At 41.5% G+C, this 260,596-nt stretch overlaps 1 protein-coding gene across 2 annotated transcripts; it reads left to right on the top strand.

Moving 5' to 3' along the window:
- Positions 1-65,015: 65,015 nt before the first annotated feature.
- LOC126162449 (serine incorporator 1) lies at positions 65,016-187,491 on the top strand. 2 transcript variants are annotated; one of them, XM_049918965.1, is made up of 10 exons: positions 65,016-65,233; positions 66,320-66,484; positions 79,425-79,597; positions 90,205-90,414; positions 115,489-115,573; positions 120,105-120,288; positions 160,938-161,135; positions 176,292-176,330; positions 181,104-181,257; positions 186,521-187,491. In XM_049918965.1, the coding sequence occupies exons 1-10, from the start codon at positions 65,198-65,200 to the stop codon at positions 186,657-186,659; spliced, it is 1,383 nt and encodes a 460-aa protein (XP_049774922.1). In that variant the 5' UTR covers positions 65,016-65,197; the 3' UTR covers positions 186,660-187,491. The 2 variants fall into 2 exon arrangements, with proteins under 2 accessions (XP_049774922.1, XP_049774923.1); XM_049918966.1 differs by lacking the exon at positions 176,292-176,330.
- The last annotated feature ends 73,105 nt before the right edge of the window (positions 187,492-260,596 follow it).

Here is a 260,596-nt window from a genome sequence, read left to right on the forward strand (position 1 = left end):
CTGAAAATCAACTTTTCTTTCTCATTCATGTCACCATATAAATAAGAAGTGAGATTCAATTCGCTATCTTATATTATCTTCAAAATTACAAATCAGTACAAGATAAATGAGGACAGCTACCAATTCGTATACTGCCTCTCTGTACTACGTACAGTACATAACAAATCTGATATTCAACTTGACAATTAACAATAACAATGCATTTATTATCTTTGACAATTTGCATTCTTAGATTTAACGCAGGTCTTTCTTCGGGACTACCCACTACATGGAACTCCTATCTCCACCTCGGCAGGTAGGGTCGTCTGATTGCTACTCATTTCCATACAGTCACTGAATCGTTAGCTCTGGTATCAACACCTATGATTTAAAACACCTCCCAACAGTGGGGCACTCATCATTTACTGACTACTCTGTCATGAACATCTTTTCTCTGATATACACTCCTGGAAATGGAAAAAAGAACACATTGACACCGGTGTGTCAGACCCACCATACTTGCTCCGGACACTGCGAGAGGGCTGTACAAGCAATGATCACACGCACGGCACAGCGGACACACCAGGAACTGCGGTGTTGGCCGTCGAATGGCGCTAGCTGCGCAGCATTTGTGCACCGCCGCCGTCAGTGTCAGCCAGTTTGCCGTGGCATACGGAGCTCCATCGCAGTCTTTATCACTGGTAGCATGCCGCGACAGCGTGGACGTGAACCGTATGTGCAGTTGACGGACTTTGAGCGAGGGCGTATAGTGGGCATGCGGGAGGCCGGGTGGACGTACCGCCGAATTGCTCAACACGTGGGGCGTGAGGTCTCCACAGTACATTGATGTTGTCGCCAGTGGTCGGCGGAAGGTGCACGTGCCCGTCGACCTGGGACCGGACCGCAGCGACGCACGGATGCACGCCAAGACCGTAGGATCCTACGCAGTGCCGTAGGGGACCGCACCGCCACTTCCCAGCAAATTAGGGACACTGTTGCTCCTGGGGTATCGCCGAGGACCATTCACAACCGTCTCCATGAAGCTGGGCTACGGTCCCGCACACCGTTAGGCCGTCTTCCGCTCACGCCCCAACATCGTGCAGCCCGCCTCCAGTGGTGTCGCGACAGGCGTGAATGGAGGGACGAATGGAGACGTGTCGTCTTCAGCGATGAGAGTCGCTTCTGCCTTGGTGCCAATGATGGTCGTATGCGTGTTTGGCGCCGTGCAGGTGAGCGCCACAATCAGGACTGCATACGACCGAGGCACACAGGGCCAACACCCGGCATCATGGTGTGGGGAGCGATCTCCTACACTGGCCGTACACCACTGGTGATCGTCGAGGGGACACTGAATAGTGCACGGTACATCCAAACCGTCATCGAACCCATCGTTCTACCATTCCTAGACCGGCAAGGGAACTTGCTGTTCCAACAGGACAATGCACGTCCGCATGTATCCCGTGCCACCCAAAGTGCTCTAGAAGGTGTAAGTCAACTACCCTGGCCAGCAAGATCTCCGGATCTGTCCCCCATTGAGCATGTTTGGGACTGGATGAAGCGTCGTCTCACGCGGTCTGCACGTCCAGCACGAACGCTGGTCCAACTGAGGCGCCAGGTGGAAATGGCATGGCAAGCCGTTCCACAGGACTACATCCAGCATCTCTACGATCGTCTCCATGGGAGAATAGCAGCCTGCATTGCTGCGAAAGGTGGATATACACTGTACTAGTGCCGACATTGTGCATTCTCTGTTGCCTGTGTCTATGTGCCTGTGGTTCTGTCAGTGTGATCATGTGATGTATCTGACCCCAGGAATGTGTCAATAAAGTTTCCCCTTCCTGGGACAATGAATTCACGGTGTTCTTATTTCAATTTCCAGGAGTGTATGTATTGAAGGACTTGATATCTCCCATTCAACGTATGGGATGTATCACTACACATCTCTCCACTAAGAGAAAAGATGTCATGCCCACACATTTAACTTTAATTATTATACAACTGTTACATAAATGGACACAATAGCTTCACTGTTGCCTTTAGTTTTTTTTTTTTTTTAGGTTTGGCTTTGTAGTATTGGTGCAAGTGTGTGTGTGTGTGTGTGTGTGTGTGTGTGTGTGTGAGAGAGAGAGAGAGAGACTTTCTCACACCTCCCCTGTAAAATGAACACAAAGCCATTGAAAATACAATCATAAAATATATATATAATATTATTGTAGCAAGTATTACCGTACAATTAGGACAGTTTTCTGTATGTTGCAATTTTTGATAGTAGAGAAATTAAAAGTTGATTGTTTAATTGGTATGGATACATTTAAAATGTACCAAGTACAAATTGATATAGGAAAGGGCCAATGTCATTTCAACTGTAAATAGCCAATAACCAATTATTTGTAATAGGCCTCATCAGGGGAAGTACTGATAGATGAAAAGCTGAAGTTACTCACGATTTTGAGGTTCAATTGGTAAATCCCATAGTTATGTTTGTCAACACATACAACAACGAACAGATAGCAGCAGAAGTAGTAAATGTCAACACAAATATAAGTTAATCAATGTGCTTCTCTCAAGAACAGCGAGTGGAACTTAGGGGACTGATACTTGCTTATATACTTGTATCTGAATCACATTCTTTAATTAACTTTGTTGATATTTCGTCATACCCACTAGATGTTTTTTATTTTAAAGATTTTATGATGGAAATTATTTCTGCTGGGGTAGTGAGGGTCAAATACATATTATGGAAGTTACTTGAAATGTCTGGTCTAAGGTATTCCATAGCAGCATCTACAGAACCTGACAACCCCATCTTTTCAGTAACAATTATGAAATGTTTGTTAAAAAGTTCTGCAACACTATACACATCTGTCACCAATGTATCATTTACTCTTAGTGCTATTTGTCCCTCTTCATGTCTGGTCCTACCAGTCTCCTCCTTCACTATATCCCATATTGTCTTTATTTTGTTATCTGATATGACTATCTTTTCCTTGTAATATATTTGCTTTGATGTCTGTATTACAATCTTTAATATTTTGCAGTATTTCTTGTAATGTGCTATAGCAACAACATCAGAACTGTTTCGGATTGACAGATACAGTTTTCTTTTTGTTTTACAAGATACCCCCATTCCTTGAGTAATCCATGGCTCCTTTGTAGACTTTGCTCTAACCTTGGTTTGTTCTGGGGAAAACAGTGTTTACTTTATTAGCAAAAGTGTTATATTTTTCATTCATGCCATGAGCACTGTAAACATCGTTCCAGTGAATGTCTCTGAGGAATGTCCTAAAATAATCAATTTTTGGCGTATCGATTACCCTCTTGAGCTCAGATTTAACAGCTTTTATATCCTGTTCTGTATTAATATTTAACAGAAGGAACTGCATGTTATGGTCTGAGAGGCCATTGACTATTGGTTTTGTAATATAATTTTGTTCATTTGACTTTTCTATAAAGATGTTATCAATGGCTGTTTGCAGGCAATTGGCTACCCTAGTGACCGCACGACCGCTACGGTCGCAGGTTCGAATCCTGCCTCGGGCATGGATGTGTGTGATGTCCTTAGGTTAGTTAGGTTTAAGTAGTTCTAAGTTCTAGGGGACTTATGACCTCAGCAGTTGAGTCCCATAGTGCTCAGAGCCATTTGAGCTACCCTAGTGGGGAACTTTATAGTGGGAATTAATTTGAATGATAGTGTTACTATCTCAAATAAGTTCTTATTAGGAGAGTCTTCAAGGAAATCTACGTTGAAATCACCAGCAACCACTATTTCTTAGTTTTTGGTTGTTACATAATTACTAAATTCCCCTACCAAGGGGCATACAGATTGGCACACAAGGACACGGGTAAAGACAAGGGGTTTTCACCCACACTAAGACTTGAGAACATTTATATAGTGAAGAAGGACTGTATACCCTCTAACTTGTATATATGTATAATAATATTAGATTAAGGGTGCTGGAAAATCTCGTTCCATAATTTACGTTGTTAGTTGATAAGGAAAATTTTTGTTTGTATTTTTCTTATATTTCAGGTGTGTAAACGATGAGTGGTTGTAACAAGGAAGAATTTTACTTTTATGTGTCTAAAGACGACGATACTCTAAATACAATGCTTCGCCTTGCGCATAGCCCAGTTGTAAACAAATAAAAAAACTTGTGAAACGCACGGTAGCGTGCAATGCTAGAGACAACTGGCCGCGTCGTTAAGTGGTATCAGAGCGACACAGCGCGGAGGATGCTAAGTTCACCGGACTTGGATACGATGTGACGTCATTATGACGTATACACGCTACATCGAAATCGATAGATACCGTATATCGACTTTTGTGAACTTTCGAGAGGTTGTGACTGGGTAGCGCTGTGCTCTGCGCCATTCGTTTAGATGTGTTTTGCGTTCCTTGCGTTTAAATCGTGTATTGTACTGTGTTTGTGTCCTGTGCGTTGTTTTTCGTTTGCTCATCTCTAATTATGTGTTCAGCATTCGAGACACTAATGAGAGAAAAGCTGAAAGAGTTCAGCATCGATGACGATGCGCAATTGCGTGGTTATTGTGGATCTCAAGCAGAAATTGATGTACTTCTGACCCAGCTGAAGTGCGTCGGTTATTCGTACTCGGTGAGAAGACGCACTCAGCAGCCAAAATCTTTAGAGGCGTCAAGACACTAACCTTTGGTTAGGTTAAGAAACCCACTTCCCCTCGTATTTCATCTCCGGTCGACGATTTTTCTTCAACACTGCCTCATATTTTTCTTTTTAACTTCGAAATTCAATCATTCTACACACCAGTCATTACTGGACACTAAGATACCTGTCTCTGCGGTCCGAGTGTAAAATTACTTGGAATTATGGTTGATAAAAGACTATCTTGGTATGGACATATAAATTACTTAGCTAACAAACTTGCACGAGTTCTCTTTCAGCTATATAAATTAAGAAAAGAAAGTCAGCAAGAGTATGTTGCTACAGTCTAATATGTACTGACAAGACCAATTGTATGAAACCATACTAAAATATTGATAATAAATAAATATTATTTTCGGCGTAAGCGTTCAATACAACAATCACACAATCTAATCTGGTCGGGACATAAGAAGACTTCACTTTCTTACGAAACGTGTTGTCCGTGGTATTTTCAAGGCCACGGTTAGGAATATTCTATTAATATCCAGCTCTTTTACTTTTATTTTGGCGAAATACATATACGCTGCAACACTGAGCTGATATCAGAATCGCACGTGTCAAAACAAACCACTAGCTGACGACAGTTTAGAATCTCGAACGTTCGTAAAAGTCGATACGTGTGTTAATCGACTAAAGTGTATATACGTCATAATGACGTCACATCATATCCAGGTTGGGTGAACTTAGCATCCTCCACACAGCGCACGCGCAATGGGGACTATGCAAGTCAACAAAACACAAGCGCATGCGTGTCAGACAGGCACAGCTCGGAGAGTTGGAGCGCCAAACCAAAGAAAACCGATGAGCTACAGCCTGCACTAGCATTTGTAAAGCCTATTGCATAAACATGGACATAAAAAATTGTGGGAGAGTCTATACTACAACTATGACTATCTACACCAGGCTCATCCAAGAATTGCGCCCGGCGGGCGACCGTGTGTCGCAAGTGTCGCCATAGGAGCGAGAGAGAGAGAGAGAGCTGCGGAACGAATGAGATCGCACACCACTGCTCTGCGCTGGACTGTCCCGCAGTCAGATCCAACGCAAACAAATTAACAGAGGAAGTGCACCTCTGTAAAAGAGGCCGATGAGCGGTAAAACAAGCAAACCACTTACCGTTTAGGTAACAACTAGTGTTCGTGTGTCAGAATTACTACGCAAAGCTTTAGACAACAATATCCAAAACAAGAATCGAAGAAGATCTTAGTTGTCTTCCGATCTACAGGTTCATTCTATTAGTACAGCACATGCACACTCGTCATATGTACAATAGGCGTCTTCTGAAAAATATATCAATTTCTTAAATGAACCAGAGTCATAAATATTCTGTTTTAGAAATAACTTTTTGTAAGGGATATAGAGTCTCATTCTTACTGTTAGCAGTTACAAGTAAATTTTTTTGTTGTACTTCGGGCTACATCTCTTTGTATCCCTTTTCAGAGTTTAGAAATCGGATCCTTATTTTGCTGTTTTGTACGTAATAATTTTAATCGACCAAGTTTGAAAACTTATTAAAGAATAGAATTAAGGTTATAAAGCTCTTTAATTCTTACAGTCAACATTGGTAAAGAAGACAATTAACATTTTACACTTTTTTTCTTTTTCGAGGAAACGGTTTTGTCAGTGTTTGGTACAATATTCCCTGAAACTGATAACCTCAAAGAATTAGTCAAATTTTTATCGCCAAGTAATGAACGGTTCTTAGTTTTAGCACGCTTTAAAAGAGAGAAAAAGCGCTCACAGATATACGTGGAACCAAACATTGAGAAAACTTACGCCGCGTGCTTGTGCAAAAGAGGATATTTCTCTCATGGAAGACAGCTGTAAAAGTCATCCAAAGTTTTATACATGAGAAAGCGGTCCTTCAGGCGGATGTGGCACTGCAGGTCAGTCAGCTCTAATTGAAGCACTTGTGAGACGTCTTACGCTGAAGGGAAAACGGGCGAACAAATATATCTAAGGCCGATTGAAGCTCACTTTATCTCCAAAAATCTGTTTTCAAACAGTTCTTGTAATTCGCAAATGATTGCAACATAATCTGAAAAATCCACATCTTCTTTAATGCTGTCTAGTGCAGGAAAGTGTCCACAATTCTTCTCACGCAATTGTTTTTCCCACAAAATAAGTTTTTGTTTTTAAAATGCTTGTATCGTCTGCACTAAATTAACGACATAGTGATTTTCGCGTTGGAGTGAAATATTCAAAGTATTTAAATGACCAGTAAGGTCACTCTAAAAAGCCAAATTCGCCATCCACTTAGGATCACAAAGTAATTCTTCTGGACGTCCTTTCATTTCCAAAAAGGTATTTATTTCGCTCCTCAAGGAGAAACACCGATGAAGCACCTTTCCTCTGCTAAGCCATCTTACTTCGATGTGGTAGGGGATGTCTGGGTACTCCGCTTCGATATCAGCCAGAAATTCTTTAAACTGGCGATGTGCGAGTCCATGCAAGCGAAGATAATTAACCGTTCGAAGAACTGTGTCCATAACATTTTTTATGTTGACAATCTTCGCACAAAGTGCCTCCTGGTGTAACAGACAATGGACTGTCGCGGATAAGGAACGGCCGACTTCAGCCATTTTTGACCTGACGTAACTCAGAAATCTAGATTAGATTAGATTAGATTAAATTAGATTAGATTAATACTAGTTCCATGGATCATGAATACGATATTTCGTAATGATGTGGAACGAGTCAAATTTTCCAATACATGACATAATTAAGTTAATTTAGCAACATACTTAAGTTAATATAACAACTTTTTCATTTTTTGTGTTTTTTTATTTTTATTTTTTTATTTTTTATTAATATTTTTTTGTTTCTTTTTTTTAATTTATATCTAAAAATTCCTCTATGGAGTAGAAGGAGTTGTCATTCAGAAATTCTTTTAATTTCTTCTTAAATACTTGTTGGTTATCTGTCAGACTTTTGATACCATTTGGTAAGTGACCAAAGACTTTAGTGCCAGTATAATTCACCCCTTTCTGTGCCAAAGTTAGATTTAATCTTGAATAGTGAAGATCATCCTTTCTCCTAGTATTGTAGTTATGCACACTGCTATTACTTTTGAATTGGGTTTGGTTATTAATAACAAATTTCATAAGAGAGTATATATACTGAGAAGCTACTGTGAATATCCCTAGATCCTTAAATAAATGTCTGCAGGATGATCTTGGGTGGACTCCAGCTATTATTCTGATTACACGCTTTTGTGCAATAAATACTTTATTCCTCAGTGATGAATTACCCCAAAATATGATGCCATATGAAAGCAACGAGTGAAAATAGGCGTAGTAAGCTAATTTACTAAGACATTTATCACCAAAATTTGCAATGACCCTTATTGCATAAGTAGCTGAACTCAAACGTTTCAGCAGATCGTCAATGTGTTTCTTCCAATTTAATCTCTCATCAATGGATACACCTAAAAATTTGGAATATTCTACCTTAGCTATATGCTTCTGATTAAGGTCTATATTTATTAATGGCGTCATACCATTCACTGTACGGAACTGTATGTACTGTGTCTTATCAAAATTCAGTGAGAGTCCGTTTACAAGGAACCACTTAGTAATTTTCTGAAAGACAGTATTGACAATTTCCTCAGTTAATTCTTGTTTGTCAGGTGTGATTACTATACTTGTATCATCAGCAAAGAGAACTAACTTTGCCTCTTCATGAATATAGAATGGCAAGTCATTAATATATATTAAGAACAACAAAGGACCCAAGACTGACCCTTGTGGAACCCCATTCTTGATAGTTCCCCAGTTTGAGGAATGTGCTGATCTTTGCATATTATGAGAGCTACTTATTTCAACTTTCTGCACTCTTCCAGTTAGGTATGAATTAAACCATTTGTGCACTTTCCCACTCATGCCACAATACTTGAGCTTGTCTAGCAGAATTTCATGATTTACACAAGCAAAAGCCTTTGAGAGATCACAAAAAATCCCAACGGGTGGTGTTCGGTTATTCAGATCATTTAAAATTTGATTGGTGAAAGCATATATGGCATTTTCTGTTGAAAAACCTTTCTGGAAACCAAACTGACATTTTGATAGTACTTCATTGTTACAGATATGTGAAGCTACTCTTGAATACATTACTTTCTCAAAAATTTTGGATAAAGCTGTTAGAAGGGAGATTGGACGGTAATTGTTGACATCAGATCTATCCCCCTTTTTATGCAAAGGTATAACAATAGCATATTTCAGGCTATCAGGAAAAATGCCCTGTTCCAGAGAGCTATTACACAGGTGGCTGAGAATCTTACTTATCTGTTGAGAACAAGCTTTTAGTATTTTGCTGGAAATGCCGTCAGTTCCATGTGAGTTTTTGCTTTTAAGCAAGTTTATTATTTTCCTAATTTCTGAGGGAGAAGTGGGTGAGATTTCAATTGTATCAAATTGCATAGGTATGGCCTCTTCCATTAACAGCCTAGCATCTTCTAATGAACACCTGGATCCTACTATATCCACAATATTTAGAAAATGATTGTTAAAAATATTTTCAACTTCTGACTTTTTGTTCGTAAAGTTTTCATTCAATTTGATGGTAATACTGTCTTCCTGTGCTCTTGGTTGACCTGTTTCTCTTTTAATAATATTCCAAATTGTTTTAATTTTATTATCAGAGTTGCTGATTTCAGACATGATACACATACTTCTGGATTTTTTAATAACTTTTCTTAATATAACACAGTAGTTTTTATAATGTTTGATAGTTTCTGGGTCACTACTCTTTCTTGCTGTCAGATACATTTCCCTTTTCCGGTTACAAGATATTTTTATACCCTTAGTAAGCCATGGTTTGTTACAAGGTTTCTTACGAGTATATTTAACTATTTTCTTGGGGAAGCAGTTTTCAAATGCATTTACAAAAATGTCATGAAATAAATTATATTTTAAATTGGCATCAGGTTCACGGTACACCTCATCCCAGTCTAACTGCTGTAGGCTTTCCCTGAAATTTGCAATTGTTAAATCGTTGACTGAACGTACTACTTTAGAGGACTGTTTAGTATTGCTGAATGGAGCTGTGTCATATATTGTAACTAGCTGTGCACCATGATCAGAAAGACCATTCTCAACAGGCTGAGCATTTATCTGGTTAAACTTATCTTGGTCTATAAAGAAGTTATCTATCAGTGAGCTGCTATCCTTTACCACCCGAGTAGGAAAATCAATAACGGGTGTCAAATTGAAAGAACCGAGTAATACTTCAAGGTCATTTTTCCTATTACCCTCTTTCAGAGAATCTACATTGAAGTCCCCACAAATAATAATTTGCTTCCCCCTGTCTGACAGATAGCACAACAAGGAGTCCAAATTTTTCAGAAATAGATGAAAATTTCCTGCTGGGGACCTATATACTGTTACAATTATAAATGTGCCTTTATTTAATTTAAGCTCACAGGCACATGCTTCTATATGTTTCTCTACACAAAACTTTTTTGTTTCTATACTTTTTGCACAATGATAACTTTTGACATATATGGCAACTCCTCCTTTCTCCATATTTTCTCTCATTACATGTGCAGAGAGCTTATATCCACTTACATTTACCTTATCCATATCAGTAACAATGTGATGCTCAGACAGGCATAGTATATCTATTTCATCCTCAGCTTCTAAACCTTCTAAACAAACCAGAAGCTCATCTATTTTATTCTTTAAACTCCCAATATTTTGATGAAATATACTTACATTATTTTTAATTCTACTTTTATGAGTGCGTATCCCTCGTAGCGCAGGGGCTCCATTCGTTGTTACGCTGGTCAGGCGTTCCCATTTTAAACCCATTGACTCTAACACGATTTCCATGGCTAGAAAAATATCCAAACCTATGGTTGTGTCTTCTAATGGTATAAGATCGATAAATTCTTCGGTGACACGCAGATTGTCGTCGACACCTCGAATGAATATGACGAGCTGAAATATGTCCGCAACATCCGCGGACTCGTCAAGAGCGATAGAAAGTGAAATGAAGTTTGCCGCTCTCTCCATTAACTGCTGCTCCATATCTGAGACCATATCTTCGACTCTGTGAGCAACAGTTGGAGGCGAAAGCGCTATTTTTTCAAATTTTTCCGTGAGGTCTGGTGGACAAATACGAGCCACCGAGTCGACCAGGCAATCCTTGATGAGATTCCCAGTAGCAAAGGGTTTCCCTGCTTTCCCAATTCTCAGCGATCATTTGTAGCTTGCGCGCAAACTTTGCCCACCTGTTTCCTGCTCGTACCACGCCAAAATAGAACATACAATTAATTTTGTACAATCCTGTTTTTAAAACACTTTTATCACTTTAACAATTAATTGTTTCATTCATTGAAACCCAAATAAAAATCTAACAAAAAAGATTGGTTTTAGATGCGTTTTCCCCCAGTTCCGCTAAAAAGGACAGCAATGTGTGGTCGCAAATAAATTTTTATCTATTGCAATATTTGCGTACAGCGCCATGGCGAGGCTCGGCGGGCGGTCTGCACGGCCAGCTAAGCGACGCGGCTCGGCCACTGTGACAGCATACGAATTCGCCCGCGGCGCTGGCCGCGGGCGATCGCGGGCGCTAGCGCACCAGGGGCACAGTTTGGACGAGCGTGATCTACACAAAACACACATTCAAAGATAAGTTAAGGAATTATATACACAGGGAAGGGTCGCTAAACTACGAGATGTCTACTTAAGCTATGTTACTATATACATTATATTTCTATATATGTAGAATATTTACAAATTTAAGTATGGAAAGCGCACACACTAATTCTATTTGATGGACGAGAGTAAAAAGTGGCAAACTGAATAAGAGGCCGCACCACGCCTATTACACACTTTATCTTTCCGATTTATAAGGTAAGCAGAGACGCACACATGACATTAAATAAGTTTCGTGATACGACGACTGCACACTGAAGTGAATGAATACAAGGTTGAATATATGAAAAAGGTATTAGTAGCCATCGAGCGACTGTTCACTTATCTATGAAGATTTAGTTTTAAGTTAGCATTAAGCTTTTTTTTTATTCCAGAAAACGATGAAGAAAGATAAATTCTTGTAGAGTATTAGCTACCATATAAATATAAAGAAAGGACCTCACCGCAAGATAGTTATAAGTTAATGATAGTATGAATGTGATAGTGTGAAAGTATGGTAAGAAGAAAACAGTTGCAATATGTCACATATCACGATTCTGAGCTAAGGTTGAGCACTACCAAATAATCAAGTGGTCAAACCTAACTACTGTGAGCGTCGACTACACATGAAAGCATCAAACACGTTTATATTGAAAATTTTTCATGCACATTTGTTATTTGTAAACACTGTTTTATGCTCATTGTACATAACATGTCTTATTGTTGATACAACTCTTTATTCCTCAGTGTACAAAATGGTTATCCTTTATACAATGAACATAACAAGTAAATATTGAGCTGCACTTTGAAACACTGAATAAGTATTTGATACGATTGGTATCGTCAGAATTGAGTTGTGTTTGTAAACAACAAACTATTTTGCTCAGAGGATCACAGTTAAGTCTATTAACGAGCTGTAACTGAACACATAAATGCTTTTCTGCGAAATTTCAATTCTGTAATTTGTAGATCCTTCCTGAAGAATGCCAGAGGGGTGAGGCCAAGCGTAGTTATCTGAGCAGCATGTAGTATCTATTATAGCGAGTATTGGAATTGATAAACGTGCTACAACAAGAAGTCATTGTAAACTGATAAGAAATGTATTTCAATTTATGGCATAAAGGAAAACAGAATATGTTATTGAATGAATGTTATATGAGGAATGTATAACCAAATGAGAGTAATATATGCACTCAAATAATTGGAATCGAATCAATGGATGTCGGATGTACGGCTGGAGTCCCCACTGAATAAGTGAGAGTGATGAGATGAAATAAATTTTTTGGGCCACTGATATGGAAACCAGTTGACACCGCATCGATGATTCCACAAATGGTCACGCCGCTGAACACGAGCTTCACAAATTTGTCCAGTGAAAGCTACTGTAAACGTACGCCTCGAACACTCGGGCCTTGTACTAAACATGAGCACAAGCTGAGACGATAACAAATGTTGCATTGCGCACACATGCTTCGCAAGGTAAACAATGTACAGATACTGACTGACAACGATGGTATTATGAGGTTCCAGCAAGTACTTTGTTAGGAGAGAAAACTTATGCAAGTATGTATGTGTTAAAAGAAGCTGACATGCCCATATAAATTGATAACCATACAGGATAACTCCGATGGCCGAAAATAAAGGCTATGCCCATACCGTCAGGTTTATCAACCCTCAAAAAGGGAAATAAGCTCAGACCCTGTGCACCTCCGTATGACGTCAGTGCACAGTGGAGGGCAATTATAATGGATGATATTATTTTTTCTTTGTTCGTTTTTTATACATGTAAGCTATATATACACAAAGCCAAAGGTAAATCAATGAGTTGCTCCGTGGGAGCGATAATGTTTTGGTACAAAAAAGAGAAATTGTGAAATCGTAAATTGTCTTGTATTTAAGACACCAAATGTCTTTGGTCGCTTTCTTTGTAGAGTAACAATGTTTTAAATCCAATTCCTGGCTATACAGGCTTGATTGTAAAATAACATGGAAGGGCTGTTTTTGTATTAAAGTTCTTGACAATATTGTGATTTTTCTTATTGACATCTTCTGTCGTGGTTTGTTTAATTTTTTTTTTAGTGTCAGACTTTGGATACAGTGGGCTCTTTCTCTTGATAAATTTTGAAAGTTTTAATTTAAGCTTGATTTTTGTTAGGTAGTGCACTGTGTGTATTTTGGGCCCTTTTCTAGACTGAACAATCATGATTTCCTTGTAACTGGGAAGTGAATGTATGTGATTGTGGATCTCCAGTTCCTCTGCTTTCTAATTTTCTTCTTAAAATAATTTTAAGATTTAAGGTTTCACAAAGTTCTAATAATTTCCTTTTCCAATCTGGTTGATCTGTTTATGTGCAGCGAAATTGCCAGTTGCTTTTTTTGTACTTTCTTTGTTTGCCATTAAGAAACTAGAATTATGTATTAATACGACTTTAAATGTCAAAAATTTTGTGAGAATTGTTGTATTATTACTTTGTCATGAAAAATAAATAAATATTTGATGACAAAACACTGGATATTTTTATATTGTAAATAAAATCATCATTAGAGTGCATACCCCAACTTCTCTCGTAAGTTCTTTTTACAGATTACATATCTGAATATATGTGCACTAGTGAGTGGAAAGAAGGTGTCTGACTCGATACTGCTGTTACAAACCTAAATAGTTGGAACTACTAAGTAAGTGTGGTTGACACTATGCTTGCAGATCAGAGTGCAGTAATCATGGAGTTATGGACAAACTCAGTAAGCACTCAACAAATTCCCAGCTGGAATTCAAATTATGTCTTCAGAAGTAGGGCGTTTATGTAGAAAAATTTAGATGGTTTCAAATCTGCAGTGTCTTCTACAGATTAGCATCAAATATGTGAAGAACTGGCACCAAATTATACATTCAGTTCCATGTTCCAAAGTCTTACAGCCAAATCTGATGAAACATTCCACTTAAACCCAAGAGATACATAACTGCCAAATCAAGATACATGCAGAAAACCATCAAATAAAAAGAGCTTGTACACCTGTAGATAAGCTAAAATAAACTGCATTGTACAACTATTAAATGATAGTCAAAGCCACTGAAAATATTGTATCAAGAACATACTATAATGCAGTTATCTACAGACCAAAAGGATGTACAGAAAGGAAGTAGAGAAAATAAAGCAATGTCAGATTTATTGAGAAAGCTCACAATCCTTAGAAAGCAGCACGGGATCAGATTAATGAGCACAGGTAAAAGCCCAACTCTTGTTCTAATTCTTGCAGTCCAGATGAATTTAATGAATATTTTATCAACATGGTAGAAAGCACAATAGATGAAATGCCTGACTTTGGAACAGATCCTGCAGTTGCTGTGAAATTTGCAAATAAATGCAGCATGTTAGTGTGGAAGAGGGTGTATCCAAAAGACATAATGAAACTAGTAAAAGACTAAAAACGCTGAGGGAGCCCTGATATTTACCACAGGCCCCGTATTAGTCTACAAAATTGCTCAACCACTGTCCCATGCTGGGAATTTCAACAGTTCCTGAAAGTAGCGTGCACAGTACCAGTTTACAAAGGTAATCTATATGAAGTGTTAAGCTACAGGCCTACATTTACGATAACAGTGCTAGCTAAGATGATGGAGTCCACAATGAAAGATCAGCTATTACGTTATTTTAAAGGAAATAGCCTCTTTCGTTATACACAACGCGGCTTTTGGAATGGCATGCCAACTGCAACAGCAGTGCTTGACTTAGTTACGAAAATAAGTCAGGGTTTTGAAGACAAGGAGTCTATAACACTGGTGCTCTGTGACCTTAGTAATGCATTTGATTGTATCCCCCACAAGGCCCCACGCAGAAAACTAAAATCACTGAAATCATGGGGTATTGGGGCAGCTGTAATACAGACTCTTGAATCCTACCTAAATAACAGACAACAGATTGTATCAGTGCACAGAGAGTATAACCAGGTGAAATAAAGTTTAAACGTGGTATGCCATAGGGATCCGTAATAAGGCCCCTGTTGTTCTTAATTTTCGTTAATGACATGTGATAAAATGGGCCCACTTTGTAGTTTGCAGACACAAATCTTTTTTTCTCAGAAGGGGAGAATGTACTTCAAGCTGTTCAGCAAGCAGAAGTCTTATTCAGTGAGGCTTGGTTTACCATGAACAAGATAAAAATTAATGAAGACAAAACACAGAGGATGATACGCAGCCTAAGTGATACTGGAGCACTGGGTGACACAGCAGCATTTAAGCTTCTGGGCTTTTTCATTGCAACCAAGTTAACCTAGCAACAGCACACTAAACATATGTGTTCCAAACTCTCACGAGCTCTATACCACACCAGTACTTACCTATTAACTGTAGACTATGCAATGTTCCACAGTCACATCAGCTATGGGCTGTTTCTGTGAGTCATTCTGCAGGCTGCAAGACTCTGCTTTTCTACATCTACATCTACATCTATACTCCGCGAGCCACCTTACGGTGTGTGGCGGAGGGTACTTATTGTACCACTATCTGATCCCCCCTTCCCTGTTCCATTCACGAATTGTGCGTGGGAAGAACGACTGCTTGTAAGTCTCCGTATTTGCTCTAATTTCTCGGATCTTTTCGTTGTGATCATTACGCGAGATATATGTGGGCGGTAGTAATATGTTGCCCATCTCTTCCCGGAATGTGCTCTCTCGTAATTTCGATAATAAACCTCTCCGTATTGCGTAACGCCTTTCTTGAAGTGTCCGCCACTGGAGCTTGTTCAGCATCTCCGTAACGCTCTCGCGCTGACTAAATGTCCCCATGACGAATCGCGCTGCTTTTCGCTGGATCATGTCTATCTCTTCTATTAATCCAACCTGGTAAGGGTCCCATACTGATGAGCAATACTCAAGAATCGGACGAACAAGCGTTTTGTAAGCTACTTCTTTCGTCGATGAGTCACATTTTCTTAGAATTCTTCCTATGAATCTCAACCTGGCGCCTGCTTTTCCCACTATTTGTTTTATGTGATCATTCCACTTCAGATCGCTCCGGATAGTAACTCCTAAGTATTTTACGGTCGTTACCGCTTCCAATGATTTACCACCTATGGCATAATCGTACTGGAATGGATTTCTGCCCCTATGTATGCGCATTATATTACATTTATCTACGTTTAGGGAAAGCTGCCAGCTGTCGCACCATGCATTAATCCTCTGCAGGTCTTCCTGGAGTACGTACGAGTCTTCTGATGTTGCTACTTTCTTGTAGACAACCGTGTCATCTGCAAATAGCCTCACGGAGCTACCGATGTTGTCAACTAAGTCATTTATGTATATTGTAAACAATAAAGGTCCTATCACGCTTCCTTGCGGTACTCCCGAAATTACCTCTACATCTGCAGATTTTGAACCGTTAAGAATGACATGTTGAGTTCTTTCTTCTAGGAAATCCTGAATCCAATCACAAACCTGGTCCGATATTCCGTAAGCTCGTATTTTTTTCATTAAACGTAAGTGCGGAACCGTATCAAATGCCTTCCTGAAGTCCAGGAATACGGCATCAATCTGCTCGCCAGTGTCTACGGCACTGTGAATTTCTTGGGCAAATAGGGCGAGCTGAGTTTCACATGATCTCTGTTTGCGGAATCCATGTTGGTTATGATGAAGGAGATTTGTATTATCTAAGAACGTCATAATACGAGAACACAAAACATGTTCCATTATTCTACAACAGATTGACGTAAGCGAAATAGGCCTATAATTATTCGCATCTGATTTATGACCCTTCTTGAAAATGGGAACGACCTGCGCTTTCTTCCAGTCGCTAGGTACTTTACGTTCTTCCAGCGATCTACGATAAATTGCTGATAGAAAGGGGGCAAGTTCTTTAGCATAATCACTGTAGAATCTTAAGGGTATCTCGTCTGGTCCGGATGCTTTTCCGCTACTAAGTGATAGCAGTTGTTTTTCAATTCCGATATCGTTTATTTCAATATTTTCCATTTTGGCGTCCGTGCGACGGCTGAAGTCAGGGACCGTGTTACGATTTTCCGCAGTGAAACAGTTTCGGAACACTGAATTCAGTATTTCTGCCTTTCTTCGGTCGTCCTCTGTTTCGGTGCCATCGTGGTCAACGAGTGACTGAATAGGGGATTTAGATCCGCTTACCGATTTTACATATGACCAAAACTTTTTAGGGTTCTTGTTTAGATTGTTTGCCAATGTTTTATGTTCGAATTCGTTGAATGCTTCTCTCATTGCTCTCTTTACGCTCTTTTTCGCTTCGTTCAGCTTTTCCTTATCAGCTATGATTCGACTACTCTTAAACCTATGATGAAGCTTTCTTTGTTTCCGTAGTACCTTTCGTACATGATTGTTATACCACGGTGGATCTTTCCCCTCGCTTTGGACCTTAGTCGGTACGAACTTATCTAAGGCGTACTGGACGATGTTTCTGAATTTTTTCCATTTTTGTTCCACATCCTCTTCCTCAGAAATGAACGTTTGATGGTGGTCACTCAGATATTCTGCGATTTGTGCCCTATCACTCTTGTTAAGCAAATATATTTTCCTTCCTTTCTTGGCATTTCTTATTACACTTGTAGTCATTGATGCAACCACTGACTTATGATCACTGATACCCTCTTCTACATTCACAGAGTCGAAAAGTTCCGGTCTATTTGTTGCTATGAGGTCTAAAACGTTAGCTTCACGAGTTGGTTCTCTAACTATCTGCTCGAAGTAATTCTCGGACAAGGCAGTCAGGGTAATGTCACAAGAGTCTCTGTCCCTGGCTCCAGTTCTGATTGTGTGACTATCCCATTCTATACCTGGTAGATTGAAGTCTCCCCCTATTACAATAGTATGATCACGAAACTTCTTCACGACGTTCTGCAGGTTCTCTCTGAGGCGCTCAACTACTACGGTTGCTGATGCAGGTGGTCTATAGAAGCATCCGACTATCATATCTGACCCACCTTTGATACTTAGCTTAACCCAGATTATTTCACATTCGCATTCGCTAATAACTTCACTGGATATTATAGAATTCTTTACTGCTATAAATACTCCTCCACCATTGGCGTTTATCCTATCCTTGCGGTATATATTCCATTCTGTGTCTAGGATTTCGTTACTGTTCACTTCCGGTTTTAACCAACTTTCCATTCCTAATACTATATGCGCACTATTTCCTTCAATAAGAGATACTAATTCGGGAACCTTGCCCTGGATACTCCTGCAGTTTACCAATATTACGTTAACTTTTCCTGTTTTTGGTCTCTGAGGACGGACGTTCTTTATCAACGATGATAATGTCCTCTCTGGTAAGCCGTCAGGTATTTTATCGTTTCGCCCAAGGGGGGGTCCCTCTAACCTAAAAAACCGCCGTGTGCACGCCACACGTACTCTGCTACCCTAGTAGCTGCTTCCGGTGTGTAGTGCACGCCTGACCTGTCTAGGGGGGCCCTACAGTTCTCCACCCAATAACGGAGGTCGATGAATTTGCAACCATTATAGTCGCAGAGTCGTCTGAGCCTCTGGTTTAGACCCTCCACACGGCTCCAAACCAGAGGACCGCGATCGACTCTGGGCACTATGCTGCAGATATTTAGCTCAGCTTGCACTCCGCGTGCGATGCTGGTTGTCTTCACCAAATCAGCCAGCCGCCGGAAGGAACCAAGGATGGCCTCAGAACCCAAGCGGCAGGCGTCATTCGTTCCGACATGTGCTACTATCTGCAGCCGGTCACACCCAGTGCGTTCAATAGCTGCCGGAAGGGCCTCCTCCACATTACGGACGAGACCCCCCGGCAAGCACACCGAGTGCACACTGGCATTCTTCCTCGACCTACCCGCTATTTTCCTGAGGGGCTCCATAACCCGCCTAACGTTGGAGCTCCCTATAACTAATAGGCCCGCCCTCTGTGACTGTCGGGACCTTGCCGGAGAATCGGCCACTGGCCCAACAGGCGAGGCATCCTGTGGTGGCTCGGAAACGATGTCATCACCACTAGGAAGCTCCCCGTACCTGTTGGAAAGGGGTAAGGCAGCTGCCATGCGGCCAGATCCCACCTTCGCCTTTCGGCCAGGCACGCGAGAGCCCACCACTGTCCGCCATTCACCCTGGAGTGATGGCTGACCGGTAAGATGCTCACTGCCGGAAGACGCAGCGACATCAGGGGTTCCATGTGATTCCAAGGCCACCGAAGTAGGCATAGGTCTCACCACAGTTGCCCCAACGCCACTACGAGCCGACGCCTGCGCCTCGAGCTCGATGAGCCTAACAGACAAAGCCTCCACCTGCCCCCGAAGAGTGGCCAATTCTCCTTGCGTCCGCTCACAACAACCACAGTCCCTACACATGACTATGTTTACCCTACCCTATACGGTGACAAATTCCCAAGATAATCTTCTGATGAGCTACTCTGATAATCAAGAAACACTCACTGAAATACGAGACGCGAAAACTACGCTAGGTTTTCCCAGAAAAACTATTTAAAAGCTAAGCGCAGCAAATAAGTACAAAAACGCTTTATACAAACAGTACTCGCTGCTGCTGGTGCTCTCGCTCTGGCTGTCACAAGACAACTGCTGATTCAAGTGACTAGTGGCTAACGGCCGCGAAACAAACAAAGACGGTTTTAGGGCGCTTTCTGTTCTAAACGATCAAGAAAACACTAAGAAATCTAACACGAAAACTACGTAAAGTTTTATCAAGAACTGTTAGTTACTATGCAGAGCAGATAAACACAAATAGAATCCCTTCCTTAGTGGAAGGTCGTAAACAAAATGCAAAATAAACGCTTTATACAAACAGTACTGTGCTGCTGCTGGTGCTCTCGCTCTCGCTGTCACAAGACAACTGCTGATTCAAGTGACTAGTGGCTAACGGCCGCGAAACAAACAAATGACGGTTTTAGGGCGCTTTCTGTTCTAAACGATCAAGAAAACACTAAGAAATCTAACACGAAAACTACGTAAAGTTTTATCAAGAACTGTTAGTTACTATGCAGAGCAGATAAACACAAATAGAATCCCTTCCTTAGTGGAAGGTCGTAAACAAAATGCAAAATAAACGCTTTATACAAACAGTACTGTGCTGCTGCTGGTGCTCTCGCTCTCGCTGTCACAAGACAGCACTGAACATTATTGTCTAAAGCAAAAAGACCGATTGCAGTGAATGATGGAAAATGAAAACAATTAATCATATCTGCAGTCTTGGTGGTCACAAATGCTTCACAGTTTTCTAAGAATATATGATGATTTTCGATGTTGTAGTAAGGCAGGAACCTAACAGCACTGCTTAAATTATTGTGAGTGAAACGAACAGTAAATGTTTCTTAAGAAAGTGGAATCTCATTTGCTATTTACGTCTTGATCCTAACTGACCTCCTTCATTTCACATAATTCATCATGATGATACCAACATCTATGTGTCTTGTAAAAACTGCCAAAACCTACACGCCACATTTACCAATATATTGGTCAACATTTTTCAAGTTTGTTCTCTTTAATTAGGTGAAATAAAGATTTTACAAAACACTAGAATACTGTTTTTCATAAAGTGGCATTTAGTTAAGTCTCCGCTGAAGGTGTAAAACATGCTATTTTGTTCTTGATAAACGAAAACTCTACAGGGTGGGATGAAATACCCACTAAAGTAATTCAATTTGTCTATAATAAAATTGCACACCCTCTGTCTTTAATAACCAATTAGTCATTCGAGCAAGCCAATTTTCCTGGTGTACTTAAGTATGCAGAGGTTAAACTACTACACGAAAAAGATCAAGGAGGATACAAATAATTATGGTCCTATATCTAAAACAATAAATTATGCATCTCAGTGGGATACAATTTCACAAGGAATTCCTCAAGAGTCAAACTTATGGCCAACCTTATTTCTCCTTTACATAAATGATTTACCTCTCAATACTAGAGCCCAACCAGCTGTGTTTCCAGGTGGTGGATGGTGTAATAAACACACTGAACAACCTAAATACAAGGTTTCAACGAAATGTTCCTCAACTTAATATTTCAAAGACACTGTTTGCTCAATTTAAAACCAAACAATCGAAATCACGGACATCAGTATCACATATAATAATCAAGTTATTAAAGAAGCTCAGCCCATCAAATTTTTTGGACTAAACTTGCATAAAAATCTAAGCTGGCAAGCACATATCGATTATTTAGATACTAAATTAAGCACCCTGCTTTTACAGTGAACATGCTATCTTATAAAACGTACATAAACAGCAGGAAGGTGGTGTACCACAGCTACTCTGAGTTTGTAATTAAGTATGTTTTAATTTTTTGGGAGAATTCAAGTCATGTCACGAATGCTATTACTTCTAAAAAAGAATTGTTACAAAAATGTGTGCAACCCCTCCATGTACATCCTGTCACCCACTCTTCAAGAACCTAAAAATATTACCTATCCCTGTATTCTACACATTTGAGATTATCGCTTTTGTACACACTAATTCTGAGGTAACAGAAGAAAACCATTTCAAGCATATATGTACAACACTAGACACAAAAAATTTCATGCTTCCAACACATTGCCCAAAACTGTACCAATAGAATGAAAGTCCATTATAAAGTCAAGGTTAGAGATGTACTGACCATGGAGATTCACTGAAGTGAAAACTGTATGTTCTCCTGGTTGAAAAATGCTACTATTCAACTGAGGAATTTATGAAAGATGAGATGATCATTTGAACAGTGTGAGTATTTAATATCATAGTGTTGTATATAATAGTATATGTAAAAAAAGGTCTGAAAATTTAGACAGTAAGGACCGTACATCACGAGAAAAACAGTTGAATAATGTGTTCAACATAAACGTGTGCTGGTAAAACTAGCGACAAAAATTATGCAATAGTATATCACAAGCCAAAAATGAACTTGATGTTAGAGTACAATACAAAACAATACAATTCATGTATCGATACTCACAACATGGTGGACTGCCACGCCTCCTGGCTTCAACCCAAGCCTATTGTCAACATTGGGAACGCCATCTCCCCATATTCCAACCTCTTTGATGCAATACTTGTAACACTACTGTCTAACACAAACAGTCGCGACGCTACTGTTCATTTTTGCTTGTCTCTGAACATCTTTTATTTCTGCCCTCCCTCCCCTAAAAAAACTGCTGTTCTGCCACTTGTAACCACTGGGATTTACCACTTGTGATAGCACCCCCCCCCTCCATAAGTTGTTTGCTGTTAGCCAGCCAGATTACCCTTCCCTTTCCTGTTGAGGTGAAGGCCATGCCTAGTATAGTCCCACCTGCTGATAGGGTCAAAAGGAACCACACCAATAAGAGACTCCATACCTGATCCAAGCAGCTGTTCCACCTCTAAATTAACTCTCCTAACAGAACAGTTTAAATGGTCATGGCGTCTCAGAACAGATACAAGCCCAACTCCAGTACATCCCATTGCTGAAACTGTCTTTACCCGGTCACCCTCAATTGAATAATTAGGGTCTCTGTCTATGCTGTTGCCTGCCCCACTCATTATTATCATGTTGTCTTCATTTGTGAAGTCTTTGCAAAGTGAACCTACATCCTCTACCACCTAACCCAGACTTACACGAGGTTTAAAAAAAAAAAAGACTTGTGCTCTGGTAACCCGACCCTAGTTCATCCTGCAACAGTTGGCCAATACTTCTACCATATGAACTACCTAACAACAAAGCTTTCTTCTTCTTCACAACTTTTTCTGACTTCCTACTTTTCAAATACTACTTCTACGTCTAGTTGCGGCTTGTCAGTTTCCAACTGTGACAACAGATCAAACCTGTTTTCCCCATTCACAACAACACTGTCTGAGAAAGCGCTATTCCTATTTCTTCAATAACCTGTTGTCACTTCCCAACTGTCTTTTCCCTTCTCCCCCCCCCCCCCCCTAACCTTTCCAGATCTTGTTTTGCTTTATCTAGTTCCACCTGAAGGGCAGCAATCTTCTCCTCCTGCCTCCTGTTCCACTATCTTCCTATCTCTAAAGCAGATCCTGCACAACCAATGAGCCTTGTTTACTTCCCAGTTCCCACGCCATTACAGTCACCCACATGATAGAAACTGCAGCAACCCTAACGGCACACCCTGTAGCTAACAATCCTATGTCAAGCCATACATTTCTCATTCATGACAAACAAATTTTTGCTTAAGTTAAACAAGAATAACTTCCTAGACTATTCAATTAATATATTAAATTTCTTAGAAATTTTAGGCCTAAAATTCGGATACTAATTCAATGCTTACACGACGAAACAAAAAATAAATGAAGACCTCAACCTGTGCTATATAAACTTTTCACTTATTTGGAAACTTTTTCACTTTGGCTACTTGCTAGAGAATCAAATGGATAGCATTTAAGAATACACTAACAACACAAGCTGTAGATGAATATCTTAGCCCTTTGAGTGCTGCACCTGCGTGTGCGGCTGGCCATGTCAAACCTGCCCTTGGGGCCGCCTAATCTGTGTACCTGCACTGGCAGCCACTTCCGCCGACTATTATGTGTGCTTGGCCTGAGTATTTCTGGTGGTCATGACAGTCTCACAGTTAGTGTGATCGCTGACCTTACACATAAATGCAGGATATCTGGATACGTATCCCATAGCTTTGAATCTGGAGATGAATTGCTCAACAGACCTAATGTACACTGAAACTGCTTACACTGCTAATATGTAACTCATCATCAAAGGCTTTCTTTCATTTGCAATTAGTTCTTGAGAATTGTCATAAGGTCTCAGTATAAATCTGTGTAGTATTTGGCATACTGATACTTAATTGTCAGATTTTTGTACGCAACTTACGATGTAAACGCTGTAGAATCCGTAACGATCAAACATTGACATTCTTCTGTACTAGCGCAATAATTCGCCCGCAAACAACCTTCGAGGGAAGCGTCTGGATGCCGAGACACAGTTCTGAAGCTAATCACTATGTTTTGAGAGCATTAACCTAATAAATTATCCCCAAGGAAACTTCAAAATAAAAAAATTCAACATTTCTGAATTCTTTTTATATAGGTGGTGGTGGTTAGTGTTTAACGTCCCGTCGACAACAAGGTCATTAGAGACGGAGCGCAAGCTCGGGTTAGGGAAGGATTGGGAAGGAAATCGGCCGTGCCCTTTCAAAGGAACCATCCCGGCATTTGCCTGAAACGATTTAGGGAAATCACGGAAAACCTAAATCAGGATGGCTGGAGACGGGATTTAACCGTCGTCCTCCCGAATGCGAGTCCAGTGTTAGCACACTGCGCCACCTCGCTCGATCTTTTTATATAGGACGCAATTGTTATTGTACAGTAGAAATAAACAATGATATATAACTTTTGTTTAAGAATTAGGTAAGGAAATACTCAAGTTTCTACACTACCTAATTAAATGTCACCTTCAATTCCTAATGACCTTTTGTGCCTCAGAAACGAGAGAGTGTGTGCAACGGATCAACGCGTGCTGAGACGCCCTTTCCAAGTGTAGGCCTAGAATTTTTTCTTAAATCCAGTGTCCTGGAAAAATAGGACAGCAATCCGTTACTGAATGTTACTAGAAAATTGTAGCCTTTGTTGCGGTAAAAGATATTTATTTAAGTGGCGACTAGTTTCAGGCGAAGCCCATTTTCAAACAACCATGTCAAAAAGGAATGTGACAAACACGTTATAGCTATTAATAAAACCTTAGGATATCGATCGCTATCCATCTTTTATGGTTTAATTAACAGCTATCATGTGGTTGTCAGAGTCTTTGTTTTATATGGTGTTTGAAAATGGGCTTTGCTCGAAACTAGTCACCGCTTAAATAAATATCTTTTACCGCAACCCAGGCTACAATTTTGTAGTAATAGCCGGCCAGGGTGGTCGAGCGGTTCTAGGCGCTATAGTATGGAACCGCGTGGCCGCTACGGTCGCAGGTTCGAATCCTGCCACGGGCATGGATGTTTGTGATGTCCTTAGGTTGGTTAGGTTTAAGAAGTTCTATGTTCTAGGGAACTGATGACCTCAGCAGTTAAGTCCCATAGTGCTCAGAGCCATTTGAACCATTTTTGTAGTAATAATAATGCTAGAATTTTTTGTTTAATTAATGATATTTGCACTAAGTTTAAGGTTTAACTTCTACCAAGAAGTTGTGGAAGAATCCATAAATTTGTACTAAGATTTTATTTTTGCACCTTCTGTATGAACATGTGAAGGAAGCATCCAGTATGTGTTTGTCAGCACAGACTGATCTTTCACACGTTTGTACATAAGGTGTTTCTCAGCAAAGTAATTCATCTGGACAGGCTCTTCAAACTCAGATAATTCGGTTTTTTTTTTTTTTTTTTTTTTTTTACACCGTTATATTTCCCATCCTTCTTTCTCATCTAGGCTTTGGACTGACAATGGCGAAGTTAAAAATATTTTTTTAATTTTTGTAATTGTTTTTATTTTTTTAATTTTTAAGTAATTTTTTCAGGAGTAAGGGCTTCATTTCATCTTCCAACTGTAGAAACTTGGCTAAAAGTTCTTCTTTGTGTGGTATGTTTCAAAACATGGGTCAACGCATAAAAGTACATTGCATGTTATACGTTCATATTTCGTTTCTCGATGCACATTCTGTTTCGAGCAGACTGCACATCTAAGCCATAGTCTGCGTTTCTTGGACTGGCCACTTGGAATGACATGTGGAAAGTGCCTCCCAGTAAAGCGAAGAGAATTCTCGTCATCAGAGTGTCTTCCTTTCCTATCTCTTCTTTCCACAAGTTCTCATACCAGACATAAATGAAAATCTGCTAATGATATTTTGCTCCCTGTCAGCTGTCTGTGAAGAGTGTGAGCATTCAAAACACAGAGGTCCACAACATGAAAAAAAAAAAACTTTTTGTACCATTTAGCAGATTTACGCACAGATACAGCAGAGCTTAATAGCATATCGGAGTGGTCTACTGCTCCCATATTGGCACTGTAATCAACAACACATTGCGGCTTCATTACTTTTTCGCCAGTCGTCCTGTTTGTCTTTCCCATGTCACGCATTTCTGTAGTGTTGTAGGTAGTCAGCATGAACACTTCTCTCTTGTCGCACCACCTTGCGTCAGTTGACATAAACTCAACTTCTCCTCGTTTCAGTTTTTTTTTTTTTTTTTTTGTAGCTTCGGAAAGTTGTGCCTGTTCCTACGTACAGTACCGCATGCTGCTGTTCTCTGGTTGTGAAGCCAGAGGAACAAGGCTGGACTTGAATACCAATGGTCGACATACAGGGTGTGTCCACGTTTAATGTATGGATTCATTAGTATTGCCACAATATCACCAGATTTCCCCAAATTATGGACTTCAATTTCTGTTGTTGTGCCTGTGTATACTATGAAATCCAAGACATATCCAGTTTTACAGTCGCACAACACGAATGTTTTGATATCAAATCTACTTTGGTTCGAAGGAATATATTGTTTAAAAGATAAGCGACCTTTGAACAATAATAGCATTTCATCGGCACAGAGTTTTCTGTATGGATTAAATGCACTGCGGAACACCACACGAACTGTACCAATTATTTTCCTAATTTTAAACAAACTGTCATCTCCACGATTGTCCGAGTTGTCACTAAAATGCAATATTCTCAAAAGTAACATAAAACGGTCAAGGGACATAACTTCGCCAAAAAGTGGAGTACCCAGAAATACATCTCTGGACCAATATTCCTTTATTCTCAACTTTTTAACACGAGACATGAGAAGCCAAACACCAATGAAGCTACACATTTCCTCAAAAAACCTGTATCTTTTCAGGTGGATAGTCAAGAACGAACTGATTCCGACGTATTTGCCCTGGTGAAAGTAAAAATTGGTTTGTTTCAAGTGCTATAAATTTTAACAAATCTTCTGACAGAAATAGCATGAAAAAGGATAGAACGCTTGAATCAGGCGCTAGTTGGCAATTATGTCCTAAAGATGAGTCATCAAATGCATGAGGTGCTGTACTGAAATCACATTCTTGCCAATCAAATTTCTCATTCACACTATGGCGTGTCCTTTTACTGATCGATTCGTCTTCCCTTTCATAATCTGAAGAACTGTCCTGGCGAGCTCTACTAGGTGAAGTATGTGGAGGTGTATTACTACGAGATTCTTCTGATGAATCTTCATCGTCAGTACATTCATTGAAGATGCCACACTCACCGTCACTGTCACTCCTTGTCAGTATCTCCAGTATATCTTCGTCAGTGCAAAGATGCCGATGTGCCATTGGTCTGTGGAACTCAAAAGTGACAGCACTTTAAATATCTTGATGAAACATCAGATAGCTAAACGACACCACAGAAGCAGAATATCACCAGCTAGAACGAATGTCGAACAGCAACTGCGAAATCCTTAGCAGAGTGTTTCCCAGTTAGCAGGGATAGCGGCACAGAACAATAAATATGGTATATCCATCCCAGGGAGTGCACGGGGCAAAAGAACCTGCGACGGGCTGGGGAGCCCTGAGCGGCTATTGACGTCCGCAGGCCCACAGGCAGTGGAGCCGGCTGCGGTATAAGCCGTCATTAGGACTCAAGTACCGGTCAGGCCGCGCGGCGAGATTTCAGTTTTGACAGCACTTGGGTACAACAATCAAGATTAGGTATTTTGCGTATGATAAAATTTATAAAAAGTGGCATAACGATGCCTCATTCTTATGGCGTATTAATTCCGTAAATGTTAGCAGTTCCAATTTACTGTAAAGTATTCACCTATTTTGACAATCTCCTGGTACACGATCGGGGTAGTAAATATTATATTCAGCTGTTTTATGTTATTTATGTTATACTTTCTGACATGTTCCATACCATGAGAATCATCTCACTTTTGGGTTTATGCAACGAAAACTGAATCTAATCTAATCTAATGCTATGTGACAGCAGCGCTCCAAGTGGTCAGAAAGCTACATTACCGCATACGATATCGGATGAATGCAAACACTATCATTTATATTGATTTGTAACATAGGTTTTACAATAGGGAGCGTATGTAATGCCGTAAAAATCGACAATAGCTATAAAATGACATATTTGTCTTTCTTTAGTTTCCTAAGACCGTGGGAAGTATGAAATGATACAGTCCAGAAAAGTTTATTTACGCTTCTCTTGTAACCCACGGATATTTAATGAATAATCTCATTTCTCTTAAGGACATAAAATGGCTAGTAAACAGTAGAAGACCTGACCTTTTGCAGAAAGACGTATATCTGCTCAACAGCGCGCAGTTTTCTTCACTGGACTTCCAGTCAAATCAGTGAATATGGAGTGTAGAAAACTTGTCCGTAAACTGGGTAATTTTTGACCAATTTTCAGATTCAAATGTGATTATCATGACTATTTTTAACTGATGTGAAGTTTAAGTTTCTCAATTTGGGGGCATGTATGAAAGTATTACGCAGTAATCAGTACAACACATTTCATAAAATACGGAGGTAGTTATGGGAAAAATTGTTGGTGGTCAAAGTTACCACGGGTTCAGGGTTACATTGATCAGTCTCAATCTCCGCCACAACTGTCAACTACAGTTCCATCTGTGGTCAATATTTCAACTTTGACTACACAGAGATAAATACACTGGCCTAAATTTATCTTAAGTGCTTTAGTAAGTTTATAAAAGAGAAAACATAGTGAGGCACATAAATGAAACAGTGTGATCCATCATAAAATTATAAAAATAATTAAAGTTACCAGGATGAAGTACTACACATACAGCCCCAAAATTAGTTCAGCATAATACCCTCAAGTTCATCCAAACCAAACCTAAATCCCCATTTTAGAACATCTGGTGCAGTTAGAATTAGGGCTACCTGTTCTTCATGTATCAAGTCTGTGTTTGGCACTTGCCAAACGAACTTCTTCCCTTGTTTTCGAAGGTATTTGACATTATACGTCACACCTGAACCACTGCTTCTACATCTACATTTACATCTACATACATACTCCGCAATCCATCATACGGTGCGTGGCGGAGGGTACATCGTACCACAACTAGCATCTTGTCTCCCTCTTCCACTCCCAAACAGAACGAGGGACAAATGACTGCCTATATGCCTCTGTACAAGCCCTAATCTCTCTTATCTTATCTTTGTGGTCTTTCCGCGAAATGTAAGTTGGCGGCAGTAAAATTGTACTGCAGTCAGCCTCAAATGCTGGTTCTCTAAATTTCCCCAGAAGCGATTCACGAAAAGAACGCCTCCTTTCCTCTAGAGACTCTCACCCGAGTTCCTGAAGCATTTCCGTAACACTCGCGTGATGATCAAACCTACCAGTAACAAATATAGCAGCTCGCCTCTGAATTACTTCTATGTTGTCCCTCAATCCGACGTGATAGGGATCCCAAGCGCTCGAGCAGTACTCAAGAATAGGTTGTATTAGTGTTTTATAAGTGGTCTCCTTTACAGATGAACCACATCTTCCCAAAATTCTACAATGAAACGAAGACGACTATCCGCCTTCCCCACAACTGCCGTTACATGCTTGTCCCACTTCATATCGCTCTGCAATGTTACGCGCAAATATTTAATCGACGTGACTGTGTTTAGCGCTACATTACTAATGGAGTATTCAAACATTACAGGACTCTTTTTCCTATTCATCTGCATTAATTTACATTTATCTATATTTAGAGTTAGCTGCCATTCCTGTCCAAGTCGTCTTGTATCCTCCTACAGTCACTCAACGACGACACCTTCCCGTACACCACAGCATCATCAGCAAATAGCCGCACATTGCTATCCACCCTATCGAAAAGATCATTTATGTAGATAGAGAACAACAGTGGACCTACAACACTTCCCTGGGGCACTCCAGATGATACCCTCACCTCCGATGAACACTCACCATCGAGGACAACGTACTGGGTTCTATTACTTAAGAAGTCTTCGAGCCACTCACGTACTTGGGAACCAAGCCCACATGCTCATACCTTAGTTAGGAGTCTGCAGTGGGGCACCGAGTCAAACGCTTTCCGGAAGCCAAGGAATATGGCATCCGTCTGACACCCTTCATCCATGGTTCGCAAGATATCATGTGAAAAAAGGGCGAGTTGCGTTTTGCAGGAGCGATGTTTTCTAAAGCCGTTCTGCTGCATGGACAACGAACTTCTCTGTCTCAAGGAAATTCATTATATTCGAACTGAGCATATGTTCAAGAATCCTGCAACAAACCGATGTTAAGGATATTGGTCTGTAATTTTGAGGATCCGTCCTTCTACCCTTCTTATATACAGGCGTCACCTGCGCTTTTATCCAGTCGCTCGGGACTTTACGTTGGGCAAGAGATTCGCGATAAATGCAAGCTAAGTAAGGAGTCAATGCAGTAGAGTACTCTCTGTAAAACCGAATTGGAATCCCATCAGGACCTGGCGATTTATTTATTTTCAACCCATTCAGCTTCTTCACAACCCCAGGGATGTCTATCACTATGTCCTCCATACGGGAATCTGTACGAGACTCAAACGGCGGTATGTTTGTACGATCCTCCTGCGTGAAAGATTTCTCAAATGCTAAATTTAAAATTTCAGCTTTCGTTTTGCTGTCTTCCGTTGCCAGGCCAGACTGATCAGTGAGTGACTGGATGGAAGCCTTCGACCCGTTTACCGATTTTACGTAAGACCAGAATTTCCTTGGGTTTTCAGCAAGATCTTTTGCTAAGGTATGACGGCGGTAGTGGTTGAATGCTTCGCGCATCGCTCTTTTTACAGCAGCACGAATCTCTACTAACTTTTGCCTGTCCTCATTCTCCCCATCTTTCTTGTACTGCGAGTGCAGCTGACTTTGCTTCCTGAGCATTCTCCGAATTGCGCTGTTAAACCACGATGGGTCTTTTCCGTCCGTAACCCACTTTTTCGGCGCATACTTGTCCAATGCGTGATTTACAATGTGTTTAAAATTTGCCCATAATTCTTCCACGTCCATCGTACCGGAAGTAAATGAAGTCGATTCATGTACTAAGTGGGATGCTAACAACTGCTTATCTGCTCTTTCTAGTAAGAATACTCTCCTAGCCTTCTTGACCGACTTTTTAACTTTCGTAACCATAGTCGTAATGACAACATCATGATCACTAATCCCTGTCTCAACACTGACACCGTCGATGAGGTCTGGTCTGTTCGTGGCTACCAGATCTAAAATATTTCCATTACGCGTTGGCTGTCGATTTTGCTGCTCAAGACAGTTTTCGGATAATGTGTTCAAAAGTAATTCACACGACGGCTTGTCTGTACCACCCGTGATAAATCCATAGACGTCTCAGTCTATACTAGGTAGGTTGAAATCGCCTCCGACTAATATAGCATGATCCGGGTACTTCTGTGATACAGAATATAGACTCCCTTTGAATGATTCTGTAACTGTCACGGTGGAACCTGGTGGCCAGTAATAACACCCAACAATTAACTTTATTTCCCCTAGCCCTGTTAAACGTGTCCAGATAACTTCACAATCACTCTCTACTTCGACCTCAGTAGACACAATATTTTTGGCAACTGCAATGAAGACACCACCTCCTTCGGTGTCTAATCTGTCTTTCCAATACATGTTCCAACCCTCACTAAATATTTCAGAACTTCCTGTCTCAGAGTTCAGCCACGTTTCAGTCCCGAGAATACTTTGCGCGCCACACGCTTCCTGGAGGGCAGTAAATTCAGGAACTTTATTCCGAACACTCTGAAAATTTACTGCTAGTGTCTTGATAGCTGAAGTGTCTTTACACTGAGCGCGTCCTGATTTCCCTGCCTTCACGTCGACTGGTGAGTGTTCAGCAGGAGACCTCGCACTACTGTCTAGCCTAAAAACCCCCATGTGCACACCACAAGTACTTTGCTACCCGAGTAGCCGCTTCCTTTGTGTAGTGCACCCCTGACCTATCTAGGGGCGTGCTACAATTCCCCACCCAATAGCGCAAGTCTAGAAATCTACAGCCAAGACCGTCACAGAGTCGACGAAGCCTCTGGTTGAGACCCTCCACTCGGCTCCAAACCAAAGGACCCCTATCCACTCTGGGAACGATGCTGCAAATAGAGAGCTCTGCTTGCACCCCGCGTGCGAGGCCAGCGGTCTTGACCAAATCCGCCAGACGCCTGTACGAACTGAGGATCGCCCCAGAACCCAAGCGACAGGCATCATTGGTGCCGACGTGAGCAACTACTTGCAGACGACTGCACCCCATACGCTCGATAGCCGCAGGCAAGGCCGCCTCCACATCTTGGCAGACAAACCGAGTGCATGTTGGATTTCTTTCCAGCCCTGTACGCTATTTCCCTAAGGGGCTCCATCACCCGCCTAACGTTGGAGCTCCCAATAACCAGCAAGCCTTTGCCCCCTTGTGCCTGCTTGGGCCCTGGTGAAGGAGCGGCCACCTACCCACTGACAGGATGAACGGGCGAGGCCAGCCGGCCAGCCTCCCCATTGGCCCTCCGCCTCGAGCGACGCGAACGCGTTGCAGTCCGCCACTCACCCTGAGGTGAGGGCAGCCCCAACGCGCCGGGTACACTAGAAGGTGCCTTGGCGGCTGAATCAGTGGACCAGAAAGCGACACCTGGGGTGTCTCAAGCGACGCGCCAGACCCTCCGCCGTCGCTGCACCTCGAGGCAGCAGCCTGAAGGCGGCTGACCATGGCCAACAGCACGCTCAGCTGCTTGCGAACCGCGGCCAGTTCCTCCTGCGCCAGCACACAGCACGCACACACCCTATCCATCCTACTGCTAATATCTAACGACTCCACGAATTTATACTCTATGGCTATCAATAAGCAATATTACTCCTCTCAAATACGAGAATACCAAGGATTTTATGTAATTAAATATGCAAGCGTACAAACACTCGGAAAGAAATTAAGAATCAAACTACAAAACAAATATGAAAGCTAAATATGCGACTCGCTACTGCACTGCTGCTGCACTGATACTTCACCAGCGGCTGCTCAAGGCTTAAACCACAAACACTTATAATTTGAGCAATGCATGGCTGACATTTGCTTTTATTTGTTATAGGTACATTAACAATCACAAATGAACCTTCATCTATATTGACAGTTAATGTTTGTGTGTGTGAGTTCTACTCTGTCATCAACTCTGTTTAATAAATTATGTTCAGAAGGGTGCTTATCTCTTGTATCATTGGTCTCTAGTGCTTCCACATCATGCTCATCTATGCTGAGTTCCTCTGCATAGTCACAATCTGAGCTATCCGTATACGAAATATCTGAGCTGTTCACAGATTCAGCATCTGAGGACATGCTGCTTTCTTGTGCACATCTCCTTTTCTGTCCTTTGTTTATTTTCGTCTCAGTCGTTTTGGCATCAGAGCTTGAGGAAGTGTCAATATCCTGTGGTGTTATTCCCTGTCCTGGGGGTACATTTATTTTTCTCTGCCTGTTATTAGCATTACCACAATTGCCCACACCTGTATGTCTCATGTTTTGCAAGAGTTTCACAACACAATTTGAAACAGTAGGAGAAATAGTATCCAAACACAGAGGGATTTTCAGATAAGCGTTCAATCACATTATCCACGTTAAAGGGCACAATCCCACATTTATTGAAGCCCACAATCAAATTTTGGGATACTGATTCATAGTCTCCTTGCTTCGTGTCACAGACTCTCTCAGAAAGAATTTTCAAAAGCTTGGGAAAGCTCTCTTTAGTGATTGCTTGTGACTTCCTCCTTTGCCTTTGTTTCAAATGGTTCAAATGGCTCTGAGCACTATGGGACTTAACCTCTGAGTTCATCAGTCCCCTAGAACTTAGAACTACTTAAACCTAACTAACCTAAGGACATCACACACATCCATGCCCGAGGCAGGATTCAAACCTGTGACTGTAGCGGTCGCGCGGATCCAGACTGAAGCTCCTAGAACCGCTCAGCCACTCTGGCCAACCTTTGTTTCCATGTGTCAATTATCTGCCTCCAATACTTCTTTATAGGATCATAAAATGCTACATCTAGTGGTCGACACAAATGTCTTGCATATAGGGAAGGCATATGAAGACAATGTTGTGATCCTTTGCCAATTGTAACACCTGTGGTGAGAAACGAATGGAAAAATTGTCACCTATAAGAGTAACTTGAGTGTCAAACTTTCTTACGTGTGGGATTAATAAATTTTGAAACCAGTCACAAAATATGTTTGCATCAAACCAGCCGGATCAGTTTCTATTGCATCAAGCAAATTTTGGTCCACCTTCTGTCCACGAATCCCACATGTGTGCAACTTTGTACACCACGTAGGGTGGAAGAATGTGCCCTGATGGCGATCCACAAAAGATAATTGACACACTTGATTTTGTAGAGTCCTTCACACGTTCTGCACACTTAACGCCACGCTTAAAAAGACATTTCTTCACTCCTGGATCGTCGCATACGTTTGTCTCATCATAACTGGAGATTCTACAAGGTGGTATCATATCAGTGGAATTTCTTACTGTTAATGAGACTTTCAGATGATCAGAATACTCCCGACGTGAACTTGCAGTAATTTCTGCATTTTAAGTCTTCAAGTTTTGGCATTTCCGATGGGATAAGAGATCCTTATGACGCTTCATAAAACTGCAGGCCCATTCGACACAAGGTGTATTGGCTGGACCAAATTGAGATACTTTTTTCGTCTTGTATCTAAATATAGCTTTCCCAAATATCGCAAGTCTTGCACATCAAAAGGAAAACTCCATTCACTAACTGTCAGAGCATAATGAACAAATGTTTCTTCGTCTTCATTTGTAAATATACTTGGTCTTCCACATTTATGTTCATGTTTTGAATGCACCTTATTATACAGGGTGCGTCACCTAACGTTACCGCTGGATATACACTCCTGGAAATTGAAATAAGAACACCGTGAATTCATTGTCCCAGGAAGGGGAAACTTTATTGACACATTCCTGGGGTCAGATACATCACATGATCACACTGACAGAACCACAGGCACATAGACACAGGCAACAGAGCATGCACAATGTCGGCACTAGTACAGTGTATATCCACCTTTCGCAGCAATGCAGGCTGCCATTCCCATGGAGACGATCGTAGAGATGCTGGATGTAGTCCTGTGGAACGGCTTGCCATGCCATTTCCACCTGGCGCCTCAGTTGGACCAGCGTTCGTGCTGGACGTGCAGACCGCGTGAGACGACGCTTCATCCAGTCCCAAACATGCTCAATGGGGGACAGATCCGGAGATCTTGCTGGCCAGGGTAGTTGACTTACACCTTCTAGAGCACGTTGGGTGGCACGGGATACATGCGGACGTGCATTGTCCTGTTGGAACAGCAAGTTCCCTTGCCGGTCTAGGAATGGTAGAACGATGGGTTCGATGACGGTTTGGATGTACCGTGCACTATTCAGTGTCCCCTCGACGATCACCAGTGGTGTACGGCCAGTGTAGGAGATCGCTCCCCACACCATGATGCCGGGTGTTGGCCCTGTGTGCCTCGGTCGTATGCAGTCCTGATTGTGGCGCTCACCTGCACGGCGCCAAACACGCATACGACCATCATTGGCACCAAGGCAGAAGCGACTCTCATCGCTGAAGACGACACGTCTCCAATCGTCCCTCCATTCACGCCTGTCGCGACACCACTGGAGGCGGGCTGCACGATGTTGGGGCGTGAGCGGAAGACGGCCTAATGGTGTGCGGGACCGTAGCCCAGCTTCATGGAGACGGTTGCGAATGGTCCTCGCCGATACCCCAGGAGCAACAGTGTCCCTAATTTGCTGGGAAGTGGCGGTGCGGTCCCCTATGGCACTGCGTAGGATCCTACGGTCTTGGCGTGCATCCGTGCGTCGCTGCGGTCCGGTCCCAGGTCGACGGGCACGTGCACCTTCCGCCGACCACTGGCGACAACACCGATGTACTGTGGAGACCTCACGCCCCACGTGTTGAGCAATTCGGCGGTACGTCCACCCGGCCTCCCGCATGCCCACTATACGCCCTCGCTCAAAGTCCGTCAACTGCACATACGGTTCACGTCCACACTGTCGCGGCATGCTACCAGTGTTAAAGACTGCGATGGAGCTCCGTATGCCACAGCAAACTGGCTGACACTGACGGCGGCGGTGCACAAATGCTGTGCAGCTAGCGCCATTCGGCGGCCAACACCGCGGTTCCTGGTGTGTCCGCTGTGCCGTGCGTGTGATCATTGCTTGTACAGCCCTCTCGCAGTGTCCGGAGCAAGTATGGTGGGTCTGACACACCGGTGTCAATGTGTTCTTTTTTCCATTTCCAGGAGTGTATTTCCATCTGTTCTATGTAGTTTTCAGAGAAGACATTTAGTTATGCCACAGAGTATCTAATCATGCCCATCCAAACAAAGCTGTAATTTTCAATATTAATTGTTGGATGATTAAAGTCTCTACTTATGATTACAGTATGATTGGGGAACTTACATGCAAGTGAATAGAGGGTTTTTCTAAATTTTTCGGTTACACCAGGAGATGAGTCGGGTGGGCGATAGAAGGATCCAATTATCATTTTATGCCCACACCTGATACTGAGTCTTTCCGAAACAATCTCACATGCTTCTTCAATTTCTACCTCAGTGGGTTTGAGTTTCTTGTCTATTGCGACAGATACACCATCTCCATTTCCCATTTGACTATCCTCTCGATATACACTTAAATTTTTCCCAAAATTCTCACTGCTATCAATTTCAGGTTTCAACCAGCTTTCTGTACCTAGTGTTATGCGAGCTTCACTGCTTTTCAGGAGTGCTTCAAACACTGCCACTTTACTGCAAATGCTTCGGCAGTTTACCATTAGGATTTGAATACCCCCACTTGTGGGAGGCATTTCTTTCGATCTTACACTGTTACTTCTGGGTTTCCTACAGCTATCGTTATGTATGTTTGATGGAGAGTCGCCTAATCTAAAAAAAAAAAAAAAAAAAAAAAAATTGCATGCATCCCACACACAGTCACCTAACTGAGTAGCAGCCTCTGGTGTGTAGTGCACACCTGGCCTATTTAGGGGAACCCTACAATTCACAAACCTATGGTGCAAGTCCAGAAAGTCGCAGCCTAGCTTGGCACAGGAACCTTCGAAGTCTCTGGTTCAGTCCTTCCACTCGACTCAGAAGCAAAAGGACATGATCAGTCTGGGGATAGTGCTGCAAATGTGAGCTTTGTTGAAACTCCCCACATAAAACTGATCTTTCCACCTTCCTTGCCAGTCACTGGAATGACCCAATAATCACCTCGGAACCCAGATGACAGGCATCATTTGTTCCAACGTGAACCACAAACTGCAGGTGGTTGCATCCTGTTCCCCCAATGGCTACCTGAATAGCCTCTTCAACATGCTGAATGGGGCCCCCAGAGATACACACTGAGTGCACGTGAGTTCCTTTCCTGTCCCTTGCTACCATTTCCCCAAGGGGTACCATCATTCACTGTACGTTTGAACTGCCAACTATTATAGACCCCTACCCTTTTGTCTTTGCCTCCTCTTGACACCGGACAAAACTGGTTTTTTCCAAAACATGTGAAGTGAGTTCCACTGGCTCAGTTTCAGTTTCAGAGAAAGATAGCACCTCAAACTTGTTGATTAGGGGGTTCAGTACAACACCATGAGTCCTCACCAGCCCCGTCCACCCTGTACAGGATGCCCAGTTCTACCACCGACATGCTACTCACAGTCAAGTGGACGGGTAAAGACAGATCCCGTACTTACAGCAGAGAAGACAGGATGCACAGAAGAGAATAGTGCTTGAGATACCTCTGGTATAGGTTTTGCAGGTACATGGCTCTTGGGAGCTCTTCCAACACACTAATTCACACCAGCTGTCAATCATTTCACAGTAGTCAGGGATATTTCCAGCAGCTTATCAGTATCAACCAACTCATCCCCTGTTTGAAAACAGCATTCACAGCAGGGATGCATTTTGACTGGTGCAGTGAATTACGAGGCAATGAACAAATCACTTGAAACTAAACCCACTGATTATCTTTTAATCTGTTGCTAATTGCTTATAAGAACTGAAGCCAATACACGAAAACGAGATTTCTATTACAGGGTGTATACGACCCGGGACAACCGGGAGATCCGGGAAAAACCCGGGAATTTTTTCATACGGGAGAAAACCGGGAAAAACCCGGGAAGTTTTTAGAATTCCGGGAATTTTTCATTGTTTTAGTTTTCAGTTAAATTTTTGTAACTTTGACAGGTAAGAACCAATACTCTAACAAAGAATATTACTGTATCTAGCTACTGCAGAATAATACTGCAGCAATAAAAAACGAACGAGAGAAAAAGAAACGAAAATAAAATTTAAGTTGCCAAGGAAATTTCACCGTACTCAACAACAAAACACAGTGCTCTTACAAGCGTCTTCCAGCAGTAAAATGTGTCAAAGGCTTCAGGAAGACTAAGCAAAGTTTCATAACAACAAATTGCCTTCGATGGGCGTGATGTCACATCTTTACATTAGATTTGTTTGAGCGGTTGCGAGCGAGCTTATGCATGTGTGCAGTTGAGTCTCGTATGAATAGTACCTTCTCCTGCTTCTGGCTACAGAAGTGTGGCAGTTAGCTGTATAAGCAATAGCAGCAAGCAGCCAGATGCTATCCGGAAAAAATTTTACTGGTGCACCTAAGCTGCCAGGTTCACGTATGCGCAACAGGCCGAGAACTAGGGGGCGGGGGCAAACCGGGTTATCTGCCCCGAGCGATAGTTTCAGAGGGGGGGCGCCAAATTCATATTATTGAGGAAAAATACCTTGTTTTACAAAGCCCCTAGCACCCAGCGCACGTTGGTCTATTGATTTCTCATATGATTTTGAACGCATCCCTGTTGGTTTTTGAACATTTTTAAACAAATTCTAAGTCGATTTCTGAAAGAATCGTTAAATTGATTTTTGAATGCGTGCATAGTGTACGTGATGTCTCTGCCAGGGGAATCCCCGTCGCATCTAGAAATAAACTTTCCTGTGGACAAATGGGGACGGGTCTCACGAGCTGAGCGGAATAAAGGCGAACAGATGAATGCCAGTCGCTGTTTATGTGGTTGACTGGGTTTGCAAATGATCAGCGTTGTTATAACTACTAGCGAATTCCATAGATTCAGACTACCAGAGTGGAAAAAAATGACTAACAGGAATAACAGGCAACAAAGATTGCGTATTGTCTCCTCCGTGTGTCCAAGAAAATGAAATTTTGACAGAAAATTTTTGGCCAGACCGTTACACTGCTAAGGGCTAGTTATACAGTCCCCGGCTAGCAGCCGCTAAAGTTCTATTCTGCGAGTAGCGTGGAAAACGCGTTGTACGAACACGTAATAACGCCCAACTGGATAACTAAACCGGTGACGAAATTAACCAGAGAATAAGTTTTGACAGTGGCAGGAATAGTTACAGAATTAGTGATAAGATTGTTTGAAAGAACGAGGAAAGAGAAGAAACGGGAACTCACACAAATTAGGGGAGAATATGACGATTCGAAATTTATTTAAAAATTTAGTACTACTACTTTTTGATCTCATGCTTCAGAAGCTAGAGAGTATGAATGAAATGTGAAAGTATTTCCTAACACAAAACTTTTTGCTTGTAGCAGGCCTAATAGGCATTTGATATTGGTACGTCGTGAATTATATTCCGTCGTGTTTAAAAATGACCATTTGTGCCAAAACAGTCTCGTTTCTTTGGTGTGTGTAACAACTGCTGCAATATTGCGCAGGCCTATTTCATTTTATATAGCTGTAACAAAATACATGTAATCAGATTGAGAAACCACACCAGTCTTGGGTACAATTTGTATTAACAGATTTTCTAGTATTAGACAACGACATTTCGTTTTTTCATGTAGCAAAACGTTGACGAACTTTGATGAGGTAGTAGATTCTTTCCCAGAAAGGAAAGTGCGCCATATAAAGCTGTGGCAAGATTAGAGAGAAAAGAAGCTAGGACTTAACGATTGAAGAAGCGTGTACTGTCTTGCTTGTCTCTTGTCTTTACTCGTTTTATCCTATATTTAATTTTGTGTCACACAAATCAGCAAGTTATTAGCTAATAGGCAGTAAAAACTGTAAATTTTCTGAAGAGTTCTTGGTCTGCCGGTTACAAATAATCCCAACCAGTATTAATTACGAGATTTTTTTAAAGAGGAGCAGGACGTCAATAAAGAGGAGCAAGATGTCAAACCGGCCGACTGGGAGCAGGAGATTCACCACAGGACATTTTAATTTCCACTGGCTTGAATATAGTTTAGTGGCACCCATTCCATTACAAAATATTACATGTCTGAATTCCACAGAGCGAAATACAAGAGACGTGCGATGGAAGAATGCTGTGTGGAGAGGCGTGGCACTGCACTTTGCCACACTTAAGACCAAGTAACATGTCTTACTTTCCCTCGAATATATATGTTTTATGTGATGATGATGTTTGGTTTGTGGGGCGCTCAACTGCGTGGTTATCAGCGCCCGTACAATTTCCCAACCTTTGCTCAGTCCAATTTCGCCACTTTCCTGGATGATGATGAAATGATGAGGACAACACAAACACCCAGTCATCTCGAGGCAGGTGAAAATCCCTGACCCCGCCGGGAATCGAACCCGGGACCCCGTGCTCGGGAAGCGAGAACGCTACCGCGAGACCACGAGCGGCGGACGTATGTTTTATGTATCAGACTCTTCAGAAAGATGTGTGCTACAAAATGAAGATATTTTTGAAAAGTCGATTTTTAAATTTTTGGCGTCCTACCTCAAATGCTCAAGGGAGGGGGGAGCGTCACTGTCTTATATGGCCCCGGTTCGGGAATATCGTAGATCCGGACCTGATTTACAGAGCAGTCTGAGTTGTAGTGGGAGGTGGTAGTCTCCACGTGACCCGTGTTTATGTTAAGTGATTTTGCTGTTTCCGCTTCGTTTAGTGCTCTCACTTCAAATGAAAACAAAACAGATTTCTGTGGCCGGGAGCTATCTAGGGAATCAAAATACATGGCCTTGCAGATTAATGAAGTTATTTTTGTCGGTTTGTTAAAGAAATTTGACTTTTACTAATCTTTTCTGCTAAGGCAGTCAATTTATTTGAAACTAAGTGTTTAATTCCACACTATTGGCTAGTTTCAACTGTTCACTGCATTTCAAGTACGTTTTCATCTTCTAGCACGTATGGCATTATGCCTTAATAAAGAACCAAACATGAGATAATACAGTACAGGTACTCCAAGAAAATTTATATCTGAGTCTGGACATACGAATGTGCACTTTAAGCCGAATGATGCATCTGAGTATAGTTCACAAAATTCCCATGCTCTTGGAATGTCCTCTAATGTCTTGTTTCTTTTATGACATAATGTAGGATTTTTTAATGTTTTACACGTACGAACGTACGGGCTTCCTGCGTCATCGTAGCTGCGCAAGCACTGCGACACCTGTTATATGGCGCGCTCTGGCAACTGCAGAAACGATTCTATTTGTAACAGGCCGTGGAAAAATATTGCGAATGGTTGTTTGGAAAGCGTTACTTTCAAAGTAAATTTCCTTTTACGCTAGATGGACTCTGTGCGCGCGAATGTCCAATGAATTTCTTAAATCACAGAGCATTTGACTCTCATTCAAAAATCAAATCTTTGAGGGCGACCATTTAGAATATTTTCGAGCCCAGAAGATCAGACATTTATGTCGTTGTTAAAAAATTTACTGACACATTTTTGTGATGTATCTTTAAAGTGTAACACACACAAAAATGATCATTACGTGTTAAAGCTTAGCTTCTCTTGCAGCTTATTAATCTTAGTGACCAATATTAAACGTAAAAGCTTTTCTTTTCTTGTAGCAACACTATGTACATATGTATATTGATTTAAACCATTACCTTTTTCTGTTTGTGTGTTCGCGCTACTTTACAGTAATGCCGCTATTGGCTGACTACATCACATGTCCTATGATCAGAATATCCACTGTCATCGGCTGGCGAGATCGCTTGACATGAGCTACAACTGGCTTACAAAAGCGCATCTCAATCTCGATTTCAATCCTTCAGAAAGTAACATGTGGTGTTTGGTGGAATTCGAATTTATACTTTCACAATACGAAAATATGCAGTGTACATGTTGCTGCACATCAGACATCTTTCTAAAACGTGTATTTCCCCTGAGTTTCGTTTTCTAAAGTGCCGGGAAATTCTACACCGATGTATAAAACCACATCCATTTAAAGGATTGAGAAGTTGTACAGTTTCGAGGAAAAGTATACTGTTACTTAACCGGAAAAAAATGTATTTTCATCCGGGAGAAAGTATATTTTTAACCGGGAAATCAGGGAAAAATCCGGGAATTTTTTTTCGTCATCCACGTATACATCTTGTATTAAGACAACAGAAACCTGGGGTGAAAATTATTAGCACGTTTTAGGAAATTCGAGAAAGAGTTAATTCACGTTAAATGCAGATAATAGATAGGGCTATTCCTCTTTAAGATTGGATTGGATTGGGTTGTTTGGAGGAAGAGAACAAACAGCGAGGTCATCGGTCTCATCAGATTAGGGAAGGGCGGGGAAGGAAGTCAGCCATGCCCTTTCAAACGAACAATCCTGGGATTTGCCTGGAGCGATTTAGGGTCATCAGAGAAAACCTAAATCAGGATGGCCAGACGCGGGATTGAACCGTTATCCTCGAGAATGCGAGTCCAGTGTGCTAATAACTATGCCACCTCACTCGGTCCACTTTAAGAGAATACTAGGTGTTATACAATATTTTAGTTAGAAATCTGCTACATAACTAAATCACAAACGCCGATTTGCTACAAATTGCACGTAGATTATGCAAAGGACAATGGTAGCTTCCAAAAATTCTCAAAAATGCTTGTTTATTTGCACTGATTTACAATGACATTCACAGGTGATACATTCTTTGGCTAAATTGTAAACCACAAATTCTGATTTCACAGCAGTGAGTGTCGTGGCTGTTTATGTTAGACTACTGCAAAACTACATTCGATGAGCATGACATCACCCTGTTTAAAATTTCTAAGACTGCATTTACAGTGGCACCAACAATGGTCATTAGATGCTGTTGTTAGATGCCGCCCGGTAACGTTGGCTGACACCTTGGACACAGTGCTTCCGATCTCAGTCATCAGTTTTTGGTGGGTCAAAGGTGTTAAGTCAGGTTATGTTGGAATCTGTTCTATGAATGAAGTAGGTTAGATATTAACCTCCAAGGATGGGCTGGATACCATGATGCCTCTGTGCTTGGAGATGAGTGCTGCAATGTGGTGTTTGCTATTAAGCATATGCCAAATCCATGTAAATGGGCTATATCTGTCTCAAAAAGAAGTTCTGTATACTTTACTTTGTCTTCAGTTATTGAAATTACCAGACAAGTTCTACGAATGCGTGAGATGAAAGGAAAAACGCCATGCCACGAAAGTTTAAAACGCTTTAACTTTGTGGTGACCCCACATTCTTTCTCTCACCACTGATTAGCATCATAAATTGTAGCACATTTGAAACTACCGTAGTTTCAGTGATACACACCGCTAAGGATCTCTCCAAAACATGTTATTCGGAGTATGATTTACAACTTTACAGTTCCAGGAAGTGCAACTTCAGTGCACAGTGCGAAGTTTTTGCCAGTGAGGTTATGAGCTCATAATTGCTAATTCATGGGGTGAAAGTAGATATTTCTGTTATATGATACATACATACAATTTGTGTGGGCGTAAGAAACTATTATTTAACTAGTAAAAGTTACAGTTCTGGTTTCACAACAACTCACCTGATTCTGAAAATGCTGAAAATTAATGTGATACTTGCATTAGGCCAATATTCAGATAATTAGATTCTAGTACCTACAGACAATCTACATCCATACCTATCCCTACAAACCATTGTGACATGCCTGGCAGAGAGCATGTAACATTATGCCACTTATTGGGGTTTCTTGCTGTTCCATTCAAGTATGTAGAGCAGGAAGAATGATTGTTGAATGCCTCTGAGCACGCAGTAATTATTCTAATCTTATCATCACGATCCCTCTGTGTGTGTTACATAATGGGTTTGTAACATACTCCTAGAGTGTTTATCTGCAGACAGTTATTGAAACTTTGTTTACAGACTTTTTTGGATGCATGATTTGTAAGTAATCTCCTTTATAGACTGATAGCACGTCCCCAGTATTCTAGCAATAAAGTGAAGTCTGCCACCTGCTTTAGCCACAACCGCACCTCTTTGATCACTCCGTTTCATATCCTTACAAAGTATTACACCAGGTATTTGTATGAGTTGACCGAGTTCAACAATGACTGATTGATGTTATAGTCACAGGTTACTACGTTTTTCCGTTTTGTGAAGTGCAAAATTTTTCATTTTTGAACATTTCAATCAATAGTCAATCTTTGCACCACTTTAAAATATTATCAATATATCACTGAATATTTATGCAGTTTCTTCCAAATAGTACTTCATTACAGATAACTGCACTGTTTGCAAAAAGCCTGAGGCTACTGCTAACATTGTCTACAAGGTCATTAATATACAACGTGAGCAGCAAGGGTTCCAAGTCACTTCTCCATCTGATGAAGACTCTCCATCCAACGTCACATGCTGTGTTCCACCTACAAAAAATTTCTCAAGCTAGTCACAAATTATAATTACTACCCCATACGATTGTATCTTTGACAAAAAGCGTAGTTGTGGTTCTGAATCAAATGATTTTCGCAAATCAAGAAATACTGCATCTACCTGGTTGCCTTGATCCACTGCTTTCGGTATGTCATATGGGAAAAGTGTGAGCTGGGTTTCATACAGTCGATGTTTCCGAAATATATGCTGGTTGGCATTGAGGAGGTCATTCTGTTCAAGATTTCTTATTATGTTTTGGCTCAGAATATGTTGTAAGATTCTACAACAAATAGATGTAAAGGATACTGGACGGTACTTCTACTGCCCTTCTTGTAAACGGGTGTGATCTAATCTTTTTACCAAGAACTAGGTACAGTTCTTTGTTTGTGCGATCTAAGATAGATTTTAGTTAGAAGAGGGGCTAACTCAGCCACAAATTCAATACAGAATCTGACAGGGATCCCATTTGACCCTAGAGCTTTGTTCAATTTTAACGATTTCAGATACTTCTCAACACCACTGACATTAATATTTATTTCATAGTACTGCAAACATGCCCATGTTGAAAACGTGCCAGTGGATTTGAGAAAGGAAGTAACAAGATTGCTGGTGGCACTATTATTTCAGAGCCGGCCGGAGTGGCCGAGCGGTTCTAGGCGCTACGGTCCGGAACCGCGCGACCGCTATGGTCGCAGGTTCGAATCCCGCCTCGGGCATGGATGTGTGTGATGTCCTTAGGTTAGTTAGGTTTAAGTAGTTCTAAGTTCTAGGGGACTGATGACCTCAGAAGTTAAGTCCCATAGTGCTCAGAGCCATTTGAACCATATTATTTCAGATAGGGTGTAGATTTTAATAAATAAAATCGACTATATTAAAATGTCTTTTAGTGAACTTCCATGAAGCATCGCTCCAAAATTCGGCATAGAATAAAATTAAAATTTCATAGCATTTAGGGCGCGAGAGTGAAGATATCAACTTTTAAATTAGTAACAATTATGTTTGCATGGCCATCCTCCACAGCAAGCATAGAATTGTGCAGAAAGAAAAGGTGGTTTTTATGAATAAAAAATATATAAATTAGTTATTAGGGCGTTGAAATAGCGTCCAACGTATCCCACAAAAACTTTGAAACCGCACATTTCAGAAAGTATGTTGTTGTTGTTGTGGTCTTCTGTCCTGAGACTGGTTTGATGCAGCTCTCCATGCTACTCTGTTCTGTGCAAGTTTCTTCATCTCCCAGTACCTACTGCAACCTACATCCTTCTGAATCTGCTTAGTGTATTCATCTCTTGGTCTCCCTCTACGATTTTTACCCTACACGCTGCCCTCCAATACTAAATTGGTGATCCCTTGATGCCTCAGAACATGTCCTACCAATCGATCCCTTCTTCTAGTCAAGTTATGCCACAAACTCCTCTTGTACCCAATTCTATTCAATACCTGCTCATTAGTTATGTGATCTACCCATCTAATCTTCAGCATTCTTCTATAGCAACAAATTTCGAAAGCTTCTATTCTCTTCTTGTCCAGACTATTTACCGTCCATGTTTCACTTCCATACATGGCTACACTCCATACAAATACTTTCAGACACGACCTCCAGAAACTTAAATCCATACTCTATGTTAACAAATTTCTCTTCTTCAGAAACGCTTTCCTTGCCATTGCCAGTCTACATTTTATATCCTCTCTACTTCGACCATAATCCATTATTTTGCTCCCCAAACAGCAAAATTCCTTTACTACTTTAAGTGTCTCATTTCCTAATCTAATACCCTCCACATCACCTGATTTAATTGGACTACATTCCCTTATCCTCGTTTTGCTTTTGTTGATGTTCATCTTATATCCTCCTTTCAAGACACTGTCGATTCCGTTCAACTGCTCTTGCAAGTTCTTTGCTGTCTCTGACAGAATTACGATGTCATCAGTGAACCTCAAAGTTTTTATTTCTTCTCCATAGATTTTAATACCTCTCCGAATTTTTCTTTTGTTTCCTTTACTGCTTGCTCAATATACAGATTGAATAACGTCGGGGATAGGCTACAATTCTGTCTCACTCCCTTCCCAACCACTGTTTCCCTTTCATCTCCATGAATCCAAACTGTTCTTCCCCGAGATCGGCTTCTACCAGTTTTTCCATTCATCTGTAAAGAATTCAAGTTAGTATTTTGCAGTCATGACATATTAAACTGATAGTTCGGTAATTTTGACATCTGTCAACACCTGCTTCCTTTGGCATTGGAATTATCATATTCTGCTTGAAGTCTGAGGGTATTTCGTCTGTCTCATACATCTTGCTCACCAGATGGTAGAGTTTTGTCAGGACTGGCTCTCCCAAGGCTGTCAGTAGTTCTAATGGAATGTTGTCTACTCCCGAGGCCTTGTTTCCACTCAGGTCTTTCAGTGCTCTGTCAAACTCTTCACGCAGTTATCATGTCACCCATTTCATCTTCATCTACATCCTCTTCCGTTTCCATAATATTGTCCCCAAGTACATCGCCCTTGTATAGATCCTCTATATACTCCTTCCATCTTTCTGCTTTCCCTTCTTTGGTTAGAACTGGGTTTCCATCTGAGCTCTTGATATTCATACAAGTGGTTGTCTTTTCTCCAAAGGTCTCTTTAATTTTCCTGTAGGCAGTATCTATCTTACCCCTAGTGAAATAAGCCTCTACATCCTTACATTTGTCCTCTAGCCATCCCTGCTTAGCAATTTTGCACTCCGTGTTGATCTCATTTTTGATACGTTTGTATTCCTTTTTTGCCTGCTTCATTTACTGCATTTTTATACTTTCTCCTTTCATCAATTAAGTTCAATATTTCTTCTGTTACCCAAGGATTTCTACTAGTCCTCGTCTTTTCACCTACTTGATCCTGTGCTGCCTTCACTACTTCATCCCTCAAACCTACCAATTCTTCCTCTACTCTATTTCTTTCCCCCATTCCTGTCAATTGTTCCCTTATGCTCTCCCTGAAACACTGTACAACCTCTGGTTTGGTCAGTTTATCCAGGTCCCATCTCCTTAAATTCCTACCTTTTTGCAGTTTCTTCAGTTTTAATCTACAGTTCATAATCAATAGATTGTGGTCAGAGTCCACATCTGCCCCTGGAAATGTCTTACAATTTAAAACCTGGTTCCTAAATCTCTGTCTTACCATTACATAATGTATCTGAAACTTGTCAATATCTCCAGGCTTCTTCCATGTATACAATGATTCTTGAACCAAGTGTTAGCTATGATTAAGTTATGCTCTGTGCAAAATTCTACCAGGCGGCTTCCTCTTTCATTTCGTAGTCCCAATCCATATTCACCTACTACGTTTCCTTGTCTCCCTTTTCCTACTATCGATTTCCAGTCACCCATGACCATTAAATTTTCGTCTCTCTTCACTATCTGATTAATTTCTTTTATCTCATCATACATTTCATGAATTTCTTCGTCATCTGCAGAGCTAGTTGGCATATGAACTTGTACTAATGTAGTAGGCTTGGACTTTGTGCCAATCTTGGCCACAATAATGCGTTCACTTGTTGTTTGAGTAACTTACCAGCACTCTTATTTTTTTATTCATTATTAAACCTACTCCTGCATTACCCCTATTTGATTTTGTATTTATGGCCCTGTATTCACCTGACCAAAAGTCTTGTTCCTCCTGCCACCGAACTTCACTAATTCCCACTATATCCAACTTAAACCTATCCTCCTCCCTTTTTAAATTTTATAACCTACCTGCCGATTAAGGGATCTGACATTCCACGCTCCTATCCATAGAAAGCCAGTTTTCTTTCTCCTGATAACGACGTCCTCTTGAGTAATCCGCGCCCGGAGATCCGAACTTGGGAATATTTTACCTCCTGAATATTTTACGCAAGAGGACGCCATCATCATTTAACCATACACAAAGCTGTATGCCCTTTGGAAAAAATTACGGCTGTAGTTTCCCCTAGCTTTCAGCAGTTTGAAGTACCAACACAGCAAGGCCGTTTTGGTTAGTGTTACAAGGCCAGATCAGTCAATCATCCAAATTGTTGCCCCTGTATCTACTGAAAAGGGTGCTGCCCCTCTTCAGGAACCATGCATTTTTCTGGCCTCTCAACAGATACCCCTCCGTTGTGGTTGCACCTACGGTACGGCTATCTGTATCGCTGAGGCACACAAGCCTCCTCACCAACGGCAAGGTCCGTGGTTCATGGTGGTGGGGGTCAGAAAGTATATGCCTAATTATTGGAAAGATGTAATCACCAGATGTCAAATATCAGAGTGCTCATTTTACTAGAGCTAGAACTGCATCTTTAACATGAGTATCACATTTTTTAATAGAGCTCAAATCACACCTCCACATACCAAGGGAGGTGGTGCAGAGGTCATAGCACAGGACTCGCATTTGGGAGGGCGATGATTCAAATCTGTGTCCCGCTATCCTGATTTAGGTTTTCCGTCATTTCCCTAAATTGCTTCAGGGAAAATGCTGGGATGGTTCCTTTGAAAAGGGATGACCAACTTCCTTCCCCATCCTTCCCTAATCTGATGGGACCGATGAGCTGACTGTTTGGTTCCCTCTCCCAAACCAACCAACCAACGAACCAACTCCACAAGGAGACCTAATTGAATTCTGGTTTGCTGAATTTATTTGAACTTGTGCAGAACCACTTCATGCAACAAAGTCACTGGCCTACTCGTATTAAAACGCCAGTAAGCAGTAATACTATTTGTAGAGAGCTAATGTCCACTTACCACAACTCAAAAAGATACACTACAGTAATTTTAGCCATAAGATACGCCATCCTTGTCACTTGAACAAATTATTTTTAGAGGCTATCATCTACATCTAAAGCTTCTGACAAAGATTTTGCCCACTTATAGTTTCTAACAAACCAGCGATTTCAGTCCACAGATTCCGAACGATATCCCGATTTCGAAATTTTTCATCCTCAGGATGTTACGAACATTTGCTTTGACTTAATTTATCGGTTTCTCAGAACTAATGTTTCGTGTCGTGTCGGCCATTATGACCGAAAAGACATACTGATTTGAATTTCAAAGATTGTCACCCGAAATCTGTACGTTCAGGTGATGAGCTACATAGTGTGACCGCTCACTAATGTTGCATTGGTTTGGAAAGATCGACCGTCTTCGGCTGATGTCGGTCGTTGGCGGAATCCACCGATTTCGGTGCCACTGTGACAGCAAACTCAAAGGTCGCGGGAAATATTGTGAATGTTGGTTTGAAAAGCGTTAATTTCAAAGTAAATTTCTTTTTACGCATGATGCATTATGTCACATGTGAAATAAACGGAACGAATTTCTGAAATCACAGAACGTTTGACTCTCACTCAAAACTTAACACTTTGAGGACCAGCTAATTAGAAAAATTTTAGGCCCAGAAGAGCAGATATTTACGTTGTTACTTAAAATTTTAGAGGTACATTTGAGATGGATATTTCTTAAAGGGTAACATACGCAAAAAGACCAATATTATAAGTGAAAGATTAGCTTTTCAAGTATCTATACTATATGTGTATTAATTTAACCATTAACTTTTCCTGTTTCTGTGTTTGTGCTGCTTAACAGTGACGTTGCTACTGGTTGACCACATCATGCATCCTATGCGCTGAATAGCTGCTGTCACTGGCTGGTGAGATCATGTGGCATCAGCTGTGATTGGCTGACAAAAGCTCATTACAATCACAATTTCAAAGCTTCGGAAATTAATGTGCTGCATCTGGTAAAATATGTGTTTGAACTTTCGTAATATGAAAATATGTGTGGTACATGTCACCGTGCACCAAAGATCTTTCCAAATCGCGTTTTTTTTTTTTTTTTTGCTAGATTTCTATTCCTTAATTGCTGAGAAGGTCTACGCCGATACATGAAACCCTTCACCATTCAAAGGATTGATAAGTTTTACAGCACTGTGGGAAAGTTTATTGTCACTTAATACAGAAAAAATGTACTTTCGCCCAACATATATAGCGTATTTTTACAAGGGAGAAAGCGTGTTTTTAAACTGTGAAAAACCGGGAATTTTTTTCTTGTTGTGTATACACCCAGTAATCACAAGATGCTTGTGAGATGCACTCACAGTTGTAAAGGTTATTTCATTGTGGAGTCATAAATAATGGTAATAATTATCAACAAATGCCCACTCATCTTCGTATGTCAAAAATCTCAGTTATCTAAAGAAAAGTGTCAGTAGTTAAAACTTCCTGGCTGAGAGGCCGTGGTCGATCTGTGGAACTACTTCTTCCTGACGTTTCGTTACCACCTACAGACAACATTTCCTGAGGTGAGTCAATGACTGACTGCCAGGCCTTTTTTTCTTTTTTTTCTTGCTTTATTGTATTTCAATTCCGCATTGGGGCGGGCAGGGAGCAGTATATGCACTGCTCTTCAGCCGAAAGGCATAGAACATGCAATAGAAGACATTTAAAAATAAGATAAACGAGAAAATATGGTGTACATAGATATAAAAAAGGGGGAACATTACGGAAGACAATAGAGAAAAGGGGCGACTGTAAAATGGAGATAAAAACCCTAAAAAAGTAGTGCACACAAAAAACCACACACTGGAATAACTAAAAGAACACATGGCGAAGTATGACCGGAGCATAAATGTATCGACAGACAGTGTAGCACCACATAACAATCACTGACATTAACACTATGTACAAGTCCAGCACACAATTCAAATCACACCTCTCGACGCACAGGAGAACAGCACCAAACACAACACTGACATAGCACACTGATGACGAAGAGCAAAATGGAGGATCTGCCGGGCACAAGGAGATGAGGGAGAAGGAAAGAGGGGATGGAGGGGAAGAGGGGGGGAGACAGGTGTGGGGCGCGCCGAAGACGGCCGGGGAGGGAAGGACATGGGAGGGAAAGAGGTGAGAATGGGGTGCAGGGACTCGGAGGGGGGGAAGAGGAAAATCCGCTCTGGGAGAAGGAGGGGAGAGGAAAAGGTGGGCCCTGGGGAGGGGGCAACAAGGCCCGGTTACAGTTGGAGGGAAGGGTATATGTTATGGCAAAGTTCAACATCTGGGAGGGGGAGGTGCTCGAAATTGCCCTGATGAAGGAGATGGAGGGTGTGGAGGTGGAGAGAGGGAGGAAGCGATAGAAGCGCGGCAGTGGGTCAGGGATGGAGAGGAAGGAGGAAACCAGGGGATGGGGGAATCAAGCCTACAGACAGTATAAAGGATGCGGAGATGTTGGAGGAATAGGAAGAGGTGGGGGAAGGGGATGAGGCCATACAGGAGCCATGAGGGGGAAGGAAGGTGGATACGGAAGGCAAGGCGGATCGCATGGCGTTCGAGGATTTGGAGGGCCTTGTAAAAGCGGATGGGTGCGGAGATCCAGTCAATGCTGGCATAACAGAGGATAGGATGGATGAGAGATTTGTAGGTGTGGAGGATGGTGGAAGGATGCAATCCCCATGTCCGGCCAGAGAGGAGTTTTAGGAGACAGAGGCAGGAATGGCCCTTCTGCTGGATGGTCAGGAGGTGAGGGGTCCAGGTGAGGTGATGGTTGAGAGTGAGACAAGGTATTTCAAGGTATTTCAGGGTGCCGGTGAGCTGGATGGGACGACCATAAAGGGTGAGGTAGAAATTATGGAAACGGAAGGAGTGGTTGGTGTGGTCTATGAGTTTGCTTGGGTTTTGGAGGGGTTGAAACGAATGAACCAATGGTTACACCAAGTGGTGAACTGGTCAAGGTGGGTTTGGAGGGTACATTGGGAACCTTGAAGGGTAGGATAGAGAGCCAGAAAGGCGGTGTCATTAGCATATTGGAGAAGGTGGACAGGTGGCGGTGGCTTCGGCGTATCAGCCGTGTACAAGAGATAAAGGAGAGTGGAGAAGACGGAGCTCTGGGGGATGCCAGCAGCGGGATAAAAGAGACGGGAGTTGGTGTTGTGGAGGGTGTCATAGGAAGGATGGTGCGAGAGGAGGGAAGCGACCAGACAGGCAAAATTGATAGGCAGGGCGTAGGTTTGGAGTTTAAAGAGGAGACTGAGATACCATACACACTCATAGGCATTTTGGAGGTCGAGGGAAACAAAACTGGCGGAGCAATGGTAGTTAAGTTGGAGGGAGAACTGCCAGGCCGTGGAGGTCCCATTTATATATAGCTCATAGAGGGCGCCACTATACATCACATGAGGCTGATTATAAATCTGTCTCTGACTAACATCATTATTCTCAATTGAAAGTAACTGACGGTCACATCGTTGGTGCAAAGTTGGCTGCCATACCTTATCTAACTTTAAGCCTTCCTCTTTTTTTATTTAAATTATTGCGGTGCTTCTGAATCTCTATAGCATTTTTTCCTGGGTGAAAATTCACTACATATTCGGTGAAAGTACATTTTTTTCTGTGTTAAGTGACAATACACTTTCCCTTAGAGCTGTAAAGCTTATCAACCCTTTGAGTGGTAAAGGTTTAATGCACTGAAATATAACTTCCCAGACCTTTGGGGAACCAGATCCAGAAAAAAAGGTTATTTTTGGAAAGATCTTTGATATGTGACAACATGTACTCTGCATATTTTCATATTACAAAAGTATAAATACGAATTCCATCAAACACGGCAAGGTAGCTTCCGAAGCAGTGAAATGGAGATTGGGATGCGCTTTTGTCAGCCAATCATAGCTCACATAATGTGATCTCACTAGCCAATGACAGCATATATTCAGAGCATAGGATATGGACGCAGTCAGCCAATAGCATCATCACTGGTAAGGAGAGCGAATGCACACATTGCAAATATTCATGGTTTAAATTAACATACATACAGTATAGCTACAAGAAAAGCTAAGTTTTTGCATATAGTGTTGGTCTTTTTTATCGGGTGGTACCCTCTGAGATATATCAAACATAAATGTGCCAGTAAAATTTTAAAGGGCCTACACATGGACCAAACGAATGAAAGCCAAATTGAATGCATGTTGGGATTGTGACTGACTGACCAATGAACATTCCTTGTCACGATATTGCGCATGTAGGACCACCTGACAGCCGACCTCCACACCACTCCATCCAACAAATTGTACCGTGTATAGCATTGTCGTGCCAAACTCCCAACAAAAGTTCGTCTTTTGTTACTGTGAATGGGATTAAATGCCATTCTTATGTACATAGCAGGGTGCAAGGCAGATGAAACTTTAAAAGGCAGACTCGAGATGCTTCTGGTACACATCATGCAAGGAGTGTAGTAACATAGATGCAAGAAATGAAGCGCTATAATGGTTTCATGTGGCGCTTAGAGAGGAAAAAAGTTCATCGAAATTCTGTATTTCTTGTATTAGGTTTTGTTTCCGATACTTATGAAATTAAAAACAGATATTTCGGTACTCAATTGATGTCACTTCCTAAAATGTTCTTGCTTCATTTTCATAAGTATTAAAAAAGTCCAGCCTACATCCAAGCCCTCTGTGATGAAGAGCTAAGTGTAGGATTTTTTTTTTTTTTTTGCAAGTCTAACAGTTCTGAAGTGCTTCATTTATTATGTATCTGTTGTATTTATTAGATGATGTGCTCCACCGCTAAATGTAGCCTTTCTTGTTCGAATTCTAAATCAGTTTCTTAAACTTACAGGTCACCCTTTATGCTACATGCATACATAAATTAATAATGTTTACATGACTGTCTTTTTCATTTATTTTGCTTTAGCATGATGTATTTCCTCAGTCAAGTATAAATCACATTGCAGGTTTCAGGAATCAATTTAGTTAATAGTTGCTGGGATACAACAGCACTGAATTTGAGGTCCTCTCGACTCTGCTAGTCATTAGAAATCGTAAAGTAGCTAACAACATCTCCTTGCACTTTGCAGCTTCTCTCATGACTGTATTTGTATTCGTTAAAGATGGTTTGATGATGTACAGTAACTCCAAAATGCATGATTCACCCGTTCTTTTTTGATTGCCAAAATCATCAGATCATGGCTGCTTAAGTAACAGAATATGGGTGAATTTCTTTCATTGCATTAGCCAGTTCTTTGCCCACAGCTTATTCTCAGCTTTTTTGCCCTTGTTGCCTCTAAAACATCCAAGGCAAAACCTCGGTTTTGTTTCTGTGTAAAACCAAGCGAAATCTCTTAGAACTTATATACAGTGAACTTTTTCTAAACAACTCACAACACGACGGCGCTGTAGTCGCTCAATGCAGTTTGTGCAGGCGTCTAGGGCTAACAGAAATGGGGACGCTCGACTACCAAACAATCCGATACATATCCTTACGGTCTCTTTGCGAGACTAGGGTGCCCATTTCTGCTATTCAGCTCGGGAAGTCGAAAAGCCAATTCAGAACAAAGGTGTACTGAAGATTTGCCACTAACACGTCACTTTTTTTTACGGGTTGTTATAATTGTCAGTTAATGATATAGCGGTCTTAAAAGGCCTCCAGTTCGTTATTGTATGCCTGTCACTTCGCTTGCTGTAGTGCCTTTGGCCTATAAAATGACGTCGAAGTATGTTTAGTGTGTGACTACGAACGCAATGATCGTTGTAAAGTATGAAAAATACGACGTTTTTAACTACACAAAGCACGCCTATTACAGGAACCACAATAGGCGATTAGAATGTTGCAAAGAAATAGGTGCAGCAGTCAGTTGCGTTTGAAGTGCTGCACATGATGTAAGAAGAAATTAAGTGGACTATGAGTCGTAGACCGTCAAGCGTAGCAAGTAAAGACTAGGTTACATAACTTAAATAAATGTATTTATTTGTGCTCTGAATTACCCAATCCAACTGTCATAAGTTTCCCTTTAAGTGATTTATATTTTGGTTCACATGTTTGTGTAATAGTAGTCAAATGGTACGCTGTAGGATTCAAGTTCTGTACTGCAAGCCAGAATGGCTTTCGTCTGTTGGTAAAAAGCTTAACCTAACCGTGAAAGGATTTAAGCGGAAATGATATTTTACGTCTACATTTACCTCTATACTCTGCAAACCACCTTCAGGTGCATGGCAGAGAGTATGTACCACAGTACTCATCACGAGAGATTCTTTCCATTCCATGCACGTACAGAGTGTGGGAGGAATGATTGTTTGAACGTTTCTGTGTATGCAGTGCTTATTGTGATCTTATTCTCACGACCCCTACGTGAGTGATACATAGGGAGTTGTAGTACATTCCAATGGCCATAATTTAAGTCCATTTCTTGAAACTTTGGTAATAGACTTTCTCAGGATAGCTCAAGAGTCTGCCAGTTCAGTTACTTCAGTATATCTGTAACATTCTCCTATGGATCAAACAGCCTGTGACCATTTTTGCTGCCCTTCTGTGTACATGTTCAATGTCCCCTGTTAGTCCTATGTGGTATGGGTCCCACACATTTGAACAATATTCTAGAACTGATAGCACAAGTGATTTGTAAGCAGTCGCCTTTGTAGACTGCTTGCACTTCTCCAGTATTCTACCAATAAACCAAACTATACCACATGCTTTAACCACAACTGAGCATGTGTGATAATTCCATTTCATATCCCCACAAAGTGTTACACCCAGGCATTTGTATGAGCTGGCCAGTTCCAACAGTGATTCGTTGACTTTACAATAATATGACACTACGTTTTTTCGTTTTGTGATGTTCACAGTTTTACATTTCTGAGCATCTCAAGCTAGTTGTTAATCGTCACACCACTTTTAAACCTTATCAAAATCTTACTGAATGTTTATGCATCTTCTTTCAGACAGTACTTCATTATAAATAACGACATCATTTCCAAAACGCCAGAGGCTACTGCTAACATTGTCTGCAAAGTCATTAATACAGAGGGGCCCAAAGAAATGTATCCACTGTTTAAAAGTCCATATCTTGCAAAATGATTGACGGAGTTGTCTCATTTTTGGTGAAAGAGTAGCTTAAAGTCCAACTTAAAGATATCACTGTAGGTGTTAGGAATGGTCACCATTACCATCCACACACAAACGATGCCGCCGAACTGCAGCACGAACTACTGACTGCAACGTATTCAGTTGGATATTTGCACATGATTGTACGATGGATTCTGGAAGTTCATCCAATGTTCGTGGCTTTTATCGTTAAACGACGTCCTTTAGTGTTCCCCACAGGTAAAAGTCCAGAGGAGTTAGGTCTGGGGAGAGTGGTGGATACTCCACAGCACCTCTACGGCCTATCCATCTTCCAGGCTGATTTTCGTCGAGATACGTCCTAACACGATTTTGGTAGTTGTCTGTGGCACCATCTTGTTGAAAGTAAACTCTTCCGTCTCCATACAAGTCTCGGATGGCTGGTAAAATGGATGTCTGAAGCTTCTGAAGGTACACCTCACCTGTAACTGTGCCATCAAAGAAGAATGGCCCAATCAAGCACCGGTAAGACAACCCACACCACACATTTACTCCTGGAAAATTCATGGCTTTGTCTACATGGACGTTCGGATTTTCGGCGGCCCAGTTGATGGAATTGTGGCGATTTACTGTACCATTGAGTTTGAACTGTGCCTTATCGGACCACATAATCATCTCTGCAAACACTTCATCGTTGCGCACCATGTTAATAAACCACTCGCAGTACTCCATTCTACGATCTGGGTCGTCCTCGTTCATTGCGTGTAGCAATCGTGGGAGTAGCACTTCCACTTTGCTGTTTTCAAAATTCGCTGAACACTTGAGCGACTCACTCCAGTTTCATGGGCACACTGTCTCACAGACTTCTGTGGTGAGCGAGTGATTTGTTTAACATACGACGGGAGTAGGCTGGACTTGTTACTGTTACAGGTCGACCAGATCGTTGTTTGTGTACATCTTTAACATAGCTTTCGGCTTCAAATTTGTCTCGAATGCGACGAATCGTTAATCGTGTCGGTGGCTCTGTTTGATACTCATTTAGCCATTGCCGTTGAACCTCATTAATGTTTTCGTACTTAAAATACTACTTCAAAACTGACTTCTTTTCATAGAATGTAAGCCTTGCGACAGCCATGTTTACTCGAGTAACTAGGTGCAACTAAGAACAAAACACTGACTATATGGCGACTGTCATCTGACAAAACAAAACAACGCAATACAATACTTGTGTGGCGATAGCCGGAACTACAAACTATTACACTACCAACGATGAGACAACTCCATCAATTATTTTGCCAGTTATGGACTTTTAAACAGTGGATACATATTTTTATACCCTCTGTATACAACATGAACAGCAAGGGTTCCAAGCTACTTCTACATCTGGTGATGACTCTCCATCCAACGTACCATGCTGTGTCGTCCCTACCAAAATGTTCTCAAGCTGGTCACAAATTTCGCTTGATACCCCATGTAATCATATTTTTGGCAATAGGTGTATATGTGGTACTGAGTCAAATGATTTTGGGAAATCAATACATACTGCATCTACCTGATTGTCTTCATACAAAACTTTCAGTACATCTTGTGAGAAAAGCAGGAGTTGAATTCCACGTGATCGATGTTTATGGAATCCATGCTCGCTGGCATTGAGGAGGCCATTCTGTTCAATATACCTCATAATGTTTGAGCTCAGAATATGTTCTAAGATTCTACAACAGATCGATGTCAAGAATATTGGGCGGTCATTTTGTGGATCACTTCTACTAACCTTCTTGTAGATGGGTGTGGCCAGTGCTTTTTCATATTCATGGTTTAAAAAGGGAAACATGGGACCAGTTACATATTTTGTCATGCTTAGTGCGACATGTTTCACAGGTACAAATATTTACATAAGTATTTTCTGTGGTGTTACTGATAATCAGAAAAAATAAATCTGTCTGATTGCAGTGTATCACAGTTGGGCGACCAGCAGCCCATGGGCTGGATCCGCCATGCGATTGATTTCAATCCAGCCTGCAGACGATATCCGCCAGAGAGGACAAGGTACTCATACTGTACTCCACCTGGGACGCATTTTAGGGTATTCCTGCCAGTGCTCGGCTAGGCTTAGCACAGGTCTGCAGCTGATGATGCAGACCAGTGAAAGTCCTGCTTAAAGACTTGGCCAGACAGAATGCAGCCTGGTGACACGTCTCAGGTCGTGGCGGATAGCTGGTGTTTACAAGGCAGGGGACGCCACACAGGCAAGAGTTGGCCTCAGCGACTGGATGTTGATGTGTCGGCAGTTGTTGTGGAAGCGGCTGATACCTCATTAGCACCATGCATGTGTAGCGCAGTACAGAGCTACCTCTCACCACTGCTACAGCACAGCAGTCAAATGTGCACATTATTTACAGCCTATGTCTGTGCTACACACTGATAGAGCGCAAACGCTTGTAGTAGGCAACAATGCTACTAAAATTACCGACTGCCCACGAAACATGCCGACTTCAACAATGGCAGCTGGTGCCGCTGAACAAACCAGTTCTCAGTTGTCAGTTTGCACTTGAAGTTCTGAGCTAGCTGTTTCTCAATTTTGTGCAAGTGTCTGTGCATCGAGTTTATTCACAAAAGGTCTGGTGTTAAATAGAGGAAAGTAGGTGCTGAATGTCGTCAATTCCAGAAGAAATGGACTGAGGATTACTTCTTCTCGAAGAGTAACAATAAACCTGTTTGCTAAATTGTGCTGTGAATCATTTCTGTTGTGAAAGAAAATAATATGAAAAGGCACTTTTCTGCGAAACACAATGCTCAACAGCAGCTTACAGGGCAACTGAGGAAAGACAAAATGAAGTTATTAATTTCCAGTTTGGACAAGTAACAGCAAATGCGTGCCAAACCGAGGGCACAGTGTGACGATTAGGTTAAAGTTAGATATAAAGTGAACAGTAACACTACCAAGTCATTAATGCTTCTCCGACATTGCAGGTGTACTATGTCCTCATAAAAAAAGTGTTTTAACAAATAAGTTTGTCGTGACGAAGAGAGGTTTGATTATCTGAGATGATGGCTGGTGACATTAAAAAAAGTATGTGTGACCGTGCTGCCACGTTCGAAGCATTTTCCATTGCTTTGAACGAGAAAACTGGTGTGTCAGACACAGCTCAACTAGCTATTTTTGTTCATGGTGTAGACGTCGACTTCAAAATAACAGAAGAAATATTAGCATTAGAACCATTAAAAGGAACCACTACTGCTGAAATGTTTTCCACGAAGTTGAAAAAATCATCAAAACCTTCAATCTGCAGTGGAGACAACTCAGTGGAGTTTGTTCAGAAGGAGCACCTGCCATGGTTGGTTCATGAAAAGGTTTTATTGGCATATTAAAGGAAAAATCTCCTGAACTAAATATTGACAAAGAGAGTTTAACAATTCCTCAATGCATTATTTAGCAACAAAATTTGTGTGCTAAATTAATTAATATGAAACATGTCATTGACATAGTTACCATGAGCGTCAATTTCATTAAGTCACATGCACTAAATCACCGCCAATTCAAACAGTATTTGGACGATCTGTGCTCCGAACATGAAGATTTAGTTCATCGAACTGAGATGGCCGAGTAAGGGGCCAAATGTTAAAACGTTTTTATGATCTTCCACAAGAAACAGCAGATTTCATAGCTATCAAAGCGAACCCCTTGGCTGAAATGTATGATCCCCAATGGATTTGTGATTTAACATTTCTGGTTAACATCACAGCTCATTTAAATGAGTTAAACTACAAACTCCAGGGCAGTTAATTCACGAATTATACAGTCACCTGGCAGCTCTTCAGACTTTCCTACAGTGTCAGCTCTTGAAAATGTTGATCATGTCACTTATGCTGATGAGCTGAAATCGTTATTAGTGTAATTTACAGCAAAGTTTTCTGATTTCAGGAATGCAGATGGCACGTTTGCTATATTTGTGAACCCAATAACACACAACATGTGATGTAGAAAACTTTCAAATGGGTCTTATTGAACGTCAGAAAGACTTGTCTTTAAAATCTAAATTTGAAGGAGTAGGCCTGGTCGAATTTTATAAAACTTATTTTACCGAAGAGAAATATCCGCAACTGAGATCATTTGCAACAAGGAAAATTTGTCATTTTGGAAGCACATATAAGTGTGAACAACTTTTTCTCTCTTATGGAAACAAGTGCAACACACGTACGAGGTTAACAGACGACAATCTGGAAAATACCTTAAGAATCAGTATTGTTGACGAAATCCAGATGTCAATAATCTTGTGTTGAAAATTCAAACTCAGAGGTCACATTAATGTGCTGTTCAATATTTTTTTAAATCAGTAAACCACTGTAAATACAATCATTAAGTGTAACTTTTCAACCTCCCTGATGGCTGATGGCAAAATCTGTGTGTTCATCGTACTGCGCTGAGACAAAGTCGCCATGTCTCACATGGGTTTCTGTACAACCACATGATCTTGAAAAGTTTTATTTTGGAGTACGATCAAGATGCTGAGACAAAGTATGGCTCGAAAATAGATATAAACATCTGAGGATGTGGTTTCGCGTATTATCACAGTCACGGATGATGAAGTTCTACCTTATGCACTGGGCAAGCTGCTGTCAAGTCAGGTGAATTTCCTTTTGGCTGTATAGTCGAGTTTTTGTGTTTCAGTTTCTATGATAATACTTATGTTCTCTTGAAGAGCTTAGGTGTGATTCCAAATATCTTATTTGGAAGCCTGCATATCACAGATGTCTTGGAACTTATGAATTACAGGCACTGCTATCTCATCACATAATTACTGTCTTATTATTGACTGTATGGTCTGCAAAACCTCTGCTGTCTTTGGTGTGAGCAGTTTCGGCCTTTTCGTGCAGTGTAAACATTATACGATCTGTGTGTACTATTAACAATGATACAAATTTCACACGGAAGTCAGGAGGCCCTGACACATTCAATACTATTATCAGTACGTCAATATAATGACCATCTGAGGGTGAGTGTTATGTTATTGTTAATACTAGAAATATAGAAGAACAGTATTGATGCCATCCAAAATATTTTCAGTATTACCAAAATTTATTGAGCCTGTCAGGACATTTATCATCTGTTTGACAAATCGCCATTCTGTTCACTTGTTTACAGTTCTTTCTCATATAATCTTTAGCAACTAATTCTTGTGTGTGTTTGGAGATATTAGAAAACTGAAGCTGTTGAAATTGTGGGTAATTTATAATGAATTAGCTGCAACCAGTTAGTTTTATAGGAATTTATTTGTACATGATGACATTTCAAGATGACTACCATCTCATCTTCACATAAATTTATTTATTAACATGTCATGAGCATAGTTTCTTTACTAACTGTGTTACAGAATTTTTCACTGGAAGTTTTAAGCCAGCTATTGCAAGAGGTCATAGATAAAGACGAGTAAATGAATAAAAACGTGAAGAGTGGGTGAATATAAACTTACATTCAACAATGCTATTTTCGAGTCATAATTTGTTGGGATGACTTGTAGGGAAAGGGGTGTCATTCATATCGGTCCGTTACCCTGTAAACATTAACGTCGCAGACCCATTAGTTTTGACTTTATGTGTTAGGATCACTGCTGTCACATCGTGTGACAATGCGGCCTGCAAGCTGAAATATGTCTGTGAATCCAGCCTGCGACTCACCAAAGGTTACCTGCCCATGGCTGCAGTAAACCATAAACAGCTGCAGGACACAAGAGGCTGAACAACACACATTTAAATATCACATAAAATGCCTATGTACTGTAAATATTTGCACTTTATAATGAGAATAATTTCTCGAAACGTGTCATGTTGAGCATTATAGCGTTATTTAAATCATGAATGACACATCTGCAGGAGTTTGCATGCCTTCTAAAAACATCGATTATGATGACATGTAATTAGGAAATGACATTTGTTAAATGGGTATCTTGTTTTCGAATTTGGAGGACGACTTTTGAAAGGACAAATTGATGTGTTTAGTCACCCATTCTCAAATGATTTCGTAGTTATTTGTGTCCTCGCACTTTACTCATGCAGCTAATTCCGGTGAACATATTGAGCTTTTCTCGTTATGCACAGGTTCACCCACAATAATTTCCATTTCTGCCTCTCTCTCTCTTTTCTTTTTCAGTAATGAGCTTGCTACCAACATTCAATTAAATGCTGTTGTACAGACTATTAACCGTTCAACAACGGTTCCTGAGCAACTATGATCAAAAATTTTACTATAATGAGTCTCCAGTGAAGTAGGTTAGTAAAGAAATTTAACGAGCATCTTGTATAGTGACGTGTCTGTTTTGAATTATCTTCTCCCGATTTCCCGAGCTAAACAGTGGAAATGAACACCCTGTTTTCGCAAAGGATTACGGTAGCTTGACCATAGAGACATCTATCGTGCTGCTCCACATTTTGTAGCCCTACACTATAATCCATAGTTAATACATATGTTCTATGCCCACTTAGTTCACTCCTGGCCTCGGCTCAGCTACGTGACTGACTAGAGATGTATCTTTAGTCGGACTTGGCTAGGCCAGAAATGACATCATGACTCTCGGCCAATGAGGGACGAGACTTTTCTGTACGTAAACACTTTCCGAATCGCAGCTCACACAGTCTAATATAACAGTCGTGACACTCACTGCTGTAAAAGTTGTTACTGTTTGACAGCTGGAGCAACACTAGTGCCTCAAGTGGCGAGAGAGGAGAACATAAGGTGCATCGTAAGCGTAATGTTTGTTTTGCATACCTTCCGCACGTGATATACAAAATATTCGATTTTTTTTTTTTTTTTTGCCTCCAAGGGTTTGTGTAATATCGGAAGACATAGGTTTTTTTAAAAAAAAAAAAAAAGATTCTAAAATAAGCGCAAGTAGGGGTAAAAATCGTGAATGCAGTGGCACGTTACAACACATTCGGGAAGAAACACTTGTGACGTTGGACAGAAATGCAGCTTACCACGTTGATATCAACGGAATATAAACATATAAATTCACATGTCAGAAGCACAGATATGTACCTTTACGTGCAAAAAGGATCGATGCTTCATTTGCTTTCAGTGGGAGAAATATACTGTGAGAATAAATCCCAAGTCCTCAAAGCCAATAACACTGTCAGAAGTGCTGTCATATGTTAAATTTGCCATTAGAGACTTTTCATCGAATTACATATGCGCTTGCTTATCAGTCTCGGAGAAATGTTGTACTTTCTGCTTTAAAGGGTAGCACATATTGTCACTTATCCCACATTTTATTTTTATGCCTTCCACATACCTCTGTAATGTACACACTATTGGAAAACATAAAACATTCTGACCAAACCTATATGCCTGAGTGCTGTAATATAACAAACTTAGCGCAAACAGCTTATTTTCGTCTTTCCATCTTGCAGATAGCATGCTTATCTAGCATAAGTCAAGGGCATCATCTTTTAAACATCAGGATCCTACAGTCTGCAAATTTTGTTTGTCCTTCTTCACTTGATTCTTCTGATACAGGTTCTGTTGCGTCTGTACTCAAAATGATAGGCGCTTTCCTTGTCCCGTAGTTGTTTTGCATGAAGTCTAGTGATCTGCACATTTTGATACTTCAGGCGCTTTTTCTAGACATGAATAACTTCACTTAATTTTACCACTTCATTGTCAAAACAGGGCTGTGTTGACGATTAAGATGGATCTGGCATGGATATATGGAGAGTTGAATTGGCTAATTCTGTGCCATAGGAGTATTTTACAGCTTTAGACGGATTGTCGAACCTTTGTCGCAGCTTCCTCTCATCGCCAGTTGAGATGGTTTATTCGGAATGTCAAACATTGTAGTTACTGCATTCCATACGAGTTTATTATTTTCTGCATACATGAACTGGTCTTGTTCGACATCTAGTGAACAAAACTTAACATTATTTTAAAGGTAAGCAGGGTCTTTCTTCATAAGATTTTATCATCTGTTATGCACTGCCCATTTTCTACTACTAAAATGAAACATTAATAATCAATACACATGTAGTTTTCAAGTGAATCTTGAGGATATAGTTCAGTAACATGATAGTATATACCTTTCAGCGTCCTTAAGAAACCTAAAAAAAGACATGTAGTATCTTCTCCTTGTTGTTTCTGCAATTTATTACGCCACTCTACGCTCCAGTTTGTAAAAACTATTGTACAAAGCAAAATAAAACTACCATTTGCTTTCGCGATCCCTCTGAGCTCAACAGTTTTACTTACTGGCCGCTTGGCGTACTGCTGGTGCAGTAGGCGACGAAGTGGAGGTGAAGTGTCGCGACTGTGGTAGCTAGTCTCTTCCTATAAGCACGTAATGTCTTTGGAAGGTATTCAATATACTCTTTGACTAAAATGTGTTTGTGGGGTATCTTTTTGACAGTGTAGTGTGTCATAATGTGGGATGCGTAGTGGGGGAAATTTTCTGTCACACTCCTAAGGAAGTGCATGAAAATACCATCAGTGTTGAAACATCTCGTTTCTTTACGTGTACTAGTCTAACTACAAGAAAAAGATAATTACTAAAAATCGTAAGAATTAAAGTCCTTCATCATGGGAGCAGTTTTTGGTCTCCTGTCAGTGGGCCAGGTAATAGCTGTTAATTACATAATGCTTTGTGAAAATAAGTTGTCACGTCTTTGTTATTGATATAAGGTGCAAGAGCCCACATCATTGTTATCAACAAATATTGATGAGATTATTTTGAAAGAAAAATTATGTCCTACTAATTTCATGAAGCTTCAGCGTACACCTATGAGCGCATATGTAGAATATGTTTGTAACTGATTAATGAATCCTTTTCATAGCCCTGTGCATTTGAAAATCGACGACAGGCAAACGAGGTAAATAACATCAGAAATCTCCTGCATCACTTAGTTTATTCTGTATGTTTAAGAAGGGGCTGTTATCACGCCGTGAACATACGCAAATATAACATATTCTATTATTTTTTTAAAAATTACAGAGCGTTGTGAGTTTCTATTTTAAATACCATAGTTTTCTTGACGTGGTTTAGGCGTGTGGTGTAAGCAGTTTTTCTTATGATATTTAATGAAGACGAAATGACATTGTAGGCTATATTGAATCATCAATACAACCAAGACATTTGCCGTCATCAGAATAGCAATTATAAACAAAGTATCGAAATGCATTATTCGCCAATAACCCTCCATATCACGGAATGTACTTAACCTCGTAACAGGTTGTTAGCTGTGCAGACTCACAACCGAACTGTCATTTACCATCCAACCTTGATCTCTTGTTAGTCTGGTTGCTTGGTTGATTTGCGGTAGGGAGGTCATCGGTGCCATAGGAATAGGGAAGGATGAAGAAGGAAGCCAGCCGTCCCCTTTCAAGGGAACCATCCCAGCTTTTGTGTGAAACAATTGAGGGAAATCACGGAAAGCCCAAATCGGGATGGATGGACTCGGGTTTGAACCATCGTCCTCCCGAATGGGAGTCCAATGTGCTAACCACTGTGCCACCCTGCTCAGTTTGTTACTCTGTAAAAATTATATAGGAGCTAGATAGATTTTGCCAGTGTCTCTTTGGGCACTGTTGTCACATGCCACAGAATCATTGTCACAGTTCACAGCCATTATAGTACTGCTGAGTTCAAAACATATTTGTGTTTTCTGAGTGGTCCTAATACCCTAAGTGTGATGTCTGTTACAGTTGGCTTGCTGTTGTACAAGTGCAGCCTGTTCCTTATGCTGTGCAGCTTGTCCCTCATGTCGTAACTCAACATCAACGCGCATCATGTATGCCGTTATGTTGTTGTTGGGTACCATAGCTGCATGCATAACGCTCTCTCCAGGTCTACAGAAAGAACTTGAAAAGGTGAGTAGATCAATACTGAATTGTATGTAACTATTGTCTTTTTTTCCTCTGTGATGTGTTCTGGTCTTATTGGCCTGTAACAGTATAGATTTGACTTTATTCTGGTGTGTAACTGGTTTACTACACTAGTCTCTTTAAATCCAGAAGTCTTGAAAAAAGGCCATGACAGTGGCTTGTGTGCAGTGCTTGTACAGTTTCTAAGTTGTAGTGTCTCCCTAAGGTGGTGTTAAAATGGTTTACACACACAATAAGGCAGGTGGTGGAGTGATGTATACTGGTGTGGGGCAGTGCACCATCTGACATTCCATCCATGTGTAACTGTCTGCTTTGGGGTGCTTGTAGAACATTTAGTGGTGATTTTCAGTTAGTTCAGGTAATTTGAAGCTATTTAGCCACTATACTCTTCACTATAGATGGCATAACACAAACATTACAAGCATTAGCTTGACAAACTGACGGTTGTGTGTCCCCGTAAATTTATGTAGCAACAGTCGGAGGCAGAAGCAGTGACCCAATGTGATGCTTCCTCTGGCACTGCCATTTGCCATTCTAGGCAGTGGCTTTAAAGTTTGATGTGGGACAAAGACAAGAGATTTATTTATTTATTTATTTTAAAGTTCCGTGGATTCTCAGAGTGTGTGGCTGTAGGACGTAGAATATTTCAGATTATTACAGTAATATCATCATTCAGATGGTTACAGCCTAAATCATATGTAATCGGATACATGAAAAGTGAGGTCCTGAGTGATCAGATAATTGTAGTAGTAATAGCCACACAAATTAAAAGGCTTATACTCAAATTTATATGTAAAACATTGTCAATAATCAAGTTACCAGTTGCCAAATGCTTGAAATTAAATACAGTTCACAAAGTGTTGCACATAGGCATAACATTCATGTAAAGAATAGAAAGGGCTGTCCAAAAGATAGTTTCAAGTGTTTTCTGAATTTAGTCAGATCTCCAGTGACCAATTTGATATGAACCTAGTTCATTGTGTACCTTTATGCTTCACCAACATGCTCCTTTCTGTACAAAGCTGTGATTTTTATATGTTTATGAAGATCATGGGTACTTGCTGTACAATAATCATGATATGCACTGTTTATTTTGTAAAGTGTATTGTTCTTGTTCACAAAACATGATGGAAAAATGTACCGACCTGGCATGGTGAGGCTTCTCAGCCGTTCAAGAGCATATTGGGGTGGACTCTAATCATAATTCTGATATGCTCTTCTATGCTGTACAGACTTTATTTGCTTGTGACAGGTTTCCTCTGAATATTATCCAAAATCTATCAAGTGACTAGAAATATCCAGGGTCATGCAGCTTTGTTTGTTTCAAAGTAAAGAACAGGTATGAAATTAAGTGAAAACCAAATGCCACGGAATTTTGCCTTGTACATAAGTTGAGGATATGAACTTGTCAGTTAAGGTTATTATTAATATGTAATCTCTGGAATTTCGAAGACTCAGTTCTCAATATTTCTTTCTCATCACATTTTATTTCAGCATGTTCGTGTGATGTGCTGTGTGAAACTGAGTTTCCTTAGTGTTGTTAACATTCTAGGGCAAACCATTTAAACCAAGTCAGTCTAGAGCTTCATTGAATACAGTAGTCGTAGTTTCTCTAGCGTGCAGTATTGTTCTTTATCAGATGTAATGGATGTGTCATTTGTACTTTTTGGCTCATATGCAGGTTATAGATAAAAATGATGAATAGTAAGGGGCCAAGCACGGAGCCATGCAGTACCTCACATTTCACTGTACTCCAGGCAGAGCAGGCAGGTACCACTGCAAAATTATTGAACACTGCCTTCTGTGTTCTGTCATACAGTCATGTCTTGAAGCACATCCTTACATTACTATTTCAGCTATAGCGTTCAGCTTTCCTTAGTAAAATTTTGTGATCTAGAGAGCTGAATGCTTTACATAGAGCTTGTAAGATTCTGACTGGCGATATTTTATTGTTTGTGAGTTTGAGGGGGTGGTTAACAAGAGATGATTGCCTCTTCAGATGAAATAACCATATAGAATGCAAACTGATACCCTCTGCAGGTCTGGGTTTAGAATAGGCCTGAGGTATTCCTGTCTATCGTAAGAGGTGACTAAAAGAAGTCTCACACGTTTCGGACTTTGTGATGGTCCTCTGTAGGATGTAGGATGTGACATCCATTTTTCAAAATTTTCCCAAAGAGGGTGCCAATTGGGGAAGGGTGCCTTACATGGTGCATAGTGTCAATCATGTGCTGAGACCTCTTGCAGCCTTAGTAAACGTGGATCTGCACTTGCGCTCATTCTCCAGCTGTTGGGTGAGGTCACCCTCCTGGGTGTTTTTTCTTCCATCCTCCATGCAGTATCGCTTTCTGCGATCTCGACGATAATGGACTTCTTGGCTCGTTTGCACCTGATATCCAGCACAGTAGCCAGTCCATTGTGGTGGGGCCACCATGTACCCTGTTGGTTGTAGCCCCCAGGCCACACAGGGGTCGTTCTGCTGATGCCTGCACCTTTAACTCCCAACATCTGCCAAGGAGTAGATGCCTGTCATCCTGGGGCATTGGGCCTCTTGGCAATGCCCATCTTGCCAGGTGGCCTTTTCTGCGGCTGGGTGGCAGCTGTAGGGTGGGGCCCTGATCGGAGTGGGTGGCATCAGGGCGGATGACACACTGTGAAGCGTAGTGTGTCATCTCTTGCTGGTGGTCAAACATCAGCAGTCTCTAAGCGGTCAAGGTCTAACTTCAGTGCTAAGAAATAAAACCCCAAATCATCAACCCCCCCCCTCTGGCCAAACCATGGGAGGAATGCCAGACTAAGGATGGCAGTGAAGTTTACTCACCCCGGTACCTTGTATGTACGACGAGAGTTGATGGGGTACCTTTCTTGTCAATGAAACCTCAGTTTTTTGTCGAGAATTTAGAGGACAAGTGTGGGGAGGTGGAGGGTTTGTCCAAAATGCAGTCAGGGTTGGTCTTGATCAAAACAGCATCCTTTGCCCAGTCACGGGCGCTACTCACCTGTGACAAGCTGGGGGTTGTTTCTGTTTCCATTATGCCCCATAAGAGCTTAAATATGGTCCAGTGTATCATATTTCACAGGGACCTTCTTTTGCAGTCTGACAATGAGCTGTGCACCAATTTAGAGTGGTGAAGTGTCCGTTTCGTCTGGTAAGTCCACTGGGGTTAAAGGGATAATCAGGTTGCCACCGGTGCCTTCATCTTGGCCTTAGAGGGTGACACATTACCCGAGAAGGTCAAGGTGATGGTCTACCGCTGTGACATAGAGCCATATATCCCTCCCCCGATGCGGTGTTTTGAGTGCTGGAAGTTCGGCTATATGTCTTCCCACTGTACTTCCAGTGTCACCTGTTGGGACTGTGAACATCCTTCACATCCCAGTACTCGCTGTGCCGTGCCTCCCATAGGTGTCAACTGCGGAGAGCACCATTTGCTGTGCTCGCCAGACTGCAGGATTCTCCAGAAAGAAAGAAAAATAATGGAATAAAAGACCATGGACTGACTGACCTACACTGAGGCTAATAGAAAGTAGGAGAGGATACATCCTCTGCATATGACACCAACCTACGCTGCCACGAAGACAGTGGTTCTACCATCTTCCATTCCGCCACAAGCAGTTGGCTCTGAGCTGTCATGCTCCACACCTGCCCCCTTGATGGTGGGGGGGTGGGGGTGGGGGGGTGGGCACTTCCCTCCCTGTTGCTCCTGCACAACCTACTTAAGGAGCAACACCCCCCCCCCCCCCCCCACACACACCAATGGGAATGTCAGTCCCCACTTCTCAGTCGAAGAAATGTAAGTCTTCTTCAGCTCCTCTCACTAGGAAGGGACCCATTGAGTCACTCCCTTCCAAGGTTCCTGCCAGTGGCAAAGCTGATACCCACCAGTGGCTGAAGCAACCACAGGTAGCTGGGTGTAGGGCTTCATGGTCCTCCTCAGTCCCTGAGACTGGATCAATGAAGCCCTCCCAGCTGGACAAACCTAAGGAGCAGCGAGAGAAACCTAAAAAAAAGAAAAAGAAAAAAAAAACCAAGAACCAAGGCACTGCAGTGGCATCCACACCACCACGACCACCACCACGACCACCACCACGACCACCACCACGACCACCACCACGACCACCACCACGACCACCACCACGACCACCACCACGACCACCACCACCACCACCACCACCTACAAGCTCTTGTGTCTGAGGATGAGGTGGAGATTCTGGCGTCCGCTGAGGACCTAAATCTCGCTGGGCCCTCAGGCACAAAGGATGTCGATTGCACAGGTACTCAACTGGTGGCAGCAGGTGGCCCTCAGGCATAGACGACCTCATTGAGTGTTTCATGCCTTCCCAGTCTCATGATCATGTAATCCTCCAGTGGAATTGTGGTGGTTTTTCCACCACCTGGCTGAGCTGCGGCAACTGTTAAACTTTACACCAGCTTTCTGCATTTCCTTCCAGGAAACTTGGTTCCCACCAATGCGGACCAGTGCCCTCCGCGGCTATAAGGGGTGCTACAGGAATGGCAGTGACTATAATCAAGTGTTGAGTAGAGTTTGCGTCTGTCCTGAACTCAGTATGTAGTGAACCTGTGCCCCCTCAAACCCCTCTTGAAGCTCTGGCTGTCAGGATAAGGACAATGCAGGAAATAACTGTCTGCAATGTATGTCTTCCTCCAGATGGTGCAGTACTCCTGAATGTATTGGCTGCACTGATTGATCATCTCCTTAAACCTTTCCTACTTTGGGAGATATTAACGCTCATAACCCCTTGTGTGGTGGCGCAATGCTTACCGACTGAGGGTGTGCTCCCTGCCGCCGTTGGATAAGCAGCTGCAGCAGCAAGTCGTATACTCCTAGCTCACTCATTTGTTACATAGTTTAATTCTTAATTTCTTTGCATGTTTTTGGTACTTGCATTGTTTAATTCATAAATTTTGGGCATATTATAGTATTTGAGAGTTGTAGCATCGCATTTTAGTACCTGAATAGTGTAAATTCGCGTAGTCGTCTGTCTTCTGTTTTTGTTTTGAACGGCCAGTGTCGGTTGGTCACAGTCAGTGTGCTCCCTGCCGCCGTTGGATAAGCAGCTGCAGCAGCAAGTCGTATACTCCTAGCTCACTCATTTGTTACATAGTTTAATTCTTAATTTCTTTGCGTGTTTTTGGTACTTGCATTGTTTAAATCATAAATTTTGGGCGTATTATAGTATTTGAGAGTTGTAGCATCGCATTTTAGTACCTCAATAGTGTAAAATCGTGTAGTCTCCTTCCGCCACCGAGCAGTGCGTCAGCAGTGCACAAGTGGCAGCATTACTGCATTTACTAGGCAATCTCGTATTTTAATAACCGTTTAAATTTTGTGTCTATTTGTTTGCGTTCTCTGTAGATTAGTTCAGACGTTCATTGCACAACAGTTTTTAGCATGGATAGGGACTGCAACCGCTGTGTTCGGATGCAGGCTGAGTTGGCATCCCTTCGCTCCCAGCTTCAGGCAGTGTTGGCTTCGGTCACACAGCTTGAGGCTGTTGCCAATGGGCATCACTGTGAGGGTCCGGATGGGGTTTGTCGGGGACGGTCAGCTCGTCCCACGCATCCCCCGATCGGGCTACAACTGTGGTTGCCCAGGATACTGCCCGCATTGAGGCTGATCCCTCACCTGTGGTAGAGTGGGAGGTCGTCTCAAGGTGTGGCAGGGGGTGAAAGACATTCCGGAGGGCTGAACGGAAGGCCTCTCCAGTTTGTCTGACGAACCGGTTTCAGGCTCTGTCTCAGGCTGATACTGATCTTCGGCCTGACATGGCTGCTTGTCCTGTTCCAGAGGTTGCCCCTCAGTCCGCAAGATCCGGGCGGTCGCAGAGGGTGGGCTTACTGGTAGTTGGGAGCTCCAACGTCAGGCGCATAATGGGGCCCCTTAGGGATATGGCAGCAAGGGAGGGGAAGAAGACCAAAGTGCACTCCGTGTGCATACCAGGGGGAGTCATTCCAGATGTGGAAAGGGTCCTTCCAGATGCCATGAAGGGTACAGGGTGCACCCATCTGCAGGTGGTCGCTCATGTCGGCACCAATGATGTGTGTCGCTATGGATCAGAGGAAATCCTCTCTGGCTTCCGGCGGCTATCTGATTTGGTGAAGACTGCCAGTCTCGCTAGCGGGATGAAAGCAGAGCTCACCATCTGCAGCATCGTCGACAGGACTGACTGCGGACCTTTGGTACAGAGCCGAGTGGAGGGTCTGAATCAGAGGCTGAGACGGTTCTGCGACCGTGTGGGCTGCAAATTTCTCGACTTGCGCCATAGGGTGGTGGGGTTTCGGGTTCCGCTGGATAGGTCAGGAGTCCACTACACGCAACAAGCGGCTACACGGGTAGCAGAGGTTGTGTGGCGTGGGCTGGGCGGTTTTTTAGGTTAGATGGCCTCGGGCAAGTCCAGAAAGGGCAACAGCCTCAAAGGGTGCAGGGCAAAGTCAGGACATGCGGGGACCAAGCAGCAGTCGGTATTGTAATTGTAAACTGTCGAAGCTGCGTTGGTAAAGTACCGGAACTTCAAGCGCTGATAGAAAGCACTGAAGCTGAAATCGTTATAGGTACAGAAAGCTGGCTGAAGCCAGAGATAAATTCTGCCGAAATTTTTACAAAGGTACAGACGGTGTTTGGAAAGGATAGATTGCATGCAACCGGTGGTGGAGTGTTCATCGCTGTTAGTAGTAGTTTATCCTGTAGTGAAGTAGAAGTGGATAGTTCCTGTGAATTATTATGGGTGGAGGTTACACTCAACAACCGAGCTAGGTTAATAATTGGCTCCTTTTACCGACCCCCCGACTCAGCAGCATTAGTGGCAGAACAACTGAGAGAAAATTTGGAATACATTTCACATAAATTTTCTCAGCATGTTATAGTCTTAGGTGGGGATTTCAATTTACCAGATATAGACTGGGACATTCAGATGTTTAGGACGGGTGGTAGGGACAGAGCATCGAGTGACATTATGCTGAGTGCACTATCTGAAAATTACCTCGAGCAATTAAACAGAGAACCGACTCGTGGAGATAACATCTTGGACCTACTGATAACAAACAGACCCGAACTTTTCGACTCTGTATGTGCAGAACAGGGAATCAGTGATCATAAGGCCGTTGCAGCATCCCTGAATATGGAAGTTAATAGGAATATAAAAAAAGGGCGGAAGGTTTATCTGTTTAGCAAGAGTAATAGAAGGCAGATTTCAGACTACGTAACAGATCAAAACGAAAATTTCTGTTCTGACACTGACAGTGTTGAGTGTTTATAGGAAAAGTTCAGGGCAATGTAAAATGCATTTTAGACAGGTACCTACTGAGTAAAACTGTGAGGGACGGGAAAAACCCACCATGGTACAACAACAAAGTTAGGAAACTACTGCGAAAGCAAAGAGAGCTCCACTGCAAGTTTAAATGCAGCCAAAACCTCTCAGACAAACAGAAGCTAAACGATGTCAAAGTTAGCCTAAGGAGGGCTATGCATGAAGCGTTCAGTGAATTCGAAAGTAAAATTCTATGTACCGACTTGACAGAAAATCCTAGGAAGTTCTGGTCTTACGTTAAATCAGTAAGTGGATTGAAACAGCATATCCAGACACTCCGGTATGATGATGGCATTGAAACAGAGGATGACAAGCGTAAAGCTGAAATACTAAACACCTTTTTCCAAAGCTGTTTCACAGAGGAAGACCGCACTGCAGTTCCTTCTCTAAATCCTCGCACAAACGAAAAAATGGCTGACATCGAAATAAGTGTCCAAGGAATAGAAAAGCAACTGGAATCACTCAACAGAGGAAAGTCCACTGGACCTGACGGGATACCAATTCGATTCTACACAGAGTACGCGAAAGAACTTGCCCCCCTTCTAACAGCCGTGTACCGTAAGTCTCTAGAGGAACGGAAGGTTCCAAATGATTGGAAAAGAGCACAGGTAGTCCCAGTCTTCAAGAAGGGTCGTCGAGCAGATGCGCAAAACTATAGACCTATATCTCTGACGTCGATCTGTTATAGAATTTTAGAACATGTTTTTTGCTCGAATATCATGTCGGTTTTGGAAACTCAGAATCTGCTATGTAGGAATCAACATGGATTCCGGAAACAGCGATCGTGTGAGACCCAACTCGCTTTATTTGTTCATGAGACCCAGAAAATATTAGATACAGGCTCCCAGGTAGATGCTATTTTTCTTGACTTCCGGAAGGGGTTCGATACAGTTCCGCACTGTCGCCTGATAAACAAAGTAAGAGCCTACGGAATATCAGACCAGCTGTGTGGCTGGATTGAAGAGTTTTTAGCAAACAGAACACAGCATGTTGTTATCAACGGAGAGACGTCTACAGACGTTAAAGTAACCTCTGGTGTGCCACAGGGGAGTGTTATGGGACCATTGCTTTTCACAATATATATAAATGACCTAGTAGATAGTGTCGGAAGTTCCATGCGGCTTTTCGCAGATGATGCTGTAGTATACAGAGAAGTTGCAGCATTAGAAAATTGTAGCAAAATGCAGGAAGATCTGCAGCGGATAGGCACTTGGTGCAGGGAGTGGCAACTGACCCTTAACATAGACAAATGTAATGTATTGCGAATACATAGAAAGAAGGATCCTTTATTGTATGATTATATGATAGCGGAACAAACACTGGTAGCAGTTACTTCTGTAAAATATCTGGGAGTATGCGTGCGGAACGATTTGAAGTGGAATGATCATATAAAATTAATTGTTGGTAAGGCGGGTACCAGGTTGAGATTCATTGGGAGAGTCCTTAGAAAATGTAGTCCATCAACAAAGGAGGTGGCTTACAAAACACTCGTTCGACCTATACTTGAGTATTGCTCATCAGTGTGGGATCCGTACCAGATCAGGTTGACGGAGGAGATAGAGAAGATTCAAAGAAGAGCGGCGCGTTTCGTCACAGGGTTATTTGGTAACCGTGATAGCATTACGGAGATGTTTAACAAACTCAAGTGGCAGACTCTGCAAGAGAGGCGCTCTGCATCGCGGTGTAGCTTGCTCGCCAGGTTTCGAGAGGGTGCGTTTCTGGATGAGGTATCGAATATATTGCTTCCCCCTACTTATACCTCCCGAGGAGATCACGAATGTAAAATTAGAGAGATTAGAGCGCGCACAGAGGCCTTCAGACAGTCGTTCTTCCCGCGAACCATACGCGACTGGAACAGGAAAGGGAGGTAATGACAGTGGCACGTAAAGTGCCCTCCGCCACACACCGTTGGGTGGCTTGCGGAGTATAAATGTAGATGTAGATGTAGATGTAGAGGTCGAAAATTTACTGTCGCAACTCGACCTCTGCCTCTTAAGTACAGGTGCCACCACACATTTCAATGTGGAACATTGCACATATTCAGCCATTGATATCTCGGTTTGCAGTCCTGGCCTTCTCCCATCTATCCACTGGAGAGCACATGACGACCTGTATGGTAGTGATCAGTTCCCCACCTTCCTGTTACTCCCCTGGCATCATGCTCACAGATGCCTACCCAGATGGGCTTTAAGGCAGACTGGGAAGCCTTCATCTATGCTGTCACTGCTGAATCTCCCCCACGTGGTGCCATCAATGTTGTCATTGAGCAGGTCACTACAGTGATCGTTTCTGCAGTGGAAAACACGATCCCTCATTCTTTGTGGTGCCCCCAGTGAAAGACAGTCCCTCGGTGGTCACTGGAAGTCACTGAAGAAATTAGAGCATCAGCGCACTCTACAGCAACATGGCATTAACATCAATGGTGTGTTATCTACCGACGCAATCGTGATTGCCGAGCACTTAGCTGAGCACTATGTGCGGGCCTCTGCATTGGAGAACTACGCCCCCCCACCCCCCCAAATCCTTTTGCTCTCTCAAACGGCGGATGGAAAGGAAATTTCTCTCATTCACTACACACCACAATGAACCCTATAATGTCCCGTTTACAGAGTGGAAGCTCCTCAGCGCATTTGCACGTTTCCCCGACACAGCTCCTGAGCCGGTTCAGATCCACAGTCAGATGATTAAACGTCTCTTGTCTGCCTACAAGTGACATCTTCTTGTAATCTTCAACCGGATCTGGTGTGATGGCGTCTTTCCATCGCAGTGGTGGGAGAGCACCGTCATTCTGGTGCTCAATCACAGTCAAAACCCACTTGATGTGGATAGCTACCAGCCCATCAGCTTCACCAACTTTTATTGTAAGGTGCTGGAATGTATAGTGTGTCGGCAGTTTGGTTGGGTCATGGAGTCACGTGGCCTACTGGCTCCATGTCAGGGCGGCATCTGCCAGGGTCGCTCTACTGCTGATAATCTTGGGTCCATCAAGTCTGCCATCCCAACAGCCTTTTCCAGATGCGAACATCTGGTTGCTGTCTTTTTTCACTTACGTAAAGCATACGACATGACGTGGTGACATCATATCCTTGCCACATTGAATGAGTGGGGTATCCGGGCCTGCTTCCAAATTTTTTTCCAAAACCCCCTGCTGCTCTTTACATTCCATGTCCAAGTCAGTGTCTGACATAGTTCCCCCTGTATTCAGGAGAATGGCATTATGCAGGTCTCCATATTGGGTGTGTCTATTTTTAGTGGCTATTATTGGTCTAGCAGTGGCTGTAGGGCTGACGCTCTCACCTTCTCTGTATGGGATACCTTCTGCATTTCTTACTACTTCATCAGTACTGGTGCTGCTCAGCGGCGCCTACAGGTAGCCATTCACAAGGCGCAGTCATGGGCTGTAACCCAAGGTTTACCAGTTTTCAACCACAGTCGTGTGTCATGCATTTCTGTTGGCGTCACACTGTTCATCCAGAACCAGAATTCACTGTAGTGGAGACATATTGATTCTTAGGACTGGTTTTCGACTTCAGATTGACTTGGCTACCTCACCTTCGTCAGCTTAAGCGGAAGTGCTTGTGGCATCTCAATGCCCTCCGCTGCCTGAGCAACACCAACTGGGGGTGCAGATCGCTCTACGCTGCTGCAGCTCTACAGAGCCATTGTTCAATCCTGCCTTGACTATGAGAGTCTGGTTTACAGTTCGGCGGCGCCCTCAGCATTGCGTTTACACAACCCAGTGCACCACGGCCTTTGCCTATCGATGGGAGCTTTTAGAATGAGTCTGGTGACAGGTGTCCTGGTGGAGGCTGGAGTCACTCCATTAAAGGTTAGGCATACACAACTGCTTGCCACTTAAGTTGCACACATTCGTAGTTCTCCTGCGCATCCGAATTAGCGTCTCCTTTTCCCAACTACGGCGGTTCATCTCCCGCATCGGCGGCCCAGGTCAGGGCTTAAGATTGCGATTCGTGTCTGGTCCCTTCTCTCTGAACTGGAGTCCTTCCACTTATCACCTCTCCTCGAGGTCCATTCACGTACACCTCATGGTGTACACCTAGGCCGCAGATTCTTCTGGACCTTTATCATGGCCCTAAGGACTGCATTAACCCTGCGGCTCTCCGCTATCACTTCCTCTCGATTCTCAACAAGTACCGGAGCCATGAAGTTGTTTACACCGACAGCTCGATGGGTGATGGTCATGTAGGCTTTGCGTATGCTCGTGGAGGGAGCTGGCAGCCGTATCTAGTGCTCATCCCCTGGGGAGTGATGTCTCCTGTGTACTGACTTGAGCAGCCTACAAGCTATTGACAAGTGCTACCCTTGTCATCCTTTGGTAGTCACCATCCAGGAGTCCATCTATACCCTGGCATGGTCCCATCTTTCAGCAATGTTGTGTGGACACCAGGACACGTCGAAATCCCAGGCAACGAACTTGCTGACAGGCTGGCCAAGGCCAAATAGGCTCCGCGGAAACTGCTTCTGGTGATGGGCATCTCTGAAACTTACTTGTATTTTGTCTTACATGGCAGGGTTTTTTGGCTTTGGGAGATGGAATGGCAGGACAGTACACACAACAAACTGTGGTCCTCTCGCAGGGAGTCTGTTGCCCTCTGCCAGCTCCACGTTGGCCATATGTGGCTAACGCATGATTACCTCCCCCGTCGTGACGACCCACCTCGGTGTCGCTGTGGCTTACAAATGGTGGTCGTCCACCTCTTTCTGGACTGCCCACTTTTAGCTGCGCTGCAGCGGACTTTTAACTTCCCCTCCTCCCTACCTTCGGTGTTGGGCGACAATGCCTCAACAGCAGCTTTAGTTTTAAGTTTTATTCATGAGGGTGGGTTCTATCATTTGATTTAAGTTTTACCGCATGTCCTTTGTCCCTCTGTGTCCTCCAACCTAGTGCTTTTAGGGTGGAGGTTTTAATGTGTTGCAGAGTGGCTGGCTTCTCCTTTATATTCTCATGGTCAGCCAGCCATGGTAATCTGCTCTCTTGTATTGATCTCTTCATGTTTCTTGTGTCTCTGTGATTTTCTTGTCAGAGTTTGTCCATTTTAGTGTTTGTTGCCGTTCTGTCATTCTTGTGGTTTTCTACTTTCTCCAGCTGGGTTTTGTATGTCTCGATTATTTTACTCCCACCATTGTGGAATTATTTTAATTGGGATGAGGGACCAATGACCTAGCAGTTTGGTCTCTTCCTCCCCCCCTCCCACCCCACCCTCTTTTAAACCAACTGACCAACCCCCTGTCCCCCATGTAAGATTGGGCGAGATTCAGCTTGACACCCCACCCGATCCCCACCACCTTCCCCCCCCCCCCTCCCTCCTCCCAAGCACCTCACATAATTAATGGGTGGACTCCCCTCCCAACTTGTTCCTGCTGAGAAACACTTAAATTGAAAATACAATCTAATTTTATGGTGCTGCTCATGATGTAGCCAGAAAGTGCATTTATTCAGATTTGCGGGTTTAAACATTGATTTGCCTGTAGCGGAAATGAGTGATAGTGTGTCACACATGAATTTGTATTGCATTAAATTCTATTTATTACATTTAAGGCATCTGTTGCAAATCTGAAATTTTTCTGTTCTCAGGTTCCATTCTGTGGGAATAGTGGGATAATGCCTGATGTAAATTGTCAAAATGCAGTAGGTTATTTGGCTGTCTACAGGATATGTTTTGCACTTACATGCTTCTTTGCACTCATGGCTCTTATTATGATTGGTGTTAAGACGTCTAAAGATCCTCGTTCAGGAATTCAGAATGGGTGAGTCACATTGCAGTAAAAGATTTCTGTGAATGTAAATGGAAAACTGTAAACATCTGAGGATAGAGAGAGCTCACTTGTAAAATACTAGCCTGTAAGATTATTTTTTAGACACCTGACCTGTTTGTTTTTGTAGCTTTTAATCTGTCTTTCTTATGTATGAAGTAATAAATGCTGTATGGTATAAAACCAGTTCATACTCAAACATGCCCCAACTTAGCTTTTTGTGTGAACAGGTATTGTAATACATTTGACAGTATTCTGAGTTACTGTCATTAATGAAATCCATCCAGTGGCTCCACAAACTAGTATCTAAGCATTATCCATTCTACCTAACTTCAGTGATCTTTTGTGCCTGGTTATGGGTTAGACTATTGAACAACTAATTTCTCTCTGTGAACAATATAATCCTGCTATGTTCTCCAAGGCTTTCAGTCTGGAAGCTTCAAGAGAATCGGATTGGTCATCCTCACCTGAGCAAAACTGCTTGTGAGTTGAAAATACAAAGATCAAATTTCCTTGTTTGAGCCTTCCTCAGAATACATTTTGCAAACTCAACCATATCATTTGTTGGTACAGTAAGAACTAGTTACTGTCCACATGCAAAAATGGAATGACTCACAAATCTGTGGCACAAATGGTGCTAAGTATCATAATGGACTGTCCTTTGTGTTCTCGCTTCCTGTGCACGGGTTCCCGGGTTTGATTCCCGGCGGGATCAGGGATTTTCTCTGTCTCGTGATGGCTGGGTGTTGTGTGATGTCCTTAGGTTAGTTAGGTTTAAGTAGGGGACTGATGACCATAGATGTTAAGTCCCATAGTGCTCAGAGCCATTTGAACCATATGACGGTCCTTTGTGCACTACTAATGGATTGCTGGAAGATTTATATCAAACTTGCACCAAATCAATTGTTTGGTTGGAAAAACTGAATATTGAAATTTAATTTTTCCTTTTGTTTGCTCTGTAAATGGTTACTGTTTCTTATCATTGCTGTACCAGAGCTGTATACTTACAAGTAATTGTCCAATAGTATAAAATAATAATAATAATAATAATAATAATAATAATAATAATACACAACAAAATAAATGAAAATACAACTATGGAAGAGTTACAACTACTGGTTTATGTAGGAGCACTCACTACACTAAATATACACACTAGGCAGAGATCAGAACCAACCAACACACAGAAGAAACCCACAAAACCAGCATGGCAACACAGGCTACAGATCAGAATAGAAAAACTGAAAAAAGACATCGGACAGCTAACACAATTTATAAGAAATATCAGACAAAAAATGAAAAAGGTTAGGTAAAATCTCACAACAAGAAGCGATAGAGCAATTAGATGAAAAGAAGCAGAAATCACAAGCATTGGCCAAACAACTTAGAAAATACAAAAAAAGTGAAAATAGAAGGAAGCAAAACCAAACATTCAACACAAACCAAAAGAAATTTTACCAGACAATAGATAACACACACATTAAAATAGACAATCCACCAAACATAACAGACATGGAACACCTGTGGAGCAACATGTGGTCAAACCCGATACAACATAAGACACGCACGGTGGATACAAGCAGAAACAGACTCATACAAGATGATACCACAAGTGCCTGAAGTGATAATTTTGCAACGTGAAGTCACCTGAGCAATTAATTCTACACACAATTGGAAAGCCCCTGGAAATGATAAAATAGCAAATTTCTGGCTAAAGAAGTTCACCTCAACACATTCCCATCTAACTAAATTATTTAACAGTTATATTGCAGACCCATACACATTCCCTGATACACTTACACATGGAATAACCTATCTGAAACCTAAAGATCAAGCAGACACAGCAAACCCAGCAAAATATCGCCCCGTAACATGCCTACCAACAATATAAAAAATATTAACTTCAGTCATTACACAGAAATTAATGACACATACAACACAGAACAAAATTATAAATGAAGAACAAAAAGGCTGCTGCAAAGGAGCACGAGGATGTAAAGAGCAACTGATAATAGATACAGAGGTGACATATCAAGCTAACACTAAACAAAGGTCACTGCACTATGCATACATTGATTACCAAAAAGCTTTTGATAGTGTACCCCACTCATGGTTACTACAGATATTGGAAATATACAAAGTAGATCCTAAATTAATACAGTTCCTAAACATAGTAATGAAAAATTGGAAAACCACACTTAATATCCAAACAAATCCAAATAATATCACATCACAGCCAAAACAGATTAAGCGTGGAATATACCAAGGAGACTCATTAAGTCCTTTCTGGTTCTGCCTTGCTCTGAACCCTCTATCCAACATGCTAAATAACTAAATAATACAAATTATGGATACATCTAAAATGATGAGACTTACCAAACAAAAGTGCTGGCAGGTCTATAGACACACAAACACAAACATACACACAAAATTCTAGCTTTCGCAACCAACGGTTGCCTCGTCATGAAAGAGGGAAGGAGAGGGAAAGACAAAAGGATTGGATCTTTGTTTTTAGATATATTTTTCCTACGTGGAATGTTTCCCTCTATTATATTCATTAAATTATGGATACAATATTACTGGAACATACCAACACAAAATCACACATTTGCTATACATGGATGATCTAAAACTACTGGCAGCAACAAATCAACAACTCAACCAATTACTAAAGATAACAGAAGTATTCAGCAATGATATAAATATGGCTTTTGGAACAGACAAATGTAAGAAAAATAGTATAGTCAAGGGAAAATACACTAAACAAGAAGATTACATATTGGATAACCACAGCGACTGCATAGAAGTGATGGAAAAAACAGATGCCTATAAATATCTAGGATCCAGACAAAAAATAGGAATAGATAATACACATATTAAAGAAGAACTAAAAGAAAAATATAGACAGTGACTAACAAAATACTGAAAACAGAATTGACAGCAAGAAACAAGACAAAAGCTATAAATACTTATGCTATACCAATATTGACCTACTCATTTGGAGTGGTGAAATGGAGTAACACAGACCTAGAAGCACTCAATACACTTACACGATCACAATACCACAAATATAGAATACATCACATACATTCAGCAACAGAAAGAGTCACATAAGCAGAAAGGAAGGAGGAAGGGGATTTATCGACATAAAAAACCTACATTATGGACAGGTAGACAATTTAAGAAAATTCTTTCTAGAACGAGCAGAAACTAGCAAAATACACAAAGCAATCACTCATATAAATACATCAGCTACACCATTGCAATTTCATAACCACTTCTACAACCCTTTAGATCACATAACATCAACAGATACGAAGAAAGTAAATTGGAAAAAGAAAACACTACATGGCAAGCACCCTTATCATCTAACACAGCCACACATCGATCAAGACGCATCCAACACATGGCTAAGAAAAGGTAATATATACAGTGAGACGGAAGGATTCATGATTGTAATACAGGATCAAACAATAAACACCAGATATTACAGCAAGCATATTATTAAAGACCCCAATACCACAACAGATAAATGCCGACTTTGCAAACAACAAAGAGAAACAGTAGATCACATCACAAGCGGATGTACAATACTAGCAAATACAGAATACCCCAGAAGACATGACAATGTAGCAAAAATAATACATCAACAACTTGCCATACAACATAAACTAATTAAACAACACGTTCCCACATACAAGTATGCACCACAAAATGTACTGGAGAATGATGAATACAAATTATACTGGAACAGAACCATCATAACAGATAAAACAACACCACATAACAAACCTGACGTCATACTCACCAATAAAAAGAAGAAATTAACACAACTAATCGAAATATCCATACCCAATACAACAAATATATAGAAGAAAACAGGAGAAAAAGTTGAAAAATACATCCAACTGGCTGAGGAAGTCAAGGACATGTGGCATCAACTACAGAAATCTGTAATTATTGATACATGTTCAATTACCCGAAAGTTCCTAAATGCAACGTAACATATACCGTACAGTTAAAAGGAAGTCACGCTTGATCAAGGTCCGCGTCACTTTCTATTTTTGACCAGACATAACGTCTGAGAAAAGAAACAATAATAATAATAATAATAATAGTAGTAGTAGTAGTAGTAGTAGTAGAAAGAGTTTATCACTGTGGACTGAAAGGCTAAAATTTCAACAATGGTGGTGCACTGGCATATGGAATTATATGGGTGTTGTTTGAAAACACAGGTACACTGCTTTGGTATTTATGGGCAGTGTATTCACACAGTGTGTATAATATTGATTATGCCAGATAATATTCACAATAAGTCTTGGAATACATACACAATGACCATTGTTCACTGCTATATTATATACACATACAGTGCTGATGGTTGAGCAGTTAATTGCTCACCTGCTATTGTCTTCATAAACATGGTCCTCAATAACTTTTATAGTACCCATGAATGATATACTCTACAGGCTGTGCTTTCACAAATACACTGCCCGATTACCTTGCCTGTCCTCAATCCCAGCTATTCATAGCCTCACTCCTTGGCAGCAACTTCTGTATTGTCTCTTAGCTCCCATGCAGACTGTAGAATGTCTGCCTGAATTGTCTGCAGTCCTTTTCATAAAAATTGTCATTTTTTGACTTATCCTCATTCACATGAAATCAGAGCTCAAAATCTACTGGGTAGAAGAAACTTAAAGAAGCATGTAAAATGGAGCTGAATTTTGTTCTCTCGGGAGCTAGAGTTAAACATTAAGCCTAATATCTTCTGTGTTCATGTATGAAGAGGCAGTTGACTGGGAGAGGGAGATAGAACAGAGAAAGAGGGAGTACAGAGAGGAAGGTTTGAGTGAAGTGTGGAGAGGGAAGGGTATGTGGACATGGGTGCAGGATGGGGACACCCGAAGATTGAGGACAGGAGGATCATGGGATTAAAGGATTGTATTTCAGGGGAGGTGGTGGAGGTGTTGTGGGGGGAGGGGGCAGTGGGCAGTGAATTACAGGTGGCACAGGTCTTGAATCAGTCACTGAAGTCAAGCATGCAGCAATATGTTCTGTCATTGGGTTGTGATCATAGCTCTTGGCCTCAGTTTGGTGATGGCATTCATTTGGATAACCCCAGGAGAGCTTGAAGCCAAGAAGAGTGTGCCAAGAACGAACAGTGGCCACTGCTGGCTCCCACCTCTGCTTGACCAACACCCTTCAGCAGCAGCAAAATGTGATAACATTCTTGGTGTTAACACCATGGGGCCAGCCTCAGATACGCTGTTCTGGCATGATCGAATTCTGCGTCTTCGATGCGCATTGCCAGTTAAAACAGCCACCGTGGGCATTCTGTGCTCCAGATTGTTCAGTGTGACATACAAACACAGCTGTAACTGCGAAGTCTGCAGGGAGTAGCAGCATTTAAATCCAACCATGCTAGCTCATCTTGTCAAACAGCTGGGGCAATTACGTGATGCCCAGTCTGATGGTAAGTATTGTTACAATGAGGGGGGGGCCTTCATTCCCTCCACATCACATGAGCATGTGTATGCTCAAGCAACTCAGCCCTTTGCAACTGTCTAAGGTGTATTATGAGGGACCCAGTCATCCTCACCCTTAGTGAGGTGTCCTGCAACATTGGATGTGGTATAGTCAGATTTGTTCAGTTGGAGCAGCCGATATTAGGCCGGCACAACAAGTGCCAGGAAACATCAGCCTTCACTTCCGCAACACCCACGATAGTATTGTATGCTCAGCTCTATTTCCTTCGCACTGTGGTCGTCACACTGGGTGGTGCCAAATACGCATCCATCTTCAGCAGAGGACTGCCGCCCGTACCTTGCCATATGTGCTTAACATTGTAGGTAGACAGCTGGTTGGTGGTGTTAACTACTCTATCGCAAGTACCCACCTCTGTTATGCTGTGGCTCCCAAATGACAATCGTCCACCTCTTGCTGGACTGCTCACTTTTGGCACCTCTTTGGCAGACTTTTAACTTTCCCAGCTCCCTACCTTCGGTGTTGGGTAGCGGTGCCTCAGCAGCAGCTTTAGTTTTACGTTTTATCTGAGAGAGTGGGTTTTATACTTGTATGTAGGTTTTAACGCATGTCCTTTGTCCCTCTGTCTCTGACACCCTAGTGCTTTTAGGGTTGAGGTTGTAATGTGTTGCTGAGTGGCTGGCTTTTCCTTTTTGTTCTTGTGGTCAGCCAGCCACTGTTATCTGCTTTCTTGTTCAACCCTGCTGTTTCTAGTGTCTCTCTGTTGTTTTCTTGTCCTCTTTTGTTCCTTTCAGTGTTTGTTGCCTTTCCTTCATTCTTGTGGGTTTTCCTTTCTTTCTGTTCAGTGTTATATGTCGTGTTTGTTTTATTCTCACACTTGTGGCATTGTTTCATTAGGAACAATGGACTGATGACCTTGTAGTTTGGTCCCTTCACCCCCCTCCCTCCCGTATTTTAAACGAACCAACCAACCAACCTGGTTGGTTGTTGTGCCCACATAAAATGCTGTATAGACATTACAGCAGAACTAATAAATCATATGGCTGCTTTCATAGATTCCGTTTCGTATAGGAGGTGGGACAGGGGACCCTTTACAGCTGGTTCATAGGATTGATCAGAGTATTAATCTACTTGCAGGCAAGGTTTGGTTATAATGCCAGACTGCGAATCCCTCAATAAGATGTATCAGCACACCAGACAAGGAATTGCTTCTCATTTCAGATTCACTGTCCACAGGGGGGCCAGAGTATATGATAGAAACTTCGTGTGGAATGGATGACGGCTATAAAAATATAGGTGCTGCTGATTATTAGTGGGTTAGATGTGAAGTCTGGCATTTTGATTGCTGCCATCAGTTTCATAGTGAAGTGTGTCTGATATAATAAAGCCAGGAGTGGACAGTGGAACATCTGCAGTGACGGGCAGTCTCCTACTCAGTATTCTGAAGGTCTCACTAAAGCCCTTACAGGCAGGCATTATCTCCAGACCTAGTGTGAAGACAGTTTTGTGTGTCATATCAACTTGTGCCCCTCTCCCCCCTATGAACCATGGACCTTGCCATTGGTGGGTAGGCTTGCGTGCCTCAGCGATACAGATAGTTGTACTGTAGGTGTAACCACAACAGAGGGGTATCTGTTGAGACGCCAGACAAACGTGTGGTTCCTGACGAGGGCAGCGGCCTTTACAGTACTTGCAGTCTGGATGATTGGCTGATCTTTCCTCGTAACATTAACCAAAATGGCCTTGCTGTGCCGGTACTGCGAATGGCTGTAAGCAAGGGGAAACCTTTCCCAAGGACATGTAGCTATACTTATTGTTAAACGATGATGGTGTTCTCTTGGGTAAAATATTCCGGAGGTAAAATAGTCACCCATTCGGATCTCCAAGCAGGGACTACTCAGGACAATGTCATTATCAGGAGAAACAAAACTGGCGTTCTACGGATCGGGATGTGGAATGTCAGATCCCTTAATTGGACAGGCAGGTTAGAAAATTTAGAAAGGGAAATGGATAGGTTAAAGTTATAGTGGGAATTAGTGAAGTTCAGTGGCAGCAGGAACAAGACTTCTGGTCAGGTGAATACAGGGTTATAAATACAAAATTAAATAGGGGTAATGCAGGAGTCGGTTTAATAATGAATAAAAACAGGGGTGCAGGTAAGCTACTACCAACAGTGTAGTGAACGCATAGTTATCTCAACAGATAATGAACAGAATGAAGAAATGTGTGATGAGATAAAAGAAAGTATTCAGATAGTGAAGGGAGACAAAAATTTAAGTCATGGGGGGGGGGGGGGGGGGGCTGTAATTCGATAGTAGAAAAAGGAAGAGAAGGAAAAGTAGTAGGTGAATATGGAATGGGTGGGGGTAAGGAATGAAAGAGGAAGCCGCCTGGTAGAATTTTGCACAGAGCATAACTTAATCATAGCTAACACTTGGTTTAAGAATAATGAAAGGAGGTTGTATACGTGGAAGAGGCCTGGAGACACTGGTAAGACAGAGATTTAGGAAACAGGTTTTAAATTTTAAGACATTTCCAGGGGCAAACGTGGATTCTGACCATATTCTATTGGTTATGAACTGTAGATTAAAACTGAAGAAACTGCAAAAAGGCAGGAACTTAAGGAGATGGGACCTGGATAAACTAAACGAACCAGAGGTTGTAGAGTGTTCCAGGGAGAGCATAAGGGAACGATTGACAGGAATGGGGGAAAGAAATGCAGTAGAAGAAGAATGGATAGCTTTGAGAGATGAAGTAGTGAAGGCAGCAGAGGATCAAATAGGTAAAAAGGCGAGGGCTAGTAGAAATCCTTGGGTAACAGAAGAAATATTGAATTTAATTGAAGAAAGGAGAAAATATAAAAATGCAGTAAATGAAGCAGGCAAGAAGAAATAAAAATGTCTCAAAAATGAGATCGACAGGAAGTGCAAAATGGCTAAGCTGGGATGGCTAGAGGACAAATGTAAGTATGTAGAGGCTTATCTCACTAGGAGTAAAGTAGATACTGTCTACAGGAAAATTAGAGACCTTTGGAGAAAAGAGAACCACTTCTATGAATGTCAAGAGCTCAGATGGAAACCCAGTGCTAAGCAAAGAAGGGAAAGCAGAAAGGTGGAAGGAGTATATAGAGGGTCTATACAAGGGTGATGTACTTGAGGTCAATATTATGGAAATGGAAGAGGATGTAGGTGAAGATGAAATAGGAGATATGGTACTGCGTGAAGAATTTGACAGAGTACTGAAAGACCTAAGTCGAAGCACGGCCCCGGGAGTAGATGACATTCCATTAGAACTACTGATAGGCTTGGGAGAGCCAGCTCTGACAAAACTCTACCATCTGGTGAGCAAGATGTATGACAGGCGAAATCCCTCAGAATTCAAGAAGAATATAATAACTCCAATCCCAAAGAAAGCAAATGTTGACAGATGTGAAAATTGCCGAAATGAGTTTAATAAGCCACGGCTGCAAAATACTAACACAAATTCTTTATTGACAAGTGGAAAAACTGGTAGAAGCCGACCTCGGGGAAGATCAGTTGGGATTCTGTGGAAATGTTGGAACATGTGAGGCGATACAGACCCTACGACTTATCTTAAGAAAATAGATTAAGGAAAGGCAAACCTACATTTCTAGCATTTATAGACTTAGAGAAAGCTTTTGACAATGTTTACTGGAATACTCTCTTTCAAATTCTCCAAGGTGACGGGGGTCAAATACAGGGAGTGAAAGGCTATTTACAATTTGTACAGAAACCAGATGGCAGTTATAAGGGTGGAGGGGCATGAAAGGGGAGCAGTGGTTGAGAAGGGAGTGAGACAGGATTTTAGGCTATCCCTGATGTTATTCAATCTATATATTGAGCAAGCAGTAAAGGAAACAAAGGAAAAATTCGGAGTAGGTATTAAAAGAAGAAATAAAAACTTTTAGGTTCGCCGATGACATTGTAATTCTGTCAGAGACAGCAAAGGACTTGGAAGAGCAGTTGAACAGAATGGATGGTGTCTTGAAAGGAGGATATAAGATGAACATCAACACAAGCAAAACGAGGATAATGGAATGTAGGTGAATTAAATCAATGATGAAGAGGGAACTAGATTAGGAAATGACACAATTAAAGTAGTAGATGATTTTTGCTATTTGGGGAGCAAAATAACTGATGATGATCGAATTAAGGAGGATATAAAATTTAGATTGGAAATGGCAAGGAAAGCAAGTAGTTACTTGGAAATGAAGAAGCTTGCACAGGATAGAGTAGCGTGGAGAGCTGCCTCAAACCAGTCTACAGACTGAAGACGACAACAGCAACAACATCAGCATGTGCTATTCCTTCAGACTATCCTTTGAAGCAGATGCAATGGAGTGTGCCGTCATCTGACCTCCCACCTGCCCCTTCCTGCCCCACTACCCCTCCCTCCACTTTTCCCCACAAAAAATCACCAAATAATACTATGGACTATAACAATTAACAATATACTTCACCTGTCTGGAAATGAGGAACATGCTTTTCAAACTCAAGACATTGATAAATATCTCAATAGTTCTGCAAATAGTTTGAATAACTTGTCAGGCCATTTTTTTTATGAAATTCAGTTTATACGGTTTGTTTTGTTGCTTGTGAGGGAGTCCGTCTGTATCATGGCTTACTAGAAGATGTTTTCGTAGTACCAAGTCTCTTTTTTGGATATGTGTGGAAACAGATGTACTGTCTTCCTTTGATACTTGTCACATTAGCATTACTAGTGACCTGCATAACACTTTCGTAACAAGTTCACTTTCTGCTAGGCAGAGATGGGGCTTGATGTCATTATAGCTGTTGTTAGTATCTTCTTCAATCGTATGCTTCTGAAGTTTGCTTGCACAGTGGATCTTCTGTGAGCATACTGTCCATATTCCTTAGTGTACACCACCATTGTTTGTCATACACTCACATGGATGCTTGATGGTTTAGTTATAAAACTCTGTAATCCGTAGTGTAAGTTAAATAGTAAATATCATAAATACAGCAGAGTTGAATATTCCAGCACATAATACACCATTGGTCATTATGATGTGATGTTAAATTTAATTGTAATCCAATTTCCAAAGTAAAATTGTAATATACTGTCTATTATTTCAGGTTTTGGGGCATAAAATATCTTTTGGTTATAGCTGGCATTGTGGGAGCTTTTTTCATACCAGAAGGCTCATTTGGAAAAACATGGATGTATTTTGGGATGATTGGAGGATTTTTGTTCATCATTATACAGCTTATTTTGATTGTGGATTTTGCCCACTCATGGGCTGAGAATTGGGTTGGAAAATATGAAGAGTCTGAATCCAAGAAGTGGTAAGTGTAATATGAACAATTTACTGTTATTGCTTTTAGATGACTTTTGAGGAAATTCAAAATGGCTGATGCTTGGTGTCTTCAGTTATTGTATGTAGCTGTTACTGCATCTGTGAGAATATTTACTATGAAACAGGAAGCTAGTCTGAACTGAAGTAGTGAGTACTGCCTGAGATGCTCAGATATATGCACCCTGTTCTGAGAAATGATCATTTATTCATCAGTCTTTCTACAGAACATAGTAAGTGAATGTGTGTATTGAAGAGTGATAACTTAGGAATGTTAAGAGTTAAACAAGTAGACAAGAGCTGCTCTATTTATTCTGTTTTGTGGCAAGACTGGATTATCTTTGCAAATTTTTAAAAAGACAGTGAAGAATTGAGATGTCTTTGTTCTCTTAAAAAGTTCAGTTTTTGCTGCTTTAATGGTGTACCCAAGTTTTTTCAGTTAGTATTAATGTGTGAGATACAGCCATTTTATTCCACTTCAACATTGGTTTTGGGCCCTGGAGTGCTAATAAAAAATAGATATAACTGCATTAATGCCTGTTAGCCACTCTAAAACTAATATGTATGGCATTTGATGCTGACTATTGCTGTGCAACATGTTTGGAAAACATTGACACCGATCTTTGTTCGCAAATTTCACATTAAAGAAATGCATCTGATGAAGGTGTACCAGTTCCTGATAAAAAAGAAGATATATCTCTTCAAATTAAGGCACTAGCAAAAGTCGTTCTTTACATATGTGACAAACTGCAAATGCATACACAAAATTAGTATGGGGAGAGCTTCAGAAACTGTATGCCTCAAAGTATAGCAAATTTCGCAGGGTGCAACTGAAATGTGAAATAATATTCACTAAAAATGAAGAATTGTAAATCTGTGGAAAATTTTCTAGTACTGACAAACAAAGCTGTAGCAGATCTAGTGACCATTGGTGATGAAATTAAAGATGGAGGCCTGGAAATGACTATTGTACGTGGACATTTATATGAATAGGATACAGCTTTGTGCAGTTTGTATGATAATGATTTTAAATGTGCTGCAGATTAAAGGTGTCTGCTTGCTCAGTATGCTAGACATTATGAATATAATGAAGATAAGCATTCTGCTGTGTACTTGAAAGCTAATACTGTTAATCAAGGATATCAAAAAATGCCACTTATAGAATCATGTGGCAAAGGACACGAACAACGAAAAATAACACAAAAAAGTAGGCATATTTGTTACATCTGTCAGTCACACACATCCACAACTTGCCCTAAAAATGGGAAATTTAAATAAAAGAGCAAAAGAAATGAGGTGCTATTAGTAAGAGTGCTTTGTGTTTCACAGTTACGTTGAATAGTGGTAACTGGATGGTTTATTTAGGGGCAACTCATCAGAGTTCCAGATGAACATTTTTTTCAGCCATTGACAAAAATACTGTAGTTGAAATCAACTTTAGTTTATGACAAAAACAGAAAGCCACTCAGAAACGATAATTAACAACTCTGGAAGACTACTCGTGAAACTCAACAGAAAGGTTGTTTACATTACAAAATACAGTGGCTTGTGCACACGACCAGTTGATGTATTGGGAAATGATGAATTAACTCAAAATCACTAGACTGGTGGCATCATCAAATGACTTATGTTAGTAAAAGTACAATCAACAATATGATAAAAAAGGAAGCAGTCCTCAGATTAGACTGTGAAGAAGGTGAAATAAATATGTGTGATGTCTGTCTGGCAGGTAAATCAACATAGACCATATACGAAAACTATGTTGCAAAATTCAAAGGAATGAACAACCACTTTATAAGTTATTCATAATGATATTGTAGGTCCTAAATGATGCTCAAAGTTTGGGAGTGTGGATTATGCAGTCACAAATATTTATTTGTGCATTTCTTATAAAATAAGGATGAAGTGGTTGAAGAATTCAAGAAATGGAAGAATCAAACAGAAAAACAAACTGGAAAATACTTGGAGAATCTTCACTGACAATGGGCCAGAATTCTGTTCTCACAAATGGTTACAGTTCAGTGAATATGAAGATATTTGCCATGGAAAAACCATGATATATATACCGCAACAAAACACGCCGATAAATTGTTGAAATGGTAAAGCCACGGTTCCTAGGAAGCGATTTAGCAAAGAGTTTGTGTGCTGAACTGACGTACAACATAAGAGATCATATTATAAGTACCTCCAAAAAAAGCCTTATGAATTAAGGACAGGTAGAAAGCCTAGTGTATGACATTTACATGTGATAGGATGTGAAATTTATGTTCATGTACCCAAACAGAGGTCATTCTAAATTAAAAAAAAAAAGCATTCTTATATGATTTTATCTGTTGGCATGGATATGGGATCCGAATGCCAGAAACAAAATAGGTTGTGTAGTGTAGACTGTTTATCCAAACAATTTTTGGATAGCAAATGCTCAACTTAAAATACACATAAAGGATTTATTGAACTATACAATGAAAGAGCATTACCATTTCCAAGTATTGAAGATGGAATACATCATAGCAGAGGAGATTCAAACACTAAAGGGAAATTTGACAATTTCTCGTATTAGGAGGAAAATTTGTCTGAAATGTATTCATTAAATTAAGGTAATCAGGAATTGTGGAACATGGTGAAACTTCATGAAATCGACGCAAGACAAGAAAGGGTAAAACAAAAGAAAAAATCGCTTTAAGCAAATGTTGTTGGATGGTATTTCATTCTATTAGGAAGTCTTATACTGAAGAAGCACAAATAATGAGGAAGGAAGAATGATAATAACCCTATTGTGAAATAGTTATTTCTGATCTATCGGAGTGAATAGTTCCGTTGAATGAAAAGATAAACTCCCTGAAGAGTCGTGATGTTTGTAAATTTGTCGAGCTAGTCTGGTGTCATTATAGTGGTGAACGGGGGAAAGGGGGGGGGGTATTAAAAAACGCCACAATTGGTGAGAAGCAAATTTTTGAAGGTTGTTTAGTTGTAAAGGGCTTTAGTCAAGTTGAAGACATACACAATAAAGATATTTATGCTCCTGTTTCAAATTTTAAAACAGTTTATCTTTTGGTAGCAGCCAGTGTTGAGAAAAAGTGGCATGAAACTTCCTGGCAGATTAAAACTGTGTGGCAGACCGAGACTCGAACTCGGGACCTTTGCCTTTTGTGGGCAAGTGCTCTACCAACTGAGCTACCCAAGCACGACTCATGCCCTGTCATCACAGCTTTACTTCTACCAGTACCTCGTCTCCTGCCTTCCAAACTTTACAGAAGCTCTCCTGCGTACCTTGCAGAACTAGCACTCCTGAAAGAAAGGATATTGCGGAGACATGGCTTAGCCACAGCCTGGGGGATGTTTCTAGAAAAAGTGGCATATTCATTAGTACTATATGCTGACTGTCCGCATAGGATATTAAAGGAATATATATATATATATATATATATATATATATATATATATATAATAGAGGGAAACATTCCACGTGGGAAAAATATATTTAAAAAGAAAGATGATGAGACTTACCAAACAAAAGCGCTGGCAGGTCGATAGACACACAAACAAACACAAACATACACACAAAATCTAGCTTTCGCAACCAACGGTTGCCTCGTCAGGAAAGAGGGGAGGAGAAGGAAAGACAAAAGGATATGGGTTTTAGGGGAGAGGGTAAGGAGTCATTCCAATCCCGGGAGCGGAAAGACTTACCTTAGGGGGAAAAAAGGACAGGTATACACTCGCACACACACACATATCAATCCATACATACAAGACACAAGCAGACATATATATATATGCTCTAGCCAGGTTTCTTCAGGAAGGTACAAGAAAGTTTGGTTTGCAAGTTAAACAAGTCAATATATGGGCTGAAACAAAGTGGCAGATGCTGGAATGGTCAGTTAAATAACTCACTAAGAAAGCAGGGATTTGTTCAGAATGGTAAGGACAAATAAGGTGCAAAGGAAGAGGAAAGCTATTCTGTCAGTGTATGTGGATGACATGGTTGTGTTAGCACAGAGTGAAGAAATGAGGCAAAAAGTGGAAGCTCTTGTAGAAAAGTGCTTAGACATAAGCACATGGGAGTAGTGTCACACCATAGGTGTGAAGTTTGAAAGCAGAGATTACTTAACGATTAATCTTTCTCAGAGGGAGTAAATTAATCAACTACTTGACAGATTCAGATGTAAAAATGCCGAGAGCACCAAGACCATGATGGAAATGAAACCAAATTTCCTTGAGCTGCTCATAGAGGACTCTAGTAGACACAGGTCACTCGGTGGCAAAGTTATCACAGTAGTCATCAAAATTTAAAGTGAATTTCTTGGAATGCAGAAAAGAGTACAGAGATATTTGAAAGAAATATTACAAGCTCACAGATTATCACATTGGTCAAATACTTAAATTATTTGGTGATTCAGATTGGGCTTCTTGTATAGATGCTCACAAACCTATTAGTGGATAACTGATATTACTGGGCAGGATCTGGTGCACTGGAAGAAAGTAAAAAATCGCAATTGCATTGAGACCAATAGAAGCAGAATGTGTCAATGGCACACTGCTTAAGAGAGGTGGTATGGATGGAGAATTATTGAAGAGTTTTACCTGAAAGAACTGCTTGGAGAGTCAACAAATGTCTGATATGATAAATGTTGAGATTTAAATTTTACTGCCATGCATCTGTTCGGTATCTATAGATGTTGCTTTGCACGTTTTCATGTCAGTTCTTGGCAGTTCTGTGTTATTCTTTGTGAAGTGAGTTATGAGTAAAGTTGTTTTGTAATGATGTTGTCATGCCAGTATTGTCAAACCACATCCCAACAGGTTGTGGGCCCAGGTTACACGATCTGGAAAAGAAACATTTTTCGATTAAATGAAAATTTAAATTCATAAGCTTAAAATTGCAATAATTAATGAGGTTGTTGATAGAATGAAAGTGACTTAGATGACTGCTGCACTTGAAGTTAGACTGGGAATGCTGTCACACGACAATTGTGACACATGGAGAATAAAAGTCCAAACACTACTCATCACAAATGACATATGGGGATTTGTAACTGGAGAGATACTACTACTTGCCATGACTGGTGAAGATCAGATGTTCGCTGCTGAAGAAGCTGCATACAATGTGCGGCTAGTGGTAGACAGGAAAGCAAAAGCAGACTTGATTTTTATCCGTCAATCTTACCAAGCTAACGCAAGTAGAGAACTACACTAAATCATGTCAAGTATGGCTTAGCCTCAAATCAGTCTGTATTAAAAGGACCTGCTCACAAAGCAACTTTGCTCAAATGCGTCACATTTCACAAATGGTTCAAATGGCTCTGAGCACTATGGGACTTAACATCTATGGTCATCAGTCCCCTAGAACTTAAAACTACTTAAACCTAACTAACATAAGGACAGCACACAACACCCAGTCATCACGAGGCAGAGAAAATCCCTGACCCCGCCGGGAATCGAACCCGGAAACCCGGGCGTGGGAAGCAAGAACGCTACCGCACGACCACGAGCTGCGGACTCACATTTCACAAAATTCAGGCTAATGGTAAGGTGAAACATCATATTACTGAATTCTTAGACACTGTGAACAAGTCAAAAGCAATGGATGTCTACATAAATGGTGATTTTACTGTCAGTTATGCTGCCTAACAGTCTTCCAGATAGCTACTGCAATTTTAAGTGTGCTATTAAATCCCTTGACAGTCTGCGAGATGTTGAGACTCTGATCGTAAAAATCACATAACATCACAAAGGACTCAGAAAGACAGTGAAAGTATGAGTGCATGATGTTTGTTAAATCAGGTAAAAATTTTGAGAAAAATATAAAAAGGTCTATGAGTGACAGTGACAAATTGGAACAAAAATCAAAACAGAAACAAAAAGGGAAAATCCACATACAAATGCAGCTTTTGTAACCAAAAATGACACCCGGAAGATAAGTGCTTTTTCAAGAAGAAACTAAGTACACAATGTGCAAACAGTGTCAACAAAGCTCATTGCTGTTTCTCCATGAATGAGCCTACTTCAAGGTTTTGTGATTCCAACATTTTTGGCACATAGGCAGTAGTTGCACAACATGCATGTCCAATGATCCAAACATGTTCACACATACAGAAATGCAGGAAAATTCAGTGCTTAGAGGCAGTTGAGCTCTGCAAGTAACAGCTAAAGGTGGCATTTGTATTGCAGCTGCAGTTACTGACTCCAACTCCATAATGCCAAAAAAACTTCATTCATGTTGTACCAAAACTCAGAGCCAACCTCATTTCAGTGGCAAATGTTATTGACAACACAATCACCACATGCTGTTGTACAAGATACTAATGGTAAAATCGAAGTGATTGCAAACAGAGTTGGTAATTTGTTTTATTTAAGAAAATGGTCCAAGGGCTTCCATTATTGCCAAGTCACAAGTTACAAAAGTGATATGCAAATCTGGCATACTTGATTAGCCCATCTGAACTTACAAGATATCATCAAAATGCTTAAAAATGAATATGTGGCAGGTCTGAAATTCAGTGATGTCCATCTGACCAGATGCCCCACATGCCTTGAAGAAAAAAAAAATCACAGCCTCTCCCTTCACTAAACAAAAAGGGAACTCATTAACTTCTGGAGTTAATCCACTCTGATTTCTGTGGGTCAATGAGGGAAGCATCTCAAGGTAGTGCGAAATGTTTTGTGACCTTTGTAGACAACTACAGCAGGTGGAGCCAAATCTATTACTATTGACATAAAGGAGAAATTGTTGACAGATTTATTGAATTTGAAAACCTAGTGAAAATCAGACTAGTCATAAAATTAAATACTTTTCAGACAATGTTAGCGAGTACTGCATTTGAAGAATGGACTCCAGCCTCAAAAGGGCAGGAATACAGTGACGTCTTAACAGAGTCATACGTACCATAGGAGAGATGCCAAACGAAAGAACTGTTTCTTGGTTGAAGTGGCTTGCTACATGGTGCTAGAATCAGGACTACTGCATTGTTTTGGGTTAAAACCGTCAACATAGCTAACTATATCCAAAATTATTGCTTAACTGATGCCCTGTGTAATGTAACTCCATATGAGGAGTGACAGAAGAAATCATGACCTATCTCACCTTTGCACATTTGATAAAAAGTTCTCATATTGGATGAATCGCCAAAGGAAATTTTGACCCTAACGGCAAAGAAGGGGTTTCTATAGGCTATTCAGAATGTTCGAAAGCCTACCATGTTTGGGTACCAAGAGTGCACAAGAATCACATCCAACAGATGTGAAGTTCGTTAACCATTACAGTTTTGAGCCAAAACTATCGTATCTGGACTTCTATGAAGATGAACCAAATCATCCCCAAACAGGAGGCATCAACAGGAATTTTGTTGGTGGAGATTTCAGTGGTGGTAGAAACATGGAACTAGTGCCATTGTCAGACAATGAACCATTCTACAGCTTTGAAGACGATGGACTTCCAATCATTAAAGGGCAAGAATTCAATTCCTATGATGATTGCTTACATGATGAAAAAATAATTCTTAAAATGTCACACTTTCTCAATAGTCTGCACCAGATGTAGATTCATCAGATGTTTCAATTTATAATGCTAACTTCATTTCAGATGTAATAGAGGTCAGTGTCAGCGAAGCACTATGTGGTCCAGTTCAGGGGTTTGAAGCTATGTATGATGAAATCAGGCCATTGGCCAAAAACAGTGCCTAGGACATTGTAGAGAGCTAATAAGTGAAAGGGTATTGACTAAAGGATTGCTTTGAGGAAAAAATACACAAATGATTCCTCATTGCTGAGGAGAAAAACAAGAACAGTTGTTTGAGGATTCAACCAAAGGGACTTTGTGGAAAAATTCTCTCCAGTTGCAAGAATTGAATCATTCTAACTACCCATGGCTTTGTTAGTCAAATTTGACTTGGGTGTATTGCTGTTGTATATCTCCATGCGTTTCTCAGTCATGAAATTGGCATAGAAATAATTCATCGAACAGCTGGACTCGGTTGTCAAATTCTTACAAAAGGTGAAAGTTTGAAGAAAGATAACCATAGTCAATTTTTTTTTTATGAGGGCAGGGCTCTAAACATTGAAATCCAGTAATAAAATTTGTAAACTTGGCAATCAAACAATGGAAACACCAAGTTAGAATAAAGCAATACTAGGAAAATGACAGATTGCTCCTCACCATAAAGATGACATGTTGAGTTGCAACAGTAAAGATGACCCTTTGAGTTGCAGACAGGCACAATGAAAAGACTGTTCCACAGTAAGGTTTTGGCATTTTGTTGCACCTATTTGCAATGCAATGGGTCATCTTTACTGTCAGTAGCAAATCATTTTCATAATTTTGTGAAACTTGAACAAGTCATTTATGGGCTGCACGAAGCTGGTTGAGAGCAGTATTCAGTTGAATGAAACCTCAAAATCAATTGGATTGCAACCCACAAATTGAGAGCCATGCACTTTCGTAGACAGTGTAGGGAAAGTAAGGTCTTCCTACACTTTTATGGTGATGACATTATCATCATTTCAGCTGACTCAGACATGACAAAACAAATTGAGGATGAGCTATCGGCCAGATTTGATATAAAGGATCTTGGTGCCATAAGGTACTATCTGGATATCAAAGTCAGTCTCTTGACAAAATTACATTATGTCAAGTGATAACATCAGAGAAACTCTACACCAATTCAGAATGGATGACTGCAAGCCAGTAAGGACTCCTCTGCCAACTGCAAGTAGCAAGTTATAAGCAGCAGCTATGAGCACAGAAGCTTGTGCTCATTATGCATTCAGAGAACTGGTTGGGGCATTGGTGTGCATCGCTTTCAGTGCTAGACTGTGATGTATGCTGTGAAGCTAATAAGCTAAGGCAGTGCAGTAACAGCTATACTTTCATTCACTAGCAAGTAATTAAGGGAACCCTTAGAGAGCTCTGATCTACACAAGCTATAAAATGATGTAACCACTATTTAAATAACTCTTCTGAAGTTTGTTCGTTGTATATAACAATTACAATACTGTGTGAACAGATCTCTTATTAATTCATAAATAAGAACATCTCCGAATAGGATCTTATGTCTCTTCAACTGTTTATTGGGCATTGATGCTATTGCCTTCCCCTCTGTTCCTTGATTTCCTAGACACTGTCAAGCTGTGATGCTAAAGCATCAGTGATCCCTTCACAGCAGGTGGAGATGCTCAGTTGCCACCACACCATGTGGTGTTCTGTGCTCACGCTTTTTTTTTTTCCTAATCTGCACTTACATCAGTCCAGCATGCACACAGTGGGAAATTCTGTGCATACTAACTACCCAAATAACATTTTTACATTAAATCTTTCATTAGCTTGTGAGGAAGAAGTGAAACATTATTCTGGGTGAATGTTATTTTCCACCACAGTATGCAACTGTTATGTTGTAGATATTGCTATGCATACGTTTGTTTGTTGTCCTCTCTATCAGATGACCCTGACAATGGGATCCACGCCTGAATAGCAGTTTAGCTACTAAATATTTTAAATTCAGTTCATGGTTTTCATAAAAGTCCCTTCAACAAATATTGACAAGTTGTGGAGCTCCAAGCAGTCAAAATTTGTACAATTTGAATGAATTACACAAATGTGTTCCCATTTACCATGCCACAAAAGGTGCCCATATTTTCCAACTACAATCTGAGTTAAAAAACTTGGAGATACTCTCTATCCACTGACATGTCTATTTTCTGTATCTCGTGCAGTTTTCATGCAGCCATCATCTGAACTCTGGAGGTACTTGGGAATAATCCTGTGTTACATCAAATTACACAATAGCACTTACTTGGATATTGCTAAAATTGTTCAGATTTTACAGGCTGGTATACATGATAGGCTTTGTACTGAGTGTGCTAAAGTACACTTCATTAACTTTACCACTATACTTATAAGATTGTATTCATTTCTATTCATATTTACACTTTAATAGGTATGTAATTTCCCTATATGTCCGGTCTCTTGTGTCCCATCTTCTTAAAATAACTGTAAGTTGGAGGAGACTTCTCTTCTCCAGAGAGTACATTCCTCGTTTTGGTAGTTTAGTTTCCTTCTTCCTTAGTTGCTTTCAATAAAGTTCTATCTACACCATATGTTGTTGTTGGTTGGGTTATGTCATGAAATAGATCAAACTGCATTGTATAGTTCTATTTGCATCTGATATTTGGTCAAAATGTTTAAATATTAGCTCATATGTAGATATACAAATGGTTTTTCCCCTCAAATGTATTATTTTTCAGTCTCTGTAGATCCTGTAGGATTACTATATCCAGGCATTTCTCTAAAGTAGTGTACACAGGTTAGCATGGGCAGATTTTCTTTTCTTTTTTGGTGTTTACTTTACCAGACTCACTGAAGAGTCTATGTTGAGAAACGAATAGCATGCCCGCACTTGCATGGGTAGTTGTGTGTGTTAATGTGACAGCTTCAGGTACAGGGAGGTATGCTGGTCCCTGACCGAATGCACCCAGTGGATGGATAACGAGGGGTCGGTGTGCTAACCAACCTGGATGTATTCTTAGGCACGTCCCCACATCCCACTGGGTGTATACTGACGTGTTCATATGTTCCATCACAGTTAAAGGCTGTATGAACATTTAGAATGCTTTCTCTCACTTGCAGACAGCATTTAATCTATACACACACACACACACACACACACACACACACACACACACACACACACACACACACACACACACTCTGCTGTCCTGGGGAGAATAGGAGGATGACGACCCTACCTCTTGGTCTCCATAAACAATTACTCAGCATTGGTAATGTGCCAACGAGTGTTCTTTATTCTACACATTTATATTCACGAGACACAGCTTACACATAGTTGTATGCAGGTAAATCTCGTCATACACAATAGTTATAGACCACAGAATCACTGCATGTGCCAAATTTGTATGCATTGAGTCATTTTGTATGTAAAATGTGGGGTTAGGTTCTCATTTACTCATATATTAAGTTTAAGGTAGCAGAGTCTCTTAGTACTTTCACCAAAAATAACCATTATCTTCTTTCTGAAATACATTTTAACACAAAATTAATACACACAAATATTTAATGCTGAAACACACAGTAATACACTCAAATCATTTTCATTAATTCCATGTACAACCTTAATACGGGTTTTCAATCACAAATGTAAAGTGGGTGGCTGGGAACGTCGTCAAGTAGGAGAATTTTGAGAGGGATGTTTTGTCTTTCACAGAAACAGTCTGAATGATTCTGAGATGTGAAAATGTATGTATAGCCAAAGCCCCTCAAACAAACAAAAACTAAATGAAGCCAAAATTAGTGTGAGGAGAGCCTTGTGTGAAGCATTCAACAAATTCAAAAGTAAAATTCTATCCACCAACTTGACAGAAAATCTTGAAATGGTTTGGTCTTTGAGTAAATCAGTAAACATGTCGAAACCACCTACCCAGACACTCTGTGATCATAAAGGCACTGAAACAGAGGACGACACAGAAAAGACAAAAACACTAAATGTCTTTTTCCAAAACTGTTTTGCCGAGGAAGAGTGCCTCCTTCAAATTGTTGCATGAACTGCAGAATGGCTGATAGCAAAATAAGTGACCATGGGTTAGAAAAACTGAAATTGCTCAATAGAGCCCCGGAAGGCCACTGGACCTGATGAGATACCAGTATGATTCTACATACAGTAAGCAAAAGAACTTGTCCTCCCCCTAGGAGCAGTTGGAAAAAAGTGCAGATAATTAATATTGCCAGGAAGGGTTGTTGAATGGATATGCAAAACTATAAGCCTATTAACATTGGTCAGTTGTAGAATTTTGGAACATGTTTTATGGTCATGTATTATGGCATTTCTGTAGGCCAAAAATCTCCTTTGTAGGCACCTACATGGGTTCCAAAAACAATGATCATGTGAAACCCAGCTCACTCTGTCCATCCACAAGACTCAGAATCTAAGTAGGTGATACAGATCACCAGGTGGAAGCCGGAAATTACCTAGTAGGTAACATCGGAAATTTGATGAGGATTTTCATGGATGATGCTGTTGTACTCAGAAGCTGCTGTGTTGGAAAATTGTAGTCAAATGCAGGAAGACCTACTGAGGATCGACAATTGGTGCAGGGGTGCCAAATGACCCTCAACATAAACAAACATAACATATTGCAGTGACAGAAAGACCGTAAAGACCCTTTACTGTATGATTATCTGACTCAAGACGGTCACTGGAAGCAGTTACTTCCATAAAATATCCAGGCAAATGCATATGGAGTGATTTTAAGTGGAATGCTAACAAAATGAATCACAGGTAAGGCATGTGCCAGACAGATTCGTTGAAAGAATCCTCAGGAAATGTATAGGGGGAGGGGAGTGGGGGACGGAATAACATTGCATTGGGCATAACTTGTGTAGTGTGCATTTCTGCCATTAGGCATGTATAGTGCAACTTATTTCCAGTTCAATGCTGCCTTTGTTGTCAACCTGGCTTGTTCTGTTTATTTACAGTGATTTTTTTTACTGGCACTGTTTTTTAGTTGGTTTTTTGTGATAAGTGTAAGTGAACAACATAGGGCTGTGAAATTTTGTTTTCTACTTCGTAAAAATGCTGCTGAAACTGTTTTAATGTTGAAAACAGCTTACCAAGATGATGATATGGGAAAAACTCAAGAGTGTGAGTTTCTTGCTCAACTTAAAAATGGCGACATGTCGATTGATGACAACCTCGTTCTAGCTGTCCATCAATTGACCGAATATACATAAATTTTGAAAAATTCATGAGGCTATGCTCACAAATCATCGGCAGACAATTGATCAGCTGTCGGAGATTAGTGGGTTATCTTGGAGCTTGGTTCAGCAAATTGTAACGGAAGATTTGGAAATCAAACAGATTGCTGCCATGTTTGTTCCTTGCGTTCTGACTCACAATTAAAATGAACGTTGAGTTGAAAAATGTCATGCTTTGAAACAACAGCTTGAAACTGATCCAGATTTTCTGTCAAAGATCATTACTGGTGATGAGTCATGGTGCTGTGGCTGTGACCCAGAAACAAAGGAGCAGTCAAGCCAATGGAAGACATCAATCACCTCATTCAAAACAATACTGATTTACATTTTAGATGCCAAGAGCATAGACTGTCAATCAAACTTTTTATTTATAAGTTTTAAGACAATTGCGCAACAGTGTTCATCATAAAAGACCCAATTTGTGGCAGGCAGGAGACTTGTTCTTCCACCACAAACACCACACCTGCATGCACAGTCATCTCTGTTAGACAGTTTTTGGCTAAAAGTGGCATGGTTCCTGTGCTCCGTGCACCTTACTCATTGTACCTGGCTCAGTGTGAATTTTCTTATTTCCACACATGAAAAAGGGCATGAAAGGACATTGATTTGACAATATTGAAGAAAAGGAAAAAATGAGTGATGAGCTGTCAGCCATTTATAAAGATAACTACAAAAAATGCTTTGAACAGTGGAAGCACTGTTGGGACAAATATATTAGTTATAACAGAGAGTATTTTGAATGGGATAAGGTTGTTCTGTAAACAATTTGAAATTATATAGATTTTAAAAAATAGTTCCATTTTTAAATTTTTTTTGCCCCTTCATAGTCCAACAAAACGAAATAGCTTACAAAACACTCGTTGAACCAGTGCTTGAATATTGCTGATCAGTTAGGATCCATACCAGTTAGGACTGATAAAGGAAATAGGGAAGATCCAAAGAAGAGCAATACATTTTGTTTCAGGTTCATTTAGTAAGCATGAAAGCATCACAGAGATGACCAACAAACTCCAGCAGCAGATGCAGAAGAGAGGTGTTCTGCATCACAATGATTATTGTTAAAGTTCCAAGAGTGTGTGTTTCTAGAACAGCCCAGCCAACAAATATGAGTTCCTCCTTTGTATATCTCAAGAGAAGACCATGAAGATAAAATTGGAAAGATCTGAGAAGTCGACTCGGAGACTTACCGGCAATTCTTTCTATAACTATTCGTGCCTGGAACAGGAAAGTGAGGAAGTAGCAGTGGTATACAAAGTACTCTCCACCATGCATAGTGTGGTGACTTGTGGATGGCAGATGTAGATGGTAGACATAGATCTAGCCATGTAACATTTGCCAACATGACCTTGCTATCTTGGTGCTAAATCACAGCTTGAAAGCAAGGAAAATCTGCAGCCATTATTTGTTCCAAGGACATTGTGCATGGCTTAATAACATCCTCCTCCATCTGGACTCCTGCACAGGGACTACTTGGGTTGCTGTAAAAGTTAGAGCATGAAATCTTACATCCCTTAATTGGGTTGTTGGTTAAAGAACTTGAAAAGAAAAATGGAAAGTCTGAAGTTGCAGTGGGAATTAGTGAATTGAGGGGCAGGAAGAACGGCTTTTTGGTCAGGTGAGTACAGATTTATCAACAAAAAAAAATCAAATAGGGGCAGTGAAGGAGTAGATCTAATAATAACTAAGAAAACAGAATGTGTGTGACTATATGAGTAGCATAGTGAAAACATTGTTATAGCAAAGGTAGGCACAAATCCAAGACCCACCACAGTTGTAAAAGTATGTATGCCAGTTAGCCCCACAGATATTCAAAGGGTTGAGAGAAATATGTAGTTTGCCAAGATAAAATATCCTCAGTTGTAAATAATGTAATTGACAGATTAGAAGTTAATATAAGGAAAAGAAAGAGAAGAAAAATAGAAAATTCACTGAAATCATTGTTGTCTTACTTTTTTTCTTTATGTGATATAAGGCCAGGTTCCCCACCATGAACCATGGACCTTGCCGTTGGTGGGGAGGCTTGTGTGCCTCAGCGATACAGATAGCCATACTGTAGGTGCAATCACAATGGAGAGGTATCTGTTGAGAGGTCAGACAAACATGTGGTTCCTGAAGAGGGGCAGCAGCCTTTTCAGTAGTTGCAGGGGAAATGGTCTGGATGATTGACTGATCTGGCCTTGTTACACTAACCAAAACGGACTTGCTGTGCTGGTACTGTGAACGGCTGAAAGCAAGGGGAAACTACAGCCGTAGTTTTTCCTGAGGGCATGCAGCTTTACTGTATGGTTAAATGATGATGGCATCCTCTTGGGAAAATATTCCGGAGGTAAAATAGTCCCCCATTCGAATCTCTGGGCGGGGACTACTCAAGAGGACGTCGTTATCAGGAGAAAGTTCTATGGATCGGAGCGTGGAATGTCAGATCCCTTAATCAGGCAGCTGGGTTAGAAAATTTAAAAAGTTAAATGGATAGGTTAAAGTTAGGTATAGTGTGAATTAGTGAAGTTTGGTGGCAGGAGGAACAAGACTTTTAGTCAGGTGAATACAGGGTTATAAATACAAAATAAAATAGGGGTAATGCAGGAGTAGGCTTAATAATAAATAAAAGCCCATGCCTACTACATTAGTACAAGTTTATATGCCTACTAGCTCTGCAGATGATGAAGAAATTGAAGAAATGTATGATGAAATAAAAGATATTATTCAGATAGTGAAGGGAGACGAAAATTTAATAGTCATGGGTGACTGGAATTCGAGTGTAGGAAAAGGGAGAGAAGGAAACGTAGTAGGTGAATATGGATTGGGGCTAAGAAATGAAAGAGGAAGCCGCCTGGTAGAATTTTGCACAGAGCACAACTTAATCATAGCTAACACTTGGTTTAAGAATCATGATAGAAGGTTGTATAGATGGAAGAACCCTGGAGATACTAAAAGGTATCAGATAGATTATATAATGGTAAGACAGAGATTTAGGAACCAGGTTTTAAATTGTAAGACATTTCCAGGGGCAGATGTGGACTCTGACCACAATCTATTGGTTATGACCTGTAGATTAAAACTGAAGAAACTGCAAAAAGGTGGGAATTTAAGGAGATGGGACCTGGATAAACTGAAAGAACCAGAGGTCGTACAGAGTTTCAGGGAGAGCATAAGGGGACAATTGACAGGAATGGGGGAAAGAAATACAGTAGAAGAAGAATGGGTAGCTTTGAGGGATGAAGTAGTGAAGGCAGCAGAGGATCAAGTAGGTAAAAAGACGAGGGCTAGTAGAAATCCTTGGGTAACAGAAGAAACATTGAATTTAATTGATGAAAGGAGAAAATATAAAAATGCAGTAAATGAAGCAGGCAAAAAGGAATACAAACATCTCAAAAATGAGATTGACAGGATGTGCAGAATGGCTAAGCAGGGTTGGCTAGAGGACAAATGTAGGGATGTAGAGGCTTATCTCACTAGGGGTAAGATAGATACTGCCTACAGGAAAATTAAATAGACCTTTGGAGAAAAGAGAACCACTTGTATGAATATCAAGAGCTCAGATGGAAACCCAGTTCTAAACAAAGAAGGGAAAGCAGAAAGGTGGAACTAGTATGTAGAGGGTTTATACAAGGGTGATGTACTTCAGGACAATATTATGGAAATGGAAGAGAATGTAGATGAAGATAAAATAGGAGATATGACACTGCGTGAAGAGTTTGACAGTGCATTGAAAGACCTAAGTCGAAACAAGGCCCCGGGAGTAGACAACATTCCCTTAGAACTACTGGATGCCTTGGGAGAGCCAGGCCTAAGAAAACTCTACCATCTGGTGAGCAAGATGTATGAAACAGGCGAAATACCTTCAGACTTCAAGACGAATATAATAATTCCAATTCTAAAGAAAGCAGGTGTTCACAGATGTGAAAATTGCTGAACTATCAATTTAATAAGCCACGGCTGCAAAATACTAACACGAATTCTTTACAGACAAATGGAAAAACTGGTAGAAGCTGACCTCGGAGAAAATCAGTTTGGATTCCGTAGAAATATTGGAACACGTGAGCCAATACTGACCCTACGACTTACCTTAAGAAAATAGATTAAGGAAAGGCAAACCTACGTTTCTAGCATTTGTAGACTTAGAGGAAGCTTTTGACAATGTTGACTGGAATACTCTCTCAAATTCTGAAGGTGACAGGGGTCAAATACAGGGAGAGAAAGGCTATTTACAGTTTGTAAAGAAACCAGATGGCAGTTATTATGGTGGAGGGCCATGAAAGGGGAGCAGTGGTTGAGAAGGGAGTGAGACAGGGTTGTAGCCTCTCCCCGATGGTATTCCATCTGTACATTGAGCAAGCAGTAAAGGAAACAAAAGAAAAATTTGGAGTAGGTATTAAAATCCATGGAGAAGAAATAAAAACTTTGAGGTTCGCCGATGACATTGTAATTCTGTCAGAGACAGCAAAGGACTTGGAAAAGCAGTTGAACTGAATGGACAGTGTCTTGAAAGTAAGATATAATATGAACTTCAACAAAAGCAAAATGAGGATAATGGAAAGTAGGTGAATTAAATCAGGTGATGAAGAGGGAACTAGATTTGGAAATGACACTTAAAGTAGTAGATGAGTTTTGCTATGTGGGGAGCAAAATAACTGATGATGGTTGTAGTAGGGAGGATATGAAACGTAGACTGGCAATGGCAAGGAAAGCATTTCTGAAGAAGAGAAATTTGTTAAGATAGAGTATAGATTTAAGCATCAGGATGTCGTCTCTGAAAGTATTTGTATGGAGTGTAGCCATGTATGGAAGTGAAACATGGATAAATAGTTTGGACAAGAAGAGAACAGAAGCTTTCAAAATGTGGTACTACAGAAGAATGCTGAAGATTAGATGGGTAGATCACATAACTAATGAGGAGGTATTGAATAGGATTGGGGAGAAGAGGTGTCTGTGGCACAACTTGACTAGAAGAAGGGATCGGTTGGTAGGACATGATCCGAGGCATCAAGGGATCACCAATTTAGTATTGGAGGGCAGTGTGGAGGGTAAAAATCGTAGAGGAATGAATGCACTAAGCAGATTCAGAAGGATGTAGGTTGCAGTAGGTTCTGGGAGATGAAGCAGCTTGCACAGGATAGAGTAGCGTGGAGAACTGCATCAAACCAGTCTCAGGACTGAAGTCCACAACAACAACAAGAACAACAAGGCAAGGTTCAGACGTTTATTCCACTTCTCCACTTTTCTCGTCTTTCCACCATTCTTCTTCTTGAACTGTTTTGTTGCAGTCCAAATTTCTTCTTCTTAAATTGACTGATTAGTTCACCTTGCTGTAGGTGGCCCACTTGCTCCCAAACTAGACCTCCATCATTCATTTTGATGTTCTTCCACACTCTGCACATGTCTGAACCATTTAACCTGTTCTTCTCAAGTCTCTCATTCAGGTTTTCTACTCCAATTTCGTTCATAGCATGTTCATTTCTGACTTAGTCTCTCCTCGTTTCCCTTTGCATACTTCTTGGGAATTCCATTGATCTGACTTGAATTCTAGTCTCCTCTCTTATTATCATTGTCCAGGTCTCCAAAGCATATTTCAATGTGGGTGTAAAGAAGCCCATTGCAGACTCTTACATTTCCCCACACTACGTGCCTCACACACTGCTAAAATGCATTGTTCCATTGTACCCTTTTGATAACTTCTCCCCCCATTCTTGCATTCTCCACTATTACACTTCCTATATGTTTTAAGTTATCCACAATTTCAATATGCTGTCCTTTAATATAGACAGCTGGTAGCATTTTGCACAGTGCATAATTGAAACATTGTGGACCCTTGTTGATTTCTGAATCATGAAATAAGGTTGTGTACGAGGCAATGAGGAAGAGATGAAGAGACATTGTAAAGTCTTGTATTGTATAATATTAGGACATAGATTTCAAAACCAGATTTTAAACTACACAACATTTTCAGCAACTGTTGTTGACTCTGACCATAATTTATTGGTTATAAACAGCAGAGTAAAACTAAAGAAATTTTAGAAAAATGGAAAATCAAGGTATGGGCCCTGGATAAGATACAGAACGAAAAGTTATTGAGAGTTTCAAAGGCAACATCAGGTAACTATTGACTGAAGGCTGGGAAAAGAATAAAATAGAAGACATTTTATTTAGCATATGGCTAATACAGACATCATGAAATTAAATTACATATACATATGTACATATTGACACACGAGAAACTTAAGTTTATCTTCACAACTGAATATCCAGTCCTTCAATCCAGCGCACTGCATCTGGAGTTGCTAGCAGGAAGTCATCTTTGGCAGCATGATAGGCTTGAATCCTGCATTCACTGACAATGTGATGAACAGTCTGGTATGGAGCCCCGCAGTCTCAGGCTGGATCAGGCATCTTCTTCCACTTAAAGAGAGCATCCCTGCATCGGCCATGTCCAATACGGATTCTGTTGAGAGTAGTCCAGGTCTTGTGTGGTATGTCGAATCCACTTGGAAGTCTAGCACCCGAGATGATGTTATGCTGGTGTACATCTTTCACTGTTTCCAACCAACCTTTCCATTCTTCATTCTTCAAGAGGTTTGAAATCCTTAGCAACCATGTCAGCAGCGTCGCACAGAGGTGGATGGTGTGATTTCAGTCTCTTAAGATTTAAAAGTGGCAGGCCGCTATGCACGGGTAGGTTAGAATTCCTGGAGATCTTATGGAAGGGCAGTAAATCTGCGTCGATCAGGAGGCATTATACTGGTTAACAGTGGAAGCCAATAAACTGGAGTAGACCTGATTGTGCCTGATATTATGCGCACTGTCGTATTCAGCTGGGTATCAACAATCCTTGTATGATGACTGTTCGTCCAAACAGATGCACAAAGCTGAGTACCGGGCGTGAGTCGTGCTTCGGTAGCTCAGATGGTAGAGCACTTGCCCGCGAAAGGCAAAGGTCCCGAGTTCGAGTCTCGGTCGGGCACACAGTTTTAATCTGCCAGGAAGTTTCAGATGCACAATACTCAGCACTTGAGTACACCAAGCCCAAAGCTGAAGAACACAGGGTAGTTGCTAAAGATCCCCAGGTAGTTCCGCATAGCTTATGGAGGATGTTGTTTCGAGTCCTCAACTTTTGAGCTAAGTTAAGAAGGTGTTGTTTGAAGCATAGTGTACGATCCAGGATGACACCAAGATATTTTGGGTTCCAATTATGACGAAGAATTCTGCCTCTGAAACTTACTTCCAGTTTTACGTTCGCCAACTGGTTATTTAGATGGAAGCAACACACTTCTGTTTTACTCACACTGGGTTGGAGTCTCCAGATTTTGAAGTAATTATCTAATGCAGACAGGTCATTGGCTAGAATCTCTTCTGTTGTCTTCATTTCCTGGTGTTTTACGGCTAGAGCCAGGTCATCGGAATAGCAGTATTTTCTGGACGAAGTGTCAGGTAGATCAGATAGATACAGGTTGAACAGTAAGGGTGAGAGAACTGATCCTTGAGGCAATCCGTTGTTCAGCTTCCTCTCCTTACTTATGTTGCTTCCAGTGATTACCCGGAACTTCCGATCACTTAGCATGCTGTTAATCAGTCAAGCCATTGTTCTGCAGGGTATGATGCAGATAAATTCGTAGATAAGGCCTTCCCTCCACATAGTGTCGAAGGCGGCAGTTAGATCAACAAGTGCCACAGAGGTTTCCTGCTTCATTTGGTATCCTGACTCTATGAAGGATGTGAGAGACAATACTTGGTCGCAGCAGCTATGCCCTGGTCTGAAGCCTGCCTGATCAACTGGAACGTTCTCTAGGATAGTGCTACTTATTCTGTTATTAGCCTTTCAAAAAGCTTGTAGCAGAAGCTAAGGAGGGCAATGGGGCGATAGCTTTCTACCTTGTTGCTGGGTTTGCCAGGTTTCGGAACAGATGTTATCTTTGCCTTTTTAAACTCCAATGGAAGTTGACCAGTCAACAGGATGTCGGTGACAAATGGGTAGCTGTGAAGTATTACAGAAACAATTAGGCAAAAAGACAAGTTGCAAAAGAAATCCTAAACATGATGGATATTGAATTTAATTGATGAAAGGAGGAAAATACAAAAAGGTGAAAGAGACTGGTGGGAAGTACTTAATAGCAAGGCAGGAATGATTATTAGGAGAATTTCAAAGCTGTTGAAGTATACAAGACTATAGGAAAAGCAATCATGACTATAGGAAAATTAAAGAGCCCTTGGGAGAAAAGAGAAGCAGCTGTATAAATATCAAGACCTTAGATGGCAAGCCAGTATAAAGCAGAGAAAGCTGAAATGTGAAAAACTTATAGAAGTGCTATATAAATAAAAGGAACATGAAAACAGTGTTATGGGAAGGGTGGAGAAAGTAAATGAAGATGATGTGGGGAATGCGATACTGAGAGAATAATTTGACAAAGCATTGAGAGAACTAAATCAAAACAAGGCAGCTGGAGTAAACAAAACTCTCTCAGAATAATTAAAATTTTTGTGAGGATTGACCAAAACAAAACTACTCTACATTGTGTGCAACATATGAGGCAGTGAAATATACCCTCAGATTTCAAAAAGAATGTGATACTCCAAATACCAAAGAAAGCAGATGTTGCCAGGTGTGAATATTACTGAACCATCAGTTATGGTTTCAGAATACAAACAGAAATTATTTACAGAAGAATGAAAAGACTGGTTGCAGCCAGCCTTGGCGAAGAGCATTTTGGGCCCTGGGGAAATGTAGGAACACATGAGGAATATGCGCTCTATGACTTCCTTTAGGAGCTAAAGGAAGCTGAAACTTTGTCTATATCATTTAGAAATTTAGATAAGTCTTTTAATATTGTTCACTGACTTACATTGTTTGAAATTGTGAAAGTCGCAGGAATGAAATACAGGGAACGAAAATTAATGTACAGCTTTTACAGAAAACACACTGTAGTTATGGGAGTCAAAGGACTTAAAGGGAAGCAGTTGCTGAGAAAGGAGTAAGATGGATAACAATCCTATCTTCTATATTTTTCAGTCTGTACATAGAGTGAGCAGTAAATGCAACTAAGGGGAAATTTGGAATGAGAATTTAAGTTCAGAAGGAGAAAATAAAAACTGGGAGGTTTACCACTGATATTGTCTTCTGTCAGAAACAGCAAAGGACTTGAAAGAACAGTTGAATGGAATGAATAGTCTTGAAGAGAGGTTATAAGATGAACATCAATAAAAGTAAAACAAGAGTAATGGAATGCAGTAGAATTAAATTACGCAGTGCTGAATCAATTAAATTAGGAAGAGAGATACTAATAGTACTAGGCAAGTTTTACTATTTGGTCAGCAAAGTAACTAACAATGCCTGAAGTAAATAGGGTGTATTATGTAGGGTGGCAAAATAAAGAAAAAAATCCCTGAGAAAGAGAAACATGTTAGTGTTGAATATAAATTTGTGTGAGGAAGTCTGTCTGGAGTGCAGCATTATACAGAAATGAGATGTGGATGATAGAGTTAAAGTTCAGGTAAAAAAAGAGTAAAAGTTTTGGGAATGTCACAGTATAGAAGGATGCTGAAATCAGGTGGATAGAACGAATAGCTAATGAAGAGTACTGAATCGAATCATGGAGGAAAGAAATTTGCAACACAACTTCATTTAAAGAAAGGATCTGTGAAAATGACACATTCTGTAGCATCTTCGAATATTTTAGTACCAAAAGGAAGTGTGTGTGTGTGTGTGTGTGTGTGTGTGTGTGTGTGTGTGTGTGTGTGTGTGTGTGTTGGGGGGGGGGGTGGATTGTAGAGGAAGACAGTGGTTTAACTACAGTAAGCAGGTTAAAGTGGCTATTGATTACAATTGTTAAACAGAGATGAAGAGTCTTGCACAGGAAAGACTAATGTAGAAAAAGTGTATCAAACCAGTCTTCCAACCAAGACCACAGTATAAGCAATATAATTCTGAAGATCCATATTTGGAATAGCTGATTGAATTTGAGTGTGCAACAGCATTGTAAAAATCACTTTGTATTTCAGCATTAGAAATGATTCAGTTGTCAAAAGTTTGCTGGTTACCTTTTTTCAGAGTACACTTGTCATGCACATTAGTTTTGGCAGTATTTGATGAGGGGAGAATTAATTTATAATCATAATGTGTTGGACTCTCTCTAGTCAACCCAAGGCCCACAATAAAGCAAAGCACAAAGTTTTCCTGTATTATAACTCCAGATATCACCAAAATGCAAAGTCTGCATTCCAGAATAATACTTGAAAGTTATGGTTCATTTGTCTTTCATACCACATATGGTGTTACTTTTATTCACAGTTTGCTGTGAAAGACACCTTTTTTATTTTTTTGTTCTGTCAGCATATCTGCCTCTTGCCATTTTGTTGCTTTCACCTGAGAATGTCATCAGCTGATATTGGATTTCACATCTTGTTAAATATAGCTGTCTTTCCTTATTCCATTTTTGCTCAGCTAGCTGTTGGAACTCTTATTTGTGAAATGTCAGTGTTTGACATGGGCTTAATACACCACCGAGATTTGGTGCTCTTCCAGTGATCCTCTCATCTTTCCCTCGTCGTTTACTTTTTATCCATCCTGTACATTCCATTTTTTGGTGTTCCATTGATCACAAGACTGGTCCCTTCCATGCTACTCTGCCTTAGGCAGTCTTGATGCTTTCTGTGGGCTTCAGCCATTGTGTGGAATTTTAAAAGCTTTCTGCTGCTCCATCCCCTCCCTCTCCCCTTAGTTTGATAGTATTCCTATAGAACTGCCCTTTCCATTCACCATAAGTTGTCCATTTCTAACATCTACTGCAATTTCAGTGTTCTGTCAATCTTTTGTATATGAAACAAAATATGCTGTTTCACTGATATTTCCATCAACTAGACAGATTAAAAAACATTTACATTTGTCATCCCAACTCATTTCCTGCATAAAGTTCTTTATTAAGGAGTCTCGTCTTTATTTTATCAGCGTGTCACAACTAATAGGTTAGTAGTGTTTATTACTGACTGCTAATCATAAGTCACTCCCACAGTGCTGTACTCAGTTTTGATAAAACTGATATAAAACATTAATTTTATGTAGTGTGAGAGTGAAAGAATTTGCAGTAACAATTTGTTTTAAGGTTATAGTCTGCTGTGCTCTGTAGGTTTCCCACCACTTTAAGTGGAGACAGCAAATCAGATAATGCCTGATTTAAAAATATCTAAATCATGCTATTTTAGGGGGTAAAATGTTGTGGTTTCTCACTGCACAAATTATTATTTAAAAACAGCATTTAAAATATTCATTTCCACAAATGAATTCCATCCTTCATTCATCTTATCAAAAACACTTTACAGCTTTTTCAGTAATGTAATGTCAACGTTCTCCAAGTCATTTTGGGGATAAAACATTGATAGAATTTGGCAGACCCTAAGGAGGACAATTGTTTCTAATTCTTTATTTCAGTGCATTTCATTATTGTTTCCATTTTTGCAGGATTTTGCCTGATACTTGCACAGTAATTAATATGGTCCAGGAATTTAGTCATTACAACTTTCCTGATTTAATTGTAATGTTGTGCTCATCCAGGTGTCATAACACCTCTATTCTCTCTGTATTCATTCTACTGTTAAAGTACATTAAAACCATTACTATTTTGAAAGAATTCATGCCTTTATCCTTCATACACTGTACTAACTACGTGCTCTACTAAAAGCAGATTGGCTTTGTTTTCATTAAGTAAGTCTACATTGAAAGGAGGCAACACACACGATTTCTGTTCTGAATCCCATATTCATAAGATGATAGGTGTTTCGCTCACAAGTATCTCCCATCAGCTGTTGGAGGTACATTCTAACATATGTCCATAGATGGGCATGGCGTTTCCTGTCTTCTTACTAATATATCTTCCCATAACTGTATATTGATGACTAACATGGCATTCAGTGTTTATTTTGACAAGTCCTATGATTAATTTCATTAACACTAACTGACAAGAAGTTGTTACCATACTACTTAGTTCAGTTTGGAATCTTGTATGATGAATGTTGCAGTTGCATAAATGCCTGTGGGAATCATAGTTTAGTGAAGTAGAATAAGAATTTCTGGAAACCTCATTGATTTTTATTTCAATATTTAAGTTCGAAATTTCCATTGCTATTGACGGATTCCGTCAATTGTTGCTATGAAGTAGATTTCAGTTGTTGAAGTTTTGATAACTGATGCTTTATGTTTATCAAAATGAAGATTGTTTTGCACTTCCTACTTAGATTGTGCAATTAGATAGAATATTCCAGAGTTAATTACTACTGTTTGTAATAGCGGTGTTTAAGATAATTTTCTACTTGTTGCAGGTATTGTGCCTTACTTACGGTAACCTTTCTAAACTATGCCCTGGCTATTACTGGATTCACTTTGCTGTTTGTGTATTACACCAAGGTCAGTTTATGTTAATGTTATCTGTTGAAAGTTGATCTGTTTTTCATGTTTTGTGTGTGTGTTTTTTTATGTTTTTATTTATGCTGCTATTAACTTTTTTGTTTCTTTAGGGCATTTAGTTGTGTAATGTGTCTGTGTTTCAAATTATTTACATGTTCCCTCTGAAAGACTAGAATCTACAAAAGGAAAGAAAGGAGTGGTATCTTAAAGGGGTTCATGACAATCCTGTACTTGGGAGATGATTGTTGGGAGCAGTCTGATATTGATAATCTCAAACACCTCTACCTGTCAGACAAGTACCTGGGGGGTAACATGGACTTGGAGAGTAACAGCACCCAAACATGGAGTATGTAACAGTTGAAACAAGTGATGAACTATTCTTCAAGCATTATGTAAAATCGCTGAGGAAGTGCACCATGGAACTTATTAGTGAGAGAATCACCAAGGGGAAAGGGACATTCAAAGTGTGCCATGCAGCATTGCCCCTCATTTGATTGTGTGTTACAAAAGACAGTCTGTATCTGAATGTTCAAGGTGTAATGTGTAGCTAATGGCCACCAGGATCCAGTTTGGCCAAAATGTTCTGCTGGCTTCCAGATTTGTATGTCTTCTTCAACAACATAGGGTTTATTGAACAGCAATTAAGTACAAATTAAATCACAGAAAATAGTAGGTCCTGACTCTTCTTGAACCAAACAGAAACATAGACTTCTAGAAATGGATGCCTCTTGACTGTTAAAATACTCTAGAAATTTAGTGAATAACTCAAAACATTGTTAGGGGACTTTCTCAGATTGGCTAACACTCTAATATGGACCACTCTTTGAGTGCATGCACACACAGTCGGTGCACTTATGGTAGGTACAACACGCAGTTGAGGAAAATAAACATGTCCGTTTTTCAGCCAAATGTTGATGGACGGAAATGAATGTCCAAATCAGTGTTGAGAATATAGACAAATATCACAAGGTTTTCATAAATAAGTCCACTGGAGAGCTTTTAGTACACATCTGGAGCTGAGACATGAGACCACGACAGTCTGCAGAAGTCCCTGAATCTGACGTCGTTTATCCATGTGACCTGGTGCCAGTAGATGTCACACCTTGCCATCTCTGCCACCATAGCCAGACGTTTGTGTAATTATATTGATTGGTCCATCAATATATCCAGTTGGATTACAGGATCTGAAACTTTGTTAGTGTTTTTAGAGTAAATTATCCAGGTAGATATAGCTGCAGAGTAAATATTTTTACAGTTGAAAGGATGACTAGCAAAGCAAAACATTAAAATATGGACCAGTCTCCAGATCTGAATGGACACTCATTCCTTCATTTGTCAAAAGATGAGTGGTCATGTAGATAGGGCGGATAACACCAATATAGGAAAATGAACAAGTTGAATATCACTGGATGGTTATGCTTATCAGAACATTATTAGGAAATCACTGTAACCAAACCGATATGTTTAGATAAATATTAGCTGATATTATACTATTGTACAATCAGAAAAAAGGAGCTACTGTAAACAAAAATCAATATGAAGTCCCAGGTTGTGTCAGTTAGCATTCAGAAGTTTTTATATGCTGTCATGACAGTGAATCTGAAGATACACAAACTGGTAGTTTACTCAGTTTTTAAGATGCATCGAAAAAATTTCCACGTTTTTAATTATTTTTCACTTATTTTAATCTTGATAATAAAACATTCTAACCTGTTAAATCAAAGCACTGCCGAAAGCACTTCAAGATTACCCTGACCATTACCAATACATGTATTACACACAAGACACTTCAAGAATAAATTTAAAATAACAAAAGAGATGGGCAAGAAAAAACTAAAAACATAGAGGAGAATGAAAATGAGTTCACAAATAACAACAAAAAATTCTTTGCATGCCACCAATAGACGTTAGTTAGAGAAATGAAGTGCATAAGGAGATAGCATAATTGGTTTGGCTGTCAGAAGTGGTGATTTTGTTAGCTGTGGTGGGAGTTATACAAAAGTGGTTAAACCTTGAACTGACTAATAGGACCACTGTAGTAAAAGTGTCACAATCAATGACTCAAGGGCTAGTTACCAACAAACTTAAATTTGTTTCAGTGGCAGCCACCTATAAAAATGTAGTTACCAATGTCCTGAAATCACAGGTTCATTTCATTTTGTTCAGTCTTTTCAAAAATTTTATTTGAAAAGTGGCTTACAGTAATCATTCTACACAGCATTATTTGCTAAATGACTCAGTTTGACATTTGTAATGGGTTCTGTATGTAGAAGATAACGATCCTACCTTTTCTCCCCATCTACATTGCTTTGAGCCAGTAGAAATCTGAAGCAATATCGTCAAATTCATATCATTAGAGTGATCTTTAACTACTGCTCTCAGTAATGTAAAATATTTTGAGTATGTGGTAAAAATTACACTTCTGATTGCATTTGAAGTTAGCTTATCAACAGTATCAGGAAAAGGATACCAGTACATAGCTACTCACTGTAAAGATGCAAGTTATGCTCTGTGCAAAATTCTACTAGGCGGCTTCCTCTTTCATTTCTTACCTCCAGTCCATATTTACCTACTAAATTTCCTTCTCTTCCTTTTCCTCCTATCGAATTCCAGTCACCCATGACTATTAAATCTTCATCTCCCTTCACTACCTGAATAATTTCTTTGATCTCATCATACATTTCTTCAATTTCTTCATCTGCAGAACTAGTTGGCTTATAAACTTGTACTACTGTAGTAGATGTGGGCTTCGTGTCTATCTTGGTCACGATAAGGCGTTCACTATACTGTTTGTAGTAGCTTACCTGCACTCCTATTTTTTTATTCATTAAAAACTTACTCCTGCATTACCCCTATCTGATTTTGTATTTGTAACCCTGTATTCACCTGACCAGAAGTCTTGTTCCTCCTGCCACTGAACTTCACTAATTCCCACTATATCTAACTTTAACCTATCTATTTCACTTTTTAAATTTTCTAACCAACCTGCCCGATTAAGGAATCTGACATTCCATGCTCCGATCCGTAGAACGCAGTTTTCTTTCTCCTGATAACGACGTCCTCTTGAGTAGACCCCGCCTGGAGATCTGAATGGGGGACTATTTTACCTCTGGAATATCTTTCTCAAGAGGATGCCATCATTATTTAACCATACAGTAAAGCTTTCAATATATGTAGGAATTTCTACTAACTTTTGCCTGTTGAAATTTCTGTGACCAGTTTTTTAACTGGGAGTGCAACAATTTCTGCCTCATCATCATTTCCTGAATTTTGTAATTAAACCACAATGGGTCTTTCCAATCCTTAATACACTTAGTCAGCACATACTTCTCTTGAGTGTGATTTACAACTAGTTTAAACTTTATTTGAATATGATGGACACAGGGGTTATGAGCAAAGTGATGGCCATTCATTGTCTAAGTAGGCTGCTGAACTGCTTACCTGCTCTTTCCAGCATAAAAACCCATTGCTGTGATATGGTCACTATTCCATGTCTCTCTCTACTGACACTGACAGTAAGGTAATGCCTTTTTGTAGCTACGAAGTTTAAAAGATTTCTGTTGTGTGTGGGTTGTCAAACTGGCTGCTTAAGATAGTTTTGAGAAAACATGTTCAGACCTGCTTCACAAGAATGTCTGACCATACTAGCTACAGGCAATCTGCAATCTCTACTGAGTTTAGATTTTCTTTGAATGATTCTACAACTGTCACAGTAGAGTTGGGTTGCTGGTAAAAACATCTGTTGGTTCAGTTGAGTTCTAGACAGGTTACTTGTCTCGATAACTTCAGTCAGACTCCATTTCAACCTTGATAAACACAAGAGTTTTTTTCAGTTGCTATGAACTCTCCCCCTCTTATTGCAACTAACCTGTCTGTGTGATATACATTCCATGCCTGATAAATATTGCAGAGCTTTCTACACATTGGGTTTCACCCAACTGTTGGTTCTGAGTATAATTTGAGCATGACAGCTGTAGAGCCATTAGGTAGAGAGTGAAATCAGGTTGCATTTAAACTAAATTAAAGACTCTTTGACTGTCAAAATTTTAACAGTAATTTGTCAAAGCATTCATAACAAAGATCATGAATGCCACCATCCTTTAGTGTTAAAATGGTAAGATCTTTACTTTTTGCTGTTTCCCATCTCCCCCTCCACTTCCCCCTCTCCTTTCCAAGACATTACTAAGAAGGTATGAATGCATTTCATCTAACATACTTGATATTTATGCAACATAAGGGAGAGGGAACTCTCACCTAGAGCAGATCAACGCATGAAGCACAGAAACATATCACAGAAAAGAGCCTCCACATTAGCTTTTGAGTGATGACTCTTTTTTTTCTAGCACAAGTGTAATTTCAGTGCTGGCATCATGTTCTTTCAATGGGAAACTTGTATTGAGTAGAATCTTGAAAACACACTCTCATATTCTGTAACTGCTCCTTATTTTTCGATTTTCAGTTTGTCGTTATTAACTAATAAAAAATTTTACCATCAATGATATTGTAAACGTGATTGTGCTTTTCATTTCAGCCTGATGAATGTGCCTTGAACAAGTTCTTCTTATCATTCAACTTGATACTGTGCCTCATTGTGAGTGTGGTATCAATTCTGGGCCCCGTTCAAGATGCGCAACCGAGGTCTGGCCTTCTGCAGTCTTCTGTAGTAACACTGTATGTTGTTTACCTCACATGGTCATCCCTTTCCAATCAGCCAGGTAATTTTATTAACTTATTTACAATTATATTTAAAATTTTGAATAATCTTGATGGGTTAATTTTTCTGTCTCAAGGAAATTGTTATACAGTTGAAGTTAGAATTTAGCTTAAAGCTTTTATGTACAATGTATGTTAGCAGCAGGGTGATTTCATCTTAAATCATACAGGTCATGTCAACTTGTAGTTATGAATTTCTGTGAAGAAATATATATTAGACCTATATATCATAAGTGCTAAGAAATAAAGTATTTTCATTTTTTGTGTGTGGCACGACTCTTCTAAAAATTTATATTTTGTAAATAACTCTTAAAGCAGTAGAGAACAAAAAATATAATAAACGAAAACTACTAGAGACCTGGCAGTTGTTTTGCGTTAACACTTCTCCTTAATGTGTTGAAATTTAGTTGGCATCCCTACACTTATGGGCTTCCTTTAACTTACAAATTTGACAAAAATACGAAATTTAAGTTAATTTTTGCTCTTAAAAAAATTATTTTTGTCTGATCTGGAGAGTCACAGAATGCTATCTTATCATATTACCAGATACTACTGATGTAATTATAAACAGTATCTTCTCTGCTCCATCTAACTGTATTATGTAAATATTTATTATTAAAAATGTAAACAATAGTATTTTTACTAGTTTTTATGAATTATTTGCGTGAAAACCATCTGAAAACTTTTCAAAATTTGCACAAAGTATTGTTTGGTTAGTATGTTACTAGTCAGTGCAGTCACAGTGGGCAATATTTTTGTCTAAAGTGTTAAAAATTTTTTCAACATTCTGCATATTTCGCATCACTGAATTTCTAGTGTAAAATGTGTGTTAGAAACACTGTTTCCAGTGCTCTTCTGTTTATCACAGATGTGTGAGAACTTGCACATTAACCATTCTGTATTGAGTTTTGTGTTTGGTTTGAATTTTTTTTAGATACAATATCAGTGAGGAAACACAGTAGTGAAAGAGTGAGGTGTGTGGGCTATCAAAAAGACACAAGAAATGGTATTTAGGGAAAGTGGAAAACACATTCACAATTGTTGGAAAACTGTCAGAGGTGCTCAAAAATCGTATTAGCATCATGTCCATTGTGCAGGAATTGCTACACTCACTAAAAGAAATTTAGTGACAACCCACCTGAACAATCACCATCACCCGAATGTGAAACTGAAGAAGACAGTGCAGATATTTATATTCCTGGGTGTGGAGTTGCTGATATGTTGAATGTTAGCATTTCTGCTCTATCCCCTACTACATCCCTCCAGAAATGTCCAGGAAAAGTAAGAAGCACAAGAAGGAAACAGTATGTGAAAAGAACAGTGGAAGAAATCGAAACAAGTTTTACATAAGCAACATCTTCAAAACCTTGTGAAGTGTATAATACAGATGCACTTGATGCAGGACCTGACGATAATGATATTTGCATGAAACGCGATGCATGATTTCGAAACATAAATACTGCTATCTCAACAGCCACCTATACTGAGAAAGTGCAGTCACTGACACAGATACCAGGTAACAATTCTAAGCAACAGACACAGGAATACATACTTTCTTCCTCACACTATTTGATTTCAAAAGCTCATAAAATAAAGAATGACAAGAAGATTTGGGCATGTCCAGATTCTTACTGTGGGCATCCATTGCAAGATGATACTTACTCTGGAATATTACTTAAGTGATGACAAAAATTGCAGCAGCCAAAGTCCCAATCAGGCTGATGTAGTTAGTAAAAATGGTGAAAAAGGTAAGATATCTCACAAGGTTGATAGTAGAAGTATATCTCCTATTGAGAAAGGATAATCTGAATTTAAAAACTGGTCTCACAAAATTCTATTCATTAGACCAAAATGGGTAAAATGGCAGCTAGTGAAGGAAGTATGCACATGTATTTACTGCACTAATTTGAAATTTGTTTGTTTTGCCATAAGTAGTGCCAGAGGAAAGAAGTAAACAGAGTTGGACCTGATGCTGTTGTGTATATATCAAGAGCTGCAAGATAAATGTTGGTTGCAGAATGGCATAGTGTCCTGATACTGAAGTGATGACTGTTGAAGCATTTGACAGGCCATAGCAGAAGTAAAATCAGCCACATCCCAGAATACTGACACATTAGTTCTTCATTTCGTCTTTCCTGAGAACTAGTTTGTTGCTTTGCAGAATGAAATTCAAAGTTTCCACTGGCACACATCACAGGTAGCAATATTCACATTTGTTGCTCACTTCCTTACTGTCTTGCTACTGTCAGTGATAATCTCATTCACGACAGTGCACATGCATGCCGCACTGTCAGCATGATAATTGATGACAGCATCTAGAGGCTATGCATTTCCTAAACATATGTATGTGACTGATGTGCAGTATCTCATTTTAAAAACCACTTTCAGCTTTGTGAGTTTGGTCAACACTGTAGTACAGGAATTGAGAAAAAAAAAAAAAATTTCAGCAACAGGTCATGGGAAAAGTGCATGTGATGGGGTAGGAGGTATCTGTAAAAATGTTGCAACAACATTTAATCTCCTGCATGAAGATGTTGATGCTATGAGAGCAGCATCCTGGAGTAGCACATACATTGCAAGAACAGTTCTCCACGAAATGCAGCCTGTTACTGTGTTTGAAATGCAGACACCACAGTAGATGTCAGAAGACTTTGTAGTGAGGCACTTCATTTCTTGTGTGTATGACAATCAGTAGGTGGGTCAGGTAATAATTGTCTCAGTCTCCTTAATGACACCTCGTGGTCTTGCTAATGCGTTCAAATGGCCATCACCAAAAGATCAGTGTGCAGTTCCCATTTTCCAAGTACTGCTCTTGTTGGGTAATCCTTGTCCATGTGCAAATTCAGCTCGGCTATACAAGTTCAGTGAGAAGCAGATGACGAAAAAAAAATGAACTCTTTTCAACAGTGCAGTGTTGATTATTACATTTTAGGCAATTTTAATTCATGGAAAGTCATGACAAAATACGCTAATAATTTGTGAATAATGTCATAAAAAGAAAAATGGGTATAAATTTCTGTATCTCATTTTTGTTATAAAATGCTTTCGAAGAAAGTTATGAATTGTTTTCCGACTCGCGTACAATATTGTAAAGTAATTACTTTGATTCAGACATACATTTTGCATGACATTTACTAAAAATCAGCAATCAATTTAAATAATTAAGCGTCCGTGATTTTCTGACTTTGAGAGAGAACTATTCAACAAAACATCGATGTGAGCCTTGAGAGCCAAAGGCCCACTCTTGTACCCTTGATTACTGCATGACACATAACTTTACGCCTCGCCTGGGCCTGTTAACACCTCCATTGGACTGTTGATAACTGGAAACATGACCGAGCGAGGTGGCGCAGTGGTTAGACACAGGACTCGCATTCGGGAGGACGACGGTTCAATCCCGCGTCCGGCCATCCTGATTTGGGTTTTCCGTGATTTCCCTAAATCGCTCCAGGCAAACGCCGGGATGGTTCCTAACAAAGGGCACGGCCGACTTCCTTCCCCGACCTTCCCTAATCCGATGAGACCGATGACCTTGCTGTCTGGTCTCCTTCCCCAAAACAACCAACCAACCAACTGGAAACATGTTTCTTGATCAGACGAGTCTTGTTTCAAATTGTATTGAGCGGATTGGCATGTATGGGTATGGAGACAACCTCATGAATCTGTGGACCCTACATGTCATCAGGGAACTGTTCAAACTGGTGGAGTCTCTGTAAAGGTATGAGATGTATGCAGTTAGTGATATGGGACCCCTGATAGGTATAGGTACGACTGACAGGTGACACATATGTAAGTGTCCTGTCTGATCACCTAAATCCCAACAGACCCGGGCAATTAGAGGAGAATAGTGTGACACCCCCACACGTCCAGAATTGCTAGAGTGGCTCCAGGAACACTCTTCTGAGTTCAAACACTTCTGCTGGCCACCAAACTCCTCAGACATGAACATTATGGAGCGTATCTGAGATGCCTTGTGTCGTGCTATTCAGAAGAGGTCTCCACCCCTCATAACTCTTAATTTATGAGCAGCCCGACAGGTTTCATGGTGTCAATTCCCTCCAGCACTACTTCAGACATTAGTTGAGTCTATGCCACATCATGTTGGGCACTTATGCATGCTTGCAGGGACCCTACGCGATATTAGGCAGGTGTACCAGTTTTTTTGGCTCTTTAATGTATGTAGATAAGTGGCCCCATCACACTTTACTGGAGCACTCCTGATGATGCCCTGGCCTGATGAACACTTGCTGTTGAGGACAGCATACTGGGTTCTATTATTTAAGAAGTCTTAGAGCCATTCACATATGTCCTTTTCATAAATGTTGTGGAACCTGGTGTGTTGTCGTTTTCTGATGTTCGTTGTAAGCAAAAATAGAGCACCTTCTGGCCAGCAACTTGAATGGGAAACAGATTTATCTGAGTAAAGCTGTTTAAAATGAAAACACTTAATAAACTGAACAATATTTTTGTTCCATTATTGAGAAACCTACTTCAGTCCTAAAGGCTTTTCATAATTCACAGATTGAGGTTGAATTATCATTGATGAAACCTTCAGGCTGTTCCATGAAAACCACTTCTTGCAAATCATTCCAGCCAAAGCTAAAAGAGTAAAAATTGATTCATACCTAACAAGAACTTGAGGACAATATTATGGAAATGGAAGAGGATGTAGATGAAGATGAAATGGGTGATACGATACTGCGTGAAGAGTTTGACAGAGCACTGAAAGACCTGAGTCGAAACAAGGCCCCCGGAGTAGACAACATTCATTAGAACTACTGACGGCCTTGGGAGAGCCAGTCCTGACAAAACTCTACCATCTGGTGAGCAAGATGTATGAAACAGGCGAAATACCCTCAGACTTCAAGAATAATATAATAATTCCAATCCCAAAGAAAGCAGGTGTCGACAAATGTGAAAATTACCGAACAATCAGTTTAATAAGCCACAGCTGCAAAATACTAACACGAATTCTTTACAGACGAATGGAAAAACTGGTAGAAGCCGACCTCGGGGAAGATCAGTTTGGATTCCGTAGAAATACTGGAACACGTGAGGCAATACTGACCTTACGACTTATCTTATAAGAAAGATTAAGGAAAGGCAAACCTACATTTCTAGCATTTGTAGACTTAGAGAAAGCTTTTGACAATGTTAACTGGAATACTCTCTTTCAAATTCTGAAGGTGGCAGGGGTAAAATACAGGGAGCGAAAGGATATATACAATTTGTACAGAAACCAGATGGCAGTTGTAAGAGTCGAGGGACATGAAAGGGAAGCGGTGGTTAAGAAGGGAGTAAGACAGGGTTGTAGCCTCTCCCCGATGTTATTCAATCTGTATATTGAGCAAGCAGTAAAGGAAACAAAAGAAAAATTCGGAGTAGGTATTAAAATCCATGGAGAAGAAATAAAAACGTTGAGGTTCGCCGATGACATTGTAATTCTGTCAGAGACAGCAAAGGACTTGGAAGAGCAGTTCAACGGAATGGATGGTGTCTTGAAGGGAGGATATAAGATGAACATCAACAAAAGCAAAACGAGGATAATGGAATGTAGTCGAATTAAGTCGGGTGATGCTGAGGGAATTAGATTAGGAAATGAGACACTTAAAGTAGTAAAGGAGTTTTGCTATTTAGGGAGTAAAATAACCGATGATGGTCGAAGTAGAGAGGATATAAAATGTAGACTGGCAATGGCAAGGAAAGCGTTTCTCAAGAAGAGGAATTTGTTAACATCGGGTATAGATTTAAGTGTCAGGAAGTCGTTTCTGAAAGTATTTGTATGGAGTGTAGCCATGTATGGAAGTGAAACATGGACGATAACTAGTTTGGACAAGAAGAGAATAGAAGCTTTCGAAATGTGGTGCTACAGAAGAATGCTGAAGATAAGGTGGGTAGATCACGTAACTAATGAGGAGGTATTGAATAGGATTGGGGAGAAGAGAAGTTTGTGGCACAACTTGACTAGAAGGAGGGATCGGTTGGTAGGACATGTTTTGAGGCATCAAGGGATCACAAATTTAGCATTGGAGGGCAGTGTGGAGGGTAAAAATCGTAGAGGGAGACCAAGAGATGAATACACTAAGCAGATTCAGAAGGATGTAGGTTGCAGTAGATACTGGGAGATGAAGAAGCTTGCACAGGATAGAGTAGCATGGAGAGCTGCATCAAACCAGTCTCAGGACTGAAGACCACAACAACAACAACAACAACAACATTTCATTTTGTAAACCTATTTAAAACCAATAGCCTGATGATCTGGAGACAGATTCACTAAGTCCCAAGAATTATTTATTGCCAACCAGTCTCTCTTGAAGGCCATTTCCACCTTGGAAATTTGCTTCATCAGTGACTGCCGTGTAAGACACATAATTTTGGAAATGAACAAGAAGACAAAGTTTGTCAGTGTTTCTAAGATTCATTCCAAGTTGAGCAACTTTCTCAGTAGCCCAGGGTCTTTGTTCTTGCATGACTACATCTCCATTTTCCTGAAGCTGTTGAATTTCACATTCTTGTGCTTCTTTTGGGAAGCTATATATGTATTTAATGTTGTTGTTCCTCAGTTGTTTAGAACACCTTGTGGTGTTTTCATTGAGAACTGTGTATCATGGAAGTTATTTTTTTTTCATTACAGGATCATACAGCCTACAATTGTTACTGAAAATAACCATAACCATCTTTGATTTGCTTTGAAATTTGGATTAAATCTGTTTGGGAGTATGCATGAAGCATTCAGATCCAAATCTCCTCATATACTTTAATAATGTTTTCTTCCAAAAATCATCTCTCCTAAGGTATCTTTCCACAAATAGTCTTATTTGCTGAAAGACTTGATGTACAGGTTGCTGTGTTAACAGCTTCTGCCCAAATTTTGCTTGGAAGACCAGAATAGAGTAGTACTGTGCACTAGCTACTGTTGACGTAATATATTCAGATTAGCATTGTTCTTTCACTGCTGATGCTAGTAATGTTGAAATGATAATGAAGCTTATTTTTAACAATTTTTTATCATTTCTGATAACTTTAAGCCGATTCCTTGCCTGCATTCACACCACCTGCTGAAACTCTAAGAATATAGAGGTAATGTTACTTTTGTTCTTAGCACAATATACAAATCTGTATGAAGTAAAATTATTGATATGAGTGGCATCTTCCCCCATACATCTGCATGGGCAGATGTCTGTGGAGTACATGCACATTTCCCCCACAGGACACACTCAACTCTCCTGTGGAGAATGTGCTCGGCTTCCATGTGGCCCCAGCCTTTGCAGCATTACTCCCTTCCCATGTTGTAAGCTTATACTTCCACTACCCCTTTCCCCCTCAGCCTCTCCGTTGGATGTTTTCTTGGTGTAGACCCTGCTTGGACCTGGTTTTTGATTTGGGACTCCAGGTTCCACTTCTGGTGTTTTCTACAACCTTTCATTAATTAAACATGGTCTCCATTGTTGAGTTTGACCTGCCACCAATTTTCAAAATTCCTCAGAAGTTTGAATTCTGCAGGTAAGTTCACCCAATGTGGTGGTAGCCCCCCTGACCACTCAGGGATCAGTGTTGGCACCTGAGTTGAAAACTCACTGTGTATGCCAAGAAGAGTGTGTGTGTGTGTGTGTGTGTGTGTGTGTGTGTGTGTGTGTGTGTGTGTGACTGGGGCATGAGCACTATGAGCATTGTGACTAGCCATGTAGCTGTTGCTGAGGCTGGGTGGCACCCATGGGGAGAGGCTCCATTTGAAGTGGGTGGCACCATGGCAGATGAGCCACAAATCAAGCGGATCAAGTTATCTCTTGCTGGTGGCCACACGGCCCCAACTGTGTCTATGGAAGGAAAATAATATTTTAATGCAGAGAGATAGGGCCCTAAAATGTTCCCTCCCAGGCTATGTGATGAGGGCTAAGCAGCAAGCAGAGCAATACTCCCAGCCATACTTGGTATGCACAAGGACTCATGATTATTCCTTCTTGGCCACAAAGCCCTTAGAAGCAGCATTGTCTTGGAAGTGGCACCCATCTCTGAAATGAAAAGTGCATCAGTTTTGATCAAAACAGTATTCCCTGCCTAGTGACAGGTTCTTCTGACTTGTAACAAGTTGGGTGACATACCGGTGCCTGTCACTCCCCATAATAGTCTAAATATGGTTCAAGGCATCATTTTTTTACCAAGACCTGCTCTTGCAATCTGATGACAAGCTACACACTAACTTGGAGTGACAGGATGTGCACTTCATTGGTCATATCCATAGGGGGGCGGAGGACAACAGAGTTGCTACTGGTGCCTTCACCCTGACCTTCAGAGGTGATACTGCCTGAAAAGGTCAATGTGTTGGTATATCATTGAAGTGTGAAACCATATGCCGCCAACCCCCCCCCCCCTCCCCCATGTGGCGCTGCAAGTGTTTGAAATTTGAGCACATCTTCGCATTGCGACACTAACCCCATATGTAGAGATTGTGGATGACTGCTGCATGCAAATGCTCCTTCTACCCCTCCCCCCCTCCCCCTCTGTGTTAATTGTGGAAAGCACCATTATGCCTGCTTGGAAGAGAACTCCTCTCCAGAAAGAGAAGAAAATAATATAAGACTATGGACAAACTAACTTGTCAAGAGGCCCAGAAGTAGTAAGAGTGGTTGCACCCAGCATGTGTAAATGTATCATATGGTGCAGCTACGATGACATCTCCCCTTTTGTCAATGGACTCCCACCTATTATGCCTCCTTCAGTGGGCCCTCAGAGCTGCTCAACCAAGCCTGTCTTCCTGATAGTTCAGGGCCCTCCTCTTGCTGCTCCCCTCTTACCTACTTTGGGATCATTAGCTTCCCACCTGGAGACAAATCATCTTCCTCCAGCTTCTCTCATCAGGAAGAAAACTCTCGAGTTACTTCCTACCAAGGCTTCTGCTGGTCTACAACTGGATACCAATCAGTAGCTGAAGGAGCCACTGGCTGCTGGCAGCAGGGCTTTCTGATCGTCATTATTACCTGAAACGGCTTCAGAAAAGCCCTTGCAATCTTCCAAATACTTCACTGACACTGTGTTGGAAGAATTAGTAAATAGCTCAACAGATGATCAGTTTCTGAGTTCAAAGGTGACGTCAGTAATGCATCTGAAAGTGAGTGTTCCGATGACATTGACAACAGTCCACAGCCTGTTCAAAGTAGTGTACAGAATTCTATATCTAAAAACGAGAACATACAATGGCAGTTAAAATCACCAGGACAATACGGTCGCCTACCTGCTTTGAATGTCATCAAGAATACCCTAGGAGCTACCAGGTACACAAGCAGCAGAATAAGTGGTGTAGAAAGCTCATTTGAAGTAATACCAGGGTGGCTGAAAAGTTCTTGGAACAGAATAGAAAAAAAGTACTTACTTGAAACTTTTTTAATGTAGTCTCCTGGTAGATTAATGCACTTGGTCCAACGATGTTCCAGTGCCTTGATCCCATCACGAAAATGAGTTTCCTCCAGGCCTGCAAAATATTTGTCAACTTCGGCTCTCAATTCTTCATTTGAAGTGTATCTTCGTCCACCAATAAAAATTTTCAGTTTTGGGGAGAGATGGAAGTCTGACGGAGCCATATCAGGTGAATAAGGCAGGTGTGGCAGCAATTCATACCTTAGTTTGTGTAATTTTGCTATGGGGATGGCATGTGTGCAGGCACGCATTGTCTTGATGGAAGATGACTTTCTTCCTTGCTAAACCTGGCCTTTTTTCGCATATCTTTTGTTGCAATTTGTCCAGGATATTAGAATAGTATTCTCCAGTAATTGTTTGCCCTGTGGGGAGATAATCTACAAACAGAATCCCCTTTGCATCCCAGGGCACTGATGCCATGACCTTCCCCACCAAAGGAATTGTATTTGCTTTCTTTGGTGTTGGATAATCAGCATGTTTCCATTGCTTTGACTGTTTAGTCTCTGGGGTACAGTAGCACACCCAAGTTTCATCTGTGGTCACAAACCGGTGCAAAAATCTTGTTCGTTTCTCCTATGTGGGCCAAACATTGTTCAGATATGTCCATTCTCATGCGTTTTTGATCCAGTGCCAAGATTCATGGCACCCATCCTGCAGAATTTTTTCTAATTCTTGAGTTAAAATGTGATATCTTTTCAGCCGACATTTGGCAAGCATTATCAATTTCATGCACTTTTAATCGGCAGTCCTGCCTGAGCATTTTGTGCACTTTAGCAATTATTTCTGGAGTAGTGACACATCTTGGCTGACTGCTGTGCAAATCATCATCTAAGCTATCCTGACCAAATCTAAATTCATTTGTCCACTGAGTGACAGATGAATGTGAAGGAGCAGAGTCCCCCAGTGTATCCTGGAAATCCGCATGAATGTCCTTTGCTTTCATACCTTTCTTTATGAAGTACTTAATCATTTGCTTGAATCTTGATTTTTCCATCTTAACAAATCACTGTGTGGGAACAACAAGAGAGCTATATCACTGACAGAGTGCTCTTCCAAGAGCACTGACATGGCACGTGTTTACAGGCAACAGTCCAATGAATATCATGTGAACAACTTGTTGTGCTAGCGCTCACCTCTCGTGGTCATTCCGAGAACTATTTAAACCGGCCTTATATTTTCTACAGCACTTCAGAATGAAATAAGAGATGTCAGATATTGAGGGGCTACGAGTTTATGGTAAATAATGGACAAACATTGATTATTCTTTTTTACATGCATAATGAATTAAGAAGGGAGACAGAAAAAGCAAAGGAGAAATGGCTGACAGGAAAATGTGACAAGTTAGAGAAGTTAGAGAAAGAAGGAAAATATGATATGATGTACAAAGAAGAAATGGATTTGACATTCAGGGAAAAGAGAAACAACAATGGACTGATGGGAGTAGAGGCAGCAGATGGTAAAATGGTGAGTGAATCCCAAGAAATAATGAGAAGATGGGAAGAATGTATAGAATGGCTATATGCTGCAGACAGCCGACCAAGTGAAGAAGACCTTGGGGTAGAAGAAGAAGATAAAGTTGCAGATGATGACAAAGGAAATGCAATACTAACTAGTGAGATAGAAGAATCTTTGAAGGAGATGAAAAATGGAAAGGCAATGGGAATTGATGAGATTCCGGTGGAACTGTTAGTCATTAGAGAAAGAAGGGAAAAGGGAGTTGATTGAATTGTGTAATCAAATATACATGACAGGAAAACGGCCAAAGGACTTCACAGAAAGTATCTTAATACCTATAGAAAAGAAAAAGAACAGCAAAAAGTGTGAGGAACATAGAACAGTAAGCCTGATATTGCATGCAGACCAAGTCTTGCTGAGGACATTCAACAGAAGGCTATATGGAAAGTTTAATTACATAATAGGAGATGAACAATTTGGTTTCAGGGGGGGAGTGGGAACTAGAGATGCCATTGGACTATGGAGAGTGATAGGGGAGAGGTACATGGAGAAGAAAAGGAAGGTGTATGTTGTGTTCATTGATCTTGAGAAGGCTTTTGATCAGATGAGACAAACTGATGGAAATCGTAAGGAAACATGGAGTTGACTGGAAGGATAGACGGCTAATTAGAAATTTATATTTGAACCAGAGAGCAAGAGTAAGAATAGGTGGTGTGATGAGTGAAGAAATTGAACTGGGAAGAGGTGTAAGGCAAGGTGGTTGTTTATCAACAGCACTGTTCAATATCTGTCTGGAGGAAATTATTAGTGAAAGTTTTGATGGAAGGAGAGGAGTTTGTATAGGGAGTCGGAGAGTGGAGTGTATAAGATTTGCAGATGACATGGTTGTGATGGCAGAGACTGCAAGAGAGATGGAACAAATGTTAGTCAGTCTAAACACAAAATTAGTAGAATATGGAATGAAGATTAACAAGAAGAAAATGAAAAAGCATGGTAATTGGAGGAAAGAGGAAAAAATGCTGTATGAAAATAGGGGGAGAAGAAATAGAGCCAGTAAATAACTTAAATTACTTGGGACATGTAATAATGGATGATACGTATTGCTCAACTAAAATTAGGAAAAGAATTGCAATGGCAAAAGGAGGATTCAAGAGGAAACAGAAATTACTTTGTGGACCACAAAACAAAGATCTGAGGAAAAGACTTTCCAAATGTTACATCTGGAGCATTGCACTATATGGTGCGGAGACCTGGACATTGAGGAAGGAAGATGAAAGAAGATGGGAGGCACTAGATATGTGGATATGGAGAAGAATGGAAAAAGTGAAATGGGAAGACTGAGTAAGGAATGAAGAAGTATTAAGAAGACTTTGAGAAGAAAGAAACATGCTGAAAGTCGTCAGAAAGAGGAAATGGAACTGGATTGGACGTTGTTTGAGGAAGGACTGTTTATTGAAGGAAGGAATAGAAGGAATGGTGGAGGGAAAAAGGGGAAGAGGACAAAGAAGATATCAAATGCTGGACAATATCAAAGGAGACAAATATTCAGAAATGAAAACACTGGCTATGGACAGACAAAAGTGGAAGAGGCTTAACCCATGACAAGACCTGCCGTAAGGCAGAATACCATACTACTACTACTACTACTACTACTGCTAGTAGTAGTACTAGTTAGGACTCCTGTTCTCCCTTGTGGGTGTTTATCACTCACATGGGAATCTACAAAAAGTTTGTGGGATAATTATGTTGAGCAGGACATATTTCGAGCAAGCATGTCCCTAGAACCATTGTGTAAAATATAGCCTGTCTTGTCATTTGATAAAAACTCTACAAGAGGGAAAAGATGACCTACTGGTAAACTTGCTGCAATTTGCAGTATCTGGCAGAAGTTGTTAGAAGTCCGTGCTAAACTGTATAATCCAGGGGAAATGTGACCATAGACGCGCAGCTGGTAGGATTTAGAGCCACTGTTGATTCAAGCAGTACATCCCAAGCAAACTGGCAAAATATGGGGGCAAGATACGGACTCTGTGTGACAGCGAATCTTCATAGGTACTGAAAGCCCAAATTTATACAGGGAAGGAGAGTGGAGCAGCACCAGAAAATAAAATCGGGGAATGAGGGTAGTTGCTAATCTTACCTCTGACTTGCGAGGTCAGAATGTAATATGTGACAACTTTTTATATGTCATACAATTTGGGACAGCTCCTCCTGAAGAGGAAACTAACAATGTTAGGAACAATACATAAAAATAAACTGGAGCTTCCACAAAATATGACTAACAAGGAGGTTCATAGCTTTTCATTTTGTTTCGCAAATGACACTACGGTGGTCAGTTATATTCCTAAGAGAAATAAGATTGTTGTACAATGAGCACTCTCCATTATGGTGGGGAAATAAGTGACAGGGCTGACAAGAAACCAAAAAGAAAGCAAAAGATAATAATTCAACCAGAGGGGCTGTAGACACACTCTATCAGTTAACATAATAGTTTTCTGCAATATTCTTGATATTGCTACTTATAATGCATATATCTCATGGACTTGGATTGACCTTAACTGGAATCCAAGAAAAGTGACTAGAAGGAGAATATTTTTAAAGGAACTGGGAAAAGTCACTGGTTGCAGAGTACATTACATCAAGGAAGCATTTTCCAAGAGCAGAAGATTCTTTGAGAATGGTCAGGAACATCCAAGACCGTGAAGGAGTGGCAGGTGTGGCAAAATTAGTAACAAGAAGAATCTGTATTAAACGTGAATGCTGTAAGTTCTGTTCTACAAGAAATGACAATACAACAAACATGTTGTGTGGAAAGTGTAATAAACATGTACGCAAAACACACGTCACCTACTTGTGTCCAAACTGCAGTGCACAAGAAGGAAAGAGAATGATACATGCAGAGGGATGGTTGTTGAGCCTGGCTTTTTGGTGGAAATATCTGTTGTATCTAACATATCCTGCATGAATATTAAAATAATAAATTTTCTTTAGTGTAGTTCTGAGTATCATATCATCATCGTCATCATCACTGTGATAATTAACATCATCTGTAATATAACAATGTCGATGGCTTACAACTGTAAGAATAATACAGGTGGTAGAAGTTTTTCCAGTATTTTATTATGTTGGGTCATATTGACGTGAACAGTACATTTGTGTAGTGAAAGGGTTAAGCACTTCCCTTGCATTCTGCATTGCCCTTCAGGAGACTTGGTTTCCAGCAATGCAGGCCCCAGCCTCTCCTGAATACTAGGGATATTATTAGAACCATGCTACCTTTGACTGGATGTCAGGCAGAGTTTGCACGTATGTTCTGGATAGTGAACATGGCCTCTTAATGCACATTTGGAGGCTGTGGCCTTTCAGGTAAGGGCATTTCAGGATATTACTGTCTGCAGTGTTCACCTCCTTCCCAGTGGTGAAGTGTCCTAGAACATATTGTTTGCATTGGTTTCTCAGCTCCCCCCATCTTTCCTAATCATGGTTGATTTCAATGCCCATAACCCTTTGTGGTGTGGAACCAAGATTACTGGTTGCAGTAGAGAACTCAAAAAGTTACTGGCACAACTTGACCTTTGCCTTTTTAATGCTGGTGCCCCCACGCACTTCACTGTGGCACACAGTACTTTCTTGGCCATTGATGTTTTCATCTGCAGTCCGTGTCTACTCCCATCCATCCCCTGGAGAGTCCATGATGACTTGTGTGGTAGTGACAACTTCCCATTCTTCCTTTCTGTCCCTCAGCATTGTTCCCATGGACGCCTACCCAGATGGGCTCTCAACCATGCTGATTGGGATGCTTTTGCCTTTACTGTCAACCTTGGATCCTCACTGCACAGAGATATTGATGATGCAGTCCAGAATACAACTACAGCCATTCTTTTGGCAGCTGATTGTGATCCCCTGTTCCTTGGTCCTGCCCTGATGGAAGACAGTACCTTGGTGGTTATCAGAAATCACAGATCCCATCAGAAATTGTAGGCAAGCTCTCTAACACCATGAGCAGCATCCATCGATGGAGCGACCTCATTGCCTTTAATCGGCTCCATCACCTAATGAAACAATGGAAGCAAGATTGCTGGGTACTGTACATTTCAACCATTGGATCACGCTCCTCTCCTTCGCAGGTTTGGGAAAAGATCAGATGTCTCTGGATACCGGATAGCTGCAGGTGTATCTGGTATTAACTTGAATGGCACTGTCTACACTGTCCCAGATGATGTCACTGAACATTCTGCTCTGCAATATGCTCAAGCCTCAGCATCTAGAATTATCAACCTGCTTTTCGTGTCCAAAAACAGCAGGTAGAGCCAAAGCTCTTATCTTTTACTACATGCCACCTGGAGCCATATAATGCTCCATTCAGCAAGTGGGGATTTATCAGTGTCCTAACCCATTGCCCTGATACAGACCCAGGGCCGGACCATGTCCGCACCCAAATGGTAAAGTACCTACCAGTAGATGGTCAGTGTCATATCTCTGCCATGTTTAACTGCTTGCCATCTGTAACTGTGGCTGGAGCGAGGGCGAGTTCTCATCACACTGGTGAGAAAACATCGTTGTCCCTGTACTGAAACTGGGTAAGCACTTACTAGAGATGGATAGTTACTGTCCAGTTAGTCTCACCAATGTTCTTTGTCAGTTGCTTGAATGCTTGGTGAGCCGGTGGCTGTGTTGGCTGAGTCTCAGTGTCTTCTGGTTCCATCCTAGGCTGGTTTTCACCAATGTTGTTCCACAACTGATAATCTGGTTTATTTATTTACACATAAAGTTCCGTAGGACCAAATTGAGGAGCAAATCTCCAAGCTCATGGAATTTGTCAGTACATGAAATTACAACATAAAGGTAATAACAGATAAAAATAAAATGTTTAGAAACCCAAAAAGTCAATCCATAAGTTGAAGTAAATGCAATCAACAAAAGAAGAATCAGCTTAATTTTCCAAGGAACTCCTTGACAGTATAGGAGTGACCCATAAGGAAACTCTTCAGTTTAGATTTGAAAGCATATGGATTACTGCTAAGATTTTTGAATTTGAGTGGCAGCTTATTGAAAATGGATGCAGCAGTATACTGCACGCCTTTCTGCACAAGAGTTAAGGAAGTCCGATCTAAATGCAGGTTGGATTTCTGCTGAGCATTAACTGAGTGAAAACTGCTTATTCTTGGGAATAAGCTAATATCATTAACAAGAAATGACAGTAAGGACTATACACATTGAGAGGATAATGTCAAAATACCCAGACTCATGAACAGGGGTCCACAAGAGGTTCGTGAACTTACACCACTTATTGCCCAAACTGCCAGTTTCTGAGCCAAAAATATCCTTTTGGAATGGAAAGAGTTACCCCAAAATATAATACCATACATAAGTGATTGAAAATAAGTAAAGTAGACTAATTTTCATGTTGAACGATCACTCACTTCAGATACCATTCGAATAGTAAAAATTGCAGCATTAAGTCTCTGAACAAGATCCTGAACTTGGGCTTTCCACAACAGTTTACTATGTATCTGAAAACCTAGAAATTTGAACTGTTCAGTTTCACGAATCGTATGCCCATTCTGTGAAATTAAAACATCAGGTTTTGTTGAACTGTGTGTTAGAAACTGTAAAAACTGAGTCCTGTTGTGATTTAGCATTAGTTTATTTCCTACAAACCATGAACTTAGGTCATGAATTGCACTATTTGAAACTGAGCCAGTGTTGCACACAACATCCTTTTCTACCAAGCTAGTGTCATCAGCAAACAGAATTATTTTAGTTACTCGTAATACTAGAGGGCATATCATTTATATAAATAAGAAACAGGAGTGGCCCCAACACAGATCCTTGGGGCAACCCCCACTTGACCGTTTCCCACTCAGACCCCACATCACAGCCATTCTAAACACTGTGAATAATGACCTTTTCCTGTCTGTTGCTTAAGTAAGAGGAGAACCAATTGTGAGCTATTCCCAGTATTCCATAATGGTCCAACTGCTGGAACAATATTTTGTGATCAACACAATCAAACACCTTAGTTCAATCAAAAATTATGCCCATGAAACCTTTTGTTTGACACATCCAGTACCTCACAGAGAACAGAGAATATAGCATTTTCACTTGTTAAACAACTTCTAAGGCCGAACTGTTCATTTCATAGCAAATCGTGTGATATAAAATGGTCAATTATCCTTACATACACAGCCTTTTCAATAACTTTTGCAAACACTGATGGCACAGAAATAGGTCTAAAATTATCTTCATTATCCCTTTCTCCCTTTTTATAAAGCGGCTTTACTACTGAGTACTTTAATTGTTCAGGGAACCGACCATTCCTAAGGCAAAAATTACAAATGTGGCTAAATACAGGGTTAACATGTGCAGCACAGTACTTAAATATTCTGCTAGCCACTCCGTAATAACCATGAGTGCCCCCCCCCCCCCCCCCCTCCCCTGCAGGTCCAGGTGTTAGAATAGGCCCATGGTATTCCTACCTGTTGTAAGAGGCAACTAAAAGGAGTCTCACACTTTTCAGCCCTATGAGTTCAGGTCCTATTCTGTGGTTTGACCTGCCTCTTTCAAAATTCTACAGAAGTGCAGGCCATATGGGGAAGAACGCCTTACATGGTGCACGAGTTATCCATGGTGCCCTTAGATTCAGTCTCCTGAATCTCTTGTCATGGATTTGCATCTCCACCTGTGATTCAACTTCTATGGGAGAGTACACTTTCTGGGGTATGTCATCTTCTTCCATTGTCTCCTGTCCTCTTTCACCCCACTGGATTTCTATCCCCAGTATCCAGCATGGTAGCCCGTCATGTACCCATTTGATGGTAGCCCCCTGATAACACAGGGATTGCACTGCTGATAAACTGTAAACACCCCATGTATGCCAAGGAGTAGATGCCTATCTTCCTTGGGCATCAGGACTCCCAGCAACGGCCATCATTGGTCTTTGCTGTGGTTGTGAGGTGTCTGTGGGGAGAGCCCCTGATTGGAGTGGGTGGCATCAGGGCGGATGACCCACAATGAAGCGAATTAAGTCATCTCTTGTTAGTGACTGTACGGCACCAGCAGTCTCAAAGAAGGGCAAGATCGAATACAATGCCGACAGGTATGACTCTAAACAGTTTCCCCCCTCGCTACACCATGGGGGGAACGTAGGGCTACGTAACGGAGAGAGCTATATTCGCCTCGGTTTTTAGTGTGTAGCAGAACTGATGGGGACTCCTTTCTACCTATGAAGCCTCAATTTTTCATTGAACACATTGAGGATAAGTTTGGAGAAGTGACAGCACTGTCCGAGATGCGAAACGGTGCAGTCTTGATTCACACAGCATCCCCAGCCAAATCCTGAGTGTTACTCGCCTGTGTCAAGCTGGTTGATATTCCTGTTACCGTTGCTCCCCATAAAAGCCTCAACATGATCAAGGGGGTCATTTTCCATCGTGATCTCCTCTTGCAGTCTGATGACAAGATCCGTGCCAATTTAGAATGCCGAAGTGTTTATTTCATACGGCACGTTCACAGGGGACCCAAAGACAACACAGTTGCTACCAGTGCCTTCATCTTGGCCTTTGAGGGTGATTCAATGCCTGAAAAGGTCAAGGTGATAGTTCACCAGTTCACCACTGTGACGTCAAACCGTACGTCCCTCCCCATATGCGGTGATTTAAGTGCTGGAAGTTCGGGCACATGTCTTCCCACTGCACTTCCGACGCCACATGTCGAGACTGCAGACGTCCATTGCACCCACATACTCCATGTGCACCTCCTCCCACTTGGCATCAGCTGTGGAGAGCACCACTCCCCTGCTCGCCAGACTGCACAGTAGTCCAAAAGGAGTGGAAAATCCTGGAGTAAAAGACCCTGGACCGGTTGACTTACACAGAGGTTGAACATAAATTTAAAAGATTACACCCCATTAGGATGGTGTCAACATATGCTGCAGCTACATCACTGTCACCATCACTGTCCAGGTGCCAATGGTTCCTCGTCTGTGCCACGAACAGTGGGCCCTCCGGGCCACCAGAATACATCCGTCCCATTGGTGGTAGGGGTCAAATCTTCCTCCGATGCTCCCAAAGCACCTACTTTGGGAGCAAGGCCCCCCCCTAAACACAGGGGACATCGGTCCCCTCCCCCCTGCCGAAGAAGCAACAGCTTTCTCCGGCTCCTTTCGTGCAGAAGGGGGCTCTTGGGGCCCTCCCCCCCAAGGTCTCCACTAATGCCACGGCAGACACTCTCCAGTGGCTCAAGGAGCCAAAAACTGCTTGATGAAGAGCTTTACGGTCTTCCTCTGTGCCTGAAGCTGCTTTGGAGAAATCTTCCCAGCAATCCCCTAAAGAGAAGCGAGAGAGCAAGCAAATTAAGTAGTAGTCTACTAAGAAACAGGACCCTCTGGTGGCCCCAACACTACCACTCCCTATCAGTTCTGCATCTGAGGATGCATTGGAGATCTTAGTGTCCCCTGCAGACCTGGAGCTCACTGATGCCTCATCCACCATAGAAATGGCTACAAATACTTAATCGGTGGCAGCAGGTGACCCTGAGGCATAACCTGCCTCCTTGCGTGCTTCATGCCTTCCCAGCTTCACGATAATGTTATCCTCCAGCAGAAGAGCGGCAGTTTTTTCCACTGCCTGGCTGAGCTACGGTCACTGTTAAGCTTTACACCTGCATTCTGCATTGCCCTTCAGGAATCCTTGTTCCTGGAAATGCGGACCCCTGCTCTCCGTAGCTATAGGAGATATTACAAGAACCATAGTGACTATAATAGTGTCAGGTGGAGTTTGTGTCTGTCCTGGACTCAGTATGCAGTGACCCTGTTCCCCTTCAAACCCCTCTTGAAGCTGTGGCTGTCAGGATAAGGACAGCGCAGGAAATAACTGTCTGCAACGAATGTCTTCCTCCAGAAGGTGCAGTACCCCTGAACGCATTGGCTGCACTGATTGATCAACTCCCTAAACCTTTCCTACTTTGAGATTTTAACACTCGTAACCCCTTGTGAGGTAGCATTGTGCTTACTGGATTAGGCAGAGATGCTGAAAATTTACTGTCACATTTCGATCTCTGCATCTTAAATACAGGTGCCCCCACAAATTTCAGTGTGGCACATGGCACATATTCGGCCATTGATATCGGCTTGCAGTCCTGGCCTTCTCCCATCTATCTACTGGAGAGCACGTGACAACCTGTGTGTTAGTGACAACTTCCCCATCTTCCTGTCACTGCCCTGGCATCAGGCCCATGAATGCCTGTCCAGATGGGCTTTAAATAAGGCAGACCAGGACACTTTCACCTCTGTGGTCACTGTTGAATCTTCCCCACATGGTAACATCGATGTGGTGGTTGAGCCGGTAACTAAAACAATCCTTTCTGTGGCAGAAAACACGATCCCTCATTTTTTAGGTTGCTCCTGGTGAAAGACAGTCCCTAGGTGGTCACTGGAATCGCTGAGGCAATTAAAGAGTGTTGGCAAGCTCTACAGTGGCATAAGTGGCACCCTTGCCTGGAGCATCTCATAGCCTTTAAACAGATCCGTGCCCTCATTCGCCAGCTTATGAAAAGATGGAAACATGAGCATTGTGAGAGATAAGTCTCGATCATTGGGTGCCATATGTTACCTTCCCAAGTCTGGGCAAAGATCACACAAGGTTTTGGGTACCAGACCCCCAACAGGTGTTTCTGGTGTTAACATAAATGGTGTGTTATCTACCAATACAAATGTGATTGCCCAGCACTTTGCTGAGCACTATGCTCGTGCCTCTGCGTTGGAGAACCACCCGCGGCCTTTTGCACTCTCAAACGGAGGATGGAAGGGAATGTCTTCTTGTTCACTACATGCCACAGTGAACCCTGTAACACTCCATTCACAGAGTGGGAGCTCCTCAGTGCCCTTGCACATTGCCCCGACACAGCTCTTGGGCCAGATCGGATCCAAATCAGATGATTAATCATTTGCCGTCTGAGTACAAGTGACATCTCATCATTATCTTCAATAGGATCTGGTGCAATGGTCTCTTTCCATTGCACTGGCAGGAGAGCACCACCATACCAGCACTCAAACCTGGCAAAAACCCACATGATGTGGATAGCTATCGGCCCATCAGCCTCACCAATGTTCCTTGTAAGGTGCAGGAACGTATGGTGTGTCGGCGGTTGGGTTGGGTCCTGGAGTTAGTGGCCTACTGGCTCCGTGCCAGGGCGGATTCCAGAGTCTGCCATCCAAACAGCCTTTCCCAGACACCAACACTTGGTTGTCACCTTTTTAATTTACAAAAAGCGTATGACATGATCTGGTGACATCGTATCCTTTCCACATTATACGATTGGGGTCTCAGAGGCTCGCTCCCGATTTTTATCCAGAATTTCCTGTCGCTTCATACTTTCCAAGTTGGTGCCTTCCATAGTTCCTCCCACATCCAGGAGAATGGGGTCCGTCAGAGGTCTGTATTGAATGTGTCTATTTTTAGTGGTCACTAAGTCTAGCAGCAGCTGTGGGGCTGTCCGTCTCACCCTTTCTGTATGCAGAAGACTTCTGCATTTTGTACTGCTCCACCAGTACTGGTCAGGGAACCATCCACAAGGCGCAGTGATGAGCTGTAGTCCACGGCTTCCAGTTTTCAGCCGCAGAGTCGTGTGTTACACTCTTCTGACAGCGTCATACTGTTCGTCTGGAACTAGAACTTTACCTTACTGATGATCCCCTCATTGTAGTGGAGACATGTCGATTTTTAGGACTGGTTTTTGACACCTGATTGACTTGGCTTCCTCACCTTCATCAGCTTAAGCGGAAGTGCTGGCAGCACCTCAGTGCCCTCCACTGCCTGAGTAACACCAACTGGGGTGCAGATTGCTCTACGCTGCTGCAGATCTACGCTGATGCAGCTCTACAGAGTCCTTGTTCAATCCCACCTTGACTATGGGAGTCTGGTTTATACTTTGGTGGGACCCTCAGCATTCCATTTACTTGACCTAGTGCACCACTGTGGCATTAGACTAGCGACGGGAGCTTTTAGGACGAGTTCAGTGACCAGTGTCCTGGCGGATGCCAGAGATCCTCCATTGCAGGTCAGGCATGCGCAACTGCTCACCAGTTATGTTGTACACATTCATAGTTCTCCTGCGCATCCAAATTACTGTCCCCTTTTTCCATCCATGGCGGTTCATCTCCCACATCAGCAGCGCAGGTCAGGGCTTACAATTGTAGTTCGCGTCCAATCTCTTCTGCCTGAAGTGGAGTCCCTGCCTTTACCACCTATACTCGAGGTCCATTTGCTTACACCTTCATGGTGTGCACCTAGGCCGCGGCTTCGCCTGGACCTTTCACATGGCCCAAAGGACTCTGTTCAACCCATGGCTCTCCGCTATAACTTCCTCTCGATTCTTAACATGTACCGAGGCCAGTAAGTGGTTCACACCGACGAGTTGATGGCTGATGGTAACATTGGCTTCACATATGGTCGTGGAGGACATATTGAACAGCGTTCCTTGCCTGATGGCTGCCGTGTTTTCACTGCATTGTTGGTGGCTGTATCTTTTGCCCTTGAGCACATCTGTTCGTTCTCTGGGGAGTCATTTCTTCTGTGTACTGACTCCTTGAGCAGCCTACAAGCTATCGACCAGTGCTACCCTCGTCATCCTTTGGTTGCGACCATCCAGGGGTTCATCTATGCCCTGGAATGGTCCGGTCATTCAGTGGTATGTGTGTGGACCCCAGGACACATCGGAATCCCAGGCAACGAACTTGCTGACAGGCTGGCCAAACAGGCTACATGGAAACTGCTTATGGAGATCAGCATTCCAATAACTGACCTGCGTTCGTTTTTATGCCACCAGGTTTTTCAGCTTTGGGAGATGGAATGGCATAGTCTAAGCACGAACAATAAACTGTGTGCCATTAAGAAGACTACGAATGTGTGGCAGTACTCCATCACAGGGACTCTATGGTTCTCTGCTGGCTCCGCATTGGCCACACTTGGGCGACCCACGGCTACCTCCTGTGCTGTGAAGACCCGCCTCATTGTCGATGTGGCGCCCGGTTGACAGTGGCCCATATTCTGGTGCACTGTCCCACTTTGACTGCCCTGCGATGAAATCTTCTGTTACCAGACTCGTTGCCGCTAACTTTATCTGACGTTTTAGTCGTGAGGGTGGATTGTATCATTTGATCTAAGTTTTAGCGCATGTCCTTTGTCCCTCTGTGTCCTCCACCCTAGTGCTTTTAGGATGGAGATTTTAATGTGTTGCAGAGTGCCTGGCTTCTCCTTTTTATTCTGTCAGCCAGCCGTGGTAATCTGTTTTGTCATTTTAATCTCTTCTACCTGTTTCTTGTGTTTATGTAGTTTTCTTCTCCCCTCTTGTCCATTTAAGTGTTTGTTTCCCTTCTGTTGTTCTTGTGGTTTTTCTCTGTTTTGTGTTGTCAGTCTCATTTGTTTTATTCTCACCCTTGTGGCATTGTTTTATTCCGAACAAGGGACCGATGACTTAGCAGTTCCCTTTCCCCCTCTTTTAAACCAACCGGCTATAACCATTGAGAGTCCTTAGTCTTAAGTAATTTAATTATTGACTCAATCTCCTTTTGTCTGTATCACAGTATTTCAGACATCAATCTCAGAAAGGCATTTGCCAAGAAAGTGATATGATTCTGTGCAGAAACTAAATTTTTATTTAATTTACCAGCAATGCTCAGAAAATGATTGTTAAACATTGTACATACACCTGATTTATCAGTAACAGAAATATTTTTGGTATGAACTGACTGTCGCCAACCTTGTGCTGCTGACCAGACACTTCCTTCACAACTTACCATATGGTTTTAATTTAATCATGTGAATTAACTATTCTGTTTGCATACCACCTGGAATCTGCCATCCAAGCAGCTATTGCCTGACCTCAACATCTAGCCTTCTTCTTTGATCTGCAAAAGGCCTGTGACACCACATCCTCACTACTTTGCACAAGTTGGGTCTCGGGTCTGCTCCCAATTTTTATCCAGAACTTCTTGATCTGGTTTGAGTTTGTGCTACCCACATTAACATCCACATCCAAGGGAAAGAGGTTCCACAGTGCTCTGTACTGAGAACCCCTCTCCCTAGTACCTATCAGTGGTCTGGCAGCAGCTGTGGGGTCCTCAGTATCAACCTCCTTGTATGCTGATAACTTTTGCCTCTACTATCGCTCCTCTATCACTGCAAGTCAGCTGCAAGGCACCATACGAAAGGCACAGTCATGGGTCCTCACCTATAACTTTCAGATTTCAGCCACTAAGACTCATCATGTAATTCTGTTGATGTCATACTGTTCAGCCACAACTAAAACTTTACCTCAATGACCAACTACTCAATGTGGTGGAGACTTGCCACTTTTGGACTGTTCTTCGATGCTTGTTTGATGTGGATTCCCCATTGCGGATCGTGCTCCACCAGCAGCTCCCCAAAGCATCCAGACTACCATCTCCTCTTTCCAAACAGTGAAATCCATCTCCTGCAACAGTGGTCCAAATCAAGGATTATGATCATGACCCACACCTAGCCCTCCTCTCTGGACTCCAGCTGTTTCCTCTACTCATCTCCTTTGGGCCCAATCACGTACACAACCGTGGTGCATCCCTTAGCTACAGCTTTGTCTTGACCTATCCCGAGGTGCAAAAGACTCCATTCAACCTGAGGGCCACCAACACAAATTTTTCTTCAATCTTCGTGCATCCTGGCGTTCAGAAGTAGTCTACACTGATGGCTAGATATTTGCTGGCCATGTAAGCTTTGTGCATATAATCATGCAGGACTTCCTGAACTCCGTTTCTTGCTGTGTAGCTGTAGTGATTTCACTGTGGAGTTGGTAGGCATCTCTTGCATTCTTGAGCGTATCCGTTCCTGCACCGGTGGGACTTTTCTCATCTGCAGTGACTCCTTGAGCAGTTTGCAAGCTCTCACCCGGTGTTACTCTCATCGTCCCTCGTCAGGACTCAAGGCCACATTGGGATCCCGGGGAATGAACTCGCTGATAGATTAACCAAACAGGCTATCAGTAAGCAGACTATTATGATAGGTATTCCAGAATGGACCTGATTAATATTACGCTATCAATTTTTAGGGATCTGGAGTACGGAATGTCTCACTTTGATGTCACCGAAAAGGGGACTGATTTACGTCCCATAGTGCTTAGAGCCATTTGAACCATTTGATTTCACAAAACTATGTCTGATAAAGGAGACTAGAAACCTGTGGGGGGTCCCCCATGCTGGCTTTCATAAGGATGCGACTGTTTGCTGGCTCTGCATCGGCCATACTTGGCCGACGCATGATCATCTCCTCAATCAAAAGGATCCACCCCACTGTCATTGTGGTTACCATTTGATGGAGGTCCACATTTTGCTGGACTGTACTGATCTAGGCATCCTGTGATGGACTCTTAATCTCCCTGACTACTACCCCCAGCTAATGCCATTGCCATTAACCGTATAATGGCCTGTCTCCTGTCGAGCATCTCCGGCTCCCTTTTTGTTGACAATTTTGCCATCTATTGCAGTTCTCCAAGGATCTGTGTCACTGAGTGGCATCTTTGGCTTTCGTTTTTTCACTGACAAAACCGTTTGCATGAATTTCTGGCAGCACAAATGGTTTTTCCCACCATCATTAAATCTTGGGCCTGTTGCTCTTCCGTTCATTAAAAACTATAAAATTCCTGGGGCTCATGCTTGATAGGTAACTCTTGGTCCTCCCATGTCTCTTACCCGGCAGCCGGCTGTACACGGTCCCTCACTGTCCTTCGTGGGGTGCCGACCGAACCACTGTCCTCCGTTTTTATCGGTCCCTTGTCCATTCCAATCTCAACTATGGGTGCTTTGTTTATGCATCTGCCCGTCTATCCCTCTTACGCCATGTCAATACTATCCACTGTCATGGCATCCGTTTGGTCACAGGTGCCTTTTATATGAGCTCGGTTGAGAGTCTGTATGCTGAACCTGCTGAACTACCACAGTTCTACCGCTGTGACTTTCTCATCAGCAGGTATGCATGCTGTTAGTCTGCCATGCATGGCCACCCATCCTATGCCGCCTCCTTCGATGATCCCTTTGGTCACCAGTATGGGGGGTGTCCCTCTTCTCTGTTACCTCCGGAAATCCACTTTCAGCACTTGCTTCGGCAGCATAACTTCACACTACCTGCAACTTTCCTGGTGGATGTGAATCCTTCACCACCTTGGCTTCGTGAAATGGCCTATGTTAACCTTGGGCGTCTTTCACTTTCTAAGGATGCTATCCCAGCCTCGCTGTATTGCCTTCAGTTTCACAACCTTTGTATGGAATTTCGCTATAGTACCTTTGTGTACACTGATGGCTCTGGCACTGACTGTGGTGTCAGGTGTGCCTTTGTCATTGGTGCTCATGTCTTTGGATATCGGCTTCCGGCACAGTACTTGGTATTTACAGCCAAGCTCTTTGCCCAGTATCAGGCTAGGGAGTACAGCCGGCGACACCGACTTTTCAGTTGTGTCCTCGGCTCACTCTCAGCATCCTCCAAAGTTTATGTGCGCTGTGCATCGCCCATCCCTTAGTGCAACGGGCTAAGGAAAACTGTCCCTCCTTCATTGTTGGTGGAGCCACCCTGCAGTTTGTGGGTTTCTAGTCATGTCGGTCTGCCAGGAAACGAGACTGGTGATGCTGCTGCCAAGGCTGCAGCCCTTGTTCCCCAGCCCACTAGCTCCTATATTCCCGCCAGTGATACGTGTTGCCGTCTGTCAGGAGGTGATCTCCCATTGGCATCGCCATTGGTCCTCCCTTCAAGGGAATAAGCTCAGAATTATTAAGTCCCTCCCAGCAGCTTGGATGTCCTCCTCTTGGCCCTCCTGCCAGGAGGAAGTCATTTTAACTTGGTTGCGTATTGGGGACTGCATTTTTAGCCATCATCATTTGATAAGTGGCACTCCCCCACCACATTGTACACATTCTACCAAAGTTTTAAGTGCCACGTCCTGACAGAATGTCCATTTTTTAACCATTTACGTTCCCACCTGGGTTTGCCGTCTGGGTTATCAGCCATTTTAGCGAATGACATATGGGCTCTCATCCACATTTTACTTTTTATACATCAGAGCAATATGGGAAAGCAATTTAATTTTTAGTTTTTGACCTCCATTTCTCTATGGTGTCTTCAGTAGCCCTTTCTCCGCCTTCCTGTTTTTAGGTGTCTTCTTTTGTGTCAATTGGGGCTGATGTTTAGTCATTTTTTAACTCCTTTCTGTTTTCATGGTCTATAGTTTTGACGTGTGTGTGTGTATGACCTCAGTTGTTTCTGTGCCCTAAAACAAAAACAAACAAACAAACTTGGTGCATGAGGTTTAATTGAATTACTTTCTCTTCACAATTAGTTTTTTTCACTCAATATTACAATGACATTTCTTGTGACAATAGTAGCACTCAGTGTTTTTCATGTTCATAGGATTTTTCTCAAATTGCTTGACAAACACTGAGTTTTATCCTTTTTATGATTAACCTCAACAGCAGCGAATGCAGCTGTTGTTTATTAATCAGTGACAAACATTGTTCTTCTTTCAGTAATTGTGCTGTTAAAGTATCAGACTTCTGCCTACTTTCATCACAAGAGTCTCAAGCAACAACAAAATATCTGTAGCTTGTGGAAGTCCACTTAATAAACATGTTTTACTGGACCCATAGCATCTTGGACAGATTTTAACAAAGTTATTACAGTTTGGGATGAAGTAGTTTTATTATTTGAATAAAAGAAGACACTTCAAACACAAGACAGAGAACAGATTCCATTAACAATGGTAAAAGGACAAAAAAGTATGCAAAGGAAGAAAAGATCATGTGTCGGATGCGGCCAAGATATAAAAACATCAACAATGTAGGAAAAGATAGAGTGGTACTTACCAGAAAGAAGACATGTCAAATTGCAGACAGGCACAATTAAGAGACCCTCACATGTAACTTTTGACCACAGCCTTTCATCAGTACACACACACACACACACACACACACACACACACACACACACACACACAACTGCCATCTCCCGCATCTTGAGTCAGAATGCAGCCAGCATCATAGGGGATAGGGGATGCAAGCAGCAATCTGGAGGGGGTGGGAAAGGGGAAGGCATAGTAATGTACGGGTTGGGAGGGAGACAAACAGTCTGGTGGAATGTGCAGTGAGTAGACTGCCAACAGGTGCAGCATCAGGATGTTGTGGAGCCAGAGGTGGGAAAAAAAGGGGGGGAAAAAAGGAAAGGAGTTGGGAAAGATGGGCAGATGTATTGGCAGAGGGCTGCAAATAAGCAGGGTGGTAGATGAAAATGGGGAGGAGATGATAGCACAGAAGGGGTGGAAACTGTTGGGTAGACTGTGTGGGGGCAGTATGTTACCATAGGTTGAGACCAGAATAATTATGGGAGCAGAGAATATATTGTAAGGATAACTCCCATCCGCGCAGTTCAAAAAAGCTGGTGGTGGAGGGAAGGATCCATATAGCTCAGGTAGTGAAGCAGCCATTGAAATAAAGTGTGAAATCAGCGGCATGTTGTGCCACAGGGTTGTCTGCTTTGTTTTTGGCTGCTGTTTGGCAGTGGCCATTCATCCTGGTGGACAACTGGTTGGTAGTCGTAACAATATAAAGAGCTGTGCAATGATTGCAGCAGAGCTAGTAAATGACATCGCTGCTTTCACAGGTGGCCTGGCCTCTGATGGAGTGGAATAAACCTGTGACAGGACTGGAGTAGGAAGTGCTGGGTGGGTGGATTGGGCAGGTTTTGCACCTGGGTTGTTCACAGGAATATGACACTTGTGGCAAGGGGTTGGGATTGGGAGTGACAGAGGGATGGAGGTTGGGTGGGCCATGGAACACTACTTTAAGAGGGGTGGAAATTATCTCCTGTGATTTCAGGGTACGATGATAGGTAATCAAAGTCCTGGTGAAGAGTGTGGTTCAGTTGTTCCAGTCCGGGGTGGTACTGGGTGATGAAGAGGACACTTCTTTGTGGCTGCTTTTTGGGGTTGGTTAGAATATTGGGGATGTGAAGGGGAAATGGCATAGGAGGTCTGTTTGAGGACTAGCTCTGGGGGATAGTGTCTTTCTCTGAAGGCCTTGGTGAGACACTCAGCATACTGAGGAAGGGATCTTTTGTCACTGCAGATACTGTTCCCAGGTAAACAGGCAATATTGGAGGGATTTTTGGTGTCAAAGGGATGGCAGCTGTCAAAGTGCAGGTACTGTTTGTGGTTGGTGGGTTTAATGTGCACATAGGTGCAGATGGAGCTGTCAGAGAGAGGAGGACAACATTCTAGGAATGTGTCGCACGAGGTTGAGGAGGACCAAGTGAAGTGGGTGGGAGAGAAGGTGTTGAGACTGTAAAAGAATGAAGATAGTGTCTTGGCCCTGGGTCCAAAGATATCACAATGAACCTGAACCAGATTAGGGGTTTGGTGTTTTGGGAGGCTAGGAAGATCTCCTCTACATGGCCCATAAAAAGGTTGACATAGGAGGGTGCCATGTGGGTGCCCATGGCTGTGCTGCAGATTTGTTTATATACCCTCCCTTCAAATGAGAAGTAGCTGTGGGCTAGGATAAAGTTAGTTGGGGGTTTGAGGAATGAGGTAGTAGATTTGGAGTCTGAAGTATGTTGGGAAAGGTAGTGTGTAGTAGCAATAAGACCTTGGGCATGAGAGATGTTGGTGTATAGGGAGGTGATGTCAACAGTGACAAATATGATCGAGGAGGTAAAGGGGTGATTGGTGTCTTTGACGTAGGAGGCTAAATTACGGTCAGTTGGTTGGAAGTGTTGATCAATGTGTGCTGAAATTCTATCAGTGGGGCACAATAACCAACCACAATGGGGCGTCCAGGATTGTTGGGTTTGTGGATTTCGAGGAGCTGGAAGGTGGGTGTGCGGTGTGTCATACGAGTGAGGGGAGTGAGGAGGGAAATTGATTGAGAGGAAACTCTTCAGTTTAGACTTAAAAGAGTTTGGACTACTGCTAAGATTTCTGAGTTCTTGTGGTAGCTTATTGAAAATGGATGCAGCAGAATACTGCACTCCTTTCTGCACAAGAGTCAAGGAAGTGCATTCTACATGCAGATTTGATTTCTGCCTAGTATTAACTGAGTGAAAGCTGCTAACTCTTGGGAATAGGCTAATATTGCTAACAACAAACGACATTAAAGAAAATATATACTGTGAGGGCAATGTCAGAATTCCCAGATTTTTGAATAGGGGTCGACAAGAGGTTCTCGAACTTACACCACATATAGCTCAAACAGCCCGTTTTTGAGCCAAAAATACCCTTTTTGAATCAGAAGAATTACCCCAAAAAATAATACCATACAACATAAGCGTATGAAAATATGCGAAGTAGACTACTTTTCGTGTTGAAGTGTCACTTATTTCAGATACTGTTCTAATGGTAAATAAAGCAGCATTTAGCTTCTGAACAAGATCCTGGACATGGGCTTTTCACAACAGCTTACTATCTATCCGAACGCCTAGGAATTTGAACTGTTCCGTCTCGCTTATAATATGCCTCTTCTGTCTGATCAAAATGTCGGTTCTTGTTGAATTGTGAGTTAGAAACTGTAAAAACTGAGTCTTACTGTGATTTAGCATCAAATTATTTTCCACAAGCCACGAACTTATTTCATGAACTACATTATTTGTTACTGTTTCAATATTACACACAAGATCCTTCACTATCAAGCTGGTGTCATCAGCAAACAGAAATATTTTTGAATCACCTGTAATACTAGAAGGCATATCATTTATATAAATAAGAAACAGCAGTGGCCCCAGCACCGACCCTTGGGGAACGCCCCACTTAACAGTGCCACATTGGGACTGAATATCACTACCACTCTCAATATTGCGGAGAATTACCCTCTGCTTTCTGTTCTTAAAGTAAGAGGCAAACCAATTGTAAGCTACTCCCCTTACTCCATAATGGTCCGTCCGCCGCTCGTGGTCTCGCGGTAGCGTTCTCTCTTCCCGAGCACGGGGTCCCGGGTTCGATTCCCGGCGGGGTCAGGGATTTTCACCTGCCTCAAGATGACTGGGTGTTTGTGTTGTCCTCATCATTTCATCATCATCCAGGAAAGTGGCGAAATTGGACTGAGCAAAGGTTGGGAAATGGTACGGGCGCTGATAACCACGCAGTTGAGCGCCCTACAAACCAAACATCATCATCTCCATAATGGTCCAACTTCTGCAGTAATATTTTGTGGTCAACACAGTCAAAAGCCTTCGTTAAATCAAAGAAAACACCTAGCGTTCGCAACCTTTTATTTAATCCGTCCAAAACCTCACAGAGAAAAGAGAATATAGCATTTTCAGTTGTTAAAGCATTTCTAAAACCAAACTGAACATTTGACAGCAAATTATGTGAATTTAAATGTTCCAGTAACCTTGTATATACAACGTTCTCGATAACTTTAGCAAACACCGATGGCATAGAAATAGGTCTAAAATTGTCAACATTATCAATGTCTCCCTTTTTATAAAGTGGCTTCACTACCGAGTACTTTAATCGGTCAGGAAACTGACCACTCCTAAAGGAAAAGTTACAGATATGGCTGAGAACTGGGCTAACATACATAGAACAATACTTCAGTATTCTGCTAGATACCCCGTCATATCCATGAGAGTTCTTGGTCTTTAGTGATTTAATTATTAACTCAATCTCCCTCTTGTCAGTATCATGGAGGAGCATTTCAGGTAACAGTCTCGGAACACTTTTTTCTAAGAGCGCTATATGATTCCCTGTTGGGACTAGGTTTCTATTTAGTTCACCTCCTATATTCAGAAAGTGATTATTAAATACTGTACATATATGCGACTTATCAGTAACACTGACATTCCCACTATGCACCGATTCTATATCCTCGACCTGTCTCTGCAGACCAACAACTTCCTTTACGACTGACCATATGGTTTTAATTTTATGCTGAGACTTAGCTATTCTATCTGCATACCACATACTTTTTGCCTTCCTAATAACATTTTTAAGCACCTTACAATACTGTTTGTAATGGGTTGCTGCATTTAGATTTTGACTGTTTCTAACGTTTTGATATAATTGCCACTTTGTTCTAAAAGATATTCTTATCCCTCAAGTCAGCCACCCAGGCTGCCTGTTTGTGCTAGTACCCTGTTTTAAACGTTCTAACGGAAAGCAACTTTCAAAGAGCATGAGAAAAGTCTTGAGAAAAGCATTATATTTATCGTCTACTGTATCAGCGCTATAAACATCTTGCCACTCTTGTTCCTTTATAAGGTTTACAAAGGTCTCTACAGCAACTGGATCAGCTTTCCTGAACAGCTGATGACTATATTTAACACGTGTTGCAGCATAAAAATCTTTTAAAGTTAAAATTTGCGCATCATGATCTGAAAGGCCATTCACCTTTTTGCTAACAGAATGCCTTTCTAGTAATGAGGAATGAACAAAAATGTTGTCTGGTTGTTCTACTGTTCCCTTGCACTCTCGTTGGAAAGAATACGGTTTGCATTAGATTATATGAATTAAAGAGGTCTACCAGCATCCTCTTCCTTGCACAATCACTTATACAATTAATATTGATGTCACCACATATAACTAACTTTTTGTATTTCCTATAAAGTGAACCAAGAACCTCCTCTAGCTTTAGCAAAAATGTTGTGAAATCGGAGTCTGGGGCTCTATAAATAACAACAGTTACAAGTTTAGCTCCGTTAAATTTAACCACACCTGCACAACATTCAAACACCTTTTCAGTGCAGTACTTTGAAACATCAATTGACTCAAATGCGATGCCGTTTTTCACATACATGGCTACTCCCCCCACACCGCAAAAGCTCCTCGAAAAGCAGCCAGCCAACCTGTATCCTGGTAAAGGAAGCCTCTGAATTATCTCCTTATTTAAGAAGTGTTCAGATATACCAATAATTTCAGAGTCAACATCTATAAGCAGTTCACTAACTTTATCTCTAATACCTTGTATATTTTGATGAAATATACTAATTCCCTCATTACTCGGATACCTAAGCTTTGTCAAAAGTGATTCCCTTGTTAGAGAGACTTCCCTTAAGCAGGAATACCTATCAGTTGACTTCAATCTAAAAAAGGTGCAGCTCTAACACCCACTACTGCAGGAATTTTCCCATGAGTGATCCCACCAACCGCACCTATGCTGTCACCTATAGGCTTTGCCAACCTCCCCTTCCCATACCTGTTGAGGTGCAGGCCGTGTCTAGTGAAACCCGTCCTGCTGATAGACTCCACCAACACCACTGAAATGTGACCCATGCTTTCTGTCATCAGCGCACCCCCAAGTCTCATGTTATTACGCCTGACGGCTGTAAATTGTGAATGGTTTTTCTTCTACTGAAAGGTTGATGTTCTGAGGAAGGGACTTGAGGAAGGATGGTGAGGCTAAGTTGGAGGTAGGAATTCCTGGAAGGTGACCAGCGGATGTTTAGGTGGGAGTGGAGGGAGGAACACAGTTGGAGTTTGGTGTGAACTGGAAGAGGCTGGGTTCAGTGTTGGAATTAAGATGGTTTTGGTTGGAGGGATTGGTGGCAAAGAAGTGCTTCCATTGCACACATCGGGAGGAGGAGAGTAGGTCTTTGACAAGACCCAACCTCCACAGCATCCTAGTCCATCCCTATGCCCCTCCCAATCCCAACCCCTTGCCACAAGAGTCGTAGACCTGTGGACGACCCAGATGCAAAACATGCCCAGTCCACCCACCCAGCACTTCCTATCCCAGTCCTGCAGGTTTATCCTATCCTGTCAGTGGCCGGGCCTCTTGTGAAAGCAGCCATGCCATTTACCAGCTCTGCTGCAGTCATTGCACAGCTCTTTATATTGGTATGACTACCAACCAGCTGTCCACCAGGATGAACAGCCACTGCCAAACTGCAGCAGAGAGCAAAGTAGACCACCCTGTGGCACAACATGCAGCTGATTTCACACTTGATTTTAATGGCTGCTTCACTACCTGAGCCATATGGATCCTTCCCCCCTCCAGCAGCTTTTCCGAACTGCACAGAAGGGCGTTACCCTTAAAACACATTCTTCACTCCCATAATTATCCCGGCCTCAATCTACAGTGGCGTAATTTTAGGTAAGAGGTCCGCCAGTCATGATTACCTACTTGTTTCACTTCAATTTCTGTTCTCTTTTCCTTGTGTTACCTTTCCTTTTTAGAGCATTTCTTCTCTTGTTTTGCCTCTGTATGTGAGGATTTGGAACTGCGTCAGGTCTGTGTCTTTTAGCCATTCTTGTTCGCTGTCCGTCTTCGTCCCTTCACTGCATGTGTTACTGTTTCTATGCGTTTGGGCGCTGATGACCACGCTGTTTAGCTCCCAGAAACCTCAAACCACACACACCTACAGTGGCATACTGTCCCCATACACTCCAACCAACACTTTCCACCCCCTCTGATCTATGATCTCCTCTCCATTCTCATCTCCAACCTTGTTCATTTGCAGTCCTCTGCTGATGCATTAGCTCATCTTTCCCCGCTCCTCCATTTTTTGTTCCTTTTTTCCCCCACCTCCCTGCCCAACAACCTCCTGACAATGTACCTGTTGGCAGACTACTCCCTGCACACTCCACCAGACAGCGTTCGTTTCTCTCCCCACCCGTACACTACTGTCTCTGCACCTTCACCTTCACCTTCACCTTCCCCTTCCCCGTCCCCCTCCCCCTCCAGATTGCTGCTTGGCATTCCACGTGATGTTGAATTTTGGCCAGAGATGGAGTTAGCGGTCATGTGTATGTAAGGTGTGCTTATTGTGTGTGTGCATGCGTGTGTGCTCACCATACCATTATTTTATAGATGTAAGAATATCTCTCTCTCTCTCTCTCTCTCTCTCTCTCTCTCTCTCCCCCCCCCCCCCCCCCCTGACGAAGGCTGTGGCCGAAAGGTAATAGTGAGTATCTTTTAATCATGCCTGCAGTTTGATGTATGTTCTTTTCGGTAAGTAGTTATCTATCTTTTCCTACATTGTTGATGTTCCTATGTGCAGTTTCCATTTTTTGATATAAAAACATGAGACACATTAATAAGATACTGTCCACCTGCACAAAGACATGGCAAGAGAAGTGTCATAAGAAACCACACTACATATCAAATCTATCTCGTCATTTAGTGACTTTGGAACCTTTGCATTGAGTCCTGTCAATGGCAAAACAAAACCTGATGTTGCTAAATTTTAGCATTGAAACAATTTTCTTGAATATTAAATTCTTGACATTTGGGAATTCTGTTCACAGTTCAAATTCTTTCCTTGGTAGAGAAATTTCTGTTTTCTAAGTAGCAACAACAAATGTAGATGGAAACAAAAGGTACCACAAAATGATTTATTAATCCATTTGGGGAGGGTAAAGCATTAAAGAGAATGATATTATATTGAAATTAGGTAAAAAAAGTTGTCCAGGCAAGGAGAGAATTCAAGATAAAATGAATGGAAATGCAGATCGTACTTTTATTTGCCTCGTCATGAAACTAAAATCTCCTTTTGCCACTACAACCTTAACTGTGCAGGAGAGAATAGTCACTGCGGCATGAAGGTTGCAGAGTTTGTCGTGTAGTGAAATTTGGATTGGATTTGGTTGCTGAGCCCATAAACCTGGACCTACTGGAAAGGCAAGTCAAAAAATAATGAAAAAGTTTAAATGCACTGGCACTGTTGGGAATGAGCCCAGGTAAGGCTGCCCATCAGTCTCTGCTCACCAAATTGAAGACATTAGTACACTCATTGATCACAGTCCAAAATTAGTGCAGCTGTAGTTCAATTGAACTGGACATTCCACACTGAATGGTAGCCACTAGTCTGTGATTTGCTCCACTTACTGCCAGATTTGTGCAATGAGTTTGGTATTATTTTAAGGTAGGACTGTATATAAATAGTTGTTTAGATCATGGAATTCAGGCTTTTTGTGTTCATTTACCTTCAAAACAACAGTTTGTCATCTTTTCTAATGACTTCAGACACGAAAGAAAACCTCTAGAAAAAGTTCACCAGGATTGCCAAAACTGCAGCAATTGAACAAAAAGAGCTTAGTGCAGCAATATCCTCATCAAACAGCCCTGGTGCTATTAACGAAACAGTGCAGCCTTGAGAATGAGATGCATTGTGTACAAGATCCTGTATGGATCTTCAGGTTAAGTAGATCTGCAGTCATTAAATACTGTACATTCTAACACCTGATCAAACAACTTGGCAATTTGATTCTGAGCAGTAAAATGTAGTAGTTAATATCATAACTGATGAGAATAAAAGCATACAAATTTGATCCTGAAATGAAGTGGCAATCATGCATTTGGATTTTCCCCTCCATAAAAAGGGAAAGAGCACATGTACTTTGCAGTAGGTGGCCACATGAGTAACATTGCGGTAGATGCAGGGAAAACAATAACTTCAGGTTTGGTACTCGTGAGTTTTCCCATCAAAATTCTTTGAATGCATCAAGAAGAAAAATCCAAAATTGTATCTGCACAGTGCACCAGCCCACTGTGCAATGGGAACAGTGTCTGCCTGAGATGCGAGATCCGGGCACCTTCCTCCTTCAGCCAGTAGCCCCTATCCTAGCTCTATGCATGTCTTCTTGTTCCCCAAAGCAGAAGAAACTGTACATGCTTGCTAATTTGCCATCATTGCGTATAAAGTGTGCATAAAGGACCCACCAGAAGTTTCCCACAATGCCAGCAAGTGATGTGACTGGCGGAAGCAGTGCATAGAACCTCGGGTAGAGTACTGTGAAAAGATGTAAATGTAAGAGTTTCAAATATGATAATGAAAACAAATCTCAAAGCTTTGTTTCTCTCTCATAGGTCATGAAAATATAGCAGTGATTGTGATGATCCAAGACCATGGCTCTATTTCTTAAATGCTGATGTCTTGTGATAAGGCGCTGGTACTTCGATGGAAGTGGTCTAGATGAAATGTGACAGATTGCAGTCGTATGATAAATTACATAGCTTTTTCCTTTCTTTTTACATCTTTTTTGTTTTTGTTCGGAATCAGGTGTGGAATGAGTCGTACATTTTCAGATTTTGTTTCTGCTGGATAATGTAACAATTTAATGATTGCAGGTTCTGAAATTGTTGCATCTCAACAGTATGCCCATAATGTGTTTGTAGTATAGGCCATTCACTGTACGCAGTGCTTTGCCTTGAGTCGAAAAACATTTCCCATTTTCTGCTTTGCAATGTTCATTTTGTGTATTAGGAACTTGGAACAAAATAGTGAAATATGGAGTTTCCTTTCTATTGTTCTTTCACTTTTAAATGTTTTCATTGCTCCCATTAGAGGAAAAAGGCCTCACAAATTTGACTGTGTATTGGGTCAGTAAAAAATGTAAAATATTATGTATCACTGTGTTCCCTCAACATTAGCTGAGCGAAACAAGTGGTTGAAATTTATTTATACGGTAAATAAGTTAAATCTTGTTGCTACTAAGGTTGAAAGGTAAAGCTTATTATTACAAGGTACTAAATTTTTTAACAGTCAATTACATGTCAGTGCAGTGCTATGGTAAACACCTGGTTTATGGATTGCCCAAGTCGTATATCACCATATCGAATAGGACGTGTGTTTTTGGAGGTGGACAGAAAACACATTTAATGTTAAGTTGTGCCAGGGTTGTACCGATTTTGTTCAATACTTCCCCAGTGTGCGGTGGATATGCCATTGTCTTTTCCTCCTCATTGTTTTTTCTGCTGGGCTTGTGCTTTCTGACTGAAAGCATGTCGGATTTCTCTCTCGTCATATCATTTTTCTAGTTGCCATTATGAACAAATGGATGGCATTGCCGTGGGTGCCATCTGTCACCAGTGTGGCAAACTTGTTTATGAAACACTTCGAAGAGAAATTACTGGAAACAACTGCACTGAAGTGAGAAGCCTACATGCTTTTTCCAATATTTTGATACGTCTGCTGTGGCCACATGGCAGTGAAAGACTACAGGAGTACCTCCAACATCTCAACTCTCTGAATCCCAGTATCAGATTCGCCATGGAGGTGGAAGAGAATGGTGAACTCTCCATTTTGTACATCTCAGTCAAGCTTGAAACAAATGTCACTGTAGGTCACAGGAAGGCCACCTACACTGATTTCTATCACCACACTGCCTGCTGCCATCATCCTTCAGTGTGAGGGTAAGCTACATACACTGGTTCACAGGGTCCATGCAATATCGGATGAAGGAAGCCTACCAAGGGAGCTTAACCACCTTAAGAATGTTTTCAAGATGAAAGGATATGACAAGAGACAAATCTGACATGCTTTCAGACAAAGTGCAACAAGCCCAGCAGGCAGAAAATGAGGAGGAAAAGACAATGGCATATCTGCCATAGACTGACAAAGTATTGAACAAAATTGGCAGAATCCTGGCTCAATGTGACATTAAATGAGTTTTCCATCCACCTCCGAAAATTGCATGCTGTTTTAGATACCGTGAAAGATGACTTTGGGCTCCATAAACCAGGTGTTTACTGTATTCCATGTAGATGTGATAGGGCTTCATGAAGTATGAAGAAACGGAAGTGCTAAGATGGTCATCATTGTTCTGGGGTTGTGTTCAGAGGAGACTATTAAACTAAGAGCAGCTGGACTATTTGATTTCAATAAACATGGAATTAACAGTTGTGGAATAACTGAAACTTTGACAATACAAGATTTTGTTAGTGTTAACCTACATTTCATGTATTTTGATGTTGTTTTTGCCATGAAGAAACGGCTCTATGTATGCAATACAATCGATTAAGTACTTTGCGCTGGTGAATATTTAACATAATTTTTCATAAACTATTCCACTAGCTCCAGATTCAAAGTGTACCTGTCTGCAAGTAAAGAAAGCATAAAATTTGCTTATTTTTTGTGCTATGTGAATGGTGATTTGTCTTAATTAATTCTAGTCTGCACTGTAACAATATCATTATTTATAAATATTTTATGGAATAAAGGTAACTCACTGAATAGTTGGTGGGGAGTAGATATGAATGTAAACAGGACTGTATGAACATTGCTAATTTTCGGTTGAGTCCTCTTCAGAGCTAAATTGTGGACATCCTGTCAATGGTTATGGACCCTCCAATCGACGGCTCAGCACATCAACATTTCAGTGAATTGTTAGCCTCATTCCTTAAATTAATTGTTTTCAATCAAGACTTTCCACTGCCATATCTAAAAGATAATTTGTACTGCGTAGGGTGGAGACAACTTTCTAAATACGAGGGCTATCCACAAAGTACATTACGTTTTGGAATTAAAAATACATAAAGTATTGGAATTTTTTTTCAATTATATACAGATGAAAGCCACACTTAAATACTACTTTTCTACATAGTTGCCATTTAAATTAAGGCACTTATCGTAGTGATGGACGAGCTTGGAAATTCCTTCGTCGTAAAATTCGGCTGCCTGCGCCTTCAACCACGTGGTTACCTCGTCTTTTGGGACAGAAAAGGTGTGATTTTTGTGGATTTCCTGGAAAGAGGCACTACAATAAACTCTCAAAGGTGTTGCCAAACTCTGCACAACCTCAGAAGAGCAATACAAAACAAGTGCAGGGGAAAGTGGGGCTCAAAGATCTTGCTGATTCACGACAACGCCCGGGCCCACACGGCAAATGCCACTCGTGAAGTTCTCGAATCTTTTAAGTGGGAGTTGTTTCCTCATCCGCCGTACAGTCCCGACCTGGCACCGAGCGACTTCCACTTATTCCCAGCAATGAAGAAGTGTTTGGCTATGCAGCGTTTTGAAGACGACACACAGCTTCAAGAAGAGGTAACCACGTGGTTGAAGGTTCAGGCGGCCGAATTTTACGACGAAGGAATTTCCGAGCTCGTCCATCGCTACGATAAGTTCCTTAATTTAAAAGGCAACTATGTAGAAAAGTAGTATTTAAGTGTGGCTTTCATCTGTATATAATAAAAAAATGTTCCAATACTTTATTTATTTTTAATTCCGAAACATAATGTACTTTGTGGATAGCCCTCGTAATAGGTAACAAAATTCATCTGGATGTGCAGTACACAAATTCCTTCCATCATTTCTGTTGTTTACTGCGTGTAGTATTTTATGTCTTCCGCAAAAATGACATACTTGGTTATGGGATCAAAATTGGAGAAGATCAGAACTGATATTTGAGATTGTAACTGGAAATGAAAGTTACAGAGATGAAACATGATTGTGTAGAATTTATTCTGAGGCAAGGTTATACAAAGTTTATCCTGAGACATAATTTTTCATTGATGATGCATATTCAGCATTAAAACAGGGTATATGAGGAAAAAAATAGCCTATTCACTCTGAAGCAAATTTATCTGTTGTCACAAGAATATCTGAAGAAACTAAGACGGTGACCATTCAGAGTAGTTTGTATAGCATGCTATACATGTCCTAATATGTTTAAGGATTATAATAGTAGTGGCCAAAGGCAGTCCAGCGGTGTACACGGTCACAGGGTGGACAGAACCTAGACTATTATTGGACTCGTTATGAAGCAGATGTTCATCTTACTATCCTTGACTGAAATTGTATGCTTTTGTTGTCTTCCTGAAAGTCATTTAACTGCCACCATGCATTGTTTTGTGCTCACAGAAGTGAATTCTACCAACAAAGCAGTCCTGAACTGCTTTCCCAAGGGGCATATGGTGGAGTCTTCATTCAGATATTGGCAATTCTCCTGTGTACACAACTTGAAGTAATATGAATTACTTTGAGGAAGTTTACAGAGGATTGCAAAAAGGAAAATAAGTATTTTCATCTACAAAATGCTATTTTGCTTGCTTTTGCAGATACAAACTGTAAGCTGAGTCTTCTGAACACTATATCTGGTACCACTGAGGATCCTAATGGCAACAATGTGAAAATGGAAGGAATCATTGGGCTTGCTATATGGATGTGCTGTGTATTGTATTCATCCCTGCGTACAGCATCCAATTCATCAAAGATCACTATGACAGAACATGTGCTTGTTAAGGATAATGGTGCAGGTAAGTTCTTGTTGCTATTAATGTAAAGGAATGCAGATGTTTCTTTGTAATTGGTAAGCCTCTGACTTGTCATGTATAACAAACTGTAAGTATTTCAGCCAGTTTGGCAGCTAAGGGTCAAAACGCCAAGTATAGCACCTTCTCATTTACTTCAAGATGATACAATGAATCATATGCTTCCATTTAAAGTATTATTTAAGTCACTATCTCTGAGCTTCTCAGAATGTATAGCCATGTAAAGATGTTGTATTCTCTGTGGTGTATTGGTGAATGTATATGCTTTTGTTTCATTAAATACACAATTTCCACAGATACATCAAAATGTGTGATGATATCTACTATGTAACACACATTATAGCAGCACCCTGCAGTGTTCTGTCTGTCTTCAGTCTGAAGCAGCACTGTGAGCATACACTCTGATGTCCATTTTTATGCATCTGATGCAGGTTGCTGCCAGGACAGCCTCAGAAAAATGATTTAGTCATCATTTGAATACTATTTCATTACTTGCATCTTCCCTCTAGTGAATGTCACTCTCAGGCACTTGCAAGAGGAACATGATAGTCAAAACTTGGCAGAGTCAGAGCAGGGAGAAAACGAGGGGACGTCTATTTCGGCTTAGGCACCAACACCCAATAGTTGCCAAGAAAATGATGGTCGAAGTTTGGATGCCACTTCATCAGTAACGGAAAGGAGAGAAATAAAAAGAAATTAAAAGACTGGGTGTGGCAGTGAAATGATGGCTGTGTAGTGATGGAATGGGATCAGGGAGGGGGCTGGACGGGTGAGGACAGTGAATAACGAAGGTTGAGGCCAGGAGGGTTACGGGAACATAGGATGTATTGCAGGGAAAGTTCCCACCTGCACAATTCAGAAAAGCTGGTGTTGGCGGGAAGGATCCATATGGCACAGGCTGTGAAGCAGCCATTAAAATGAGGGACATCAGATTTGGCAGCGTGTTCAGCAACAGGGTGGTCCACTTGTTTCTTGGCCACAGTTTGTCGGTGGCCATTCATGCGGACAGACAGCTTGTTGGTTGTCATGTCTACATAGAATGCAGCACAGTGATTGCAGCTCAGCTTGTAAACCACATGACTGGTTTCACAGGTAGCCCTGCCTTCGATGGTATAGGTGATGTTAGGACTGGAGTAGGTGGTAGTAGGATGATGTATGGGATAGGTCTTGCATCTAGGTCTATTACAGGGGTATGAGCCTTAAGGTAAGGTATTGGGAGCAGCAGTTGTGTAAGGATGGAAGAGTATATTGTGTAGGTTCGGTGGATGGCAGAATACCACTGTAGGAGAGGTGGGAATGATAGCAGGACATTTCTCATTTCAGGGCACAACGTGAGGTAATTGAAACCCTGACGGAGAATGTAATTCAGTTGCTCCAGTCCCGGATGGTACTGAGTTAAGAGGGGAATGCTCCTCTGTCCCTGGACTGTGCAACTTTGGGAGATGGTGGGGTCACTGCAGACGCAAGGAGCACAGGTAGCTAGGCTGTATGGAAGAGCTTCTTGGTATGGAATGGGTGTCCCATTACCGCCCTGCTCGTCACTATTGATGCCACCTCCCTGTACACAAACATTCCTAGTGCCAATGGCCTAACAGCTATTGAACACTAGCCTTTCCAAATGCCCTATGGATTCCAAACCAACAACCTCCTTCCTAGACGCCATGACCAACTATATCCTCACCCACAAGTACTTCTCATTTGAAGGCATTACATACAAACAAATCCGGGATACAGCTATGAGCACCTGCATTGCACTGTCCTATGCCAACCTATTCATGGACCACCTAGAAGAATCCTTCCTAAAAGCCTAGAATCCTAAACATCTCACCTGGTTCAGATTCATTGATGACATCTTTGCTATCTGTATCGAAGATGACACCCTATCTACATTACTCCAGAACCTCAACAATTTTTTCATCATTTGCTTCACCTAGCCCTGCTCAACCCAACAAGTCACTTTCCTAGATATTGACCTCCACCTCAGAGATGACTACATAAGTACCTCTGTCCATATCGAACCTACTAACTAGCAGCAATACCTCCACTTTGACAGCTGCTCATTCCATACAAAGAAGTCCCTTACGTACAGCCTAGCCACTGATCGTCGTCGCATCTGCAGTGACGAGTAGTCCCTTTCGGAATATACCGAGGGTCTCACTGAAGCCTTTACTGACTGTAATTATCCTCACAACCTTGTACAAAAACAAATCTGCTGTGCCTTATCTTTCCAGTCTCCCACCACCTCTCAAAGTCCCACAGTCCAGCCACAGAGCAGCATCCCCTTGTAACTCAGTACCATCCAGGTCTGTAGCAACTGAATTACATTCTCTGCCAGGGTTTTGATTACCTGATGCGGTGCCCTGAAATGAGAAATGTCATGCCCACTATCCTTCCCATCACTCCTACAGTGGTATTCTGCCATCAACTGAACCTACACAATATACTCGTGTATCCTTACACAACCACTGCTCCCAATCCCTTATCTCATGGCTCATACCCCTGTAATAGACCTAGATGCAAAACCTGTCCCATACATCCTCCTTCTATCACCTAGTCCAGTCAGGTCACTAACATCACCTATCCCTTAAAAAGCAGGGGTACCTGTGAAACCAGCCATATGGCCTACAAGCTAAGCTGCAACCACTTTGCTGCATTCTATGTAGGCATGACAAGCAACAAACTGTCTGTCCACATGAATGGCCACCGACAAACTGTGGCCAAAAAACAAGTGGACCACCCTGTAGCTGAACACACTGCCAAACATGATATCCCTCACTCCAGTGACTGCTTCATAGCCTATGCCATATGGATCCTTCCCCCCAACACCAGCTTTTCTGAATTGTGCAGGTAGGAGCTTTCCCCGCAATACATCCTATGTTCCTGTAACCCTCCTGGCCTCAACCTTCATTAGTCACTGTCCCATTCCAGCACTACACTGCTGTCATTTCACTGCCACACCCAGTCTTTTACCCCCCAGGGGCTCAGCATTCGTTTGCTGAGTACGGGCTTGGCGACCCCGGGGTCCTGAGCTGGGGACTGGTCAGCGCCGCCAGTCTCCTGTCACCGTAACCCCCGGACATGCTTCAGCGACCACCGCATGGCGTGGCGGTGGAATGTTGTGTGCTGCGGGGAATGGTAATCTTGGCTTGACCGCCTGGATTGCGAGAAAGGTAAACCTCTATAAAAACCCCTCAATCTTCCGGTGTGCTCCGCGCCTATGAGATGCATGTCTGTTGGGGTGGAACAGTCGCAAGCGGGCAACCTCTGGGGCACCTGCCGCACCCCAGTTGTATCAGGCTTACTCAGGCACGCGGGGCTCTGTCTGAGCGGACCTTTAGTTCCCTAGCTGCTCGTGGGACCACAATGGACCCTTCGACCTCTATGTTTCCCCCTACCAGTGGATTGGGTGGGCCACTGGTAGGAAAACAAACCCAATCGAAAAAGCGACTTCGTGCTGGGAGTCCTCCAGCGCCTGGTGTTACTAGAGATTTATCAGACTGTCGTAACAGAGCACATGCTGATAATCAGAATGTGTTTTTGATTGTCAAACGGAGGGAAGGTAGCTTTGAGAGAGTTTCTCCCTTTTACATCCACAAGGGTCTTGAGGGAATTGCAGGAACACTGAAATCTGTGAAGCGTCTGCGCAATGGTACTCTGTTAGTTGAAACTTCTAGTTCCCATCAAGTCACTTCTCTTCGGAAAGCAACCTGTCTCGGAGAGTACGCTATCGAGACCGAGCTCCACTCCACTTTGAACTATAGTAAGGGTGTTGTGACATGTAGGGACTTGGTGGATATCCCCAAGGACGAGTTGAAATCTGAGTGGGCTGACGAAGGTATTGTCGACGTGCAGCATATTATGAAACGAGTCGATGGTGACCTAGTCAAATCCGACTCGTTTATTCTCACGTTCAATTGCCCGAGACTCCCAGAGCATGTTAAAGCGGGTTTCTTACGTTTGCCAGTACGGCCATATTTCCCGAACCCAATGCGCTGTTTTAAATGTCAGCACTTTGGGCATACTACGTTGGGGTGCAATGGGATAGCCACTTGTGGTAAATGTGGTCAGCCTGCCCATGAAGGAGCCGATTGTTCATCGCCTGTGAAGTGCGTGAATTGCTCTGGGAGTCACCCTGTCTGGAGCCGGGTCTGCCCCATCTATCTCGAGGAACGGAAGATACAGGAGATCAAAACAACTAAGCGCATCCCCTATGGTGAGGCCAAGAAGCTCTTTAAGGCCATGCAGCCTCCTGTGTTTACAACATCTTTCGCTTCCACTCTGCAGAAACCGGTACAGTTGGCCACTGTTGCTACACAAACGGAGGTTGCTAGTGTCAGCACTAATACTTGCGTTTGCCAGTGCACTTGTGCTGCTGCGGTTGTTTTGCAACCTGCAGCTCTCCCCACAACGTCGGACAAGGCCGTGGTTGCTGACATTGGGGTACTTCCTGCCTCTCCCCATATGGCACCTTCTGCCCAGGCGAGTAAAGCTCCAACTGTTGACAATGTTCTGCATTCTAAGCCCCCCAAGACGAAGACGCCGAAGGTGAAGGTTTTGCCACCTGAGGACACTAGTCAGGGTCAGTCCGATGACGATGCCATCGTACTATCTGTGACATCTCCCTTGGGTTGCCATCAGAGCTGATGGACATTGATGTCGACCGGGAGCGATATTCTGGCCCCAGGAATAAATCTCCGGCCAATACGGGCTCCCCTCCAAAGCACAGGGGCAGGGTGAAAATTCAGCCACCCTGATCACTGGCTCCCATATTACAGTGGAACCTGAATGGGTTCAGGAAGCATGTGGCCGAATTACAACTCCTTGTACAAGAGCACCCCTTGTGCATATGTCTCCAAGAGACACATTTCCGGGCCACTGATTCTCCTTCTTTACGGGGCTATACCGTGTATCGAAAAGATGATCTGATGGGGGAAAGGGCCAAGGGTGGTGTTGCAGTTTTTGTCCATGACATGCACCACTCATCTGAGCTCCCTCTCGTTACGGACTTGCAAGCAGTTGCCGTTGACCTTCTTGTGGGGCGGGGAGGCTCACAATCTGTTCCGTTTACTTACCACCTCAGGATGCAACAGACTCTGAGGCTCTCACAGACCTTATTACCCAACTCCCCCGCCCATTTCTCCTTCTGGGGGACTTCAATGCTCATAATATCTTATGGGGCACAATGACTACTTGCCCCAGGGGTCGCATTCTGGAAAGCCTCATGGCATCCGAAGAACTGTGCATCCTCAACTCTGGTGCTCCCACTCATTTCTGTACTGCTTCTGGGTCGTTATCAGTTATTGACCTTTCCTTTTGCTCTCCAGCACTCGCGGATTCTGCTCTGTGGGAGGTTGCTGCTGACCTCCATTCTAGTGACCACTTCCCCCTTTGGATTCGCCTCCTGGATGAGACTGTGGCATTACCAGTGCCACCCAGGTGGTACCTCTGCAGAGCTGACTGGACACTTTTCAGCGATTTAGCTGTTTTGGAACACCGTGACAGCGTCCACGAATGGGTCGACCATGTTACAGCCGTGATCTCCCATGCTGCTGAATTGTCGATCCCACGGTCCTCAAGTCATCCCAAGAGGCGCCCTGTCCCTTGGTGGAACACTGAGTGCCGCTCAGCCATCCGAGCCTGCCGTGCAGCTCTGCACCGCTTCAAGTGCCGTCCCTCAGCTGACAATCTTGCGGCCTTTCGGGTGGCAAGAGCCAAAGCGCGGCGAGGGATTAAAGAGAGCAAACGACGGTCATGGCAATCGTTCCTGAACTCCATCTCCCGCTCCACTAGTTCTACAAAAGTATTGGAAGCCATCAGGAGGATTTCCGGGAAACGCAGCCAACTACCTGTCACGGCATTGCTGCATCAGGGTTGTCTACTCACGGCACCGAGAGACATTGCCCAGACACTGGCCATGTATTTTGCGGAATCTACTGCCACTATTAACTGTGATCCAGATTTCTGCCGCTACCGCACTGCCATCGAGAGGGATCACTTGGACTTCCGGTCTCCAAATTCTGAACCCTACAAATGCCCCTTCACAATGTGGGAACTGGATTCGGCGCTGTCTGTGGCTCATGATACTGCGCCAGGTGATGATCAAATCCTGTACAGCATGCTGCAGCACTTGTTGCTGCCATCCAAGGAAGTTCTCCTGAATTGTTTTAATATGATATGGTCGTCCGGCACGTTCCCTGACTCGTGGAGGGAGGCGATTTTTATTCCCCTCCTCAAACCGGGAAAAGACCGAATGCATCCCAGTAGTTATCGGAGTATTGCTTTGACGAGCTGTGTTGGGAAGACATTGGAACGCATGGTCAACTGTCGCCTGGTTTGGCTGCTCGAGACCAGGCAGCTCCTTAGCCACTCTCAGTGTGGCTTTCGGAGATGTCGTTCAACTATAGACAACTTGACCCTGCTTGAGGCGGCCATCCAGCAGGCCTTCCTACGTAACCAGCATTGTCTAGGTGTATTCTTTGACATTAATAAGGCGTATGACACTACTTGGCGGCGCCTTATCCTCAATCAACTCCATCAGTGGGGCTTTCGTGGCCATCTCCCCATCTTCATTTGGTCCTTTCTTTCCCGCCGCCTCTTTCGATACCGGGTTGGTAATGTGTTATCTGATTTGTACGTGCAGGAGAATGGTGTTCCTCAGGGAAGCATTTTAAGTGTCACCCTCTTTGCCATCGCCATTAACAGTATCACGTCCACTATCCGGAGTCCTGCCCAGTGCTCCTTGTTTGTGGACGATTTTGCTGTTTTCTGTTCTTCCTCCAGTCTTGTCACTGCTAGTCGGCAGCTGCAGCTTACGATACAGCGATTAGAGGCATGGACTGCGAAGACGGGTTTTACCTTTTCTGCAGACAAATGTGTGTGTGTTCATTTTAATCGTTCTCGATGTGCTTTTACCTCCCCTGAATTGCGTCTGAGGGGCACCATTCTTCCTTTTAGGGACACTGTGAGGTTCCTGGGCCTCACTTTTGATTCCAAGTTGTGGTTGCCGCACCTTAAAGACCTCAAGGTGCGGGCCCTGAAGGCGCTGAATATTTTGAAGTGTCTGAGCCATCGGTCCTGGGGAGCAGATCGGGTGCGTCTGCTGCAGTTTTATAGGGCTTTTGTCCGGTCGCGTCTTGACTATGGATGCACTGTGTATGGGTCAGCGAGGCCTTCGTATCTGAAGATTCTTGACGCAGTACACCATGAGGGTATCAGGCTGGCTACTGGTGCCTTCCGTACCAGTCCCATCCCCAGCCTGTGTGCTGAGGCAGGGGAACCGCCGCTCGCCATCCGGCGGAAACTCCTCATGGTGCGACGGGTGTGTCAATTCCTTGCCTGTCCTACCTCCCCTGCATACCCTACTGTTGCCTGACCGCCTATGGAACGTCTCTTTTTCCAGTCGCCCAAGGGCAACGAGACCATTTGGGATTCGTGCCAAGCATTTGCTTGAGTCCCTTGGTGTGGAGCGTGTGGCACCCCAACTCCAGGGTTTTACCCGTCTGCCATCCTGGTTGCTCCAGAGGCCCAGCGTCCTTTTAGACTTGTCAGAGTACTGGAGGAGCTGCACTCCAGCATTTGTTTTTACCTCCTTATTTTACGATATTTTAAACCAGCATCCCGACCATGTACCAGTATTTACGGATGGCTCTAAACAGGGGGACTCTGTTAGTTGTGCTGTTGTTTTCCCTGATCGAGTCGTCAAGTTACGGCTTCCTGCAGCGTTTACCATCTTTGATGCCGAATTGTTTGCAATCTTGCGGGCATTGGAGCAGATGAGATGTGTTCCCAGTCTTAAGTTTCTCATCTGTTCTGACTCCCTGAGTACCCTTCAGACCATGCAACACTTGTACCCAGCGGATACGGTCGTCCAGAACATCCATGATGCCCTACTCCACCTGCAACGGCAGGGGAAGGAGGTTTCTTTCTGCTGGGTGCCGGGGCACGTGGGAATTAGAGGAAACGAACTGGCGGATGTGGCTGCCAAAGATGCATGTTCCCTCCCTCACGTTGTTGAATGTGCCGTCCCCCTCCATGCTGTTACCTCCCTTTTGCGTTTTCGTGTTATGCGTCAATGGGAAGAGGAGTGGCTGGCAGTCAGTGAAAATAAGCTGCGTCTGGTCAAGGCCACCACACGGCCATGGCGTACGTCCTACCAGTCATGCAGGCGGGATGAGGTTCTCCTCACTCGCCTCCGCATCGGGCACAGGCCCTTAATGCACGGTTTTTTACTCCGGCGGGAGGACCCCCCAATCTGCAGTGCTTGTGGCGTCCAGATTACGGTCCGCCACATTTTACTTGACTGTCCTTTATTCTCTGACCAGAGGGCGGTGGTTTCCTTGCCACCAGATTTGCCCACTATTTTGCAAGACGACGCAACGACTGTGGGTAAGGTCTTACGGTTCTGTGTCCTGTCCAGTTTGTTGCCTCGGATTTTAGGGAGAGGATTCTAATGTGCTGCTGGGTGACTGGCTCACCCAGGCTTTAGGTAAGAGATCCGCCAGTCACGATTACCTACTTGTTTCACTTTGATTTCTGTTCTCTTTTCCTTGTGTTTCCTTTCCTCCTTTAGTGCGTTTCTTCTCTTCTTGTTTTGCCTCTGTATGTGAGGATTTGGAACTGCGTCAGGTCTGTGTCTTTTAGCCGTTCTCCTTGTTCGGTGTCCGTCTTCGTCCCTTCACTGCATGTGTTCCTGTTTCTATGCGTTTGGCTGCTGATGACCACGCTGTTTAGTGCCCGAAAACCTCAAACCCCACACACACACACACACACACACACACACACACACACACACACACACACACAGTCTTTTAATTTACTTTTATTTTTCCCTTTTCTGCTGCTTCCTCCCTCCCCTCCCCAACTTCTCTCCTGCCCTCTGTTTAAACTGCAGCACTTCACTGCCTGCCACTCCCATCATATTATCCCTCCCCCTCCCTGCCCCAGCCTCCTCCTTCCCCCCCTGCGCGGTTGTCATTCCCGTCATGCACTGGTGTTGCTGCTTGCAGTGTGGTTTCAGTTGCCTGAGACTGCAGGTGTGTGTGTGTGTGTGTGTGTGTGTGTGTGTGTGTGTGTGTGTGTTGTTGACAATGGCCTTAATGGCCAAAAGCTATAATTTCATGCATCTTTTTGTTGTGCCTATCACGACTTAGCATCTCTGCTATATGGTGAGTTGCAACTTTCCTTCTCTAATAATGTAACAAAAAATATTGTCACATATTTCCATGACAACAATATAGAGAACAAGACTATAAGACTGTTTTTAAAGCACAAATTCAAAGATGAGCTTTTTTTTTCATTTCAAAATTTGAGTAGTGTCTGAATTCAAACCCGGAACCTGGGACATTTTGATCATTGGTTAAAGATTTTAACCTTAGGCTGTTACATTGTAACGCCAGGAGAAACTCAGTTCTCACTTTACCTAGACTACTATTTCACCCAGCCAATATGCTACCATCCCACATGGGTACATACTGCATGAGAGGACTGATTAAGTAGTTTCAAAACTGCATTTATTACATTAAATTTATAGTTATGAATAATTCATCAAATGAAAAAGAAACTCACCATTTTTCTTTAAAGTGTTAAATTTGAGCACCATTCAGCACTTGACACACACTGATTTGATGGGCGACTTCTTCTCAAACCTTAATATATCAGCTGGTAGTGGAGGCACATATACATGGTCCTGTATGATCTCACAAAGGTAAAACTGCATGGTGTCAGATCAGGTGAACATAGAGCCCTTGTGAAACGAGCCCTGTCACCTGGCCTCTTGCAGCCAACGTAGTGGTCAGGTACATCGTTATTAAATCAATCTTGTCCACCATCTCGCTGCCAAATAGAATTCAGTGGTTCAGCTTCATCCAATTGGAGGAGGAGCCATAGTTGTAGCCCATCAAGATAAAAAAAACTAGTTACAGTTGCTTCACTGAAAAAGAAAGGCTCAAAAACTTTCTGCTGGGATATGGCACAAAAATTTAGGGAAGACTCATTTCAACTGTAGTATCTTATGGGTATTACATTAAATTCAAAACAAAGCCTTTACAGTATTTTATTTATGGAAAGCCATTTGTCAATTTACTTACATTGGTATTAATGAAATTCTTGTATGAGTTAAAAGTGTAGTATATTTTTCACATGACTGTGAACAATTGACCTGTCTTGGTAACATATTGCAGGCTTATTTCTGTGTCCAGTGTGAAAGAGCAATGCGTATTTTCAATCTTGTGCTGAGTTGTCCACCATCTCGTTGGTATTTTCAAGGCTAGTTTAATAACCGCCCATTTTAGGAATAAAGATTTTTTTGCAAATCAAATATACTTTCCTCCATGAGACACACACACACACACACACACACACACACACACACACACACACACACACACACACACACTCTCTCTCTCTCTCTCTCTCTCTCTCTCTCTCTCTCTCTCTCTTTCTGTTATATAGGCGTATGTCAACAATGAATAAAGTATTTGAGTGCACTTATTTTCCGATCCAAAAGCAAAAAATGTGTCCCAGTTAATGGTACTGAGCTTTACACTTATCACAAAAAACCACATAGCACAACTCACTTCAATGGGTGGGTAGATAGATTCAAAATAAACTCTTAAGTCAGTGTCATTTTGGTATTAATATAGTCTAACACCGGCTTGCATTAGCAAGTCATCAAACATGAGTACTTACTTGGCCACACTTGTATAACACTCTTTCAAACTAGTTTCAAAGAGCCTTAATCAACAAAAATTTCTGTGGTCAGTAACTTCATTGTTATTTAACAATTGTTGAATAGTGGAACTTTTTTCTACACTTGATGCAAAAGGGAATTCTTTCAGGAATAATCATTCTAAGTTTTTGATTATCGTCAGCTTGAATTTGTGAAGATTTTTCAGTGTGTGAATCTTTTGACTTTCATATTGTCATCTTGCTGCATGGTTACATCTATAACTGAATAGATGATCAGTGTTAGCCTTTTTGGTATGGACAATAGTTGTCAAAGAAAACTTTTTATCCCACCTCTTACTTAGTATCACTAGACCTTTAGGAGCCCATATGACTTAAGCCAGCAATCTGCCTCATTTCCTACTTTATTGGGACTGCACTGGCTATGTACTGCCACCCCCCATCATCCAGAAGCTTCTATATAATTTTGAAAAAAGAAAAATTGGCAAAAGGAGTGCTAGTTCACAAAATAATTCCAATATATAAATATTTATGGAAAATGAAATTTATTCTCACTTGCATTGTAGCAGCTCTAAGTCTGTTGCAATAACAAATGCATTATATCAATGTATGAAATTCTGAGTCTGGCATGTAAATACTGTGAGTTTTATGTTCTACTTGGCATTAAAAATTAGTTATCAGCAGCAACAAAGGCCAGTATTAAAGTATCATAACGTAGTTTGCTGAAATAAGCTAAAATCTCACCCCAGTTTTTGGTATTAGCAGGGTGTATACGACCCAGGAGATCCGGGAAAAACCCGGGAATTTTTTCATCCTGGAGAAAACTGGGAAAAACCCGGAATATTTTTATAATTCCGGGAATTTTTCATTGTTTTAGTTTTCAGTTAAATTTTTGTACTTTTGACTGGTAAGAACCGATACTTTGACAAAGGATACTACTGTATCCCGCTACTGCAAAATAATAATTCAACAATGAAACATAAATGAGAGAAAAAAATGAAAATAACTTAAATTGCATAGGAAATGCGCCACATACGACGACACACATTGCTCATGCAAGCGTCTGCCAGTTGAAAATGTGTCAAAGGCTTGAGGAAGACTATGCAGTGCTTCATTACAACAAATTGCCTCCAGTGAGCGTGAAGTCGCAACTGTTTACATTCGATTTGTTTTAGCAGTTGCACACAGACTCATGCACATGCACAGTTGAGTCATGTTTGAGTAGTAGATTCTCCCACTTCTGGCAACAGGAATGTAGCTGTTGGCTGTGCAAACAGTCTCAGCAAGCAGCTAGATGCTACCGGGAGAAGGAGTTGCCAAATTCATATTCTTGAAGGAAAAAACTTGTTTCACAAAGCGCCTAGCATCCAACGCACGTTTGCCTATCAATTATTCATATGATTTTGAAACGCTTCCCTGTTAGTTTTTGAACATGTTAAGTTGATTTCTGAATGAATCAAAAGTTGACTTTTGAATGCAAGCATAGTGTACGTGATGTCTCTGTCAGGAAAATCCTCGTCACATCTAGAAATAAACTTTCCGCAGACAAAAGGGGACGGTGCTATACGAGCCAAGGGAGTAAAGCCTAACGGATGAATGCCAATCGCTGTCTGATTATGTGGTTGATTGGATTTGCGAAAGATCAGAATTGTTATAATTACTAGCGAAATCCGTAGATTCAGATTACCAGAATAGAAATAAATGACTGACAGGAATAAGAGGTGTGAAAGATTATCTTCTTGGTGTATCCAAGAAAATGAAATATTGACAGAAAATTTTTGGCCGGATCGCTACACTAGTAAGGACCAGTAGTACAGTCCCTGGCTAGCAGCCGCGTAAGTTCTATTCTGTAACGCGGAAAACTTGTTGTTCGAACACGTAATGATGCCTAACTGGGAAATAATCGCAGGATAACTAAACCTGTGGTTCTGGCAGGGTTAGTGAAGTTAATCGGTGAACAAATTTTGACAGTGGCAGAAATAGCTACAGAATTGGTGATGACAAGATTGTTTGTTAGAATGAGGGAGGGGAAGAAATGGAGATATCACACAAATTATGGAAGAATAAGACGATTCCAAATTTGTATAAAAATTTCGTAATACTACTTTTCGATCACGTGCTTGAGAAGCAGGTGCGTATGAATGAAATGTGAAACTATTTCCTAACATAAAGCTTTTTGCTTGTAGTAGGCCTAATAGGCATTTGATATTGGTACATATTGGATTATATTCTGTCGTGTTATAAAAATGGTCATTTGTACCAAAACAGTCTCATTTATTTGGTGTATTACAAAATTGCTGTGATATTAGAAAGGCCTATTTTGTTTTATCTAGCAGACAGGGACAAAATAGACGTAATCAGCTCGAGAAACACCAGTCTTGGGTATTCACCCTTTATCGTGCCACCCATGCATCTCACGACACAGGCTTTTTAATTGTCCTATATGCTCAAATTTTCTCTGTTCCCTTCAGAGCCTCGGTGTGCTGTACACAGTCCACCCCTTAGTGCAACGGGTCCAAGAAAGTTTCCACTTGCTCGCTGTTGAGGGAGTCACTGTGATGTTCATATGGGTTCCTGGTCACGTTGGTCTGATGGGAAATGAGGCTGCTGAAGCTGCTGCCAAGGCTGCAGCCCTCATATCTCGGCCAGCTAGCTATCTGTGTTGCCATCTGTTAGCAGGTGGTGCCACTTTGGCATTACCACTGGTCTTCTTCTTGACGAGGACAAGTTCCGGGAATTTAAGCCTCTCCCAACAGCTTGGCTGACCTCCCTCAGCCCTCTTGTCGTGAGGATATCATTTTAGCGTGTGTGCGTATGGGCACTTGTCTTTTTAGGTAAAATTCAGTCGTCAGTTGCACTGGTAGGAAATTTATTTTGCTTAGCTGGTTTCAGCAGATTAATCTGTCATGTTCAGAAGTTTAATATTGGTTTAGGAGATGTAAATATCATCGTAGAAGCATAATTCCATGCATGTCAAAAATACACATATTGTATGAGATGATTATAAACACATTGATAATTTACAGTGAATTAATCACATTTATGTACATAGTCAAGTTGCTCTAGTAAATCATACCACTTTGTGCAGACATTAAAGAACACATCAGCATCTGGATAACCTTCACATAGTTCATGTCATTTCTTGATGTGCCTGCATGTTAGGCATATAACTTCACAAACCTTTGTGAAACTTGGTCACGAGCCAAACATTGCGTAATTTTGTGAAATCGGTCAGTGAATTATTTATTTGGATTGAAGGGTTATGGCGGATAGTATCTATGGAACCCATCCAAAACCTTTCAGGTTCGATCACATAACATGCATGAGCTCCCACATTTCTTGATGACTTCACAAAATAATGACTTTCTGTTGCCTGCATATGTGTGTGACTTTCAGCACAAAGTAATGTATACATTATATGCCCACTGTTGGAAGTAGAATTATTTTCTGTGTTGTTTAAGTTCACAATGTGATATGCATCCAGTGCGTATATCTTGAGGGTTACTTTCAGCCTGGAATAACTGCTGCTAGTTAATATGAAGTTGTTGCAATCTTACATTGTCGCCCAAGATATTTGATTTTAGCCTCATGAACTGTTATTACAGGGCTTATCTTCTACAAGTGATGGAACAAAACTTTGCCAGTTATATACATTGTTATGAAAATAAATTCCCTATCTGTGTAAATAGTTATGAAAGTAGTGTAATACATGCCTACCTTAGAAATTTGTTTGAAAATGATGTCTTATTTTTAAGAATGACTTAATAGATTTATTTATATGATAAAATAATAAGAAATGGCTTGCATTTAGTATGTATTCAGTACTTAATTGCACTTTTTTTCTTTAAAATGACTATTTGGTTGTAAAAATAATACTGCATTGTTAAAAATCTGTGACACTAAAACTGTTAATAGACTATCTTGGCTCTTAAACTTTTTAAGAGAGCTGCATCAACCTCTAGTTTTTTATTAAAGCTCGTTTCTGTTCCACATTTTATACTAATATGAATAATACATTTTACTGTTTCGTAATTATTCAGCTCAACAGCTATAAAATTAAATAATGAATATGTGCATTTACAGAGCCAAAGCTCTCTTATTGATAACCAGTTATCTTCAGTATTAGTGAATTAACAATACACTGGAATACGGATTAAGCATTGTAGTTTGAAATGATTTCCAACTGTGTTAATTTTTGTTGGCTGTAGATCATCTTAATTACTTATAGTAAACATCAGGACAACTACCGGCGCATAAAACATCTCTGCTGCTTGCAAAAAGTCTGTCATTCGAGTATGTTTTGATTTAAACCAAAGGAAAGAATCTGTATGTGATTTTTAAAACTGGATTCGTATTGCAAAAATACTTTTGTAATTAAAAGAATATAATCTGTTCTAAGTAGAGAATTTAGCATATGTAACTATTTTGCCAGTAACATGCATTTTTTGTATCCTGCAGTGCGACATACAGGGGAGGCATCATTGGTAGCTAATGAAGGTAGGCACCCAGTTATATATCTTTTTCCCTATGGTGCATTGTCTGTGGTGTGAAATTAAAACTTTTAATAATCAGATCCAGCTGCAAGTATATTGACATTCATTATGTACAGAAAATCTGTGATGCTCCTGTAGTCATTCATATATCTGTTGCAAAATGTCAATGGACAATGAGACATACAAGAGAAGCACTCAGTTGCTTGAGGTTAAAAACTATTTTGAAAGAGTGTGTGCATCTTCGGACTACTCATCTCTCTTCTTGTGTGTGTGTGTGTGTGTGTGTGTGTGTGTGTGTGTGTGTGTGTGTGTGTGTGTGTGTTTGGGGAAGGGGGGGGGGGGATTACTGGGTTAAGTAGGTATTTGCAACCTCCACCAGCTTTCGAAATATCCAAGCCACCTGGTTAATTAATGTAGTCTCTTTCTCTTTTGATTGTTAGTACCCTCATATGGCAAGATTGTGAACTTTTGAAGTGACCAGTGATGTAGAATTGTGATGTATTCCATTCTGTTTCATTATGGCAGATGCAGCAAATTATTCAGATGTTCAAATCTCTTTTGCAATTGTGTGATAGTTTTATTAATTCCAATTAAAAAACTCAAACACTGAACCTAGCAAGGAGCAGATGTAATATCGATAAAAGGTGAGTAAATAAAAACTTTGAAAACTTGCGTGGTTGAGCACTGAAAGGGTTAAGTAGAGGGCACGTTTGGCATGTAAAATGGGTGTGGAGAACACACTTATCATGACCTAAAAGTTACTGGAGGGGAACTCTAAAAAGAGGGAAGAAGATAAATAGCAGAAACATAGAGTATAAAAAGTTGGGAGGGCGGAAGGGTGGGATTAAAATATAAAGTAATAAGAGAGAGATGTTATGTAGCTAAAATCACTATAACAGGAGGAAGAGCTGGTGCAGTAGTAGGTGTACATTTATAGCCAACAAGCTGAATGAAGTGGAAGTGCAGTGCCCTCACGAACTGTAAACACGCAAGTGGAGCAACTAGATTACAAAATAGGAACTGCGTGAGTTGGAAGCCAGCTAGGTGGCAGCTCTTCAGCATTGAAAGTATGAATGACATGTAGGAGAATGGGAGCAAGGAGGTTAAATATGTAGGGAACCTTATGTATTAATATGAAGGAATAGGAGGGGGGAGAGGGAAGAGGTAAAAGAAGAAATGAGCGATGTAAGGGTCTTGTAAGAGAGAGAGAATGTTACAAGAAAGGTAAAAGAACTTGCTGTGTTAGATAAAAATTTTGACCTGGGAAGAATGGAAAGAAAGGTGCCATAAGTGTTGAAAGAAAGGGAGCTGGGAAACCAATTGGTTTTAATGAGGAAATAGGATAAGAGGGGGAGGGGGGGGCAGAAAGATTTCAATTTGGGAAGACAGCAGATGACGTAGTATCGCAAAGAGTAAGATTTTTTGTAATCAGTTGCTTGTTGCGACGGTGGTCTGCAGACCGTTTCACAAGCTTGGAAATTTCTAATTCTTCCAGAAGTGAAAGTCTTTTTTCCCTTTGGGGCCAGTGTGGAGCATTTGCGACTTAGAGGAGGATGATTATACTTGGTTCTCTTGAGTTGTTTTTGACAGTGCCCGTACTAATTAAAAGATGTTCTTGAAATCTGGTTTTAAGGGCTTGATCAGTTTGACCAGACTGTAAGCACTGGAGTGTGTAGGTGCTGAAGGACAATATAGGTCTTTCAACAATCATTTGTTGTGCTAGAAACAATTTTGGGCCTGATCGTTAATTGTGAAAGCTATCTTCATGTGACGACTTTTAAGAAGGCTGGCAATTCTGTAAGAGAGGTCTCTCAGAAAAGATGCAGGGACATATATGGGCTCAGAAGTACTCGCCCTGAGGGGTTGAGGTGGTGCTATTTTTAGAGTGGTGTGGTGTTTTTTTTTTTTTTTTTAATTGTGCATTCAGTGTACCAGACTAGAATGGTAAACGTTGGTTCTATCAGTGTGTCAACTTTGAGCACTCTTCTTCAAAATAGTTTCTAACTATAAGGGAAGGTCACATAAACCATCAACCATAGAAGAAAAGAAGCTTCTTTTGTAACTGAAAGGTAGGTTGGCAAGATGTCAAACAGATGGTTGTCACTGGTTCTGGGCTTTCTATAAATCCCAAATGTGATTTGGTTATTGGATAAAGTGAATGTTAGATCCAAATAGTTGATGGAGCACTCAGTTGACAAAAGTTAGTGGGTGAAAAGACATCTGGATGAAAATGGAAAAAATCATCTACGAGTAGGTGTAAGTCATCCGTGGACACATTCACTATAATAAAAATATCGTTCACATTTGTGCAGTAAAAAAGCATTTTCTTGCGAAGGGCGGAAGCTTGCTTAGAATAAGTTTTTGAGGGGACTGACAGATATCTAGATATCTCCTAAACACCCTAAGAGACCCTTGCCCATTACAAGGCCATCTATTTCTTTAAGCATGTTGCTGTTAAAAGAAAAATAATTGTATGAGGTAATGAGACAGAGGAGAAAGATCAGTTTGCATATTTCATCTGGATTTATTTGCCATTTCTGGGCATGTCAAAAATATCTGTTGTCTCTTGAACAAGAACATCAGTTTAAAGGTTTTGTATGTCAAAGGAAGACAGGTTGTTTAGCAGACTCCTGGTCTCCAGTAGCTCATTATTGAGTAATAGTGTTACTGTTGAATAGTAGTGTTACTGTTGTCAATAGCAAGTACAGTGAGAGAATGGAATAAGTTTGTTTCCAAACAAGACACATGGTATATGCCATGCATTTGCACAAAATGTAGTTACTCTGTTATGAGTGGGGGAGACCATTCAGAAAATACCTGCATCTACACTTACACTTACACTCCAAAAATCACTGTGAATCATGTGGCAGAGACCATGCATAATAAGTAAAAGGTAAGTGTAGAAAATTTTTTTGGGCAAAGTTCTGGAATTTTTGAACAGATCTCATAAAAGGATTAAATTGAGACACTTGTCCTGGGTGTTTCTTTTCTCATAAATCTTCAAAATTTTGCCTGTAGAATTAAGAGTTGATTCATTAGAGACGGTAGCATATATTGTAAAGGAACTGTGGAGATTATCAACATGTCTTAATTGTTGTGATATTTGCTGATGTTTATTAAAACATTTAATAAAACAGTTACTTCCTGATTAGAGTGTAGCTGAAGAATTTTGTCTGCTTGTGTAGCATTGGGGAAAAAACATGACAATCAGATTTGGTAGTGGACTAAAGATAATGAAGACAGTTGCTCAGTAGCAAACTTATTTTCTTAGACTTAAAAAAACTCTGCTCTTCCATATGATACTTTCATACTCATCTCCACAGGCATCACTTTGCATTACGGACCCTTTTGTGAATCAGTCTTGGTGTGTGACAGAAAAGAGGTTCTTGAAGATATAAGATTCTTGTAATGTTCATTACCAATATGAATTTAAGATCTTGTGCAAGTTTTTTAGTGACTAGACTTAGATACAAAAGTTTCTGATTAGTCATTATTAATATAACAATCTAAAGATATCTCACTATATTGTACTTGTTTTCGACTGTAGAAATGTAATTTTAAGCCAATAATGTTTTCCTAAACTGTATGTATACTTCTACATCAAACAAGACATTCCAGCATTGTTACTATTGATAATCACATCCAACAATAATTTACACTTGACATTTTTGTAAAGTCATGGTTTTACAAAATGCTGTCTTCATTTAAGTAGTCTAAAGTATCATCAGTGTTTGGGAGAAAACATATATCTTTCATAGCAACATTTTTCACACTCTAAATTGCAAGATGACACCAGTACCCATCCTGTTCCTCACAAAAAATAAAGTATTGCTTCTGAGATAGTTGAATAACCCCAGCATGTAGCATTTCGTGCACGGCTTTCTGAATTGTGATGCTCCATTAGCATACTCTTTGGCAGTCTACTGGCATCACTTGAATGTATTGACTGTTATCATTGTCTCTTTTATAAAAGAACTGAAAATAAAGCTTAACCACCTCTTAAAATGAGCAGTTAATTCACCCTCCCCCCATCCACCTCATAGTGAACAACATTCAACTCCTCTGGCAGGTGCAAGGGTGAGCATGCTGGTGTCATATTCCTTCTCTGTGCACTTGTTGTCCCTCCCTCCAAGCTGTCAACATCCATTCTCTCCAACCCTACCCCCTTTCTCTCCTCACCCACTTCACCTTACACAGCCCCTTATCCAAGTTAACTAAAAGCTTAAAAAAATTACCAGTCTTTTGCAACTGATCAGTAAAACCACTTAAAATTTACGTGTTATCTTTGTCACTTTCATCAAACCAGTTGTATGTAGTTGATCAGTATTTCTCACTAGAGTATAGTTTCTGACTACTGCTAAATACACTACATCCACTGACGTTGAATTTTGTCATTGCAGTACTATGTGGACATTACTACCAAGATAATTAGTAGCTCTGTTGGTAACGATACAGCCTGTAAATGCAAAGAGACTAAGTTGAGTGTTCCGAGCACACATTTTTAATGTCTGTGAAATTTTTCATAATTGCACACTCTTAGTACTAAGTGTTCATTCTAGTGGGTAAGACTAGTTTGCTAGTAAGAACTATAGTTTTTTCCCCCCCACAACAACATCAGCAAGAAAACTTCTTGATAAAGAGATACAGACTTTGTTGTTAATGATATGCTGATACTTCTTTAGGTTTTCTTTTCCTTTTTTGTGCTGTAACTGAATATATAACTATTTTTTTCAGATCGTGAGCTCTTCAAAAAGTCTTTTTCTTAAATTTGTTTCAGAAACTAATTCTCATGATGGAGGAGAAAGCGGTGGTCGAAGTTCCAAAGTATGGGACAATGAAGAAGACTCTGTTGCTTATTCTTGGTCATTCTTCCACGTCATGTTTGCTCTGGCTACACTTTATGTCATGATGACTCTAACAAACTGGTATTCGTAAGTATTTGACAGAATGTTTCAACACCACATGAATTATTTATGTTCACTGTGACTAATTCGTATTTGCACTCTTCACTGACTATCTTCACTTTACTGTTTTACAGCTGTTGTTGCTATTTGCACCAATATTTGACCAGTTGACAGCTACAGTTGAAGCTTGGCTGTCAGTCCATTTAAATTACATTGCATTATTTGTGTGCCTTCTTTTTCCCACACCATTTGACTAATTGATCCCAGTATCTGATAGCTCTGACTTGTTTCTTCCTTCTCTTTCGCCTCTGATTTCATATGAGAGATTCTTTTCCAGACTCAGAACTACTTCACACATGAATGTTTAATGTTGCTGTAAGTCCTGATTGGCATAATGGAATCAAGTTGATTTCTTCCTAAGTAGATTTTTTTCCTCAGCAAACAGAATACTAGTCCCAAAGTGTTGACAGCAGGTGAAATAAAGCAGTTCATCACATAAATGTTTCCAGGAAAAATGCAACCAACAAGAGAAAATACACTTGGAATGAAGAGAGAAAAATCATAAATCATAAAGGAGAGAGAGAAGCTAATACATGGCAGGAATTTGATCTAGACAGATAGTATCAGAAAGTAGATACCATCTGTAAAACAGAGTTAGGGAAAGTTTCTTTGCATCTGTGTAGAGAAGCATTACAGAATAATATTTGAGTGTTTAGAAAAGAAGGCACAGTTTGTCCATAATAATTTTGCCCTCCATGCAGGGGCTTTTGGGAGTGGCATGAGGCCAATTCTTGCCCCAGCACGGGGACTGCTAGGAGGGAGGAGTGGTGAAAGGGAAGTGGCATAGATTCCTTCCCTCAGAGACAAATGAAAATCTTCCAGCTAATGCTGATTTTCTCCACTCCTGGCAGCGCCAGTAAAAAGGGTCAATTTATTGTGGATTCACTGTAGTTAAACATTATCTAAAAGCACCACTTACTAATGAGTCTTATACATTGTATAGAATCAGTGATTAGCAGTTCAGGTTTCACAAATGTAAATTGCCAGAGGATTTGGTAAGCTGAACTGGTTCACACACACAGACGTTTGACGACAGTTAATCTGTAAAAACACACCTGGTAGCCAGGGAATATGCAACAATTAGTCCTCATACTCAAAAAATCAATCCTGGATGATGGTAGCTGAGTGAAATGGTGCCCTATCATCTTGAAACACAGCATCTCCATTGTGGAACAAACACTGTACCATGACATGGCTCTGACTAGCCAAAATGGTTACATAATCCTTGGCAGTAATGCAACCTTGCAGGTAACCATGGGCCCTACAGAATACCATGATACGGCTACCAAGTCACCTCCATGTTTCATTCTTGGGACGTAAACTAAGCCTGAAATTGGACCAATGTGAAATAACTCATTTGACAAAATAATTTTCTTCCGTTGCTCCAAGTTCAGGTTTTATGGCTTCAGCACCATGTTTTCCTGTTACGGGCATTTGCATCACTGATGAGTGGTTTTGATATTTCAGCTTGCTCTGCAATTCCATTCTTACGGAGCTCCCTTCATGTTAGTTTGGTGGTGACAGGGTTTGTAAGTGTGGCATTCAGTTCTACAGTGACTTTTTGCAGCTGTCGTTCTCATATTTCTCATGACAGTCCTCTTCAATGATCATCTGTCAGTCATTCGAGATGCATTTTTGTCCGTGTTTTGATTTAGCAGATGATGTTTTCCACTTTCCCTGTAACTGGTATAAATCTTTGACATTGCCTCTTGAAACACCAACCATTTTGGCTGCCTTGGATACAGAAGCACCCACTACACAAATATCAACAATTTACCCAGCTTCAAATTCACTTAGCTTGATCATAATGTACTCAAAACTACACAGAGTGCTGTTCTGACCAAGACTAACACTTGCAACATATTGAGAACATCATACAGGTGCTGTTCAGGTCAAAAACCCAAGTGCAATTTGTGGGTTTGGCTAGTGACTGTATTTATGTTCAAGCATGCAGTCCTGTGATGTTTCCATATTTTTGTACAACCCCTGTATTTCACAAGAATATTTGCTATGACGTACATTTTCCTCTCAGAAAACACAGAAGGAATCAAAAGTGCGGTCTCAAAATATCTGACTACAACAAAATTACATTTAGATGTGTTAATTCACCAACCAAATTCATATTAACATACTTTAGTAGCAGATGGCAAGTTAAAAGTACATGATAATATACAGAGGGTCCTGCATCTCCCTATAATGTAAAAAAAATTAAGGCAATGGCAACTGACAAACTGTTTTGTGCTTAATTTTTGTAGATTATCTCTTAAAACATGTTAGAGTTATACAGATTTGAAGAGAGGGAACTTGCTGAAGGTAACACAAATGTGCTAAAACAAGTTTGGATCTGTTTGAAAAAAGTGTTTTCCGTAACACACATCCCTTATATCCAATAATTTCTACCGATCATATTTTTGTAGAATAGGAGAAAGACCTTCATAAGGTTGTGAATTTGATATTCTTTAAGGAATGCTAGATCACAAAACACATTAGAGGTCTCTGAGAAAAATGAATGTCATTTGGAGAAAGTCTTGTTGTGGCTGCTTGTCGTCAGTTTTCTGTCAACATTAGCAAGAAGAGTTCCTAAATTTAAATTGGTGCTTATGCAATGTATCGGAATGGGATGTAGTGCTCATAATTTGTAGGGGAGGTTCTCCATTGTAGGACCAGAAATCTGCCTACTGCAAGGCAAAATGACAGTATATATAAATAAGTAAATAAATAAATAAATACATGGTCGCAATAACTGTTGAAAAAACAAATTGAAACCTTATGTAAAGTATAACATTATGGAAGTACAGCATGATAATAACTTGTTTCAGATTCAAGGTAATGTTCTTCATGTAATAAATATAATATGAAAACTAAGTCTAGAAGTGCCACAGTGTGACTGTACTTTGCTATATCATGCACTATACTAGTGGCAACAAAATTGCTACCAATATAGCTAAACTACAGGGCTGGGATCACCAGCCAGTGGCAGTGCTTTGAAGTCCTCAACAGTGCACTTTCACGTCTGGATGGCACAAATAATGCTGTCCACTCTTCGACTTATCTTAGAAGGAAGATTAAGGAAATGCAAACCTACATTTCTAGCATTTGCATACTTAGAGAAAGCTTTTGACAATGTTGACTGGAATACTCTCTTTCAAATTCTGAAGGTGGCAGGGGTAAAATACAGGGAGCGAAAGGCTACTTACAATTTGTACAGAAACTAGATGCCAGTTACAAGAGTCGAGGGGCATGAAAGGGAAGCAGTGGTTGGGAAGGGAGCGAGACAGGGTTGTAGCCTATCCCTGATGTTATTCAATATGTATATTGAGCAGGCAGTAAAGGAAACAAAAGAAAAATTCGGAGTAGGTATTAAAATCCATGGAGAAGAAATAAAAACGTTAAGGTTCGCCGATTACATTGTAATTCTGTCAGAGACAGCAAAGAACTTGGAAGAGCAGCTGAACAGAATGGACAGTGTCTTGAAAGGAGGATATAAGATGAACATCAACAAAAGCAAAACGATGATAATAGAATGTAATCAAATTAAGTCAGGTGATGCTACGGGAATTAGATTAAGAAATGATACACTTAAAGTAGTAAATGAGTTTTGCTATTTGGGGAGCAAAATAACGGATGATGGTAGAAGTAGAGAGGATATAAAATGTAGAGTGTCAATGGTAGGGAAAGTGTTTCTGAAGAAGAGAAATTTGTTAACATCGAGTATAGATTTAAGTGTCAGGAAGTCGTTTCTGAAAGTATTTGTATGGAGTGTAGCCATGTAACCATGTAACCATGGATGATAAATAGTTAGGACTAGAAGAGGATAGAAGCTTTTGAAATGTGGTGCTACAGAAGAATGCTGAAGACTAGATGGGTTGATCACATAACTAATGAGGAGGTATTGAATAGAATTGGAGAGAAGAGGAGTTTGTGGCACAACTTGACAAGGAGGGACCGGTTGGTAGGACATGTTCTGAGGCATCAAGGGATCACAAATTTAGCATTGGAGGGCAGCGTGGAGGATAAAAATCATAGAGGGAGACCCAGAGATGAATACACTAAGCAGATTCAGAAGGATGGAGGTTGCAGTAAGTACTGGGAGATGAAGCAACTTGCACAGGATAGCGTAGCATGGGGAGCTGCATCAAACCAGTCTCAGGACTGAAGACAACAACAACAACAACAACAACTAGTATTTTCACTGCACACATGTACCAACTGATTCATTTAATTCATTGTAATGGCTGTTGGGCTTGCATCTAGCATGCAGTTTACCATGTATAAATTTCAATTTAGTAGTATTTCAGTGACATCTGCTGCTGATCTTGGTATCCTTGTGGAGTGCTCCTGCTCCCAGTGCAACTCTTGTTGCTGGTGCAGCAATTGCTGACTTTATAGCTGGCACAGATGCTGCAGCTGCTGCAGTTGGATCTTTCTTCTTCAGAGTAAGATATGACAGCAGATCTTCGGTATTTTCTTCTGAATCTACCACATATTTGAGTTGTTAGTGGTTGCCACTACTATTTATTTCACCTTCTTAGTAAACTGGAATGCAACAGCTGCAATTATGAACTGGCAAATGCTGAAAGACTTGACCTAAAGTAACCCTAATGTAGTGGTCTTCTATGCAGAAAGTGGTAGTAGAAGACAGCGTGGTTGGTTTTAAACATCATAAAAATTTACTCAGATGGCTTTTCATTGTTTCCAATGGAACTGCTTCCAGTACATGTATATTTTGTGCACAGCTGTTAACTGAACCATTGAAAAAAGCATTGGAGATCTTTATCCTTTGGAAAAAGATACAGTCCGACAACAATCAGTTGGAGTGGCATTAGTTAAGGTCAAGAGGAGTTCTATCAGTGTACTATAGGCAAACCGAAACATGCTACAAGGATCAGTGAGGATGGGCAGTCTAGATCTGTTGTAAAATACACCTTTAGAAAACCAAAACACTGCACTGAGTGTTAAGTTTGCAACCAGGGGAAGTGGCTGGGAGAAAGGAAAAGGCATAAGGACAACATGGTAAAAAGCATGAATAAGAGTTTAGAGAAAAATAAAAACAACGTACCTCAAGTTAGCCTTAGGGTATTAAAAAATTACTGATGTTACAGATCTTTTAGAATAATCCAAGCTATTGTCATTAAAATCTGGCTTGGCAAAGTTAATATCAATAAATAAAAATTTTATGCAAATGCATGTAATTTGTGAAACTTCTCAGATGGCTGTATTTTTGTTACAGTCCTAATTCAAGCCTGGAGACACTTAATGCAAATGAAGCATCTGTGTGGGTCAAAGTAATATCTAGCTGGCTGTGCCTGGCCCTGTACACCTGGACACTGGTTGCGCCAATTTGTCTTCCTGACCGAGACTTCAGCTAAGTCAATAAATATAATTTTTCAGTCTCACCTTTGCAGATATTGATTTCTTTCATTGATGTTAATAGATTTATAATCAATGTGATGGTTTTTCGCATACCTGTGTAGTAGTTACAGTTAGCTTCAGTGTCTTTTAATGAATCTAATATTTTTAAGACAGTTTTATTGTGGTGTAGTATGGGAAATGTATATAGGTGAAGAATGTTGTAAGTGTCTAATCCTTTTCAGTGCTGTGAACTAATACTGGATATTCACAATTAATAAGCTGAGCCTTGAAACTAAAAGTGTATCTCTCGATTATTTCAGTACTGTACATACTACTTGAGTTAGAAAAAACTACATAATTGTAGAAACAAGGAAATTATTTCCACTGTGATATTTTCATATTTATGGCATGAGTCTGATCTCTATAGATGTTTGTCATTTGCATTTGAATATTGTCGCATATAGAATTTGGATTTGATTGTTCCACAATTTAAGATTTTATTGGATATATATCTCATTTGAAATATAGTGTAGTAATACATAGCTATTATATTATATTTTCATAAATATTCATGAAATACATGTTATAAAATACCCTTATTCCAAAAGTACAATTAATTTATTGTATTAACTGTCAAGAGTAACTCTCTGGCCCGTGTAAATTGTAAAAGCTTTGATGTAGCACATTTTTAAACGATGTTGTAGAAAATGAGCAAATGAAATGGTGGCTATGCTTCAGTTAATAATAGTCAGTATATAATCATATAAATTATGAAGAATGTATAATTTTAGCCCTGTGGTATCACCAACACGGGGAAAAAACAGTAATAAAATATTGTGATATCACAAATTGTCTAACAAATTATTCCATTAATTACATATAAAAGGCTCTCGAATGAGTCAAAAGTTGCTTTTGTTAGTTCTGGCTTTATCTGATATGTTGTAAAAATAGTTTTTTAACTCAGGTGACATGTTCAGTGTTGTTGTACTTTAAAGTGAACTGTATTACAGATTCTTGTTGACACATTCTGAAAGAACGAACCTATTCACAATATATGTCCCACTTGCTTGAGTGTGAAAATCGTCTATTAATGTACCAGTACATGCTGATGAGCATAGTGTTGGGAACTGCTGATAGTCACGTTAGTTAAAGCAGCCTAAAAATGGCAAAGGTGTATCACGACGAGTCTGTTCTAGTACGGTCTCTCAGAAATTGTCTTGGATGAGGATACAAAACTGAACAAGATGACACATTAGTTAGCACACTGGACTTGCATTTGGGAGGAAGAGGGTTCAATCTCACCTCAGTTCAGACTCGCCTCTGCCCATGAAGATTTAGGTTTTCTGTGATTTCCCTAAATCATTCGAAGCAAAATTCAGAGATGGTGCTTTTGAAAGAACATAGCAGATTTCCTTCCCTATCCTCAATACAGTCTGAGTTTGTACTTTGTGTCTAATGACCTTTATCGTTGACAGGACGGTAGACCCAATCTTCCTTCCTTCCATTTTGTGGAGACAAAAATTAGTCTTAACTCTTTCATTGCTTTGGGCGTGTTAACTTGCGCGCCACCAGTCCTTCAAGCTGGTACTCTGAATGTGTCTACCGGACTGGTGGCGTGCGTAAACATGTTCAGAGCACACAGGGACAGGTACAAAGGTGTGTGCGTTCACATGTCCAGAGCACGTAAAGGGTTAACTGTGCAGGTGGGAACTCTCCCTGCAATATATTCTGTGTTCCCGTAACCATCCTGGCTTCATCCTTACTTAGTCACTGTCCTTCAACCATGCACCCCCATCCTGTTCCCACTCCAGTACTACACAGCCTCTTTTCCACCAGTGCACTCACAGCTGTTTTTCTTTGCTCCTTTCCTGCACCTCTCTCCCTCTCCAACCCGCCCTCCATGTAACCTCCCGACTGCTCCACCCACCCTCCTTGTAACCTCTCGACTGCTCTTAGCTGCTCTGCCCCACCGTCTCTATAGCTCATCCCTGTACACTCCCACGAGCAGCACTTTACTGTCCCCCATCCCTACTCTGCTATCCCTCCTCCTTCCCAGCCCAGCCTTCTCCTATCCCCACCAACCAGATCGCTTCTCTCATCATGTGCTGTTGCTCATAGTAGCCTGTTTATGAATTGGAGCATCATTCGGTACTTAGTTTTCTGTGATTGAAGGAGGACACTGCTACAGTTCGTTCTCAGTTGTTGGAATTGTATGGTAACAAAGCACCATCACATAACACAGCTGTTAAGTGAGACAGATACTTCCAGTGTAGTCAGACAAGTGGGAGTGACCAAGAACAAAGTGACAGATCATCTCTCTGTGAAGAATTGGTAATTGCAAAAAATGTGATGGCCTTAGTGCTCAAAGATCAGCTTCATAATGAAAGTGAGGAAAAATGAAAATAGTCGTGGAATATTTTTCAACAATTTGCATTACAGTTTCAACATGACAGTGGTCACAGCCCACTAGGTTTCGTGGCTGCTCACAACTGTAAAAATGCCTGGCAAAGTGAGGCAGCAGTGGAAATGTTGCAGTGGTATCAGGCCATTCCAGAGGACTTCAGCTGCCTAACCATCGTGGACAAGTGCTGTGTGTATTGCTATGACCTCAACACAGATGAGCAAGGCAAATAATTGAAACACAAGGAGTCGCCACCACTAAAAATGGAAAATCCAAAATCACTGGACAAGTAGGTGCCGAGTGTGTTTTTTGGATTGCCATGATATGGTGCTAATAGGTTAGGCTTGTAAGGGGGGGGGGGGGGGGCGGCAAGATTAGGTCATACAACTGTAGTAGTAGAGTCTCAAGAAGAAGTTGTCCAGGGCAGTTTTATTGCACCACAACAACAACATTCCAGTTCATTCTGCACAGGACAGCAACACGTTTTTTGGGGGCCATCAAATTGTGCCTCACCTTGTCCATGTTCCTCTCACATCGACCCAATGACTTGCTCTTTTTTTCTCAGATGAAATTCCATATGAAGATTTGTTGAATTATTTTTTACTACTTTTGTAGAGTAGTAACTCGTTAACAATACCTCAAGTAGCTTTGTTCAACTTTTATCAATAAATCTCCATCATAAGAGACTGTTCACAATTGGTTTGCAGAATTTGGTGTGGTCCTGTTTTGGCCAGCAATGTATTTGATAGGGTGACCAAAATTGATTATTCTGGAAACTGTGTGTGTGCGCATCATCATTGATGAGGATTGATATGTGACTTACAGTGAGAAAGAGGGATGGCTAGGCATATATGAGATTGCAGTACATTTTATTTTTTATTTATTTTTTATTTATTATATTTTATTTTTCATGCTCATTTAGCTCTGAAACTGATGTGTTTGTGACAAATTCTGCTGAATTTGACCAGAATGGTGAAGCAGATTTGATTGGTGTAAGGAATTGCTAATAAAATTAGTTTATTGTTCTGTCTGCCCCTCCCCTCTTCCTCCAACAGAAAAATCGCTCGCCATCATACCACTTTTAACGTGCCACAAATATGCTCTGTGGAGACCCCATTCTAGCAGGATAAAAGTGAACAATATTGATACGGGTGGTATATAATCTCAGAAAAAAGGGTAGTCATGTTTGTTATATTTTTAGTGTGTAAGCTGTCTGGTTTTGGAATGTCATTTGGTTAGATGCTGTTGTTTGTGTTGTCATTTAATAACAATGAATTTGTATTCAGTGTATGTCCAGTTAGTTCTTCATTCTGCATAAGTCCTGCTGTGGGTTACCTACACACTCCATCTCCCAAGCAAATGGATATGGGGTTGGTTGCCTTAAAGATCCTTAGTCAACCATTGAGTTAGCCATAGATCAGCTGCTGCTGCTGCGGCCAAGGCTATCTGTTCAGCTGCAGTTGAAGATAGACACACAGCATTGACATTTTTTCATCCAAAAAAACAGTATTTCCAAGCACTTGCTAAATGAATCCTGTTGTAGACTTCTTGTCTCTTCCACTGCCAAAATCTGCAGCTGCATAGTGGAGAACCAACTCGGCTCCTCTATTTCCATAGCAGAAATCAGTGTTCCTTTGAAGTATCTTAACACTCTTTTTAAATTTCCACCAATGGCTCTCCATTGGTTTGCTTTGGTATTTGCTGTCATAATTTATTGCTACACTCATTCTGGTCTTTTGTAAGCATAGCATGTGTCAAACAAGCTGTCAACTGATGGGATGGTTTGGATTCACTTACATAATCTTAATCATTAATCAGCTCAGCTTTCCAGTGGAGGTTTGGTGTCTATTGGGTTACAGCTGTCCATCTCAAAACTTTCCAGCAGTTTTTGTACCATAAGTGCATAGGTTGAGTCGTAACCAATCCATCATCTAGCCTTTTGAAATAAAAGCCAAGAAACGATTTAAGTTTTTCCGTATCTTACATTAAACATTGACTTTTCAAAGCCCTTTCAATCTTGATCTCATCAGAGTTACATCCAGTTGTTATATCATCTGCGTATAACAGAAGATATACCCTACTATCTTCCAGGTTACCAATATGCAAACATCTGTCAACACTTTACTGTCTTAAGTCTAATACATCTACATTTGCATCCATACTCTGCAAACCACTATGAAGTGCATGGCAGAGGGTCTGATTCTTGACAGTTTGTTAGTAGACATTCTCAGAATAGTTTATCTCCATCTTCAAGAGTGTGGCAGTTAAGTTTCTTCAGCATCACTGTAACATTCTCCCAGAGGTCAAACAAACCTGTGACTGTTCTTGCTGCACTTCTCTGTATACGTTCAATATCCCCCTTTTAATCTTTCTTAGCATGGATCCCACACACTTGAGCACTGTTCTAGAACTGATCGCACAAATGATTTGTAAGAAATCTCCTTTGTAGATTGATTGCACTTCCCCAGTATTCTACCAGTAAACCCAAGTCTATCCATGTCTTAGCCTATGTGATCAATCCATTTCATATCTCTACCAAGTGTTACATCCAGTGAGTTACTAGATTCCAACTATGATTCACTGTTATCACAGTCATAGGATACTGCATTTTTCCATTTTGTGAAGTGCACAGTTTTACATTTCTGAACATTTAAAGCAAGTTGCCAATCATTGCAGCACTTTGAGATCTTACCAAATTCTAACAGCATTTACGCAGCTTCTTTCAGACAGTACTTAGTTATAGAAACTGCATAACAAAATTATCAAGTGTCACATTCCATGTATGAGGATCTTGTTTCAGTCCATACAGGGCCTTTTATTTTTAGTTTTTTGTTTGAAGATATGATTGTTTTGAGCTGTGACACCTTGAGGTATCTTCATGTAGTTCCCCATGTAGAGAGATTTTTGACATACATTTAGTTGTAAATAATAGATCCTCTTCAATGTTGATGGACACTAGTGTTCTCAACATAGCTAAACGTGCAACAGGAGCGGCATATGTTTTATCATAAGCAAACCCCTCTGAACACAACCATGACTACAAACCTCACCTTATAAATTTCAAGGCCTCAATCTTGATTCCATTTAGTTCTGAACACCTATTGTGGTTGTTGGTTTCTTTGCTGGACAGCACTCTGCCAGCTCCCATGCCTCATTACATTCCGTATTTCTTCCCTCCATTCATGTTCCTCATGTCTCCCTTGTAGATCTTCATAGCACTCAGGGACATCAGCAACAAATGATTCAGCATGCAAGGCCAGTACTGCATAATGGTAAAATTGGGCAGTCATCCTTTGTTCCGCGTTGTTTTGTTGAAGTGTTTGTACCTTTTCAGGCATCTTGATCAGTTCTCATGAATTTACCATCTTCTTTTCTTCTTTCTTGTTTCACTTGTCTCGTATTCCTCTGTCCTGTTTTCATTGTCTCCTGAAAGTCACTGTGTAATGTGAAATGTCATTTGATGTATAGGAGACATGACAAGATTTGCAATAAGACACACTGTTTTGAGAGAAATAAAGTAGTTTACATTATTTTACATACATTTTGGGATACTGCTCCATAAATACACACTACAGTTTCAAGTACATAAAAAAAATAAAATGTATAATTGCCTTGTTCAGACTGTGAAACTGTCCTTAATTAATTCTTCAATAGACAAACAATACTTTCCCACCAGAAGAGTCAAGAGTAATCATTTCAGTGAACCAGTCTCCATGTTAAAGATGTTATTGCCTTTTATTTTGTTTTAAATTTTTAATCCCATGTATTCTGGTGTTTGGGCATAGTTTTAAACGGTGTGTTGCAAGTTTAAAATTCTGTGGTGAATACTGTAGTTCTTGTGAAAATGAAGAGAGTTTAGTACAGCTAATTTTTAACTAATAACACCACCACTCTTGTGTAAACCAAGGAATAGATACTATTTTTAAATTCTTTAACATTGGTCGATAGGATACCTGTTTGGCAGCAACACACATTCCATGTTTTTTTCTGTTGTAATACTAAAAGTCTCATGACATTAGCTTGATTTCCCCAGATCATCATGCCATAATGAATATCTGAGTCAGAGTAGTGTTGATTAACTATCTTTCTGGTGTGGCACGAAATACACATTGCAAATTTTAAGCTGTTAACTTTATTTGCTAAGTAATCAAAAGATTTTCCGACTAGGAACTTTGCACGGTTATCTTCGTGATATCATCATCACTGCATGTTACCTTTGTTTCATTCCCGTGTAATTATTTGGATTCAGATTATATCATTTTGATTTTAGTCCATTCTGTTGGAACCAAGGTTCAAGATTTTCTAAAGTACTTTGACACCTTCTGCAATTCTTTTGGGCACCTCATTGTTAATTTGAACTCGTATATCATCAGCAAACAAAACTATACGAACATCAATACCAAGTGATAGGTTCTCTTCCCCCCCCCCCCCCCTCCCCCCCTGCCTGCCTGCCCCTCCCCCAGGAGGGGACTCACCACTCTTTGATGGGTTTGTGCTTGGCTCCAATTGGGCCCTATCCTCTACAGTGTCTTTTCTCTTACATGCTGCATGTCTGTCGTCTTCCTATTCTTTTCCCCCTCCCTTGAGGAACATATCTGGGGTGTTTTTGGGAATGTTCTGCACTGTCCATAACTCACATTCGAACAGTCCCACCTCTGGTTTTTTATTTATTTATATTTATTTATTTATTTTTATTTACCTATTTATTTATTTATTTATTTTTATTTATTTACATATTTATTTATTTATTTACTTATTAAAATTCTTATTCTTAAAAAACCTTAATCCTACTCCCAACATCACCACTGCTGAAGCCCAGGCTATCCGTGATCTGAAGGCTGACCAATCCATCGTCATTCTTCCGGCGGACAAGGGTTCCACGACTGCGGTACTTGATCGTCGGGAGTATGTGGCTGAGGGACTGCGTCAGCTTTCAGACAACACTACTTACAAAGTTTGCCAAGGTAATCCCATTCCTGATGTCCAGGCGGAGCTTCAAGGAATCCTCAGAACCTTAGGCCCCCTACAAAACCTTTCACCTGACTCCATCAACCTCCTGACCCCACCAACACCCCGCACCCTTACCTTCTACCTTCTTCCCAAAATTCACAAACCCAATCATCCCGGCCGTCCCATTGTAGCTGGTTACCAAGCCCCCACAGAACGCATCTCTGCCTACGTAGATCAACACCTTCGACCCATTACATGCAGTCTCCCATCCTTCATCAAAGACACCAACCACTTTCTCGAACGCCTGGAATCCCTACCCAGTCTGTTACCCCCGGAAACCATCCTTGTAACCATTGATGCCACTTCCTTATACACAAATATTCTGCATGTCCAGGGCCTCGCTGCGATGGAGCACTTCCTTTCACGCCGAGCACCTGCCACCCTACCTAAAACCTCTTTCCTCATTACCTTAGCCAGCTTCACCCTGACCCACAACTTCTTCACGTTCGAAGGCCAGACGTAGCAACAATTAAAGGGAACAGCCATGGGTACCAGAATGGCCCCCTCGTACGCCAACCTATTCATGGGTCGCTTAGAGGAAGCCTTCTTGGTTACCCAGGCCTGCCAACCCAAAGTTTGGTACAGATTTATTGATGTCATTTTCATGATCTGGACTCACAGTGAAGAAGAACTCCAGAATTTCCTCTCCAACCTCAACTCCTTTGGTTCCATCAGATTCACCTGGTCCTACTCTAAATCCCATGCCACTTTCCTTGACGTTGACCTCCACCTGTCTAATGGCCAGCTTCACACGTCCGTCCACATCAAACCCACCAACAAGCAACAGTACCTCCATTATGACAGCTGCCACCCATTCCACATCAAACGGTCCCTTCCCTAGAGCCTAGGTCTTTGTGGCAAACGAGTCTGCTCCAGTCCGGAATCCTTGAACCATTACACCAACAACCTGAAAACAGCTTTCGCATCCTGTTACTACCCTCCCGACCTGGTACAGAAGCAAATAACCAGAACCACTTCCTCATCTCCTCAAACCCAGAACCTCCCACAGAACCACCCCAAAAGTGCCCCACTTGTGACAGGATACTTTCCGGGACTGGATCAGATTCTGAATGTGGCTCTCCAGCAGGGATACGACTTCCTCAAATCCTGCCCTGAAATGAGATCCATCCTTCATGAAATCCTCCTCACTCCACCTAGTGTCTTTCCGCCGTCCACCTAACCTTCGTAACCTCTTAGTTCATCCCTATGAAATCCCCAAACCATCTTCCCTACCCTCTGGCTCCTACCCTTGTAACCGCCCCGGTGTAAAACCTGTCCCATGCACCCTCCCACCACCACCTACTGCAGTCCTGTAACCCGGAAGGTGTACACGATCAAAGGCAGATCCACGTGTGAAAGCACCCAAGTGATTTACCAACTGACCGATTTACCAACTGACCTGCCTACACTGTGAAGCCTTCTATGTGGGAATGACCAGCAACAAACTGTCCATTCGCATGAATGGACACAGGCAGACAGTGTTTGTTGGTAATGAGGATCACCCTGTGGCTAAACACGGCCAGCACATCTTGGCACGGCCAGCACATCTTGGCACGGCCAGCACATCTTGGCACGGCCAGCACATCTTGGCACGGCCAGCACATCTTGTCACGGCCAGCACATCTTGTCACGGCCAGCACATCTTGTCACGGCCAGCACATCTTGTCACGGCCAGCACATCTTGTCACGGCCAGCACATCTTGTCACGGCCAGCACATCTTGTCACGGCCAGCACATCTTGTCACGGCCAGCACATCTTGTCACGGCCAGCACATCTTGTCACGGCCAGCACATCTTGTCACGGCCAGCACATCTTGTCACGGCCAGCACATCTTGTCACGGCCAGCACATCTTGTCACGGCCAGCACATCTTGTCACGGCCAGCACATCTTGGCACGGCCAGCACATCTTGTCACGGCCAGCACATCTTGTCACGGCCAGCACATCTTGTCACGGCCAGCACATCTTGTCACGGCCAGCACATCTTGTCACGGCCAGCACATCTTGTCACGGCCAGCACATCTTGTCACGGCCAGCACATCTTGTCACGGCCAGCACATCTTGGCACGGCCAGCACATCTTGGCACGGCCAGCACATCTTGGCACGGCCAGCACATCTTGGCACGGCCAGCACATCTTGGCACGGCCAGCACATCTTGGCACGGCCAGCACATCTTGGCACGGCCAGCACATCTTGGCACGGCCAGCACATCTTGGCACGGCCAGCACATCTTGGCACGGCCAGCACATCTTGGCACGGCCAGCACATCTTGGCACGGCCAGCACATCTTGGCACGGCCAGCACATCTTGGCACGGCCAGCACATCTTGGCACGGCCAGCACATCTTGGCACGGCCAGCACATCTTGGCACGGCCAGCACATCTTGGCACGGCCAGCACATCTTGGCACGGCCAGCACATCTTGGCACGGCCAGCACATCTTGGCACGGCCAGCACATCTTGGCACGGCCAGCACATCTTGGCACGGCCAGCACATCTTGGCACGGCCAGCACATCTTGGCACGGCCAGCACATCCTGGCACGGTGTTACACCGTCCAGGTTATCTGGATACTTCCCACTGACACCAACCTGTCAGAACTCCGGAGATGGGAACTTGCCCTTCAGCATATCCTCTCTTCTCGCTATCCGCCAGGCCTCAATCTCCGCTAATTTCTAATTTCAATTTGCTGCTGCTCATACCTCACCTGTCTTTCAACATCATCTTTGCCTCTGTACTTCCGCCTCGACTGACATCTCTGCCCAAACTCTTTGCCTTTACAAATGTCTGCTTGTGTCTGTGTATATGCAGATGGATATGTGGGTGTGTGCGCGAGTGTATACCTGTCCTTTTTTCCCCCTAAGGTAAGTCTTTCCATTCCCGGGATTGGAATGACTCCTTACCCTCTCCCTTAAAACCCACATCCTTTCATCTTTCCCTCTCCTTCCCTCTTTCCTGACGAAGCAACCGTTTGTTGCGAAAGCTTGAATTTTGTGTGTGTGTTTGTGTTTGTTTGTGTTTCTATCGACCTGCCAGCGCTTTTGTTTGGTAAGTCTCATCATCTTTATTTTTAGATATATTTACTTATTTATTTATTTACTTATTCATTTATTTATTTTTATTTACTTATTCATTTATTTATTTTTATTTACTTATTCATTTATTTATTTTTATTTACTTATTCATTTGTTTATTTTTATTTACTTATTCATTTGTTTATTTTTATTTACTTATTCATTTGTTTATTTTTATTTACTTATTCATTTGTTTATTTTTATTTACTTATTCATTTGTTTATTTTTATTTACTTATTCATTTGTTTATTTTTATTTACTTATTCATTTGTTTATTTTTATTTACTTATTCATTTGTTTATTTTTATTTACTTATTCATTTGTTTATTTTTATTTACTTATTCATTTGTTTATTTTTATTTACTTATTCATTTGTTTATTTTTATTTACTTATTCATTTGTTTATTTTTATTTACTTATTCATTTGTTTATTTTTATTTACTTATTCATTTGTTTATTTTTATTTACTTACTTATTTATTTATTTATTTTTCCACGTTTTCCTGTCTCTCCTCCACTTTGGCGTATGAGGCTCTTCTTTTTTCTTCTTACTCCCTGTGCGATCCTGAAGGCCCCACCACGCGCCTGACAAAACCGGTGACTGGATAACGCATAATTCCCAGCCCTGGTCTGACAAGTAGGGTTCGCACGTACCGCCTGGTACAGGCCAGGCTCACGTAGGGGTGATTGCCTGAGCTGCTACCTTCCCAAATTGCCAATTGCTCCCTCTGTCAGTTGTTAGGGAGGGGTGACATGAGGTGTGGACAACCACTTACGGTGGGTGTGCCCCCTCGTGGAGGGGTCCTCCAGTTGGAAGGAGAATGACATCGGAGACACTGACAGTCGTGGGGGATTTCCTCACAATGAGACAATCGTCATCTTTGCAGTCCATATGTAAATGGAATTAAGCTCCCAATTCAAAGACCCTCCCAGCTGCTCCACAGTTCCTCATAGATGGTCAGTCCTATGCAAGGACAAATCCATTTATTGTTCAGAAAGGTATTGCTGCAATTGTCAGCCCTGTGAAATTCTGCTGTCGTTCACAGAATGGCACTTTGCTTTTGGGGCCTACTTCTGATTCTCAGGCACGATAACTGCATGCTGCTTGGCTTCTTCACAGCTATCCCGTTTGTGCCGAGGCCTGTAGAAATCTGAATTCTTCCCGCATTGTTATTTACACTAGGCTGCTCAACGGTCTGACCGAGGCCGAAATCCGATCTCTGATCAGGGTTTCATTGCCTTCCATTAAGTGATGAAAAAGGTGGAGGCCTCCTTAGTGCCCACACCCACTCTTTTTCTCAACTTTTATAGGGTGCTGCTTCCATTCGAGATTAAAGCAGGCTATGAAGTTATCACAGTCTGGCCATACGTTCCGAACCCGATGCGCTGCTACTAGTGGCATCGTTTCAACCACTCTCGAATGTCTTATCGACAGCCGACCAAATGTGTAACTTGTGGTGTCAAGGTATCATCACCGTCCCCTCGCCTGGCTGTGCAATGAGCCATCGAACACTCTCCTCGTGGGGTGAAGTCACCAGCTACACAACCAGCAGGCTGGAAAGGACGGAAGGAATGCTCCTGTGAAGACTTCCTACACCCCTTCAACCAACAAACATCTGACTCTTCCTCTGCTAACCAGAAACACTCTAAGTCCGACAAAGGCAAATGATAGTCCTCTTTGCTGACTCTGAAGATCCTCTCCAACGGTGTCGCCATTAGATAACCTTCCCTCAGACAGTCTCTGTGTCACCGGTGCTCATCACCGACAATTTGTCCTGTGGTGGACTCTGCAGGCCGACAGCAGAAGAAAGCCGACACTTCGGTGGATCTCGTGCAGCAGGATTCTGCTGCCTCTGTGCCCTGTAGCAGTGAATCTTCGCAGGCTGGTGCTCGGAAGATGCCGAAGTAACACCTCATAATTTTTTCATCTTGACAAATCTCCTTAATGGAATGTTCGTGGCCTCCGATTGACAAAGAGGATTTACTGCTGCTTTTAGACTTGTAGTGCCCCCTTGTACTCTGCCTTCGGAAAACAAAATTGCGTCCTCACGAACAGCTTCGAGTTTTCGCATTTCTTCCTGATCCGTTTAGACCTTCCCCCTGAGGTCAACATTCCGACTGATGGGAGAGTCGTATGCTTGTAACCGAGCTATCTCCCTGACTACCCATCTTCAAGCTGTTGCAGTTCGCCTTTCCCTTCCTCACTTGATCTTTCGCCTTTGTACTGTTTAATACCTCCGTCGTATGATGTCACCAGGGCAGACTTCCCCGAGCTTACTGGGCAGCTAACTCACCCATTTCTGCTGCTCGGTGACTTCAATGTGCACCATACCCTTTAGGCTTCTCCCAGAACCTGCCTGACGATGCCCTCTTGGCTGACCTTCTCAATCTACTTACCCTCTTGTGCCTTAACATAGGAGCACCTATGTTCCTTTTAGACTCCACACGCACCTATTCCCATTTGGATCTATCCTTCTGCAATGCCCAGCTTGCCCATCATCTCGAGTGGCCTGTTGTTTCTGACACCTACTCGAGTGACCATTTCTCGTGTGCTATCTGTTCGCTGACTCCTACCCACCCAAATGCACACCCAAATGGCAGCTTACTAAGGCCGACTGGAGGCTTTACTCCTCCATGACAACTTCCGATGAACAAGATTTTCTCACATGTGATGACCAAGTGGAATATCTTACAAACATTATCCTTACCACTGCAGACCATTCCATTCCTCGCATTTCCTCTGTACCACGCCGTGTCCTGGTCCCTTGGTGGGCTGAGGCAGACGGGGACGCAATTCACAGGCAGAGACGTGCTCTCTGTGTTTTCAACAGTCGTCCTACCATGGCAAACTGCATACATTATAAACAGATGCATGTACGGTATTGTCGCATTCTTCAGGATAGCAGAAACACTACCTGGATTTCATTCACTAGTTCTTTTAACAGTTCCACTCCGTCTTCCGTCGTGTGGGCCAACTTCCGACGGCTCTCTGGGACCAAGAGCCATTCGCCATTTCCGGCCTGAAAGTAGTAGACGATGTTATTGTAGACCCTATTGCTATCTCCAACACCTTGGGCGCCCAATTTGGCGGATACTTCGAGCTCTTTCCACTATCACCCTGCCTTCCTCCATCGTAAACGAGCAGAGGATACCCTTCTCTTCTCAGAATCGTGTGTGCTACAATGCCGCCTTTACTATGAGGGACTAGATTGTCATCTGAGTTCATCCCGAACCTCCGCCCCGAGGCCAGACACTGTCTACGTTCAGATGTTGCAGCACCTTTCTCTTGGGGGCAAGCACTTTCCGCTTAATACTTACAACCGCATCTGGGCAGAGGGCACATTTCCCAGATGCTGGCATGAAGCCACTGTCATAACCGTACCCAAGCCCGGTAAGGACAAACACCTTCCTTCCAGCTATCATCCCATCTCTCTCACCAGCTGTTTGCAAGATGATGGAATGTATAATTCATGCCCAGCTGGTACGGTGGCTTGAGTCTCTTAATTTACTAACCACTGCACGGTGTGGATTTCAATTGCACCATTCCGCAGTCATTTTGTCCAACCAAGTGATAAATGTTTTTCTGTGGAAATCCTAGACTGTGCCCATGTTTTTCGATTTGGAGAAAGCTTACGACGCCTGCTGGAGGACTCATATCTTCCGTACTATTTACGCATGGGGCTTCCGTGGCCGCATGCCCTGTTTCCTTGAGGAATTTTTAAAAGACGGAGTTAAAGGTACATGCGGATTCTGCATTGTCTGACACCTTTATCCAGGAATAGATGTGCCTCAGGTTTCCATCCTGAGTGTCATCCTCCGCTATTGCCATTAACCCTATAATGGCCTGTCTTCCACCAGGCATCTCTGACTCCCTTTTTGTTGACAATTTTGCTGTCTGTTGCTGTTCTCCATGGACCTGTCTCGTTGAGTGGCATCTTCAGTGATGTCTCCATTGTCTTTACTCAAAGAGCCTCGACACTGGCTTTCGTTTTTCACTGACAAAACCGTTTATATGACTTTCTGGCAGTGCAATTGGTTTCTCCTACCATCTTTACATCTTGGACCTGTTGCTTTTTGTATGAATTTCTGGCAACGAAATTGGTTTCTCCCACCATCTTTTACATCTTGGACCTGTTGCTCTTCTGTTCATTGAAACTACAAAATTTGTGGGGCTCCTGTTTGATAGGAAACACTCTTGGTCCTCCCACATGTATTACTTAGCAACCCACTGTATATGGTCCCTCAGTGTCCTTCATGTCCTCAATGGTACTTCTTGGGGTGCAGATCGAACAACCCTTCTCTATTTGTACCTGTCCATTGTCCATTCGAAACTAGACTATGTGTGCTTTGTTTTTGCACCTGTACATCCATCCCTCTTACCTCATCTAAATAATATCCACAATCATGGCATCCATTTGGCCACTGGCGCCTTTTAAACTAGCCCGGTTGAGAGTCTGTACGTATAAGGTGTCAAACTACACTGGTCCTCCCTTCGTGGGAATAAGCTCTGGGTTATTAGGCCTCTCCCAGCGGCTTGGACGACCTCCTCTCGACTCTCCCGCCGTGAGGAGGTCATTTTAACTAGGTTTCATATTGGGCACTGCCTTTTTTAGCCATTGCCATTTAAGTGATGCTCCCAACCTTTAACTGTCCAACATTTCCTGAAGAAACGCCTTTTTTTTTTTTTTTTTTTTTTTTTTTTTTTTTATCTGTTTGCATACCCGTTTGGCTTTGCCATCTGAGTTATCAGCTGTTGTAGTGAATTGCACATGAGCTGTCAACCACATTTTACTTTTTATCCGTTGTAACATTATGGCGAAGGCCGTTTAATTTTTAGTTCTGGACATTCATTTCTCTAAGGCGTATTTTATAGACCTTTCTCCATGTCCCTGTTTTTAACTTTCTTATCTTCCACCTGTTGGGATTTATGTACAGTTATTTTTAACTCCTCTCTCTTTCTTCTTGTTTCACAGTTTTGACATGGGTACATATGACCCTAGTCATTTTTGTGCCCTAAAACAAGTGATAGGTAATTTATGAAGAAAAGTAACAGAGACAGAGTATGGAATCTTATGGCACGCCTTGGGGAATTGTATTGCAGTTTGGGGAGTAATTTCTGGAATTTGAAGTTACAGTTATTCTTTGTCTCATACCTGAGCAAGAGTTGAGCCATTGTAAAGCAGTGTCCCTGATTCCATAAATCTGTAATTTGTGGAGAAGTAAGGAGTGCTTCACTGAATCAAATGCTTTTGTCAGATCACAGAATATTCTAATGACCTTTTTCCTAATATGTTGTGGAGCACATTTTTTGAGTAAATTCATTGATGGCATTTACAGTGCTTTCACCTGTTGGAACCCAAACTGCTTTTTAAAAATTACCATTTATAGTATGGTAAGAAATTCAAGAATTTGTTTTGTTGCAATCTTTTCAAATAGTTTTGAGAAGACTCATCAGTCCTATATTAAGACTAACTTCGTAAACCATCGGGCTTTGCCATGGTCTGAATATTGATCAGAATTCATTTCTCAGAATATACTGTTCTAAACAGGCTGCCTGTTTGTCCGTACAATGCAAATTCCTGACAGCCATACATCTGTCTGTATTCTCTAACTTCACTGGAAAATCGGACTAGATCATTATGAAAAATGGTGTTTTACCCCTCAGATAAAACAATTTCTAGTCATTTATATGAATCAGTTAATAAGATAAGAAAAATTCAAAATTGATTAGGATTATCTGCAGAATAATGTCAATGAAAGGAAACATGAATCCACACATAGCTTCTATTTCAGACATTGTTCGAAGTTTGGAGAAGTAAAGCCACTTCTTTTGGTATGACATTAGATGGCACATATAAAACCATCAAATATGATATTCCATTGTTTTTAAAACTGTGAAACAAAATGTTATTTAGTGATTTATTTATCAGTCTTTAATAGAGGAAGTTGTACAGCTGTGCATTATACAGTACAATTTTTAATATTCAGAGATAACATAATAAAGTTAAGAAGTAATGAGATTTTTAATAGAAACCTCTATGCTGTAACCTGTTTTAAATAGGAATGCTCCAGGGCCTCACAGGTAGGTAAAATAGCATTTGGGGACAAAGGTGCATTTGCCAGCATAAATACAACAAATGCATCTTTACATTCTACAAATACAACATTGGACAGGTGTTGTTATGGTTGTAGTTAATAAGAATCTCTGTAGCCCCATTCAGAAATTTTGTAATTTAAATTCTCCAGTTAAATCGTATAATTACGAAATCCCTGCATTCTTGCGACACAGGAAGATACATTAATGATGTGGATTGGTAGAAATTTAATTTAGTACAGAATATAAATCATCGTAGATGTGGGGTTATTTTGTGTAAGAAGTTCAGTAACTAAAAAATTGTCATTATATAGGAAACTTTTCAATCCTGATTGTAAGTGTCCAGATTTTCAAAAGTGGAACTACCCTTGCAAGCACTTCTGTGCCATTTTTGCAGTTCTTCTCTTAATGTGGATTTGACAGACTGAATTTAAGCTAGAGGACTAGCCTATTAATTTGGTTGTGTGAAACTTATAGATTTGTCACAAGCAATTGCAGTGAACAAATTAGTACAACACCACATGGGTTACAGGGCAATTGTTAAACAAATGAACAGCGCAGTATTCCTGAAACATCAAGCTCTAGTTCAGTACTGCATCAACAGGCAAGAGATTTATAAGAATTTAATAAATCTGACTTTCTATAATAATGAAGATAAGGAAAATTTTGACAACCTTGCAATATGAAACGAGTTGAAGTCTTGAAGCCTACACTGACTTCCATTAATAGTGGTGTTGGCTACCAAAATAAAGAAATGTGCATTTTAACAATAACACTTCACCAGTGTGTATATAGAATTCTTGGTATTCTGCAAGAGGGATGTTTTTTTTTTGGGGGGGGGGGGGGGGGGGGATGGGATCTGGTCTGTTTTCCAAGAAGTTACATTGCTGTAGTTCATTTATGATAATAAACAAAACATTTTATCTATACTTCCAGTTGCCTCAGCACTAGTTCATGCATGAACATCAAAGTACTGAAATGTCTTTGGATTCTTTATTTACTCCAAATTTTGCTTCAGGCTAAAATTACCTGTAATACAAGACAAAGGTTTCAATTAAGCTAGTTACAAACAGTTAAGCAAACACTTAAAAGTTTGCAGTTTAACAGATTAAGTTTTCTGGAGATTAAATACATTTTAAAACAAAACTTGCTGTCACATGCCAGGTCAAGTGCAAAAGTAATTGACTTTTCTTCTGGCTGGGTCTGAGATTGAATTACCAGCATGTGTACACCCTGGCACAGTTCAGGCAAACTACAATGTCTTTCAGAATAAGAGTTTCATTACTATTAATAGTCTGTATTTCAATGAAAATAATTTATGAAAATATAACTGGATAGATAAAAAAAATTAATCACCAAGCAGCAGCAGAAGTAAATGCAGGAAAAGGTACAAAATTGTTAGCTTTCGAAGCTTGTAGCTCTTCCTTCTGGCAGAATTTAAGGGAAAGGAGGGATGATGGAAAACTAGGTTTATGAAATGTGGAGAGTTATGGAAAAGTCACCCAGAATCCCAGATCAACAGAGAATTACTGCATGGGATGTCTCCCCTTCTCATCCTGTCCCCACTGACCCAGGTTTTCCTTCATCCTCCCTCCTTTCCCTTCAATTCTGCCGGAAGGAGTAGCTACTAACTCTTAACATTATCGCACTTCTGTATCTTCTGTGCTTACTTCTGCTGCCACTTGGTGAGTAGATTTCTCAGTGTATCCAATCATATTAAAGAATATGATTATTTACTTAAACTTCATCAGGAGCAATACATAACAGACATAGCACTCTGATCTACTTCATAAATCATTCACCTGGAACTTTGAAAATCTTACTGCCTCTCTCAAAGCATGCTCTCACTACAGGATTGAGAACACTACATTGTTTTCCAGACTCTATCAATCACAGATGTAATTGAGGAATTAATGGATAGATGTTTTCAGTCTAACAAGTCTTCTGTAGTATCATAGGGCTAATCATGGAAATGAGAGAAACTATTTCTATTTGCAACAGCACTTCTACACATATATATCCTCTAAAGCAGCTGATGAAATTTGTATTTTGTGGTAAGAGAATGGGCAGACTCATCTATCAGTTCCAAGCCAAAACTTCTTTTGGCCATTAGTGAAACTCAGACTGTAATATTGTATTGACGGACCCAGTTGCAAAAGGTTACACCTCGAAGCCAAAATTCAGTAACATATCCACAGTACTTTCATTCCTTAACTTTATATTGAAATTCCTAGACTGCTACATTTAAATAAAATTATTCCTACAGATATTACTTTTACCTACAATATATTTCTAAAACTGTCCTAAAGTTCTTATTCAGGCAGTAGGTTTCATTCTGATCTGTGACTAACAATGGTTCATTCTTCATTGTACATCACAATAAGACACTGGCCAAAGACAAGCTGTGGACACAAAGTAATTTTCTACACTTCGATCTCCAATCTTTATTCATGACCAGTCTCACTTAGAAATTATTATATACATATATAACAGAGGGAAACATTCCACGAGGGAAAAATATATCTAAAAACAAAGATGATGTGACTTACCAAACAAAAGCACTGGCATGTCGATACACACAAACATACACACAAAATTCAAGCTTCCGCAACCAAAGGTTGCTTAGTCAGGAAAGAGGGAAGGAGAGGGAAAGACGAAAGGATGTGGGTCTTAAGGGAGAGGGTAAGGAGTCATTCCAATCCCGGAAGCGGAAAGACTTACCTTAGGGGGAAAAAAGGACAGGTATACACTCGTGTGCACACACACACACATCCATCCGCACATACACACAAGCAGACATTTGTAAAGGCAAGAAACTCTTTGCTTTTACAAATGTCTGCTTGTCTGTGTATGTGCGGGTGGATATGTGGGTGTGCACCTGTCCTTTTTCCCCCTAAGGTAAGTCTTCCCGCTCCCGGGATTGGAATGACTCCTTACCCTCTCCCTTAAAACCCAAATCCTTTCGTCTTTCCCTCTCCTTCCCTCTTTCCTGACGAGGCAACCGTTGGTTGCGAAAGCTTGAATTTTGTGTGTTTGTTTGTGTGTCTATCGACGTGCCAGTGCTTTCGTTTGGTAAGTCACATTATCTTCCACGTGGAATGTTTCCTTCTAAAAAATATATATATATATATATAAATATAATAGAGGGAAACATTCCACGTGGGAAAAATATATTTAAAAAGAAAGATGATGAGACTTACCCAACAAAAGTGCTGGCAGGTCGATAGACACACAAATAAACACAAACATACACACAAAACTCTAGCTTTCGCAACCAACGGTTGCCTCGTCAGGAAAGAGGGAAGGAGAAGGAAAGACAAAAGGATTGGGTTTTAAGGGAGAGGGTAAGGAGTCATTCCAATCCCGGGAGCGGAAAGACTTACCTTAGGGGGAAAAAAGGACAGGTTTACACTCGCACACACACACATATCCATCCACACATACACATACACAGACACAAGCAGTCATTTGTAAAGGCCTTTACAAATGACTGCTTGTGTCTGTGTATGTGTATGTGTGGATGGATATGTGTGTGTGTGCGAGTGTAAACCTGTCCTTTTTTCCCCCTAAGGTAAGTCTTTCCGCTCCCGGGATTGGAATGACTCCTTACCCTCTCCCTTAAAACCCAATCCTTTTGTCTTTCCTTCTCCTTCCCTCTTTCCTGACGAGGCAACCGTTGGTTGCGAAAGCTAGAGTTTTGTGTGTATGTTTGTGTTTATTTGTGTGTCTATCGACCTGCCAGCGCTTTTGTTGGGTAAGTCTCATCATCTTTCTTTTTAAATATATATATATATATATATATATATATATATATATATATATATATATATTAGAGGGAAACATTCCACGTGGGAAAAATATATTTAAAAAGAAAGATGATGAGACTTACCAAACAAAAGCGCTGGCAGGTCGATAGACACACAAACATACACACAAAAATCTAGCTTTCGCAACCAACGGTTGCCTCGTCACGAAAGAGGGAAGGAGAAGGAAAGACAAAAGGATATGGGTTTTAAGGGAGAGGGTAAGGAGTCATTCCAATCCCGGGAGCGGAAAGACTTACCTTAGGGGGAAAAAAGGACAGGTATACACTCGCGCGCGCACACACACACACACACACACACACACACACACACACACACACACACACATATCAATCCACACATACACAGACACAAGCAGACATTTGTAAAGGCAAAGAGTTTGGGCAGAGATGTCAGTCGGGACAGAAGTACAGAGGCAAAGATGATGTTGAAAGACAGGTGAGGTATGAGCAGCGGCAGATTGAAATTAGAAATTAGCGGAGATTGAGGCCTGGCGGATAGCGAGAAGAGAGGATATGCTGAAGGGCAAGTTCCCATCTCCGGAGTTCTGACAGGTTGGTGTTAGTGGGAAGTATCCAGATAACCCGGACGGTGTAACACTGTGCCAAGATGTGCTGGCCGTGCACCAAGGCATGTTTAGCCACAGGGTGATCCTCATTACATGCCTTGGTGCACAGCCAGCACATCTTGGCACAGTGTTACACCGTCCGGGTTATCTGGATACTTCCCACTAACACCAACCTGTCAGAACTCCGGAGATGGGAACTTGCCCTTCAGCATATCCTCTCTTCTCGCTATCCGCCAGGCCTCAATCTCCGCTAATTTCTAATTTCAATCTGCCGCCGCTCATACCTCACCTGTCTTTCAACATCATCTTTGCCTCTGTACTTCCGTCCCGACTGACATCTCTGCCCAAACTCTTTGCCTTTACAAATGTCTGCTTGTGTCTGTGTATGTGTGGATGGATATGTGTGTGTGTGCGCGAGTGTATACCTGTCCTTTTTTCCCCCTAAGGTAAGTCTTTCCGCTCCCGGGATTGGAATGACTCCTTACCCTCTCCCTTAAAACCCATATCCTTTTGTCTTTCCTTCTCCTTCCCTCTTTCCTGACGAGGCAACCGTTGGTTGCGAAAGCTAGAATTTTGTGTGCGTGTTTGTGTGTCTATCGACCTGCCAGCGCTTTTGTTTGGTAAGTCTCATCATCTTTCTTTATATATATATATATATATATATATATATATATATATATATATATATATATATATATATAGACACACACACACACACTCTCTCTAGCTGTCATAGGCCTTTTGTAGAGAAATAGAACTGCATTAAGAAATTTTATGCACTGAGTGATTGATGTTTACTACCGTACCATACAACGCCACTGGGGTTTTGTAGAAGTGTAGCGGCATCGTCGTTTAGGATAGGAAAAGTTAGTTTTATGTGACATTCGGTGCACGAGTTACAGCCAGGTGCAGGCCGGATTGCAGTAAGTTAGGCTGACCAGCAGTTGCAATGTGGAATGGAGGCCACAAGGGCCATCGAACCACTGAAAAGCTTAAATGCGGCAGTTTCCATGTCCCAAGTTACAGGAAGAAGGGGCCCACTGGCGCAACCGGGGTGTGGTGTGTCCATGACTCCGAGCGATGCGTTATTGAAACAGAGATGCGCAGCAGAGTACAAATAGGTGTTGTTTTCTAAACAGATTCATTCAAGTGTGACAGCTCTCCTGGATGGCAGGACGTGTCATTCCGCCAGGCTACACACAGCATTGAATGGGGCGACAGCATCCCAGTCCGCGGTGGGTCATTGGTTCGATCCTCTGAGGCCAACGCGGGGTCCGCAGCCAGCCAGGGCGGGCCACTCTTCGGGCTCGCTACTGTGGGCAGTCATCTCAGCTCCCGACACACGCCAGACTTCCGTGGCGAGGGGCCACAGATTCGGACACCGGTCGTTACCACCGCGTTCCCAGCTATGCCAGCTGAGGAAGAAGCAGCGGCGTGGCTGGCCTACGGCTCCCGGCGGTGCAGTGTGGAGTCAACGGGGACAGTGGCTGCTGAGTCGGCTGCTGGTGCAGCCATCCTGACATAATCGGAACTCTACAGCTGGCGAACGAGGCCGGCATGACACAGTGTTGCCTTGCACAGCCTGCTGGGACAGTGGCCTCAGCATTGTGGGGCCGGTGACGCAGACCGAGGTGAATGAAGCACTGTAGTAGAAGCAAATAAATCATTTGGAAAATCCTCGCTGAGTTTTAATACAGCATCTCCTGGCATCCACCCACTGAATTTGGTGTCAGAATAGCGTACGTCGTCTGTCCAGTACGATGATTGAGCCCACTGCCTGCAGTACAGTCCCAAGATGTGACGAGTGCTGTCAAAATTGTTCTTTTGAGTGTTGGACGTTTTCTTTCTTCTTGGTGTTTTGAGGATGGCTTGCCGGAAGCCACATTTTAGATGTTTGCATGGGCATAGTATTTTTTGCTGTCAAAGTAAGTGTTAGTATGTTCAGGGAGTAACATTGTTTTGTGGTGTTTAATTACTTTTGGGTTAATTTGAGTATGATGTTACTGACTATGATGATACGAAGTTGTAGGAAGTCAGATTGTTCTTGTACTTAAAGGTTTTTGTCCGGACTAACTGAGTACAAAAGCAACACAATGGTAGAGTTAAGGATGCAAGGTGTGTCAGAACCAGAAGCGGTACAGATTTTTATGGAAAAGATAGCAAAATTGACAGCAGACAATATGCAGTTGAGAAATGAATTAACATCTAGAAGTGAGTGGGAAACCACATCTGATCAGTCGTCGTTGCCTACGGAGCAGGAGATTGATCCAGCTGCCGCAAGTTTGATCATTCCGTTTTCTGGCAAGACATCTGAGGATGAGCGTTAGTTTGTGGAAGAGTTGGAGATATCAGCAGTGATGAATGGTCGATCTGATAAACAGTTGTTACATGCAGCCAAGATTAGATTAACGGGTGAAGCGAAAACATATGTAAGGTGTTTTGAGGCCTTAAGCAGTTAAAGGAAGGGCTTTTACAAAGGTACAAGAAACAGAGTAGAGCTCAGTACTTTAGGGAGAGGTTAAGTACAATGACAAAGAGACAAGGGGAGATGGTGGAGAAATTTGCGGACAGGATAAGGGAAATTAATGAGTACACTTAAGAGTTGGGTCAGAGCGATGAAACGAATAGTGTTCTGTTGCAGGAGGCCGAGCAAAGGGCACTTGTATTTTTGAGAGGGTTACCGGCACATATGCCAGGGAAAGTGCGTGAAGGGACTGAGATATTTGTATTCGGTCTGGCAATTCAGTGTGAGGAAATAGACTTGGCAACAGGAGTACGCGAGAGGCAAACAATATTTGCAGCAGGTATAAAATGTTAAAAGTGTGGTCGTACGGGACATGTGCAGAGGCAATGTACCCAGTCACCAAGGAATAGAGGAAGGGGTGGAAATCAACAGTGTGGAGGATGGAGAAATGGAGATAGGAGAGGTGGACGAGTGTTAAAAAAACATGGGGCCCCAAGATCCACCTAAAGGAGCTCCCGTTTCATTTCAATGCTACAAATGTGTATGCAGAGGTGGAATGTTCAGTGGTAGGATCCGTAGGAACTAAAAAGTTCAAGATTTTGTTAGACCCAGGAGTGCAAGTGTCAGTGGCTACTAAGAATATAATGAGACAAAGGAAGTAAGACCCACCACGTTATAGGTTGTGTGGAGTGGGGAATAAGGTCACACCTTTGGGGTCAGTGACAGCTGACTTTTGCATAGAGGAAGTCAGATTTAATGCATGCACAGAGATAGTACCATGGGTGAGCGAGGGCTACGACATGATCCTAGGAGTTCTTGCGTCAACATCATGCCGAAATTGACCTTTGACAACAAACTGTGGAACTTGGTGGAATGTTATTTCTGCTAGAGGAAACTGTTGTCAATGCAGAGCTGTTGCGAGGGGCGTTCAATGTAATGAACAAACCAATTGAACTGCGTACATTAGTATTAAGGCTTAATTCGCATGAGTGTGTGTCTAGTGGCACCGGGAAGCCGCTTTGGGTAAGTGTGGAGTCGAATCTACCTGTGGGTACAGTGTGTGTTATTGAACCATTGGAGGATAATGAAGATTTGGGTTGTTTTGTGAAACGTAGTGTTGTATGTGTACAGGAGGGGGAAAAAGGGGCGAGTAGTTCCCGTGGACGTGGATAATTTTAGTGCTGTAGACGCGAATTTGAGGAAAGGAGTTTTAGTAGCAAATTTGGGTGTGCCAGATGATGAAGACTGGTGTTAGAGAGGTAGGCGAAGCAATCAACCATTAACTGCTGATAGAACTGCATTGCATGACAAAATTAAGCATTTGAAAGGAGGAGAAAGAGAGCATATGGAAGAATTATTATGAGAATTTAAGGATTTGTTCTTTCCGCATGGGCTGTTACCAGCAACTCCATTAGTTCAACATAGGGCACCAACATGGAATGAAGGACCGGTTTACCGTAAGCCATACAGAATACCGAGGTATTTGCAGTCGATTGTGGAGGATTTTATTGATTAGCGGCTTGCGGACGGTATTATAGAGCATAGTAATAGTTGCTGGGGAGCAGGCATTGTCGTTGTTCCCCAAAAATCTGCAGATGGAACTGAGAAATACAGGTTCTGTTGTGACTACCGATACCTCAATAATAAGACAGTATCAGATGCATACCCCATTCCAAACATATCGGAGACTTTGGATCACTTAGAGAACAGTGTTAGTACTTTTCTATGATGGATTTGACAAGTGGTTATCATCAGTTAGAGGTGGCTCCAGAGAATCGTCCAAAAACTGCTTTCTGTACACCTGGAGGCCATTACCAGTACATTAGAATGCCATTCAGTTTGAAAAAACGCTCCGGCAACATTTCAGAGGTTGCTAGACAGTATCTTGAGGGGTTTGAGACCACGGCAGTATCTTGTCTATTTGGATGACATTATAGTGTTTTCAAGTAGTATGAAGCAACATAGACAGCGGTTAAGGGAAGTCTTTATGCGGTTAAGAGCAGCTCGTTTGATGTTTAGCCTGGAGAAGTGTCATTTCGCTTTAGAAGAAGTAAAATATTTCGGTCATATTATCAGTAAAGACGGAGTGCGAACAGATCCGAGGTTGGTACAGGCTGTATGGGATTTTCGGGAACCGAAAATGGTTAAGGAAGTGCAGTCATTCATCAGACTTCGCAATTTCTATCGAAAGTTTGTGATGCGTTTTGCAGAATTAGCACAGCTGTTGAAGCAATTGTTAGGGAAGGGTGTGAAATTTGAGTGGACAGAAGAGTGTCAGAAAGCGTTTGACAAACTGAAAGAAGTGTTAACCTCGAGTCCGGTTCTTGTGTTTACAGGTTTTGAAAAGGAGTTTATACTAGCATGTGATGCATCGAATCGAGCATTAGGGTGTGTTCATAGTCATGAAATTGATGGGAAAGAACATCCTGTAGCCTAGGCATGTAGGCAGTTAATGCAGCAGAGAGGAATTACTCAACAACAGAGAGGGAGATGCTTAACGTAATCTATGGAATCACATATTTTAAATGTTATTTATATGGGAGAAGATTTCAGGTAGTGACAGATCTTGCTGCATTGAAGTGGTTTTTGGGGTTGAAGGATTCTACTAGACTCGCTTGATGGGCTGTGAGGCTTAGTGAATTCGACTACGAGGTGGTGCACAAGCCTGGGAAGAAGCACGGTAATGAGGATGCTCTGAGTAGGAAGGTGGCAAAAGTAGAGATCATAGGTTATGACCTAGCAGTATGGCAAAAATTACAGGATGCAGACGACGATTTTAAATTGTATTGGACACAGCCATAGTTTAATTTGTGCGACAGTCTTCTGTGCCGTCTGCGCAGGGAAATGAAGTTAGGGCCAAGGGTAGTAGTGCCAGTGAAACTGAGGGACAAGGATTTAAAGGAAGCAGGTGATCACATATTATCCGGTCATGGAGGTTGTAGAGTGACATACAGGATAGTGGCGGAGGGGTATTGGTGGAGAGGTAGGAAAGGAGATGTGGATCAGTAAGTCAAGAATTGCATACCATGTGCACAGAGAACATATTTGAGTCTGAAACATATACAGCTACAATGATTGCCAGAGGCAACATGTCCATTCTCTTCGGTCGGGATTGATGTCTTAGGAACTTTTAGGCGAACACCATCGGGGAACAGATTCATTCTGACAATAATAGACCATTTTTCAAGGTATGTGGAGATGGTGGCTATGCCTAACCAACAGGCAGCAGTGGCCGTGCAAGCGTTAGTGAATAACTGGATTTTGAAGTTTGGTGTACTGGAGACAATAATTACTGACCAAGGAACCAACTTCATCGGAATTAATGAAGGAGCTGTGTAAATTGTTAAACATAAAGAAGTTGGGGATGAGCATGTTGCATCCACAGGCCAACGGAAGGACAGAATGGGTACACAGAACAATTGGGAAGATGCTGAGTTTTTATGTGGATTCTCATCACCATCAGTGGAACGAAGATTTGAAGCATATTGTATGCGCATACAATGCAAAAGTCCATACAAATACAGGTTTGTCTCCATATGAGGTAATGTACGGGCGGAAAATGCTGTCACTGTTTGATTTAGTGAAGCTACAGAAAGGAAGGACCAGTGAATCTGTACGTCAATTCACGAAAACAATTTGGGATGTTTGGAAATGAGTACAAAAGGCGAATACAAAGGCTTTGGAAAGCAGGAAGACGCAGTAAAGCAGAAACGAAGTTTACCGCAGTGTAGGGTGAGGCAATGGGTAATGCTGTCCAGCACCTATAAACAAAAAGAGAAAACGAAGAAGTTTCTCACGAGGTATCAAGGGCCATACCAAGTTGTTGAAGCCACATCCCCCATTAATGTTAACCTTCAGCCACTAACGAGAACAAAGATAGTACACATTAGGCGGTTACGGCCTTTTAAGGTTTGCCCGGATGTGGTTCCAGGCATGTCACAGGAAAGAAAGTGGAAGAAAGAGAGAGTGAAGAGAGGTGGTAAGTGCAGAGAAAACCAGGAAGATAGAGTACAGCACGAAGTACCGTATGCTTTATGATCTAGAAAGTAGTAGAGTATTTGGAGGTTTTGTTTTTGTTTTCGTTTTCGTCTCGTGTATCATTGGGTTTGTGTAGATTAATTAGGCATTGTGTTTTTATGTGTTATATGTGCTTTCAAGTATTGTGAGCCTGCTAGGGGCAGCAGTCTTTTTGAAGAGGGAGGAAGGGTGATGGTGATCCCTGTCCTCAGGTCACTGAAAAGGAAGTGTAGTGTCTGACGTATGTGGAGTAGTGTTGGAGAAGAAATCAAATGTAGATCTGGAGAAATAAATGCGTTGGAATAAATTTTGCGGCAAAGCCGTAATAAATGTGTGTTAAACGATATCAGTCATACGATTTCTTGTTTAAATTTTTTGTTATCGACTGTGCTGGGTCAGGAAAGTAGAGTTTATTGCACCAGTTCATATAATGTAAATTTAAGGATGAAAGTAGTCGCACAATCAGTGTTGAGTTTGGATCTTCTCCATCTACGAGAATTTGGTAGTAGTAGTAGTAGCAGATTGTTTTAAGCAAGGAGTGTTTATGGAAGCAAGACGTATATAGCTTGAGGGGAGCGGAATTTTAGGAACTAAGTGTACCATAATAGAACTAACCGTCCACCTGCCAGTGTCAATTTCAGGAGTCACACAATTGAATGGTACACAGCCACAGCTGTACTGGCCACAAACCACTTTAGAATTTTTATCAAGGCAGAATCTGACCTTGTTAAATCAAACTCTGGAGACAGGTCTGTTGAGATCTCTAAACCAGTTCATTTTAAAGCAAGAGGGGCGCATATCAGCCGATCAGCTTGTTCAACATGTCGCACAGTACAGGGAAAGGCAACGGCAAATAACGATCATTTTGAGCACCTCTGTGCCAAGTGTCATTGCAGCCTTAACTTTGTTATGTGTTGTTTTCTTTCTGATCAGGCGGAGAGCCAATTCCCAGAGGGATCTGAGGGTAGTAAAAGTCCCAGTAGATTGTATACCGAGGACGTGAGACGAGTAGGTAAGGGGTGATCGAGCAGTGGTCATCCAGTAAGGAATTTTTACGTTTTTGTTTCATGTCATGGGTTTAAGAAGGCACCACATTTAAATTTTCTAGTAGTAAGTAAGTATGTCATAAGTTCCCATCCAAATGTTTAGTTTAAGAGTTAGTTAAAGGACGATTCAGGGACTGGTTCTTTCTGAAGAGGGGAATAATGTAGTGGCACCACCGTTTAGGATAGGAAAAGTTAGTTTTATGCAATATTCGGAGCACGAGTTACAGCCAGGTGTGGGCTGGATTGCAGTAAGTTATGCTGACTAGTGGTTGCGAAATGGAATGGAGGCCACAGGGGCCATCGAACCACTATAAAGCATAAACGCAGCAGTTTGCGTGTCGCAAGCTATAGGCCGAAGGGCCCCGTTGGCGCAACTGGGGTGTGGGGCGTACATGACTCGGAGCAGCACATTAGCGAAACAGAGGCGTGCAGCAGAGTATAAATAGGTGTTGTTTTCTAATGAGATTCATTCAAGTATGGCAGTTCTCCTGGACGGCAGGGTGTGTCACTTCGCCAGGCTACATGCAGCGAAAACACGCAGCAGCAGATGGGGCGACAGCATCCCAGTCCACGGCGGGTTGTTGGTTCGACCCTCTGAGGCCGACGCGGGGTCCGCAGCCAGCCAGGGCAGGCCACTCTTCGGCTCGCTACTGTGGGCAATCGTCTTGGCTCCTGACACACGCTGGAGACTTCTGTGGCGAGGGGCCGCAGATTTGGACGCTGGATCGCATGCAATCGTTGCTGCCGGGTTCCCAGCTACACCAGCTGAGGAAGAAGCAGCAGCGGGGCCAGCCTCTCCCGGCAGAGCAGCGCAGAGTCAACGGGGACGGTGGCCACTGAGTCGGCTGCTGGTGCAGCCATCCTGACTTAAACGGAACTCTACAGCTGGCATACAAGGCCGGCACGACACAGCGTTGCGTTGCACAGGTCGCTGGGGTAGTGGCCTCAGCATTGCGGGGCCTGTGACGTAGACTAAGGTGAACGAAGCACTGTAGTAGAAGCAAATAAATCATTTGGAAAATCCTCACAGAGTTTTAATATGGCACCTCCTGGCATCCACCCACTACGTAAGGTAGACGTATCTTACGTCTCCAGGCCTGTTGCTGTCTAATTTGTGATAGCGCTCTCTACTTCCGTACTGACGGCAGTATAATTCAAATGCTTACACCTATTGCTAACAATGAGAAGAGTAGACCAGATTAAAAATTTCTCATAGCTTCATGTTAATTCTGCAGTACATATGAAGCTTATCGTAACATATGCATCTTGCAAAAAAAAAAAAAAAAAAAAAAAAAAAAAAAAAAAAAAAAAAAAAAACTAATAGTGCTGCCCAAGTGGCATCACCGTTAAAATGTGATTCTATGTTTTCAAAGTTGAAACTTTTTGAAAACCAAACCAGACCATTACAAATTACCCCCACAGGCAATACATTAAATGCTTTTGCTGAATACCAAGAATTCCATATATACTAGAGAAGTCACATCACTGTTAAAACTTTCATTTCTTTCTTTTAGATGTTGATGTTACTGCTAACAGAAGGCCATTGTCTGCAGGGTTCAACAATCCTACATCTTATTGCAACATTGTGAGGACATAAATTTTCTTAACTGTTTAATTGCTGTAATTGTAAGTCAGATTTATTAAATGCTTACACAGCTCTCACCTGTTGACACAGTGGTGAATTAGAGCTAGATGTTCCAGAAGTAACGTACTGTGCATTTGTCTCACAATTGCTGTTGCTCCAGTAGCTTGTTCACCATGTGGTGCAGTAGCTGTTTTTCTGAAACTGCCGTTTCATATAAGCAAATTAATGGGCTAGTCCTCTAACTTACATTCAATTTCTCAAATCCCCATTCAGGGAAGAAATGAAAGATAGCACAAAAGTGTTTGCAAGGATACTTCCACCTTTGGGAATCGGGAGAAGTACAGTCTGGTACGTACTGCAAAATTAACTATATAATGACAGTCTTCTGTTACTGCGCTTTTTACAAAAAACTACCGCTCATCTACAGTCGATACAGATTCTGCACTGAATTCACTTTCTACCAGTGCATATAGCATCATTACACGCTTCCCGGCACCTCTTCAGTGTAAGATTTTACTGAAGAATTTAGCTTAACAATATCTTGGAAGAAAACTATTAACCAAAATCAAAACAACACCTGTCAATATTTTATCTGTAGAATCCAGATGATGTGAATATTTTGCTGACTTGTTCATTGCTTCAGCACCATTTGTTGTGTTAATGCTGGCAAAGACACATTTGTCCCCAAATGCGTTCACCCACCTATGAGATACTGGAACCCACTGGTTATCAAATAGTTTACTGCATTTGGATGTTTGAATTAAAAACCTCATTACTTCTCAACTTTTCCATATTTTCTCTGAACTGCATCTCAGATTGTGATGCTGCAATTTCTTCCCACAGTTTCCGAAGTGTACCTTTATCAGAGGCTGCTTTTAAATTTTCGCCTTTACTTAGCCATCTTTTCCAAAAGTGTTTCCTGTGAATTGAACATAGGTAAACTTAAGAACAGGGGAACACCACCTCAATTGCTCTTATTTCAGACTCTCAGAAATCAGTAACCCAGTAGGTAGGATTCATGTCTGGGTTCCGATCCTTGAAAATCATTAATGCCTCACAAATTGAGATTGTGTGTTCCATCTGAACAGGGGAAAAAAGACGCTACCACTAGGTAACAAACATTTGCTTTCACTGTTATGAGAAATAAATGGATATTATACTTATTGGTTTTATATGTTCCATCCAGCAAGCATACTGACCCATACTTTTCAATAATTACACTTGCCACCCAGTTTGGCAGCAAAAGAGAAGTAGCTTTACTTCTCCACCAACCTTTGAATAAGGTCGGAAATAGATGTTGCCTGCAGATTCATTTTCCCACTCATTGACTTGGTTCTGGAGAACATCTTGATCAAATTTGGTTTTACTTATCTCGTAAACTGATTCATATTGAGGGTGTTTGAAAAAATAACTACCTAGTTTTAAGTATAAATTTAATGGGGAAAGTAATGACAAATTACATCAATGAGTACATGTCATGAAAGAGAACTCCTTCAAGTTTTGTTTAATGTTAGTAGACTTCAACGCGGGATCCATTTGTTGCCCTGCACATGTTGAGACGATATTCCATTTCTCGCCACATGTTCACCAACTTTCAGGTTAACTGTCCCAACTGCGATGACAATTCTTTCCCGTAAATTATTGATGTCTCTGATCTTTTCAACGTACACAACATTTTTTATGTGGCCCCAAAAGGAAAAGTCCAGGGGGGGTCAAGTCTGGGCTTCGTGGTAGCCAAGGTATCGGTCCAGCCCTGCTTATCCACCTTCCTGGAAAGTGAGTTTCAAGAGACACACACACATAGTTACTATAATGAGGTGGGCACCATCTTGTTGGAAAAACATAACACCCCTTTCCCTCTCAATATTTTCCATTTGGGGAAAGACATACTTCTGTCAACATGTCACAGTAAACGTCCCCGCTTATTGTTTTTTCTACAACAATGACAGGACCAGTTGCACGATCTTTCATCAAACTGCACCAGACATTAATTTTGGGGGAGTAACGCTGATGCTGAATAACTGTGTGGATGCTCTGCCCCTCCCCCCTCCCCCCAATTCTGCAGTTATGACAATTAACTGTTCCAGTGGCATGAAGTGTAGCCTCATCAGAAAAGAGAATCAAAAAAATTGACATCAATTCTGTTTAGAAAATCAACAACAAACTCGTACCTTTTGATTTTAGCAGAAGGTTTTATTTCACGTAGCAGCTGCAATTTGTAGGCGCATAACTTAAGTCTTCTACGCACAACATCATACACAGTACTTATAGGCACTCCTAATTGTAGACTATGCCTGGCCAATGACTTCTTCAGGCTCCAAACACACGAAACACAGATCTGTTCATCATCTTCAGAGGTTCTTGGTCTACCTGGTGATTTTGCTTTTAAAACACTACCGTTTCCAGGTTTTTGCTGTAGGTGGTTCACCACCATACTGATGTCTAAAATTACGTTACACTGTTATAACTGACTCAGTTTTCACAAGCCAAAAAACACACTGTGCTTTCTGTTGCGGAGTACACATTGTTGCGGAGTTGCACTGCACGCACGCAAGCACGCTTGGACTGAACTCGGGGAACAGAAGAAGAAAGCAGCACTGGTGGTGTCTCAAGGACAAGCAGACCTGCCAACTGCAGGAGAGCCAAACTTGGAGAGTTGATGAATCAGACACCACAAATTAGAATAGTGTATGTCACTTCATACAAATTCTAAGACACATTAAAGCTAGGGTGTTCTTTTTCAAACACCTTGTATTTGGTTTTTAATTATTTTGTCTGTTGGATGAAAAATTCCATTATGATTTGGCGTGGTGCTTACACTGAAATTTGCGGTCACAACTTTTCCAGGTGCAATTTAATTACTTTCACTGATGTTATTCCACTTTTAACTGCAGTTATTATCTCATTTATTAGCAAACAATATGTCCCCTGTAGCTTTGATACACTCTGTACTGTGTGTATGATGGCTGGGTGGAGAAGTAACCACATGATTATGAAGAAAGCTTCTTGGCTTGCGTAAAGATGCCAAATTCACCTTCAGTCTTTCATAAACCTGTAACACAATAAAATTAGTTAGAAACGATATGGATAAAAGAGCATCTACAATGTTTGTGGCTCTTCCACATCACACCGAAGTTGTTAGCTTTTTATGTGGTAACTGGTTAGAAGTGAACACAACAAATCATGAATCAGATTAGGCAGAACCAATGAGAAAGCAGCATTCAATAAACATTGTCGTGAAGCGGAATGCATGTAATTACATGACAGCATTAAGGAACATATTGAGCAGGATGTTGTCATATAAAAGAGAACATCCCACAAAATTTAAACTGTATTGTCACATTCCTATCTAGACATTTACCAAATTGAGATTTTCTGATATTACCCCACAAGGTTTTTGAAATAACCGTTGGGCTGTGATAATTTGCCGATTCATTTCAATGGAGATTAAGTATTTCTTTTTCCTCACAATGTGGACAAAACCATTGCCCCAAATCAAAAATAAGAAAAAACCCTAACAAGACTACCTCAGCATTAGAAAATGACTGGTCAGGGACATAATATTACATACAAACTGTGCTAATCTAAATGATGCCAAGAAGGGAATCACCTCAACAAAAAACTTAATTCCAATATAGCTAACTGTCTCTGGCATGCAAATTATGCTCAAATCTATACTCTAGTCCTTTATAAAATTCTGGCACTACAGAAGAGGGCGATACCAAACATTAGCTTTGACCAAAGATGCCATAAACTTACAAACTCGATGCTTCCCTTCTATTCAAGATATCAACCGCAATGTCATACTGAACAAAGATGACAAATAGCATGAAATGAAACGATCAATGACAACAACAACAACAAACAGGACAACAGTGCAAAATAGGGGATTTTCAGCATGTACATTCTACATAAAAACAAACATGATCCACACCTACAAAAACAAAAAAATCAACACTGACTGAATAATGCAAATATTTGCGCACTATAAATCAACCCAAGAAAACTAAACATTTAGGTATCACACATTTCACTTCACCTATATTCCTCAACCAAAGCCTACAATAAAAATACACCACAAAAAGGAGATCTATATGGCATCAGACATTTCCCTTGACCTACATACCTCAACCGAAGCCCGCGATACCAAACATACAATACAAAATAGGTCCGTAAATTATCAGGCACCTATATGCCTCACCCAGAGCTACCAGTACCAAATAAACCAAGCCCTACACAACACATCTACCAACATAACATGCCTATGTCACGGGTCAAAGACAGCTGGTGGTATCACAGTCTTCCATTGATCCAAAATTTTTGAAAACAAAGCCTACTCAGTCCATTACCACCAATCAAAAAAGATATGTAAAAAAAATTGTGGCAAAGAACAGTTGTGCTGGTACCTACTGAGAAGGTCTAGCTTGTGATGAACTTGTTTCCACACTAAAGATAAAGGGCATGGCAACCAATACTTTAGGTAGCACTTGTGACGTCTCCGGGCAAGACATCTGTAAAATCTGTGTAATACATGCAAAAAACATTAACCTGTGTTCTTATATTTCATTTCTGTATGAACAGTTATCGATTATGTGGATTCTGTATAAAAGAAATAATCATTTTGCATTTTTATGTTTGTATAATATTGTCACGTAGAAGAAGGTGTAAGTAGATGAATGACGAAAACTAACTTCACTTAACGAAGATTTATTCAGCACTTGCACATACAAGAGTGCGGAGTGAACTGCCTCCGGCCAGAACGCATATGGTATATATACAGTTACAGAACATTCCAGTACAATGACTCTTGACATTTGCGGATACCTTTAGAATGTCCTCGAACCGAATATAGGAATTAAAATTTTACAGTTCAAGTGAGTTTTGAACTCTCAACCCTCCATGCAACAGTCTAGTATCATAACCACCACACCACAGTGACAGTGCTACTCAGCTTCTTCTGCAACAATGCTCCCTCCTTAAGAGAACAGCATCTCAGTGTTACATCCTCCTAGTCCAGGAACAAGTCATCGGTCCTGCATACTCCGACTCCTGATGGCTGATTTTCGCCCTGGCGGCGCTCTTAGAACTTCCTTTGGCGCTACGCTATTCGTCACCTTTCCACTTGTTGCCTGTTGCTCGAGCCTCGAATTTACCCTGGGTTGCAGGATCCTTATTGGCCTTCATTCGAAGGATGGGGGCCGTATCTCTGATCTTTTGCCGTCTTGTGTCGGGGTCAAAATCTTCATCATTTTAAGTAACATCAGGCAACTGTCTTACAACCTTATAAAGTCCAAAGTAACGCCTGAGTAGCTTCTCAGAGACAACCTTCCGAATGGGAGTGAAGATCCGGACGAGATCACCAGGCTGGTAGACAAAAGGACGGTGGCTCACGTCATACCTTCGGCGATCATTTTATTGAGCCTGCAGCATGCGGAGTCGAGCTAACTGCAGAGTTTCCTCAGCTCTGGTTAACACCTGGCCGATGTAGTTAACGTCCACGTCATCAGTATGTAACGGAAACATTGTCCATTGTCGTAGTTGCCTCATGCCCATGCACTGGGAAAAATGGCATAAATCCTGTGGCGCCTTGTTTGGAGGTGTTGTAGGCAAACTTCACAAGAGGGAGCACCTCATCCCAGTTGTTCTGCTCAACATTGATAGCATGTTGGTCCAGGTCTTATTAAGGCGTTCAGTAAGCCCGTTAGTTTGCGGATGGTAGGCAGTCATCATGTGATGAGTAATGTTGCACCAACGGTTCATCTCTGTCACAAGATTCAATTGAAAAACTTCCCCTCGATCTGTAATTAACGACCTTGGAGCACTGTATTTTAATACAATGTCTTCCATGATGAATTTGGCTATCTCGGAGGCTTTGGCAGTTTTCACGTCTTTTGTAATGGCATAGCGTGTCAGATAATCAGTGCAAACAATAATCCATCTATTGCCACTATCAGACCTTGGAAATAGTCCACGTTGGAAAGGCATTTCGGCTGGTGGAATTGGTATGAGTCGGCCAGGTGGTTTCTGAGGAACTGCCTTTCTCTTCTGGCACTCTCGACAGTGCGACACATAGTGACGGACACTCCTAAATAAACCTGGTCAGAAAAATCTCTTGCAGATCCTATCGTACACCTTAATAAACCCTAAATGTCTGGCCTCGGGTGTGTCACGGAATTTCTGGGAAACATCTAAGCGCATGTGCGTAGGATTCGCTGGTAGCCACCTCTTTCCAAACGGAGCAAAGCTTTTCTTGCAAAGTAATCCATTAACTACCTTAAATTGTCCTTTCACATCCTCCGAGCGATTTAAGGCAAGCATAATTTGAGTTATCTTTGCGTCCTCCTCCTGCTCAGCAGAGAGATACTGGAGTGCAGCGAGACAGTCACTATATTCATCAAAGTCTTGATGGTCTTGCACAGGGTTGCTTGAGAGACAGTCAGTATGTTGGTGTTTTTTTTTTCACTTTTGTACACTATGGTAATGTCATACTCTTGAAGACGTAGAGCCCACCTGGCAAGTTGTCCTGTTGGATCCTTAAGACCTGTCAACCAGCAAAGTGAATGATGGCCTGTAACAACTGTGAATGGCCTGCCATAGAGATTCTGTCGAAATTTGCACATGGCCCAGATCACAGCAAGACATTCTCTTTCTGTAGTTTCTCTCAGCTTTTGTAGGTGTCCTAGAAGAATAAGCTATAACCTTCTCTTTTCCATCTGAAATTTGCACCAGAACAGCACCGATCCCATATCCACTGGCATATGTGTGTAGTTCCGTAGGTGCTCTCTCATCATACAGACCAAGTACAAGGTCAGTCATCGGAGCTTTTCGCAGCACTTCCAAAGAATCTTGTTGAGCACCCCTCCAGATAAAGTTAGCGTCGTCTTTTAACAACTTTTGGATACAACGGTAATAAGAACATAATCCGAGGAAGCTTCTCACATGTATAATACTTTTAGGACTATGAAATTCTGTTATAGATCTCACCTTTTCTGGCTCTGGCTGCACACCTTCATTTGACACTAAGTGTCCAAGTATTTTGATTTCTTTTCTTCCAAAAAGACACTTTCTTGGATTAAGTTTCAGTCCGCCTTGTTGGAGACACTTAAGAACGGCCCTCAGTCTTTTTACGTGTAAATAAGATGTCTCTGAGAACACTATAATATCTAAATAACAAAGACACATCGTCCATCATCCGTTCAAAAGTTGCTGGTGCGTTACACAATCCAAACGGCATTACCTTAAACTCATACAGGCCCTCAGGGGTGATGAATGCAGTTCTCTCACAATAAGCCTTCAATATGCCAGTATCCCGAGTACATGTCCATGGTTGAGAAAAACTTAGCCCCCTTCAGACAATCTAGTGAATCGTCAATTCGTGGAAGAGGGCAAACGTCCTATTTAATTATCTCATTAAACTTCCTGTGATCAACACAAAAGCGCCAACTGCCATCCTTCTTCCTGACGAGAACCACTGGTGACGACCATGGGCTCTACGAAGGCTGAATGATGTAATTCATTATCATTTTCTCTACCTCGTCGCGACTTACTCGACGTTCCGTTGCTGACACACGGTATGCTCTCTGGCTTATTGGTTGATGGTCACCAGTACCTCACCGTCAATTTGTCTAATTTGCGCTTCGCCTTGGATTGAAGCATTCAGAGAACTCTTGAAGAATGACAAGTAGCTTCTCCTGTTGTTCCTTAGTGAGATCTGGTGATAGTCGAGCTAGAAGATCTTATCTTGTAGGGGTAACGCTAATTTCATCCATAGACTCGGTATGGGAGGTTGCTATGACGCTCAGCTGTTCTGCAAGTAACGGTTCGCCGTATGCTACGCACATGCGTCTTGGAAGGATCTGCAGTTCTCGGCGACAGTTAACTGTCCACAATTCACCAAATCCGTTCTTAAACCGGACGACAGAGGCTGGGATGACCAAGTATCTTTCAGTGGTATGTTTCTCTTACATTCCACTACAAGATCCATGGGTTGATGCGCGGCATGACGTGTCACGTTACCTTTCTAGCGCTGACTGCAGGAATTATAACATTACAGGGCCGTATAACATTACAGGTTTGATCTATGAGGTCTTGAATATCTTATTTGTATCTGTCAGTTGGTATGGAGAAATTGAGATTTGGGGAATTTCTTTATATAGTTTTGCGTGATTAAGTCCCGACGCTATGCAAAGCTGTCCATTTTGTTACGTGCGATTTGCGATCTGTTATATGTTACTTTCCGAAAATAAATCATATTTTTTCTGATTACCGTTAAAATACAATGACGATAAATGTGTGAGATTATTTGGAATAATATTTTAATAACTATGTAGATGACGTGACGTCATTCGTTTACTCTTAGAAAAAAAGAGTGTTAATTGTGCGTTTATGGACGGTCAGTGTCGGGATCAGTGATTACGATTCCAGAAATAATTGGTTGGACGAAGTTCAATTGTACACAATTGTGTAGGGCGAATTATGGCCTTGAAATTGGTTGTAGATGTATGCAGGTCAATTTCGTGACAGGCTAGTAAGCATCGCAAGTGTGTGGCGGTATTAAGACTGCTTTCGTGCCGCCGATGGTTTGCTTTAAACTTGCGAAAATACAATTTATGCGAATTCTTAATTGTCGCGAAAGGGTAGAATATTTGATGAGCCATTGTGGAGGACGTACGTTTAGATAGAAAGATCATTTACAAAATCCAATTTAAATCCTGTTGATCGAAGTAGCCTAGCAACCCAAAAGTTCATACGTGGTTATCAGCAGAAACAGTGTACTATTTTTCATGCACACGTTTACACTCTACATCGAGGTGTGGATGATTTGTGGGCGTGAAATAAACATTTGAAAGCATTTGATTAAACAAAAAGGAAAAATATAAAGAAGTTTATTCGTATATTTTGTTATTTCATAAACAGTGATACTTTCTTATAGTGGTGTAGAGCCTTACGTATTATTAATATCGTGACAGACTGATCGCAAGTGCTCTCGTTACAAGTCGAGTTTTGGTCTTGATTAAGAGTAGCTGGTTCTTAAAAGTGTCAAAGGTTAAGTGAAAAATAATATCACACATAACGCAGCATCGAAACCCACAATCTTTATACTATATTAAGCTAGCTATTCCGGAATCAGGTTGTGGGTGTTAGGGAAAACAATTCCTTTATTCCCACATATATTTAGCAATAACTTAACACTACATACATGAATGAATTGTGTTGACATGAACAGCACGGAATAACTAACAAAAGCTAAGTCAAAGAATAACTATACCACTGCACGTAAATTAACACTTCACGGAATGTTTATGAAGCACTGTACACTTGCAGGGATCGATTGTCAGAAATAGGTCACTACATGACTCCCCCCTTTAATGCTAACGATCCCGCAGATTAAATTTCACACGCCGTCCAGCTCTTGTAACTGCTGCTTTCTTGAAACCGGGCGGTGCGTCACGTGTGTCAGTGATTGTGTCAGGGAGTGGTGTAGTAGTCCTCGACGTCGGACTTGGTGTTGCCGTGACTGGTGTTCGCTGAGCGTAGTGGCGTTCATGGGGTACGGGAACACATCTTGGAGCTTCTCCTGTCTTCTCTGGTTTGTGTTCATTGGTAGCTGTGGTGTCTGTTGCGTCCAGAAATGCAGGCTTGATACGGTCCACTGCAACTGTGGTGGGTGTACAGTTAATCATTATGCGGAAAGTATTGGTATCCCTACTGACTACCAGATATGGTCCGTCATATGGTGGCTGCAGTGGTTTACGCACAGTATCACTGCGTAAGAATACATGCGTGCACTTGTCTAGCTCCGCAAAAACGAACGAGTGTCTTCCAAGCTGGTTTCTAGGCATTGTTGGTCTCAATTGGCGTATATACTCTCTTAATCTTGTGGCGAATTCTGAGGCTGTGATTGTATCATCTGCCATGCTGTGCAGAAATTCTCCAGGTAGGCGTAACGTTTGTCCACACACCAGTTCTGCTACTGTTGCTTTCAGATCACTTTTGAATGACGTTCGTAGACCCAAAAGTACGATAGGTAGTGTCTCTGTCCAATTCGGTGTTGCGTGACATCTCAGCACTGCCTTTAACTTTCGATGAAGACGCTCAACCATGCCATTTGATGCGCGGTGGTATGCCGTGGTGCGTATGCGTTTCGTACCTAATAACGTAGCCAATGATTTGAAAACGTAGGCTTCAAATTGTCGTCCTTGATCAGTTATAATTCTCAGTGGAACTCCAAACCGGCCGATCCAACCACGAAAAAATGTTTGAGCTATAGTTTCTGCAGTGATGTCCTTCATTGGAAATGCCTCAGGCCACCTAGTAAATCTGTCAATCACCGTGAGGCAATAACTGTAGCCTTCCGATGTCGAGAGTGGGTCGATGATGTCAACATGCACATGGTCAAAACGTTGATTTGGTGGAAGAAATGTGCCTAATGGTGCCCTGACGTGCTGTGTGATTTTATTCCTCTGGCACGCCAAGCATTGCTTCAACAATGTTTTACAGTCTGTGTGCATACATCGCCATACAAATTTTTGTTTGGCCAATCTGAGTGTGGCTCTTACTCCTGGGTGTGACAGATTGTGCATTGATGCAATTGCCTGTGTTCTGAATTGCTGTGGCACAAATGGGCGTATCTTTCCTCTTGCTACGTCACAGTACACCTCAATGCTTGCTTCAGGAAATGTCACGAGCTGTAGCTTCAATCCTTTCTCTTGTTGCAATAGATCACGCAACTCTCTATTACACTGTTGCGCATGCGTGAGGGCGTCGTAATCAATGGCCTTTGTCACTGCTTCCACCTGTGCGATGTCATCTGCTACTGTGGACACTGCTTCTATGCGAGAAAGTGCATCAGCTGGAACATTTAGCTTCCCTTCCACATACACAATGCTGGTCGTGAACTGGCTGATATAATGTAAGTGTTGCAGCTGCCTGGGCGACGCTTTCTCTGGCTTTACCTTAAAGGCATAGGTAAGCGGTTTATGATCTGTGTAAATCGTGAACTGTCGCCCTTCTAATGCGTGTCTGAATATTTTTACTGCCGCATAAGCGGCGTACAGCTCACGGTCATATGTTGCCCAACGTTGCTGAGATGGTGACAACTTATGACTATAAAATGCAATGGGCTGCCATAACTGATCAATCTGTTGCTGAAGTACGGCACCAATGGCAGTGGACGAAGCATCAACCATGAGAGCGAGTGGAGCATGCGCGACCGGGTGCGCTAATTGTGCGGCCTCTGCTATAGCTTGTTTCATATCGTGAAACGCGGTGTCCGCCTCGATAGTCCAATGCACGCTGTGTTTAGGTTTAGGTGCGCCTTTAATTAGTTCATTCAATGGTGCAGTTATCAGTGCATGATTGCGAATGAAGCGTTGGTAGAAATTCACTACTCCAATGAATCGTCGTAATTCTCTGACTGTGACAGGACGGGGTATTTGTTTATGGCCTCTACTTTACTGTGTGGCAGTCGAATACCCTGTGCATTCACCAAATATTGTAGAAAGTGGACCTCTTTCTCACCAAAAACACACTTGGCAGGATTAATTACTAGTCCACGTGTGCGTAGGGGTTAAACACTTGTGCCGAATGCTGTAAGTGCTCCTCTACTGTTGCAGACATCACCAATTAATCATCTATATACACATAGCAAAAATCTAAATCTCTTGTAACCTCATCCATCTGGGCGGCATTACATAGTCCGAATGGCATTCGCGTGAATTCAGATAGACCAAATGGTGTTGGCACCGCTGTTTTAGGAATGTCTTTTGCAGCTATAGGAATCTGATAGTAAGCTCGTTGCAGCTATAGGAATCTGATAGTAAGCTCGAACTAGATCAGTGATAGAAAATATGGTCTTACCGTGAACATTTGCAGAAAAGTCTTCTATATGTTGAACTGGTTACCGGTCTGGTATGGTCCTTGCATTGAGTTGCCGATAGTCACCGCAGGGGCGCCATCCTTTCTTCTTTTTAGGCACGATGTGAATTGGGGATGCCCAACTGCTACTAGAAACTCTGCAAATACCTTGTGACAGCATGCTGCGAAATTCCTGCTTTACCACTCTTAGCTTTTCGGCCGTTAAACGTCTAGGCCGAGCGTGAGTTGGCGGCCCTGGCGTGGTCAAAATGTGGTGGATGGTTGTATGCTTGACTGGTGGGAGAGTAGGCGATTGCTGTGTGATCTCGGGGTATCCTTTCAGTAATCGGACATATGGTGTGTCGCCTGTGACTGTGCGTACCTCTAGTGGTGTGATACAACGGAGTTTTCCTGTTGTATGCAGACTAGTAGTCAAATCTATTAGTCGCTGACGTCGCAGATCTGGCAGTGAGTCGTAGAAGGACAAAAAATCTGCTCCGATAATAGGCTGTAGATTGCCATTCAAACACACGGCGTAGCCCCAAGTTAAGAAATAATGTTACTCGACCGTATGTTCTAATTTTGGAGTCATTGGCGGCGAATAGATTACAGTCGTCGCAGCTCCGGCGTGATAGGCGGTTTGCTGGATGTACGGACACTTCTGCGCCTGTATTGACGAGAAACTGTAGTTTTGTTTCGCGGTCTGTCAAAAAAAGTCGGCGAGTGTTTGCACTGGAAGTTATCGCTGCTACGGTGTCTGCTTCATGTTTCCACTTGCAAGGTGGCGTACACTTTCGTGCATCATTACCAAATGTCTTGTGGTACCAGCATAAGTTCTGTAGTGATGGTGATCGATTGCGACTTCGTGAACGTCGGCGGCGTGGTCGTTGGCGGTTGTGCGTTGTTTGTAATGCAGCTACCTGTGCGGTCACCTCTGCCAGTTGTGATTGTAGGGAGACTAGCGTCACTGTGAGCGAATTTTCTTGTTGTGGCGTTAATGTTGAGACACTTGATGTGGGATACATTTCAATTAACCTGTCGGCCGTTTGTGCCAGTGCGTTTAAATCACCTGCACATACATTGAGAATTTTTTGAATATCTGACGGCAACCGAGACAACCATATACTTCGTAGCACATCATCAGTTACAGTGTTACTTACCAGTGTGCGCAAACGTCGTAAGAGTTGTGATGGAGTGCGATCTCCGAGTTCTTCAGTGCGCAGTAGCTCCTCTAGCCGTTTTGCCTCTGATTGTGACAAACGCATTATTAATGCGTTTTTAATGGATGCATAACGATCGGTATCCGGCGGTGCGGCTAGGATATCTTATACTTCTGCTGCTAGATCTTCTGTAAGTGCTGCAACCACATATCTGTACTTAGTTTCGTCCGCCGATATTTGTGCGAGGACGAACTGGCTTTCTAACTGGGCAAACCACAATAGAGGATTATGTAACCAGAATGGTGGAGGTTTCATCGTCACCCTGTTAATTGCACTGCTGGCTTCAGGTTGAATTGAGACTGGCGAATCGGTCATTATCGTGCTGAAACGAGCGCGACGCGGCTGGCGCGGAAGTTACAAACGTGAACGTTGCGGAACTTCGTTAAACGCTGAAGCCGACGCAGATGTTAGCGTAGTTCGTCGGGGTCACCAAATGTGGGTGCTGGAGAAAACAATTCCTTTATTCCCACATATATTTAGCAATAACTTAACACTACACACATGAATTAATTGTGTAGACATGAACAGCACGGAATAACTAACAAAAGCTAAGTCAAATAATAATTATATCACTGCACGTAAATTAACACTTCACGGAATGTTTATGAAGCACCGTACACTTGTAGCGATCGATTGTCAGAAATAGGTCACTACAAGGTGATACCGTGGCCGTGTAATTGTGTGTTGTCGACAACAAATAGGTAAACACTAACATAAATATTTCTCATGCTCTGATATCGACAAGGGAAAGAAGAGACGACGACATACACGTCTACATATACAAACGGTGTGCGTGGCGCCTTAAAATACAACACAACGGATGTCACGGTATAGAATGATCACTTCACCCAGCACACACAGTCTCCTCACATTCGGATGCACCTCTTCCTGTCCACAGTATCTCATCTCGTCTAGCATAATCTTCGAGCAACCATAATCTATAATTGCCTAGGAAGCTTTCAAAAGTACCATCCGAGAATGACGCCATGTCTACACTCTTGTAAGACGATGAATTCTAAGGGCTGTGTATGGTCACTTATACCCACATGAGTGACATCTTCCTGTAGGTTTTACATATTTCCCTTTAGCCACCTTCAGCAGAGATGTCTTGTTGTCGACGAATATGGTTTTCTGCAACTGGCGACGGTACTTCTCCGTAATGACTGAATATGATGCTCTCTGTAATGACTGAATATGATGCTCCAGAGTCCACAAGAGCTTGGGATAGCCGGCCATCCATGAGGATATCGACGTAGTTTGCTATCATTTTTATAGTGATCGACAGAGGAGGATTTTTCTCTTTGGCGGCCTCACCTGCAAGGAAGGTTGCACCCTGTAGTTTTCCAGGTTGCGGCAGCTAGGTGATCGGCTGGAGATTCTAAACGGCGATGGAGACCTTGATCGGCATGTTGGGGAGTGTCCTTTCCAGCGGCTAGCTTGCGGCTTTGGTGACCTACGTTGTGCTGCACCCACATCATCTTGTTCATCTTCGTCGTCACGGAATTTGCGTTGGCTAAGATCGGTCTGCTGTCTTCTGGCGCGGGCGCCATCAAACATCCGCCGCCTTTCTCAACAATAGCACACCACATGTCCCGGTCGTCCACAGTGGAAACGTACTGGTTGGTTATCCTGAGTCCCCCAGATGTCAGTCTTGCTTGATGCCCAAACAGGTTCCTCATGCGGCATTGTAGAAACGTAACTCCACCTGGGTCTCGACCTTTTTACCGTTTTAAAGGGAAATGAAGGACGAGAGGTTGGTTTCAATGTCTGTTCCACCTCCTCACTTATGACCTCTTGAAGCTTCTCACTTTTTTGCTCGCCGTGCAATCCAAGTGCCTTCTGAACTTCCTCTCTCACTATCTGACGAACACTTGTGAAATCAGTTTCTTCCTCTGTCACAGACATTGATATGACGTCTGGAAGCCGTTCAAACTTTTGTGTAATTCTTTTTTGATGCATTGTCTCGATATACTGGCACCATTTTATGAGGTCGTCTGCTGTCGAAACCTCCTTCAGGAGTAGGGCCTTCATGAGATGTGCGACCTAATCTTATCTTCCTCCTTCATTCTAGGATGCACTATTCTGCACAGCTCCAAGACGTTTTGAATGTAGGATGCTGTAGTTTCTCCTGGACGCTGTGCCCTGCACTTTATCTTCAGCCTTGCACTTCTGTCGTTGTGTGTCGCCGAAATACTTGCGCAGTTTCGCCTAGAGTATTTCCCAGCTTGTGAACTTCTCGTTGTTCTCATACCATTGCTTGGCAGTGCCCTCAGAGTACAAAAATACGATAGCCAAACACACAGTGTCATCCCATTTGTTAAATTTGGCTATACGATCATATAACTTAAGCCACTTGTTTGGATCTTGGCCATCGTCACCAGAGAACCCAGAAGGATGTCTCATGTGATGGCACACAGTTGCTGTCATCGTAACGTCATCTTCTTCTTCTTCTTCTGTCTCCGATAGTTTGCGATCTGTTGAATACGGCTCGAACACGGGTTTCTCACCAAATAAACGGCGGCTCTGTCATGGCCTGATGGGAGCCACTGTGTTGTAGATAATGTGTGCTGTCACAAGTTCCAATACCCAGCGTCTCCACCAGAATAATGTCACGTAGAAGAAGGTGTAATTAGATGAATGTCGAACTCTAACTTAATTTAACGAAGGTTTATTCAGCACTTCCACATACAAGAGCGTGGAGTGAACTGCCTCCAGGCAGAACTCATACGGTATATATACAGTTACAGAACATTTCAGTGCAATGATTCTTGATGTTTGTGGATACTTCTAGAATATAGAAATTAAAATTCTACAGTTCAGGTGAGTTTAGAACTCACGACCCTCCATGCAACAGTCTAGTATCATAACCACTACACCACAGTGACGATGGTACTCGGTTTCTTCTGCGTCAATATTATGCATGTCAATTTTGAAAATAACGTCTGTGTACGATTGTGGAAACTGTTGCAAACAATGATAATTAAAAATATAACAAAGATATATATTAGCATATTAAATTGCTTATAAATATCGGAGGCTTAGACATTACTCTCTCTGTTTTCTCGTAGCCGTGAATGTTGTAAGAGCCTGTGAAGCTCTCTCTAACGCTTAGTTCTCTTTCATTTGTTTTTTCATCGAGAAAGACGCCATTGGGCACTGATGTATAAAAAAATGTGTGTACTTTGAATTTTATGTTAATTCTGAATATAGAAATTGTTAAAAATACACTCCTGGAAATGGAAAAAAGAACACATTGACACCGGTGTGTCAGACCCACCATACTTGCTCCGGACACTGCGAGAGGGCTGTACAAGCAATGATCACACGCACGGCACAGCGGACACACCAGGAACCGCGGTGTTGGCCGTCGAATGGCGCTAGCTGCGCAGCGTTTGTGCACCGCCGCCGTCAGTGTCAGCCAGTTTGCCGTGGCATACGGAGCTCCATCGCAGTCTTTAACACTGGTAGCATGCCGCGACAGCGTGGACGTGAACCGTATGTGCAGTTGACGGACTTTGAGCGAGGGCGTATAGTGGGCATGCGGGAGGCCGGGTGGACGTACCGCCGAATTGCTCAACCCGTGGGGCGTGAGGTCTCCACAGTACATCGACGTTGTCGCCAGTGGTCGGCGGAAGGTGCACGTGCCCGTCGACCTGGGACCGGACCGCAGCGACGCACGGATGCACGCCAAGACCGTAGGATCCTACGCAGTGCCGTAGGGGACCGCACCGCCACTTCCCAGCAAATTAGGGACACTGTTGCTCCTGGGGTATCGGCGAGGACCATTCGCAACCGTCTCCATGAAGCTGGGCTACGGTCCCGCACACCGTTAGGCCGTCTTCCGCTCACGCCCCAACATTGTGCAGCCCGCCTCCAGTGGTGTCGCGACAGGCGTGAATGGAGGGACGAATGGAGACGTGTCGTCTTCAGCGATGAGAGTCGCTTCTGCCTTGGTGCCAATGATGGTCGTATGCGTGTTTGGCGTCGTGCAGGTGAGCGCCAAAATCAGGACTGCATACGACCGAGGCACACAGGGCCCACACCCGGCATCATGGTGTGGGGAGCGATCTCCTACACTGGCCGTACACCACTGGTGATCGTCCAGGGGACACTGAATAGTGCACGGTACATCCAAACCGTCATCGAAACCATCGTTCTACCATTCCTACACCGGCAAGGAAACTTGCTGTTCCAACAGGACAATGCACGTCCGCATGTATCCCGTGCCACCCGACGTGCTCTAGAAGGTGTAAGTCAACTACCCTGGCCAGCAAGATCTCCGGATCTGTCCCCCATTGAGCATGTTTGGGACTGGATGAAGCGTCGTCTCACGCGGTCTGCACGTCCAGCACGAATGCTGGTCCAACTGAGGCGCCAGGTGGAAATGGCATGGCAAGCCGTTCCACAGGACTACATCCAGCATCTCTATGATCGTCTCCATGGGAGAATAGCAGCCTGCATTGCTGCGAAAGGTGGATATACACTGTACTAGTGCCGACATTGTGCATGCTCTGTTGCCTGTGTCTATGTGCCTGTGGTTCTGTCAGTGTGATCGTGTGATGTATCTGACCCCAGGAATGTGTCAATAAAGTTTCCCCTTCCTGGGACAATGAATTCACGGTGTTCTTATTTCAATTTCCAGGAGTGTACTTGTAATAATTTGTAGCTAGCTTGCCCAGTATTTCATCCCACATGTTTAGCCCTATTTAGGGAATTCAGCATTTTTTGTGACTCAGTGCTGTGCCACAATTGCAGGAGCTGCTGCCGCGGCAAATTCAAACTATAATTGAATGAAGCAGTTATCCTGCAACTAAGCGGGTAGGTAATTGTACCTTAAATTATTTCTTTCAGCTTCCCGCCGGAGACCACAGTTGAGAATTGCAGATTTTATTATGTCATTTTCAGATGGACATGGGCAACTGCTAGGACAATATCAGTAACATAAATAATTTACCTTAATCAGAGAGTTAAAACTTAAATTGTGAGAGATCAAAGACTGTTGTTTTGAAATCTGGTCTGGCTAGTAATATTAAAATCATTTTCATTTTTAGTTCATGCTCTCGTGTTAGCCGTGGCAATCAATAGTGTTCAGATATTAAAAAATCCACTGCAGCTTTTATGTGTGGCAAACATTGCATACTGTAACTTCTGTGCGTGTAATAAGAGTAATTTTCAGTGTATTTCAAAGACTCAAGTGCAGAAAGACATGTTTAATTTCGTAATCAGTTACAGTAATGATACAGTGTTTCATTTCTAACAAGCCAGACTAGAGTTGTAAGAACATAGTTTTGCGAATTAAAGATACACATTCACAGCAGGAAATCTTTTAGTGCTGTGCGTATCCCTACATAATAGATCAGAGTGCACAAAGTTAAATTTTCGACTACAGAAACCAGTAGTGAGGACTGCATTTTATTTTTTGTGTTCGCAATGATAATCAACATGTGGTTTATTTAAAGTGCTACGCCATATAAACTGCATTATAGCCAAAGATTATAAAAGTTCAATCAATGATTTTATTACTACCAAGCAAATTAATAACATTCTTTTACATTCAGTCAAACTGTATATAAAAATCAAAGCGCATGGGGATACGTAACACACTTAAACATTGAAGTTAAATGACTCGTTACACGTAAAGATCTCCAGATGCCTTTAATTAACCAAGAATATACTTAAAGAAATACCCAACTAAGTTGTAAAGGAAAATAATGGCACAGCAGCCAACAACACAAATTGGCGAAGTACTCAAACTGTGGAACAAACTGAAATTACTCCAGGTAATGAATTAAGTCACACGACGTTTCCAGGAAACACAAACTGGTCGTGGTTAACCCCCTGGCTATTGAACTCTCTGGAAGCGGGGACAAAGCAAAACTACAAACATGTCTCGTAAGATCTGACAAACGAGGTAACGTCAAGGATGACATGTATCAGCATGAGTTAGATACAACGAATATTACCCAGGAAGAACAAGTACAAGCAATCATTAAGTTGAAAATATTTAATACTGACACACAGTTAATTTTAGATACTGGTTCACCTAATAACCTAATGTCAAATGCATTTTTCTCTGAATTGAAGAAGAGAGGCAAATTTCCAACATTTCGTGTCCAAAATTGCAAGATGCAGAAATCAAAATGTTGTTAATGCAAGGTACAACAACAACAAACACACACACACACACACACACACACACACACACACACACACGGCCGAGCGGTGCTAGGTGCTTCAGTCTGGAACTGCGCGTCCGCAGATTCGAATCCTGCCTCGGGCATGGATGTGTGTGATGTCCTTAAGTTAGTTAGGTTTAAGCAGTTCTAAGTTCTAGGGGACTGATGACCTTAGATGTTAAATCCCATAGTGCTCAGAGCCATTTGAGCCATAAATATCAGAAAAAAGAACTGAGGAAGACTATTTGAGAAGAATAGGTAAACCAAAGGTACTATTAACTGATAATGCTTCATATTTTGTTGGGCAATAGTGGAAACAATTCATGAACACTTCATGAACACACAGGGCATAAAACATATATTAGTAAGCTTTTTCCACCCAGAAGCCAGCCTAATAGAATGAGTCTTTAACCCTTTAACTGCTATGGACGTGTTAATGCGCGGCTTTGTCCCTGTCCCTGTGTGCTCTGAACGTGTTTACGCGCGCCACCAGTCCTTCTACCTGGCAGTCTGAACATGTCTAAGCATATACGTTTGTGACTATTACAGCGCCATCTATCAAAAAGCGAAGAAAGTGGTCCAACTGAAACATTCATATTTCTTTATGTACTACACAGATATGTAATAAAAAATGGGGGTTCCTATTTAGTAAAACGCAGTTGATATCTGTTTGACCTATAACAGCGCCTTCTAGCGGGCCAACCATAGCGCCATCTGGTTTCCCCCTTCAAGCTAGACAAGTTTCGTTCTTTGTAGTTTTTTCGTGTGACGCTTATTTCGTGAGATATTTGGTCTGGTCACAATCAATGGACCACCCTGTATATGGAATACATAGAAAAATTTCGATAAAACAAAAGAACTTAATGAAAACAGGAAAGTGGGAATATGTAGGAAGAGACAGTGTGGGAAGTAATGAACAACAGAGATGATTATATACAGTTTAGGAGAGGGTAAGTGTTGAGCTGTGTCTGGTCATTTAGGATTATATCTGGGCTGTGAGCAAGATGTTTGTTAATTTCCAGGGCTTCCAGCAGGTTGCTAAATGAAGTATGTGGGGCACTGGCTGGTAGTAGTGACCCTCACTCAGTACATGCTCAGCAAATGCGGAGTCAGAATTCTACAACCTCAAGCTACGTTCATGTTCAGCCAGCCTAGCTGCTATGTCTCTGCCTGATTGACCGATGTAAAATTTGTCACAATCAGAGCAGGTCATTTTGTATACCACACTGTTGGCTAATAACTGGTTCTTATCTTTGCTATTAAAAACACACTGGGCTGTTGTGTTCTTAACGTAGTAGGAAATCCTGTACTTGCATGCTTTCAGTGCTTTGGCAACAATCTGTAATACCTCACGTAGAAATGGTAGTGTACACCATTTCTTGCAGACAGTGGATGGGGAAGGAGGTGGGGCATAGAGGAGGGGTATAATTTTCCGTTTTTGTTTCCTGTGCAAGATGTGGTTAATAATAATGGACTGTAGTCATTGGCTGTGGCGATAAATTTTATTGTATATAACTCTGCTTTAAAATCATCTCTGCACATGGGGATAGATATGAGATGGTGTACCATTGAATGGAAAGCTACGTGTTTGTGAGCTATGGAGTGTTGTGAGCAAGAAGGTATTACTGTGTCTATAGTTGTAGTTTTTCTATAAATTTTGAAATAATGTGCGTTCGTAATATAAGCAATGTATGGAATGCCAGCCATAGGTATAAGCTATCATGTTATGTATATTGTTGCAACTCAATACATGTATGAATTTTCATTCGAAACCAAACTCCATTTGAAGGAATGAGCTTTAAAGACAAGCACTTTGTACAATGTTTGGAACAGCTATATATGTGTCTTTTTAACAAGTGGATGGTAAAGCATAGTGACATTAACCTATATGCGCGATGAAATTATTTCTGAGTATTGTCTCTCACAATACGTCAGTAAGTGAACTATAGTTGTTGGAGACAATACTTACCTCGGCGACAGTGCTGTTGGCCAGGGCTGTCTTCGCTGAAAATGAGAGTACAACAGGTAATAATGACGCCCAGGCCATAAGAATGGAGATCTTCGGCCACAGCATCGGATTTTGAACTTCAAGCACACACCCACTGCACACAGAATAAACACAAATGCCACAGCGATTCTTTAATATGTAATACTCGAGTGAAAGTGTGACACTCAATGTGAAATCAACACTAAGAAAACGAGTGCACGCACGTGCGACAGTAGCAACTAGCATGTTGACTGTTAGCGACTCATGCTTTGCTGCCAAACCTACTAGTGCACACGCACAAAACCCGGCAATGAGGCTGAAGCATACTGAACATTATTGTCAGCACGCTAAATTCAAATATGTAATGAACTATCAAATTTTGTATACAATCTTTCAATTTCTTGTAGAAGTTTAACATACGTGGGTTGGAACTGTTTATTCACAACCGATACAAAAGAGTTACATTTTTGCACCTTTTACTATCCTTCAGAGTAGTCACCAGCGTTGTGTAGAACCCGTTGCCAGTGATATGGAAGGTCTAGTGTACCGTTAGCAGAGTCTGTTCTGTTGATGGTGCGAATGGAGTGGCGTTCTGCCTGTCGGATCTCTAGAACAGTTCTGAAGCGAATGCCACGAAGTGGTTCTTTAATCTTCGGAATCAAATCAAAGTCACAAGGACTTAAGTCCGGGGAGTATGGTGGATGGTGCAGTACTTCCCATTCCCATCGACCAAACAGAGCAGCCACAGCTTGCGCCGTATGCGGCCGCAAATTGTCGTGCAAAATGATGGGTGGGTTGCGCAGAAAGTGTCGCCGCTTCTTTCGCAAAGCTGGTCGCAGGTGATGCTCCAAAAATAAACGGTAATACTGTGCACTGTCGGTCTGCCATGGAGGAACATAATGCGTTAGGATAACACCATCACAGTCGTACACGAGAATCACCATAACTTTCACCATATTGGGGCTCTGACGCACTTTCGACTTTCGCGGCGACCCATAATGCTTTGCGAAAGAAGCGGTGACTTTCCAAAGATGAACGAACCACTTCGTGGCATTCGCTTCAGAACAGAGATTCGACAGGCAGTAGACCGCTCCATTCGCACCATCAACAGAACAGGTTCTGCTAACAGTATACTACATCTTCCACATTGCTGGCAACAGGTTCTGCACAATCTGGTGACTACTTTGAAGGACAGTAACAGGTGCAAACATGTAAAACTTTTGTATCGGTTGTGAATAAATAGTTGCCACTATTTAAATTCCATCCCTCATACACAGGATAAGCTGACATATATATTCCATTAACTAAAAGAAAAGCTGACAAATAAAGGGCCTCGACCCCTAATGGCAAATGTAAATATAAATATGTACTAGCAAAAACACTGTACGTCTCCATACCATGTCAATGTACTGTGTGGGGGCAATTGTGTAGATACATGGTGAAAGACCCTCGGATATGGTAATGTTAAAATTCATTAAAAAAATGAAACAGTGATCGACTATAAGCCTCGGCAAAGACATTAATTATGAATGTGTGGTAAGGTGCAGAAAAAAACGCCATTCACTTTTCCTCATACATGATTTTGTTTCACTCTCTCCTATGTAGAAGATGGTTAAGATGTATTGCTCTAAGTATGAAATGCTACGAGTGTTATGAATTATATGTGATTCTGAATAAGAGAAGATTTAACAACAGTAGTAAGTATTTTTATTGAAGTGGAGTGGAGCCAAGTTGGGAGGATTTTCTTCATTTTTTTTGGAGATGCACTGGTGTCCTTGCAGTCGGCTCCCTGCATCTACAATTGAAATGTGAGAGGAAGTCCGAATAGCCTAATTTCGTACACAGAGAACATTTACTAATAATACTATTGTACTATACTTTAAATTTTTTCCACTTACATATAATTTTTTATTTATTTATTATAATAGATTGACTAGCAGTCATTCCTCACAAGGAGACTCTGCTATTGCTTGGATGGGTTTATATCGATAGTAGGTCAGTGATCACAATGTTCTGGCTAAGCAGTATATACTTTTAAGCCAATTATGTTGCTCAGAGCACTTAATCCAAATGTAAACTCAGGCCTGAACAAACAAAATACCGGAAACATAGGTCAGTTTCATCTCATAAGCCACCAAACTGCACTTTATCAGAGAAACCTACTGTATGCAGGATTGAGGCTTGCCAATTCAGTCAGGTGACTCTCCACAGTAAAATTTAAGGCCAAACTAGAAAGAATATTGATCACTGACCTACATTAGTCATTAGATGAGTATCTCTGTTTCGCACAGAATAAAGGTAATTTTGTATAGCCTTCATTCTGTATGTTTAGCATCATTTAATATAAGCACTGTATCATCCAGTTTTAGTTTTAAGTTATTTCTTAAATAACTAATCTAAAATAGATCTTAGTTGAAATCAAACAATGGAAACTCCAGGTTGGAATGTCAACAATATAAGGAACAGATAGATTGCTGCTCACCATAAAGAAGACACCTTAAGTGCAGACAAGCAGAACAAAAAGATACTAAACATTACCTGTCTGACAGAGCCTTATTGAGAAAATGAAAAACACACAAACGTACACACACACACCTCATTCACAGTGTGTGTGTGTGTGTGTGTGTGTGTGTGTGTGTGTGTGTGTGTGTGTGTGTGCGCGCGCGTGGTTCAAAGTATCTTTTCATTACATCTGGCCTGTCTGTAACTCAATGTGTCATAATTATAGTGACTAGTAATCTATCTTTTCGTTATATTGTTGATGCAGATCTTGGCTGCTAAGGTGAAATGCTCTCTTCCTTCAAACCAAGTCTCACCTACAAGTAAATTACTTGTAGATCTGTGCCTTATTGTATCACAGTTTGTTGTAAAAATGTAAAATGTGTAGCCATTTGCTATGAACTGACGAATTCAGAAAAATGATCATTGCATCATATGATGATGTTTAAATTCTTGTCATTATTATAATTACTATTATTATTATTAGTATTAGTATTGAAGAGAACCAGTCATCTACTGTCACATACAAGGGGCATTTCAAAAGTCCATCCAAAAATAAAAAGTGCTTACATGTTTGGGATAAACCTTTCTTATTTTTCGACAGTCTCCTTTTGGACTTACACACTTTGTCCAACACTGTTTTAATTTGTTGATCCCTTCCGAATAATAGAAATTGTCCAAGTCTGCAAAATAGCTATTAGTTGCTGCAATCACCTCCTCGTTTGAATAAAATCTTTGTCCCGCCAGCCATTTCTTCAAATTAGGGAACCAATAGTAGTCTAAGGGAGCTAAGTCTGGAGAGTAGGGGGAATGTGAAATGCATTGGAATCCTATTTCCATTAATTTTGTGACCACAACTGCTGAGGTGTGTACTAGTGCATGGCCGTGATGGAAAAGGACTTTTTTGTGGTCCAATTGCCGTCGTTTTCTTGCAGCTCGGTTTTCAAATGGTCCAATAACAATGAATAATATGCACCTGTAATAGTTCTACCCTTTTCCAGATAGTCGATGAGGATTATCCCTTGTGAATCCCAAAAGACAGTCGCCATAACCTTTCCGGCCGAAGGAAAGGTTCTCGCCTTTTTTGGTGCAGATTCTCCATTGGTAACCTATTGTTTAGATTGTTGTTTGGTCTCAGGAGTACAATAATATATCCATGTTTCATCCACAGTGTCGAAACGACACTTAAAAGTCCTGCAGTTTCTTCCTGAACAGTTGCAAACCATCCTTGCAACACTTCACACGATTCCGTTTTTGGTCAAGTGTGACAACTGAAGACTCATATTGCGGATAACTTTCTCATGTCCAATGTTTATGCAAAATATTATAACCCATTCATTTGAGATGCCCACAGCACTAGCAATCTCATGCACCTTAACTCTTCTGTCATGGATTTTACGAATGATTTCTGGAGTCGTAACCTCCACAGGGCGTCCAGAACGTTCAGCAACACTTGTGCCCATATGGCCACTCCAAAAATTTTGAAACCACTTATAAAATCTTCTGATCGAAGGTGCAGAGTCATCGTAATGTTTATCAAGCGTCTCTTTAGTCTCCTGAGAGGGTTTGCTTTTCATAAAGTAATGTTAAATCACCACACGAAATTCTTTTCCGTCCGTTTTTTGACAATCACTCGACTTCCTTGATTCACATGAATGCCAAAAACAAAGAAAGAGACCAATATGGCTGAAACTTGGCGTGCGTTCTTTCCAAAGATGCTACTAACTAAACATGACCTCGATACACGCCAGTGGTGCCATCTCTCAGACTTTGCACAGACTTTTCAAACGCCCCTCGTATCTAAATGATGATACCATTTTGAAAAACCACTGTAGGTTTCCTGTTTTATTATGCAAGATGCCTCTGTTGCATTACTGGCCAGTTTCGGTCTTTTGCCAGTTTCGAATATATAATGTTGGTGTTTTATGTGTCACAATCTGTAACCAGTTTCATGCTAAGTGGGCACACACATGTACAACAGTTCTTTTATGTAGAAACATAACCAACAGCAAGCTTCCTGGTCCTCATAAATTCATGTAACATCTCAACATTAACAATGCTGTTCACTTACTTTCATTTCATTATGAGAATATATTCCCCTTCAGTCTAGGAGAGTAAGCAGGAGGATGGTGTCAGTCTCACCCTAATTAAAACAAAAATTGGTGTAGTCATGAATTTCCCTACTGTAAGGATGACGAACCTGTTCGACAATTCAGAGCAGATGGACTGAGATTCCAGTGCCACAGTGTTACAAACAGAAAACAAAATTCCCTGCAGTCGACAACACCCCACCATACTAGTTACAGGTTAAATAGGTTATGCCTGATGACTTAGCAGCCATATGTCTAAACAATAAAAATACAAGGAAGTTAATTGGCGCAGTGAAAGAAAAGAACCAAGTGAAAGTAAAGAGTTAGTATAACTGAAGTAAAAATGCACTTGAAAACCAAATACAGCAAATAAATTTTGCCTAATAACTGAAATACATTTTCAAGTCTCATGTGTTCTAGAAACAACTGAACGTTTGGGTTAAGTCAATAATATATTTGCCTAAATAAACACTGGCATAATATTGTACATACATTTTCAATAAAAATGTTCTGGATGCCAGAATATTATAAAGGTTCTTGCATCTCAGCAAACACAGCAATAAACTGCAACATAACAGTTTAAATGATTGTTTTGACTGTTCCCTGTAAACTGTTCTTAACCACAGTATTAACTCATTCGATAGTATTTCTGGGAGCGCTGTAACTAAAGTCTTCTTAGTATTTCAATGGATAGTATGAATCATCTGCTATATATTTTTCAATACACTAAAGATAGCAAAAAACTGTAAAATGATTCAATTTAAAAGAAGGTAAAAACTGAAACAATTGCACGATCTTGAAACATAACAAATAAATACGGGTTTTCCAACAACAAAGTACCATTATTTCTAAGTTGTGAGTGTTTTTAATTATTTCTTTTGTTTTAATAAACACACACTGAAATGGGGTGGAATGTACAATTTTAACCACCAGCACTGGTGTAGATATTTGACTAAATGTTAAACAAGCAATAACAGGTAAATGACAGCTAAATATTGTAACTGGAACACAGCAGTTCTTTTGAGATGCAAGATATTTTATTATACTGATAGGTTATTGCAGTTTCTAGTCCATGTTTTGGTTAAATTTTCAAACTGAACTCACGTAAGGGGCCCGTAACGATTATATGAGTAACTGAGAATGTTCATATTACCATTTTAAGTCGCTAATAACGAAGAGTCCACTTGTAATAGAAGTTTTCTTATTAGTGAATTTTAGGCAATGCCCATCTTCAGAATATTTGTCAAAAAACATCACAGCTGACATACGTGCACAAATTATGTAGGACATATTAAGAGCAAACATATGGGTTCATCAACAAACAAGTTCACATACCATAGGAAAACCTTATTTCAGAATATCATGTCAACTACTATCTATTGTAACGCTGGTGCTAAACTGACAGCGCTATGCCATTACAAAATTAGCTATCATAACGTACCACTAGGTAGCACAGTTGTAGGAGTGCTGTGATATTGTGTCAAATTTTGATGGGCTGTTAACAAAATCAACTATAAAACCATAAAATAAGTATAAACTATGGTAAAGGGCTTTTCCTTTATTAAAACTAAGAACCATAAGATCACAAAAGGTCGCATTCAAACAAAAGTTCTTCATTAATACATGTGTATGAGCAAGGAATGATGGGATGGGAAGGGAAAGAAAGGAGGACAAGACGGACACAGTGATAGGAGTACAAAATAACCGCAACTTATATAAATGATAGCCAGAAATCTCTAGCATTGGTAAACTTAAAATATGAAAGTGAGACCTACTGTAAGTCTGTTAGGTGTCCCCAAAACATACAATACGGTGAAAGTGAAAATTCTTCACAGTGCTAAAACATGTTATTAAATTATCGCAGCTGTATATACCTGTACATATTTATCCCACAAAATGTTATTCATAATCAATGAGTAAGTCGGGACAGGAAGAAGCACGGGTGAATAAGCACTGGAATGGGTAGGAGGATTGTGGAGGAGCATAGGGCCCTCAGAAAATTTATCTTTATTGACTTATAATGCCACTGCACTAACAAAGTCACAGAAAAATAAAATATCTTAAAATTTACAAACACCAAAAATACAATGAAGAGGAGCAATAGTGTTCACCAGGCCTTAGAAGAGGTCATGTACTTCAACATTAAATATAATAACGTGACATACATTTGAATACACCATGAAAAGTATTAAAATTACTGTATGGTCTGTCAAATCCAGTAAGAAATCATCTATTCTATCAGTTAAACACAAATCACTCACCCTGTTTTTTTTTGTTTTTTACAGATCACTATATTTTTACAATGGTTACTTGTGGGATGCTGGGTTGCACAAATGAGGGTAGGAGAGCAAAAAAAAAAGAGGTAGAGGTGATTGTGTATGAAAGTGATTGTGTGGAAAGTGACCATGCATGATCGAAGGAAGATGTAAACAGAAAATAGACTATAGCTGAGGAGGGATGGGGGGGGGGGGGCATATGAAACAAAGGTAGAAGCGAATGGTGCCTTCGTTTGATCGTGGTACCACAGGCCAGACAGACACTGTTTTACTGTTCCTGGTATTGGTGACTGCGAATGCCAACACTAAATCGTGAGTGTAGATGTCAACTTATAATAACTAGTAGTGACAGCCATTAGGTGCTGGGTGCAGTAATATGGTCTCTGCATTCGTTGAAAAATTATGTAATATAGGTATTGGCTCTCTAACAAATTACCAGATGAAAGTGGGGTTGCTATTAATTCGTATAGTACAGTGTTATAAAAAATTGCAGATATGAATTAGAATTTGTGGTCCATAGTGTTATCTTAATGTTGTGATATAATCTCCTATGGCTTCGAACACCTCATCATCCAAGTCCTCACCCTCACCCCTTTATTTCCTATTTCACGTAATTCTTCCCTTGCCCATGCATGCTCACCTTTCCATTACTCATGCAAAATCTAACCCACCTATACTCCCACCCCAATGCCTATGTAATCAGGCCAAATCTGTCAAGGAAACCAAGACAACACCATTCAACTGAGCCATGTGTTCCAACATGTAAAACGCTTCCCATTCTATGGTGTAACAACTAGTTAGATAAGTAGAGTCTAAACTGGCCACAGAATCAGACCGGTCTTCTGGCCAACCAGGAAAATTATAGAAACATGATCTGTGTGCAGCATCTGTTATGAAGGGCAGTCTGTACAGACTCTTGCTAATTGCTGTGTTGAATGTTGTCACTTTCTAGTGCTGGAAATGCATATCCTCCTATTTCCATCTACTGAACTATAAATTTTTTCCTTATTTTTATGCTGGGTCTTGCCTAGGGAAAACTATGCTATCGAACGATTACATTGATAGGTCGTGTGAACAAGCAAAGTGTTTAGGATCTTGGGTAGTGTTAGTTAACGCTGTCGTGTGGTGCGCGGGCAGAGCAGAGTCTGGCTGGAGTAGAGCAGTGGAGGTGGTGTGTTGAGTGAAGCTCCCGCGAGTTGCCACACTTTCGGGGTTTTGCAGCATGTAATTGCGCTCGACTTGCTATGATAGTTTCTGGCACACATCAAGAGCCCGTTTCGCCTGGTGACCGTGTCGAGAAGAAGGCGCGCCAACATCCAGCTTCTGCAACAGCAACGGCCGACCATAAGTGTTTGTTGCCACCTCCTTGATCGACGACTTCAATCAACCAACAAGGAAGACTGAAAGCACGTCAAGTTTTAGAACTGTATGGCAGACGTCAGCTTTTCAAACTGTTCCATTTGCATCACTAAAATACAGCAACTTAGCATGAACCTTTGTTGCTCATTGTCCCAATTGCATTACCAAGCAGGGTGCCTTCCTTTTCAGAAATGAACCCGAGTGTCATTGAAATTCAAACACCAGCATTAAATTAATATAATTCCATTTCACTGCTTTAATTTCAAAGTTCAGTTAAAGTATTCATAGCTGGCTACATAACCAAACAGAATTATATTTAGATTACACAAGCACAAATTAAGGGTGCGAGTTTTGTTACCATATTCTAGCTTACCTGGGACTGCAGCTCAGCTTGGTACATACTAAATTTTACTATTGTTAATTGTTCACAATCATTTAATTCAAGTTCAAAGTTAAATCTCTTATTTCTAAATTGCATAGATTCAAGTTGCTGCTGAGATGATTGTTGAGGTAACCCAAGACTAACCTTATTTTATTTTATTTCGTAGTGCTTCAGAAACAAAGTTCACTATTAATTTCAGTCACTAAATTAACTTCCAGTTTTCCTGTTTTATTAATTCTTTTGCTAAATTAAGTCAGAGTATAGCGAAATTTATTACTTCTGACAAACATTCAGTTTTCACACAACACATGTCACCCTTCAGTTGCCACGCTTTTAGTGTGAATTATATGTGCATTAATCTTTCTTTTTCAGTTATTATAGTAGTTGTCCATAGGACTGGCGACCATAATTTTCCCCAAATCTCAAAAATCAAATTAACGCCAGTTAATTGTTAACGTAACGTCCTCACATTTATTTTCTTCATTAACTTTACCCTTTTTCAAAATTAATTTACACCAATTTCATTTGCATTTTTCCTTTCATTTAGATGTAACCCTTCGTTTCTCTCTACCGACAGAATAACTTCGGTGATGACTGCTTTTCCCAAATTTCCATTAGATACATGTGGTTTAATTTTTCACTCTCATTAAGGACGATAAGTGAGGGGGAGGTTATAACCTTAAGTACAGAAACACTAAAAACAGAGTTTTCCAAGAACAGTCTAATGTATAACCACACGACTGTTTGTACAGACGATAATTCAGGCCCACGATTCCAGCTGTTGGGTGTCTGTGATTACAGAAGCAGTAGAAATTCGACTGTATGGTCGCAACTTCAAGAGACACTGGTAATACACTTAGCAATTTATTTGTTTATTTGTTACTGTTTTTAGTTTTAGCTAGATACAAGAACAGATCAAATGTCACACATAAATTAAATTATATGAATTTAAAACATAACATTTTAAAACAGTTTCAAATTAGGTAGTATAACTAAAGCAATGTATGGAAACATGCACTTGAGAAAGAAAAATTGCAGAGGAAAACTTTACATAGTTTTACATCTACAGACATACTCCATAAGCCACCATATGATGTGTGACAAAGGACATCCTGTGCCACTACTAGTCACTTTCTTTCCTTGGAGTTTTCAAAATGATGTGGCTTGAACACCCAGAAGATTTTATTCATTTCCTTTCCTGTTCCGCTGACAAATAGAGTAAGGAGAAAATGACTGACTACGTGCCTCTGTATGAATCCTAATTACTCTCATCTTATCTTTTTGGTCCTTACATGGAATGTCTATTAGTCAGTAAAATCGTTCTGCAGTCAGCCTCAAATGCTGGTTCTCTAAATTTTCTCAATAGTGTTCCTCAAAAAGAACATCGCTTTCCCTCCAGAGATTCCCATTTGAGTTCCCAAAGCATATCCACAATACTTGCACGTTGTTAAAAATTACTAGTAACAGATCTAGCAGCCCACCTCTGAATTTTTTCGATGTTTTTCTTTAATCCTGGTGGGGATCCCAAACACTCTAGTAGTACTCAAGTATGTGCCACGCTAGTGCCATAAGTGCAGAGTCCTTTACAGATGAACCACACTTGTCCAAAACTCTCGCAATAATCCAAAGTTGACCATTATTATGAAAAGGAAAGTTGCCACTCACCATATAGCAGAGCTGCTTGCCACACAGTGATCCCCATACCAGAAATCTAGCAGGATCTCCAGTCACTTCTCAAATCCTTTGGCACATCCCAGAATCTCTCCCCAGAGTCCACTCTCTGCTCACCCCTACCACTCCCCACACTCCCACCTTGTACATTCTTCCTAAAGTCCCTAAACCCAACCACCCAGGATGCCCCATTGTGGCCAGTTACTGTGCCCCATTGAAAGAATCTCGGCTCTTGTGTATCAACACCTTCAACTTATAACATGGAACTTATCCTCCTATATAAAATATACCAACCATTTCCTCCACTGATACTCCATTGTTCCTGTCCTTTTACCACATGGTGCCCTGCTCATAACTATTGATGCCACCTCTCATGCCCGTAGTCTTACTGCATTGAACACTACCTTTCCCAATGCCCACGGGTTCCAAACCAACAATCTTCTTCCTAGTTGCCATGTCCAACTATATCCTAACCAATAATTATTTCTTGTTTGAAGGCATTACCTACAAACAAATCTGAAGTATGGCTATAGGCACCTGCATGGCACCATCCTATACCAACATATTCGTGGACCATCTAGAGAAATCCTTGCTATACACCCAGAATCCTAAACCCCTCACTTGGTTCAGATTCATTGATGACATCTTTGTGATCTCGATCAAGGGTGAGGACACACTGTCCATATTCCTCCAGAAGCTCAACAACTTCTCCCTGATTTGCTTCACCAGGTCCTACTCAACCGATCAAGCCACCTTCCTAGATGCTGACCTCCACCTCAAAGATGATTACATCAGTACCTCCATCCATATCAAATCTACTAACCAACAGCAATACCTCCACTTCGAGAGCTGCATCCATTCCATACCAAGAAGTCCCTTCCATACAGACTAGCCACCCATGGTCGTCTCATCTGCAGCAATGAGCGGCCCCTCTAGACTCACTGAAGACTTCACAGACTATAATTATCCTCACAACCTTGCAAAAGAAACAAATCTCTGTACCTTATCTTTCCAGTGTCCCACCAGCTCCCAAAATCCCAACGTCCGGTTACAGATGAGAATCCCCCTCATAACTCAGTATCATCAAGGACTGGAGCAACTGACTTATAATCTCTGCCAGGGTTTCGACGACCTCTCATCATGCCCCAGAATGAGAAATGACCTGCCCACTATCCTAAAACCCCTCCCACAGTGGTATTCTGCCATCCACCAAACGTATACAATATACTGCACAACCCCTACTCCCAACACATTACTTCATGGCTCATACCCCTGTAATAGACCTAGATGCAAGACCTGTCCCATACATCCTCCGACCACCACCTACTCCATTCTGGTCAGAAACATCACCTATCCCATCAAAGACAGGGCTACTTGGAAACCAGTCATGTGATTTACAAGCTAAGTTGCAACCACTGTGTTGCATTCTATGTGGGCATGACAAGCAACAAGCTGTCTGTCCTCATGAATGTCCACCGACAAATTGTGTCGAAGAAACAAGTGGCCCACCCGGTTGCTGAGCACATTGCCAAACATGGCATCCTTCATTTCAATGACTGCTTCACAGCTTGTGCCATACAGATCCTTCCCACCAACACAAGCTTTTCTGAACTGCGCAGGTGGGAGCTTTCCATGCAATATATCTTACATTCCCATAACCCTTCTGGCCTCAACCTTCATTAGTCACTGTCCTCACTCATCCAGCCTTCCTGTTCCCATTCCAGCACTATATGGCCCTCATTCCACCATTGCACCCAGTCTTTTTACTTCTGTCCTTCTCCACTACCCCCTTCCTCCCCACCTCTCCCCTGCCCACAATCTAACCTCCCGACTGCCATAGCTGCCCTATCCTCTCTCCACCTCGTCCCTGCACACTACCCAGCAGCACTGCACTGCCTGCCACGCCTACCCTATTATCCTTCCCCCTCCCCACCTCAGACTCCTCTTTACCCCCACCCAGTCGCCACTTCCAATGTGCATGGTGCTGCTGCTCGCAGTGTGGCCACAGTTGCGTGAGACTGCAGTCATGCATGTGTGAGTTGCGTTTGCATTTGTGTGTGTGTGTGTGTGTGTGTGTGTGTGTGTGTGTGTGTGTGTGTGTGTGTTTGTGCTCTATTTTTGACATAGGCCTTACCAGCTGAATGCTTTATTTGTGACAGCCTTTTTGTTGTACCTATCACGTCTCAGCATTCCGCTATTTTTGAGTGGGAACTTTCTTTTTCACAATATTGTTACATTCCATCCTGGATTTTCCGTTGTTTGAAAGTTGACCATTAATACCTTATGTACTATAATCCTTACATGCCTGTTCCATTTCATATTGCTTTGCTGAAATACGCCTAAATATTTAAACAACATAACTGTAATGCTGTATTTCGAATGTTACACAACTGTTTTTCCTACTCATCTGCACTACATACATTTTTCTACATTAGAGCTAGCTGCCATTCATCACACCAACTAGAAACATTATCCAAGTCATCTCGTATCCTCCTAAGGTCACTCATCGAAGACACCTTCCCATACACCGCAGCATCGTCAACAAACAGTTACTGATTTCTGCTCAACCTGTCGTCCAGATTATTTAGAAATACAGAAACTAATCGCAGTCCTATCACACTTCCATGCTGCAGTTCTGTTGATACTGATTTCTGCTCACCCTGTCGTCCAGATTATTTAGAAATACGGAAACTAATCGCAGTCCTATCACACTTCCATAGTGCACTCCTGTTGATATCCCTCTCTCTAATGAATACTCGCCATTATGGACAATGTAATGGGTTCTATTATTTAAGAGGTCTTCGAACCACTCACATATCTGGGTACCTATTCTGTATGATATTCATCATCCGATATGAGTAATGCTGCTGCAAGCTACGCTGGAGAGCAGCACAAATGTGGGCTATGAATGCAGAGATGTCACCTTAGGGTACACCATCTCCATGATGTCATTAGGATGTAATTTACTCAATAAGGTGTTGTCCACTGGGCATAAAAATGTGAGCCTCACCAGTTTTATGACTGTCAGACTTATTTCCTGTTGATGGTGATGGAGGCTGTCATGTAAAGCCTGGGATTTTATACACATTTAATGTGGCATGTTAACAGACCGTTTTATTCAGAATATGAGTAAAATTATTGTGTAAAACCGATAGCTCAGCATCTTACAAAAATCTCTTCAGGGTCCTTGGGAGTCTTACACTTACATGTCAATATATTTACTCCCTAATAATATTTGTAGTTAATAACAGGTTACATTTTACTATGTTCCGTGAAATGAAGTTGCTAAATATGAGAAGTAAAAACAATGTCCATGCAGACTATGTACCACTGCCAGTGATTCAGAAATGAATTTTATGTTCTGATACAAAAGTCTTTATCAAGCTGCTGCTTGACATCAGGCATAAAACCCTAGGATATTAAAGAAATACAAAGTAAAAAATTATTTTATTAGCCTCTCCTCCAATAATTAATCATGTTTCGACTAAAGGATGTGTCTGCTGGTTAACACTAAGGTTTGTTTTAAACCATTTTAACGTTACTATTGTAGGTACAGCTGACAGTACTCTTTGTAAAATTGTGAAATGATTTGTGTAACATATGAGAGACAACAACACCACCAACAATAACAACATGAGAGACAAACAGCACTTGAATAAATAACTGTTTCTAGCTTTCAGAACCATTACTTCCTTCCCCTTGGAAAATTGGGAATGAGGGAAAGATCAATTAGACCACATGTGTAGAACATTAGTGTGACCCATTCATGAGTACTGCTTAAGTGTTTGAGATCACCACGCAGTCAGATTAAACAAACACACTGAAGCAACTCAGAGGCGGGCTGCTAGTTAGGTAACCAGTACATTCAAACAACATGTGAGTATTATGCATGGAAAACTCATATGAGAATCCCTGGAGAGAAGACAATGTTCTTTTTGTGAAAAACTGTAGAGAAAATTTAGAAGATAAGAGAAATTAGGACTCATAGGAGGCATATATACACTCCTGGAAATGGAAAAAAGAATACATTGACACCGGTGTGTCAGACCCACCATACTTGCTCCGGACACTGCGAGAGGGCTGTACAAGCAATGATCACACGCATGGCACAGCGGACACACCAGGAACCGCGGTGTTGGCCGTCGAATGGCGCTAGCTGTGCAGCATTTGTGCACCGCCGCCGTCAGTGTCAGCCAGTTTGCCGTGGCATACGGAGCTCCATCGCAGTCTTTAACACTGGTAGCATGCCGCGACAGCGTGGACGTGAACCGTATGTGCAGTTGACGGACTTTGAGCGAGGGCATATAGTGGGCATGCGGGAGGCCGGGTGGACGTACCGCCGAATTGCTCAACACGTGGGGCGTGAGGTCTCCACAGTACATCGATGTTGTCGCCAGTGGTCGGCGGAAGGTGCACGTGCCCGTCGACCTGGGACCGGACCGCAGCGACGCACGGATGCACGCCAAGACCGTAGGATCCTACGCAGTGCCGTAGGGGACCGCACCGCCACTTCCCAGCAAATTAGGGACACTGTTGCTCCTGGGGTATCGGCGAGGACCATTCGCAACCGTCTCCATGAAGCTGGGCTACGGTCCCGCACACCGTTAGGCCGTCTTCCGCTCACGCCCCAACATCGTGCAGCCCGCCTCCAGTGGTGTCGCGACAGGCGTGAATGGAGGGACGAATGGAGACGTGTCATCTTCAGCGATGAGAGTCGCTTCTGCCTTGGTGCCAATGATGGTCGTATGCGTGTTTGGCGCCGTGCAGGTGAGCGCCACAATCAGGACTGCATACGACCGAGGCACACAGGGCCAACACCCGGCATCATGGTGTGGGGAGCGATCTCCTACACTGGCCGTACACCACTGGTGATCATCGAGGGGACACTGAATAGTGCACGGTACATCCAAACCGTCATCGAACCCATCGTTCTACCATTCCTAGACCGGCAAGGGAACTTGCTTTTCCAACAGGACAATGCACGTCCGCATGTATCCCGTGCCACCCAACGTGCTCTAGAAGGTGTAAGTCAACTACCCTGACCAGAAAGATCTCCGGATCTGTCCCCCATTGAGTATGTTTGGGACTGGATGAAGCATCGTCTCACGCGGTCTGCACGTCCAGCACGAACGCTGGTCCAACTGAGGCGCCAGGTGGAAATGGCATGGCAAGCCGTTCCACAGGACTACATCCAGCATCTCTACGATCGTCTCCATGGGAGAATAGCAGCCTGCATTGCTGCGAAAGGTGGATATACACTGTACTAGTGCCGACATTGTGCATGCTCTGTTACCTGTGTCTATGTGCCTGTGGTTCTGTCAGTGTGATCATGTGATGTATCTGACCCCAGGAATGTGTCAATAAAGTTTCCCCTTCCTGGGACAATGAATTCACGGTGTTCTTATTTCAATTTCCAGGAGTGTATAACTTTTCTTCCCTCACTTAATTTTGCAGTGGAACTGGAAATGAGATGATTTGTAGTGGTACAAGGTATCCTCGGCCATGTACCATCTGGTTGCTTGTGTAGTACGTACATACAGTATATTAAAATACGGAACATAATGGCGACTGGCTACTAAATTCAAAATTTTTAGTTTAATCTAAGCTAAAGCTTCGTGATTTATTTCAAATGTTTTGTTCCACATTTAACTGTACCTGATACATTCAGATAACCAGTGACTTTCATCTATAACAGTCTTACAATTTGGAGATCTCAGTATTGCTTAGATCTATTGATAGTCCCTCATTCAGCTCATTTTAACAAGATATCACACATAAACAAACTTATTTTGAGAAACTGCATATAGGGATATGTGGCTGGCATATAGCTGTTCGTTTACAAAACAACAGCCATCAAAATTTAAGTGTAACACAGATCAGGCAACATAACATATCTAGGCTAATGTACTATATTGTATTTGCCCTCCCCAACCCCCACCCCTCTAGGTCGTGGTAACATACAGACGAGAGACATTGCCTAATATCTTGCTTGTGCCACTTTCCCACATTTAACGCATTTTTCATAATAACAAATAAAACTACAAGGTTATGCCGAGAAATGTATTGGCCACTGAACAAGCATCCGACCTGTGTTTTGATGCATATTATGTACATATATCGTACAAAAATTGCAAAGGGCATTCCACTGCATATCTTTTACCACATTCGAGCCGTTTTTCTGCATTTGCTACTGTTGGTATGGATGCAAAGTCAAATTCGTAATGAAGTATTGCAAACGTCTTAATGGTAGTTACATTATTAAACCACACTTAAAATGTTAAAAAAACATTTAGAGATAATGTGCTGAAGACGTAATATGTGTTACGTTATAATTCACTTTACCACCCAACCAGCGGCGGCTTCATATGGCGACGGGGGGGAGGAGGTGTGGTCGCCCGGGGGAAGAGTCGCCCACGCCAACCCACTTGCAGGGCAGAATGGTTCAAATGGCTCTGAGCACTATGGGACTCAACTGCTGAGGTCATAAGTCCCCTAGAACTTAGAACTACTTTAACCTAACTAACCTAAGGACATCACAAACATCCATGCCTGAGACAGGATTCGAACCTGCGACCATAGCGGTCGCGCGGTTCCAGACTGTAGCGCCTAGAATCGCTCGTCGACCCTGGGCCGGCCTGCAGGGCAGACCGCATTGGCGTCCGCGCCGCCCCGCCAGTCAGCCGCCACACTATTCGTTCGTTTCTTTCATCAGTCGACTCGACTGAATCGAGTAGTTGTACTTTCCTATGTAGCAAGCGTGTCCGCGTCATCGTATTTTATACGTTTCTTTCTGGTACATAGATAGCTAACACATACCTACGAGAAAAGTAGCGGTCATTCTAGTGATCTCGATACGTTATTCTGTCTGGCATTTGTTCGAGAAAAGTCGCGAATATTCTTCTGTTTTCTTGTACAGAGAGCCTTCGATACATAGCGTTATAAATACGACTAATCGCCGAATAGGAAGCTAGTTTACATTCAGAAGCAGAAATATTAAGACTGAAGAATGAATAAGTAGAAAGTCCTAGTTGTAGCAAGTGCAAGTGTGAAGATTAGTCAAGAGTGAGAGTGATCAGTTGATTGTGGGTAATTTCTCTGTAAAAATATTGTTACGAGACACATAACAATACTTTTACTAATAACCTAACAATTATTTTCCCAAACCTAACTCTTACTACGAGTATTGATGCGTATATCTCCGGTAATAGTGACTTTCGAGAAGACTGCAAAAAATGAATTGTTACTATAAGGGCCCTGTGTCGAATGCACTAAAAAGGAACGGAATCGACAATAAAAGTTCCACACACATAAATTGCAGGCTGACATCATCATTGGAAACTCGCCCTTATATGTCGTAAGGTACATATTGGCTTGTCACAGTCACAGTAGCTATTTGTTCACACTCCATAAAAGTCTGGAAGCGAACATTCTAGGAGTGAATGTTCTCGACACAACCATGCGACATATATAAGGGAAGCGGAGTCACTGCCAGGTAGTCAGTTTGAAAGTTACAGTCGTCGCGGTAACTTGGAAGTGATATAAAGTGAACATCTGTGATTATTGGCTATGACCACAGTCAGTGTTGTGCTAAGTGATATTAGAAATATGTGGAGTGGGCCGTGTGTGTTTTAGTGTTAAGTGTACTAATGCTGCATTTTTCAATGCGACTTAAGTATTAATTTGAGAATAATTGGCATTTAATTTACCTATGTCGTAACAATATAATAAAATGGATCGGTATGTAATAAGAAAATAAGAAACATCGGAAGATTCCAGTCTCTCGTATGTAGAACAACGATGAAGACGTGCGATTTTAAATATGAAGTATTACGAGTTTTATGTATCATATCTGTGTATGAATAATACTAGATTGAACAACAGTATCAAGTATTTTTTTATTTGTTGAGGTGAAGTGAAAACCATATAAGGTCGATTTTCGTGATTATGACAAGCGCCGACGTCCTCGCAGTCCGCTGCCTGCAACTACAATTGAAATGTAAGCGTAGTCTGAATAGCCAAGAAAAATTCAAATAAGCTCAGAACATTAACGCAATTGTATTTTATCCTACAAAAACGTGTTTTCATATGAATATTTAATAATATTTATTTATTTTTTATTAATACAACACTCTGCACGACTCGACTAAGAACCCTGGATGAGTTGAAACAGAGAATTCATGATGCAATTCACAGTATCCCAGCTGAGATGTTGCAGTGGTCAATGACAAATCTCAGCAGCAGATTTCACGAATGTATTCGTACAGGAGTATCAATTTCAGTAATTTGACACAACATATGAACATGGTAAAACAGCAACAAAACATTGTTACACAAGATCTAAGTGCAATGAAGCAAGAACAAAAACAAGTATTCAAGAAGTTGCAATATACGGTCTCACACAAAATTCGATGACTTAGTCAAAAATTTAAGCACTGAAATCAACGACAAATTGAATCATGTGGAGACATAGGTAAAGCATGAAGTAAAAGTTATTTTGTTTATTTATAGCTGCAATCACATTCTCATGACGCAGTCATAACTGGTTTCGGCCATACAATGACCATCTTCAGATTCTATAACAATACAAAAGAAAATTTATATTAAAACGTAAAAATAAGTGCAATATTTAACCAGGCTTATTAGTAATCTAACTGAATTTATGCGAAATACTTATAGTTCATACCTAAAGGCGGCATACACTGAACACAGGTTCATGTGTTGTCAAACTAGCTTGTTCGTCGTTTAATATGAATCATTCAATGTTAAAAGCAGTGTGGCCTTTGTGCAGGAAATAAAAGATATCGAGGTACTGGAAGTTGCCACATTCACATCAATGGCTATCGAGAACTTATATACAAATATTTCCATCGATGAAGCCTTAGAGATAATAAAAACTAATCTATTATCTAATGGGCGTCTAGGCCAAGCTGAAATTGTAGAACTGATTGAAATGTTGCAGTTTGTTCTACCATATAACTACTTTCTATTTGACAATAAATGTTACATACAAGGCGATGGACTCACTATGGGAAACTGCTTAGCAGGAACAATAGCAGACATTTTTATTATCCAGCTAGAAAAGACTTTCTTTGAGACAAATCCAGAGAGTCCGATGAATATAGTATATTGCAAAAGATATGCCGATGACTCAATTATACTTTATAGAGGTAGTAAAACGCAAATAGAAGATGTGGCACAGAAGTTAAGCAGTATGCATTCCAAGATAAATTTAACGACAGAAATTGAAGTAGCGAAAAGGATAAATTTCCTAGATCTGACGATTCATAGCAAAAATGGTAGACATGCGTTCCAAATATTTAGGAAACCAACATGTACTGACGAGATTATCAATTCCCAATCCAGTCACCCACTATGTCAGAAACATGCATATTTTAATTAAATGTTACACAGAATAGTAAGACTTCCATTATGTCAAATTGAAGTGAAAAAAGAACTTGACCCACATATAGTTAAATCCATATCTAGCAAAATTGAAAAGAAGATAAAAAGGAGAGAGAAATGGCAGTTAAAACAGACATCCCAAAAAGATAAGTACACCACTGTGAAATTATAGGCAAAACGTCAGATAAAATCGAACATATATTATGAAGAAACCGTGTTAAAATTGCATTTAGGACTTCCGATAATTTAAAAATACTAGTGAGTCATAACTTGCCATGGAAAAGTAGTAAACATAGAAAATCAGGAGTCTACAAAATATCATGCTATGAATGCAAAAAAAAGCTAAATCGGACAGACAGGCAGGACCTTTGATGTAATGTTTAAAGAACACATGTATCCCAGTAATAAGGCAGCCCTAGGCTTACATATGCAAGAGGCGGGTCATAATATTGGTAACATCGACGAACAGCTTCAAATTCTACATGAAGTTACATACAGTAAACATTTAGACATCTTAGAACAACTGGAGATTTATGTTACAAGGTGCAGATAACCTGACAAACTCCTCAATGAACAGAATTTATTTGCAACAGACGCATACTTCAACATTTACGATGAACTGTTCACCTGAGGAATCGTTTTTACAACATACATGCTTCAATTGAGGATGGAGCCTTCTGGCGGTCGAGTATTGCACTGTCTAGTGCGGGCCGCAGCAGATGTCAACAACCTTTGAGGTGGAGGAACGTGCCAGCTACCTGCATCAGAGCTCTACACTCGTCGTCCTGCCCTCGTCGTCCCTGCCGTATTAATGGATAACGGCATTAACAGGCAATAGCCGGAAATACAACGCCATCGGACGTCAGAAATACACTCTACAAGTGTTCCTACTATTTTCATCTATAGCAATGTTTTCTTTTTGTTCTGAAATGTTATTTCACTGATTTAACGATCTGCTCTGTTATTTTAAATTTTATATACATTTGACCTAAATATTAATGGTAACTTTGTCATATTTTAGGCTTTTGAAAAATTAAGACTTTCTTATAGAGGACGCTCGCATCTAGCGCCAAGAGGGGCAACAAAATGAAACAAATTTTTATATCTATATAAGACGAATCTCTTACATTTTATAGCTAGTATGATAATACATTTATTTATTTATTTACGAATTCCATGTTCTACCTGTTTGACTGAACATTAGCACAGGAGTCTTTATATCTCCATTGGACAAGGTTTTAGGGCCAGAATAGCTTAGCAAAGTCACTGTTTACGAAGATGACATGCTAATTGCCAAACCCACTTGGTTAGAACACATCAGGCTCATTGAACAGGTGCTTCAATGAATTGCGGATACGGAGTAATGGTCAATTTAAAAGTCTAGTTTTGGTAAGGAGCAAGTGGAACTTCTAGGACATGTGTCAGAATAAGGTATATTAGCTGATCTGAAGAAACGTGATGCCATAAGCAGTTGTTCAGCTCCAAGGAATAAAAAACAACTAAAGGCTTTTTAGAACTAGTTTCGTTTTTTCGTAGGTTCATACCACAATAACTGATGAACAGTGATGCATTGTTCAACTTGTTACGAAAAAATAGGCTTTGGTTATGGGCTGATAAGTGTCAAGAGGACTTTACTAACATTAAGCAGGCGTTAGTCAATGCAAACATTCTTAGCCACCCTGAAATTTCCAAGAATTTTTGTGTATGCACAGATGCCTCACTCAAGGGCTGACTGCATGCTTGTTCCAGATGCGAGACGAAGAAGGTAAGGAAGTACACAAGGTCATCAGTTCTGCTAGTCGCACCTTATCAGAATCAGAAAGATCTTACTCTGTGTCAGAATTGGAAAGTTTACCTGTAATATGGGCATTTAAAAAGTTCGAATATTTTTTGTGCAGCAATAATACCTAAGTTTACTGTGACCATCAGTCACTGACATTTCTTTTAACATGTAAACTATTGCACCATCGATTAACGAGGTGATGTCTATATTTACAAGAATTCAGTTTCGAGATCATTTGTATTAGAGGAAATCAGAATGTTATTGCGGATGCCTTATCCAGATTACCACAAGGTTTACAGGAATTTGGAGAATTAACAGAGGAGGATGCAGAAATCAGAACATTATATATGCAAGGTACAGCGCAACAGTCTGATTAACATAGGTTTGTAAGCAAATGAAAATTATACAACAGCAAGATCTCAGATGGAGTAAAGTTATGCAAAGCTTTAGACAAGATGAAGGTGGACAGGAGTAGAAGGGTGTTATGTTTCATTGGAAACATGAAAAATCTGATGAATGGTGTGTGTGTATTCAAAAATGGTTCAAATGGCTCTGAGCACTATGGGACTTAACTTCTGAGGTCATCAGTCCCCTAGAACTTAGAACTACTTAAACCGAACTAACCCAAGGACATCACATGCATCCATGCCTGAGGCAGGATTCGAACCTGCGACCATAGTGGTCTCGCGGTTCGAGACTGTAGCATCTAGAACTGCTCGGCTACCCTGGCTGGCTGTGTGTATTCCTGAAGATTATGTCGACGAATTTATAAGACACACACATGAAGTATGGGGACATTATGGAGTAGGCAAATGTACTGAGAAAATTGCAACACTTTCTTATCTTCCAAATTTGAGAAGGTGAGTCCTACAAGTATTAAGAAAGTGTGTAATATGTCAAAATCAAAGCAGTCCAATGTGTCAAAATATACTGAGCTACACTCAATACTCACAAAAAAAACCTCTAGATAAAGTGTCTGGACATCTCTGGTCCATATCTAAGAAGTAAAGGAGGAGTAAGATACACAGTAGTACTATGATATTTTCTCAAAAAACATCAAAATGTATGCCATTAAAAATACAACAGCCACAAATATCAGAAAAAAATTGAGGGAGACTATTTGAGAAGAGTAGGTGAACCAAAGGTACTACTAACTGATAATTCTTCACATT

The sequence above is a fragment of the Schistocerca cancellata genome, chromosome 2 (genome assembly GCF_023864275.1).
Source record: "Schistocerca cancellata isolate TAMUIC-IGC-003103 chromosome 2, iqSchCanc2.1, whole genome shotgun sequence".
In the NCBI taxonomy this organism is placed as follows: domain Eukaryota; kingdom Metazoa; phylum Arthropoda; class Insecta; order Orthoptera; family Acrididae; genus Schistocerca; species Schistocerca cancellata.

Excerpts from the sequence above, each read along its gene's own strand:
- LOC126162449 (XM_049918965.1), top strand. The coding sequence starts at position 65,198 with ATGGGAGCAGTTTTTGGTCTCCTGTCAGTGGGCCAG. Across the intron at positions 90,415-115,488 it reads GAGTCTGAATCCAAGAAGTG|GTATTGTGCCTTACTTACGG; the intron begins GTAAGTGTAATA and ends TACTTGTTGCAG. Across the intron at positions 176,331-181,103 it reads ATCATTGGTAGCTAATGAAG|AAACTAATTCTCATGATGGA; the intron begins GTAGGCACCCAG and ends AATTTGTTTCAG.